We start from the raw sequence: 238242 nt of genomic DNA on the forward strand, positions 1-238242 counted from the left end.
GGAGAAAGTAGACAATAAAACAGCGGGCTTTAAAGCTAGGTGGAGGTGGTACACGCCTTTAAACCTACCACTCACTCAGGAGGCAGGCAGATCTCTGTGAGTTCGAGGCCAGCCTTGTCTACATAGTGAGTTCCAGGAAAGCCAACCCTGTCTCAAAAAATGAACAAACAAACAAACAAAAAATCCGATGGGCTAGCATGCCTGGCCTGTGGGAACCCCACTCTGCTCTGACGAGCTGTGTAGCTACACTGTTGTTAATGAGTCTCCTGCCTCAGTAGGAAGGCGGTGTCCCTGGGTTCTCCCTTCAGCAGCTTTGCGATACAGACTTCATAGAATGAGTAGCTGACTTGGGGATGTGATTCCAGATAGCAGGAGTGATGGGGAGGAAGAGAGAAGTAGGGACATTGGGGTACTGCTGCAAGATACGTTAAGAAATGAGTTACCACTGGGTGGTGGTGGTGCACACCTTTAATCCCAACAGAGACGAGCAGATTTCTGTGAGTTCAAGACCATCATGATCTACAGAGTGAGTTCCAAGACAGGCTCCAAAACTACAAAGAAACCCTGTCTTGTAAAACAAAAACAAACAAACAAACAAAAAATAAAAAAAGAAAGAAAAGAAAAAAATTTAAAAAGTGTGTTACCTCTATTGGTGGCTGTTCCTTGATCCTTCTGAGATTTAGGAAAGTATTTCAGAATTTGCCAGAGTCCCGAAGCTTCTATTCAGTACCTTATAGAACAAACCATTCTGTATTCTGTGTGTGCACACGCATGCACATGTGTGTGTGTGTGAATGATGTATGTGGGGACCATGTGTCACAATGCATATGTGGAGGTCAGAGAATAACTTAGTGGAGTCTATTCTTTCCTTCTGCCTTTTGTTTTGTTTGAAGACCAGATTTCTCTGGAAATTAGCTCTGGCTGTCCTGGAACTCTGTAGACCTGGCTGGTCTTTAACTGAGAGATCCACTTGCCTCTGTCTCCTGAGTACTGGGATTAAAGGCGTGTATCAGCAAACCCGGCTCTTCCTGCCTTTGTATGAGTCTCAGATGAATAACTCACTAGGCTTGTGTAGCAACCACCATTACCCTCTGAGCCATCTTATTGGCCCTTATTCTTCTGATTCTAGGTGGGTCATATGACAATGCTAAGCACGTCTAATAACTGCCCCTGTACTGGGTCAGGAGACAAGAAGCATCACAAAGGTCTGGTCAGGGGGCCTTTACGTGGCACTTGCCAAGACCTATGCAAAACTGGCTATTGTAGTAGAGGCTGGAACAAGAAGTGAGGCTGGGGACATTTATTAGTTTCTAAGTAAGATTTTATGGTTTAGTTTTTCTTTTGTTTATGTGTCTGTGTGTGCACCTGCATGAATATACACATCATGTGATACAGGTGCCTAGACAGGCCAGAAGAGGGCATCAGATCCTCTGGAACTGGGATTTCAGGCAGCCGTAAGTTACCTGATGTGGGTACCGAACCATCGCTCCAGCCCAGTTCAAGGACATGTGTCTATGCCCACATGTCCAGCATGGATGGGGATAACTTGACCTTTGCTCCATAGCATTATTCGGGTAATTAAATAAATAGCTACGTGTTCACCCCTCAGCAGTGCCCATCAGCATGGTGGAGACCCTTTCCCTGACATCTCCTTTGCCTAGTAAACATCGTGGAGGCCTGGCGTGTCAAAAGCAGAGCTGTGATCCCCTGTCCCTCCCCTCACCCAACTCTTTGTCCTCTCAGTTCTCCCCCCCCCAACCCCTTACACTAGTTCCTTACCAAACTCTGACTTCCAAATACACAGCTGACCTCCTCATTAATTCCCATCAGAGTGGCCAGTCCCAGCCAAGTCTCCATGAAGCTGTGCCTGGCCCCATGCCATAGCCTCCCTACTGTCTTCCTGCCTCTCCCTCTCCTCTCTGCTGCCTCTGTAGTTTATTCTCCCACAGTGGCCTGAATGACTACAGCAACTCTCTTAATGGCCCATGATCCTTCTTAAAATAACAGCTTTATTGAGATATAATTCACACACCATGTAATTCACTCCTTTAAAGTGTACAATTCAATGGCTTTTTGGTATATTCATAGGGTTGTGCAAACATCACCACAATCGGTTTTAGAACATTTCCATTATCCCTCCCCGCAAAGAAACCCAGTACCCATTAATGTTCTCTCCCTGCTTCCTCCCAGCCTCCAGCTCCAGGCAACCACGAATCTACTGCCTTCTTCCTCTGTAGATTGTTCTATTTTGGTTGCTTCATGTAAATGGAATCATGTAATTGCTGTGGAATATCATTTTAACTGTGCAAAGATGTGTTGCATTTGTTTATGCTGTGGAATATTACTTTAGCTGTGTAAAGGTGTGTTGCATGCAATTATACATGGTTTAATGATGTAAGGATGCGTGATTAATCATGTAAAGATATGTTGCATTTGTTTCACTTTGCCTGCCTAAGGCACCTGGTTGGTCTAATAAAGAGCTGTCGGGCCAATAACTAGGCAGGAGAGGGATAGGTGGCATTGTCAGGCAGAAAGAATGAATAGGAGAGTGAGAAGGAAGAGAACAAGAGAGAAAGAGGGAGACATTGCTCAACAAGAAGCCAGGCAGCCACCAGCCAGCCAGACACAAGAAGCAGTGAAAGTGGGGCTGGAGAGATGGCTCAGTGGTTAAGAGCACTGCCTGCTCTTCCAAAGGTCCTGAGTACAATTCCCAGCAACCACATGGTGGCTCACAACCCTCTGTAATGAGGTCTGGTGCCCTCTTCTGGCCTGCAGACATACACACAGACAGAATATTGTATACATAATAAATAAATAAATAATAAAAAAAAAAGAAGCAGTGAAAGTAAGATACACAGAAGGGAGAAAGGTAAACAGTCCCAAGACAAAAGGTAGATAAAGAGAAACAGTTTAAGTTAAAGGAGCTAACCAGAAGTGAGCTTAAGCTAAGCCGAGCATTCATAACTAATACGTTGTCTCCATGTTATGATCTGGGAACTGGTTGGTGACCCAAAAGAAAAAGCCTGGTACATGTTATATGTGATCTTTGTGACCATTTCTTTTCCCCTTTATTTCTAAATAGAATCCAAATCCCCGAGTCCAGCATGATGGTGTGTGCCCGGTGGCAAGCATGATGGTGTGTTCCCGGTGGCAAGCGCAATGGGTGATATTCCAGCACTCAATAGTTCAAGGCAGGAGGACGGTGGGTGGGTTAGAGGTCGGGCTGGGAGGATGGTGGGTTAGAGGTCGGGCTGGCTGCCTAGTAAGACATAAACCGTACCAGAACAGGTGTGGTGGCACACACCTTTAATTTCAGAACTTTAGGAGGGAGAGGCAGTCAGATCTCCATGGTCCATATAGCATGTTCCAGGTTACCCCAGAACTACACAGTGAGACCCTATTTCAAAGAGACAAAAAGCAGTAAAGATTAGCTATCCCAGAACTACACAGTGGGATACTTGTCACAGCTCCCCCCAGGCCTGGTGAAAACCCACCTTGTTATACTTTATATTCATTCTCTATTTTTTGAATGTATGTATTATTGTTGCTCTTTTTAGTACAGAATTCCATGTATCCCAGGATGACTGGGTCATTAGGCCTTACCCTTCCTCCTTCCTGTCAAATGTTGTCTTCCTTGTTTTTGCTGGCCTGCAAGTTTCCAGGGTTCTCCTCTCTCTGCCCACCTCTGCCAGAGGAGCCCTGGGATTACAGATAAATCCTTCCATGTCCAGTTCTGTCTGTATTCTTAGGATTAGAACTCGGGTCCTCACCCTTGCATAGCAAGTCCGTTTACTCACTGAGGTGTCTCCTGGTCCGTGAAACCGCTTTATAGCAAAGAGAACACAGGAAGAAAGCAGAAGGAGAATTGCTTTCTTGAATTTTTCCAAATTTAAAAAAATTCACCATCCTATTTATGAAATTTATAGTTATGTGAGTCCTTAGAATCTTTCTAGAAACTGAAAGCCTTCAGCAGTCATGGCTGGGTACAGAGTGTAATCCACCTCCAGCATTGACTATGATGCTTAGAGTGTGGCCTGTGAGCTCTCCAAAGACATGCGCCTGGTTTGGTTTTGTTTTCTTCGGAGTGTTCCCAACACCAGCACCAGAGATCAGCCACAGAAGCCACTCAGTTAATGCTGTTGAATGAGATATGAATTAACGAACAAGCAGAAACATTTCCTAATTTAGCAATGAGCCTGTGCACCTTGGCAAAGGGTCTATGCTATTATGATAGTGTAAAATGGGTGTCTCTGAGCAAGGAGGAAAAGAGAAAGACCATTTGGGAGGGCCAGAAAGTACACTGTAGGTCTGGCCAGTAGCTCTCCCAAAGCAGGCTTTCTGTGTTTTTCTTGGCAGCAAAGTTCCCAGGATCAGAATGAGCAAATACTGGTTACAGAGTTAAAACGACCATGAAGCACATGTAATCCGCTGTGGGCAAAGTCACCTCATCACGGCACCTGCTTCTCTGGAGCCTTTAGTTATTTATTTTTAAAATATGCATTTGTGTGTGTGTCTGTATGTGTGTGTGTGTGTACGCGCGCTTGCGTGCACCCATGTGCACGCACGTCTGTGTGTATGGGTACTGTGTGCATGCAGCACCTATTGAGGCCAGAAGAGGGTGTCAAACTCCCCCTGGAACTGGAGTTGTAGAGCTGGGAATCGAATCCAGGTCCTCTAGAAGAGCAGCGAGCGCTCCTCGCTACTGAGTCATCTCTCTGGGTCCCTCCCTCTTTCATGCGGCTTTGGCTCTGCACACCTGGAGAGAATCAGAACTCCGTGGTCACTCTTTGGCAAGAACTCTGACCCCTTGGTGTGCTTCGCGGTGCTGCTGTAAATGGGCCAGGCATGTTCCGGAGCACACTGCTCTCCTGACACTGGCTCTGTTCTGGCACCGGACATGGTTATACCCTGCCAGGAAGTGATATTAGGTGGAAGACAAGGGCAAAGCTTGCTCTATGCTTACCCAGCATGCACCCTTGCCTCTCCCAGGCCCTTGCTGTCACCTTGCAGCTGGCCTAGTCCTGAACTGTAGTTTCTGCCGGCCTCTCTTACGCTCCTTCCTACATCTGACCTAGGGGGTCACTGGGATGGGCAGCTCTGCCTCCTCTCAAGCCTCCTTTGCCAAATGATCTCTGCAACTGGAGACAATGTAACTCTGGGCTTGAGGCCATAGGGTCTGGCAGGGGAAGTGCTCGGTGGTAGCAGTTGGCCTGGGCGGGCTGCAAAGGAAGCCAGAGCCCTGTCACATTCCTACCATCTGATCCCTCCATGTCCTCTGGCTTTGGCACCAGGTCCAAGTGAGTATTCCTTGGTTGTGCCCTGGAGGGGTACCCCAGGGGTCCTCAGGCAGCTAACTCCTGGAGTCTGAGTGCATATTTTGCAGGCCAGAGGTAGGGGTTCGGCCATTAGGCAGAGTTTCAGGTTCACCTAGGGCTTGGTGCAGGGAGATATCTCAGCACGGAAGTTCCCAGTACGTGTTGCCTCACCCTGTTTCAGGATATCCCTACATCCCTGGTTCAGAGGGAAACTGGGTCCTTAGCCAGGACCCTATGGCAGGCTGATCTTTTTTTCAGGCTAGAGAATAGGCCTTGTCAGTGCCCCAGCTCTGTGGGTTCAAGGCTATTGTGACCAGCTGAAGTCTGTGCCTGCCCAGCGAGTGAGCTCTTCCCCCCCACCCCCCTGTCACACTCACCCTCTCTTCTGGAGCTCACATCCCACCTCAGGGAACCAGGATGCCAAACCAACACTAAGGAGGCCAGTCAGCAGAACGGGGCCCACGAGGGGCTGAGGGGCCTCGTGGAGAAGAGTTACAACTATTGTCCTTTCCCAAGAACCCCTCTACTTTCCAAAACAGAATCTCTCTGCCTTTGGCACCCAAGCAGGGACCCCAAATCGGTGACACAACCAGAACACTCCCCGTGGCAGCTCTAGAGGTCTCTAAGAACGCCCCATACCATCCTTAGCAGCTGAATGGAGGGTGAAGAGCCCCTTGCAGGCGCCTCAGACTCTGGGGCCTCTCGGGTTCCCTTGGAGGGAGGGGGCTGCTGCGAGCCAGCTGCAGCTGTGGGAAACCACACACCGCAGCCTGCAGGTGCAGGGGGCCTGGGGGAAGGGGAGACAATTAACTATTTCTTGGGAGCAAGCCTTTTCCATTCCCTCCTCTCCCAAACTGTGTGCCCCCCCCGCCCCACCCCACCCCACCCCTGACGCTAGGGAGCATGCGCAACAGGAGTGTGGCACAGGTAGCCAGTAGCAGTGTCAAGCTCCAGCGGTGCAAGAGTCAATCAAGCCTCTGTCTCAGATGCAGGACAACTGAGCTGCCGAGAAACCTTGTCACCATGTCCCTTCGTGTCTGGTTACTTCTCTCCTGAGCAGTCTCTTACCATGCAGGGAGGGAAAAGGAAGCCTCATTTTCAGTGTGTGCCTCTCACCGCCACCTTTGAGTTGCTCACTGAGGACTTTCAGAGGGTCCCGCAAGGACCTGTGGACCAAGTCTTCTAGGACAGCAAGTGGCTGAGCAGGCTGCTCCTACTCAGCCTGGGCCTCTACAATGCTATCAGCGTACACCAGCGACTCTATGCTCGCCAGGACTTCGATACTGCTCTGGAGCTGTCATGGGCTGGAAGCCACGCGCGGGAGAGCTTTCTCACCCAGCTTCCAGACATCTCTTTCAGCTGTACCTGTCCCCAGAGGCTGGCTCGCTGCTTAATGCTGCCAGCTGCCTGCTCCGTTCACGCGGGTCAGATTCCTCCTCCTGTCAATTCACCTGCCTGTTGGAGCATCTGCCAAGAGCAGTCTTTACAAAATGGGCAGGAGGCTTAGTGTCCTGCCGGAGAAGGCTCGCCTTGACCTTGGCTTAGTCCTACCCCGGCTCTCAAGTTCGTTTTTATTGTTCCCAGTAGAAACATAACCCTATCACTACTATCCACCACCACCACCCACACAAGAGGGTTTCTTTGTGTAGCCTTGGCTGTCCTAAAACTTGCTGTGTAGACCAGGCTGACCTCCAACTCACAGAGATCCACCTGCCTCTGCTTCCCAAGTGCTGGGAATAAAGGGGTGCACCACCATCGCCCAGCCACTACTATTTTATTTTGCCTAAATATGAGAAAGGCGGTATTCTCTAGGAAGAATGGGGATTGTTCTGCTCACGTGGTGGGTCTGTACGACTTGTCAGACTGCTCCAAGGATTGGAAAATAGACGCTTGTCCCAGAGGAACTCACAGACAGTCAGGGCAGATGGCTACATTCTAGTCAGAAAAAAACAGACTCTGTGAGGGGAAGCCCCGAGTTCTTAAAGGGCAAAGGACGGGGCTGCTTAAAGGGGGTAGAGCCCACGAATGTCTCACAAATCAGTGCTGGTTGTTTGGAGTGTGGCCCACAGGGATGGAGTGCTTAGCAACCAACTGGGCAATAAAAACGTTTATAGTGGGCTGGAGAGATGGCTTAGTGGTTAAGAGCACTTGCAGGTTTTGCAGAGGATTGGGGTTCCATTCCCAATATCCACATCAAATGGCTCACAACTGTCTGCAACTCCAGTTCTAAAGGATCCAGTGCCTTCTCCTGGCCTCTGTGGACACTAGGCATGCTTGTGGTGCACAAACACATGAAAACAAAGCATTCATACATATAAAATAAAGTCTTTTTTAAAAAGCGCATGTGGTAATACAGTTGTTTCATAGTCCCTATGATGCAGTAAGGGACTGGTTCAAAGGGCTTTCAGAATTTAGGACACTGGGGTAATCAGGCAAGACTTCCTTTTGTTTTGGCTGTACTGGGGATTGTGCACAGGGTTTCACTCATGCTAAGCAAACTCCCTACTGCTGGGCTGCATCTGCAGACCACCACCTACCCACAAGGCTAGGGGTGCAATGTGATATATTTTTAAAATTATGTTTAATTAATTACTTATGTGTGTATGTGTGCACACATGTGCACACGCACATGCCATGGTACTTATTTGGAAATGAGAAGACACCTTGCAGGAGTGGTTCTCTCCTTCCACCGTGTGGGTTCCAGGGATTGAATTCAGGTCCTCAGACCCGGCAGCGTGTGTCTTTACCGCCTGAGTCACCTTGCTGACTTCTCCCCTCTGACCGACTCTCTTTTTACTGTTTTATTTTAGTTTAGTTTTTGAGACAGGATGTCGCTAAATTTCCAAGCCTGGCTTTAAACGTGTGATCCTCCTGCCTCAGTTTCTGGAATAGCTGGAATTATAGACTGGTGCCACTAGACTCTGTTAGTGAAGGTTACTAGAGGGGGGCAAGGCATTTGAAGGATACCATAGAGAGAGCTGGAGGAAGGCAGACTTGAGTCACTGGGACCCTGGCACAGGTGCAGGGACTGGAAGACGCCTCTTCCTTTGAGGAGACCCGGAATAAAACATGTGACTGTCAAGAACTTAATTTAGATGAACTTTAGAGAAGGATGGTTGAAGAATTTGAAACCAGGTTCCTCTGGGCACTGAACATGCTGGTGGCTTTCTGATCTCTTCCTTCTTGTTAGTACAAATTCAGGTGGGAGTGGGTTCCCATGAACAATAAAGAATATACCCATCAACTGGGGAATCCCAGGTATTTTGAAGCTCTGTGCCAAAAAACGGGGGAACAAAGACAAAGAACAGCCCGGATTAGTCAGTTCTTGTAGGGAAAAGGGATCCTAAGGACAGAAATGTAGACGGGTGGATTTATAAGGTCAGAATTAATGGTATAAGGCTCAGTAAAGCTTGACAGTGTGACATAAGATGAACTAAGGGGACTAAAGCTAAAGCCCCGAGGTGTCTCTGACCCCCCCCCCAGCACACCCTGTGTCTACTCTCAGTCCTCTCCTAAACACTCAGAAACGTTTCTCTGACGTTACCTTATCTGTCCAAAGACCAGACTCACCAAGGAAGAATGCAGTATTCTTCAGTCTTTTCACTGAAACATCTAAAGACCAAGAATGTGACCAAAGGGATAGAACTGTCACCCTCAATCTGTAGACAACTACACCCCTAACCTCCAGGGAGGGCAGGAAGGGTGTTGTAGATTGACCCGTGGCCAATGGTCATCGGTCATGCCCAGCTGGAAGCTGTGGGCATGGAAACTGGCAGGAGCTCCTGCTGGTGAGCAGTGCGATGCTGGCGGGTGGGTGTGCATTCCACAGGGAGGGGCATCTGCTTTGGCCTTCTCCATTTGAGATGCTGACCTGTGTGCCTCTTTCCTTTGGCAGTTCCAGAATCCCATATATAATTTTATTTATTTTTTTTAAAGATTTATTTATTATGCATACAATGTTTTGTCTGTCTGTATGCTTGCAGGCCAGAAGAGGGTACCAGATTTCATTACAGATGACTGTGAGCCACCATGTGGTTGCTGGGAATTGAACTCAGGACCTCTGGAAGAGCAGCCAGTGCTCTTAACCTCTGAGTCATCTCTCCAGCCCCATAACTTTATTTATTTTATACAACCTTTGGCTATGCAGCCTGGGATGGCTTCCAACTCAAGTGACTTCTGCCTCTGCCTCCCAGGGCTGGTGTTGTAGGCATATGTCATCATGTCTGTCCTGAGTAATAAATTATAATCAAAGTTACTTCCAGAATAGGTTAAAGAGTAAGTCCCTAGGGGGCTGGAGAGATGGCTCAGTGGTTAAGAGCATTGCCTGCTCTTCCAAAGGTCCTGAGTTCAATTCCCAGCAACCACATGGTGGCTCACAACCATCTGTAATGAGGTCTGGTGCCCTCTTCTGGCCTGCAGGCATACATGTAGACAGAATATTGTATACATAATAAATAAATAAATATTTAAAAAGAAAAAAAAAGAGTAAGTCCCTATCTCCATACAAAAACATAAAAGAAAAGAATTAGAGGGAGTGTAGCTGAAGAGGTGGCTCAGCGGTTAAGATTGCTTACTGTTGCTCTTCCAGAGGACACAAGTTTGTTTCCCAGCACCCATTCCAGACGGCTGATGACTGCCCGTGACTCTAGGGCATTCTATATCTTTCTGTCCACCCCCCAGCAAAAATAAGTTTTTAAAAATATTTAAAAATTAGCTAGGTGGCGATGATACACGCCTTTAATCCCAACACTTGGGAGGCAGAGGTGGATCTCTGTGAGTTCCAGGCCAGCCTGGTCTACAGAGCGAGTTCTAGGACAGCCAGGGTTATACAGAGAAACCATGTCTCGAATGCCTCTCCCCCAAAAGAAAAGAATTAAAAATTAGGAGCTGGGGACAGACTCAGAGGCATGGCACTTCCTAACACATTGAAGACACTGGGCTCCAGCTCAGCACTGTAACAAAACAATTAAACAAAGCCCCAAGAACCTTCTTGCTGTAGGAAAAAAAAAAAATTACTTTCTGTGCATTGGTGTTTTGCCTGCATGTATGTCTGTGTGAGGGTGTCAGATCTTGGAAAACAGCCAGCTGTGAGCTACCATGTGGGTGTTGGAATTGAACCGAGGTTCTTCAGAAGAGCAGACAGGGCTCTTAACCATTGCCATCTCTCCTGTCCCCTCTTGTCATATTTTTTAATACAACAGTAATTGTAAGAACATAACTTTCAGTTAGTTCTAGAAGTTATTAGAATGAATTATTTTTTAAGTTTTTGAGACACTGTCAGGAGTCACTGAGTAAATTATCAATTTTTTTTTGCTTGTTTTTGAGACAGTCTTTTGTTTCTCAGGCTAGTCTCAAACTGGCTAGGTAGCTGAGGTTGACCTTGAACTCTTGATTGTAGCTGGTCTTTCTTTGGACTGCCAGCCCCCTAATAATGACATGAAGACTTCTCATTAAGTATGAAAGCTTTGCCTTAGCTTAGGCTTGTTCCCAAGTAACCCTTATAATCTAAATTAACACGTTTATATTAACTTATGTTCTTCCACATGGCTTTTTACCTCTTCTCCACACTGACGCTTCACTTCATCCAAATCGTGCTGATGAATTCCCCGCCTCTCAGATTGTTCCCTCAATTCCTGTCTTTGCCTGGAAGTCCCGCCTCTCTTCTCCTCTCTCTATTGGCCGTTCAGCTCTTTATTAAACCAATCAGAAGGTGCCATGGGCAGCTGATGTTAGAGAATTGTCATTTGTGTACGAAAATGGGCTAAGGGTGTGACTCAGTTGGAAGAGCCCTTGCCTAACGTTCGCAAAGCCCTGAGTTCTATTCCAGCACTGCGTAGACCCGGCATAATGAGGCGTGTCTATAATCCCAGCATTTAGGAGGTAGAGGCTGGAAGACAAGAAGTTCAAGGTTCAGGAGTTCCGTTCTTTCTCAGTCTTTTCTCTCTACCGTCTATCTCCTTCACCACCTGGAAGCAGCGTGCCCTGTGGAGGGAAGCGGCGGGAAGGGCGCGCCCTGTGGAGGCTCTGCCTTATACACATCACTGTGGATTCTCCTTATAACCAGAAAGGTTATTTTTGAGGAGAGAGTCTCGGGACTTGAGTGCCTGAGACAAAGGAGCTGCGCACAAAGCCCTCTGCCCTGTTTGGCAGACAGAAGGCAAAGGTTGTATTCGGGTGAGGAGGGCTGCTGGCCTGATGAATTGGGTACTCCTAGAAGGTGAAGCCTCTCTTCCTCTCTGTTTGCTGAGAGAGGCAGTGCCTGGGATGGGGAAGAGAGGGAATGGGGCCTCTGGCTCCGAGGCTTCCAGCTCCATTGGCCTTAACACCTCTGCTGAGGTCGCCGGTGCTCACCCAGGCTGACTAATACACACCCTCTTGTGTTCACACTTGTACACACACATGTGCACACATTGTGTGTGGCAGGAGCATGTCAAGCCCCATGCCTGCCTGACTTTGGGCCTCCGCTGAGAGTTACCACACATGGGCCTGGCCTTGCTCTTCCTCTCTGCTTTTGCTTTCTGCCAACGCCAGATTTGGCAGGGTGCAGGCCTTCAGACCAAACGCCCCGTGGAGAACAGCTTGTTCCCTTCTCCCGCACTGTCACCCACCCTTCCACCTCCAACCCTGCACCCTGCCCTGAAGTTGCCTCTAAGAGCCTGGGATCATGACCCACTTTGGGGTTCTGGGGTCCATTTGGCCGAAGACACCTGGGTGAGCTGCTGGGAGACTAGAGAGCAGTGCGACACTGGAAAGCAAGCAGGCAGTGGATATGAAGTTGATTCTTCTTCCCGGGGAGTGCTGGCACCTAGAAGGGAAACGTAGAGACCTCAGAAGGACATGGAAGGTGTTTGGGAGCTTGGGTCCTCCTCCTGCATTGCTACCCACAGTATGTATGGCTCTGAGAAGCTAATATGGAATCTACTTTCAGAAAAATTATGGTCCCTCTGTCTCTTCTTATAGTTCCTGTCCCCTCCTAAGCATATCCTAGGGCTTAGAAAGACAGAATGTTAGATTTTAAATCATCATGGGGACTTGAAGAGTAATGCCAAGTCTTTTTTAAAAAAAAATTATTGTTGGATTGGAGAGTGGTTAAGAACATTGCCTGCTCTTTCAAAGGTCCTGAGTTCAATTCCCAGCAACCACATGGTGGCTCACAACCATCTATAATAAGGTCTGGTGCCCTCTTCTGGCCTTCAGGCATAGACACAGACAGAATATTGTATGTATAATAAGTAAATAAATAAATTCATTTAAAAAAATTATTGTTACTACTACTACTATTATTATTATTTTGCTATAACTGCTGAAGGAGTTCAGGGGATGCCACCCCTAAAGACTTCACTTTGGTGACTGGAGAGATGGCTCAGTGGTTAAGAGCACTAGCTGCTCTCGCAGAGGTCTTGAGTTCAATTCCCAGTATCTACACGGAAATTCACAACCATCTGTAACTATAGTTCCATGGGATCCAATGCCTTCTTCTGACATGCAGACAAAACACTACATAAATACATATTTTTTTAAAAAAAGATCTCATTTGGTATTCTGATGACTTCAAACTGAAGGACTTGGGAAACGGTTAAGGTGTGGGGTGTGGGGGGACTTTCTGTGGGCCATGCTTACCTGCCTTAAGACAGGCACTCTAGAAAATGCTTGAGTGATGGAATCTTCTCCTTGAGTCTCTTCTCCAGGAAAGACTTTCACACTTGAGAGGAGACTGGAGGTCCATACAGTGCTACAGGCTTGGTCACAGGCTGTCACCTATTCTGAGAGCCCCTTCACCTTTTCTCCAGATCATTTAGTCTTCCCTAAGTTGCTCTGGCTGCCCTTTGTCTCCACCCTCCTGTAAAGAAGCCACATATACATCTAGATCTTACTTTGTCATTGGTCCCCTCCTCCTTGTCAAACACTGTCCTGTGTGTGACAAATTTGCATACCTTCCTCTTCTCTCCCCCACCCCCAATCTTTCCATGCCAGTTTAAACTTACTTATCAAATCCTGGGAAGGTAGAGCAGAAATGCTTCCTCGTCTGTACAAAATGAAAGTCTTGAAATGGAAAATTTAAAGGACACTCAAGGGGGACATGGCATTGGGAAGACTGGGGTCTGTCCTTCTCAGTTATGACTGTACCCCACTCTTCTCTGAACGGTGTGCCCCTCCCCCAGTCCTGTGTGTGACTAAGTACATCAGGCACCTGGAAGCTTCCCAGTTCCTCTACACCAAAAGTTTGGGAATTTTCAGTAAAACTGTCTATTGTTCTTTTTGTCCTTCCTTCCTTCCTTCCTTCCTTCCTTCCTTCCTTCCTTCCTTCCTTTTCTTTTCTTTTTTGTTGTTTTTTTAAAGGTCTTGCTGTGTAGTCCAGGCTAGGCTAAACTCACAGTGTAGCCTAGAATACCCTCAAACTCACAGTGATCCTCCGGCTTCAGCTTCCCAAGTACCAAAATTATAGGCATGTGCCACCATGACCAGTTATTTCTCCTTTATTATTTGAAAATTATTTTATTATTGCATGTATGTGTGCACTATGAGTATGTGTGGGTATGCATTTGACAGCACCCGTGTGGCAGTCAGAGGACAGCTCTGTGGGGTCAGTTCTCCCTTCCATCCCCCACCTTGGGTTCTGAGGCTGGAACTCAGGCTTCCAGGCTCATGGGAGGCACCTTTCCCTGTTGAGCTTGGAGAGCTCTCTTGGAGAGAAATTCTCAGGCCAAGAGGCCCAAGGCATTCTTAGTCTCCATCTCTGTCTTTCTGTCTCTGTCTCTGTCTCTGCCTCTCTCTCTCTCTCTCTCTCTCTCTCTCTATCTATCTATCTCTCTGTCTCTGTCTCCCTCTCTCTCTCCTGTTTAATTCTATTTTTGAAGACATGGTCTCATGTAGCCGAGTCTGAATTTGGATTCATGACATAGTCAAGGCTGGCTTTGAATTCTTGATCCTCCTGCCTCTGACCTCCAAGGTGCTGGTATTATAGATGTACACCATCATGCTTGGTTTCCTTATAATCTTATTTATTTTTGAGACATTATCTCACACTATAACCTAGGCTGCCCTGGTTTTCACTATGTAGCCCAGATTAGCCTTACACCCCTGGCAATCTTCCCGTGTCTTCTGAGAGCTGAGATTACAGACATTGCCAACTCCCCCTACATGCTTGGTCTTTTTGAAACGAAGATATGAAGGATTCAATTCAAGTTCTGAATTGAGTTTCTTACTTAAAAATAAGGTTTGTCCATGTGTCTGTCTGTGTGTGGGTAAGGGAGTATAGGGACCTGCAGAGTTCAGGGAGGGTGCCAGATTCCCCAGAGTTGGGGTTATAGATGGTTATGAGTCACCTGATGTGGGTGCTGGAAAGTGACCTCCAATTGTCTGCAAGAGTAGTAAGCACTCCTAACCCCTAGAGAGAAGTAAGGGGTCCTCACCCCTAAGCCATCTCTCCAGCCCTCAAGACTTTTCCTACTCTATCTGGATCTTAGCTAAAATCAGATGCCGATTTTCCTCTCTGCTATCCCAGTTCCAGTCCCTATGAGCTCCCTAACGTGGCCTTAGACCATTAGAATCGCACATTTTAATACTGCAAAGGACCCTAGAATTCATAGATTCCAATTTCTTACATTGCAGAGGAAGAAACAGGAGCTCGACAGGAGATGATTGGTCCCATATCTCATGGCTGACTAACGACAGAGTGGATCTTAGAACTCAGAGTTTTGATTCCTCCCCACTGAGCAGCCCCACTGGCTTCAGAAGCCGGGGTCTGGAGCTCAAGGCCTTCTTTAGAGACCACATGGAAAGGATGAGGCACTGCCGCTGCCGCAGAAGCAAAGTTCTTGTTCTGGGTTTCACTGTCCCCAGTGGAGCTGGGTCTGGGGTGGAAGGAGATGGGGGGAGAGGAAGGCTGCTGAGCTGAGCAAGGGGCTCTCCTGTGCTCTCAGCCTGGGCTCATGGGGGCTTGTCCAAACAGCCCCGGGAGCAGGTGTGAACCCTCTGTCCCCAGAGTTTCTTGAAGAACAGTTTGTTCTCCCGGGGAGGGAGTGGGGGTGGGAGTGGGGGACAACAGTCAGCGTGGGCGAGAGACATTAGTAGGGCCCTGGAGTCTGTTGCAGCTGCTTCCTGTTGTCAGAGCACTTCCGGATGGAGAGGTTGGTCTCCCTGGCCCTACACACACACACACACACACACACACACACCCCTCTCTAAACTGTAACCTGCCTCAGGCACTTCCTATGGATACAGAGGAACCAGCAACTCACTGAGAAGTTTGGTTCTGGCTTCAAGGCTCACCAGCCCCTTGGGGGAACCGGGTCTCTGTCTTGAAAAGTGCCCACTCAGTCCCGTCTTTCCCTGGGTGAAAGGTCTCTCTTGTCTTCTCTGTAGCGCCCGATTCTCTCCACACTGTGCCTTTCTCTCAAGTTCATTCTTCCCCAAGGTTTGCACACCGACTCTCTCAGCTTACTGGTTCTCCTTGACTATGTAGCAAGCCAGTGTGGACCCAGCCTCCCCTGCCTTGTCTTGTGGTTTGACATTTCACTTAGGTTTGTTCTGTCCCTTCCTCAAGACCCATAGACAGGAGACTCTGGGTCCCTAACCACTGCCTCCTACTTCAAATCCGATCCTATATAGAGCCAGCTCAGACCTGACTCTGTAACCCTCTAACTGAGGACTCAATAAATCCTCAACACAAGTTCGTTTTCTCTCTCTCTCTCTCTCTCTCTCTCTCTCTCTCTCTCTCTCAATTCATGCCTGAATTTTAGTCATCTGAGATAGTTTGCCTCACACACTGGCATGTTGAAGAAAGAATGGCACCCACTCTCTTCCGTGGAACACCCTGCATGGCAGACACTTTGTCTCCTTAGAGGAAGCCGACCAAGACTTTGCTTCTCTCCAGGTTTGTGGCCCCCATGGCCTTCCAGGCACCCCTCTGACTCAGCATGAGAGGGCTGCGGGGATGGCCTGAGCTAACCACTGCACCCTTCAAAGGATCCCTGCAGTGTGAGTGCTTGCAAGTGGTCAGTGAGGGAAGAGGAGGGGCAGCCCCTGCAGGGCTGCCTCTACAGTGTTGCGCATAGAAACCTCTGGCTCTCTCTCACTTCTTGAAACTCTCTTCACTCTAGACCTGCCGCAGGGCCTGGATCGTTCTCCCCAGGGGGCCTGAGAAGGGCTGGAGTGGGGGCAGGGAGAGCCGTAACCTGGTACTCTCAGCCCTGCACTCTTCCCCCAATTGTGAAATGGCCTTGGATGAGAGCCAAGCCGGAAGCTGCCTCTAATCTGTGGTCTGGCGCCTGGGGTGTGAGGACTGAGACAGACACCCCCTCCCGCCCTACACCCCCCCAGTGGTGGCTGGGACTGACACATAGGCCCACCTGCCAGAAGACAGCCCGAGTTGTTCTGGGGTATCCAAAGGCGCCTCCGCCTCCATCCTGCCCTGTCCTAGGCAGGTGGGGATGTAGAGAGTGTGTGAAGGGCAGTGGTAAGTGAAGGCCTGGACTCAGGACTCCCAGCGTCTACTTTCCCTTTCTGGCCCTGCTCTGCTTTCTTACTTGAGAGTAACTAGAAGGAAGCTGAGCATAGCAGTTTAAATCTTTTAATCCTAGCACTCTGGAGGCAGAGGCAGGCGGATCTCTAAGAGCTTTAAGGCCAGCCTGGTCTACAGTGTGAGTTCCAGGACAGACAGAGCTACTTAGTGAGACCATGTCTTGAAAAACAAAAACAAAAACAAAACCACTCACCAGACCAACCAACTAAACACACACACATGGAAATAAGTAACTAGAAGGCTAAAGGTTGAACTAGAGCTAGAAAGATCTGGAGAGGCCTTTGCTTCCCCAGTCAGTGATTCATTGACAAAATTATGAGGCTCGATCAGGTGAACATTCTGTTGCGTCTCTGTTTCCTCTGCATAAGTCTGCACCTGTTCACCTGCTAGGGCAGTGGAGTGGTTCCCTGGCCAATCAAGGATGACTGATGACACGAGAACATCCCTTGCTTTGTGAGTTAGGACACCTGCTAGGTAATCTGTGCAAAAATTCTCCCTGTATTATTTCCTGATTATTGACTTCCAAGATGGAAAGTTTAAACTTGGGTATGGTGGTATACACCTTTGATCTTAGCACTTGGGAAGCAGAGGCAGGTAGATCTCTATGAGTTCCAAGCCATCTTGGTCTACAGTAGTGAGTTCCAGGCCAGCCTGGTCTACACTAGTGAGTTCCAGGACATCCAGAGTTATATAGTAAGACTCTCTCTCAAGAGCAAAACAAAAACAAGCAAACACATTTGGGACCCCTAATCATCATGAATAGAAGGCCGTGTCTCCCACCCACTAAAAATTGAGGGAGGAGGAGGACGGGAGGGGAACATGCCAGACCTTCATATTCCAGGTCATTCTGCTGGGCCTGCTTGCGTAACAGCCAGGCATCCCTGTCTTGACCTCAGTTTCCTTTTGTACAGCGTGCGGCACACCCTGTATGAGTGCTGCCCCCGCCTCTGCACAGCACACGGGGCCAGGGACTGCTTATGGGGTGCAGTCCGTAGGGCATAGGGAATCCCAAGTATCTCCCCCAAACTCCAGCAGCTGAAGTGCCACCTTAGGGTCTTTCCTTCATCCAGCTTTGCCTCAGTTTCCTCCCGAGATGGAAAGCGGAGTATGGCGGAGCACTCCTGTAATCCCAGGACCCAGAAGGTAGAGGCAGGAGAGTGATGGGTTCGGGGCAAGCTTGTGTGGAGTCCTTGCTTAGCCTCTGGGACTTGACCCCTATGGGGACAACAAAGGAATGAAGAAAAGACAGACACACAGACAGACACACAGACAGACAGACACCCGGGAAGCTGGGGTACGGTGGATTGGGCTCTTGGATGGAGAAATCACAGTGCCCTGGAAGCTCAGTGTTTATCTAAGAGAGCTGAACAGGAAGGCAGGGTTATTGTATCCACGTGAACAAGGAGGTGGTGTTAATATATACAGATAAACAGGGAGGCAAGGTTACTGTATACAGCTGGATCAAGGTTTAGGTGTAGTCTCTTCAGGGGAGCCGTCTTCTGGCCCTAAACACGGTGGTGTTGGCGGGCTAGAGCTCTGATGGGTATTACTGCATACACTGTCAGCATCTTCACACGGACCAGCAGGGAAGGCTCTGCCCATTTCCCTATGAGCCTCACCACGGCAAATGGCGTTGCCATTTTCCCATGGGTCTGAGGCTATGGTCCTTGACATGGCCACACCCATGTCAGCAATATACTGTCTCTCAGGGTTTCTTTCACTTAGATTTTCCTCTGTTTCTGACCAGCACGAGCTACAAGCTACAAAAACAAAACAAAACAAACAAACAAAAAAAAACCCACAAAAACAAAACAAGAGAGAGGGAGAGAGAAAAGAAAAAGGGGCGTTTGAGACTTGTGATGAGCACATTAGGGAGAGGTCGCTAACTGGGACAGCAGTGAGGAGGGAAAGGAGCAGGGTTTCCCTAGGGCGAGGAGATGGACTTGGGAGGACCGACTGTGCTCTGGATAGCGTTTGAGTTAGGAAGGGGAGAAGACACTGGCTCCTGGCCTCTCTGGGTCTCAGTTCTGGGATGTTTCTGTGCAGGGTCTCATTTAACTCTCCCCAGTGAGGAAAACCTTCCCATCTTCCAGTTGAGATGGAAGTTCTTAGAAACCAAAGTAACTCTCCTAGGCTGGAGAGATGGCACTTGAGAGCCCTGGCAGTTCTTCCAAAGGACCCAGGTTCTATTCCCAGCATCTGCATGGCAGCTCACAACCACCTGCGATTCCAGTTCCAGGAAGCTGATGTTCTCTTCTGGCCTCCAAGGATGATGCATATGTTACGTGTGCAGACGCACAGGCAAAACACTCATAAACAAGTAGATAAACTTTCTTTTTTTTAAAGTGACTTTCCTTCAGATACAACACTAGAGAGTGCTGATCGGGGCCTAGAATGCAAGGGTTTGAGGATTCAGGAGACAGGATTTTGCCTGGAGTATAAGGGAGGACCGGGGCTTGGAATGGGGGGCCAGACCCAGAGACAGAAAAGCTGGAGGGAGGAGAGGGGGGTACCGGAGCTGCCCAATTGTTGGGAGCAGTGAGACCCCAGATCCTGAATTTTTTGTAAACAACTTGTTTTCCCCTGATCTGAGTGCCTACAGCTGCTCTGAGCGTGAGACCTTCAAGAGTTCCTGATGGCAGGAGAGTGGTTTCTGGTGGGTTTGGCTGGGGGCGTGGCTATCTCTATATAATCTGCCCCTGAACACAATAAAGGGAGCATTCTTGGGGCTTTTGGTATCAGTGTTGAAAGGTCTGCGTGTCGGTCTGTCTCTGCATCTGTGTTCTCAACCTCCAGCCCCTTGCCTGAAGCTCGTGAACTGGAGTCTAGCGCGTAGAGAGCAGACCGGGGCCGCGGTGCGCGGCAGCCAATATTCTGCCCTCTCTCCCTTATATCTGTGTGGCCATATCTGTGGATATCTGAGCAGTCCAGTCCCCAGTGGGAGTTCCCTTCAGACTGGTCTCAGCCAGTCCTTCTTGCTGTCATTTAACCTATCGGTGCTTTAGTGACAATGGGCATGAAGCATTCAATCTCAGGGTTGGTAGGAGGACTCAAGAAAGCAAAGGTAAGGAAGGTGCCTAGAAATGAGCCTGGCACTTGGTAACTCCTCAGTACATTTGCGCAAAGCTGCTCAGCGAAGTTAGTCCGTCCCGTACAGACAGGTCTGCTTTGGATACCCACACAGTGAGTGTTTGGCACCAGAGGGTGCCTGGGTAGTCCCTGTTCAGTGACTGGATGACTGGTAATCTCCTTGTTTTGCAGAAAGTTCCAGGCCCCTCCTGAAGCATATTTTAAAGATAAGGCCCACAATCTGGAATAATGTCTGGCTAAGGTTGTGGTTCTCTACTGTGGGTCGCGACCCTTTGAGGGGGTTGAACGGACCCTTTCACAGGGATTGCGTATCAGATATCCTGTATATTACATATTTACATTACAATGCATAACAGTAGCAAAATTACAGTTATAAAGTAGCAATGAAAACAATTTTGTTATGAGGAACTGTATTAAAGGGTCGCAGCATTAGGAAGGCTGAGAATAGTCTCAGGTAAATTATTATCCAAGATCAAGGAAGGAACCCCTGGGCGACTAAGGCTGCACCTGTCCAATGATGTTATGGCGTCCCCTGCTGGCTGTGAGGAATACTGCAGGAGAGCCTCTGGGAGGCTGAGCCGAGGAGCTGATGTCTGCCTGCTGGGAAGACACGGGGCCTCCTCAGTTTTACCTAACTAAAGGAGAAAGAAGACCAGTGCTAATCGCATACATCTGGAGGCGCTAGAGACTTCCAAAGAGGGGTTTCGGGGAGAGAGACCATAGTTCTGACTATATAACTCTGGTTGCCCGGGAAGTCACTAGCTAGATCAAACTGGTTTCCAATTTGCATCTATCTGACTGCCTGCCTGCCTCTGCCTCCTCACTGCTAGGATTTGGGGCACATAATACCAGGCTTTCTCAGTTCTGGGAAGTGAAAGAAACTTTAGTACTAGTGTAAGTCCTTACAGGATGGTGGAGTTACCTTGCACAACCCTTTGGGGTAGGTCCAGGTCTCACACAAAAATGAGGGACCAGGATAACTCCAGACCCTCTGATTCAAGTTGAAGCTGTCCACACTGTCTCTATAGGGTACTATGGCTGGGATTAAAATTCACTTCATGTAGCTGCTGAAGGAGAAAGAAGCCAGAACAGAACCTTACCCGGTAAGCCACAACTTCGTGGTGATATACAGATTAATAGAAATGGATTAATTTTAGATATAAGAGTTAGGCAGGAACATGCCTAAACTAATAGGCCAAACAGTGTTGTAATTAGTGTAGTTTCTGTGCGATCATTCGGGTCTGGGTGGCCGGGAAACGAAAGAGCATTCTCCTACAAAAACATGGCCAGAGTGTGTGCTCACATGCCAGTGTGGTAATTCCTTGTAGGAACACACAGGCTTCCAAAGCACATTTTCTCCTTCTGGCTTTCCCTAGGGTGCCTTCACCACAGATAATCGATAATCTCATCCCACTGTCTCAGCAGGGATCTAGGTCTTAGGACCTCACTCTGTTACCATGACCCAGCCCTGAGTCATTGAGTCATTTCCTATTCTCTCTCTCTCTCTCTCTCTCTCTCTCTCTCTCTCTCTCTCTCTCTCTCTCTCTCTCTTTGATTTTCGAGACAGGGTTTCTCTGTAGCTTTTGGCTCTGGTCCTGGGACTAGCTCTTGTAGACCAGGCTGGCCTTGAACTCACAGAGATCCGCCTGCCTCTGCCTCCCGAGGGCTGGGATTAAAGGCTGCGCCACCACAGCCCAGCTCCCTCTTCTCTTTCTATCAGGAACAAAATCCAAATTTCCTGGGGTTATGGGCCTACATGATCTGGCCTCCTCTGTATTCTCCTTCATTCCTCTTTCCACATGCTTTCTCTCCCTCAGAGTAGAATAGGAAGAAAAAAACAAAACTATGAGTGAGAAGCTTCCTTCTAGATAAGAGTCAAGAAACTTCCATACCGTTGTGATAAGCACTGCCTGCACAAGAGATAGTACTCTTTCTAAAGATGCTGCGAACAGTGAACTCTGCTGTCTTAGGGTCAGGATGCTTTTGGCCTCTTTTATTCCTAAATGTAAACAATGCACCCCAGAAAACCACCTTTTTTTTTTTTTTTTTGAGACAGGGTTTCTCTGTGGCTCTGGAACTAGCTCTTTTAGACCAGGCTGGTCTCAAACTCACAGAGATTCACCTGCCTCTGCCTCCCAAGTGCTGGGATTAAAGGCGTGCGCCACCACCGCCCGGCTTCAGAAAACCACCTTACACGTTCATTTACGATAGAACTTTCTAAGTAAAGCATCTTATTTTGTAAAATTTTTGTTTATTTATTTATTTAGTCATTTGTTTATTTGAGACAGGGTTGATCTGTGTAGTTTTGACTGTCCTGGAACTCTGTAGACCAGGCTGGCCTCAAACTCACAGAGATTTGCCTACCTCTGCCTCTCGAGTGCAGGGATTAAAATCATGTGTCACCACCACCCAGCGTAAATTTATTTTTAAACATTGTTAATCTTTAAATTTTGTATATACTTTGAATGATGTAACTTCAAAAATCATAAAATCATATATATATATATATATTCATTGTAAAGATGCCCAACTCTCTCTCCCCACACACGAGGCACGCACCTTGGGGCTGTGCACCCTGCTTCTCCTAAGTATCTTTCTAAGCCCTGGTTCTTACATCCAAAGCATGGATGCTTTCTTGTTTCTGCTTTAAAGTGGCTAATGCTTCTCTGCAACTCTGAGCTGAAGCTGCTGCTGTGGTACAGCTGAGGACTGGGCTTTGTTTGAATGGAGATTCTTAATCAGGGAACTCCTCAGAGTCCTGGCGTTAGTCTGAGCTGTGTCTCTCTTCAGGGCAAGCTCCCCTGACCACCATTTAAAGAGGTGCCTGTCACAGCCACCGTAACCTTTTTTTGTTGTCTTTATAGTATCTGTTATTGGAAGCCCGGTTACTCACTTTTTTGGTTATTTCCTCCTTACCTGTTTTAGCAAATTCAAGGAAACCAGGACCTTAGTGTGTCTCTGAACCACTGTACCCCCAGACCCTATAAGTACCTGCTACAGGCTAGCAAGCACTCACCGAAAGCCTGTTGCAAGATTGAAATCTTGCCCTTTCAAAGGCCCAGGATTCAAGTTGATTTTCAGTAGAGCAGGGCCTAGAACCCTGGCCTCCTAACTAAATCTGGAGGGAGAATTGGCCTGGACTTTAGTCACTTTTGTTGGAACTGGGGGTTGGACTTTAGGGCCACCCAGTCTACTTAGAGAGATTGGGATGCGGATAGGCTCAATGGTAAAGTATTGATTTGCCTAGCACACACAAGGCCTGGAGTCGTAGGACCACATAAACAAACATCTATGGTTGAGAATGGCAATGGAAATAGCAACGGTGTGGTGGAAATAAGAATGGCCTACATAGGCTCATATATTTGAACAGTTAGTCACTAGGGAGTGGCACTATTTGGAAGGATTAGAAGGATTAAGAGGTATGGCCTTGTTGGAGGAAGTGTGTCACTGGGGGTGGGCTTTGAGGTTTCAAAAGCTCATGCCAGGCTCAGAGTCTCTGCCTAAGCACCAGGCTATAGAACTCTCAGCAATGTCTTCAGTACCATGTCTGCCGCATGCAGCCAGGGTCCCTACCGTGATGATAATGGATTAGCCTCTGAAACTGGAAGCAGGCTCCCAGCTAAATGCTTTCCTTTATAAGAGTTGCCTTGGTCATGGTGTCTCTTCACAGCAACAGAACTCTGACCAAGACAAACGATTAAAGCTTAGTTAGCACTTCTGTGTACCACTCCATATTTCAATATCAACGCATCTGCTCTTCTAGTACCAGCCAGTATTCTGTATTTCAATATAAATCCATCTGCTCTTCACAGATGTCGTGAAAGAGGTACTGTTATTCTCACTTTAAAAATAAGGAACCCGAGGCAAAGGACTCTTGGGTAACTTGAATGTTTCCATCAAATCTTTCTTTTGCTCTCATTTCTTCCCGGCCTGGGGTGAAGCATGGCATGACAGTCCAAGGCCCCAAAATGTCAATGTCATTCTTCATCCTGGACAGGCTGAAGGTGTAGGTGTATGTGTGTTTTGTGTGTGTCTGTGTGCGCGCGCGCGCGCGCGTGTGGAGGTGGAGGCGCGTGCACAGGAGCGAGGCAGGGATTGGCGGAGGAAGTGCAACTAAGAGCGGAAGCCCCGCCCATCACAGAGGAGACTTCCGGCTGTAAGCGCTCGCCCTGGCTTCTGCTGACGGAGTTGGAACTTGCGGAGACCAGGATGGTTTTGCTCGAGAGCGAGCAGGTACCGGCTGCCCCGGAGGGCCGGGGAGTCGAACAAGTGGGGTCAGCTCGGGCTTCTCCCTTTGCGGGCGGGCCAGGGCGGTGACGCGGCGGGGCTAGGACTGGAGGCTGCCTAACTGGGCGTATTGTGTTGTAGTTCCTGACGGAGCTGACCAGGCTCTTCCAGAAGTGCCGGTCGTCGGGCAGCGTGTACATCACCCTGAAGAAGTGTAAGCAGCCCCCGGGGCCGGGGCCGGGCCGCGCGGGGCAGCGGCTGGGAGGGGGCAGCCCGGAGGCCGTCTGCTGTCGGGGAGCCCCGCCTCCAGGGCTCAGGGTCGCGGCGGCGCTGGCAAGTGTGGCTGGTAGGGCTCCCAGCACCCACTCACCGTGACAGACGCCCACGTGTGCCAGGCAGCCCGGACCCTGCTCCGTTAGTGAGATCGCATGTGCCTTGGGGATCACAGTCTCAAGTTGTTGCCCCCACGTTTGGCCATATCCGAACCACTTAGTGATGGTGGATTGGGTCTCCCCTGTCACCCCTTCTGTGCGATTTCCACCTTGGCCCCAGCAGCAATGCCTGTGGCGGTGTTCACCAGGATGTATTATTATTGTTTTCCGCAGATGATGGTCGCACCAAACCCACTCCGCGGAAGAGTTCTGTGGAGGCCCTCGAGCCCGCAGAAAACAAGTGTCTGTTGAGAGCCACGGATGGGAAAAGGAAGATCAGCACTGTGGTGAGCTGGAGTCTTTCTTTTCTGCCTTATTTTTTAAGTCTGTCAGTCTGTGAACCCAGTCTCCTAAATAGTCGAGGTACTGGTGCAACCCATGCCACGGCCAGCTAGTAAGCTGAATTGTGAAAAAATCTTAGGAGCTTGCTGTGTAGTTCAGGCTGTGGTCTCGGAGGATCACAGCAGGCCCTTCAGCCTGTACTGGGGTCACAGGTCTATGTTATCAGCGGGGACAGATACAGGACGATTTTTGTGGGACTAGAGATTGAATCCAGGCCGGGTCTTCATCATGCTAAGTCATCGTCGTGTTATGACCACCACCACCAGCCCCCTGAACTGTATCTTAAAACTATATTAACTGAGGAGGAGCGTGTCTGAATTATTCCCTCTCGCTTTCATTCTTGGCCAGTCACTTCCAGGCTGTTTTGGGATCAGGACCCACTTTTTTGTTTTGTTTGGTGAAGGGGGTTGTTTGTTTCAAATGAGGTGTCATGTAATTCAGGTTCATTATGTAGCCTAGCATGGCCCTGAACCCTTGACTCTGTTGCCTGTCTCCATAGTAGTGGGATCATAGGTGTGGACCACCTTCCCAGTTATTTCATAGTTCAAATTATCAACAGGAAATGTTTAAAACAGAAAGTAGACACCAAATGCTTGTTCTGCTAAAGTTTCTCTGGAAGTAAAATATTAGCAGCTGTTATGAAGACTGATTTTTGTGCTGGGCCTTCAGTAAATAATTTATGGGTATTAGATGATTTTGGTTTTTCAAGACGGTTTCTCAGTGTAACAGCCCTGGCTGTCCTGGAACTCACTCTGCAGACCAGGCTGGCCTACAACACACAGAGATCCGCCTGCCTCTGCCTCCTGAGTGCTGGGATTAAAGTCCTGCGCCACCACTGCCCAGCCAGATGATTATTTTCAAGCTGATTTCCCCTTGTTTTTGTGGTTCACTTAGCAAACCTGTAACTGCAGGGTAGGCTTGGCACTTGAAATTATAGTCAGGAACTGTGGTTTTTTTTTTTTTTCTTTATGAAAGGTTGAATATGGCAAAACAAAAATTTCCTGATTCAAAATAACGGACTGACTTGTCACATTAGCCCATGAAACCATGGAACTGCAGACAATAGCTGATGTGTGTCGTCCTCTACGAGCTATCCTGAGGAGACTTTTAAAGCAAAGCAAGTTCGTGTGGCTGTTATGGTCAGCTGTCAGAGAGGAAACCGAGGACTCTTCCTAGGCATTATTTCTTTTGTGGCAGCTTGAATTGTGCCTATATTAGTTTGAAATAATGGAAAACAAATTTTTTTTGTCATTGTTGTGTTTTGTTTTTTATTCTTCTTGAGACAGGTTCTTGTTTCTCTAGCCCAGACTGGCCTGGAACTCATTTTCCTCCAGCCCAAGCTGGGACTCACTCCAGTGCCACCTGCTCAGTCGAGGGAGATGGATTGATGTATCCTTTGATGTCTCTCTGAGTCCAAGGAAGAAACTCAGGGGCATCTATATAAGTGATTTTTTTTCCTCACCTTAAATTTAAAGCTGTCTTGCCCTCTCTGCGTCACAATTGCAGGGACTGGGATTACCAGCGTGGGCTTGCCTGAGGGATTTTTAAGATGAATAGGTTTGGTGGGAGCCCACTCCTGCCTTCCCATCCTGGTGCAATCTCATGTGTAAGAAGGCACAGAGCTCCCTTGCTTGTTGGCAGTCTCTGTGCAGTCCTGCAGCTTGCTCTGCAGACCAGGCTGGTCTGCCGCCAGAGTGCTGACAGAAAAAGGCATGTGTGTGTCACTGCGTCTGGCCTAGGTGTTGTCTTGATGAAGCATTTTGAGATCTTCTTTGGGTAAAATAGGTGGTGTTTATGTCTATAAAAAGAGGTGATCTTTTTCCTTTCCAGGTGAGTTCCAAAGAAGTGAATAAGTTCCAGATGGTAAGCGCCATTTCCTTGTGTCCTCCATTCCTCCTCTAGACGAATGGGTACTGGTTGGGGGGTGGGGGGAGGGACCGTCACTGCTTGTCTATGCTGTTTGATTTTATGAATATTGTCCAATGGTGGTTTTTTCCGTTGCGTTTTTAAGGCTAGTTTTGCTTAAACTTCACATATACTGTATAATATTGTTGAATGTAAGTTGCGTGGTGTTCTCCTTTTTTGCTTAAAAAGAGTGCAAAGCCTGCAGCTCCCTGTGGAAGAGTGTCTCAGGAGCTGCTGAAGGGGGAAAGGCTTTCTTTGGCACACCAGTTCCCAGTGTGGGTGTCCCATGGTGTCCCCGTAGCTTTCTGATGCCGGCTGCTCTTAAGTCCGTTGTGGAAGAGCCAGCTGTTTCCCCAGTCTGTACCTTTTCTTGCTAAGCCCCTGTTCTTGCTTCCAGGCCTATTCAAACCTGCTGAGAGCTAACATGGATGGGCTCAAGAAGAGGGACAAGAAGAGCAAAAGTAAGAAGACCAAGCCAGCACAGTGACAGGCGTGGCCATTACCAGCCAGCTGAAGTGCAGCTTCCTGTTGCTGCTTTTGGCACCCTCTGTATGTAACTGTTTTCATACAAGCGTCGTTTAAGGGAAGGGTTGGATGATCATAGGGTAGTTGTGCTAAGAAACCAGTTGGTTTTTGATCTCCATCGTATGGCTAGGTATTCTTAGATTCCAGCCTTCAAGTGTCATCTTTGAGACCTGTGCATCGTCAAGTCCATCCATGCCAGCTGTTTCTTTGCCTACCCTGTTTGTGTCAGTAACTACTAACTCTAGAATGATAGTTACTCAATGGTTTTTGCCTTGTCTTTGTGAATACTGTAATAGAAATCTGACAGTTTTATTAAAAGTCATGTTATCCTATGGGTGGGTTTATTTACTTGGTTGTATAATTTTAAAAAGTTAATTAACATTTATTTTTATGTTCATGCACACATTTGCTCTGTGCCACAGCATCAACTTGTATGATTGGTTCTCTCCTACCTCATGTATCCTGAGATTGAACTCGGCAGCAAGTATCTTTACTGCTGAGCCATCTCCCTGGACCTTGTTGTCTAATCTTGTAATTCTGCCAGCAAGTCTGAGTTCTTATAGCCAAACAGGAGTTCACTTAATGACAACAGAATAAATATTGTGTTACAGAATAAAGATTCTGCCTGGTGTGATGGCACAAGCCTGTACTCTGAATGGTCTGGAGGCAGGCCGAGTTTGAGTTCAGCCTGGGCTGCATACTGAGACCCTGTTCTGCACTTCCACCTCCAACTAAAGAGACAAAGCACATCACAAGGGATGGCTTTTGATCTCTGTCTGTTTATCCACCTGGAAAATGTTAGAACATTTTCATGTGCTTAGAGTGCAGGATCAAGGGAAGAAAAAGGTGGTTCTCAGCTCCATATATACCTCTAGTGCTGGCAGAGCTGCAACTGGAAAACTGCAGATATGTATGAAAGCATTTATTATATCCAAAAAGATAAATTTATAACATACATGAAAAACCTACAAAGTTCAACTTTGTAGGGCAGCTTATTAGAATTTCAAGTTGAAATGAATTGAATGTACAACATTCCATTATTCCAGTGTAAGCCCCTGTCCATTTGAACAATGCAGCAACAGTTCTTCAGTGTCAAAACAGAATTCTGTAGTAGTCATCTCTGTAGCTGTACAGGAACAGCACCGACACCCTGCAAAGGAAAGGGACAGGCAGGCTGATGGCAGACTTAACTCAGTAGGGTAAAACACCAGCTCAATGTGATGGGAGACTGATCACTAGAAGAGTGCGTAAGCTTTCCTGGAGCTGCAACTAACAAAGGTTTGATGTAGAAGACAGCCACTCACTACCAGCTTCCTCGACACCCTTGAAGTTACATGGTAACATAAATGATTGGCATTTTGACATACACAGCGTGTGTGTGTGTGTGTGTGTGTGTGTGTGTGTGTATGTCTTTTTGCTTTTTTTTGTGTCAGAGTCTTATATACCCCGGGCTGACTTCAAACTTGTCTTTAAGGCTAAAGATGTCCTTGGATTCCTGATCTGTGTTTACTTCCTAAGTGTTAGGATTATAAGTGTGTGCCACCATCCCTGGCTTATTTCTTTAATTAAACATTTTCTGGGGCATGGGTAAGGTGCACGCCAGCAAGCACTGAGTTTGGATCCCTGGAACCAATATTGAAAAGCTGGGCAGAGTGGTACACGCCTGTAACTCTAGCCTTGGACAGGGTCGAGATAGGCGGGTCCCTGAAGCTCATTGATGCCAGTCAGCCTAGCTGATCTGATAAGCTTCAGGTTCAGAGAGATGCCCTCTCTCAAAAGGAAAGGGTAAAGTGTGATTGAGCAAAGTGATATAAACCTCAGGCCTCTGCATGCCACACACAGTCCCCCACCCCTTCCATGAAAAAGCCAATGTACTTTTAGAAATAGGGTATCTGGATGAACAACATAATTGAGACAGCTACACTCAGGCCCACGGTGTTTGTTACAGACAAGATCCTCACTTGATTAAGATATGAGTAGGACTTATTGGCTGTCAGTCACCTTTCTGAATTGCAAGACCTCAATAAGAAAAACCTTTCCCTGAACTTTAACCACAGGAAACCTGCGTAACTTACTTCTTTTCCACTTTGATGTTATAAATTTCGTCACAGACGAGTTTGAGGTATCTTTGCTTTGGCAGGCGTGACAAGAGCTGCTTCACAGTTGTGTTAAATGCCTGTTCATCAGCATCCCACTAGGAGAGATCAGACCAGATATGACTGCAGAGCAGCAGGGTCATTGCCTGGCCTTTGCTGGGTTCTCCCTTTGAAGACTGCACGTGTGGGGGCGTCTTAACCTTGCCACAGGTGTGCCAGTGTGCCTTTAGGTTACTGTTCCTGGGTACTTTGTACAAGTGGAGACTGTGGCCTTAACATTTGCTCACTGGACTGTATCACAAGTCTGCAAACTGCCAATGTGCTGGCTGCTTCCTTGTGTGGTCGCCAGGGAACGATGAGACAATCTTACTCTGGAGCACTGTCTGGCCCTGAACTGAAGACCCTCCTGCTTCCAATTCTTAGCACACAGTCTGTTTTATTTTTAATCCATGACTAATCAGTATGGACAGACAAAAGTTATTTGATGGGAAATTTTTTAATTGATTTTTATTGAGCTCTATACTTTTCTCTGCTCCCCTCCCTGTCTCTCCCCTCCCCTTTTACTCTCTCCCATGCTCCCAATTTACTCAGGAGATCTTGTCTTTTCCTACTTCCCATGTAGATTAGATCCATTATTGTTTCTCTTAGAGACCTCGTTGTTGTCTAGGTTCTCTGGGATTGTGATTTTTAGGCTGGTTTTCTTTGCTTTATGAGTGAGTACATAAGATAATTGTCTTTCAGGGTCTGGGTTACCTTACTCAAAATGATGTTTTCTAGCTCCATCTATTTTCCTGCAAATTTCAAGATGTCATTTTTTTCTGCTGTGTAGTACTCCATTGTGTAAATGCACCACATTTTCCTATTCAGTCTTTGGTTGAGGGGTATTTAGGTTGTCTCCAAGTTCTGATGTGAAATGTTTAAAAAATTACTTGTAGCCTGTAATCTCTGCTCCTGGGAGCCTGAGGCAGGAGGATTACTACATTTCAAGGCCTGCTTGGGCTCTGTGCTGGTCTGTTAAGGACACAAACTAACCTGGAAAGAGGAGCCATCAGTAGAAGAAATGGCTCCAGCAAATTGGTCCCTGGGGCATTTGCTTGAGGTGTGATTTCTGTGGGAGGGGCTAGCTCACTGTGGGTGGTGCCACCCTGGGCAGGTGGGCCTAGGCTACATAAGAAAGCAAGCCGGCTATTGGGCCCTTCCTGGCCTGTACTTCTTGTCTTGGCTTCCCCCAGTAATGGACACTAGCCTGAAGGAAGTGATAAACGTTTCATCCCCAGCTGTTCTGGGGCAGTGTTTTATCACAGCTATAGAAAACAAACTAGGGGGCTGGAGAGATGGCTCAGAGGTTAAGAGCATTGCCTGCTCTTCCAAAGGTCCTGAGTTCAATTCCCAGCAACCACATGGCAGCTCACAACCATCTGTAATGAGATCTGGTGCCCTCTTCTGGCCCGCAGGCATACACACAGACAGAATATTGTATACATAGTAAACAAATAAGTGTTTTGTTTGTTGTTTTTTTTTTTAAAGAAAACAAACTAGACAGGCTAACTGGTAAGATCTTGTTTTCAAAAAATAAAACAAAAATCACCTGTAGCTATGGTTATTTTACTAACATGGGAAACTTCAATATTTCTTTCTCTCTCTCTCTCTCTCTCTCTCTCTCTCTCTCTCTCTCTCTCTCTCTCTCTCTCTCTCTCTCTCTCTCTCTCTCTCTGTTTTTGTTTTTTCCAGACAGGGATTCTCTGTGCAGCTTTGGAGCCTGTCCTGGAAATCACTCTGTAGACTAGGCTTCCCTCGAACTCACAGAGACCCACTTGCCTCTGCCTCCCAAGTGTTGATATTAAAGATGTGCGCCACCAAAAACTTCAAATTTTTAAAAATTGGGAAAAAAATGTATGCAAACTGTAAACAGACCTAAATTTTTGTTTTTTACAACAGAATCTTCTATGTGGTTGTGCTTCCCTTTGCTTGGGAGACACATGGTACCGTGGGTGAGAGCCTAGGTTATACTAGTCTGCTAGGCTCAGGTCCAGGCTCTGACACTTGGTGGCTGTGTGATTCTGACCCAGGAATGCATATAGCACATACTAACAGAAAGGCTTAATGGTACTAGCTAAATTCCCAATGCTATCAGACAGATACAGTTACTAAGACAATGTAAGACCTTTTCCCAGTTTTCCTCTGACAGGACTGTAGGAGTCTCGGTGCAGAACAGTTCCCGTGGCTTACCTCTAGTGATAAGAACTGTAAGATTGTTTCTTTGGGTAGGTCTACCTGTTAACACACAGAAATGCATATCATTTACTAAGAGCTCTTACGCTGCACTCACAGACTAGGACTATGCTGTCATCGTGTGGATGATAAGGACAGGTTGCTATGGATGCTGTGAGCCCCTCCCTCCCCCCCGTGATATGCGTGTGTGCAGGCCCACGTGCATGTGTGCAGGCCCAGGGCTGACAACGGGAACTACTGTCAGCTGCTGTTCCATCCTCTTTGAGGCCGCCCTCAGTGGAATTCAGAGCTGACTGATGTGCTAGTCTGTGAGCTAGGCCTGTGGGGTCCCGTCTCTGCCTTCTGAGGTTGTAATCTTAGGCATTTTTGTGGGTTATGGGGATCTGAACTCTTGTCCTCGTGCTTGCATGGCAAGTGCTTTAACCGTAGAGCCACCTTCCTGGCCCTAAAGCAGACTTTAAATGGGCTGTGAACTAACAAGGACTTGAGACTGGATTTTCAGATTTCACATCCACCACACCCCAGAGGTCAAGCTGCCGCCTGTGCTTAGTAAGGCCTGAATGTGAGTGTGGCCTTCAGAAAAAAGAGAAGGGGAAAACACATCAAGCATCTTCTTTTCCTCCTAGTTCTGTCTAGCTTTAGGCTGCCTGTCACATCAGGAAAAGTCAGATCTGACTCCAGATACAGCTGATAGCAAAAAAAACAAACAAACCCTGAATTCTGTGGCTACACTAGACAATGCAGACAGATGCTAGCTTCAAATTGTTAAAAAAAAGTGACTTACAGCCAAAATTTCAATTTCACTGCTTTTCTGATGTAAATTGGCAAGGGTAGTCTGAAGTCGGGTTTGTACCTAATAAGAAAATGGAGTTCAGAGCAGGTTAAACAAGCCATCTATCCTGTTTCCTGTTCCAGAAAACAGCAGGGCAACAAAGCCAGGGTTAGAAAGGATTCCATAGAACACAAAGATTTGACACACGCTGGAGGGACTTGTTATGCTGTCCTTCCACTTGTGATCTTCCCAAGTAGTACACCACCACAGCTGGTTTACAAATGCTCTTAATAGCTGGGCTGTGGTGGCAGAGGCAGGGCAGATCTCTGTTGAGTTCCAGGACTTTAGTTTCCACTAAAGCTTTGCAGAGATATAAACAAAAATGTAACACCTCAGAAACTTCTGAACACAAACCACCACTGTTCAAACTGAAATGATTATTATTTTTTTGAAAATAGAGTTGGCTGGGTGGCACACGCCTTTAATCCCAGCACTTGGGAGGCAGAGGCAGGCGAATCTCTGGAAGTTTAAGGCCAGCCTAGGCTACACAGAAAAACCCTATTTAGAAAAACCAAGGGAAAGAAAAAACAAAACCAAAAACCCAAAACAGCAGCAACAAGACCCACAAATGCTCTTCTTATCCTCTCCCCTTATGTGTGTGTCACACTCCTGTCACTCACACGCAGCACATTGAACTTGCCATCTCTCCTGTTTGTCCTTTGTTCTCTGAACTCACAGTGAACATGTGTCTAAGGTTACACACATGGCCTTAGCGCAGGCATACAGCAGACACCGAAACCATGTTCAGAATGAGAAACTCACTCTTGTGACTGCACCAAAATGCTCTTATTTAGAAGAGAAACAAGCCACTTCCAGCTACCACAGGTCATCTGTTGACAGCTGCTGCCTAGGGCAACATCTTTGGTGGACAAATCAGCTGAATTATGGCACCAGAGACGGTCTGCTGACATCTTCATAGCAAAAGGTTAAATAAATCTTATATTTCCTTCCTGTTGTTTTCTTCTCTGTAGCTCTTGTTAGAAAGCCAAGGACACAGGGCTGGAGAAATGGCTCAGTGGTTAAGAACACTGGCTACTCTTCCAGAGGACCCAGGTTCGGTTCCCAGCACCCACATAGCCACTCAGAAATCACCTGCAGCTCCATTTCCAGGGGATCTAATGCCCTCTTTTGGCCTACAAAGGCACGAGGCATACATGTGGTGCACAACATACATGCAGGCAAAACACACACAAAATAAAACCTAGTGAAAAAAGAAAAAAAGAAAAACCAAGGAAAGGAGGATTTGATGTACCTGAATCTCATGCCGCCTCCTGGTGCTGGCTGACAGCTTTTCTGGGGATATAATACTCACGGTGGGGACTACTGTTGTTCCATGGATTTCAAACAGACCTGAAGCAGAAAGTTTCATGTTATACAGCCTTTATCTGGGCCCAGTTTCTAGACACAGCAACTATAAAGAACTCTGTTAGTGTACATCTCGTTATGGTTCTAGGGGCTAGAGCATATCTGAGCCTTCTTTCGTCTCTTTGAGACAGGGTTTTGTTCTATACAAATATTTATAGACCAGGCTGGCCTCAGACGGCGCCCTTTGCCTCCGTCTCCTGAGTGCTAAGATTACAGTTATGTGCCACCGTATCCGGCTTGAGATACATGTCTTCAGTCCCTTGTATGGAGGAAACAATCACATTTCATGTGTACGGCAAACAGGGAAATGAAGGTTATATCACACATATGACTGCAGTGGTGAGCCAGACTAGGATTAGAGGGTATCCTGAGCCCAGGCTGCGTTAGTGCATCCAGGATGTTGGGCACAGCTCATGTGATACAAACTTGTTGTCATGTTCCTTTAAAAGGTATTTTCAAGGGAAGGGCAGCCTTAGTTCCTATGTGCTCAGTGCAGACGACACAGCATTATTCTTAACACTTGGATTCCAATTAGTAATTATACCTGAAGCATTAGAAAACGACCCCTTCTGAGTTTGTACAGCAAGATTATCAGAAGCTTCTCTAAAAACAAGCAAACAAACAATTAGGAAATCATCAATAAGGCAGAAAGCAACTCAGATAAGGGTGTGCTCACAGCATGCTGCCTTTCCTATTGAATATAAAAATATGGGCCTCTTGGTTATTAGTTGGAGGGAAAAAAAAACAACAGAAAATGCTCTTAGTGATCCTTTTGGTCATGAGCAAGTAAAAAAAAAAGGAATTAGGAAGGACATGATTGAGGTTAAGAAACACCTAAGAAAACATTGTGATTCATTCCACTGGGTCTGAAATCCTGGTTCCACATAGGCAGTTATTTTAATGAAATGTAATGGGCTAAGTCAACACTTTTTTCTTTGTTTATTTTAAAATTTTGTTTAGATATACTTAGATGTGTTTACTTTATATGTATGAGCTTTTTGCCTGCATGTACATATATGTATCTAGTGGTCAGAAGGTGTTGGATACCCTGGAACTTGCTGGAGCTATGGAAAGTTGTGAGTCACCATGTGGGTACTGGGACTCGACCCGGCTTCCTCTGCAAGAACAAGCTTACCCACTGAGCCATCTCTCCACCCCCAATCCACCCCAAGTACTTAGAGTTTTAATGACTGTACTTTGCTAAATTAATATATAGGAGACTGAGTCATGTGTACATGAGCTCTTTCCCCAAAACCTATTATTAATGTATCTTTTGATTTGCATAGATAAAAACTGCCAAGAGTCTCTCATTAAACAGACTGAAGGCAGACAGATGCTGACTTTTTAAAATGATTTTTAAAAACTGCGAAAATACTGCTATGGTTTAATATTATTTCAATGTGTTTCCAAAAGTTCATGTGCTGGCAGCCTGGTCCCCAGAGTGGAGATAGCGAGAGTGGGGGGCCCATTAGATAATATTAGTCACGGGTGCATGGCTTTGCCAGAGATTAACCATGGTTTTATGGACTAAGTTCTCTCAAATTCAGGTTGTTACGAAATGTTTGTTTTCTTCTGCCTATGGCTGTTTGTTTGCATTTCCTCATCTCTGTCGTGTTAGGGCACAAACAGGGCTTTGTCAGAAAATAGATGGGGCTGCCCAAATTTGAATATTGGTACAAACTGTCAGCTAAATTACTTTTATTTTTCCTTTCTTTCTTTCTTTTTGGTTTTTCAAGACAGGGTTTCTCTGTATAGTCCTGGCTGTCCTGGAACTAACTCACTCTGTAGACAGAGTAGCCTTGAGCTCACAGAGATCTGCCTGCCTCCCGAGTGCTGGGATTAAAGGTGTGTGCCACCATGTTATAAATACTACCATCTTGTTATAAAAAGAAGAAACATAATACAGAAAAGCAAATATTGCAAGCAAGATATGGCAAGTCTTAGTCAAGTGATATAATTAAAATGTCAATTGAATTATTCAGAAGCATCAGAATCCTGATTCATCTGTCTCTCAAGAGAATCAACTTTAAATTTATGTAGGGTCTGTGCAGAGTCTGTGCATAAGTCTTCTGGGATTTTGTTCTAAGTTACCTGATACTCCTTTCGTCACTGACTTTGGTCCTCAGTTTCTGCATGACGTGATCCACAAGATCTGATTCCAGCACACGCTTCTCTGTTTGTCTCTCCTTCTCAAAGGACTTGACCTTGAAAAGAACGGAACAGTTATCATTTGGAGGTTTCTGATGCCAAAAGGGGAGCTCATGCCCTAGGGAGGTGACTGGGTTTGTAGTCAGCGGGTCCTTAACTGGGGGTAATTCTGCTCCCTGGAGAACATTTAGCAATGATTTTTTTTTTTAAAAAGTAGCACTTTAAAAATGTTATTTTATATATTTTGTGTGTATATGTGTATGCATATGGGTGCATGCATGCCATGGTGTGTGTGTGGCAGTCAGAGAAGAAGTTGCAGGAGTGGAGTCTTCCTTTACCATGTGAGTCCTGGAGATGGAACCTAGGCTTGACTGAAGGCTCTGGAGATGCTTTTATGTCACAACTGTGGTGTGTTCCAGCATCCTGACATAGACCTGACAAGGTGAAGGTCAGATATGAAGCAGGGATGAACCACGTGGCTCCAAAGGTTGAAAGTGTTGTTGCTGAGATAGTGGTTTGCTCAGGAATAGTTAAGAGACAACAGAATTAAAACAAGAAATGGCCATGATGAGGAGTTCCCATATTCCTACACTATTCTCTTAAACATCCCGTCAACCACCGAGGTGTCTCAGATGTCAGCTCTGCCTCCCTTTAGAAAGCAGGCCCTCTCGTCCCATGTTCACAGTGCCTGCCCTTTCACACTACTGGCCAGTGCCCGCTGTGGCCTGGGCTAGCCTGATGCAACTGTCCCATTGTTCTCAGTTCCCCCACTCTACCCAGCAACATCCTGGCAAATAAACATTTTTCACATTTAATTCTGATGTACCCTTCATCCAGACTTCTGCTGGCTACTACATCACATCTAAACTCCTTGATTTAGCTATGACCATTCTCGCCTGCTGAAATAAGTAGCCTTCATCCAAAATAGAGTGTTGGGGTACAGTGGCACTCGTCCTTGGGCGAGTCAGAGCGGCAGCTGTCTACTCAAGATGCTCGGACGATGGGGCCCACAGAAGGGCGAGAGAGTTTCCCTCTAGATGGCCACCTCTCGCCCCACCCACATGTACCCTGTCCCAGCTGCGCAGGAGTGTGTAGATGGTGGACTGGGGCGGGGACTGCGGAGAAGCAGCTGTCAGGAGCTGTCATTGCTGCAGCTGCCTTTGAGTCACCCACGCTTTTGTAAGTAATCTTAAACTCATTGCTTCCCCAAGCTGGACTTGGATAAAATAGTTTATTTGTCCTCTCTGGGGTATATGGGTACTTCTGTACAACTCAGTGGGAAAAGTCACATAGAATCAGAATGTTTTCTTCTTCTTCTTTCTTTTTTTTTTTTTGCTCCCCCCCCCCCCCCCCCCGAGACGGGTTCTCTGTGTAACAGTCCTGGCTGTCCTGGAGCTCTCTCTGTAGACTGGGCTGGCTTTGAACTCAGAGATCTGCCTGACTCTGCCTCCCGAGTGCTGGGATTAAAGGCGTGCGCCACCACCGCCCAGCCAAAATCAGAATATTTCTAAAGATGTGTCCCTATCTTTGAGACAGCCTACTACTAACACTCTGTGACCTTTGCTATGCCCTCTGATTAAAAAGCCCTTCAGCACACACCTATAGCCTACCTATCTGTGTGTCCAGAAACCCCACCACCCACCTGCTACCACCTTCTCGGCTGAGAGTGTTCTCTGCAGGATGCTGATAAGCATTTCCTAGCTCATAATCATGCAAAAAAGTCAATGTTCTCCATCAAGTTATATTTGCACATCCATGTTTATTACTATCCAGCAGAGATTCCATTTCATTATCAGTAGATGAATGGATAAAGATAACGTGGTACATAACACACAAACACATTTTTTCAGCTGTAATGGAAATAAAATCATGGCATTTGCAAGAAGATGGATGCAACTGGCAACTATGATGTTAAATAAAATGAGCCAGATACAAACACTGTGTTCTTTTATGTGGAATCTAGGGGAATGTGTGTGTGTGTGTGTGCACACTCAGGCTCACAATAGACGGAATCACAAGTAAGGCAAATCTTAGGGGGTGTGGAAAAGGTAATGGAATCCAAATGACATGAAACCAAAAAGAAGGAAGGGGGCCAGAAAGAAGAGGGTAGGCCAGTGGGAGGGGCCAGGTGGAAGGGACAAGAAGAAAACCAAGTGCAATGGCAGGTATGTATGAAAATGCCACTTGGAAGCCAGCATTTGTATGTTAGTTTAATAATAAAATGATGTGTGAAATTAAATATGCTATGTTAAAATGAAAGAGGGAAGACGCAAAGTACTAATATCAGGAACCAAAGAGGCTCCCCCGAGAGCTAAGAGAGAGTGGAAAAACAACAAAAAAACGGAATACCTGAGATGCTCAACTGCTATATATATAGACCAGTGTGGGCTTTGTTTACTTGTTTTATTTTTTATTTATTTATTTATTTATTTTAAAACAACACATTTATTCTTTTGTTTTATTATGTATATTCTGTCTGTGTGTATGCCTGCAGACCAGAAGAGGGCACCAGACCCCATTACAGATGGTTGTGAGCCACCATGTGGTTGCTGGGAATTGAACTCAGGACCTTTGGTAGAGGAGGCAATGTCCTTAACCTCTGAGCCATCTCTCCAGCCCCTTGTTTTATTTTTTTTTAAGTATGTATATATTGTTTATGTGTGTGCAGGTATGTGCACATGAGTGCAGATTGCCTGCAGAGGCTGGAGGTGTTAGATCCTGCTGGAGCTGGAGTTACAGGTGGTGGAGTCCTGATGTGGGTGCTGGGAATCAAGCCCAGGACCTCTGGAAGGGTGCTCTTACCACTGAGCCGCCTCTCCAGCCTGGCCTGTGTGGTTTTGTAATGACCATACCACATATCTGTGGTGCAATTCTAGTTATAATTGCATACAAACTCCTATAGGAAACACAAGTCCAACTCATTTATAAGACTCTGCTATCAAAACTTGACAACATTGCAAGAGAATGAGGGATAAAGGTCAATTTTTTTTTACCTTTAAAAATAGTATTTAAAAGGAGTCATAAGGTGGTAGGATTATGGACACTTTTAGTTAGGTACATCAAAGTAAGATTATTTAGGACGAATCCGGAAGACATGGTGGTGACAGGCTCAGCTCTCCTAAGAAAAGAGCTGGCTCAGTGGCTCAGTACACTGGCTGTTTTTTTGCAGAGGGCCTGGGTTTGATTTCCATGTGACAGCTCATTACCATCTGTAACTACAGTTCTAGGGGACCTGACGCCCTCTTCTGACCTCCATGGGCACTGCACACATAGATGGAGGCAAAACTCCCATACATGCAAAATAATAAGTAAAAAAAAAAAGGTCTGATATTATTTACTGTTTTCAGGAAGACGACCAGTCATGCTAGCGAGAGTTCAGAGCCAGAAAGGAGGGAGAGCGTGCTGAAGCACACACAGGCACGCCAAGGCAACATCTGCAGGAAAGGCTAGCTGATTTCCCAGCGGTCTCACAAACGCGCGGGAGTATAGTTTTCCTGGGGTTGAATCAAGGGTCTCACCTAGGCAAGGCAAGTATTTGGCCCCTGAGACACATCTCCAGCGCTCCTACTATCTTTACCTTAACATGGCTTCCTTCTTTATCAGAGACCAGGGCCACATAGGTGATTTCATGATGTCTGCAGTACTCCTGTAGCTCTTCTTGGGACTGAAACAAACAGCAAGACAAATGAACACAGTGTGCCTGGAGCCCCTTCAGGTCATTGCAGACAAAGACAATGCTGCTTCCAGTTGTATTCCCAAAGTGAATTACTAAATATGCTGACTTCAGGGGATAGGAATGCTAAGGAAGAGGAGTACAGAATTCCAGGAAGGAACTCTCTTGTGCTTTCCCTACTTTCATGATTATTTTGAAGGACAGCAAACAAGTAAGGTAGTCGTGACAGGAAGAGATTTTTCAGTGGCTTCAAGTCTTAACAAAAGGTGCCAAGAACCGTAACACAGACAGCCTTTTAGGAAAGTAGAGGAGTCAGGAAACCGTAGAAGGCAGAAAGCAGAATTAAGCTGGGTATTATGGTTCTTGCCTGTAACCTCAGCACTCAGGAGGCTAAAACAAGAGGATGGTCTATCCCCTAAGAACCTGTCTCACAAAACAGAAATAAAGCAACAGAATACTTTTCTAACATGAAATGAAACAAATAATTGATGCTTTTTCTATCACATGATTAAAAACTGATGCTTAGCCTTCCGACAGCAGCTTTTATATGAACACACACACAGCAGCTGCAGAAGACTCACAGCCAGAGACTTGGCCTGTCTGTGTTCCTGGTCACTGCAGAGTCCTGGGGTGCCATTAGTGTGGCTAATCTAGAAGTACCCCTCCCTCCATCATCCGTCTGTGATAGTGCAGACACTGGGTATCTGAAGCTCCCACCCCCAATTCTGAAGGGCAGGCGGGTGTCCATGGTGCCACTTTCCTCATCTCCATACCCATAGCAGGAGGAGGTCTGCAGACTTAGACACACCAAGCCCAGAGTGGAGCGCCTGTCCTCTGTAGTGAGCTAGCCATGGCCCCATGTGGATGTCCACATCCTATTCCCTGGAACCTGCCAATGACTGCTCTGGGCCATCTCGGGCTGAGACTGGCAGAGGTAAGGACAGGGGCCTCAGGGAAGAAGCCGCCACACTGCTAAGTTTAAAAGGGAGGGAGAGGCAAGGAACAGATCCATCTCTAGGGTCCTGCCAATATTAACCCAGGCTTCCAACTTCTAGGAATTAAGCAAACAAAACCACTAAGCCCATGGGTTTGTGGTCATCTGTTTTGGAGCAATCAGAAGTTAATGGAGAGAGTTAACTGTTTGACAGTCTCTGGGTGTACACTCTGGCAGGCATGTCCAGTTTTTTTTTTCCCTTTTTGAATGTAATGTATTTAATTTATGTGTATGTCTCTGTGTATGCATGTCTACATGTGTTTAGGTACCTGCAGAGGCTAGAAGGGGTTGGATCCCTGGAGCTGGAGTTAGTTGCTGATATAAACCACTTGACATGGGTCCTGGGAACAGAACTTGGGTCTTCTAGACGAGCAGCAAGGGCTGCTAACCACTGAGGCCTCTCTCCACCCCCATGTCCAACCTTCTGAAATTGCTTTATGACAGTGGAGTTAGACTCCCGAGAGGTATGCAGATATGGGAGAGGAACACAAACAGGGAACACAAAAGATAATAAAGATAGCAAACGCCCAGCTTCTTCCTTCCTCTCATGACCTGAGACAAAGACCCAACAGCATGGCCCTGCTGTCAGCAGACTGTGCTAACAAGTCCAAGGTTAGACCAGGACACAGTTATCCAAAGTTTTAGGCCTATCAGCTTCCCTGTCTTTGTTTAAACTGACCAACCCTAAATAAGGGGACAAAGACTGCTCAAAGACCCTTCAAACTCCCAGCTCTCAAGGAGCCTGGACTTGAGGCTCCAAAACCCGCCTCTGCACAGTTGAGGGTCTCTTTATGTGCCTTGCTGTGTCTGAGATTTTCCCTCCTGCTTCCTGTTGTGCTCGAGATTTTTTTCTTGCCTTTAATTCTTTGCCAATGGAGACCCCGAGACAGTACCAGTATCATCTACAAAGCTCACCCTTGAGAACCTCACCACTGAGCTGCAAGTGAGAAGCAACAACAAAAATCTCAGTGTTGTAAATAGACTCTGGATTTGGCTGGCCCTATGGTTCCAGGTGGCCTTGGGGTGACGTGCCTGTGAAGGGTTGATTTATCCTCATCCTGTAACATTTACACTTCATTCATAGCTTCTGTCCCTTACCTGTGACCAGTCATACATGATCTCCGCAGTGATTCCCGCTGTCCAGAGTTTCTGGGTTAGGTTGATGGCCCTGGACATGGACATCTGGCCAACGCTGACAACCAGGAGGTCACAGGAGCTTACTGTAACCTGATAAGAAGCAGCAGTTACACCAGGGGAACACTGCAGCTGTGGGGGTGAGAGCAGCACCCTGAAACTGTGAAGAGCCACACAGTGCACAGAAGGCTTTGGTTTAAGATGACATCGTGAGAACAAGACACATTTATAAGAAGTTTATGTTTGTCTTTTAACCCAGACATCATTTCAGCTGTCCTTCATCACTAGGAAGGTACATTTCTACCCCTCTCCGGGAAAATGGATCTTGCCTGAAACAGGGAAAGGCATTTTTTAGCTTTATAGACTATAGCTGGGTTTTTGATCAAGTGCATTGACAAAAGTGTGTGAGGAGCTGGACTATTTTATCTATACGATGTATTACAGATGTGGAGAGAGGCAGGAGAGGTGCCTGGATCAGCGGCAGCGGGAGAGCAGGGGACAGTGCTGAGACAGGAGACAGTGCATGGCTCTTAGGCTGGATCACAAGGCCACTTCCAGAACACTCAGGCCACAGCCGCCACATCTTCAAGGCAGCTCTGTGCTCTTTGTCCCCATCTCCTCAAATCCTAGAGCCATCAGAGAGATGGGTTTTTCTATACTAATGAAATAGCTGACAGGAATGGGGGGTTGACCCTTGGGCGGACTAAGGCAGGCAGGATAAAGGGTGGGGCTATCAGACACAGCCCCAGTGCCTGGGAGAAGAGGGGGCTAAGTGGATCACTGCTGACATATTCAGCTCTGCTATGCAATGAAGCCTCCACAAACCCACAAAGGTTCAGAGTGCTCCGGAGTGGAGGAAGGAGGCTCTGGGAGGGCGGCCTGTGGATCCCCAGAGGATGGTGCTCAGAAGGCAAAGAAGCTTGGTGTGCCTTCCTGAAGAGCCACACCGTGTCCTCGTTCCTTTATATTAACCGGGTCAGCAGCGTTCCCCTGAGTTCTGTCACCTGCTCTAAGCAATGGCTGAACCCAAGGAGGAGGTGACGGGACACTGAGCCACAGTGAGTCAGGTGCACAGACAAAACAAACAGGACTTTCATCTGGCATTGGAAGTGGAGGGGCAGACTTGGGGACCAAGCTCTCGGCCTGTGGGGTCTGTCATTGCCACCATGTGGGTGGCTAGAGTCACAAGGGAAGGGAACCATGTCTAGCTCGTGTCTGCGGCTGTGACAGTCCTCACTTGGTGAGTGAGAGTGTAACTGGGGAGGCTGAGCTCCCAAGTTCAGTAGTGATGCTGAGCAGTGGCGATGTCTCAAAGCATGCTGGGAACCAGCAGGACTTACAGGCTCTTCCATGTTGAGGACAGCAGCGAAAATTTTGTCTATGGCTATGCTGACACCCACAGCAGTAGGGACTGGCCCCAGAGCCTGTGGGCCTCTGAACTTGGGGATCTGTGGAGAGACCAGAGGGCTGGTTATGGAACAGGGAAGTATGTTGTGGGGAAAGCAATAGTAAAGGAAAAGCAAGCTCTCAAAAGCCTGGCTTGATGGTGCATGCCTATAATCTCGGCACTTGGGGGCAGAGGCAGGAGGAGGATCAAGGGTTCAAGGCCAACCCTGGGTATGAGGGAGTCTGAGGCCAGCCTGGGAGGCAGGAGACATTGTATAAAAACAAAAAAGCTCCCACAAACAAAACAAAAAAACCAACAACCCCCCCATCCCCATAAATAAAACCAAGCTTTGTGTCAGTAATTAAAGAGTCCAACAACAACAATAACAACAACAACAACAACAACAAAACGGGGTGTGTGTGTACAGAGAATTGAGCATGTATTCAAATTTAGGAAAATATTAACAAGTATTTTGTCAAGATCTAAATGGTTCACTGTGCTATCCGCTAGCTACACGTGGCTACTAAGTATCAGAAATCCCCAAGTTGACACTTGACATGCTGTGTGTGTAAAGTACATGCTTGCTGCAGACTCAGAATGATTAAAACCAAGCTTTACAAGTTTCAGTACTTGTTGAAATAGTACTTGGGATATAATAGGCTAAATAAAACTTGGTAGAATTAACTGTGACCCTGCCCCCCTGCTCTTTCTTTTCTTTGGTTTTTCAAGACAAGACTTTCTCTGTGTAGCCCTGGCTGTTCTGAACTCGCTCTGTAGACCAGGCTGGCCTCAAACACAGAGATCCGCCTGCCTCTGCCTCCCGAGCACGGGGATAAAAGGCATGGGCTAGTATCACCCAGTTCCCAATCTATTTATTAGTTAACATCCCTGGGTAATTTAACACCACACATGGTAGGTTCTGGGCTGTGACAGAGTAAACGTGTATCTCTCTACTGTTTCTGAGCACACTGAGAACCCTGACCATCATATAGTATCAAATGAGTGCATAATGAATTGTGGTGGGGGCTCTGGAGGTCTACATGATGAAACAGCACAGAGCAACCCGGCGTGCCCATGACAGTCTACAGTTTGTGCTCAGTGAGATGGGTCAGGGAAGGAAATGTGTAAAGGGTCCTAGAGACATATGTATAAAATCTTTGCAATTTCCAATAAGCCTCAAATTATTTATTATTACTATTATTTTGTAGTGTGTGTATGTGTGGAGGTCAGAGGACAACTCTGTGGAGTCAGATCTCTCCTTCCAGCTCTAAGGGGTTCCAAGGGTAGAACTCAGGTCACCAGGCTACCATAGCAAGCACCTCTACCCATCTTACTGCCCTGTTGGTTTTTATTGGCATATATTCATCGTACCTAGTACTGTATTTTCTAAGAACATTCCATACAACTATATATTACACTTTGACCATTCTCCCCACCCCGTTTCCTCCCACTCTCCCCTTTGCCTCCCTTCTTCATATAGTTTTTGTTTTTTAAAGACAGTTTCATGTAGTCAGTCCATGGTAGCTTGAGCTTGATGTGTAGCTGAGCCTGGCTTTGAGCTCCCGCTCCTCCCGCTCCTCCCGCCCCTCCCGCATCATGTCCTAAGCGCTGTCACTACACCTGGACATTCTGCTTTTTTTTTTTTTTTTTTCGAGACAGGGTTTCTCTGTGGTTTTGGAGCCTGTCCTGGAACTAGCTCTTATAGACCAGGCTGGCCTCGAACTCACAGAGATCCGCCTGCCTCTGCCTCCCGAGGGCTGGGATTAAAGGCGTGCGCCACCACAGCCTGTCTGCTTTGTTTTTATGAGACATCTCTATCTGGCCTGGAACTTGCTATGTAGCTCAGGTTGGTCTTGAATTTGCAGCAATCCTCCTGCCTCTGGCACCCAAGTGCTGGGATTCTATGAGTGCATTGCCATACTTAGCTCCATGGTGCATTCAGTTTCCTAGATGAATGCTAGGAGGGATTTCATAGGATTTACTGGTTTACCTTTTTGCGTCATAGTGAAAAGAATTCAAAACAGTGAGCTGAAGAAGAGCAGGAAGTGAGCCAGGGCTAGTCAACACACAGAGGGCACGCGCTCACCAGCAGGTCGTATCTGCCGCCAGCTGCGAGGATCTCAGGCACGACCCTCTGCCTGCGTCTGCTGAAAGCCAGGAACTGGAAGATGACGCCAGTGTGTTGCTGCACCTTGTAAACCAAGCCTAGGTTGATGGAGACCTGTGGAGGGAAGGGCAACACACATGTCGAAGCGTCAGTTGTGGAATGTGGACAACAACTGTTTCAATTATTCTGCATGAACGAAAACCTTTGGAAAGATTCGGCAGGAGCTGTTTACTAGCGCCCGCTAAGCTCTCCGACAACAGCCCCCTCCCTGAGGCACACACCACAGCGTGGGTGTGTGACAGAAACAGCGACTCTTGCAAAGAAATCCCAAGCCGAGTTTATACAGAAAAATACAACACTGGCATTAGGGAAATAAAACCCACCCCCCTGGAGCCACTATGAGCACTGCAGGCCCGCATTGCTGGCAAGGAACAGCTGTCAAACCTGTAACTTCACGCCCAGTTTCTTCAGCAGCCCGACAACTTCCTCCAGATCTTTCAAGCCATACTTCACCAGCTGGGCAACACCTGTTTTTTGTTTTATTAGTGAGTTTATTGTTGGCATTAGGTCTTGCAAATCCCCCTTCTGCTCGATGAACTTGTAGAGTCGACACAGCTGGAAAGCAAGGAGGCCCAGTCAGCTGCAGCTCTGCAGAAGGGGACAGTGTGCACGCGTCCACAAGCTGGGGACACATGGAGGCTGCGCAGCCCCATGAGCAGGGACTTTGGGGTCAGGTAATCCCAGACTTTGCTACAATCCTGAAGATTATCCTTTCCCCCCAGAGTCCAGTTTGAAGTAGCTCAGAGAAAAGTGAGGCACACAGCCCACTCATCCAGTGGTGAGCACGGGCCAGGGGGCCTCTTGTGCATCTTCCTCTATGGTAGCCTTGTTCCCCCTTCCTTCCTCCTTCTCATTTCCATCACCACAGGGGCACAGACGGGTGGGCAGGCCAGACTTGTACAGATATTCATAGGAGAAATTCTCTCTGCTCCCTTTGCTGGAATCATCCTTACTGAAAGCCTGGAGCTGCCTCCTCCTGCAACCCCCTCCCCAGCCTTTGTCCCTTCAGCTCATAGTGGATGCTGGATGCACACTCTTTCCATCATGGTCTGATCCTGAGAAGTTCAGTGCTGGGGATGGTGGGCTGTGGCCGACCAGAGTGCCCAGCACACAGCAGAAGAGGGAGTATCCATGGACATAGGGCTAGAGAGAAAATAACCAGGAGCCGAGCTGGAAATCAGACTAACATTATAGCTAAGCGATGCTGCAGGCAGAATCTGGCCTACCTAAAAACTGGTCCGCCAAACCCAGGAGCTGAACACTGACTCGCTTAGTGCAGGCAGTTAAGCATAAGTCATGTGCACTTTAAATCCCAAAGAGTTTGTTCCTTCCCGTTTTGAGACAGGGTCTCACTCTATAGCCCTGGAACTCCTTATGCAGACCTGGCTTCACACTCACAGAGATCTGCTCTGATTCGCGGCTCTCCCTTCTGAATACTAGGATTAAAAGTATGTGCCACTTTGCCTGGTCGAGTGTTTCTCTTGTAATTTGCTAAGTTAAAGATAAAAAAAATTAAATACAAAATCATGCCTTTGACTTAATTTTTCCTCCCTGGGGCCGGCAATGAAATCTCCCCGTTCAGACCGGCCAGGAGCAGTGGAGATGACTTTGCACACATGTGAATGAGGATGCAGCCAGTGTCTTGGGTTTCAGGATGTCACTGTGGATTAAGATTGGTCAGGAAGCTGGCTCCTGCCCCGTGGTGCTGCTCCCCCTCCGATGCATCCGGGGCACCATTTGAAAATAACAAAGTCTTCAATGTCATTATTAGAGCCCATTTTTTTTCCTTTTAAAACTAGACCACATTGTGTATTTTCCTCCGTGTTTACATAAGGAAAGGGTGGTTTTAATTTTCTTTTGCAGTGTTAAACACTCAACCTACGGTCCCACACATGCTAGGAAATCACACTCTTCCACTAAACTGCAGCCCGGCCCCAAGGAAAGACTGTCAAATACATTTCTTGCTCAGCATCATCGAAGAAAACTTGACATTTTAGCAACAGTGTTTGACATCTGTGAGACATTTTCAAATATGGCGTTAGCTCCAAGAACCTTCTGGGAATAGGGTCACTGATCTGAACAGTTTCACCCAGATTCCTGGGTACTGTCTACTCTTGGGACCATGTCTGCACACAGGAGCTGGCTGTGGGCATGTGTAGGGGATGTGTAAACATGTTCTTCATGCTGAACCTTAGGCCATTAGGTCACTAATGTCTCCTCCAATAGTAAACAGTGAAGGCTTAACATGCTCATTTCTAAGCTCTGAGTCCTCAGCATCTCATTTACTTTCTCTTCTGGTACGTTTTCTCATATTGATATAAACTAGAGTCACCTGGGAAGAGGGACCCTCAGTCAAGGAATCGCCTCTATCAGGCTGAGCAAGTCACGGGGTGCTAGCCAGTAAGCAGGGTTCTTTGCTTCACCCATCCTGACTTCATAAAAGTGTAAGCCAAATAAGCCCTTTCCTCCTCAAGATTTTTTTTGGTCTTTGGTGTTCACCTTGGTAACAGAAAGCAAATAAGAACACCTCCCCTAAATGAAGGGGGGCCGTTTCTGTCAACCATCGTCTGTGGGTGCCCTGTGAAAGTTGTTTCAAAGAGACGAGGGTAGATCCATATTGTGAAAATCCCCCCTCATTCTTCTATGTTCAGGCACGAGCCAGCCATACAGTAGGTGTCTGGAGGAGTGAGTGGCTCTACTCAGCTTATCTGCAATCATATTTTAGCCTACAGAGTCTGTGAGTTTTGCTGTCACCGTAAGATCATGTCATGAAGTTTCAGACAAAGGGCTGTAAAGCTTCTGGGAAAGTTTTTTATTTCTTATTTTTAACTTATTTTTATTTCTTAAGACAGGGTTTTTCTATGTCCCCCTGGCTGTCCCGGAACTTGCTCTGCAGACCAGGCTGGCCTCTAGCTAGTGCCTCTGTTCTGGCGTGCTGGGGTTAAAGGTGTGCACCGCCGCCTGCAGTTGCTCCTGGGAAAGTTTTAAAGATAAAACAGTCTTTCCTTGGGGCCGGGCTGCAGTTTAGTGGAAGAGTGTGATTTCCTAGCATGTGTGGGACCGTAGGTTGAGTGTTTAACACTGCAAAAGAAAATTAAAACCACCCTTTCCTTATGTAAACACGGAGGAAAATACACAATGTGGTCTGTTTCACCCAGGGTCTGGTCACTCAGGTAAACGTGGGCTACTGTGCCCGAATGGATTACTGGACATTGGCAGAGATACAGCTGACCTGCGTACCATTCAAGAGTCACCCATTGCTTGCTGGATCAAACAGAGGGTTTTAGAGGAGTTAATTTTCCAGAAAGTAGAAGCTCCAGTTCAGCTCTGAAGAGTAGAAGACCTGGGGTGAGCACAGGAGTATCTAGAAGGATTTACAGAAATCTGTGCCCTAGTTCCACACGACCTGTTTCAGAAGCGGGCAGCCTGGTGCTGGGGCTGCTCAGCAGGGGGCTGTGCCAAGCACAGGCTGTACAAGGGCGATGAAAGAAGGGGCCTGGTGATAAGAAAGGGGGGGGACAGTCAGCACGTGCAGGGCACACACAGAGGGCACTCTTTGATCACAGCGTTCATTTCTCCCTTCTAATCTCAGCGGTTGCCATGGCACCAACACAGGGTGGGGGGAGCTGCATCTGCGAGCAGCAGATGTGAGGTGCTTGCTACTTCACTGCCACAGAAATTTGGTGACATTTTCTGACATCATAAAGTGGCAGAGACAGTGGCGGTCACACCAGCAGAAGGTACTCACGCTGTTAGAGGACAACGACAGGTTACAGAATTTAGCTTCCACCTCTCTCCTTGTCAGCTTCTCAGTCTGATAGAGAACAAAAGGGGACAGTGAAAGAGACCTAATTCCTGGGGTACAGAGGCAGGTTCTGTGAACCCAAGCTCAGTCTACGCTACATAGTGAGACCCTATCTTAAAAAGCAACAAAACAGAAAAACCTAAAAACAAAAAGAATGAACCACGACCCTCCCTCCCCAGCCCCAGGGCCTCCGTCAGTACCCAGCTGCATTCTGCTGCACCCATCACTGCCAAACAGCAGCGGCACTTGGGAGGAAGAAACAGTCTCCAGAAAACAGACAGTAAAGCTGGGCTCTTGAAGTCAGTCTGCCAGATGAGTGAAACACTGGCCAAGGCTTTCATGTATTAAAAAGTAACAAGAATGAATGTCACAATTCATTCTGCGTCAACCTCAGACTGTCCACACTGTCACCTCCCCCATAGACACACGATTAGAAATAAAATAGACTGTGACCACAACTGGTTCTGCTGCATCAGAGCAATGCAAAAAGGAGGTGAAGTTCTAGTGTAGTTTAATGGTTGCAGTAGTCAGAGGATAATCAGGGGCTAGTATTGTCATCAGAGCGAGTGCTTACCACAGCATCGTACAGGATGACGTAGACCTGACTCAGTTTATCCTCTGGAATCCCACAGTGTAGCAGTATTGCCTTCAGTAACATTGTGTGGTTCAAGTAAATGCTGTAATTTCTTTCCTAGGATACAGAGAAAAATGCGATTATTTCATTATAAAAGCAAACAGGTATGTGGGCCAAATCTGAAATCCAGTAATTAATTTATTATCCTAATCCCACAGAAGGGCTAAAGTGTAGCATCTTCTCTCCAGGTTTAATTTTCATAACTATTATCTTCACAGTGTTATAGTGGAAGGGTGTAACACTTTTATAATATGCACAAAAATACATTGGCTGATCTTCAACTACATTAAAGAGCCCCAAAGAGCTCATGCAGACTGCCAGCAAGGAGTCAGTTCAGTGGTAACTGACTATCGTTACTCTCGGCCACAGAGGTCGAAATGAGTTCTTACAGGTGTGCTGGGACAACTGAAGAGGTGGCCCAGGGGCTCTACCCTGAATGAGCAGGCTGTGCTTGGAGAAAAAAAAGAAAATCAAGCGAGCACGTGGATGCCCCATGTCAAGAGCTGTGAGGGTTGAGACTAAAAGGTGACCAGCCAGCCAACCCTGAGGGGTTTCCTGGGAAGAAGGGTTCAAACCATGGCTGGATGAAGACCTTCTGACACATGGACTTCGGTGGCCAACAGTGGGGGATGGCAGGGACTGTGGAGAGCAGGCATCACTTCCACCACTGAGGGAAGAGAACTGCTGAAGAGACACAGGTGCTGGGAGTTAACAGACAAGATGGAGGAGGAACGCTGAGGGTTCTGAACAGAGGGAGTGTCACGGGAAGCTTAGCCTCATTCTTGAGTGTTTCAAGAATAGGTAGAGAAACAACATTCACCCCACCCCCAACAAATCAGGGTAGAGGTGAGAGTCTAAGATGAAGCTCGAAGCATCATCCTCAAACCCTTCGTCACTGGCTTCAGAAAAGCTGTGATCTGCTCCAGCACCAAGCAAGAGGCGGCAGCGGCTATGGATTCCCCACTGCACTTATGGAAAAAGGCGAGCGGCGCCATTCAACACATTACAACACAGAAGGGACCTGAAGGGCGGGAAACTCCTGGATGACTTCACAGATGGTGTAGATGGTCTCAGCAGTGGGCAGAGAGCTGTTGGTGGTAGACGTGACGATATCAAAGGCACATTCTAGGAGCTCTTTGGGATGAAACCGGTCTAACTTGCGAGGTCTGAACACTCGCTCTATGCAATACCTGGAGGAAGAAACAGGCTTTCTCAGGCTGCTAGTTACTGGAAACACACATGTACGAGGAAGTGCTGAGTGTGAGAAATCAAACTGAAGATGGGAAAAAAATCCATGTTGTACTCAGCGGTTCAAAGCCAGATTTGAACCAGACCAGCTTTGCCTCCCAGTCTACAGCCCAGGCTCCCTGCACTGTTACACATTTTTGTTGTTACTGTTTTTTGTCTGAAAGAGAAAAGTTACAGCAATTTTCCCTTAAGTGATGGCCTTTAACACAGAACCACCCACACTTTCTGGCTGACCTAGGTAACTGCGAACTTACAGCACTCAGGGAGCTATGGTGTCACTTGACGAAAGAAGCTGGGAAAAGGTGTCGGCCTCACTGACAGCAGTGCCACTCAAACTAATGAAGATCCCAGAGTTTGACCCCCGCAGTATCAGAGTGGGCACAGAACCGTCCCTGCTGCCAAGAGCCCGCGTCTCAGCTCTGGGTGCTCTTGCTGAGTTACCTCACTCTCCACAATCAGCGTCTGTTCCATTACCTGCACAAGGAGCTTCCCGAGGCCACTGGCCATCTGTCCTTCCAATTAAACCTTAAAGGGGCCATCTGAGATCAAGAACAGCCAGATTCTTTTCCCCCAAGCGACCATCTGAAAACATCGTTAGTTATGTTGCCCGAGGACACATAGAAAGTGCAGAATAGGCGGCAGGCCTGTTAGGTGACGCGGCCGCTTCATTTCTTCTGAAGATAAGATGTCTGGTGACATTCTAGTCAACTGAGGACAAAGGGGCCCTGGGGCTCGGCTCCCCGACACATGCTGCTCAATACTTCAACCCCAGAATTCTTTCAGTTTCAGAATGAAAAAACCCCACTCTTCCCTGATTTCTTTCCCATGTCTACTCCATGCTGGGAGTCACGTGACTTACCGTTTTAAATTCAGTATGTTATTTCTTGCCACATATCTTGCAAAAGGGACCTGAGAGAAGAAAGTTTTAAAGACCAGTGTCAAGAAGGGACAACCACTCTATTCTTTTAGTTTTTAAAACAGCTTTACCACACATTGTTTTAAGGTATACAACTCAGTGGTGTTGGGGTAATCACTAACAGTAAACCCGCTTAAAAGAGAGGTCAGAACGACTGCATCTACCACAGCAGCTCCAGGACTGCCGCCCAGCGATCTTCAGCCAGCACACTCAGTGACAGCAGCAGAGTGACGGAACAGCCTGCTGATGCACTTCTTTAAAGCTCTACCTAGCCTTTAAGTGACACCCAGGGGTACCCCGAGAGCACTCGCCTCTGACATGGTCATGAGTCCTTCAGTGGCAGTAGACTCTAGTCACTGTGGCCTTTCTCAAGTCTCAGAAAAATTCTTTTTTGTTGTCGTTGAAAACATAGCTATTTTACTATGCCCATTTATAATCTGGGTAGGTTATTGGCTATCTATGATTTTTTAAGATGTAGTTTAGGAGCTAGAGATTCATTTTAGTGGGCAAAAAGGCTTGCCATCTGTATTGGCTAGCTTTTGTGTCAACGGACACAAGTTACAGCCATCTGGGAAGAAGAACTAACATTTGAGGAAATGCTTCCAGACTGTCCTACAGACAAGTATAGGGGTCATTTTCTTGATTGATGATTGACGTGGGTAATGCTCCCATGGGCTGGTGGTCCTGGGTGCAATAAAAAAGCAGGCTGAGCAAGTCACTGGGTAAGCCAGTAAGCAGCACTCTTCCATGGCCTCCGCATCAGCTCCTGCCTCCAGGATCCTGCCCTGACTTCCTTTCATGATAGACTGTGATGTGGAAGTGTGAGATGAAATGAACCCTCTCCTCCCTAAGCAGCTTTTGGTCATGGTGTTTTATCAAAGCAATAGAAACCCTAAGACACCATGGAAACCTAATGACCTGGAATTGAATCCCAGAATTCATGCTAGAAGGACAGAACCAACTCCCAGAAGTTGTCTCCTGGCCTCTATAGACATATTCCTACATATTTCCCTTTCTCTCTCTCACATTCTAATACAGTTTAAAAATTCTCATTATTATAGTAAAAATGAGTACTATCTCTTAGGGTGAATTTCCTGAGTTCCGTATCAGTCCCTTAGAGGAAACTACCCACATATAATCAAACCAGTGTTAGACTTCCCAAAGAGATGTGACAGTATTTTTTTTTTTTTCGAGACAGGGTTTCTCTGTAGCTTTGGTGCCTGTCCTGGAACTAGCTCTTATAGACTAGGCTGGCCTCAAACTCACAGCGATCCGCCTGCCTCTGCGGATGGGATTAAAGGTGCCACCACCACCTGGTTGTGACGGTATTTTTAATGTGCCAAAATGCAGACAATGGCCTCTCTTAGTTTTTGCCTTTGCCTATCGGTGTATGGAAAAGGAGGTTAACTACCTGCCCTTACCAATCTCTTAGTAACCAGAGGGTAAGAAATCAGCTTTAAGCACAACTATGTAACCTCTGTACTTTTACTCTTTAATAGAGCCCAAATGGTGATAGGTTTATTCACTTCTATCAAAAAATAATTCCAACCTAATATTAATTAATTAATAATTAATTCCAAACAAGTAATTACAAAAAATAATTTCCTTAAAAAGGAAAATAAAGGTGCAAAGTACAGAAGGAAGGGCTGAGAGTGTAGCTCATCGGATTCACATAATTAGGGCCCCGAGTGCTACTCCAAGTGTGACAACCACAAGCATGTGCACAGGGCTCTTAGTCTCTCCTCCCCTCACCCCTCCACTCACATACACATAATAATTTGGGAGGAATTTCCTTTTACATCATAAAAACAAAAGTTGTTTTTGCAATAAGCCTTAACAATTAGACATAAAAAAGAAAAGAAGCCTTTGTTGTATTCCTCCTTCTAGGAAAGTATGTAGAAATTCTGAGGTCCTTCTTGACACCTTACATTTTGGAGAGGCCAAGACGGGCTGGTGTGCATGGTTTCCTTCATTTTCCTCTTCTCTGTTATTACTCTTAAGGTTGACTTAGGTTCCCAGTGAGGCTCATACAATGCTCACTCCTGAAACTGGATATATTAAGCTTTAGATTCCTCATCCTTTTAACTTCTGGACATGGACCTCCCAGAACACTGAGAGTCTTCAGCTGATTGCTGTGACGCTGCCCTTTTGACATGATGCCAGCACCTGTCACTACACACAGTATCTTAGTCACTACCTACAGACAAGATCGACTCACACGTGTGTCAGTGTGCTCTTCTCACATATATACCAAGTGCATGCGACACACACAGCACCTCATGAACACACAAGTTTCTTTGTACTTAGTTCTCTTCTTAAAAAAATTAATTAATTAATTAATTTATTTATTTATTATGTATACAGTGTTCTGCCTGCATGTATCCCTGCACACCAGAAGAGGGCACCAAATCTCATTACAGATGGTTGTGAGGCACCATGTGGTTGCTGGGAATTGAACTCAGGGCCTTTGGAAGAGCAGGCAAAGCTCTTAACCTGAGCCATCTCTCCAGCCCCCTGTGCTTAGTTCTTAAACTATCAATATAGTTTGGACATGTTTAAAGATAAGATATAGTAATATATATGTATATATATACATATATACACATGTATTTATGTATATGTGTTCATATGTATTTAACCTTACATATATGAATACTTAATATGTAGACAATTAACTCTAATTTTTAAATACTTTATTTTATGTGTGTGTGTCCCTGAATGTACATGCAGGTAACATGTGCATGTATGTGCCTGCAGAGGTCAGGACAGGGTGACAGACGCTCTGAAACTGGAGCTACAGGCAGCTGTGAACATCCACATGGATGCTGGGAACTGAATCTGGGTTTTTGGCAAGAGCAGTAAGTGCTCTTAACCTCTGAGCCATCGCTCTAGTCCCTCTAATTTGTCTCAGGTGAGTCTCAACACATAATCTGGATGAGCCTCAAATTTGTAATTCTCCTGCTTTAACCTCCAAGTGCTGGGATTACAGGTGTAGGCCACCATGTCCAGCTAAATTTTTTAAATAGCTTAATATTCCATAATATTGATGGCATACATTTAACCGTTCTCTTATAGACAAATATAATTGATTTCAATTCCTTTTAACATTCATTTACTATGTTATTAAAACAACAAAACCTCTTACAGTATATTGCCATTTCATAGAATATGGAATGTGTATCAGAAATTTAAAATTTTGGGGGTCAGTGGTCAAGAGCACTTTCTGCTCTTCCAGAGCACCTGAGTTCTGTTTTTAGTGCCCAAGATGGATTGCTTACAATTGCTTGTAACTCCAGGTCCAGGGGCCCTCTTCTGGCCTCTGCACACACATGGCATACACTTACACAGATATACACACAAACATTTAAAAAAAGTTTTAAAATGTTTCATTAACTTCCGTTACTTTTCTAAAGACTTGGCAATTAATATTTTCCTTGGTAGTCTTCTTGAATCCTGGTCATCTCTGGATAACATCTCTGTAGTGTGCTGAGAAAAGGTAGACACGTGCGCACAGCCACACACCTGCAGTGTGTGAGTAAAGGAGAGCGCGTGCCCACAGCCACACACCTGCAGTGTGTGAGTAAAGGAGAGCGCGTGCCCACAGCCACACACCTGCAGTGTGTGAGTAAAGGAGAGCGCGTGCGCACAGCCACACACCTGCAGTGTGTGAGTAAAGGAGAGCGCGTGCCCACAGCCACACACCTGCAGTGTGTGAGTAAAGGAGAGCGCGTGCCCACAGCCACACATGTCTGGGCGTGTCCTCAGCACCCTTTGGAAGTCTATCATGTTATTCATTTCCCCTCTGAGCATTGCCTGGCTATATGCTTTCTTTATGTCTCTATTTGTAGTTTTAGAGTGTTCTGGTACTGAGGATGGAACTCAGAGCACTGCACATGCTAAGTGCACACTCCCCTTCTGTACACTAGGACGGAGCCCTGTCTATCATACTCACTGCACGTTTTCCTAGTGTCACAGTGCAGCTACCAATGGGTTTGTTAGCAGTCAAGGCGAGAGGAGTGAAGGACTTGGGCTGTTGCTGGTTAAGGGAGCCCTGGGGGTCACATGAAAAAGAACCCGGGCAGAAGTCAATGCACCCAATCAGCTGTTGCAAGCATTAACTGCTCTGAATAGTAACATTTTGGGATTCTACTGAAGATCTAGCTGGGAAGGAAATAATCCCTACATTCATTGTCTGAGTTGAGGTTACCTTGTTATAAGGTTACCCTGTGGACCTTAGCATCCGCAATACAGGCTCAAACATTTACTGAACTCTAATGTGTTTTTACTCTGATTATTCTTTCCCTTAAGGTGACACCCCAAATACAGGCCTATAGTGGGGGGTGTCTGGAAGGGGTAATTCTTTAACACAGCAGATATGGCACCCAGGCTGTTGGAGCATTCTGCTTACCCGCAAGTCGAAAGGAAGCATCACCAGCATGCCACTGTGGTCCATGAACACAGCGGCTTCATTGTGCTCGTATATTTGCCTGTTTCGGGGAAGCAGCAGTGGGGTACACAGCTGGACAGCTCCTACACCAAAATAAAGAAAAAGCAACTGAACCTCAGGTTCTTACGCTGCTTCAGAAACAACCCAGAATGCACACAAACCCAGAGGTGAGTGGCCTGCCCCAGGGTCACTGAATGCCCATAGCCAATATTTCCTTAGTTTTCCAAATGGAGAACCGAGTTAGGGCTAAGTCTGCCAATTTAGCCAGATTTTAGACCCCACAAGCCAACTGTATTTTAGTAGCAAGGCTGGAACAGTCAAACCAGTTTCTCCTCAGCCAGCAGACCTATGAAAACAAACTTCACATGTCAACTGCTTATAACTGGATATTGATATGCAGTTATACTGAAATCTACCAGTAGTGGGTTTGGTCTTCCCCACCCTTTCCTTAAAACAGGGCCTCACTATATTGCCCCACCCACCCTCAAACTCATAGGCCTCTTGCCTTAGCCCCTGTGTGCTGAGATTTCAGGTGCGTACAACCATACCTGGCCTTCCTTTTTCTTCCTTGTGTGCGTGTATAGCCATGTGGTTTGTCTGTGTTGGTATGTGCACACACGCAGTTTGTATATTAGGTGTGCACATATGCTGGAAGTTGATGATAAGTGTTCCTCACTCTCTTTGGTGAGTTCCTCTCACAGAGCCTGGTGCTTACTGACTGAGGTGGCTGTCTGGCCACTGAGCTCCCGGGATCCTCCTGCCTCTGTGACCCCTGGCCCCTGGCCCCTGGCTGGCGTTACAGATGCATGCTGTCATATCCGGATTTTCCCTGTGGGTGCTAAGGACTGAACTCAGGTCCTCACGCTTGTGTGTAGGCGCTCTGCAGATTGAGCCATCTCTTCAGCCCCTGGAAGTACTTCCTACTGACTCTAGAGAACTGTTTGAGAAGGCGTGGATTTTAGAACAGGACGTACCATGCCTTTTAAAGACGCGAATGATGGTCTCACACACAAGTTGCTGAATCTTGGCTGTACGAATCAAGAAGTTGCCCTACAATGAGATCAGTTAAAATGTCATCACTGAGCCTAATCAAGAGTTCCACTAAAATGTCAGTCTGCGCTTGACATTTGGCACTGGGAAGCTCAGTGCCAGGATCATGGCAGAGGTCTTGACAAGTGTTTCTTTGAATGTATTTAGAGGACAGACATGTATATAACTGCTTAAGGGATTTCCTTTTCATTCCATCTAATTATAGTAATTTTAGAAATAAAAAAATAAGCAAAAAGACAAAATAAAGTTACCTGTAGTCATGTAAGAAACTATCCAAGGATAATTTTTTTTTCAAGACAGGGTTTCTCTGTGTAGTTTTGGAGCCTGTCCTGGAACTAGCTCTTGTAGACCACAAGAGCTGGCCTTGAACTCACAAAGATCTGCCTGCCTCTGCCTCCTGAGTGCTGGGATTAAAGGTGTGCCACCACCACCTGGCTTCCATATACATTTAAAATCTATACTACTTCCCCTACTATTCTATCTTGTAATTATACTACAGGCTAATGATATAGAATTACATGGCAAAGATAACCAATATTGATTATCTATTCACCCAACTTCTTAAATTTTTCTCTAGATTGTTTCAGGTTCTTCTGTTTTATAGTTTTAGAAATAAAATAATAAAGCCTCCTAAAATTGGCATCTTGACTACTATTCAGTAACTATCTGGAAGTTTTTAAAGACTCTTGAGATGCTGATAGCTGAAGAGTCCAGGCCAGGCCCCAGAGCTGCTGGGAGCCAGGGAACATTGTATTAGCTTCCTAGGCCACGTGCCAGTGCTGGGCGCCACTGTTGCCTCCCAGGGATCTGAGTGCTTAGATGTCCCTGGGTCGGGCTCTGTCTCATAGTCTCTTGGGTGGGCACAGCCTGAGAAGGGTCAAGAATCAAGTGAGTGATTACCAGCATGGCTCTTCCCTGAGCTATGCACAGTCACACTTTTTGCATGTGCTTTTGGGGTTTTTTAGAACTTAAGTCAAGAACTTACACTGGAGAAACAGCTGGTGAAACCCAGTGCATCACTGGGTTCGTAAAACCAAACCCAAACCAGAAGTGGGGAGGCTCAGCAGGTGAAGGTACTTGTTGCCTAGCCTGAGAGTTCGGGTTCTGTCTCTGAGCCACATGTGATGGGGAGAAACGACAAAGTCCTGCACGTGTGCACCATGACACGTATGGCGTGTCCACCCCCATAAATAAATGCAACTTAAAAACACAGCATGAGGGTTAGATAAACACTAGTGGGGGGGGTAAGAAAGGGCAGACGGAGGAATGTGATCAGAACGTATCCTAGACATACATAAAGACTGCCAAAGAATAAAGGAGAAGCCACTGCTTGCGAGGCTCAGCCCACCTTCAGGATGTCACTGTCGTAGGTGTAGTCTACGGCGGGGGAGATGCGCTGGGAGAAGATCTGGCCCATCATGGTGCGGTAGGCCTTCCCGTCTATGTTGGCCAGCGTGTGGTGCAGCACTTCATGCAGCTCCGACTCCTCCATCTGCGGCGGGGGCAGCAGCTCACTCTTGAGCAGCTCTGTGGCTGTGGGCCGTTTCGCTGGATCATGGTTCAAGAGCCAGGAGATGACGGATTTCTGCAGTGTGACCGGCACACAACTGGTGAGGGCACAGCAGGCAGAGCTCAGGAATGTCCCCAACAGGCCGAGGCTCAGGACACTGCTTACACTGACATTTCCGAGAGTTCTGATTGTGCCAGTCGTACCTTGTTATGACCACAGACTTGTGGGTAATGTCTGGACGATTTCTCGAAAGGGAGAGGCCCTTTCTATATCTCTGTCACCAACAATCAAAACATCCTTAACTCATCAGACCACACAGTAGCTGAGTTAATTCTTAGAAACACACATTACTGTATAAAAAGGGATACGGAGAAAACACCAAAGATTCCGATGCCTACTGTTCGCACTTAGCATAAAGCACAGGGCAGCTAGCATCGTCAGCGCTGACTACGGTTGGTTGTCTTTGCTATTGTCCATTACACTATTTACCGAATTCCCTGAATTCCCTTGCTTTATGTTGTTTGTTATGTGTCTATAGTACAGATCCCTCTGAAGCAACAGAAACTTTTGAAAGGTTTCATAAGGACTCTTTCTTCTGCCTGGTCTGGAACTTACTACATAGACCGTGCTTTGAAGAGATCCAGCTGCCTCTGTCTCCCGAGGGCTGGGATTAAAGACGCGTGCTGCCTGAACTATCAGGCAAGCATTTATAACTAATAATAAGTGTTGGAATGGTTATTTGGGAGTGGCTGCCGAGACAGAGAAACTCCGCCTACACCGGTAGTTGAAATAAGTGACTTCTGCCCAACTATCATCGTCAAGAAAAGTCAGTGTCAGGAACAAGTTTCCCTGAGATGAGCATCAGTGAGTGAAGGCCTCACCACAGCAAACCACTGTCAGCAGGAAGAAAGGAGCAGCAGCTAAGCACACGGCTCATGAGGAGCCCCCATGTTAGCTGGGTGCCAGTGTCAGCCTGAGACAACCACATACGCGCACTCGGACAGTTATGGTATATATGAGAAATGACCTTGTTTTGAAATACTGCAACATTAGCTGCAGAGATAGCTCAGTGGTGGAGCACTTGCCTAGCATGGGGGGCTGGGTTTGATTCCCCAGCATTATAAAACCAAACAACCCCCAAACCTGTAACAGCAGATCACTTGGAGAGTGTAAGCCTTCCTGCAAAACCGGAACTACTTCAACCACAAAACAGACAAAGGATATAATTTAATTTTTCCCTTCAAGTTCTAAGTTTTATCTGAAGCAACTTGTCAAAAGCCTTTCTTCCCGCCTCCCACGCTAAGGTGATGGTCCAGGTAACACTTCAAAGGCACAATTAAGCTCACAAAAGAAGTCTGGAGTTTGTTAATTTGCTCTGTCAGACCTTGGCCTTTTTATAGTGTATCTCAAGTCTAGTAACATTTTAAGAGCTTTGTCTTTTGATATTTCCCCCCACATTGTTCTTAGAACACAGGAGAATGAGTGGCAGAAGATTACTAATTGAATATGAAGGAAAACAGTAATTAACTCCCAAAACTGAAGCCGCAGCAATGAAAGCAGCAGCGAATTACCTGCTTGGCGTGTTCTCCATCATCGAAGTCCTCGGGGAACCTGGGCGATGCGGGCTAAGAGAGGATTATATTCAAATCAGCAAGTGCTTGGCAGACTGCCACAGGCAAAGCTTTTATTCATCACAGAAAGATAACCAAAGAGCCAATTAAAATCTGCTACCATGACACCTTCCCCACGCCCTGTGCTCACTCTTTCAGTACACATGGTCTACTACGACAGACTTCACCCAAATGACTGCCTAGGTTATGGAAGTCACGTCCCCTGAGTTTAAATGAGAGATAATCTAAGAGACTTGCCCTGGCTATCCTCGTTGATAAAAGTCAGTACACAGGACATATTAAACTTAAGGGTTTTATAGAGACACAAAGTAGGTTTAATGAGACACACAATGAAAAAGGGCAAAATGTCATCAAATCATCAACCTAAGAGAAAAACTTGGTGTATGGAGGAGGATCAAGGCCAGCCTGAGGTCCACAGCCGAGTTTGAGGCTGGCTCAGGCTGTATTCAGTTAGCACCAATCCTGATCATTCCTTCAAATCCTCACTTTTCTGATGAACAGGACTTCAACTACAAGATTAACTTGATAATTTAGATATTCTTGAAATGAAAGAACTAAGTAATTTCCCGTTACAGACAGGCAATTTCTCAAGGACATCCTCTGGGAACATTCCAGCCCTTGGTTCACTGACACCCCATGAGCTGCTACCCACATGCCGCTGCCAAAAGTAATTCAACTATTGTCCAAAGTATCCGTAGGTTTTTAAAAATTCACTAACACAACACCTTCCCCACACCCTGGGCTCACCCCCTTCCAGTACACACACACAGTATACTAGTGAAGACTTTACCCAAATGACTGCCTATGTTGTGGAAATCACCTCCCCTGAGTTTAAAAAAGAGAGAATCTAAACCCATCTCAGTGTGTGATCTATTGACTAGTTTGTTATCTACTATGGTGTTGACAGGATCTTGCTGTACAGTCCAGGCTGGCCTTGAACTAATGACCCTTCCTCTTATATGCTGGGGCTACAGGTGTGCACCACCAAGCCAAGCTTGCTGTATGCAATTTAGTTTGCTTGCTTTTGTTCCCCAAGAATGAGAAAGGCTCTCCAGATCTGTGGCTCATAAATAACTGAGTCTAAATTGCCCATGTTTTTCTCTCCACTTTCTTAATGCCCCTGTGTCATGGGCATCCTTGACCTGGCACCCTGTAGCACTCATCTCTATGAGCTCAAACAGCAACAGAGGCAAGGGGCAATCTCAAGAACATGAGTGGAAATTTCATTGGGGAAAACAGCTCAAATGACTGATATTTTTGAGAGAAATGTGTGTGTCAGGCTCGGCAAATACTCTGCCACAGAGGCCTGTCTCCAGATTTCAGATCCATTTTAACTTCTGTTCATTTAGATTTACTTTACGCACTACAAGACCAGGTCTGTTCAATGTGAATCTTTGTTTTTGGGGGGGCGGGAGGGGAGATAAGGTTTCAAGTCTTATGTAGCCTGGGCTCGCTCATCTCAAACAAACTGTTTTTTTATCACTGGGCACACTGAGAGATGTGGGCTTTTCTCTTACTACAACACAGAACAACAGTCTATACTGACAGTCTCTAGTTATCAAAACTGCTATGTTAACACCTTAAATGAAGAGACTCTCCTTGCTCTGAAGACAGTCACTGAGAATGACAGCTGATTATCTTACCACATATCAGCCAATGAGAGTCATTAAAATGACAGGAGGCAGTCAGGGTTGGCGTCACACACCGGCAATCCCAGCATTTGGTAGATTAAGACAGGGAATCTCATGCTTCAGGCCAGCCTGGCTATAGGCTAAAACCAGTTTGTTTTTAATCAATAATTGATAGCCTCTTCTCTATTACAAATGCCAGGGAAAAATTCTGCTTTGGGTTCTGCTCTCCACACGAGACTGAGGACAAAGGAGTGTATGCAGCAAACTTATCTGACACCCACATCTCGAAGCTGGTTGAGAACGAAGATTCTTTCCGAGGCTGTCACCATGGGGTGATAGGACATCTCAAAGAAGATGATTCCCAGGCTGAAGAGATCCACTTTCTGTGGGGAAGGCAGAATCGACTTTAGAGGGTTCTGTTGTCTGAGTGAACTCCAGGAACTGTGGTCTGCACTGGGATGGGGCTGAGAAAGCTGATGACCTATTCTAACAAGTCTTCAGACTATAATTTAAAAAAAGAAATCATCTAAGTCTCCACTCAGATATGATTGTCACAGTCAAGCTAATATGTCCATCTATTTAAATAGCTACCATTCTCTAAGAATATTTGAGAGCTAGCTCCTTGCAATGTTTGAAATGATTGGACATTATTATAAGCTGTAGCTGCCATGCTGCACAGAAAGTATTCACCTTACAAGAACCTGTCCTTGACTTGCTACTTCCCCTGCTTCACCTCTTCCTCTCTCTGGCATGCTCTAGCCATGGCTTGTCACTGCTACCGACAGGACCAAGCCTTTCACATGCCGTCCAAGTGCTCTACTGAGCCACTTCCCTAGCCCTGGCCTGACTTTGTTCTTCCTTTATTCTAAATGCCATCCTTGTAAGGGTCTTGGAGGTAGAACACCTGCCTAGCATGTTTAAGGTCCTTGGGGTTGGGTGCCCAGAACTGAAGGAAACAATTCTCAATGACTGCCAGGCTCCTACTGCTGCCTTGCTACACTCAATTCAGTTCTTCATAGGCCTCATGACATTTGGGGTATTTCTCTCATTTTTTTCCTGGTTCCTTGTTGGTTCCATCATCTGGGTCAGCTCCCTGAGGGCTGGGAACACAGCCCTCTTATTCCTGTGACTGCCTTGCTCCCTGTGTTCCTGACCTCAGTAGGGGAATAGCAGAGAGTGACTCACATATTCCTAATGGATAGAGGGCCTGCAAGCTTCTGCAACAAAGAGGCCAGCTTCAATTGCTGCCCTTGGGTACCGCTGCATGTCCTGCCTAGATGGGAATCAGCAACTGTTCCTATTTCAGCCGGTTTCTAAACCCTGCCTGTTAAAATCTTGATATCAGGTCTTTCTTGTAACTTACTCTTGAGACCTTCCCTCCCTCGCCCCCTTCCCCACACTCAAACACACTCTATACCTGGTTATATGCAGACTTGGTGCTTCCTTGGACCTCAGGGCTTACATAGAGAGCAGTGCCAACCATGCCAGTCAAATGGCCTGTGAGGAAACCAGAAGGAGAGCATTCCAGTCATGGACTAAGTACTGAACCTAAGGCCTTGTGCATGCCAGTGAGTGGCAGTGAGCTACACCCCCCAGGTCTAGATAAAGAAAACTGAAAACCAAAGGGCTTCCTCCTCCCCCTTGCTCACATTTGTGTGTGTATGTGTGTGTGTGCTGTGACATGTATGTGGCGTGTGGGGGTCAGAGGAGAACTTGTGGGAATGCAAGCACCTTTACCTGCTGAGCCATCTTGTTGGCCTAAAACAAAAAGAGCTTCTTTTTTTTTTTTTTAAATATTTTATTTATTTATTATGTATACAATATTCTGTGTGTTTGCCTGCAGGCCAGAAGAGGGCATCAGATCTCATATTTAGATGGTTGTGAGGCACCATGTGGTTGCTGGGAATTGAACTCAGGACCTTTGGAAGAGCAGGCAATGCTCTTAACCACTGACCCATCTCTCCAGCCCCCAAAAAGAGCTTCTTAAAAGTGAGGCCTGGTCTGTATCCTGTGTGCAGTACTCACCAGAAGCGAACGTGAGCCCTACACTGCCCAGCACTGCCTCACACAAGGGAGTCTGCTTACATAGGAGGGCAGGATAGGATCCCAGACAGGCCAGGGCCTGAGGTAACCTGACAGGACCAATTGGGGTTGCTCAAAACACATCGTTAGGCCTCCAGGAGACCATTAGTCTACTAACTGAAGTTCTTATGTTTCTGAAGAACAATTAACATAGTGAAAAAGACCACCATCCAAAAAATCCAAAAAACGGGACTGGAGAGATAGCTCAAAGGTTAAGAGCACTGGCTGCTCTTTCAGAGGTCCTGAGTTCAATTCCCAGCAACCACATGGTGGCTCACAACCATCCATAATGAGATCTGGTGCCCTCTTCTGGTATGCAGGCATACATGCAGGCAGAATGCAGTATACATAATGAATAAATCTTTTTAAAAAATCCAAAAAACAACTTAAAACTTTCATAAAAACTCTTTTTCAGTTCACTTCAGAATAAAGTCTTTACAAGTAAAAGGCAAGTTTCAGGCTGAAAAGTTTTAAAGTCTGCTTTTAAACGCATATAGATGAAAGAAAGGCTTTACCTGAAGGGTCTGACTTAATTACGTGATCGCCTGCCTGGTTGTCCTGTTTGCCATCAGTCTAAAACACAATGGAGTATAGGTTAAAACCTTAGTGCATCCCATAGGAATGGCTCATCCATTTCTAAACAAGCCTGAAAAGCTAACATGGACGTCAGAATAATTAACACTATGCTTTTTTGTTAGTTTGTCTTTTCAAGGCAGAGTTTCTCTGTGTAGTTTGAGTTTCTCAAACTCTTGAGATCCGCCTGCTTCAGCCTCCTGAGTATGGGGATTGAAGGTGTGTTCAACCGCTGTGTGGCTATCACCACACTTTTCTGAGTTATCTCATTTACTTATTTTTTTTTATATCTAGTTAACCCATTCATGCAAAGGCTCAAAGGAACCCTGGGAAAACCAGAGGAAGAAGAGAAATTCACTGGGCAGCTCTCTTCAGGACAAAAAGGCCCACACTCTTTAAAGAAACCAATTATGTTCAGACCACAGACTCCAAGAACAGAACTGTTTACCAGGAAGCACAGATGATGAAAAACTGCAACGAAGCCTTTGCTCTGTTTTTTCTGGCGCTACAACTTTTCCAGGTCAGCTTTGCTGTTGTTTTCCCCCTGAAGGCTGGTCACTAACTTGTCCCTTGCTCAAACACTCACTGGGCAGTCTCACCCCTCGGTCACACCCTAAATGAGCATTGTGGTTTAAGTGAGGTATTTATTGTCCACAATCTTAGACATTTGAGTACTTGGTCCCTAGTTGGTGGCTGTCTGGGAGAAGAGTACTAGATGTGACCGTGCTGGAGGAAGTATGCCACTGGGGCAGGCTTGGGAGTTTAAAAGATTCATGTCATTGTCATTCCCAGTGTGCTCTCTGTCTCCTGCTTGCCTCGCATGCTAGCTACCCCAGCTTTGCCACCATGGACTCTAACCCTGATACCGTAATCCCTAAATAAACTCTCTACACCGCAGCCAGAGGAGCAGCTGACACAGCCAGACCACCCCTCCAGGCGCTGTGCTCGCCTTCTGTTCTACTCTGCAGCTAAGTCTTTGACACAGGTCCTAGAATGCTCAGATTTTACAGACGAGGCCTGAGTGCTGTTCTCTGCCTGAGTCAGCGGGACTGCAGAGCCGTTTTGGTCCTTCAGTCGGGGATAACATCCCATTGTGCGGCCTGGGCATGGTCTCTGCACTTCTCAGTATGCTTTACCCACTGGGTGCAGGACCCAGTCTTTGTTGCTCCTCTTTCACCTCCTTTTTTCATGAATGGGTGTAGGATGTCACTCCATAAATCTGGCTGGCCTAGAACTTGTTATGCACCTTAGGCTGGCCTTGAAATTGTAGTTCTCCTGCCTCTGCCTGCTGCATGCTGGGATAATAGGCGCTCACCGCCACTCCCAGCTCTTTTCTGTCTCCTTACTCTCCACTCCTAATTTCACCTGCTGAGTTAGGCCTGATGACTATTCTTGTCATCGTCCAATTCTGTTTTCTTTCTCTGACCAGCCTTGGATGAGCTGCGCTTACCATGATCATGTCACCTAAAAGTTAGCTTAGGATATGCAGTAGGGCCTGGTACTCGAGTGTGCCCAGCTTTCCAAAGACTTCCTCTCTTCATACCAGCCTCTCTACACTTCACAGTTCCAGCCAATCAGAACATGGGGTACTCACCTAGGCCCTTGGCTTATACTGGAGGTCCCTGCCCCAGTAGAACTATGCTCTGCCCTGACTCTGGCCTGTAGACTCCTACCTACCCTTAAGGCCCATTCGTAATGCCACTGTTGTTATAGTCTTTCTTTTTCCTTGGGTGGCTCAGGCTGGTCTTGAACACCTGGGTTTAACCGATTCTTTTGTCTCAACCATCTAAGAGCTGAGACTACGGTATGCGGCACAGCACTGGGTCTACAGCCTTTTTTGCTCCTCACAACCACATCTCTGCCCCTCCTTACTCTTACTGCTTCCCTACCTCACATTAACCAGCTCTGTATGCTAAACCAACGCCAGTGTTGGACCAGTGCTTGTCCAGGACTGAGACTCACCTCTGCAAACCAGCTAACAGGTCCTTACATGTAAAGCATCTTTTCAAATGTCAGCAAGGGATACCAAAGTATCAAATTATTTCAGAAAATATTGTATACCTTCTATGTAAACATTGTTCATAAACCAATAACTTCACGCCCTTTAAATTCAAAGCCTAAGAGACGCTTGCAGTTGGCCCCTTCGGCCCCGCCTCCCAGCAGACGGTGACATGGCAGGGCACACTATCCCATCTCTTTATTTCCAAGACTATCCAGGCACCCAGGCAATGTCCAGGCATAGCCTGCTTTTAAAAATACTCACTGGGAAGGCTAGATGATCTGTCGCCAAACCAAAATCACCAATTTTCACATGGTCATCAGAATCCAAAAAAATGTTGACAGGCTTCAAATCCCGGTGAATCATTCCCTGTTGGAAGACAAGGAAGAGTCCAACAATTGCTTCCCACAGAGTTTAACACTTTACATCTTTCCAATTTCAAATGGTGACAACTGGAAGAGGCTTCTCCTGTGGTCCACCTGGTCCTCGATGTCTGACCTCTGGAATGTCCTGGGGGTCCTGTGGCCTCCCCACTGGTGGTCCCAAGCAGGTCCTCCCAGGCTCCCTCCACCAGCTCCCCGCAGAGACCTCATTACCTTCCCCTCCACCGCAGCACAAAGTCCCACTAGGGTCGGGCCCCACACGACTCTCACGCCCGCTCCTGCTACTCTGCACGGCTTCTCCCGCCCAGGGCACTCTGAGCTTCTCCACCCATGCTAGTTGTACACTTATTCATTCCGCTCTTTCATGAGCCTTGCACATTATTCTAACAATTTGAGTTTATACTGCCAGCTCCTGGGAGGAGCTCAAGGATGGCATCATAGGAATCCCGTTTTCCCCTTCTCCTGAGGGCTCACCACACTCACTCTCCCACCTAGAAGTGCTAATTGGAATAAGAACTCTTCCTTTTACTATGCTGTAAAGGCGACTTCCGGCTCAGAGAACAAGAGTCCCATGTCTGTGCCTGCGTGTGTAGTTGACATACAGTGCTGGGGACCCAGTGCCAGTCTGCGGATACTGGGCGCACAGAGCACAGACCCAGGACCCCAAGACAGGACCCTAGGGAAGATTTGTAAGTAGGGGCTGGGGAGACAGTTCAGGAGGTGCAATGTTTTCTGTGCAAGCACGAGGACCTGAGTCTGGATACTCAACAAAAGCTGGGTACAGAGAGTGGTAGACAAGCAGATCCTCAAAGCTGGCTGGTTAGCCAGCTGAAAAGGCTAGCTTCATGTTTAGAAAGAGAGAGAGAGAGAGAGACAGAGAGAGACAGAGACAGAGAGAGAGACAGACAGAGAGACAGACAGAGAGAGAGACAGAGAGAGCAGTAGAAGACATTTGTCTCATTTGTCTTGTTTACTTTTCTACTGTTGTGACAAGACACCGTGACCTGGGCAACTTACAGAAGGAAGGGTTATTCGAGCTCACAGTTTGAAAGGGTGAGTCTGTGACAATCACGGTGGGGAGTGTGGCGGCAGACAGGCAGGCATGGTGCTGGAACAATAGCTGGGAGCTATATCCTGATCTACAAACTCTGAGGCAGAGAGAGCTAACTGGGAATAGCATTCCCACCACTCTGGAGTTCACCAACTGGAGACCAAGTATTCAAATATACGAGTCTATGGGTCCACTTTCATTCAGCCTACCCTGTGTTGACCTCGGGCATCCATGAGCACATTCATAGGGGAGCTTATCCCTAATCCCACAATGCGTGCACAAACGTTCATGCAACACACAACACACATACACAACTGATGTAAAGAGAAGTCCACGGACATGGGACGTTATGAAGCTTACTTTCTCATGGATATAAGCTAATCCATCCAGAATCTCCCGGAAAAGCCTCCAGAGCCTGCTGGTGTCTCGGAACAGTCCCTGGTCAATGGTGTCCCGCAGGGTGCTCTTTTCGCAGTACTCCATCTACCGGAAAGGAGGGACAGGGCGGGACCTGATCACACCAAAGGCTCAAAATGAGGAGGCTAGCTTGCAGTCAACGCAATCACTCATTAAACTTGTGACAGGGATTTTAAGCAGTTTTGGAAAGAATTGTCTTTTTTTTTTTAATGCTAAAAGATAAAACAAACTTAAGAGTATTATAAAAAACCACCTTGAGTAGGGGGATGTAGCTCAGTGGTAGAGCACAGTGCATTCTAAGCAGACATGAAGCTCTGGATTCAACCCCTAGCACCCCAAACACCCCCTAAAACCCTAGGAACAAACATGTTTAATAGTAATATTAATTACCAATAGTACTGAAGAACACATTGGGGCAAATATACATAATATTAGCAGCTAATATATTCAGTGGGACTGAACCCAGAACCTCTTGCATGAGAGGCTCTCTCTCTCGTTTCCTCCCTCCCTTTCCCTTTCTCTAGAAAGAGAGAGAGAGAGAGTGAAGTGGATAAGAGCATTGGTCCTCTTCCATAGGACCTGGGTTCAATTCTCAGCACCCATACGGCAGCTCATAACTGTCTGGAACTCTAGTTTCAGAGTATCTGACTCCCTCACACAGACATACATGTAGGTAAAACATCAATGTATATAAAATAAATAAACAAATACAATATATGCAGCTGCTTATTTTAAAGATGTTTTACTTGTTTAAAATCCTTGTTACAAATGTGAAAATTGAGATTGCAATAAAATGTTATTATGTTACAAAATTGCTTCCAATCTCAAATTTTCAATTGTTTATTTGCCTAATGATGTCCTTGACTTTATTTGTATAAGAATAACAAATACTCTTTGAATCTAGAGGAAAACATTATACTTATGGAAGCATTCAAGCAGGGCACTGACTCACCCCCTCTTGGGTGTATTAAGAGAGAAAACAATGTAGCATTATTTAAGACCAAGGTCAATGTGTGAAAGTAGCTTCCGGTTCTGGCCAGGACCAGAGTGGGGAATTCCTCGGGCAGAAGTGTGAGTCTGTTTTACAGGTCAGCCTTGTCTCCTCTGCAGCCACTGCGGGCACACTTTGAGTCTCCCTCCAGGCTCCACTCCGACCTCTCTGAGCTCCCATGAGTCCCACCCACTTCGCAGGGTTGTTTAGAGAACGGACACACGCAGACAGTTAAGGCATGCCCACTCTTGCCTTTATGGGATTCAGACATAGTTAGAAGCACTTCTTCATCTTAATTAATTATTCTCACAACTAAGTCGTGGGACACTGAGGCACAAAACACTAAAGACTCTCATCTGCGCTATACAGTGGTAACAGGAAGATCCAGGATGTGAACGTGCACAGCCTGAATCCAGAGCTGCCCCCAAGTGCCTCTGACAACACTGAGAAAAAAATGCTGAGTTCAAGGCTGGGCGGGAGGGGGAGGCGCCCATGCTCTAACTTTCCTGGCCGATTAGTCTCTGGCAATGTCAATCAGCCCCTTTTGTCTATGTTACCTTGTGGCATATCATGAAACACACGTCCAACAAGCAATGAGCGGCCCCTGTCACCGAGCTGTCCCCCAGGGTCTCACCTGGATATAAAGGTAGTGCACAGCCTCAGTTGTCACTGCTGGCTCAATTTCCTGGCGACTGTCCTTGTCATTGCATTCTTCAGCCTGAACCAAGAGGAGCACAGGGGAACTCAGATTGACAAGAACATCACCATCTTCAAGAGTTTGTGTCTAAGACGCCAACTTCACCCCTGTGCACGGCTTCCTATCACTCCGGGGGACATCGGCAGAGCAGAACACAACCACTGTCCTTGAGAAGCTTGAGGCATTCTAACCAGAAATTCTGCACAGCTTACAGATCTGTTATTACACGAACAATGGGAAAATGGGGAACAGGAGGGTGTGCAATAGCAGAAAGTCTGCTCCCGTCTTAGCACTGAAGGCCCAAAGATATGAAGGGCAGAATGAATACAGGGTTCAGTATCAACAGGCTGTCTTCCTTTGGGGGATTCAAAGAAAGCAGTTTTAATGTGTTCACACTATCAAAGGGTATATTGCCCTTTGGGTTACATTCCTGAACAACTGCTTTGCTGCCACAACTTGCTTGTCTCCCATAAGTCATTTTCTTTCTAATGCATAACATCTTAAAAAAAAAAAGTCTTTTCCAGGATTGGAGAGCCTGGAGAAAGGTTACTGGCTCAATGGTTACGATTACTTACTACTGTAGCAGAGGACCTGGGTTCCGGTCCCAGCACCAACATCAGGCAGCTCACAACCACCTACAACTCCAGTTCCAGGGGATGCAGTGCTCTGCAGCCTCCATGGGGAGCTGCAGTTATATGGTGTGCATAACCTCAAACAGAAACACACATGCATGCATTAAAAATATTTTTAAAAGCCTGGTGGTGGTGGCACACACCTTTAATCCCAGCACTTAGGAGGCAGAGGCAGGTGGGTTCCTGTGAGTTTGAGACCAGCCTGGTCTACAAGAGCTAGTTCCAGGACAAGCTTCAAAGCTACAGAGAAGCCCTGTATTGAAAACACACACACACACACACACACAAAGTCTTTTCTTCTAGACAGACATATTTAAATACTTTTAACCCAAAGTAGGAAAAAGTATGTTAGTTTCTGATCATTTTTGATTTACAGGGTTTTTATTAGATTCTTTAAGCTATATCTATGTGTGCATGACTTGTGTGGGTGTGTGCATGTAAGTGCCGAGTGCTCCTGGGGGCTAGACGGGGTCATGGGATTTCCTGGACCTGGAGAACCAGACAGCTGTGAACCACCAGACATGAGTGCTGGGAATCAGTCCTCTCTGGAGCATTATGGGCTCTTAACTGCTCTCCTGCCCCCTGACTCCAGTTTTTACGAGGAAGGATGTTTCCCAATATTTTTGCTTTTTATAGAAAAATAAAAAGTTCTGCTCTTGAAATAACTGGATTCAACTATTGAATTACTTCTATTCTCTGGAGATCATCTATGAAGATTATTAATCCCGTGGGGTTTCTACCCATCACTTAGAAAGCTCATGGGATGTTGCCTTTAACTGAGCCAAACTGGAAGCATAAATTTGATGCCCTTAATAAAAGCAAATACACAGATAACACTAAAAGCAAATATAATTTTTGCTTTAGCAGTTTAAATTATTTATGCGATTATTGTAGCTAAATTTCTAATTAAGAAATGAAAGCATAGACTCTTAACTGACAAGTACTTATTAAAAACATACTGGCTAATTCATTCAGATCTTCAAATCAACCCAACTGTGTATCTAACAGGGTCTACATACTCGAATCCTGTAAGCACACTCAGAATGCTGGTGGTTATCTTTTTATCCCAAGTACTGAAGTTATCACAGACCATATCTAGCTACAGAACATTTATTTTTCTGAATCTACAATGGACGGCCCACGATTTTTCCTCTGAGATTAGACATCAGCCTGGAGCTCTGCAGCCTGACCAAGAAGGAAGCAGGGATGCGTGGAATCTGAGGCACAGAAGAGTGTTTGTTGTCAAGCATTTAAAACCACAAGCTGTGTGGAGAAACGCGGTTTATATCACACCCACTACACATGCCCACAAGACTGCTCTTTAAAAAGATCATTCGCGTGTGTATGTGTGTAAACATCTGGAACCGGAGTTACAGGCAGCTGTGGACTTCCTTTTCAAGGGCATTGCTTGCTCTCAAGCACTGAGTCAGCTCTCCAGTCCCTAGAAAGGACATGCTCTATCAATAATTTACTTTTACTAAAAGTAACAGTCCTGGATGTCCTGGAACTGACTTTGTAGACCAGGCTGGCCTCGAACTCACAAAGACCCACCTACCTCTGCCTCCCAAGTGCTGGGATTAAACACGTGAACCACCACCACCCAGCCCGTATTCTCTCCTCTTGTCCACAACATCAGAAATAAAATAAGGCTGGCTGTGGTTCTGTAAATTAACTGATCAAACATTCCAGAATTGTTCTACATAGTTAAAACACTGTTCTAGAAGATGGTTTATCAAAGTGAGCATCAAGATTAACCGATGTGGGAGAGATTAAGCTCACTCTATTCCAAGATGAGACTTTAATTTGCATTCAATCCTCACCTCCAACCATAGAAAGCATTTCCCAATCTCCTATGAAACTTAAAACAAAAGCATTTTTAAATTGTATTTATTTGTGTATATGTGTGCCTGGAGGTTAGAGGACACTGGATCCCCTGGAACTGGAGTTACAGGTGATTGTGAGTCACCATATGGGTGCTGGCAACCTAGCTCAGGTCAGCAAGAGTTCTCTTAACTGTTAAACCATCTCTCTGGACCCTCTGCAAAACTTTTCACCACACGTGAAACTGTGGGTCTTTTTTTTCTCTTTCATGTCAATATAAAACTTATGATAAATTTATACATGTATATATTGGTATAAATTTATGATGTGAATAAAAGTTTATTATGATGTATAATAAACACTAGTAGCACATGTTTTAAATGAATGGGCATGTTTTACAGCTGACACTCATGTCAGATCAGTGCTCTGACATTCTGCCTGTTTCTTCCATCTGGTGTCATCTCCTTACTCACCATGCCGAGTAAAACAGGTAACTTCTACTCCATATTTACCTGATTCTGACTTTTACTGTTTTCGTCTTCATTGTCAAAGATGATGTCACTGTCAGAATCTGAAGCAGGTCTGAAGAAAAAGAAGTAAAGAAATATTAGGAGGCCTTGTTGGAGGTGTGTCACTAAGGGTAGGCTTTGAGTTTCTCTCCGTCTTTGTCTCTCTGTCTGTGAATCATGCCTGCCTGCCGCCAAGGTTCCCACCAAGATGGAACTGGAGTAATTCTCCGAAACCATAAGCAAGCCCCTAATTAAAGGCTTTCTTCTATAAGTTGCTTGGGTCATGGGGTCTCTTCACAGCAGTAGACCAGCGACTATGGCACACCATGACTCTGCGGCATCAGTACAGACTGGGCTGTTGCTATCTCTTTTCTGTTACCCAAACTCAAATCTTTAATTTATTTAAAACAAAAAAATCTTTTTTTTTATGTGTATGGTCCGTGCACCATACGTATGCAGTGCCTACAGGGGCCAGAAGGGGGCGTCGGATTCCCCTGGAACTGGCGTCACAGATGATTGTGAACCTTGCTGGGTATGGAACTCAAGTCCTCTGGAAGAGCAAAAAGAACTCTTACCCAGCAATCCTCTTCAGGCCCCAACAAAGAACTCTTTTAAAAAGTATATATATATATATATATATATATATGTTTTTCAAAGTAATTAACTGCTAAGATAAATTGTATCCAGCTGAGTACAGTGAAGTACATAAGGCAAACGCTCTTGGGTCATAATCACAGGTCTTAAGGGCAGTGAAGACTGACTACGTCAAGAAGACTCTAAAGACTCTTAAGTGGTTCACAGAGTTGGAAGCTGTGATTTAAAGCACTGCCCTGTCAGAAATTCTCTTAAATCTTTCAAGATAAAGTATTGGAAATCACTTCTGCTTTTCCTTTCTCCTGGCCTCAGGTGTGGGCAATCTTTAAATTTCCTGTGGGTTCCATTTGGCTACTCTCTGAAAGAGGTTTCCACCGACGTGTTTCTCGTTCCTCTGGTGTGGGCCCCACTGCTAGCACTTACAGGAAGGACTGTGAGAAGACACCGTCGCGCTCATCCTCCTCCTCCTCGTCGCTGCTGGAGCCGGGGCCAGTGACTGGGAAGCGCGCGCTGGTGGAGCGCTCAGCAGACGTGCTCCACTCCACCGAGCTGCTGAGGATAGGAGGCGGCGCTGCAGCCTCTACGCTGTCCAGCTCCACCGTGTCGCCTGCTGCTTTCCCGCAGGCAGCTGGGCTGTCCTGGACCTGGGGTTTGCAGTCCGGGGATGGTGTCCCAGGCACCGCTGGGCGCTCGTGCCGTTCGATCCAGGCGTTGTAGTAGCGCACAATGTTTTCGTGGTGCAGGCGCGACAGCAGCGTCACCTCGCCCTTGATCCTGCGGAAGTGCCTGCTGGCGGGGTTGATTGGGATGCGCTTCACAGCATAGCAGCAGCCGTCCAGTTTGTTTTGCACCTGCCCGGCAGTAGAGGACAGGACCTGGTCAGACCCGGGGCCCAGGACCTTGCACATTGGCCTTTACACCTCCCGGCTCCTTTGTTCCTCCCTAGCAGAATCTGGAATTCTGAGAACCCACAATAATAGCTAAGAAGAGCCACAAGGCTTTAATTCAAGCCAAGGAAAGCATTGGTTACCCCCAAACTAGGGTAAATGCTCAAGGAATCCAGATTGGGGGTCGTGCTTCCTCAGGGAAACACTGGGGAGGGTGCAACCTTCATCTCTCCACCTCCTTGTTTCTCTCCCTTTCTCCCATCTCTTTTTGGGACAGGATCTCACTATGAAGCCGGGCCTGTAACCTGACATCTTCCCTCTTCAGAGCTGGGATTTCCAGAATACACATAACCTCCGTTTTAATCACGTTTCTTTCCTTTTTAGGTAGGGTCTCATTTAGCACAGGCTGGCCTTACACTTCCTAAGCAGATAGGTTTACCTTATACTCTGCAACCTCCTGCATCCACCTTTTGAATGGTGGGATAGGCATGGGCCAACGTGCCTATTTAGTAATTTATTATTTTACTGATAAGCATAGCATTTTCTTTTCTTTGAAAAATTTAGATTAACATTTTAAGTAATAAGTTCCACTAATTAATTTTCATGACATTACTTCCCTTTTCTTTTCATATTATATCTGCTAAATAAATATCAAAATACATTTTAGATTTAAAGTAAAATTAATTTTCTAAAGCTAGTGTAAGTTTTTAACTGATTTTATTTTCTTAAAACTTAACGTCACTAAAGGTGAATGAAATTCCAGAAATGTTAACAAGTCTAAAATAAAATGCCAATTAGCTTATAAAGAATGTATAAGGCTATGTAAATTTGGGAGAGATACTCAGTTTCCTCGAGACTCAGTTTTCTTAATTATATGGCATTTATGCATTTTCATTCCTGGCCTGAATTCGGACACTGAGGAGATGATTGACACATGGAGAAAGAACACTATCCAAGCCCAAAGACTATGCTTGACCAACTGCAGCAATTAGAGTTAACATACATGCTGCCCATTGATTTCACCCAACTAAGATTCAAAAGCATGATTATAAAATAAGATAATAAAAATGGGAGCAGAATGAATCAACAGAAAAAGTTGTCTCCAAGGCCAGTAAGCTCATGGGCCATCCCTAGGCTGAGGACTGCACTGGTCTGACTGAATTAACTGCACCAGATTTCCCTTCTCATTTACAGAAGACCTAATGCACTAAGAATAGCAACTCAGTTGTCCAAATGAACAAGCGCACACGGTGAAGGGCCAGCTGCCGAACAAGCCTGACTGGGAAGCAGATTGCACTATTCAGACGGCAGCAAGGGGGGCAGGGTGAGACCCGAGGGGAGAAATGGGGGCTGCACAGACCAAGATGCCCTCGTTATAGCGGCTCACTAATTGTCTCTAAGAACATGTAAATAAGGAAGACTACAAGGGACCCTTGACCAGAAAGAAAAGAAAAAAGGAAGACATGAAGTTTAACAAACTACATCTACAGTGTTTGAAATTCAAGAATCTAAAAAAAAAAAAAAAAAGATTTGTATGGAGTTAATAAGAAGGACTGTGAATTAAACTCCTAGAACTTGAGCTTTCTTGTGGGAAACCTGCCTTGCTAAAGGCTGCCCCTCTTTCATTGTGGGGAAGTTAATTGTTTCGGCTGAGAGGTAACCTGCAGTAATAGTGATGCTTCCAGGCTGGGTGTGGCAGTACTTTCTGTAATCTCAACACTAGGGAGGTGGAGGCAAGAGGACCACGGGTTCAAGGTCATCCTCAGCCACACAGTTTGAGCACAGCCTATACTACATAATACTCGATCTCAAAATCCCACATGGGATACAGCTCATTTAGTAGAGTGCCTGCCAAACACACACAAACTCTGGGTTTGACCCCAGCACAATGAAACAGGCAAGGAAGCAATGGCCTGAAATCCCAGCACTCAAGTGTTAAGTAGGAAGATGAGAAGTTCAAGGTCATCTTCTGCTACACTGAGTTGAGGCCAGCCTAGGCTCCAGGAAACCTTGTCTCAAAACAAGCAAGCAAACAAATGAGAAACAATCACAACCCAACAAAACAAAACAACAACCTCCCAAAAGCCACATAAAAAAAAATCAACCAATAAACAAGAGTGACACCTTCCTCCTCAAACTCTCAGAATCAAACACACAGAAGTCTTATTGCTAGGTCACCTTCATATGTTAAAGATGGCATGTACCTCAGCTGTTCTTCACACATTTCAATCTTCATCTCCCATGGTTTACAGCACACTTGAACTAAAAGCACAGCAGATGCCCCTTCCTACACTCACATAATAATAGTTGCCCCAGACCAGAACAAAGAGTCCCAACAGCAGCTCACCTTAAAACAGGCCATTCATTTCCCAGCTTTGAAAGCCAGAGGATGAGCCATCAGGACTGTCTCCCGGTGTGCACGCCACCTCTGCTCTAACTGTGGAACCCTTTTCCCTAGGGCAACTCCATCAAAACTGGGGGAAGGTGGAAAAGACAATTCCCTTCCTGAACTAAAGCACACAAAAGTGTTCTTCCCGCAGAGATCTTGACCACTCAGGATGTTATAATCATGTATTTTTCATGTCATTGTCCTGAGCCAACCCAGGACACAGGAATAGCGCATTCTTAATGTGTCCAGGTGACATTAAAGCCAGCCTTTCCCTCCAGGAGGTGAAGGTGCTCACAGCTTCCATTCACTTTGCTCTCTGCTCTTAGAATGGAAAACATGCCTGTGAGGCCATGAAAATGACAGGGATGAGCTTTAAAGAGGACTGGGGACAACTCTGTCACCTTGATGACTGCTCCAAAAGCTCCTTTCCCTAGAAGCTGTAATTCTTCAAACTCGATGAAGTATCGGGAAAACTGTCTCTGGGTCTCACTGAAGAAAGCAGCGCTGGGCAGCTGGTTGCTCGGAATGACAGTCTCAATGTAATCTTGTCCTCCGGAATCTAAGATGAAACAAAAGCATTAGAAATACAGGAAGACTGGGCCAGAGAGACGGCTCTGTGGTTAAGGGCTCATACTGCTTTTACGGCAGACTGGAGTTCGGGTCCCAGCACCCATGTGGGCAGCTCACAACTGTCTGGAACTCCAGCTCCAGGGAATCTGATGCCCTCTTCTGGATTCTCTGAGCACTGCATCCACATGTGCATATACCATCCCCACCATCACACAATTAAAAGATGGCTCAGTGGTTAAGAGTACTGACTTCTCTTTCAGAGGATCTGGGTTCAATTCCCAGCACCCACATGGCAGCTCACAACTGTCTGAAGATCCAGTTGCAGGGGATCTGACACCTTCACACCAATGCACATAAAATAAAGTTAAATAAACCATAAAAAATATTAAAAAAAAATAAGGCAGTTCATAGAACCCAGCAACATAAGCATGAGAGGAAGGGGCCCCAATTAGTGGTCTGAAAATGCACTTCTTACATTTTGACATCTTTTTTTCACCTTGTGATCTTTAAAGTAGGCAGGGATATATAGTCAGCCCATTGTACAGGTGAGGGTAACAGGTACAGAGAGGAAGTGACTAAACTAGACAGCCAGAACCTAAACTCGGGTCTCCTGATCTATCCCAAGCTCTACTAAGGTTATGTGGTAACAGGAATGACCCGGCAAGATGAGGGTGTCCACTCCATCAACAGACACTGAAGAGCCAGGCTTGTAAAGCAGTCCCGTGCATACAAGGCCTGCACATAAGTGGACTATGGATAGGCTAGCATCGGCAAAATAAATAATCCATGCAAATGTTCTCAAATTCAGGCTTTATGTTTTCCTAATTTAAAAAACACGGTAGTCAAGTATAGTTAGCTCTCAGGAGGTGGAGGCAGAAAGACCAAGAGGTCAAGTCTGAACTACATAGTGGAACCCTATCCAAAAGAAAAAAAAAAAGAGAAAGAAAGGCAGGTAGGCAGGCAGGCAGAACTCACCTTCAGGACTCTGCTCCACTAAGGGCACTTTTGGCTGAGGGTTTATAAAGCTGTGTTTCAGCAGCTGCTGAGGGCTCCATCTTTCCTTGTCGTCCAGGCAAACACACCTCAGGGTGGGAAGGAGAATCTCAGCGGCGTATAATATAAATGCCTTCCTACTTCATCTACCCCATTTAACTACACCTTCCTTTACAGTACACATTAGCACATTCATGTTACTGATGGAGCAAAATGTACTTAAAGTGAATTTAAATGAGTAAGCACCATTTCAGGGTTTGCATGTCCCACAGCAGACTGGACGTAAGTAGAAAATGAAAAAAAGAAAAGAAACAGGAAAAATGAACTGCATTGTTGACTATAGCAGCATGGATGACCTGAACGCGCTCAGTCCACAGACACCAGCTTCGGACGTCCACTTCCATTAGCCTGGCCACCTGCCCTGCTGAACTAAGCCTGCTGGGGACTGGGCATAAGGTAAGTTTCCTAAGAGAGCAACCGGACGCTGGTGAACCCGGAATACACTGAGCAACACTGTTGAGAAGCCCCATGCTTCACCGCACACCTTTAGTTGTTCCTTGAGCCTCCTGACTTAGCACTTGATGGTCTAATGTTCTAACAAGTCATTTTTGTTTTGCTTTGGATGAATCAAAACAAGCCAGACCAGGAATTTTCAAAGTAGGGTCCCTGAACCACATTTGATTCTGTTTAAAGTGGCATATTTAAGATAATCAGCTGTCACTGTGAGTTCCAGCTTTGGAACCTACATATACGAAGCAAGAACAATAGCCATCATAAAGGATAACTTAGGTTTTATGTCACAGCATGAAGAGGCAAAACACTAGTTTATACCTGGAAAGGGCAAGAGAATATCATTTGTATAAATTCCTGTGAATATTAAAAATATCATTCAAAAGTTATATAGTATTTTATTTTATTTTGTTTTGAGATAGGCTCTCACTATGTAACTCACCAAGACCTGGAACTCACTCTGTAGACCAGGCTGGCCTGGAACTCAGAGATCTGCCTGCTTCTGCCTCTGGAGCGCTGAGATTAAAGGTGCATACCACCATGCCTGGTCTGATTTTAAATTTCCAGATTTATTTTTATTTTATGTTTATGTTTTTTTTTCCTACATGTAAACATGTACACCATGTGAGAAGTAAAGAGGGTGCTGGATCCCCAGGAATTAGAGTATGGATAGTTGTGAGCCACCACGTGAGCCCTAGGGATCAAACTCGAGTCCTCTGTAAGAGCAACAAGTGCTCTTAACTGCTGAGCATCTCTCCAGCCCCTTACTGCACATCTGAGACTGGGTTACTCTATATTCCAGATTGGCCTTGAATTTGCAATCCTCCTTTCTCATTCTCCCAAGTAAGGTCGTAGGCATGTACCACTTACACCTGACAAACCAACCAAACCAAAAGCTAGTCTTGTAGGGCATGGTGGTGCATACCTCTAATCTCAGCACTGGGAGGCAGAGCAGGAGGATCTCTGAGTTCAAGGCCAGCCTGCTCTACAGAGCAAGTTATAGGCCAGCTAGAGCTATAAAGTGAGGCCCTGTCTCAAACAAACCCAAAAAACTAAAATCAAAACCAAAGTTCTTGCTTCTGATTTTTCCTTCCTCTTAATCTCTTAATGTGCATCGCTATGGACCCTTTCTTATCTATTTCTATATACAAATGCAAACAACCCAGCCATGACGTTATCAAGAACACTGACATTCTTAGACAACGTTACCTTGTATGTATCAGTTTTTAACTTGCCTTTTGCAAGTGGCCTTTTCAGCCACGTGTCTTAAAATTTATGTCAGTAAAGATTCTTTCAAACTCCGAAGTCAGCTTGGACCTGCTGGAATGAATTTATATATTCTCCTAGTTCTGTTGGGGTTATTCCGTTTACACGCTCACTGTACTTCTACACTCTGTGCTCAGTTCTAAAGTGCACTGTCTACTCCAAGTCGACCACGACATTAACGGGACTCACACAATAGATCAGAAAAGGTACAAAGCTTGCTGGGAGCGAACTGCACTTTTCAGGGGCTCTTACTTGAAAAGATCACGCTCTTGGAATCCATCATTTTGGCAGTAGAGCAACCACGAGCAGCAGAGGCAATGCTAGCTCCAGCTTTGAAACTGGAAGGGGTGGCAGGCCTGGAGCCTTCCATGGCTCACACTGCTGAGGGTGCCGGCTCACCAGGGGCCAGTGGCAGCACCTGATAGATGCCAACTCACTTAACCCAGAAACAGCCAGGGAACTACACACATTCACCTACTGTTGGGATTATCCCCAGTCTCTCTCTCTCTCTCTCTCTCTCTCTCTCTCTCTCTCTCTCTCTCTCTCACACACACACTCTCTCTCTCTCTCTCTCTCTCACACACACACACACACACACTCTCACTCTCTTTCTCTCTCTCTCTCTCTCACACACACTCACACACACACACACACACACACACACACACACACACACCCTCCTGTGCTGTGTTAGATTTCTGAAGAGCACAATCAAGTCTCAACTGTGACGTTAATGTGACTGATGTGACAACAGATATGGATCAGAACAAGTTTAAAGCCCACGAGAATGACTTGTAGTTTCAGATATGGAACTAGTTTCAGAACCAGGAACTTGCTGGTGGGACCCAGTCCACCATCTGACTCCAGGACCTGAGCTCTCATCCACCACCTCACAGCTGACTTCCCAAGATGTCGACAGAGTATGGCAGGGACCACAGATGGGATTCACCGCGTTTTTGTGGATTATTTGCTTCTCTTGCTAACTGGGGTGGAGAGCAAAGCTAATGACCCAACACCCCACTGTTATCCACCCCAAGCAAGGAGTCCACCAGAGCCTTCCCAGAGACAGGAGCACACACAGTAGCCCAGGTGACAGTTATGGTAACATTTAGACAAATCTCAGATCTCCACATCCGAGGTGATGAAGGGGAGCTGATTCTGTAAGGGGTAACCAGAAGAGTCTCAATCCTCCCACCCCACTGCTTGCTACAGAGGAGAAAACACCATCTGTGTAAACCCCGTGTCGTTTGTGAGTCCATTAGTGTCACCCTTGACTGAGACACTCCCGACTGGCAGACAGGAGCAGAGGGCTCACGGGGACATGGGAAAGATGGGAAGAAGACTCTCACTGGAACTCGTCACCCCTGTCATTGCAGCCATCCTCACTGTGGACTGCACTGAAATCAATATTTTTTAAGTTCTACTTCATTTAGAAGAAATGAGATTGCTTTAAAAATCTAAAACGTTTATACACTTTAAGGAGAGAATGGTGCATACAGAATCAAAGTTGGCCCCTTTCCTCAAAAGAATAATTTATTGTGGCTATTTTTGTGACACATCAACAGCCTTGCTTAAATGCTATGTGTTGCTTAACAACAGGGCAGAGCCTGAGAACATGCCATCAGGTGGTTAAGAGTGCTGCATAAATGACCACAGCTCCAGTGTCACATCCAGTCTGACGTGGCCGCCATCACCTGTGCAGCCCCTCCACTGACAGACACTGACATGTGATATAAGATGCTCAAAGTCAGGGGCAGTGAGCAGTGTGCTTGGGGGGACAAGAGATTACTGTGGGTCAGGCCAGCTGGAGCTGGGCAGGGAGAAAGGAGAGGGCACGAGAAAAGAACGCAGAGATGAAGAGGACAGAAGTGAACGACTAGGAAAACAAAGGCGAGAAGACAGACAGTGTGAGGATGGGAGACGCAGCCCGGACAGCTTCTGCAGGAGTCCAATTGAAGAGCATATTTCCATTTATTAGAAACTGAGAAAGTAGCATTGGCTTAGACTGAGAATACTCAGGGTTAAGGTAGAAAACCCTGAGGGGAATGACCTGGACGAATACTTTAGGTCCAAGGAAAGCCTCTTTACTAAGGATTCTCTCCAGCTAGACAATCCTGGCTTTGGGCCAGGGAGATGGCAGTGGGAAGAAGTGCCTGGACTACAAGCCTGATGACTTGACAGCCTGAATCTGATTCCCAGAGCCCAGGAGAATAGACTCCAGAAAGTTGTTCCCTGACCTCGATACACGTACTGTCAGTGGGTTCTTGCGCTCATAGATACGACAGACATACACACACAGACACACTGCACACATACACACCACACACAAACACCCCCCCCACACACACACACAAATTTTTTAAGCTGGCTTTGTAATGATTATGTACCTGTGAAGCACAAGTACGGAAAATCCTTTGCTGAAACAGGTGGTCATCTGATCCTCTGACCTGGCTGAGTGAGAGTCACTGGAGAGGAATAGTCAGGAAGAAAGGGGCAGAACCACACTTCTCAGTGGCTTGGTCTCTTAGGATTGAGCAGCAAAGTGGATGAAGAAGGTCTAGCACATGGAACACCTAGGGCTTTCTCTCACTACTGTGGGAGAGACAGGAATGGGGGAGAAAGTCTAGAGTGTTCCAGGCAGTCTTCCAAAAGTAGTTTGTGAATCATTTACTGAACTCAAGTGGGTTTAGGAGAATGTGGGAGACTGTGATGAGGGAACAGAACACAAGAGCCTGGGAAAGACTTCACCCTGGCTCCCCTCCTCAGGTCTCAGCTTCCCCACTCCTTAAATGCACAGGAGGAAAAGCAGCTCAACAACCAACGATACTCACTTCTTCAGGAAATCTTGGAAGTCAGCTGGTAAGTCACTGGGGATGGTCACGGGGTACTCCCCACACTCTTGTCCTTGGCTAAGAGATAGCAGCAGAAGGCCAAGCCGCCACACATCCCCTTTCTTTCCTGGTTTATAGGGCAGGGCACTGTCACTAAATCGAACTCGAGTTTGCTCAAATACGTCCTCCTTGCAAATGTCTGCCAGACGCTTAGAGATGCTGTAGTCCGTTATCTTTACAGTGCCCTCAGCATCCACCAAGACACTGGATGCACTCAGAACCTTGTGCACCACGGAGTTGCTGTGCAGGTAATCCAGGCCTGCCAGGAGCTGAGCTGTGTACTTGCGCAGCTGGTGCACAGGAATTGGGCTTGAGTGGCTCAGGTGTGCAGCAAGAGAGATCCCACTGATGTGCTCCGCCAAAATGTCTACCACGATGGAGTCCTCCTGCTCTCTGGAGTTCATTGCAAAGTAGCGTACGATATTTGGATGGCTCAGTTTCACCAGGGAGCTGAATTCTGTCTCTGCTCCTTGAATCTGAGAAGAGTATCAGGCAAAAGACGTTAACCAGTGTTTCACTTCAAAAGTAAGGAGATATAAAATATACTTTCAAAGACCACAGAAAGAAATGCCATGACCTGACTCTTCCCCTCAACTGGTGAGTCAACCTGACAGTAAATAAAAATGGAAGAAAATTTAGCTAGTTATCACTCAGTGTCAAAACTGAGTTTCCAAATACCATAAAAACTGGGTGACATGGCAAAAAAAAAAAAAAAAAAAGGAAGAAAAAAGCATCATTATATCTAAAATAGCACTTTCTGATTATACACTAAGGGTTATTGTAAAAAACTAAGAATCTGGGGAGGTGGAGGTGTAGCTTAGTGGTAGAGCATCTATCCAGCAGGCAGATGACCTTAAATTTAATTTCCAAAACTGTAAAAAGGAAATTTAAATAAACATATATAAAACACTGTAGTGGTTTGAAAGAAAATGGCCCCCAAAGGGAATGGTACTTTTATGAGGCAAGACTTTGCTGGAGGAAGTGTGTCACTGTGTGCCTGGTGGGGGCTTTGAGGTCTCTCTTCTCAAGCTTCACTCAGTGTGACAGTCAGTCAACTTCCTGTTGTCCATAAGTCAAGATGTAGGACTCTCGGCTATTTTTCCAGCACCGTGCCTGCCCGTATGTTACCATGTTCCTTGCCATGATGGGTGGAACCTCTGAACTGTAAGTGAGCCACCACAATTAAATGTTTCCTTTATAAGAGTTGCTGTGGTCATGGTGTCTCTTCACAGCAACAGTAACCCTAACTAAGACAGAAGTTGGTACCAGGACTGGGGTATTACTGTGATAGGCCTGACCATATTTTTCCTTGGAGGAATTTGAACTTTGGTAGTTTGGGTTATTAAAGCATTGCTTAATGGGCCATACTAGTAGGAGCATAGAAGACAGTGGTGCTAAGAGTTATTTGAACTGTCTGGAACTTACTCAAGAGATTTCAGAGGAAAATTTTAGTATGCTGTCTAGAGATTGTTCTTGTGATATTTTGGTGAAGGAGTGGCTTCATTTTGCCCTAGTCTGAAGAGTCTGTCTGAAGCTAAAGTAAAGAGTTTTGGATTGATTCTTTTTTTTTTTTTTTTTTTTTTTTTTTGGTTTTTGAGACAGGGTTTCTCTGTAGCTTTGGAGCCTGTCCTGGAACTAGCTCTTGTAGACCAGGCTGGCCTTGAACTCATAGAAATCTGCCTGCCTCTGCCTCCCAAGTGCTGGGATTAAAGGCATGTACTACCACCAGCCGGCAAGTTTTGGATTAATTCTGTTGGCAGAAGAAATCTCAAAACAGTCTAATTAGTCTCTGTCATGTGGATCTTAGTGGTGAATCTAATGAAGATATATAATGAAAGGAGCAAGCGGAGCAAGGGAAAATATTTGAGGAGAAAAGGAGCAACAGAAAGTGGAATGGACCTAAGTCTTTGTTCAAGGAGATAAATAGATTAAGAAATGGAATAAAGGGAGTGGAAAAAATACTCAAACTTATTTATATGCTCACCATCCAAAAATAACTACTGATTTTGGAGTACTTCAGAATTCTCTTGCTTTGGTTGTTTTCTAACCTCTTCATTAAGCAAAGACAACATACAATATTAAATGCTCCCCTGAGTTCATCATATATACTCATGCAAAATTCTTTTCTCATTCCCTGTATTGCACAAAAACAACAGGAAACCCTGGATCCTGGAAATTCAGTTTTAAAACAACATTTTAAAAGAGCAGAGAAAATATAAGTGATTGCAAATGGCACAGTCATGAAGCAGTAATTAACCCCAGCCAGACCAAAGTGAGGGGGGGGCTAAGACAGGAGGATGCATGGCTGTGATGGGCTACAAAAGCCAGAGCAGGGCTGAGGTCTGGTGAAGATGTGGGTCTCCCACGGTCTTCACACTCTGTGGACCATCTGTGGGAGCCAATGGAACACAGGCTTTTTGCTTCATCATTCACAGTTTGGCCAGCCATCACGCGGGGTTACCTACTTGCTTTTTGCACTTCTCGACCTTCTCTCTTTCTTGACTGGTAAGGAATGGGCCCATCTTTTTCTGCCACTGAAGGACCCACTCGTACAACAAGACAAAGCTGCCCGTGGCTGTCTCCAAAGCGTTGTACACCACCTTCCCCAGTTGCTCATCGCTGCCTGCAGAAACACAGAAAAGGTCATCACATCCACTTCCATTTTCTGTAAATGTGTATGTGCATATGCATGCATGTGTGTCTAGTGTACTTTAACTCCAACAATGGGTACCACATGCTAGCTATGAAAAATATCATTTACTACAATACATGTCTGTTTGTAACCAATTTTTAATAAATACCAATATAACCCAAGCCTTCAAATACTCATAGAAAGTTCAGAATCAATGATGGGCTCTTAGGATTGGGAGAGATAAAGAGATTAGCATCTTATTGGACCTACATTCCTGTTTTCCTTAGCAGCTCCCCTTGCTGGCCATAGCTGCTCTCTCCTCACACTTCAACCTCCTCAAGGTCATTCCACTAACAGATTAGTGTGCAGAGTGGAAACAGCTTTAGTCTAATCTGGAATCATAATCAGTGGCACAAACCCCAATGATGCTCAGCAAAGTCAAACTGCCCAGTGCTCTGGAGGGTAAGAAAGAGCCAGGGTGACGGCTCAGCTAGAAAGAGGTGCACTTAGTTAGCTACAGGCACACAGCTTCTTCTTGGGGACCGGAACTGCTGTAGCATCAAACACTGTTGCACAAAATCTCCGTTGCCATTAAAGAGTATAACAGAAAGAGAAGAAAACATAGTTTTTGTTTTACTCTTATTTTCCTTTCCTCTGTTCTTCTTTATTCTTTTTCTTCTGATGTTACCTCATCATAGCACGTGTAGTACCCAGGCCAGACAGTCCTTGGTTGTAGGGGATGCTTTGTGTCCACTTGTCAACAAATAAAGATGTCAGTAGCCTACTGCAGCATCAAAAATCAAACTGACTGGGGTAGCTCAGTGGTAGAGCGCCTGCTGAGCATGTGCTAGGCGTGAGAGTCAATCCCCAGAATAAAAAACAAGTAGTCCTTTGAGCATCACAAAGTGACCCCAGGCTCCCAACTCCTCTAGCTGAGAACCGCCAATAATAGAGTGATCTATCCCTGTGTGTGTGCGTGTATATGGTGTGTGTGTGTGAGAGAGAGAGAGGGAGGGAGGAGAGAGGGAGAGGGAGAGGGGAGAGAGAGAGAGAGAGAGAGAGAGAGAGAGAGAGAGAGAGAGAGAGAGAGAGAGAGGATATGAGAATGTGTATGCATGGCTGGTCCTCATGCTGTTATTGAGGCAGGGTCTCTCACTGGCCTGGAGCTCACCCAGTGACTGGCTGGCCAATGAGCCCCAAGAATCTGCCTGCAAGTACACACCGTCATGCTTAGCTTTCGTTTATTATTTGAAATGTGGGCTCTAGGGTTGAAGTCAAGCTCTTTGCGGACCGGCTGTCTCCTCAGCCTAACCCTTTCCTTTTAGCACAAAAACACTACTTTTCATAATGTTACTTCACTTTCTGAAAGAAGAAAAATCATTAAAAAGCCACTGGTAATTTATGTTTTCCATTTGAAAAATCAGAAGCAGAAAGAACCGGCATCTAGAAGACAGTTTTAGCAAAAGTACTTTGGAGAATTATGGCTGAATTAGCTCACCTAGACTCTGCATCTGACATGGCAGTTTTTACTTCAGGGAAATGCTGGCAATTCAGAGGTTTTAATTACAACAATCTAATTATTTTTTGGTCATAATGACTCCTAAAAGTCTTAGCCTATGAGGGAAAAACCCAGATGTTTGGAAACTTGTCAACTAAAGGAGGCAACTTTAGGAATGTACTGAGCAGCTCACTGGAGACAGCAACACTAAGAGTTTATGGGATGGAGGATGACATGATTGACATGAAGTCTCAGTAATGCACTGTCTAATATGGATACATGCACAAATCATTTATTTATTGTATGTGCACACACACACACGCTTATGTGTGTGTACGGGGACAACTTCTGGGAGACACTTCTTTCCTTCTACCATGCGGTTCCACCTACCAACCCCAGTTGCCAGCTAAGTGCCTATCCACTAAGCAAACTCACTGGCATTGCAGGAACAGCTAGACATTCCATAACTGCTAGGGATTTTACATTATAATTTTATTTAGCCACCCTCCTATCACCTATCTCTTGGTGGAGACAAACCAAGGACTCTTGTTACACAAACAAGACAAAGCTGAAGCAGAGGTGTTGGCAGGACGCTGACGGGAGCTGTCACACGACAATTGAGAGCAGACAGTTGTCAGCACCCCTCCCACAGCCCGAAGCCATGTTCTACTCTCTCTAGCTCTGACAACTTTAACTGAAAAACAAACACTAATCGGTTGCTTTTCAAAAAAAAATATTAATTAGTTGGTGGTTTAAAAAAAAACTTCAAGCTGGGCAGTGGTGGCGCACGCCTTTAATCCCAGCACTCGGGAGGCAGAGGCAGGCGGATCTCTGTGAGTTCGAGGCCAGCCTGATCTACAAGAGCTAGTTCCAGGACAGGAATCAAAAGCTACGGAGAAACCCTGTCTCGAAAAAAAAAAAAAAATTCAAACAAAAGCCAGACCAACTGTGAGAAAATAGTTTACTCTTGATAGTTAAAATGTGTCTCCTCCTGAAATCACCGAAGGGAACACTAATAAGCACCAGTGAAACTAAGAGCCCAAGCAAGTGGCCGTCCTCATTTCCCAGGTTATTAAGGCAGGGAATTTCATGCTGATGGCTCACTGAAGTTTCTGAGTCAAGGACAGGCTCAAGTCCCAGGCCAACCACCTCCTCCGTGGTCTTGACCTTGCCAAGTGGCTGTTTCGAGCACAGCAGCCCTGTGCCTACAGAGTCCTGTCTGTTTAGGCAGCTATCACAGTAGCCAGCTGAGTGGCACGGACTCTTCAGGGACTGGTTTCGCCCCCTCCATTGTTAGCTGTCCTCTGGTTTATCCATACCACCTTAAGATGGAGAAAAAAAAATGCCACAAACAAGCAAGCTTGATTCTTGGCATACTGTCCATTAATTCTGGCAAGAATTTTTATAGGATTGAAAATAAAAGTTAATTGTTAAATTCAGCACAAAATGAAAGCAGTTTGTCTATATGGCTAAGGAAGTCAGTATAGAAAACTGGATTAAAAAGAAAATTAAAATCCTGACTTGTAGAGAAAGGTTCATTCCAAGTAGCCACCAGAGACAACTGCTAAATAAGATGTAGAGAAAATAAGATGTTTTTTTCTGCCCAGACACAATGTGCCATGAAGGAAAATGGCACGCAGACAGACAGTAACTTGAGATGAGGGGACCTGGGGGCCAGGGATGTGACTCAGTGGTCAAGCACCGGCTCAGCATGCACAAAGATCTTGGTTCAATCCCCAGCACCATAAAGGGGAAAAACAGTGATCTGGTTATTAAAGATCACAGGAATCGGGGCTCATTTTATCAGTACCAGGTGAACATGATACAACATCTGCCCACTACATATTTCCACGTCACATTAGAGGAGCTGAGTAGCTTCTCATCTTAGGCACAAGGAACGGGAGACGGACTGATTGTAGCTTCCTGCTAGGGAGGGGTTCCTCCTTGGGCTACGCTGGATTAAATGCCAGTCTCCAGTCTGTTCCGTCACATCAGGATTAACTTTTGCCACTAAACAAACTTAATGAACTCAGCTTGTTTACTCACCAACACACTTCCCTTTATGCACCATGAGCTGATCAGGGCTACCCACACTGAAATACAGGATTTCACACGAGCCCGGGGAGGCTTCACCACTACAGACAGAATACTGACGTTCTCGCCTTAAAAATAAATTTGGACAATGTTTTCTTTTCCTTGAACTTACAATTCACATAGGAAACTCTTGCCCCCCTCCCCCATTTCTCCTAATTATTAGGCCATTCAGTGCAGTCTCTGTCTCCCGGGGATGGAGTGGAAGGCTCCAATGGGAAAACCATCTACTGCCCACCTCCCACTGTTCCCTTTCACACAGGAATGGCATAAACTCCATGCAAGGTGAAGTTAAAATTCAGATCTTGACCCAGCAAGATGGCTCGTGGGTAAAGGTGATTATCTCAGAAGCCTGTTGGCCCGAGTTTGATCCCAAGAATAGGAGGGAGAAAAACAACTCTACAAAGCTGACCGCCACACAAACACACAGCACACACACCAACACACCATACACGAAAAAGTAATAACATTAGCTAAGTTCTTGGGCCCCTAATCACGTGGGGCTGGTGGCTACCGTGCTGACAGCAGAGACACGGAACATTTCATCATCATAAGACGTTCAACTGGCTATACAGTTTACATTCGTCCCTCAAACATGCCCAGTGTTTTATTCCCAGGCACGGCTGCATTTGGAGAACACTCAGAGGAGGCCTCAGAGTCCTCACAGTTCCAGTCTGGCCTTCCTTTCTTCTCTTACTGTCTTTGACAGACACTCCATGTCATTCCCCTCCATGACTGTCCCAAATGCTACCTCTCTGTTTGTTTCTTTTTCCTGCTATCCCTCCCCTCCCTTCCTCTCCTTCCTCTACCATGGATGGGGAGCAGCCCAAGCTGGGAACCTAGAATGCAACAGGAATTAACAAGTTAGGGGACAGGGCTCCAGAGAAGCAGTGAGGGAGAACCACTCTGATGATGTCTGCAGCAGATCTCCGAAGATGTCTCTTATGCTTAACATAACCTATAGCATTTACTTTTGCTGAAAACAAGAAACACACAGGGAAATCCATGATTCTGAGGGTTCCACCCATAAAGAAAGCTGGTGCTGACAGCAGGCAACACTGAGGACAGACTGTAGACAGCGCCTCAGTTCCATTCTCTATTGTCCTGTGTGGGGTCTTGGTCTAGCGAGTCCTTCCCCAGAATGTTCAGTCTATTCCTCTCAATCCCACACTGCCCTCTCAAGCTGCACTCTTCATACCTACGTCGGCTTTTCATATACAAACGGCTGCCCCTGCTGTCTCCACTTCAGCCTCCCTACCATCCACTCCTCACATCGACATTGTCTGCCTCCGCTATCAGATTAGGTTTCATTTCCCTGCGGTTCTTTGACCTTGGTTGGTGGCATGGTCACCTTCTGGGCTTCAAAGTCCTACATCCTCCTCACCTCTTCACTAGCTCCCTGTCCTGTTTGGACAGCTCCAATTTTTCTCCAGATACAAACACTGCTCAGTCATAACCCAGTGTCTCTGTTTCCAGACTTGTGCCCTTCCTCCACCTCTTCCCATAGAGGGTCTCTTATACCACACTGTCCTACATGTTCTAAATGCTGGGGCATGATGGACACACTGTCCTACGTGTTCTAAAGGCTGGGGCATGATGGATACACTGTCCTACATGTTCTAAAGGCTGGGGCATGATGGATACTCTTTATGCTTCTTCTTATGCAAAGGGGAGCGCACTAAAGTTTGCAGAGAAAAGGACACAAAGTTCCAAAATCATATGATAGACTACAGGAAGAGTCCAGAAGCCTTTGGTTTGAGCTCTGCCCACGCCAGAGATGGTGCTACACAATCCCTTTAGTCCAGGCCATGCTACTGTCCTTCATCTGACAGGTCTGAAGGGCTTTAGAATACTCAGCACCATACTTGAGTCACAGAACATGGAGATATTAAGCTGGCACTGACCTGTAAGCTTCACTCCTACTGGCTAACTAGTAGGAGCTGTGCACACTACAAGAGGGTGAAGTAATCATTGGTCTTGCCCACTGTGAACTTGTGAGCTAGAATAAGGTCAACCCTGACAAGATAGGCCTACTGGTGTAACAGTGACATGAAAATCACTGAAGTAAATAAAACTTTAATCAAAAGTGAGCTGAAGAACCTATAATAACCTCTCCACTCATGGCTTCTGCATTCAAATTCCTTTCTGGCTTTCAGGGGGCTACAGCACATGGTCAGAGAAGATCTTTAAGCAGGAAAGGACATGGAGAAAGTGGTGTTCTTTCTGTGATCTCTAGTGACAGAGAATCCAGGAGGCCACCTCATAGGATGGGGCTCCCTCCTTTTGGAATGGGTATTCTATACTGTGCCACTTTGGAAAATCCTACACACCTTTGTCTGTGATTGTATCTAATTACAACTGGTCACATAGCTCAGTTGATGGAGTACTTGCCCAACATGCACAAGGCCCCGGGCTCAACCCCCAAGATCCAGTAACCAGGCATGCTCTAATCCCAGCATTTAAAGACAGAGGTACTAGGACTGAAGTTCAAGGTCATCCTTGGCTACATCCTTAGCAAGTTTGAGTGAGGTTAGCCCAGGTAATATGAGAACTTGTCTCCCTCCATCCACCACCACAAAAAAATTACACAGCATGAAATATGAAATTTGAGGGGATAGTGATGATTCAGACAGATAAAATCTTTAAATCATTAAAAGCCAAATAAAATAGTTCTGAAGATGAGAATGTGAAGTGTACAGGCTGTTATAAGGGGTGTAGGTTGTGTAACTGGCTCCATTAGGTACTCAGAGTCAAGCAGGAGGCTGAAGCAAGAGGCTCACAAACTTGAGGTCAACCTGGGCTAACAGTAAGATTTGCTTCAAAATAAAATGAAAGAGGGTTAGGGGTGAGGCTTAGTGGTAGAGCACTTAGCAACAAAAACAAATACATGAAGTTACTTAGAACGTGTTAAATAAGAACTTGGTTTCATGTAGCTAGCTAACAGACTGCGATAAAGTGCTAACCACCGTATTAATATTTCTATCTTAACACTGTGGCCATGTTCACTAAAGGTCATTGTTCTCCTTCCACATCTTTCAGCCCCTCCCACGAGAAGCTGGAGGGACTTACCTAGATCTCCCTGAGGAGTTTGCCCGAGGTTTACCATTTCCTACAAAGTCGGGAGAGCCTCCGTGGAGAACGGCAGCTGCTCTGTGTCCGGCTGGGTCCCTCTTAGAGGCATGATCCTGGTTTGGTAAACTAGTAATTTCCAAACGTTCCTAGAAAGGGAGAGAAAGATCTGCATTAGCTGTCTGTGCAAGCCGATGACAAGCACGGACGACATGGAGTCACCCGCTAGTCCAGAAGAAACATTTTATTTGATGGGGTGTTTTAGTTCCCTGCTAGTCCAGAAGAAACATTTTATTTGATGGGGTGTTTTAGTTTCATTTCTGTCGCTGTCTAAGAAGCACCTGAGAGGAAAAGGGGTTTATTCGCCTCACAATCCTGGGTCTCGGTTTACCACTGTGGGGGAGTCACTGTGGCAGGACCCATCTAGTCAGGAGCAGAGAGGAATGGATGTAAGCATGCCTCATATTCAGCTAGCTCCCTTTACTCTTATACTGAGGAACCTGCCTGACTCTATTTTAAAGGCAGAAGCTATTATGCTGTATATTTATAAAAATAAGTTTCTATTTACGGTGAGAGTTGAGTTGCTCTGATTCCTGGAATCTGACCTTCCCCAACCCATGTCCTTGATTTGTTTTTGAGAGTACTCCGACCCTCCCTGACCCTCTCCGACCCTCCCTGACCCTCTCCGACCCTCCCTGACCCTCTCCGACCCTCCTTGACCCTCTCCGACCCTCCCTGACCCTCTCCGACCCTCCCTGACCCTCTCCGACCCTCCCTGACTCTCTCCGACCCTCCCTGACCCTCTCTGACCCTCCCTGACCCCTTCTAACCACATGGTGGGTGACCACATGATGTTCTTTTTTCTAAAGTTTCTTTGTATTTATTTCGTTTTTGCCCCATCGCCTCCTTTCTGTGAAACTACCAGTGATTTTACTCCTTAAAAAAGGTTCAAGGGGTGGATTTGGAGCTGTTCTCTTTATCCTGACTTAGGAGGCAGTCTCTGGCCAGCTCTTGGATGCACCCCAATAAAAATAAATCAAGCTTGCTTCAAATTTGGCTCAAATTGTGGTAGTGGTCTTATTCTCGCCATTGGGATTAACAACACAGACCAGAACCCCAAACCAGGGAAATATCCTGGACAATCCAGACAACCTCCCACAGGCCCAACCTAATATAAACAATGGTGACGTTCTTTCCGGTGGTTCCGGATTGTCAAACTGACAATTACAGCTAACTATCAGTTTACAGTGTAACAGTTAGAGTCAACTTTAAAAAAGTAATGTGCACCAGGGAGATGGCTGTAAAAGCAAGGGCAAGGACCTGGATGTGGTGGTTTACGCCACCAGGGAGGCAGAACAGGAGACTCCTGGAGGCTGACTGGCCAGCCAGTCTAGACAAACTAAGTTCAGTAAGAGACCTTGTCTCAAAAAATAAGGTGAAGAGGACCAGAGAGATGGCTTAGAGGTTAAGAGCACTGGCTACCCTTCCACAGAACCCAGGTTAGATTCTCAGCACCTACATGGCAACTCACAATTGTCCGTAACTCTAATCCCAGGGGATCTGATGCCCTTTTCTGGCTTCCTCAGGAACTGTACATTTGTGGGACATGGATCCCAGTCGTCTTCATATGTGCTCTGTGTGTGTGTGTGTGTGTGTCCAACAGAGTGCACCACCCCAAGCTGACTCTGGATCACAAAGTGAAGTCCAGGTCACAGTTTTAAGAGAATAAGATTTTTATATGTGAAACAGCTCAGACTCTGCATGGAAAGTTCGGGAGACAGAGCTAGAGGAGAGAATCAGAGATGGGAGGTCAGAAAAAGAAGAATGGCTGCTGGGGGGCAGCCCAGAGGATTCAAGGTGGGAGGGGTGAGGGCAACAGAAAACCGTATCTGGATGCGGCATTACCCAGGGGTGGCCACACTACAGCCCTTTGTTCTTTTAACACAGAAAAGACAGTCACAGAAGAGTGTTGTCTCTAAAGTCACAGCAGGCAGTGGAAAAATAAAAGCTTAAATAAGGTCCCTGCTGCATGGGACCCTTCCAGCAAAATATCTGAAGGACAGTGAGGAGGGCCCCATCACGTCAGCTGCTTGTCCTTTCTAAATTTGCTGCTGAAATCATTCTTTCTATCACCAAATTAAGCTTTGGGCAGGTGTGTAAGGTTCCCATTCACTCTTTATAAGAACGACTGTTCTGTTTGTTGGTTTAAAAAAAAAATCTATCCCAGGCTATTTAACAAAATCCCAATTTCCTCTCTTTGGACTCATTTGATAAATTACTGTAATTATGTAAACCAAGGTTATTTACAGACAACATACAACACTGAATTTTGTCACCTATGTGGGAAATCTAAAAATACACAATAAGCAGGGCACAGTGCTTATGAACAAGCTCTCAGAGGAGGGTGGCCGGGCAGAAGAACTGCACTCAGTGAGTACAGGACTAGCCTACAAAATATTATGAATTCCAAGTCAGCCTAGGATACATAGTAAGACGCTGCCCCAAGCCCCTCTATCACAAATAAGAAAACAAAACAAACAACCCAAGCATAATCAATGAGAAAGTCTTTGTGTTTTAAATTTTAGCACGAGAGAGAAAAGTGTCTTCATTGGAAATACAGACATTTTACAGGAGGGGCACAGAACGGACAGCACCTGTTTAGCCATCTCCTTTCTTTTCTTCTCCTCTTTGATCTCCTCTTTCCTTCTCTGAATTTCATGGAGGATTTCCCGTTGCTGAAATAAATCAGACCAGGTCAGCCACCAATCTCTGAAATGCACCCAACAAGTCAACTCAGGAATCACAGAGCTTTTGAATTTCCATGACCCACAGTCCTTGTTTCCTGAGATCCACACAGTGAGCTTGGGGGAGCCACATCTCGTCTGTGCTGCCAGCAGTCCTGGGAAGCAGGCTTCGCTGCGGAGGTCATAAGTCTGTATTCTTTTCCACTTCTCTAGCCTTGCCTTCTGCCTGTGTATAGGGACCGGGTACAGGGCTGCTCTCTGCCATGAGCCTGGACAGGCATGGTGGAAGTTGGAAATCCTCAGAGCCTGGGTCTGGGGTGGTGAAGGCCCAGGCATCATGTCTATCCCCTATGGCCTTAATCTGCCTTCTCCATCATCCCTTTAAGTATTAAAACTAGTATTTTGAGCATCATCAATTTTTCTTAGTTCTCACAACTCTAAATTACATCAAAACTATGAAGGAAATCATCAGAAATATTAATAGCAATAATAGAAAATGTGGGAACATAACCTATACTTATAGGTAGCTACGGCAGTTCACCAAGAGACTGTTAGTTAAACATCCACTGACTTGTAACGATGAGCAAATATGCACTCTAAATGTGACTAGACACACTTTAGTGGAAGCTGAGCAACCGTGGATGAAATCTATTTCAACAGACTATGAGGCATGGAGAAGCTCTGTCAAACATTAGAGCCTTCTGTAGATGCAACACACAGAGAGTCTTAACATAGCATAGGATAGAGAAAACGAGGCAGAAACAAGAATCAGGCACAAGCACCTAGAGGCAGAACAGGGCACCTTGGGAAGAGAAAGGGTGCCAGAGAATGGAGAAAGCTTTGGAGGGACGAGAGAGAGTAGCAGGGTTGGTAAATATGACCAAAGTATGTTATGTACATGCATAAAAATATCGCAGTGAGACATATGGCAAGTTAAAGAGGGAGGAAATTCAAGTCTCATAAGTACCGTAGTAAAGCTATACTATAGCAAAAAAATAAAAAAAAAAAAAAAACAACTTTCCTACCAACAGATAAAAATAAACCTGGGCCTAGATAGAAAGTCTAGTATGCAGAAAATAGCAGTTCTTCCTAAATGAATATGCAAATTTCCTCTAATTTCAATCAAAATCTCAGGGGGGGTATGTGTTTTGCTGAATCTGAAGAAACAATTCCATAGTTCACTGTGAAACCAGGTATGCAGCACGTGACTGTGATAGCCACACTGCTCCACAGTGAGACAGACCCTGCCTCAGGAAAGAGATAAAAGGTAAGAGAGGGAAAAGAGAGGAAACTGGAGAATAAAAAGTCAAGAAAATGGTTGAAAATTTATGGAAGATAAAGGGTCAGGGAAGGGTAGGTTGGCCTGTCAAATATTAAAAGCATTCAAAACAGAAAACTTCAGAGTGAAATACAAAACTTGAGAGTATATGAAGACTCAAGAAAAAAAAACAGATGAGAGCCGGGAGATGGTGGCGCACGCCTTTAATCCCAGCACTCGGGAGGCAGAGGCAGGCGGATCTCTGTGAGTTCGAGACCAGCCTGGTCTACAGAGCTAGTTTCAGGACAGGCTCCAAAGTCACAGAGAAACCCTGTCTTGAAAAACCAAAAAAAAAAAAAAAAAAAAAAAAAAAAAAAGAAAAAAAACAGATGAACTTAATTTACCAATAGACTCTAGCATAGTCCAGCAATTAAAACACACTCCAAAGGAATCCTACAGATAACATAATGAGGAATTGCTGTTTACTGTGTTAGGGAAATGCCTCTTTCTATAACCTGCATCCACTTAAGTTCTCACTAAGTTGATCAATTGGCTAAACAGAAAACAATTTAAATTAAAATCAAGAAGGAAATCGAGAGAATAAACCATCTTCAACTTAAAGGATTTTCAGAGGCAGGAAAGGGTTCTTCTCAGGACAGACTCAAGGAAGAGTAGGGATGTCAGTTCAGCTCCTGGCTCTTCTACTCATGGGGCATTAGGCACATCCCAGTCAAGGGAAAACAGCCTCCAGATCCGTGGACTCCTGTACAGCTTGGCAGGTTTAGAGACACAGGACACACAACGACCCCTACCTCTTTGTCCCCGCTCTTCCTTAAAAGCCCAGAGAGGGGCTCTAAGGGCAGGATGGCTAGGGAGGGGAATGTTTCTCAGTGAACTTGTAGGGATTTCTCCCCCAAGAATGCACATCTCTTCAATCAGATGCTGAGCAAAGCTCACAGACACATTCATAGGCAGAGACGGAGTAGATACACGGACGCTTGCAGGCCTCTAGGCTTGGGCCAGCACCAACAGCCACTTCTTACCTCCTGCTCCTCCTTCCGCCTGGCCTCTAGCAACCTCTGCTGCTTCTCCTGAGCCTGCCTCTCCAGCATTTCTTCATGGAAAGACTTTGGAGGGGGCTTGTTATGCTCACTGAGAAAGGATTGCACGTGGTGTGCCAGTTCAAATATCATCACCTACACACATAAACAGAAAACAACCACAACCGGTTAGATGATGGCCGGGGCCTGGAGAGGAACTGCCACCCGGCAACACCATGAGCAGGCAACCAGACTGCACCTGCCGTGCCAGCATTCTCTCTGGGACATGTTTGGATTAGGTGTGTGGCACAATCACAGCAGGAAAAGCTTTGAAAGGGTTCACCAAGTCTGTGATCAAGGTGAATTGCTTGAGAAATAAAAAAGCTTCTCTCCTTGTGTGTGTGTATGGAGGGCTTAGACCTACCCAAATTTACTGTCATTTCCCTAACATCTAAACATGTGTATAAATAAAGCTGAAAAGTGTCTAAGCCTGCAGGACAAGGAATGGCTGTTCTCCCAAGCAGAAAGCCTGGCGACACGATGGCTGGGCAGAGCGCTATGAGCGCCAGCGCTGTCACTTGTTCAGGTGGCACAGTGATCAGAGGCCCAAAAGCAAGTTTACAAAGCCGGCACTTCCTCCCTCCAGGCAATGAACAGGAGGCTGGTCAACACTGCCGGATGGTGGTTACAATCCTGTACTTGGAGCTCTAAATGTTATACTGGGGCAGACTGGGTTGAAGGTCAATGGGTCTTTCTGTATTATTTCCATAGCTCCAGTTTAGCAAGCCTTACCTCCCCACATTGCTTTTTGGCCAGTTCTTCCAGGTGTGATTTTAACAAATTAACACTTTCATTTGACAGACCTTTAGCATTCTTTAACTCTATTTCAGGAACTCTGGAAAACAAACAACACAGAAAGGAGTTACTGGAGAAGGAAGTCTACGGGTTCCCACCAAGCCTAAGCACCTAAGGACTCCGTGCACAGTACCCCAGGACCCGCCATGTACCCTGTAATCTCAAAGGCCTTCAACTATAGCCCAACAACTCCAGCTGACACAATGCTATAACATACGGAGAAGGGGACAGTCCCAGCCAGGCAAATCCCCACCTTTCCACGACTAGGCTTGACTCCCAACTCAGATGGTATCAGTTTAATGAACTCATTACAATTACTGCCTCTGATGCTCTATATAAAAATCTTTCCTGTTCATGGCTGGTGGCTTGACAATGGGCTCCTCCGTATGGTAATTCTTGGCCTTGATTAGACCCACAATCAGTCTAGTGCTCTGCACATCCTCGGGCTCCAGCAAGAAGCACGGGAATGCTGGTGAGTGCAGCCGTCATGGTCCACCTAGGATTCTCGCGATGGGCTGTCCCTCACTCTACTTATAAACAAGGAAGGGACGCTGCTGAGTATGTGTGTGTCCCGAACACCACTCAGGTGTACCACACAAACCCAGGCTATTCCAATGAGGCTTGGCTTGCTCACTGTTTCGTTCCTCAGAGCTCATCTGAGAAAATACTTTAAACTCAAGGAAATCACACAGTCAGCCTCAGGGTTTCCTTTCAGTCCTAACCAGAAAATATCCATTAATAGTTCTCTGGCATTAAACAGAATTTACGTAGTTTTCTCAATGAGAAAATGAGTCACCACTTCCTGTCAGGCATTTCTAAGCAGCTCCTGGCATTTTACCTTGGTGAAGCCTTCTTAAGCACTATTCACCTGCCTATGCTTTCTCTCAGCGCTTCATTCCCACCCTGTGGGACAGGACGCTGCGGCCATTACCTGCCTGGACAGATGACATCTGGGAGAGCTAGCTTCTATTTAAGAAAGCTTAGTAATGCCAAACTGTATTGAGTCCACACAGCCCACCACACCAAGGGGTCCCTCTCATGGAGGCACCAAGGACTACCATGCATAAACCGACGTTTTCCTATGTCACGGTATTTAAAAAGGGCCAGACTGGTCCTCAGAATCAAGCCTCACAGAACTGTTTCTCTCTGATCTTTGAGCAGGTGCACATGTACAGGTGAACGCGCACATGTGCCTGTGCATGCAGAGGACAGAGGTCAACATTAGGTATTGCCCCTAGGAGCAGAGTCTGTCACTGGGACGAGGGGCTAGCGAGGCCAGAGGGATCACCAGCACTGGCAGCGCCACGCACACCATCACGGTCCGCTTTCTACAAGCCTGCTGGGATCCAACTCAGGTCCTTGTGCTTACACGGCAACCACTTTACTGATTTAACTCCCTGGCACTTACATAATTAAAAAAATATATTTACACTGGGCGGTGGTGGCGCACGCCTTTAATCCCAGCACTCGGGAGGCAGAGGCAGGCAGATCTCTGTGAGTCCAAGGCCAGCCTGGTCTACAAGAGCTAGTTCCAGGACAGGCTCCAAAAGCCACAGAGAAACCCTGTCTTGAAAAACCAATATATATATATATATATATATATATATATATATATATTTTTTTTTTTTTTTTACTTTATGTGTGTGGTGGGTTGTTTTTCCAGCATGTATGTCTTGTGTACCACAGTACCCATGAAAGCCAGGAGAGGGTATCAGTTGGGGTTCTTATTACTGTGACGAAACACCAGGATCAAAAAGTAAGTTCGGAAGGAAAGGTTTTTTTGGCTTACACTTCAGCATCACCGAAAGAAATCAGGACAGGAACTCAAACAGGGCAGGAACCTGGAGGCAGGAACTGATGCAGAGGCCATGGAGGGGGGCTTGCTCCACATGGCTTCCTCAGCCTGCTTTCTTATAGACCCCGCCAGCACAGGGGTTGCCCCACCCACCATGGGCTGAGTCCTTCCTCATTGATCACTAATTAAGAAAATGCCTTAGAGCTGGATCTCATGGAGGCCTCTCCTCAGCTGAGGCTCCTTCCTCTCTGATGACTCTAACTTGTGTCAAGTTAATACAAACCCAGCTAGTACAGATCCCTTCGAACTAGATTTATAGAGAGTAGTGAGCCATCATGTGGGTGCTGGGACTTTAACTTTGGTCCTCTGGAAGAGCAGCCAGTGTGCTTAATCACTGAGTTCCAGCCTCTCCTGCCCTACATAATTTTTTTGGCCAGGTGTGGTAGTGCACACCTTTAGTCCTAGCACTAGGAAAGCAGAGTTGGGAAGATCTCTGTGAATTTGATCAGCATATTATGTTCTAGGTCAGCCAGTAACACAATAAAACCTTGTCTCAAAAAAAATCTACATAGCAATATTAACAAAACAGTCATGTACTACTGTTGCTGTGGGATGACGCTCTTGTACACTGTAAAGATTTGTCACTTGTATTGGTTTAATAAAATGCTGATTGGCCAGTAGCCAGGCAGGAAGTATAGGTTGGGCAACCAGACTAGGAGAATTATGGGAAGAGGAAAGGCAGAGACACAGTTGCTGGCCAGATGCAGTGGAAGCAAGATGAGAATGCCTTACTGAGAAAAGATACCAAGTCACGTGGCTAAACATAGATAAGAACTATGGGTTAATTTAAGTTGTAAGCCTAGTTAGTAATAAGCCTGAACAATAGGCCAAACCATTTATAATTAACATAAGCCTCTGTTTGCTTGCTTGGGACTTAACGGCTGAAGGACCAGGTGGGACAGAAACTTCTGTCTACATACTATACTAACTAAACTTTAATCTCTATGTCCTTGACATGTTAGTAATAATTTTGAGCCGGGCGGTGGTGGCACACGCCTTTAATCCCAGCACTCGGGAGGCAGAGGCAGGCGGATCTCTGTGAGTTCGAGACCAGCCTGGTCTACAAGAGCTAGTTCCAGGACAGGCTTTAAAACCACAGAGAAACCCTGTCTCGAAAAACCAAAAATAATAATAATAATAATTTTGGTGGTTGATATGATTTCTTTTTAACATTCTAAGCTCTAAGCATTTCTATGTTGTTTTAAAAGTCATCCCATCCTTGTATCGAATGGATATATAACTATCTGAATAGTTCTTTGGAGCTAGGAGCTTTTCAAGCAGGGTAGTTTTAGTTTCCTGGGAAACATTTGCCAATATCTGGAGACTTTTTGGTTTTCACAAGCCAGGAACGGGTGTTCAACAGACAAGTCAGGATTACAACTCAACTTCCCATCATGCAAAGGATCGTTCAACTAACAAAGATCTTCCACTTAAACATATCAGTAGCTCCCAGGCAAGAAACTGCTCTTGTGTTCTTTTGTGGCCTCGAACTCATGGTCTTCCAGACTCAGCCTTTCAAACACTGGGATCTTAGGCATGAGCCTCCTGCCTGGCGCTAGTCTATTTACTTTAAACAATTATGTTATAATTAACATTTTAGTACTCACGTATCTGGGCTTTTCATGTTGACTTTTCAAGAACAAACATTTGCTTGAGTCTATGGTACAATAAAGAATATGTTACCAGCGATCTTTGGCCACAGCTTCTGGCTCAGAGGCCCCATTACCCTTGGAATTCCCTGAGTGGCATAGCTCAAGGGAGCATCTTATATTCTTTGTCACAGACCCTTTTCAACCAGACCAGAGTTTATGAGGTGAGGCCAACTCTTGTTGGATGCCTGCACAGTGTCAGGATGGAGGTGGTCACAGACAGCTCAAGCCATGACTGTGGTATTCCAACCATACCCCAGACCTCTATGAGAAGGGTGCTGTTGGAGACAATGACTTAATCACTGCTTAGTCACGCCTGTAGAGCAAAACCTCTCCCACTCCCAGGAACAGCAGCAGCAGGGTACAAGGATACAGTGAGCTGAGCACATGAATGTGCTGAGGATGGTGGCCTGGAGAGGACACGCAGGTCCATGCCCTTCCCTATGCTCTGTCCTGTGTAGCTGTTTAAATGAGATCTTTTTTTTTTTTTTTTTGGTTTTTCGAGACAGGGTTTCTCTGTGGCTTTGGAGCCTGTCCTGGAACTAGCTCTTGTAGACCAGGCTGGTCTCAAACTCACAGAGATCTGTCTGCCTCTGCCTCCCAAGTGCTGGGATTAAAGGCGTGCGCCACCACCGCCCGGCAAATGAGATCTTTTATAACAAACCAGAAAATCAGTTTTCTTGAATTCTGTGAGTCAATCTAGCAAATTATCAAATCTGAAGGGTTTGTGGGAATCCCTAAATTTACAACCAGTCAGAAGCATGGGTGCTTGTACTTGACATTTAAGCAAGAACTGTCTTGAGAAAGTGAGCCCTTGACCTAAGCAGTCTGTACTAACATAGTGTCAGTACCAGGTATACCACACCATGAAACACAAAAAACCAAGCTGGGCAGTGGTGGCACACGCCTTTAATCCCAGCACTCGGGAGGCAGGGACAGGTGGATCTTTGTGAGTTGAAAAGGTGAGCCTGGTCTACAGAGTGAGTTCCAGGACAGGCTCCAAGGCTACAGAGAAACCCTGTCTCAAAAAACCAAAAAAAGAAAGAAAGAAAAAGAAACACAAAAACTCAGAAAGACATTGTCTTAGTTTTATTTCATAAACTTACTTTTCTTAGGAATTAGCCTATTACATGTCTACTATGCACGCTCTCTCAACACTGTTGGAAGCACACAAGTTATTGACATCAGGAAGCTCAGAACTGACCACATCTTAAAATCATAGCCTCCACTCACGTGCCACCCACTGTGGAAGGTAGCTCTGCCTTTCAATGGCCACTCTCCTCAAGACCCCTCACATGTCACGCATGGTAACTTAGAACTGCTTGTCACCATCCCAGCCAACGCAGGGGATCTGGGGAACTTTAGGGAAGAGCCCAGTGGGATAGCACTTGCCTGGGTGTTTACAGCTGCCTCTACCACTGGAGAGAATACTCCTGGCACTAGCAGGGAGGAGCAGGGATAGTCAAGGTCTATAGGACAGTCCTGGAACACAGGGACAGCCCTGGACCAGCTGGTCTGGCTCACGCTGCTCCACTGAGAGAAACAGAGGCTCCAAATTACTCCAGGCAGCAAAAGGCCAGGCAGCTGCAAGCCACATCATTTCCAATAGCCATGGCGGGGGACACTTTAAATGTTCGCTACACCTTTATCCTATGCATCTAGATCTTCCTTCTTTCTAGATGACAAAGAATTAAATAAGCATTAGAATGGCAAAAGCAACAAGGTAGTCAAAGAGTAAATCCTAGTATCTGTAAGACAGCTCTTGGGAGAATGTCTAGGGCTGATGTAGTGCTGAGATACACATGACAGGAAATGAAATTTTACATGGAAGACAGAAGGAAAAAGAAAATTCTCCTTGACTGTATGTTTCGATGTTGTCAAAGCTACTTATAAAGGTACTCACACATCTGGGTATGTTGGGGGGCATTTCACCCTCAAGTCCACCTGCACGTACACTTCTTCGCCAGTTAGGCCCTGAGGGTACAGAACTAAATTGATTTCAGGAGGCTCTTTTACCTGAAAGAGAAAAAGAACACATCTCTCTGTGACTTTTTCCCCCCTGGTGAGTCAGTACTTTTAAATTTTATTATTTCATGTGTATGCGTGTTTTGCCTGCATATGTCTGTGCCTGGCGCCTGAGGAGGCTGGAAGATCCCTAGCACTGGAGTTCTAGCTGGCTGAGAGCTGCTATGTAGACAAACTCAGGACCTCTGGAAGAACAGGTGGTGCTACCCTGGTACTTGTTTTGTAGACTAGGCTGGCCTCGAACTCACAGAAATCCCCCTCCTGTCTTTACCTCCCGAGTTCTAAGATTAAAGGTGTGCGCCACCACTGCCATGCTTGAACCAACTGATCTTAACAGGGAAGATAGCGATTGCCTTAGCTGAAAAGTTCTACTCCCGAGTTATGTAAGTAATGATCATTACACAGGTGTTGGGTCAGATTTCCAAAAGCACAGTTTGAAAACAAAACTCATGTTAGAAGAAATGTATTTCCCCTTTCAGAGGTATCAAAGGATTGAATGAAAAAAGAAAGGAAAAAAAAACCGAGTGGCTTCACTGTTGAATGGCACTGGGTATGAACTGCGTGCTAGGTACCGGCCTGCAGACCAGAGGCTGGAGGGGAACTTGTGCAGACCTGGCCCCATCAGTAGATACACACTAGGACAGATGAGCAGTGTCAAAGGGTGGGGAGAGCAGTAAAGACAACAGGGCTGAGTGGTGGGACAGGTGGTGAGGGAGAAGCCACCTGAACAGATAGGGGAGGATGGCCTCTGAGCAGGGGATCCAGGCCAATCATCCCCTGTCCAAAATGCCTGGGGTGAGCTTCACTTGGTTTGGAATTGAAATATTTCCAGACTTTTAAGACTTTCTTTGGAGAGTAGTTTAGAATTCAGGTTTCAGATTACGGATGCTCACTTTGTATTTGCATTGCAATTTGAATCCTGAGACTTCACAGGGGGAACGCTTGGTTGGCACGGGGAATCCTGGATATTTCTGAAGCTACACATGCTTTCTCAGCCAGGTGCTTCTCACCAAGTAACCAGACCCCTGCCCTATTCACTCATTTCAGCCTCCTTCCCCCCATCCCAGCCACCAAGATGCAGCTACAGTCTTTCTTGGTCACCTCCTTTTTAGCTCTGTATACGGGGTGATCTCCAACATAGACGTTTTAAGAGCAGCCATCCTTACTTACAATTAAATCTATGACAACGAACTGCATTAGAAGCAAGGATGTACAGAAGGACACCAGTGCCCCACATATACTCCTCAAGGGTACTGCAGGCACTAGCTGGTCCTGGCCCAGAGCCCTGTTCTTCCTGCCGGCTAGTTTGGATATCTCATACTCAACTACAAGCCTTCCCGTTCATCTTCCTCAGTGATTTAGATGCTGCCATTTTTACCCCTAACCTTCCTTCTAGCCCCAGTCTGGCCTAATCACAACATACAGGAGCAGCTCACAGCTGTCAGGATGGGCAAGTTTTTGTTACTACCTACAGGAAGCCAGTTTCTGCCTCTGAAGCATCAGGATTCTCTGCTGTGATCCTCTTGGGTACTCTGAACAGCTACTGAACAGTGTTTGAGGTGCAAGGGAACACGTTCAGATGTTATTGGCAATGCTTAGATAAGTAAGCTGAGACTGGCAGAGATGAGTGTCCCCAGAGGCCAAAAGGAGGCCAGTATGCCTGGGCACAGGCGAGAAAGGAGACCAAACAAAGCAGGCATGATGGGAAATGGATGGGTCACACAGGGCTTTGTCAGCCAGGTAACAAACCTGGCAGGATTTAAAGACGGCAATCAATGGTAAGATAGAACATATACTTTAAAAGATCACTTTGGCTGCTGAGTAAGGAATGAATGGGTAAGAAATAAAAAGCAGAAATAAAAAACTAACAGTTTGACCAGCAATGTATAAGGGCCAGGGTTATATCCCCACGACTGTGAATTTCAGACCAACAAGAAATGATTCTAACAGTTCAGCCAGGGTAGGATGCCCAGAGGGAGAGAATGTGGGAAAGGGAAGAAAAAATGCATTTGAGATCAAGCTAATAGAGCTCTGGCTACGGAAGAGACAAAGGAAGGGGTCTTGTCCCAGTTGTTCCCTGAGGTGGTGGAGGATGAGTCCCAAGAGGACCTCATAGCCTGTGACCTTGACGAGATCAGTGCTACAGGTCCCTCACACAGAGCGTGTGCTGAGGAATGACAGCGAGGTGAGCGAGAAGGCAGTGCAAACCCAGGCAGCTCCTTCAAGGTTTGAGTGTTACGGAGGACATGGAACAGGGCCAGAGGTGGGTGGGTGGGCATGGCTGGGAGAGATGGAGAGGGCATGAAAATGAGGAGGGATTTTGTTCTGATTTAAAGAGAGGAAAGGAATGCTAAAGCACGTGAGGATGTTGATGGGACAGTGTAGAAGAGCAGGCTGGCACAATGAGGATCCTAGACACAAGCAAGGCAGCCAGGATGATCAGCAGTCAGGATACAAAAAGTGGGGGAGGAGCCATCATATGCAGGGCCTCCTGCTCCCTCTTCAACCACAGCAGGCCAACACTGTGGCTGTACATGCCAAGAGAATTCCACATAGGAGATATTTTGTTGCTAGAAACGACATGGAAATCAAACACCTTGATTATTCTCCTTAAATAGCCTATTTCAAAAATTATCATTATTTCTTTAAATTAGTGTGTGCTATGTGCGTGTTTCTGTGAACATATGCCACTGGTACCCAAGGAAGCCAAAGAAGGGTCCTGGACTCCCTTGGAGTTGCAAGCAGTCATGAGCTGGGAAACTCGGGTCCTCCGGAAGAGCAGAAAACACTCTTTACTGCTGAGACCCAAATAGCCCCATTTTTTTTTTAAAAAAAGATTTTAAATGAAAACTTTAACAATCAATGAAAACCAAATGAAAGAAAATATAATGATATAATAGAACCTTGTACTTACCATGAGGTTTCTACAGTTACCAATTTACAGCCCATTTTTTACTCTTTCTACAACCAACTGCTAGAGCTTATTATAGGTCTTAACCAACCAGACTTTGTCAATATTTTATTTTCTGACAACAGTCTGGCAAAATTAGGTTATTTAGCTCAATTTTAGAGATCTACACACAGAGAGGAAGCTAGTCAAAATTTTACCTGTGCTTTTGACTTTTGATACCAAGTCACTACTGTCTCACTGGACGTAAGTGTTGGAAAGACATTACCATCACCTGTTAACATTCTGTTAAGAAATTATTTTTCCCCAATATAGCTTACTTTAGAACATTACAGAATACAGATGTTTCTGCATGTGTGTGCAGGGGCACGTGCATGTAAACACACTCACTGTATGCACACGCACACAGAGGCCTGAAGTCGATGCCAGGGAATCTTCCTTGATCGCTCTCATTTTATTCATTGAGGCAGGGTCTCCTGAACCAAAGACTGCCACTTCCACCTGGAGAAGATTCTCAGCTTTCCCCAGGGATCCATCTCTGTCTCTTAAGTATTGGGATCACTGGCAATCACCAAACCTGTATATTCCAAATTTTGGCCCTCCCATCCCAGAATATGGTATTTTAATGCCCAAGGCAGAGCCAAGAATCGTGGCTTGAACCTTTAATCCCATCATCGGGGACACTGAGGCAGGAAGGCTGCACACGAGATAAGCTATTTCTGAAAACGGTTTAACCTTCCTTCCCATCAGTTCTCTGAGCGTTGAACGGATATTGACTGACACAGACAGGATTCCCGTGGTCATCTCACTGAGGAGGAAAGAGAAGCTTATGTATCCACGTACTGGATTATCCATGAAAATTCATCTACAGATAACATTGTAGATGCTGCACTATGACGAATTCTAAGAACACACTTTTCTCCAGCTTAGAAAATGAACTTTCCAGCTGTTACAAGATCTTCAAAGAATTGTCACCTGAATTTGTCTAGGATTTTTTGGCCTGCGTGGCTGAAGGTGCTTCACCAATATCCCTGGCATGCTCCTGCCTGCATGGCCAGAGTCCCCCAACCAGGGTACTTCGTCTGTGAAAGCCGAGCCAAGGACTGACTTGTCTTATCTGCTTGTGAAAACTCACACCGAACTAGATCTTCTCGGGAGTCCTCAGACCACTACCCCGGTAGCAGGCCCAGGGTGCAGGCAGAGCAGGAAGTGGAAGAGCCGCACATCCAGAGCTTTATCAGAAACCCCACGGCCATCATGGTCTCCCAGACTGAGCCTGGCTCTAGATGCCCAGGGTCCCCTCTATTACCTGGAAAATGAGTCCATCTGAATGCAAGCAACTAACCTCCTTGGCGAAGGGTCTAGGGAGGCCAAGGCTAAATGCTCTCAGTCACTGAAGCCGGAAGCAAGCTTCAGGAGACAGCAGCTCACTGGAGAATCACAGCACTAAGACATTCTGCATAGGACTCACTTAAATGAAGTGCAAATGAGCCCATGAAGGACTGCTAGCAAACCACAGGAAATGAGGCGTCTGAAGCCAGCTCCTGGGACTACTGGGAACACAGAAGGGTAACGGTATGCAGAACCCCGGGCTGAACAAGACATATCCAACAAATAATCCTTGATTGGAGCAGTCACAGACCCTCAGGCAGGCTTCACAGTCTAGTTACACCCTCGGTGCAGCACACCAGAGAATCAGTAGGGATGAAATGGCCAGCCCAGCTAATACCAAAACCAGCATGTGAGAATGAGGATAGAACATGATCTGAAGAGAGGAGACACTGAGGCAGAAAGTTCTCCACTTCCAGAGGTCCAGGAGCCCAGTGATGGTGGCTCACATGCAGGAACAGACCACAGCCACTCAGGAATAACCAGGATTAATTTAAGTCTAATAACTTGTCAGGTGTGAGTTCCAAGAGAGGACGATCCAAAGAACAAAAACTGGCCACTGAAGCATCAGGCTGACTGGCTACATAGCCACTACAGATTACAGACTTCTGGGGCACTTCTCAGAAAAAGATAACTAGTTATCCTTTGTACCCAGTCTCCCTTTATTTTGTAACAACAAAACCCCTGACAGTTTGGCTGGACACATCTCCCAGGCTACTCTGTAGCCAAGTTTAGCCACCGAGTTTATGGAAAACGAAGGTAATCAAGGTGTGCTGTGTGCAGGGCCATGGATGGAGCTGTTGCGTGGCCTCTGTCTAGGTGCGAGAGGCCCTGGTTTCAGTACCCAAAACCACACAAAAAGGAGAATGATCATGTGCAATTTAGAGAAAATGATCCTAAATAAAAGGATAAAACTTCTGATTTGGAGTTTTGCTAGATAGCCCAGGTTGGCCCAGAACTCACAATCCTATCTCGGCCCTCTGAGGGTTCAGATTACAAATTTGGGCCCCCGGGGCCCAACTTCATATGCAGTTTCTCCACCTATTTCTTCTTCAAACAGGTTGGGATAAGGCTACAAAAGCTGGAGTTTAGAGACCTATGTTAGGCCACAAGGGCACATGAAGGGCAGAGCATCCTTGGCAAGACAGAAGAGCTCCTGGCCTCCAGATTTTAATATGTAAAAACTTTCTTGTAAGGTTCTCTGGCATATGTAGCTAAACCTAATACTAACTACCACAAGCTTACTGAAAGAAAACTATCAAGAGCGAAAATCTGCTCAAGAAAGGCCACAATATTTGCTAGGTTTTACTCAAGCAGACAGAAAAAAATTTTTTTTGTTTTGTTTTGGTTTTTTTTTTTTTTTGCAATATATGCTCAGAACACAAAGAATTAGCTTATATTGGGACCTGTAAATGGATAGAATTTGGTTAAAAATTATCTAACCATCTCTTGTAACCAGGCAAGACTTTCAAGGGAGGGACTAGGACACCACCTCAGCCACATAACCTTCAACATACAATCCGTCCTGCCTATAATATATGCTGGGGCGTGGGTGGCACAGAAATCGTGGGAGTGGCCCAGGCCCACCCAGGACTGGTCCAGGTTGAGACCTGTGCCACGAGAGGGAGCCCACCCCCGGCACTGCCTGCAGGGCCAGGACCCAGAGGCCAGACAGCCCGGAGACCTAGGATAGACAACTAAACAACAACAAACGCAATGAAATGAGTCCTAATGATATTCTGCTACACTCACAGATTGGTGCCTAGCCCAGTTGTCATCAGAGATGCTTCACCCAGCAACTGATGGAAACAGATGCAGACCCACAGCAAACTGGGGAATCCTGCCGAAGCAGGGAGGAAGGACTGTAGAAGTCAGAGAGGTCAAGGACACCACAAGAAAACCCACAGAATCAATTAACCTGGGCTCATAGGGGGCTCAGAGACTGAACCCACAACCAGGGAGCCTGCACGGGGCTGACCTAGGCCCTCTGTATATATGAGACAGTTGTGTAGCTTGATCCTCTTGTGTGGCTCCTAACAGAGTCTGACTCTTTTGCTGGCTTTGGGACCCTTTTTCTCATACTCAGTTGTCTCTTCAGCCTTCAACTTGATGTCCCATGTTCTGTTGATATCCGCGGGAGAGGCCCTCCTTTGAACAGAAATGAAGGAGGAGCGAATGTGGGGTGGTGCAGAGGGAAGGTGGTGGTGGATGAACTGGAAGAAGAGGGAGGAGAAACAGTGGTCGGGTTGTAAAATAAATTTAAGAAACGTATTTAACAACTATATGGACTGCTAAGTTTGCAAAGGGACTGGATTAGATTCCCAGCACCCACATGGCTGGTCTGTAACTCCAGTTTGATGGGATATGACACCCCCTTCTGACCTCCTTGGGTATTAAGCACACGTGTGGTACACAGACACACATTTGGGAAAACACATAAAATAATAAAATAAGGAAATCAGTGCACAAATCCAGCCATAATAGCAAAAACGGCGCCTATGGAGAGAACATAGTGGAAAAGGGCAAATGTATCGTGGAGGACAATGTCTAGAGAAGAGTTGGATAATACGATGCGTGGTGGCGCACGCCTTTAATCCCAGCACTCGGGAGGCAGAGGCAGGCGGATCTCTGTAAGTTCGAGCCCAGCCTGGTCTACAAAGGGAGTTCCAGGAAAGGCTCCAAAGCTACAGAGAAACCTGGTCTCGAAAAACCAAAAAAAAAAAAAAAAATGCACAAAAACATTTTGAAGACTGAAAAATATTAGTGATATAAAGGTGGTACAACAAGAAGACCTGAGGTCGGACATGGTGGTGCACACCTCTACTTCCAGCACTCGGGGCGGCGGCAGCAGGAGGATCACAAGTTTGAGAGCATTCTGGTCTACAGAACCAAGGAGAAAGTAGTTGAGAGAGGCCATGAGAATTCATAACAGAATATGAGCTAAACATATTTCTTAAAGTGACCATATAGTTGGATACTGTTCTTTCAGCAAAACATCTAAGCAGACTCAAGCAAGAAATAGAAATTCAGCCCTTTCTCAGGAGAGGCCATGCTTGTGTGGAACTCACAGACAAATAGCCAGCCAACCTCCTAGCTCTTCAAGAAACAAAGCAGCCAGGATCTGAAATTTTAGGAACACGGAACACTGTTGTAGAATATTATTTTAAGGTGTGTTACTCTGTTTATACTCTGGAATATTTGTTTAATGATGCAAAAATGTGTTTGACTAAAGTAAAATTCACCTGCGGTCAGGAGGCTGAATCAGCAGCTAGCTGACAGGAAGTGGTAGGGAAAAGCCAGGTGCAGAAGGGTTTTTAAGAAGGGGCGAGGAGAGGCAGTGAGCTACTTGCTATTTAGCCTCTCCGAGGAGCAGAATTCTACCCAACATTTGAATCTTGAGTTCCTTAGAGGGACGAGATTTAGGTAAGTTCAGCTGTGGCTATAGCAGCTGCAGCTGGAGTTGCAATGGCTGATGACAGCAGTGGATTAGGGCACAACTACTAGAGATGGCCTAGGTCAGAGCCTCAGAAATCCCTACTGTTTAGTTCAAAGGGTTTTGCCATAGTCTGCATCTTCAATGTCTCTTAAGGACCCACAAGCCAATCTTCACTCCCAGCTCAGTACTTCAGGAGAATAAACTTTTTTTTTTTTTGAGACAGGGTTTCTTTGTGTAGCTTTGGCTGTCCTGAAATTTGCTCGAACTCACAGAGATCCACCTGCCTCGACTTCCCAAGTACTGGGATTAAAAGTGTGCACCATCACTGCCAGGCTGGAAATGAACTTTTAAGAGGTTGGACCTAGTGGGAAGTGTTAAGTCTGGAGCATAGCCTCCAGCCCCTGGCATGCTGGTATTTGGAATCCAGACTAAGGCAACTCCCAGGCCGGGGGGCTGGGATGGATGCCAGGGGCTGGAGGCTATGCTCCAGACTTAACACTGGGTTATCTGCTTGTTAAGTCTGTGCAGAACCCAAAATGGAGACAGTGGACTGGGGAGATGGCTCTCTGGGTAAAAACACTTTCTGTATTAGCAAGAAGACCTGAGTTTAAATTCCCAGGACCCACATTAAACCTAAACAGATCTACATATCTGTATGTGCCTACAACCCTAGCATCGGAGGGCAGAGGTAGGTGGATCCTGGGAGCCAGCCTAGGATGGTGAGCTTAGGTACAATGAGAGATCCTGTCTCATTTTTTTTTTTTAAAAAAATAGTAAAATAAAAAACAAATAGAAAGCAATAGAGAAAGACATCTGGTATCCTCCTCTGGCCTCGATACATATTGGGGTACAGTATAAGTACTACAAATACATGTGTGCATGCGCACACACTAATACGTCACATCAGGAAAAAAATGAAGATAGTAACAGCCAGAAAGATACCAACTGCAAGTGCTCAGGAAATGGAATTAGAGGACATATATATATATATATATGTATATATATATATATATATAGCCTTAAATATTTATTTTCCTCATTCCTCCATCTCTAACAATGAATATTCGGTATAGTCACCAAATTCATCCTCTTTTCTCAAATATTTGCCTGTAGTCAAGCTAGTGAAAATTACAAAGAAAATATTAGATTCTTTAATATTTCATATGATCTTCAGTTCCATTTTGAACTAACATTACAACATTCAGATTCTCCGTGAACATATGTACTGTTCCAGTAGAAATTCAAACAGGATTGGACATGGTGCTATGGTCCCATGTGCCCTTCAAAAGTTCACGTATGCTGGACGGTGGTGGCACACGCCTTTAATCCCAGCACTCGGGAGGCAGAGGTAGGCGGATCTCTGTGAGTTCGAGACCAGCCTGGTCTACAAGAGCTAGTTCCAGGACAGGAACCAAAAAGCTATGGAGAAACCCTGTCTCGAAAATCCTAAAAAAAAAAGTTCACGTATGCAAAAAATTAATCTATTCTTATATTAATAAGACAGAGGTGGCACTGCCATGATGGGGTCAGTAGCTTTATAAGATGGCAACGACAGGCACAGCATACATGTTTGCCCTCCTTTGCCTTTCCATGCCTTCTGCCATTTGTGATGCCGCAAGGGCCTGAGTTTTGACTTCCCAGATCCCAGGACTGTTTGGGTTTTGTTCTGTTGTTAAATAGAGTTTACAATCTGTAGCAGTACATTATAGCGGCAGAAAGTGAAGGCAACCCCATTTGAATATTTAGATTGAAAAACCAGTCAGGAAAATTCCGTCCAGCGAATGGCAACAGCATTAAACACTAAATCTACAATAGGTTAAAGCAATGTTGTAACGGTGTTAAAAAAGAATTAAAGAGACAGTGGCAAGGAGCAGATGTAGCTACATTTGAGAACTGCCAGGGCAACTGTGGAAAGCTTTGTATCTAGCTCAGGAATGGGAGGGTAGCAACCTGCAAGCAGGTGTTCTGTGAAACCAGCAGTCTGGGGGCTGGAAGGCAACACTTCCTTTGACAACAGAAAAATCTGGAAAATTCAACCATTTCTCAGATTGTGAGACTGGATGGCACATGAACAATGTGATCTAGACCCCCGTGAAGATGGAGCTTCTTTAAAAAAGCTGTTTCTATATTTTTCTGATGGAAGGTTTTTTTTTAATGAAGTCATTAAATAATTAATCAAAAACATTGGATAAGTCATCTACCCCTGAAGCAGGGGAGTGTTTCTCTCTCTCTTTTTTTTTTTTTTTTTTTTTTTGGTTTTTCGAGACAGGGTTTCTCTGTGGTTTTGGAGCCTGTCCTGGAACTAGCTCTTGTAGACCAGGCTGGGGAGTGTTTCTCTTCTTCTTTTCTTGGAACTGAGGAACAAACTTAGGGCATGGTGGGCAAGTACCCTATCTCAAAATGGGAAGCACTTGGGGCGGGGGAATACAATATCCAGGTGGCTCATAACGTAAGTAGTTCATTTTGATTCTGTTAAAGTTTTAATTACATAAATTATATAAACAAGTCTATGCTTAATTAAGAAAAAATTTTTGTAGCATGTTACCACAAACATCAATTTTCCTAAAATATATCTACCCTTTAATCACTGATTAAGAAAACAGTTATTACGTAGAAAAATAAATTAACGAATATGAACAGTTCAGAGAAAAGTGAACTTACAAACCAAGGTAGCTGACATGATTTCTAACCAAAGAAATAAAAATTACAACATGACAAGTTTCAGTCATTTACTGATAAGTTGAAAAGTGTGACCCATTCAATGTTGATGAAGTCCAAGGAGACAGCACACTCATTCAAACCAGAGGACCCAGACAGAAGCAAGGAGGGTTTGCCAAGCCTACCAAGCCAAGTGATGATTGAGCAGACCCTCTGCTGATACAGAAAGCTAAACAAGATAAGCAAGTAATACTTTTTACATATCCTTGAATTATAAAATATATCTTAAATGACTGATATCTAAACTTTTTTTTAAAAAAAATATTTCTTATGGTTTATTTAACTTTATTTTATGTGCATTGGTATGAAGGTGTCAGATCCCCTGCAACTGGATCTTCAGACAGTTATGAGCTGCCATGTGGGTGCTGGGACTTGAACACGGGTCCTCTGGAAGAGCAGTCAGTGCTCTTAATCGCTGAGCCATCTCTCCAGCCCTGGTATTTAAACTTTTCAATATGTAAACTACTTTTCGATATACACTCTAAAGTGGATGGTTATCTATATGAACAATAAGCTCCAAACTTGGAATTTAAACCATGACATATCCCACAAAAGTTAAAAAACAAAACAAAAAAAAACCTTTATCTGAATTTATTGGCAATAAATTTTGCCTGGAATGAGAAGAGGCAATTAACTGCCTTCTGTACAGGCTGAAGTTTGCATACTCATACATTTCATTGGGTTTAAATTTTGGACACGCCCCCAGCCCCTCCCCCACCCCCAAGGCCTGTCGGGAGGTGGAGCAGGCACCCAGGAATGTTCCACTAGGCCTCAAGGATTCTGGATTCGGAATTGTGAACCTGAATAACCTTTCCCTGAAGACGGTCAAGTAGCAGGTGGTAAAGAGGGCTTGTTCAAGAGTGGCTTCTGATTCATCAGCCTGAGCATCAATTACTTGCCTGAGAGGCTTATGAAAGAAAGTGTTGGCTATATTCCTCGTGATCCAGGTCAGAGAGCATTACTGACTACCTCCAGCTGCCTTTACAGTTGGCTTCTGTGTGTAGTCTTCTTGGCTATAAAGGCCACCAGCTGTAAATTCTTAGGATTATCAGTATCATTACCAAACAGCAGCTGCTGGTTTCCATTCCATTTTCCTGCACCTTGGGAGCAGAAAGCTAAAGCAAAATCAGCCGGCCCAACCTGAGTGGCCTGCACATTCTGTAACACTATTCTGGCGGCTTAGGTCCTACTTCCTGGTTCTCTGGAAACGGAAAAGTAGCCAGATGACCTATAGGTTATCTTCACTGTTTACCAGGATCGTGTATAAACTGTATGTGAAGTTACAAATAACTCTTAAAAGGCCTAGAAAAGTAAGCTCCCCGCAGGCAGCAGCAGGGGTTTTGTGTGTATTTTGTCTGAGGTTCTGTTTCCAGCGTCTAAATCGTCGGTTATTTAACGAAAAAGCCTGTTGATTAATGGAAGAATCTTGGCCATGACAACTCCAGGAAAGACTATTTCATAAAGGAATGCTAAGTAGAGAGGTAAGGCAGATACCGTGAGTTACAGAATTCAGGCAGATGGAGGGTAATTCCAAAATGGCAATATGCAGGAACATTTTCGGCAGACAAACTATTCAAGGATAGAGAGAAACTGTCACTGTCCCCAGCTTAAGTTCCACACGGAAAGGAAAGTAATATTCTAAATAAAATGGACTCGGTAAACACTGCATTACAGCGACAATAAATGCCTTCTTCCTCAAAAGCTTCAGAGGAAAGGTACAGAAAGTTCTTCCACACCGGATTTACATAGTGTGACCCGGGAGTCTGTTTGCACAAGGTCCGGACCCACGCCCCCTAAGCATCCCCAGCACAAAGTAGCAAAGACTATAAAGGTGTGGCGGTAAACCAACCTTGAGGGCCTGGGGCGAGACAGGGGTGGGGAAGAAATCAGGGTGGTTAGGGAACGTCAGCGGGAATAAGAGGCAGGGCAGAGAGAGGAGCTGACTTGGAGGAAAGAGAATTCAACCCAGGTGCTGCCTCTGGAGACTAGCGGCGATGCAGGGGCAGAAATTGAGGGTGGTGGAACTGGACAGATGAAAAGCCTGCAGGATCTAAGTGGTCGCCCCAATCTAGTGGCCTCTGGCTGGGACCCTAGACTAGAGAACGCCGGGCAGGGGCAAGTCAGGAGCAGGCCAGACTAGCCACGTTCCTACCGGTTGGTGCGCATCCGGACGCAGATCCTGGAAGTCCGAGCCGTAAATGGCCTCCAGGGCCTGCAGCTCATGGTCCTGTCGCTGCGAATAGCTTTCCTGCGGCTCAGCCCGGCCGCGTCCAGAGGCCCCGCGGCCCCCAGCCATGGCGGCCGGGGCAGGCGCAGCGGCCTAGCCGAGGTAGCGGTGGTGTACGGCAGGGCTACGGAGATCAGCCGGCGCGGTGGCCGAGCTAGGGGCGTGGCTCTGCGCCGGGGCGGCGCTTTGAAGGCAGGAACCCCCCCTCCCGCGGGAGACCCAGTCTGAGGCGGAGCCTCGGCCGAAGGCCGGCCCAGGGGCGTGGCTCTGCGCGGGTTGGGGAGGGCTGGGGCGGAGCCTAGAGCAGGAGGAGCGGAGAAAGCAATTGGCCGGACTTCGCCCCAAATTCCCAAGGCAGAAGACTTCTAGTAGAACAGGGGTCGGGAACGCTTTACCCTAATCCTCGGGGATGGAATTGAATCGGGAATTGCAGGAACACGTGGGAGAACCAATCACTCAGGTTGGCGTGACGAAGACTTACTTTAGTTTTCACAAAACAACCTGTAGCAGAAATAGGCGCTTGCGAGAGGTAGTTTTTAAATGACAGATTAGTTCTTAAATCACGTACCTTACCCACCTTCCCAGAATGAGACTACTAGGAGTAAAAATCATAAATCCTTTTTCCACATTAGTACGCTTCAATCATCTCTTGAGCCATTTATTTAATATCTCATGCATGTGCTCTGGCCCCTCTGAAATTCTCTGTTTGCCTTATCAACTGACAAATTGTGCATTTTAATGAGCTACACTCCCACGAAAAGAATCATCCAACCAGTTAGTGTAAATTTAATGTAACCTGGACAGTTCATTTAAGTTCGAACGTTCTTTGTGTTGCATCATCTTACCTTACATGCAGGTGTGTATCTGTGGCCTTATGTGGAAATGTGTATTTTGAGTCGGGTATTACTCTTGTAGTCTTCCTGCTTCATCCTCCCCAATGCTAGGATCATGAGACCATGCCACCATTACTATATGACCATATTTTTTTTCAAGCATATATGTAACCTATCTATTCAGACATTGCAGTTGCTTTGTTGTCTACATGCTGCAGCTTGATTCAGAATAAAAAAAAAATGCATCATAGCACCTCAAGTTAGGTTTAGGTGACATGTCTCTGTCCATCTTGTTTGCGACTATGCTGTCCATTTAGTAATGATTACTTAGGCACCTCACTGTTATTTATTCCTTCTGTTCAGACCACATAACACAAAGGCCTCTTAAGAACCATCTGGCAGTGGTGGCGCACACCTTTAATCCCAGCACATGGGAGGCAGAAGCAGGCGGATCTCTGTGAGTTCGAGGCCAGTCTAGTCTACAAGACCTAGTTCTAGGACAGGCTCCAAAGCTACAGAGAAACCCTGTCTCGAAAACAAAACAAAACAAAATAAAAAACCAACAAAAAAACCGAAGAACATTTTTCTTCCTGCTTTGGAGACTTGTTTCATGTCCAGTGACCACTGGCTGGGTCCACGGCAGCACTTACGAACAGTGAAGATCTGGATTCCAGCTCTCACATCAAGTCGTCATCATTTCCTCAGTTTCCCCTAAGCTGCATCCCATCTCTCCCACCTCTCCAGGGCTCTCCGCTCAGCCAGTCTTCATCCTTGTCCCATGCTGAGCAGCTCTTCCTATTCCAGCTAAAGTAAAGTGCCTACGTCACAAGTATGGTCACGTCACGTCAGTCTCTAAAATTCTTCCATTTTCCAACATGTCTTTTCCCATTAAAAAAGAAAAACTCATTATGGAAAATTTCCAACACAAAAGCAGAGAATACATTATAATAACCCCGTGTATTTGTCACCCAAGTCCAACAACTTCAAATGTCTCATCAATATTGTTTACTTTTTGCTTCTTCTACAAATGTTTTAAATATCAAATACATTTTTTCTCTAACAACACATATATGTGTAACAGTAAAGACCCTTTGAAGCCAATATAAGGTGATCCTTTTACCCTTAAATGTAACACTTTCTGGTTGGGAAGATGGTTTAATAGAGAAAAGCACTTGCTGCCAAGTTTGAAATTCCAACTCCCAGACCCATATGGTGGAAGGAGAGAATTGACTCCCACATGTCCTCAGACCTCCACATGTGCCCCATCCTAGTAAATAAATAAGTGTAACTTTAAAAATTTTTAAAATTGAATTCTAAAAATGTAACAATTTCTTTTGAGGTGAAGGAATTTGCTAGAAATTGAATCCAGGACCCTAAGGATGCTAAGCCTATAGTCTACCACTGAGCAACAGGCTTAGAATGATATAACATTTTTTTAAAGATCTAAATTTTTTCAAGTTTTTGACTTGTGAATCTTAGTGCTCCTAAGGGTCGGATCCCCTGGAACTGGAGACTCAGGAGGAGCTGGCATGTGGGTGCTGGGAACTGAACTTGGGTCCTCTGAAAGAACAGCAAGCGCTAAGAACCACTGAGCTGTCTCTCCAGATCCAAACACCAATTGAAAAAAGAATTCAACACCCTGTTTATTTTTAAAATTTACCATTTGTCTAAGACTAAAATCTATACTGGATGCCAGATCTCTGAAGGACATAATCAAAACAATCAACAAAAATTGTAAGGGTGTGGATAAGACAGAAGTATTATATCAATGTTCGTTTCCTGACTTTAATAATTGTACTTTGGTGTTGTGTGACAGTCTTTTCCTGGGGTGACACAATACACAACACACACACACACCACACCCTTCATCCCAAAGTAACGAATGCACCAATGTCTAACTTGGTGAACCAAGGAGTTTTTATTGGTGCTACTAATGGGAATATGGGTGAGGTGTTACTTACAAGGACCAGGGATGACTCAAAAGCCCCCTCCCCCAGCAAGAGCGAAGACTCTAGAAGTTACTACATGAGCTGCCTGCACACCTGTAGATAGTTCCACAGTCCACAGTCCTAAAATCTCCCCTCCCTGGAATCCCACAGGTCAGTCTCCTCCCCAGAAGTTGTTTACTTTTTTTTTCTATCACTGGGGAGAGGCATGAGAACCAGTGACCTTTAGTTTATTTCTTGGGGTTCCTGAGCCTGGGGGTGATGTTTCCATTCAGAGGGGACTCACAGAACAATGTGATGTCTGTGATGATGTAAACATGTAGATATGTCCTGCTTATCAAGAAAATTTTACTGTAACCTTAATGGTAATAGAAAGTTAAACCGGTAATTTGTTCCAAAGTAATTAAAAAATATAAATAGGGAGAGAATGATAAGCGTATTGTCCAGTGTTGACCATTGGAGAATTTAAGGGAAGGATCATGTGAGTTCTTTGAATGATTCTTGCAACTTTTATGCAAGTTTGAAATGAGTTTAATGTCAAAATTTCAAAGTAAGAAACTAGAAATTCTCAAGCTGTATTCCCAAGTGGAAACACTGTATCACCGTTAGTTCCTAGAGTTCCAATTCCTTGATCTTGACAGGAACTTGTATTGGTGGTCTTCAAACTTTAAACACGGTGACAGATGTGCACCAGTGCCTTATTTACTGTTTTGAAAAAAAGCATCCTCATTTTTTCTGCTTCTCTGAAGGTTTATGTAGATTGAGGCGGGTACTGCGAGGGCTCCCGTTTACCCTCGCTCCTCCAGAGCTTTCCTCAATTCCATTTGTTATTCTTGTCAATGAGTGTGGCTGTTGTGAACAGAATTCCTGGAAAGAGGCTGTGTCTGCAGAGACTGATTGGCTGCTTCAAACTGCAGACGCGTGGAGGTTGGGACGTTACAAGTCCAGAGGCTAAGTATCTAATCTGGGGCTAGCTTTAGCTCCCTGAAAAGTGGTTCCTTACCCACCTTTGAGTTAGAACTAGCACTTGTGACTAATAGATTGAAAATTTTTGTATCTCTTAGCAGACAACCAAGCCAAAAGCTAAGAATGTCATCAGATAGCATCTGATGCCCATAGAGAAACTTCCCCTATCTTGCTCTAATAACCTCTCTGTTGAGGAATATTTGTTTAACTATGCAAAGATGAGTTGCATTTGTTTATGTTGCAGAATATTTATTTAACCATGTAAAGATGTGTTGTATTTGCAATTATGTAAAGATATGTTGCAGTTTTACCTTGCCAGCTTAAGGCACCTGATTAGTCTAATAAAGGCTGAATGGTCAATGGTGAGGGAGGAGGTATAGGCAGGAAGAGGAAGTAGGAGGAAGAATTTAGGCTCAGAGAAAGGGAGAATGAAAAAGAGAGACTAGGGAGATACCTGGGAGCAATCAGTCAGACACAGAAGAAGCAAGAAAATAGGGCACACAGAATGAAAGAAAGGTAAATGAAGGGGTTAAACCCACTTTTACAACTGAATTTAGGTTTCAGGTTTTTTTGGAGGGGGTTGGAGGGTTTTGGTTTATTTTTGGTTTTTTTGTTTTTGGTTGTTTTAGAGACAGGGTTTCTCTGTAGCTTTGGAACCTGTCCCGGAACTAGCTCTTGTAGACCAGGCTGGCCCCAAACTCACAAAGATCCATCTGCCTCTGCCTCCCGAGTGCTGAGATTAAAAGTGTGCGCCCCCACTGCCGAGCTCTAGGTTTCAGTTCTTTAAGAGGGACAGATAGGTGTCTCTCCCAACAAAGGGCCATTTATTAACCAACTACATTAAGGGCCAAGGGAGAGAACATGAACAAGGCCAGCAGTCAGAACCACGATATCTCAAGGACAAGTCCTAGAGCCTCCACTTCTGGGTCACGTCCAGATTTGCCCAGGCTTGAGCAAATATTCCCAAAGATAAAACCTCAGCCAATTAAAAGTATACTAATATAACTGATGCTTGCTTAACCAATTATGTTTAAGATGATCTCACTAACTCCCCTTATCTGTGCTTAGAAAGAGCCTACATGCTCCTTTTAAGGCCATCACCATTTTACACAGGTGATCTCCCCGCATATGTTGGCATAGTAAATAAATGCCCTTGCTGATTGCATACGGGAATGGTGGTCTTTCGTGGGACGACTCACAGACCCTATCAGTAAAAAGCCCTAAAGCAAAATACAGATGAATAGAAACAGGTTAAATTAAGTTAAAGAGGTAGTGGAACAAGCCTAAGTTAAAGCCAAATATTCATAATTAATAATGTCTCCATGTCTTTATTTGGAAGCTGGTTAGTAGCCCAGAGAAAATTCCAGCTTCACCTCTCTGATGGATCCACCAATGCATTTTAAACTTGTCTTGATTTATGACTTCCTTTGTTCAATACAGCTATAAAACTTAAGGAAACTGCTTCCAGTTGGAACATACAACTTATATCTGTTTTCCTAGGCCATGATCACTCAATGGCTTCAGAATAAATTATCTCTTATTCCCTTTAAGATGAGAGCTGTATTTTATTTTCATAGATACCACATTGATACTAACATTCATTGTTTGTGTTAGGGTTCAGTGTTGTACAGTTCATGGATTAGAACAAATACAAAATGTCATTTGTCCAATATTACATGATTATGTATATGGTAGTTTGCATAGTGGATGGTAGTTTCATAAAAGACCCTATGTTCCACCCACCCATCTCTAGATAATTTTCTTTAGACTTTGATAGTTGATGTCTTAGTTACTGTTCCGTTGCTGTGACAAAAACACCATAACCAAGGCAAACTTATAAAAGAAAGCATTGAATTTGGGTTCAGGGTTCCAAAGGGCTAGAGTCCATGATCATCACAGAGTGGAGCATCATGCAGGTATGATCCTGGAGTGGGAGCTGAGAACTTACATCTGGTTTATAAGTCTAAGACAGAGAGAGCTCACTGGGCCCGGTGTGGGTTTTTGAAACCTCAAAGCCCACACCCAGTTTTGGGGACTGGCCGACTTGTTCAAGCCTGCCTGAAAAGGGGAGTGAAGATTAAGAAAGAAAGAAACAAAAGACAGAAGGCAGAATTTGGAGGGCTCTCAGTGAATACTGCAGCAGCCTCGAGCTTCTTTTTCTTTCTCTTTTCTTGTCTTTCTTTTCTTTTCCTTTCCCTTTCTTTCTTTCTTTCTTTCTTTCTTTCTTTCTTTCTTTCTTTCTTTCTTTCTTTTTTTTTTTTTTTTTGAGACAGGATTTCTCTGTAGCTTTAGAGCCTATTCTTGCTCTGTAGACCAGGCTGGCCTTGAACTCACAGAGATCTGCCAATCTCTGCCTCCCAAGTGCTGGGATTAAAAGCGTGCACCACCACCACCACCACCACCACCACCACCACCACCAGTAAGTTTCTTCTTTTCTTTTCTTTTCTTTTCTTTTCTTTTCTTTCTTTCTTTCTTTCTTTCTTTCTTTCTTTCTTTCTTTCTTTCTTTCTTTCTTTTTCTTTTTGAGACTGAGTTTCTCTGTAACTTTGGAGCTTGTCCTGGAACTAGCTCTTGTAGATCAGGCTGGCTTGAACTCATGGAGATCTGCCTGCCTCCTGAATGCTGGGATTAAAGGCATGTGCCACCACTGCCCGGAATCAAGTTTATTTCTTATAGCTCTTATATACCCAAAGCAAGAGGGCAGGTCAAAAAACTTCCTTATCAATGATACAAGGAACAAACAAGTGTAAGTACCCCTTAATACTCTAAACAGCTAGTAACCATGTCCTTAGTCAAAAATATTTGGCCTTGGCAAGCATGAACTCTTTGACCTTGAGTCAAGATGGAAATATGTGGGGGCCCACAGAAGTGAGTCTGCTCCACCTTGATTGAAGGTCAGAGAACTTAAGCCTACTCTCGCTCCTTCAAAGTTATTGATGAGAAGTCTTAATCACTTAAAAAGTGATTACAAACAAGAAGTCCTGACCTAGGGTGTGGTTACTTGGTGTTTTGGATCTTAAGGTGGCCCACAGAGGTGGATCTGCTCCACATTGACCAAAGGACAGAGAATACAAGCCTGTTCCTGCTCCTTCCAGGTATGGTAGGAGGTTTGACACAGGGAGTAGCTGCCTACAGAATGTTTGGTCTAAAGTATGGTCATTACACATCCTGCCTAAACAACAAAATAGTTAACTAAAGGATATAATTGCTTGATATTTCAAGTATTGAAGCAAGTAATTGTTCTGGTTATCCTTTGTGTTATGTTAAAGCAATCTTTTGCTTTCTTCTCTCTTATATATAAAAGGTTTATATACCCTCTTATGGGGTATATAGACATAGGAAATACACATGGGTGATATTCAGTATTCACTAGATAGCCCTCCTGGTCCTATCCTATGTCTCTGCATTTCTTTCATAACTCTGTTCCTCCTACTTAATTTTTCGAATTCACATGCCCCTGTCCTGGAACTTGCAAACCCTGTTGAGGCTAGATCCTGACAGATGTCACCCCAGCATGGGCCTACAACAGAAATAGAACACTATGGGCTCCCACACCCAGTGACACATCCCTCCAACAAAGCCGTATCTCTAATTCTTCCCAAATAGTCCTACTTACTGGGGCCCAACCATTCTAATATATAAGTCTATGGGTCATTTTCACTCAGATTACCACAGTTGGATGCCAACTATTTATAGGAAACATCAAATGGCACAAAACACTAAGATGGGAATCATCAGTATATATAAGAAATTCTCATGTGACTGTTTATAAAGAGAAAGGGATCTAAGGGGCTTTAGGGTTTATTGTTACTGCTGCTATTGTAGCATTTTGATGGAGTCAAGCTCAATGTTATTTTGAATTTTGCAATCATACTATGGCAAGATCATCCTCTCTCTCCAAAACAGTTGAGTCTGGATATCTATGAACTATTTTGGTAAGAAGATCATGTGAAATAAGCTTTTAAAAAGTGGGAGAGGGTGAGGGTCATAGTTCAGTATTAAAGTGCTTGATCCATATGCATGGGAACCCTGGGTAGATGTCCATCACTATCTTAGTTAGGGTTTCTATTGCTGTGAAGAGAAACCATAACCACAGAAACTCTCCCCACTGCCGAGAAAGGGTTTCTTTATGAAACAGTCCTGGCTGTGCTAAGTGGAATAATCCTCTTGTACACTGTAAAGATTTGTCACTTGAATTGGTTTAATAAAACACTGATTAGCTAGTAGCCAGGCAGGACATATAGGAAAGCCAACCAAACTAAGGATGATGGGAAGGAGAAGGGCCAAGTTAGGAGACACTGGCCAGATATGGAGAGATCAAGATGAGCATGCTGTACTAAGAAAAGGTACCACCATGTGGCAGAGCGTAAATAAGGAATATGGGCTAGCTTAAAATGTAAGAGCTAGTTTATAATAAGCTTTGATGTAACACCCGATTTTGTGTTACACCCTCGGTACAGTTCGCGCGCCACTGTACCGTACACGAGTCGGGCAAGGGCCTGGAGATTGAAAGAACACACAAAGAGACCTGGGTCATTCGAAAGAAGATCAGCCGAATGCCGTTTATTCAACCTTAGGGAAATCCTTATATACCTAGCTGCTGCACAAGAATTTCCGCCCAGGCAGGTGGGAAATTATCATACCAACGATGGAGTCAATGCCCTATAGCTAATTACCAGGCGGGGCAGGGGGAGCACAGGAACAAACAGAATGCTTTAGTTAGCTGACCAGAAACTGTCCTCAAGATGAACCCCAGGAACAAGGGTAGACCCAGGCCCTACACCTTGAGCTCTTGGTCAAGCTTTTATGCATAATAGTCTCTATGTGATCATTTGGAAGCGCTACCAGAATGGGGAACAGGTGGTTGGGACAAGAATCTTCCATTTACAGTCCTGGAACTGTGAGAGGAGAGACTGAGGGGATACATAAGTGGGTGTTCTAACACTGAACCATGCCCCTAGCCCAACACAGTCTTAGTATAGTGGTCTATCCCACAGCACTCATCCCACAGCACTCATCAGCTGATGCTTCTTTACTCCCAGATCAGAGGCCAGTGCTTGATATGGAACTTTGACTCTGCATTCCTACGACAAGCATGCCACCCAGAAACTGACCAACACTATTTCTTTCTGCTGAGGAACATCTGCAGTGCAGTTCCTGGGCAGTCAGTCAGGCCACTCCCACCCACAGTTTAGGATGGCTCAGTGCATGTCCCATGGTCAAAATGTGAGCCTTCAATCTCAGCACTACAGGCATTCAAGACCAGAAAATCTGAGTTGTAGGGAGCTGCCCTATGTGCTGTGGGATCCTAAATGATGTCCTTAGCTCTGTCTGTCATGAGCTTACTACATAAAGCAAACTGGTCTTGAAATCATTCATTGGGTCTTAATTTGCATTTCTCATGATTAAAGATTTTGATCACGCTTTCCGGTGCTTTTTCATCCATCTATCTTCTTTTCAGCCTGACCCGTGATGCATTTAAAATATTGAATTGTCCTATAATTGGCTTAGAGAGCTGTTTATATATTCTAGAAGCACATCCTTTGTCATCATATATGTGATTGCTGGCTCACCTTTTCATACTCTTGACAGTGTTTTCCAGAGAATATACTTGTTACTTTTGGAACAATTTAATTATCTTTTTTCTTTTATGAATTATATTTTGTTGTTAAATCTTTAAAATCCATTTTTTTTCTCCTGTAAATTTTATAGACTTTACTTTTCCATTTGGGTATACCATCCTGTTTTAGTTAAAAAGTTTGAACTGAAGTTCTATTGCTTAGCATGTACAGTGCCCTGAAGTAGCACAAATTCTAGTTGGTCTTAATAATAAAAACTCAGAGTCCGATATAAGGGTAAATGCTGCAGATCAGAGAAGCAAAGTGGCCAGTCACTAGAGAATTCTTCTATGTCTACCAGTGATCAGACAGAAGGGGTGATCCTGTCCTCAGACTGCATCTCCAGACTCCATCTGTCTCCACCAAACCTCAGACTGCCACTTGATGTTGGATTCCCCTCTGTATGCTATGAATATGTTTTATTACCATTGGTTAATAAAGAAACTGCTTTGGCCTATGGCAGGGAGAAAGAAGGCAGAGTCAGGCAGATGCCAGGAAGAAAGATATGAGGTTAAATTTCTCATGGTAAAATATAAAATAATGGAAATGGGTTAATTTAAGATGTAAGAGCTAGCAAGGAATACACCTGAGCCATTGGCTTGAAGGCGAAGGCGTAAATCACAAACAATCCCATGCTAGTTTGGAATTATGATTAATATAATGGTTATTTATTTAAAGGGGAAAAAACTTACAGATCACCGTCACAGACAACAGCCCTCTGCACAATCAGGAAGGGAGTCTAGTCGCTGGAAGTGGAGCAGGAAGAGAGAGAGAGGAGGGAAGCAGCCGCTTTTTTAAAGGGAGAGAGACCATGCCCCAATGGGCTGGTATCTCAGCGACTATTGGCTGGAGGAGCGGAAGGACCTCCCGCAACATTGGCTAAACAATGTTGTAGTTAATATAGTTTTTGTGTGATTACTCAGGTCTGGTGGCTGGGAAATGGAAGTGCAGTCTCCTTTACAGCCACTGTCTCCAACAAACCTCAGACTGCACTGAGCTCCTGTGTCCTTCTGCTTTCTTTTTTTTTTTTTTTTTTTTTTTTTGGTTTTTCGAGACAGGGTTTCTCTGTGGTTTTGGAGCCTGTCCTGGAACTAGCTCTTGTAGACCAGGCTGGTCTCAAACTCACAGAGATCCGCCTGCCTCTGCCTCCCGAGTGCTGGGATTAAAGGCGTGCGCCACCACCGCCGGGCTCCTTCTGCTTTCTATTCCTCTCCTCGCCCAGCCACACCACTCCTGTCTCCACCTCCCTAGTGCTGGGATTAAAGTCACGTGAGCTCTGTTTCTGTTTCAGACAGATTCAATCTTACATTGCCCAGGGTGGCCTTGAACTAACAGAGATCTGTCTGCCTTTGTCTTCTGAGTCCTGGGATTAAAGGTGTGTGCCACCACTCTCTGGTCTCTAGTGGTTTAGCTCTGCACTCTGATCTTCAGGCAAGCTTTATTTGTTAAAACACAAACAAAACATCACTCCACCCTGCCCCCCTAAACATGTTGTTAAAAGAAATTCTATTTGCAGTGGTTTATTAATCTAAAATCTAAACAAATTCCACATGTCATGATGTTTCGGTTTCTGTATGTCTAGTGAAGTTTAGGGTCAACTCAACAGGTTTAGAATGTATAAACACACATTTCCAAGACTATCTTGCTTGATAAAAATTGCTGGTGGAAGTGTAAACTGGTATAGCCCCTTTGGAGGTCAGTGTGGTGATTTCTCAGGAAATTAGGAAACAATCTACCTCAAGACCCAGCAATACCACTTTTGGGTATATATCCAAAGGATGCCCAACCGTACCACAAGGACATATGCTCAACTATGTTCATAGCAGCTTTGTTTGTCATAGCCAGAACCTGGAAACAACCTAAATGCCCCTCCACTGAAGAATGGATAAGGAAAATGTGGTCCATTTACACAGTGGAGTACTACACAGCAGAAAAAAATAACATCTGAATTTTGCATGAAAATGGATTGAGCTAGAAAACATCATTTTGAGTGAGGTAACCCAGACCCAGAAAGACAATTATCACATGTACTCACTCAGAGGTGGTTTTTAAACATAAAGAAAAGAAAACTACCCTACAATTCACAATCCCAGGGAACCTAGACAACAATGAGGACCTTAAGAGAGATATACATAGATCTAATCTACATAGGAAGTAGAAAAAGACAAGATCTCCTAAGTAAATTGGGAGCATGGGTACCTTGGGAGAGAGTTAAAGGGGAGGGGAACAGTAGGAAGGGGAGCAGAGAAAAATGTAGAGTCAATAAAAATCAATAAAATTAAAAAAAGAAACACACATGCCCAGATAAGGTACCAATGAAAGACTGAAATAAAGACTCTGCCCATGACCCCCCCCCAAAAAAAAAGAGAATGTTTTTGTTTGTCTGAAGTCCACAAGCCAGCTTGTGAGCATACTTCAAGTTTTCCTTATTGTCTAGATCCTCTCCTGTTTTCCACTCCTGTCTGCTTTTCCCCTCTCCTTCCTTCTTTCCTTTGTGGTACAGGGGACTGAACATACTTGGGTACTTGGCAAGTGCTCTACCACGGAGGTACTTTCCCAGCTCCTCCAGGTACTTTTGAATCAGTCAAAAGAATTCTTGGTCTTGCTACTTGGTGCTGACTTGCTGAGGACAGAAACACCCACATTTTTTTTGCCATTGTCCTCCAAAATTCTTCATTTCTGAAGGATATTGTCACTGGATGGTGAATTCTGAACCAATCATTCTTTTCTTCCTGCGATAATGAAAAAGGTCTGCCATTTCTTTTTTTATAGAGTTTTTATTTGGCATTAAACTGTTGTCATATTTATGGATTGCAGTGGGGTGATGCCGCTACACATGTAGGCAATGTGTGAGCACCAGATCAAGGTAACTGGCGTATCTACTGTCTTAGGATTTCTATTGCTGTGAAGGGACACCGTGACCACAGCAACTCTTGAAAAGGAAAAGCATTTAATTGGGTGTCTTTCATTTCAGACGTTTAGCTCCTTATCATCCCAGTGTGATGTGGTTGTGTGCAGGCAGACACGGTGCTGGAGCTGAGAGTCCTACATCTTGACCTTCAGGCAATAGGAAGCGGTCTGTCTCACTGAGTGTGGTTTGAGCACATATGAGACCTCAAAGCCTGCCTCCACAGTGACACACTTCCTCTAACAAGACCACATATATTGCAACAAGGTCACACCCCTAATAGTGTCATTCCCTTTGAGGGCTCATTTTCTTTCAAAACATCACATCCTCTTTCTCAAACACCGTACAGTTCTTTGTCTTAGGGACATTCAAGAGCCTCTCTACTAGATATTTTGGAAACATTTTTGCCTATCTGAGCTGACCTATTATGCTGTGGAACATTCAAACTTATTTGTCCTACCCAGATGTACTCTGTTTTTGCATGTTATGTTGTGTATTATTTGTGTGCATGTGTATGTTCACCTGTGTGCAGAGGCCTAAGATTGGGTGTGTTCCTTGATCAGTCTCCATCACATATATAGAGGAAGGATCCATTGCTGAACCCACAGCTTGCCGTTTTGTCTTGTCTGGCTAGTCAGCTTGCTCTGGGAATGCTGTCTTTGGATCCTGCATGTTGGGATTACAGGTGGATCACCATACTCACCCAGCTAGACATCTCCCAACTAGAAGTCCTAGTCATGGCCTCCATCTTTGGAGGCCGCAGCCCTATACCGGCCAAACCTTGACCACTCCCCGGAGGAGTGTTAGGGCGGCACCAAAACCTTGAGCACTCCCCCAGTCTATTTAAACTCCCCCCTTAAAGTGTTGTGTCTCTAAAACCTGGATATTCTTTAATTTGGCTTGTTGTGATTTGGCTTGATGGGGACTTTTGTGTTGGCAGAGAGCTCGCATTAGGAATATTCCTAACACCAACTTTCCCATGTTACTTAACAATTGTCTTAGTTACTTTTCTATTGCCATATAAGACACCATGACCAAGGCAACTTATAAAAGGAAACATTTAATTTGAGAATTCATGTTTCAAATGGGTAGTCTGTGATCATCATGGTTGGGAACATGGCAGCAGGCAGAAAGACATGGGGCTGGAGCAGTAGGTGAGAGCTTTCATCTTGAGGTAACAATAGAAAAGGAGGGGTGACAAGCAGAGTTAACTGGGAATAGAATGAGCTTTTGAAATCCCCAGTGCCACCTCCTCCAACAAGGCCACATCTCCTAATCTTCCCCAAACCATTCTATCAACTGGAGACCAAGCATTCAAACATATGAGCCTATTCACATGTCTATTTCTGTAATATCCTTGAGAAATTTAACAGCAAGTAGTTACGTGCAAAGGCTACTAAAATATATTTGTAGATTCATATCCTGGGGAACCATTTCCCAGTTGACATACGGGGATAATTTGGAATACATGAAGGAATATGTTAATATTACTACCTATTTTAGACAGGGTTTCACTATGTAGCCCTATCTGGCCTAGGACTTACTATATAGATCAGGGTTGCCTTGAACTTAGAGTTTCATCTGTTTCTACCTCCTGAATGCTGAGGTTAAAGATGTATGCCATCACATCTGTCCATGAGACGGTTATAGAACACTGAGGTATGGTATTAATAATCATGAACTTCTAAATTAAGCAATTTTTTTTTTGCTAATTTAAAAAGAACTTGCCTGGAATAAGTGACTCATGTCCGTCATTCCAGCACTCAAGAGGTAGAAGTAGGAGAATCAGAAGTTCAAAGTTCAAGTTTATTCTCAGCTACAAAGTCAGTTCAAGGTCAGCCTTGGTTACTAAAAACTCTTTGTCAACACCTTCCCTCAATTAAAAAAAAAATAGTGATTCTTTCTTTCTGTTTTTTTTTTTTTCTTTAAAGGGTCTTCTAAGTATATTCATTGGAACCTAGGAGAGACTGCTTTAAAATGCTAGAAGGGGATACTTTCCCCTCTTTGGTATTTGTTTTCTTTAAACATCAACCAATAGTCAGTGATCTAATAGTGCAGGTCAACATTGTTGCGAAATATTTGTTTACACTGTGACCGATGGGTCTTTGCGGTGGCACCTTCTGATTGGTTCAATAAAGAGTTGAATGGCCAATATCTAGACAGGAAGAGGTGAGGCAGGACTCTAGCACAGAGAGGAAATGGGAGGTGCAAGATGGAAGAGTGGAAACTATGGCAGAACATAGATTTAAAAATATGGGTTAATTTAAGTTATAAGAGCCAGTTGAGACAAGCCTAAGCTATAGGCCAAGCTTCTATAATTAATAAGTCTCCATGTCATTATTTGGAGCTGACTGGAGGGACAGAGAAAGACTCGTTACATAACCTGCCTGACACTGAGGTTTTCATGAATTTGATATTGTGCTAGCCCCAGATAGCCTCTCCAAAAGACTTTCCCTCCTTATGTCTTTTTGATAGAGGAGGGCACTGAGTTGACCGTAGGGTGTTCTGTGCTGTGTGGGTCAGTTGGAGAAAGATGTCACTCCAAGATGCACTTTTAGGACAGTGTGGCAGCAGAGAGGAGCAGCTACTGGTAGACTGACTGTAGACTCAATATTAACAGCCGTACAAAGGCATATTTATTGATCGTTACACAAAGTTGTCTTTTGGGCAAACAAGTTCCTCATGCCAAAGCGCCTGATCTAATCTGTATGTTTTTCTGAAGGAGAGTATCTCGTCCCTGCTCCCTTAGTCCTCACAGGACCCAGTGACTCAAGTGTGCCAGAAGCATCTGGTGACCAAAGCCATGCAAAGGCTGCAAAGCCAGAAAAACAAGTACTGGTTTCCACCACGATTTCTTCAAGGTTAAAGTACTTCTGGAAAACAACTCTTCTGTTGTGTTTACCCTGGACAGAGTGACTCTGCTAGATCCCTACAGCCGTTTCCAGAGGTGAGGAGGGCTGGAAACGGCACAGGCATTCACATACAAGATTGGAAACGGCAGAGGCATTCACACCTAGGTTTAAGAGACCACTATCATGTTCTACCTTTTTGCCCCCACTGCCACACAGGTTATATTGGACTCTGTAATCTTGGGAGCATTGATAGGTTTGCCTGTGTAAAAATCCAGTCTAGGTTTCCAGAAGAGAAATGGTTTGCCATCTATATTGAGGTTAAATACTCTCTAGAAAGTCATTTAGACAAGGTAGGTTTATCAGAGACTGACACAGTTTTGGACATGAAAAGCCCAATAGCTCAATTCAAAGGTTCCCAGAGGCTCTATAACCCGTTACCACGTTCATTTCCTAAAGCCCAAGAATGGTCTATTGCCACCACCAATATACACAGAGATTTAAAAAAAAAAAAAAAACCACTTACTACCTCCTAGTCACATACAGTATGTTCGTATGTTGTCTTATTAAATATGCAGGCCTGTTGCCACGACTATCTGCCAGTATAGACAGGGCTGAGCTGGGGAAAGTAGTAACTGTGAAGATATTTGTAGCTTAGCACAAAAATGTTTATTCCTTGCTCACACACAATTTCTCGTGGGTGGCTATGACTCCAAGGGCCGAGTCCTCCCATGTGGTGACTCACAGACACCGAATGCCCCTGTGTTTAGGCAGCTCCATTCAAGCACAAGACTCCCTATCCCAATCGCTGTGACAGAACAGAAGAGAGACTCGATAATCACAAATAGCACTTGACCGCCTCAGCCCACGGATGCCTCGTCATTTCTGCTCACATTTCATTAGTCACCACAGTCACAGGGCCCTGCTTACTCGAAAGGGCAGCTGAGAGATACCACTTTCTGTGTGCCTAGAAGAAGAGAAGGAGAAGCTGTCAACATCAGTAACGTCTGCTAACAAAGCATGGGCTGTGTCTTTCATATAGGCACAAGAGTAGCCACTTAGAAATACAGAACTGCTGTCCCAGGATGGGGCGTCAGGAGCCATAGGGATTCTCTTCTCTGTAGGCTTTCTCTTCTCTTTCCCTTCAGGAAAAGCCACATAAGCGCATGGGGATGCGATGTGAGAGGCAAGAGGAAGGAAAGGAAAACACAGGGAATCCATCTTACCCACCACTTCTTCGCAAGTATCTGAAAATCTTATTCCGTCTTTTTTTTTCTTCCTACACAGGACCCTTTCTGCTTTTTAACAAATGGCCAAGAGTATTCAAATCTTGAGAATTCTTCTGCACACAGGTGAAGAGATAAAAGGAAATAAGTGTTAGTGCTGTTTTGGACCTCCCGGTTGAGAACCATCAGAATCAAAACTGTGTTGTGTCTAAGCTGCTCAGTACGGGGCCTCCTGTCACGGCAGCCCCAGCGAATCAGGACAGCTCTTCTGTGTTGTGTCTAAGCTGCTCAGTACAGGGCCTCCTGTCACGGCAGCCCCAGCGAATCAGGACAGCTTCTCTCAGGAACTGTGCTCTTTGACCTGTTCAGGCCCAATTCCAAGACAACTTGCTGAACTTTTGAAAAAACTTTCAACAGGAAACTATTATGACATAACACTTTTATTTAATGACTCCAATATCCTCCCTATCCCACATGCTCTTCTTACCAGTGACTGAGGGCTGCCTGTTCAAATGTAGTGTGGTTTTGTGGCTGCTCCACTGGACATGGATGCCACGTAGATTCTGAGATAGGTTACAAAAACCGAATGCAGCCTTTGCTATGTCCTCTCGCTATTACTCTCTTGGGATGCTCGCTTGAAGAACTGAGAGGCCTTTGAGGGAGGTGAGAAGCCACACGTGGAGAATTCAGGGGACAGTTGCAGCTGAGTTTTAAATGACAGCCCACATATCTCCTGCCAGCTGCCAAGGGCCTCCATATTCCAGACTCAGCGGCCGACTGAGCTACTGGCAAGATACATTGTTTAAGCCACTCAATCTGTGAGTTTGCTGTGCGGTACGCGGAGAGTATAAGGCAGTGTATTTAAATAATATCCAAGCTCCTCTACCACATATAAATCTCACCCTTGATACGTCACTGTAGTCAGTGGGAAATTCACCTAAGACGTAACTGTAAAGTCGATAACACCTTGTCCTTGGTTCAATATTTTCATAAGGCAAGCAATCCTCAAATTTGGAAATCAAGATGACCTCAGCTGTTTTTTTTTATTATTGTGAAAGGTCTCACATAATTTACAATACAGCAAATTTCTAATCCCCCTGCCTCCACCTGCAATTCTCTGGGATTACAGACATGCACTACCATTGCCCGACTCATTTCACCATTTTTTTCTTCCCTCGATCCCTCTCTGTATATCTTTCCTTTCCCCCCCACTTCACTCCTCCAACTTTACTCTTTGTTCTTGTTTGCCTTCTTATCCCAGCTTCCCAGAGCTTTTGCATCAGTCTGCAGGAAGCTACCTCCAACTCTTCATTGTTGGATCCATTAGCAGTGCCCATTGCAGAGGCGAAGCCCAAGGACAGGGCCGAGGGAGCCATCAGTGGGTTCCCCTATTCCACCTTTCTTCCCAGGCTTCGGCTTGACTGAGGGCCCAGAGGCTGGGCTCCCCGCCCAGGTGGCAGTGGCGAGTGATTAAGAAGAGCCGGGCAGGCATCTCCTCTGATGCCGCTGGGGGCAGTAACCACAGTCGTGAACGCAGTGCAGCCGAGAGCGCGTTCTCCGAAGCCAGACACTGAAACTGCGCGCCTCCCACGCTCCCCGCGACGAAGTCACGCTCCACCGGGGCAAAATGGCGCCGTCCCTTTAGCAGCGTGAGGGGGCGGGTCGCGAGTCACGTGACCTCGCCTGCCCGCCGCGCGGCCCCGATTGCCCCAGGCACGCGCCGGGAGTCCCGGGGCCGAGCGAGGGAGCGAGCGAGCGAGCAAGCGGCATCCGCTACCCCCGCGTCCTCGCTGGTCTCGGCTAGGTCACGACAATCTGTCCCACCCACGAACCGACCCGGGACGTGAGGCCAAGGGTGGGGGCGGCGTGCGGAGGCAAAGGGGCTGCAGAGCTGGTTCCCGGGGTTCAGGTTGCCTTGGGGAGGCGGGAGATCGCAGCCCCCCAACCCGGGCTGACCGTCCCGGTGTCCTGGCGCCCGGCCGAGTGTGCGGGGCCCCGCTGTGGACCCTCAGGGCCTCCAACCCAAATCTTGACTGCCCACGGGGTCTAGCCCTCACCCTCCCAGCTCCGACCACTAGGCTGGGGGCATTTCTTGGGGTTCTCACCGCCCTAGCCTCGAAGCCAGTAGCATTGAGGTATAACATCAGCCAGTTGCTTCCATCCCTGTAGGGAGAGGGGACCAGAGCGTACGTGGGCCCTCCGCAGCCACCGATGTCTTTGCAGGGTGGGCTTGGCCGCGGTGCCCCCCCACCCTCGGGAGGAGGGCCCAGCGATGCGCTGTGACCGTGCCGCCTCCATGTGGCTGCTGACGGGCCCGGGGTGGGGTGGGGGGGAGCAGGCATGGGGCGCGGCCGCGCCTCCCTCCCACCCCTCCTCGCGGACGGACTGCTGGCTAGACTATGAGCAGACGTGAGGGGCCAGCCGCCCGCCCGGCTCTACAGGACACTGCTTGGCTCCCGCGCGTCGGTCCCACAGCGCCCAGAGCAGGAGCGGCTGTGCGCGGGGCTCCGAGGCCGGGCGGGCGAGCGCAAGCCCCCAGCTTCGCTATGGGGCACAACAACAGCTGGGTGTCGCCGAACACCAGCCACCCGCGCAACACGTCGGGCGCTGAGGCTGGCGCCAACCGCAGCGCGCTCGGGGAGCTGAGCGAAGCGCATCTGTACCGCCAGTTCACAATCACCGTGCAGGTCATCATTTTCATCGGTTCGCTGCTCGGTAAGCCACCCCGTGGGGACACCAGCCAGGCCGGTCTTCCCCGAGGACACAAGAGCCGCCGTGGGGTACGGGGTGCTTGGCCTTGTGTGGGGAGTTGAAGGAGGTTGAAGAAAGCCCCGGTGACTGCCCTGAAGTTAGTGAGGGCGGTCGCCTCCAGCACGGAGACTGGGAGCAGAAGAGTTGGGACAGGGCTTCTCTTGGCTGGAGGATGGTACGGGATTCTGGCGGAAGACCTGTCCACATAGCTAGCCTTAGTCCAACGCTTCGGGCTCCGCGCATCACCACCTACCTCCTGGTCCCCCAGCATCGCTGCCTCTAGCCCTTGTTTACAAATAGGAGCTAAGATTCCGTGGGAATTTGTTGTTGATGAAGGAATGTTACTCTCTCAATGAAAGATGATGTGTTTTTGCGTTACCATTTGTTTCCTATGTATGATAATTATTTTTGAAAGAGTTCTATTTTGCGTGTCAGTTTTGGCTTTATTCTTAGGATCACCGACCGGGTAAAAGAGCCGGTGAAGTTAAACTTTATATTGCCTTCAGATAATTCCCGAGAACGATATCCATTCTACTTCTCTACCTGTGTTTTAAGTGCAGGAGAGAGAGAGAGAGAGAGAGAGAGAGAGAGAGAGAGAGAGAGAGAGATCTCAAACCACACGCAATAGTTTTTTTTCCTCCCTTATTCAGAGGGGATTAAAAATTCAACAAAATGCCCCCCCCCCCATTACAGGGCACTGAATCAGTTTTCAAAAAGAGCTGGAGGACCTAAGAAGGACATTACTGTCCGTGTGATTTCTTTGTAAAATGTGTGAGGGTTAGCGTGAGAATCACCTGTTCTTCGATCCCCTCTTAAATGGTACTTGTTCTTTAGGGTTACTCTTTAAACAATCAACAGTACAGTCAACACAGCTTTCCACTGAGATTTGGCAAACTTAGTTGATACTAGCAAACATGTGTAAATTCTCTGTTGTGGCATTTATAAGAGCGTGAAAAGATTACAATTTATGTGTGGATGCTGTGAAGATGAGAAGTCAGAGTTTCAAAGTCAGAATAGATTTTATTTCCTAGACACTTGGAAATTTCCATGGAAACCAAGATAGCTGAGATATTAAAAGACCATATTTGGAAAAAACTAATTTTTGGAATTTCCCTTTATGCTTTCTCAAACTGTCATCGTTTTAGTCTACTCTGTGTAATAGTAACCATCCACTCTATGTCATGAGGGCATTTTCAGGTCTAGACGTCTGTGTGACTTTGTCTAGATGTGTGTTTTCAAGTGTTAAATACACATTTGGAAAATAAAACCCTATGCTCCAAATATTTCCAAGATTCATTTAACAATCACTATCTAAGCATTTACTATGCAAGGTACTGTACAAAGGGTTAAATTCCGATATCGCTTCACTTAAAATGTATGTTTAAAAAAGGCAGGAAAAATGACTGGGTTTTCCAAATTAGAACATATGAATACGTTTCCCTCATGCAACTTTGGTGTTGAGAGAAATATTTTTCACGGACTGAATCTAAAAAGTTAAGAATTAATGGAATAGAAGATAGCAGTCTCTGAAAGACACAAACAGGGGCATTTAAAGGTTATTTCTGCTGTCTGTGTTTTTCTCATTTCTGTCTTTGCTTTGGATTCAGGAATTCCTAGGTAACCTGCTTTCACTTCCGTTCTTTTCCCCACAGTACTTGTGAGCAAAATGCAAGACGGCCTCATGGATAGCTCTAAAAAGGAGATTCGTTTTCCCCAGATCTTTGGTTATGCCTGACTGGACCTACTGAGAATTCCATTTTCTCTATTCTATTTTCAGAAAAATACAAATATAGTTAACATTTCGTGTTTCCTTGAAAACATAGCTGAACCGTAATACTGTCCTGTGAACTTATTCCTTGTGGGTGTTCTTGATTCATTGCTCTAGAAGGTTCTGATCCTTCAAACATATTAATGTATGTGCAGGTTTTCCTGGAAATGAAATTTGAGGCTTAACACTTAAGCTCCAAAGCTATGTCCAGTTATATGCAAGGCAAGTCCACTTGGGAATATGGCTCCAAAGTCCACAAATAGAGGAGAGTCATAGTAGGGAAGTAGGAGGAAGGTGAGATTGCGGGAGGATGGTGTATGTCTAATGAAAAATTAACCATGATTTACTGCACTTACTTCCTATCCCTAAACACAAGCAGATGAGTTGTTCTTCACTCTTTCTCTTTAAACAAATACAAACACTCCTTGCTCATCCTTCAAATCGGTGTCTCTTTCCTAGGCTTCCAGAGACCTATGTGGGAATACATTCCTGGCACTGCTATCCTGCAGAACTTTAAACACTTTTTCAGTGCTCTATAACTGGAAAAATGTCCCAACAACTTGGAATAACTGTAGTATTTTACTCATAGGGAACATTATTTACCGTGCTGAGACTGACTCAAGAATTATATATATATTGTTAAATAAATATGCCTCTTGGGGATCTGAGTAAATGAGTCTTTCTCAGCCTTCATTATGCAACAACCTTGGACACCTCCAGTTACGTAGGTGTCCTGGAAGAGAGTCAGATAATTATGTCCTTTAATAGGTGACTCACACCCCTTCTAGAAGTCAACAATAGGAAGTCAAAGACTCGGATCTGGAGTCACCATTTCCAATAAGGCTGAACTCCACTGGTTCTGGCATGGTGGCACATGCCTTTAATCCCAGCACTCAGAAGACAGAGGCAGGCAGGTCTATAAGTTTGAGGCTAGCCTGGTCTACAGATGGAGTTCCAGGACAGCCAGGGCTACTCAGAGAAACCCTGCCTTGAAAAACAAACAAACAAACTCCACAGGACTGATCTTTCTTTTTCCTAATCTTCTTGGATTCACAATGAAAATACCTGCAGAGCTACTTTTCTGTCTGTTGCTTTGGCTTAGAAAGGTTAGTAGCTATAACTGACTTTTATCACTAAGCCACTCCCACACAGACCACCTGCACCTGTCATCCTTGGAGGCATGGAAGACATTTTTATAAATGAACTGCCCATTAAAGAAAGTCACCAATGTGAACAATAGCCAACATGTAAGTATTCTACACTAAAATTTATCTTAAAATATTTTAAACATGGAGATCAGCCAAGCCAATACGTATAAAACGTTCTCATTTTTTACATTGACCTCCTTTTCCAGCTGTTACGCACTGAATATTGCTGGATGCAGCCTCCTGATTTCCTATGTTGCAGATCTAACCCCGTGTGATAGTCTTTAGGAAGTGAACCTTTTGGAGGAAGTGTAGATGAATGAGGTCAAGGTTAGTGCCAAGGAGCTCACAGACTGTCTTTCCATCTTGTGAAAATGCAGCAGGAAGGTAGTTGTCTGCAAGTTAGAAAGAGGCCCTTCCCCAGAACCTGCCCACACTGGCATCTCATCTGGGACTTCCTAGCTTCCAGAGCTGTAGAAATAAATGTTGTTCAAGCCACCCAGTATGTGGGTTTTTTGTTTGTTTGTTTGTTTTGAGACATGGTTTCTTTATGTGGCCCTGACTGTCCCTAAACTCACTATGTAGACCAGCCTGCCTCCAATCTAGAGATCTTCCTCCTACCTCTGCCTCCCAAGTGCTGGGACTAAAGGTGTGCACTACCACGCTTGACTGTGTGTTCGTTTTTTTTTTTTTTTTTTGATAACAGCCTTTGCAGGCTGCTGTACTTACAGTGGTGTATAGTGAGTCACTGTGAAACGGATGACCACCAAGGAAAGGTTCTCCATCACCTTTTGTCTTATTCTTTCGAAGCAGGTTTCTCGCTGAACCTGCAGCTAGGCTGTTGCTTGGGAAGCCTTTGCTATCTTCCCATCACTGCCCCCCCCCCCCCGCATCACTAGGATTACACCTTGGCCTTTTGCACAAGTACTGGGATCTGAACTCAGGTCCTCATGCTTGCAGAGGCCATCTCTATAACCCTAAAATACGGAGAGAAGGCAGATGCTGCTCAGTTAGCTAGCATGCTTACCTAGCATGTAAGAGACTGTTGGCTTGCTTCGTAGAAATGGGGATGGGACAAGGGGTGGAAGGGAAGAAGGGAATGGGCTTGTTAACAGATAGATGAAATCTATATATAAATATATAAACACCATTTTGCCTCAAAAATCACATGGCATACCAACAATGTTCATGATACTTTAAAGAGACATATATTTGTGCCTTTGATACTAGCTAGATAATTATTAAGAGTTTCCTAGCTAAATGTTGACAGGTGATATATTACGCTAGCTTGTGCTCATAATTCATAATTATACAGAATAATTTTTAGTTAACCATAATTATAGACATTAGTAATATAATACCAGCTACCTTACATCTATATGCTGTTTTTGTTTTGGCATGTCTAGAAACCTGAAGAGATGACATAAAATGATAAGGTATCATAGTCAGCTGTGGTGTTACATACTTGTAATCCCAGGATTTGGGTGGTAGAGGCAGGAAGATCAGGAGTTCAAGGCCAGCCTTAGCTACGGTAGTGAGTTCAAGGCCAAACTGAGCTATACAAGATCCTATCTCAAGACATACAACACACACACACACACACACACACACACACACACACACACACCACTACACACACACACACAGAGAGAGAGAGAGAGAGAGAGAGAGAGAGAGAGAGAGAGAGAGAGAGAGAGAGAGAATAAGGTTTATCTTAAGCTGCCCTAAAGGGTCAGGTCATAGCAGGGTCAGTAATTAGCCTGGGTGATAAACCCAATGTACTGAATCCAGTTGCCCCATCTTTGATTTTCATAGGAGAGAAGCATACTCCACCCTCTCTCCCACCTCCATTTTATGCTTGCATGCGTATATACAGGTGCTGGTGCCTGTGAAGACCAGAGAACAACCTTGGGGGGTCACCTTCAGGTATTTCCGCCACCTCCTTTTGAGACAGGATTTGTCACTGGCCTGTCGCTCACTAATTGGTCTACACTGACTGGCCTCTGAGCCCCAGCGATCTCCTTGTCTTTGCATCGTGAGCTCTGGAGTTACAAGTGTCCACCACCATACCTGACATGGTTTTTTTTTTTTTTTTTTTTTTTTTTTTGGTTTTTCGAGACAGGGTTTCTCTGTGGCTTTGGAGCCTGTCCTGGAACTAGCTCTTGTAGACCAGGCTGGTCTCGAACTCACAGAGATTCACCTGCCTCTGCCTCCCAAGTGCCGGGATTAAAGGCGTGCGCCACCACCGCCCAGCTGCCTGACATGTTTTTCTGCGGATACTGAGAATCGAACTCTGGTCCTAGTGTTTGCGAGCATTTTTCTGACAGAGATATTCCCACTCTCCCAACCCTCATTTTTTCTTTCTTTAATTTTCTAGAGTTAGAATACCAAGCAGTTGGTTCTGTTATAGCATGTCAGACATGGAGAATTGACCTGACCTCCATCTGAATGAAATGCTGGAACCCCTTGCTGCTCTATTTTTGACTTACTTATTTATAATACATCTTTCCATTTTCCAATTTTTCTTAGGAACTCAATTTTCCGTTGAAAACCATAAAAGACCCAGTATTTAAGGTAAAATTTGTATGCCACAGAATTCACCCACAGAGCATAACTTAGTGGGTTTTAGTATATCCCAGAGTTCGGGAATCATCATTATTTAATTTGGGAACATTTTTAACATTCTACAAAGAAAATATGTGCCCATTAGCAATTAATCCAATTTCCCTCGATGCCCTGAGTTGTAAGTAACCATCAATTTATTTATGTCTTTGTGTATTGTCTGTTGTAGACATTTCACGTGTCTGAAATCAAATGCATTATATTTTAGGATGACTGGCTTCTTTCATTTGTAATATTTTATTGTAGTACGCATCAGAACTTCATTCCCTTTGTTTACTCTACCCTTGTGGTGTTGGGAATTGAACCTAGGGTCTTCTGAATGCTAGGCAAGCACTCCACCACCGAGCTCTATTTCTTCTCAACTCTCAATTGTATTAAAAAGCTGATGAATTGGGGTCAACAAGATAGGTCAGCAGGACCCTTCCACCAAGCCTGATGATGACCTGGATGGCAGAAAGAAAGAACATGTTCTTGCAAGTCGTCCTTTAACTTCTACACACGTGCCGTGGCATGCACATGTCTGCATTTACAGATATATACTCATACAATAAAACATAAGTAAATGTAAGAATTGGTAAATAATGCCTCATTGTGTGAACTCAGTGCATTTTGGGTATCCATTCTTCTTTTGGTAGACAGTTAATTTAGTCTCCTTTCGACTACTATGAATAATGCTGCTAGCTATAAATATTCGTGTGTAAGTTTTTGTGTGGGCATGTTATCAGTTCTTTGGTCACATACCTTAGAATGGAATCTTAGAATGCGTCATAGGAGAACTCTGTGGTTATCCTTTTAGGAATTGCCAAATTGTTTTCCTATGTGTCTGCATAGTTTTTCTTTCTCACGGGGTTGTATTTGAGGGTTCTATCTTCTTTACATTGTCAATATGTGTTCTTGTCATTTTTTAGTGGGTAGGAAGTGGTAGCTCATTGTGACTACAGTGTACATTTCTCTAATGACTAATGACATCAGGCATCATTTTGTGTACTCATTACCCACTTGGACATCTTCTTTTTAGTAGCATCTTTCACATTGTTAGTCTTTTTTGTTGAGTTGTGAGTTTTGTAAGTAGCCAGGACACAAAACCCTTACATAATTTGCAAATATTTCTCCCATTTTGTGTGTTGTCTGTGCTTCACTTTCTTGTTGCCAGAGTCAGAAGTTGAAGAATGAGTAAAGCACATTAAAAGCAAAAAGTGGAATGATTGTTGTACTTGATGCCAAGCACCTTTAACCATACTTAAATGACTGTAAGTGGCTTGGTAAGATTTCTTTAGAATAAAAATGTTTTGTGAGATTATGGAAAATTGGCAGTGGAATGGGGGAAAAGCTCAATAGTGGGAATCTAACCTGAAAAAAAAGTATATTTAATTTTAATAATATGAATGTATATGTATATATATATTGTTTATTTTTGTGTATATGCATTTGCCCACATTATGTGTGTGCCTGGTGTCTGTGGAGGCCAGAAGAGGGTATAAGATCCCCAGAACAGGAGTTACAGGCAGTTGTGAGCTGTCATGTGGCAACTGAACCTGGTCCAGCAAGAGTAACAAGTGCCCTTAACCGCAGAGCCATCTCTCCATCCCTCTATATTTCCAACACTCTATCATGTTTGACATTTAAGCACTGTAATTTTACATGTATACTAATTACTTTTGTGTTTCTGTGATCATAATCCACGGCAGAAACAAGTCAAGGTGGGTGTGGGAGGAGAAGCTTTAATTTGGCTCATGGTTTAGAGGGTTCCAGTCCATCATGTCAGGGAAAGCACAGTGGCAGGAATGTGCAGTGCAGACTTTTTATAGCATGGCAGACTAGGAGAGAGCATGACAGGAGCCAGAGGCTGTCCCTTTCTGCCAGCTAGACTCTGCCTCCCAAAGTTTCGAAAACCTTGTAGATGAGTTCCACCAGCTAGGAAACAATAGCTCCAAATACAAGTCTATGTGTGACATTTCAGATTTAAATGGAGGCATTCCATGCCTGGCCTCCAGAGGCTCAGGGTCATCTCACAATGAGAAATGCATCTAGTCTGACTTCCAGAGTCCCCAACGTCTTCATAGTTCCAATACTGAGAAGACACACATGTCCAAAGTCTCTACTAAAATTCAAGACATCTCTTAGAGTGAACCCCTTCAACATTAAAAAGAGAGTCATATCTTTCCAACAAACAGTGACACAGAATAGGCATTACTATTCCAAAAGGGAGGAATGAGGGCATAGATGAGACCAAAGAAAGATACAGACATCAGGGCCGAAGTTAATTCTACTAGCTCCATGTCTGATGTCAAGAGCATATGGTGTCAGGCTTGAGTGGCACCTCCTCTATAGCCATGCCACTTGCAGCCCACATGGCTTCTTGAGTCACCTCCACTCGGTGTACACAACTTGCCTTGGCAGATGCCCCATGTCTTGGCATCTCCAACATCCTGAAGTCTCCATTCCCACTCCGGCTTTGTCTTCACAGCTTCATGCGTGGCTCTCAGGAGAATTTGATCTTGCTACTTATTGCCTGACCGCACTGGTTTTCCTCCGGAATGTTTGTGGAAGCCTTCATGGCTCTGTAACTCTTGTATTATGCCCACAAAACCAGCAACGCATGGGAGATATCAGCTTCCGTTGCCACTTTTAGCTGTAGCCTGGTCCTCTTGGGCCATCACGGCAGTGCCCATTGAGTACTAGTGACTGAACCGTGGAAGACGCTTCCCTAGTGTGCTGCTGGTTTTGTGTCAACTCGACACAGGCTATAGAGTTCTGAGAGGAAGGAACCTCGACTGAGAAGATGTCTCCACAAAATCTGGCTGTAGACAAGCATGTAGAACACTTTCTTAATTAGTGATTGATGGGGGAGGGCCCAGCCTATGGTGGGTGGTGCCATACCTGAGCTGGTGGTCCTGGGTTCTATAAGAAAGCAGGCTGATCAAGCCGTGATGATTGAGTCACATGAACAGCGCCCCTCCATGGCCTCTGCATTAGCTCCTGCTTCCAGTTTCCTGTCTGAGTTCCTGCCCTGACTTCCTTCAGTGATGAACAATGCTGTAGAAGTATAAGTACAACCAAATACACCCTTTCTGCTCCAAATTGTTTCTGGTTATTGTTGTAATAAGAGCGGTGGCGCTGCGTCCCCGGCACCCGGCCGCCCGCATGGCTTATGCCCCAAAACAATTACACGGAAACTGTATTCTTTTGAACACTGCCTGGCCCATTAGCTCCAGCCTCCCATTGGCTAGCTCTTACATATTGATCCAACCCATTTCTAATATTCTGTTTAGCACCATGAGCTGGTGGCTTACCAGGGAGATTCTTAACCTGCTTCCGTCCCAGAGAGGAGAATCATGGTGACTCACTGACTCGGCTTCTTTCTCCCAGCATCCTGTTCTGTCTACTCCGCCTACGTAATTTTCTGTCCTATTAAAGGGCTAAGGCAGTTTCTTTATTTAACCAATGAAATTAACTCCTCCATCAGGTTATGGCACTGCGCCACGGAAATAGTAACTCTAACTAGGATACCTAGTGAGCTTGCTGTAACAGTACAGCCCCCTTGAGAGCTCTATCTTTTTATTGTGTTATGTTTAAGCTTGTGTTTATTTTTATTTATGTGTATAGTGAGTGCCCGCTTGTCTGTATGCACACCATGTGTACAGGAGCCTGTGGAGACCAGGTGAGGGTGTTGGAACCCTGAGAACTGGGGTTACAGTTGTGAGCCACCCCGAATGGGTCCTGGGAACTGACACTGAAACCCACGTCCTTTGCAAGAAAAGCAAGTACTTTTAACTGCTGAGCCATCTCTTCAGCCCTGCACTCCCCTTGAGAAAGAAACTCTTTCAAATGAGTGCAGTTTTATACCTGGAACCTCTGACAAATGGGGTCCGGCCCATTCCTGAAATGCCCACAGGACATCTTTCCTGTGATATAGTGCAGTGCTTTGGCTTCTTGTAGCTCTTGGGTCAGATGGAGAGTCCACAACCTGAGTGAGGCAGACTGACTTCTCAAGGGAGGAATGTAGCAAGCCTGAGATGGGGGTGGGAGATTTTCAGCCAAAAAACTTAAATCCCCAGTTTTAGCCTTTGCACTTGGATTAATAACAGTTATATAGCTGACTGTTTCCAGGACTCACTCCCGTTTGAACTTAGATCCATCAGTAATTGTTGGACTTAATTGTACAATTATAATTTGTGTAAGTTTGGTTCTCTAAAAATTCTAGTATATTGCTAGAGTATTACTAAGGACTAAAAGGAAAATAATTATGAATAAAGCTTTCTCAATGCACTCTAAGGTGTGGTCAAAATCAAATGGGAGTCTGAGGGCCTCCCCTTTATTACTATATCAGTTAAAAATACAGAACAGTGGCCGGGCGGTGGTGGCGCACGCCTTTAATCCCAGCACTTGGGAGGCAGAGGCAGGCAGATCTCTGTGAATTTGAGACCAGCCTGGTCTACAAGAGCTAGTTCCAGGACAGGCTCCAAAACCACAGAGAAACCCTGTCTCAAAAAAGCAAGAAAAAAAAAATACAGAACAGTAACTCCTCCCCCAGCACACACAAACTTCCTGATAGCCTTACACTAAAAACTAGAGTGATTGTTCTCAGGAAATTTGTTCTCTGTCTCTGATGGTTTAGGCTAGTGGTGCTCAACCTGGGGGTTGCAGACCCCTTTTGGGGCCAAATGACACTTTCACAGGGGTTGCTTATGAGATACCCTGCATCTTAGATATTTACATTACATTCATAACAGTAACAAAATTACAGTTATGAAGTAGCAACAAAAATAATCTTATGGTTGGGGGTCACTACAACATGAGGAACTGTATTAAAGGGCCACAGCCTTGGGAAGGTTGAGAACCATTGGTTTAGGCACTTTTGACTTATCTGCCAATATGGTAACTATCAAGCAAGAAAACTATAATGCCTCACTTCCACACAGGACTTTTTAGTTCGTAACACAACCCATGTTGTTTCATTCAGGCATCATAGTAGCTGTGGGAAATGATGCAAGGCATAGTTGCTTTTTAATATTCAGACTAAGTCTTTTCTCTCTAATCGTACAGACCCCAAAGTTTGGATAGCAGGTAGCTGGAGCATGCCCGCTGGAGACAGCAGGGCTGGGTTAGCTTTCTCCACCGTCACAGAATGCCTGAGATCGTCAGTCTCATTTCAGGGAAAGGCTGGTTTTGGCTCTCGGTTTCAGTTCACAGCTGTTTGGTTCCGTGGCTTTGGGCCTGTGGTCAGGCTGAATAGCACGGCACAGTGTGCGGTGAGGCAAGGCTGCTCATCTCCCAGCATCCAGGAGCCAAGAGAAGGAGAGGTCCCAGTAGCTCCTTTTAGGTATATTCCGAGGGCCTACCTTCCGTTCTCTAGATTCTGTTCCCTCCTGACTGTGCTGTAGAACGGGTACCAAACCTTCAGTTCCTGGGCCTCCAGAGCACATTCTAAATCCAAACATCATCAAGATCCTGTTGTCCAGAGAAGAGTCATACAGTAGAGACAGATGCTCTCTTGAGAAGATGAATTGCGAGAATGCTCAGGCTCTCCAGAAGGGAGCTCAGTCTTGGCAGCAGGCAGAAAACAGCCTCAGGATTGCGGTTCTCTATTGCTGCCTTCTGTGATAGCCCCTTAGCGGTGTTCTCGTGTAACCAGTGGGAAGCTGTCTACTTAGGTAATAGGCTAGAGGGAGAAACAGATGTAAGGATGGGAAGGGGAGAGAGAAAGACCTGGGTGCAAAGAGCAGCAAGGGAAAGAAGCAGAATGAATGAGTTCTTATACTATTTGATTCCCTAGAGTTCCGGAGCCTAATTCTTCTCTTTATTTCCAGTTACACAACCCACAAGCCCCAAATCTCCTTTAAAAAAAATTTTGACTCATAATAAAAACAACAGGAGTCTCATTATTCATATTCCATATTTGGGTAAAAGAAAATCAGAGGGTCTAGTGACTTGTTCAATAGCACATTTTAATAGCAAGAAAGACCCTATGCAGTGCAAACTGGGTGCCCCGCAAGAGCTGTGTTTGAAACCCAGAGCTGTGTTTGAAACCCAGAGCTGTGTGAACCCAGAGAGCCAGAGGGCAGGAGCCAGAGAGGCCCTGGCAGCTGGAGATGGACTCCCAGGCTCTGAGGGTGAGGTCAGGAGTGGGAGGCCATGCTCAGACTCTGAGTGTCACCAACCCAGGACTGTGGTGACGCTGGTGACGCTGGAAGCTGTGGAACTGGCAGGAGGTTCATGGCTGTGTAGGAGCAGAAGCCCAGAAGTGATTCATTGGATCAGGAAATGTTTCAGCTGCTGTCTGGAATCAGCACACAATCTCGGATGTTTTTAATCTTCATTTAAGCACCTACTTTTGCTCAGCAGCTTCTTACACATAAATTACATTGGTGGTTAATATAAAAACCCAATAACAAGGAGGGAAAGCCTAGCAGCATTAGAAAAGGGAAATTGCCACCATTAGATGCGCGCCTCAGAAGGCAGTAGGCTCAAATGCCTCTAGATGGGACGGAAGCTGCCTTCTGCTGTCCTTAGTGTTTCCAGGCTCTGGTCAGGGGCAAGGCTGAATGAAGGTGAGGCCTGCGACTCGCCACTCCTCCGTAGTCATTCTGGGCTGTCCAGGAAGTCCTGGAGAGCTGGCAGGTGTGTGGTTGGGGAACATCCTGCCCTGTCTGCAGCAGGCTGCGAGGCTGAAACGAGTCTTGTCAGTCCATCAGTGCCCAGGCCTTGACGTAGAGGGTGAGAGCTTCGCTAACAGGAAAGCAGGCATTGAAGCACAGAGAGGAAAGTAAGCCGGACTCTCCACAGCATTGTCAGGTTCAGCAGACAGCACAAAGGCAGTGGGCACAGAGCAAGAGCTGCAGGAGAGGGGCCAAGGCAGGGACGGCGCACGCAGCCTGCGTCAGCTCTTGTCTTCTCTGACACATCAAGTTCATCCTGTGAAAGGCTGTGCACCCTTCGTGACTGGTCTCTCTGCCATGCAGCAGTCTTCTCTTATCTTCCACAGCTTGTCTTTCAGTCTCGTTTCTTCCCTTCCTCCCTCCTCTCAATACGTAGCACAGGCTGGTCTTGAGGTCTCGATCTTCCTGTTTTGCCTCACCTGCCATCATGAGCATGTATTGACCATGTATCGTTTTTTAAATGGCAACTCAAATGTCAAGGGGCCTCTCCTGTGCACTTATCTTAAGAACTCTCCCCACGTCTATCCTATCACCATCTGTAGAAGTTGTAACCCCCAGAACGGATTGTGCCTGTGTAATGTTTTAGCATGTTCTGTGTGAGGATAGCGACTTTGTTGCAAGCACTGCTGTGTCTCCGATGTCTAGAATCATGTCTAGCACATAGATGCTATTCAGTAAAGAGCAATTTGAAATGCTTGAGGACAAACTGTTAATTGACCACTTTCCTGGTCGACACGAGACACAGGAACCTGTGGGAATGATAATGAAGTTTGCACAGTCAAGATTCAGACAGATGTAGCCATGTCCACTGGGTTGGAGCAATGCCTTCTAAAGCTGGGTATCAGAAAGGATGGCAGCTCTCTTGATAGAAAGCCGCAAGGAGTCGGGCGGTGGTGGCGCACACCTTTAATCCCAGCACTCGGGAGGCAGAGGCAGGAGGATCTCTGTGAGTTCGAGGCCAGACTGGTCTACAAGAGCTAGTTCCAGGACAGGCTCCAAAGCTACAGAGAAACCTTTTTCGAAAAAAGAAAAAAAAAGCCTCAAGGAAAGATTGTATGGCTTTGTTTAAGTTAGAGTGAATCTCTGGAATAACACAATATGTGGAGACATCACTATAGATTCCAAAGCCGCTGGGGTCTTAGGCAAGTCTGGAAGTATTGCTAGAAGTAGTCTGAGGTTTTGACTTTTCCTAGGGGAGAGTGGCTGAGAAGCAGATGGCAGCAGGAATCGGCTGGCATTTGGCTGCCTCTGCTGGCACCCGTGTCTCCTGGGAACAGAGCGGGTCCTTTGTGCGTCTGTCAAGTGTTAGGAAACACCCTCCACCTGCTTCCCAAGGAAGCTTAGGAGTGGGGAGGGGAGTCAAATAAAGGACTGAAATAGTAGAACATCTTGATTCTAGTCAAGGTAGCCAGCGAATGCTAGAGCAAAAAGCCGGACTTTCCCCCAAATGAATGCAGTCGATTTTGTAAGTGAGTTGGGTGAAACGTCGCCTGTTGGCGGGATATGCGTCTGATGAGGACTGTTTGTTGTTTGTTTCATCCCCTTGCTCATACACAGTGCTCAGTCTGTTTTAAAAAATAAACTGTTTTTACTCGGCTTTAATTATAGATTCATATGCAGCTGTAAGAAGTAATGTAGACAGCTGGACATGGTGATGCAGCCTTGTAGCCCCAGGAGGACTGTGACTTGAATCCAGCTTGGGCTACATAGTAAGACATTGTCCCCCCCGCCAAATCTCAAACCAAACCAAGCCCCCACAAATAACAACAATAAGATAATATGTGGAGGGATGTGTCCTTTACCCAGTGTCCTAACGACAACATCTTGCAGTGCACAATACATACATGTGGGGGTTTTTGTGTGAGGTTGGGTCCAGTATCACAGCCAGGATTTCACTACCATTTCTGCCACTGCAAGGGTTGCTCTTTATGCGTGGTTATAGCCACACCCACTTCTCTCCTGCCCCACTACCATCCTTGTTATTGACCACCAGTTTGTTCTTCATTTAGGTAATTTTGCCATTTCAATAACATTATATAAATGAATGATACCTTATATAATTTTTTAAAAAGTTGACTTTTTTTAACTCAGTCTAATTTTAGAAAATTATTCAAATGAGTGCATGTATCAATAATTTATTCCCCTTTTTTTGATTCCACGTATATAACCTCTTTTTGCATGAAAGTATGGCCAACCCTCCATCCTTTCTGGTCATTCCTAAGACACACACTTTCTTTAGTGTATACTGTCTGCTGCCAGATGAAAGAATCAAAGCACCAACTACCATTAAAAATGCAAAGCTCTCCCCTTCGTGAAATCCCTAGTCCAGGCCTGCTGCCCGGGAGAAGGCTGAGGCTGGACAAAGAAATTTCATCTGCTTCCTTCCTCTCCTTAAGCCTGTGGCCAGGTTTTCTTGGCTCTCCAATCTGGATGGACGGGGGTTTGTGACAAGGGCACTTGTGTCTGTGGGAGGGAAACTTCTGTCACCGGTACTGTGTATGTAGTCCCTGTCCTTGGTCACAATGCCTCCACTGTGCTCCCAGCCCGTGAGTGCCATTGACTGCTTCTCCTTACTGGGGCCTATTGGACATCTCAACATGGCTCAGACCACAGGAACAGGAACAGGAACACGGAGACCTCTTTGCCGCTGATGAATTCTGGGGATTGTAGGCTGCCCACCACAGCTTCTTTTTTGCCAGCTGTGAACCCCAACCCCAACTGCAGGGGACACAAGTCAAGCTGCCAGGATGGCCTGGTTGAAAGCTCCTTATTAAGGCAGAAAGGAGATGGACACCTCTTCCTTCCTACCTGGAAAGGCCTCATGGTACATCCATAGTTCTCTAGGCTAAGGAAGGTTCTGGTCTCAACACATTTACTGTAATTTAGAGAAACCTGTGTTGTGTATGTGCGTGTGTTATGCATGCACATGTAGAGGTCAGACATCTGGGCTCCTCCCCTATCCTGATTTTATTCCCTTGAGCCAGGGTCTCGTTAACCCCGAGCTCATTGTTTTTTGGCTAGACTGTCTGGCCGTAGCCTCAGATCCTCCTAACCCCACCAGTCTTCCCCATCTCCATTGCGGTCAGAGATGTGCATGGTGTTTCACATGGGTCGGGGGATCTGAGTGCAGCTCTTGATGTTTGTGCAGCAAGTGCTCTTAACCACTGTGTCACCTCTTCAGCCCCGAAATCTGCATATTTCCTCCAAAGGTTTATTTATTATTAAATAATTATTAATTGTGTGAACACATGTGCGCCTCTGTGTGTGGGTATGTGCAGGTGTGTGAGTGTCTGGATACCTGCAGAAGCCAGAAAAGGGCATCAGATCTGGAGCTGGAGTTAGAGCCGGTTGTTAGCTACCTAACATGGGTTCTGGTGAACACTGGTCCTCTACAGGAGTAGCACTATTAAGCACTAAGCCATCTCTCCAGCACAAACTGTGATATCTTCCTTTACAATGCCCTATAGCATCTGCTGCCTAGGTCAAATTTTCTCTTTCCAGTCACAAAGCACTATGTTAATGTAGAAAAAGGCTTTATGCCTACTTAAAACATTTGAAGCAGTTTTGTTGAAGCCTCTGTATTCTTTTTTTTTTGTTTGTTTGTTTTTTTTGGTTTTTTGAGACAGGGTTTCTCTGTAGCTTTGGAGTCTGTCCTGGAACTAGCTCTTGTAGACCAGGCTGGCCTCGAACTCACAAAGATCCGCCTGCCTCTGCCTCCCAAGTGCTGGGATTAAAGGCGTGCGCCACCACCGCCCGGCAAGCCTCTGTATTCTTATTTGACATCAGCATCTGCTTTCATTGGGAGAATTCTGAGGAATTCATATCCCATAGAAACTGCTAGAACTTATTGCCATTGCTTCAAGTTCTGGAGATGAGACACTAACCACCCTTCAGGAAGACCACCAATGACATGGTCACCGGGCGTTTTACTGCAACCCGGGGTCAACTAATCTGCTCTTTCTGCACCTTCCCCCCAGTCTCCCCATTCGTGTCTTGCTATTCACACACTCCGTGATACAATCAGACACACTTTTCAGAGCGCCCTTCCAGAGCTTGCAGTCTCTAACGTACATCTTCAGGAATGATGGATGGCGATGTCGCCCTCTTTCCTGATCCTCTTAGATGACCGCTAGTGGACCTAATAGATCATCAACACATAATTTCAGATCGCCGCGCCTCCGCCAAAGTTCAGATAATTCATCACTTGTTCCAAATGAAGTAATTGGAGAGCGCCTTGTTTCAAGAATGACTTTGTATTTTGTGGGCCAGGATGTTTGAGGACACCTCTGCCTTGTGTGCCTTAAAGGCTAAGTGCTATTGATTCCCTGGTTTTCCCGGCATCCCTGTGCGTGCTCATTTGCACCTTTAATTACAGCTACTTTTTGTTGGGACCTACTGTGCAGTGTCTTAGGGCAAGAAACACTTTTCGAGGCTGCTAAGTGGAAAGGAAAGAATAACTCTCCAAAGTCTACGTGTGAATTTAATTTCCAGGAACATGGAGTTCAATAGAGACTCATGCAGAGACAAAATAATCAGATTTCAGCTCCTAACCCCTCTCATCGATTGACAAGAATAGCATCTTTTATGTCTGTCCTCTTGTTTCTGTGACTTGCTCCCAGACTGCAGACCGTTAGCAGCAACGAGACTACGCATGATCAGAGTCTGGGAATGAAGCCTTCTGCCCCTGCGATATGATAGGGAGGTGAGGGCCTGGAGGGCTAACTGCCGGTTTCTCCCTGGGACGCTGCCCTTGTTAAGATCGGATGGGACTTTGCTCTGATGAGCACCCAATCATTTTCCTTGTTAGTAACAAATCGATGGGCTCTAGCTGGGGGGAGCATGCTAGGTGAGAGAAGGCTGAAGTCTGGCCTGGCCCTGTTACTGAGCCAGATGGAGACCTGGTAAAGCTGTCTCTTTGTGGTTGCGACCACAAGACTGAGAGTCTTGGTCCTGGGAAGCCCTGGGTTCTATCCCTAGCCCCAAATAAAGTGAGCATAGTGTACCTATAATGCCAGAAATTAGGAGGTGGAGGCTGAAGGGTCGGAAGTTCAAAGTCATCCTATATACACCGAGAGTCTGAGGCCAGTTTGGGATTATGAGACAGTGTCTCAAAACAGAAAATAAAAACCAGTCAGTTAATTGTTTGTTAAAAATGCAGGTTTCTGTTCTAACAGGAATTCCATTTTCCTGGGTTATTTTGACCTCCTAGCATCTGTTGTATTGCTGGACACACTAGGTAATTTTTATATGGGTGCTTCACATTGACTGGGGGATGCCTGACCAATTTCTGAGAGTCTTTTTTTTTTTTTTTTTGGTTTTTCGAGACAGGGTTTCTCTGTGGTTTTGGAGCCTGTCCTGGAACTAGCTCTTGTAGACCAGGCTGGTCTCGAACTCACAGAGATCCGCCCACCTCTGCCTCCCAAGTGCTGGGATTAAAGGCGTGCGTCACCACCGCCCGGCCTGAGAGTCTTTTGAGATGGCAGGTAGGTATCAGGCTCACCCCACTGGATGTAGCCTTGGGAGTCAAACTGTGAGGGCAAGTATCTGGAAACTAGAAGAGAGGAAGTTGGTTATTTAATGTAAGTACTGAGGTTATTAGTAGGCCTTTGTCCTCTTCAGGGAGTGGCTTTGTTTGTGGCCTGCTTTTCCTGGCAAAGGTAAGATTGAGAAGGGGAGGAATGAGAAATGCAGTTTGGAGTAATTGGTACCAGTTTTACTATTGCTTTATTTTTATTGTTTGTGTGCATGCACACAGAGGTCAACGTTGGTGGTATTCCTCAGAAGCCATCTACCTGATTTTTTAAACAGAGTCATTCATTGGTACCTGGATTAGGCAGGTTGGCCAAGGAAATTCTGCGTTCTTCATGTCTTTGTTTCCCCAGTGCTGGAACAACTTTACTGATGGTCTCCATTTCCTTTACCCATAATGAGCGACATTACTTATGCTGAGGATGATATAAGAAAAGCAGAGAGAGAGAGAGAGAGAGAGAGTCTCATATGACTGGGTAGGATCCCTTCAAAGCCTTAGGAATGAGATCACTGAATTTCCAAGCCCCGTTCCTGCCAAATGTCTTGGTGATAATCCACGTCTTGTAAATAGTCATTAAATTACTTATTCAAAAGGCAGGAGGGGAGACCTGACGTGTGCTTTCATGGTGAATCATTTTATAACCGTTGTGTTGGTGATGTGACTATCTTTCCATTAGTTTGGGTACCCGTGAAGCCTCGAGTCTCAGCATGGATAACCAGCTGGGCTATTGTGTTGTCGGAACATGGCGGGAACTATCTGAGGCAGCTCTACTAATTCTAACACACATACAAGGAACCCTGAGTCCTTCTTTACTTGCTCTTGGTAGAGTTTTTTTTTTTTTTATTTAAATATTTATTTATTTATTTATTTATTTATTTATTTATTTATTTATTTATTACGTATACAATATTCTGTCTGTGTGTATGCCTGCAGGCCAGAAGAGGGCACCAGACGTCATTACAGATGGTTGTGAGCCACCATGTGGTTGCTGGGAATTGAACTCAGGACCTTTGGAAGAGCAGGCCATGCTCTTAACCTCTGAGCCATCTCTCCAGCCCTTGGTAGAGTTTTTTAAGATTCAGAAAGTGTTCATTGATGCAGAAATCCAAACTTCAGACCACGTCCACCACCCCATGGGGTTTGGTCATGTGTGATCTGTATTCTCCCTTTAAACCATTTCAATCAAATTTATTTCTACCTTCTGGGACTGTGGTCAAAGGTTGTTTTCAGCTGGGCATTAGAAAGGGCGCGTGGGTGATCGGAAAGCGCAATTAAGGGCTATTTGGCTTTGGGGAGACTTGTGACAGATTTAGCATCCAAATCCGTTGTTGGAACACAGGCCACCAGGGAGCGGGTGGGCAGCTTTGAAAGGACATTTCTCTGGGGCTTTCCTTGTTCATTAGGCCTCTTTATTATTGGTATCAGGCGTCTTTGATTTCACCTCTGGGACCTTTGTGTATCACCTCAGGACGCGAGTGTGAAGGCTCGTTTATGTCTCTCCTTGGTTTAGTTGTACGTGCACGCCTGTTGAGATGCTAATGTTAACTTGTTGACTTAATGTTAACTTGTTGACTTGTGAGTCTTAATTTCCTGTGCTGTTGCTATGCTTCTCTTTCACTGGCCTTGTCTTTATCAAGTTTAGGAGGTCAGATTAGCATGTTAGTAATTTTTTAATCTAAATTTAATTCCAAACTTTTATTTTAACAACTTCTTAGTTTTAGCCGGAAGGGGGGATCTGATTATGCCATATAACAGTATCGCTCTCAGTGAGCCTTCCTGTCTTTTATGTCTTCATTTAAACGACTGGTTAAAGAGTTTCGTGGTCAGGGAGCAAGCTTGCCTCTCCAGGTTGGTTTTAATTCACCAGTCATAATCTTTTTGGAATAATCGTGAAGCTAATTATGAATACACAGAGTAGAACTATCATCCAAACCCATGCTGGTTTATCTTGTTTACAAAAATATTCTGTCGTATGTTGCGAGAGACGTCGTTGAATTCTAGCTACGCTGTGTCTGATAGATTTCTTAGAATTGCTGGTGTAAGAAGGTGAGATGGGTGTGATATGGCTTAGCCTGGGTGTAGCCACACTCACTCCGAATGATCATGCGTGCCTTTCTGCCAAACAACTGATAGGAATGTCGGGCTGACCAGTAGGAATTTTGTTCTATTTTGCTTCTTCTTTTCTCTGTCTTTAGCCTTTTGGTTCCATTTATGCTTCCCATAATTCCTTGAAGTTCTCCAGAGTTGGTGTGCAATAGTTCTCCCATTTCAGTGTGTGAAGGAATCTCTTAAGTGAAGATTGTAATTCAGGAGGCCTGGGGTGCTGCACTTCCAGCCAAGTTTTAGGTGATGTTGACACGGATGATGCGCAGACTCTGAACTCGGAGACTTCAGAAGCTAGAGGACTTGGTGTTTCAGAGTCTAACTTCGGGTGTCTCTCTAGAACATCTCTCTGTCTCTCTGTCTCTGTATCTTTCTCTCTCTGTGTATGTGTTTGCATGTGTTCAGGTGCACCTGGAGGTCAGAGGTTGATAACAGATGTCTCCTTCAACCACTCCCTACTTTATTTAAGTGGGGTCTCTTGCTGACTCTGGAGCTCACGCATTTGACTAGTCTAGCTAAGCCAGCTTGGGGTGAGGATCCCATCTCCACCTCCACCCACCATGCCTGCCCAGCTTTGTGTGGGTGCTGAGGATCTGAAGACTGGTCCTCACATGTGTGCAATGAATGCTCTATCCAGGATCAGTCTCCCCAGCTCCAGTGCTCTTCAGTGTCTGTAAATGAAGCAGCGTCCTTGGCTTTTACCTGGTACCTCCCTCTTTCACTCATGGACTGGAGGTTGCTTGCTGCCCTGGTTGCTCTGCCCCTGGCCCCCGCCTCCCCAATGCCTTTCTTCTTTGTCCCATTCACACTCTCTTGGCAGAGCCGCCCTACTGTTTGCGCTCGCTTCCTTGTTTTATCCCTTTCTGGTTCCTCTTCAGTGCCCTAGTCTGATCCTGTCTCTCTTCTCTTTCAAAGCCTCTTTGGCTCCCCACCCTCCCTAGCTCCTTATAATGACATTCCTAAGGGCTCCTGCTTCCCTCTCTAGCCTGCTCCTACACTGCAGGAGTTTTCCCCTCTCTTTATTTTTGGGGCACACCAATCTGGTCACTTTCCTTGCCGTCGTGCCTTAGTATCTCTTGTTCCCTGTCCCTAATAACCCCCCTTTTTCTGCCGTAATCACTGGACTAACTCCTCTCAGTCTTTTTATATTCCTTTCTCCTTTCATTCCTGCAGCTGAGAGTTTGCCTCAAGTCTCAAAAGAGACTTTGAACAGTAAGTAGGCTTTGGAAGAGTTTCAGGACTGTTAAGACTATGGGAGACTGATAAAGTTGGAATAAATGTTTTTTTTTGTTTTTTGTTTTTGTTTGTTTGTTTGTTTTTGCATTGTTTGATGCCCTTGAGTCCTTGGGGGAGGGGTAGAATACAGTTCAGAAGTTCAGAAGTTCCCCACAGGCTCTCATCTGAAACACTTGGTCCCCGCCATGTAGTACTAAGCACTGTAAGTTTCTTTTCTTTCTTTCTTTCTTTCTTTTTTTTGGGGGGGGTGGATTTCGAGACAGGGTTTCTCCACAGCTTTTGGTTCCTGTCCCGGAACTAGCTCTTGTAGACCAGGTTGACCTCGAACTCACAGAGATCCTCCTGCCTCTGCCTCCCGAGTGCTGGGATTAAAGGCGTGCGCCACCACCGCCCGGCTGCACTGTAAGTTTCTATCTCTGCTTGTATTTATTACTTGCATAATTCAAGAATAATTGAAAGGGGTTCTTGTGAGTTCCCTTTCTGGGTTGCAGCTGTGATAGTTATGATGGAAGAGGTATTGTCTTAGTTAGGATTTCTGTTGCTGTGAAGAGTCACCACGGCGTGGCAACTCTTGTAAAGGAAAACATTTAATTGTGGCGGCTCACTTAGGGTTCAGAGGTTCAGTCTGTTATCATCATAGTGCGACATGGTGGCATGCAAGCAGACATCGTGCTGGAGAAGTAGCTGAGAGTCCTACATCTTGCAGGCAGCAGGAAGTCTACTGACTCACTGGGAGATAATCTTCAGTATAGGAAATCTCGAGACCTGCCCCCACAGTGACACACTTCCTTCAACAAGGCCACACCTCCTAATTGTGTCACTCCCTATGAGTTTATGGGGGTTAGCTATATTCAAATTACCACAGGTGTTTTCTCAGCTTCTTATTGAAGGGTTAAGGGTACTGAGTTCCTCTGCAAAATTACCATGCATCTTACTTTAAATAAAACAGGGCTTAGTCATCACTCTGTAAATGAAGAGCAAGAGGAACAGTTTAAAATTGGTGTATCATTGTATGGATTACTCTAGCTTAACGACACAGTATTCATTACATTCATAGGAATGGATTAATAAGATTTCATCAGATGTGAATATATTCATTAGGTTTGTAGAAATGATGATTAGTGGTAGGCTTGGAACCTTGGTATCATATAGCGCTGGCTGCTCCTAATAGCCTTGTTGACTTTCAGAGTGGTCACAGGCTTCAGCAAATTAATTTGGTTTTCTCAATAGAATTGGAGATTAGAGGCAGAGCGCTGCCTGAAAGGGTGCAGATGTTCAGACTGGGTGAGTGATTAGATGACCGTTTATGTTGCAGCATAGAGGCATAGGAACCTGAGATAAATGAAGACTCCAAGAAACTAGGCTGTGCTCAGAGGAATTTTTTTTTTTTGATAAAATTTGAAAATATTTTCCATAGCTGTGGTCATGATTCCTGAGGCAACAAACGCCATTTGCTGTCAGATGGGTTGCCATGGTACTTGCTGATCAGAGGAGGGGCAGTGAGAGGAGAGCCTGACGGGCTAGCAGACTTCAAACTTGATGTGCAGAGTGGCCTTTTACTGTAAGCTCTACCCGTAGGTCTTAGTCCCCGAAACACGATAATCATTTACTAAATTTATGTAGAATGAGATATTTACAATTACATGAAGGAAACACGTATGTCTTATAACGAGGTTTTGGGCCTCTACGTCTCATAGTGACCCAGGTGCCTATGATGCTGAGACAGCCCCATAGAACGGAATGGCCAGCTTCATTAAGATGCCACAGGTATTGATATAAGATCCTTCCTCCCAGGGACCTGGAGCTGAATTATGATCTGACTGAAATGCCTGGAATGAGACCTCGGGCCTCTTTTCTCGTGACAGATTCCCTGGCCAGCCTGTTTCTGGTCTGTGCTGCCCCTCAGCGTAAGGCCTTTGTTTAGACAGAACGCAGCCTCCGGTTCGTCGCATCAGAGAGCCAAAGAAGCACAGCCAGAGCTGGGGGCGACGTTTAAACTGGGAAGGTTCCTATTCACAGTGGTTTGTTTTGTGGAAGAACACTCGGCCACGGCAGAGCACTTCTTCTTTGGAGAATAATGCTCGTGGGATAAAAATAGGACTTTTGCGTAAGACCGTTGTAGGTAGTGGCTGAAGGGCCCTGGAGGCAGAAAGCGTTAGGGCCAAGTTCTGGCTCTGCCACGTGATGATGGTTTTATCCCTGGGTCAGCTTTTATTCTTTTTAAAGTACTGTTTTTCACTGTAGTAAGTCAAGGGCTGGTGGGCAAGACTGCTTGCCATGCAAGTAAAAGGACCTGAATTTGACTCTTCATCACCCACGTAAAAGCCATGCATGGCCTGTGTGCCTGTCCCTTCAGTGTTTGGGGACAGAGATGGGTGGATACCAGAAGCGTGTTAGCTAGTCAGCTAGTCTGACAGAAACAGTGAACTTTGGGATCAGTGAGGGATCCTGTCACCAAGAGTAAGGTGGGGGAGCCGAACATGGTGGTGCATGCTCAGGAGGGAAGGCCTCCTGTTCAAGGCCAGCATGGTCTACATAGTGAGTTCAGGCCAGCCAGGAATACATGGTGAGACCCTGTCTCAATAAATAAACAGATTAATAAAATAGGCATTGATAGACAACTGACCAGCCTCCTTTTGTCCCTGCATGCACCATGTGCATACCGCACACACACATTTAATAGATAATACTTAATAAATAAGAAAATAATGAAATTTCTCACCTTACTTTTCCCATTTCCAACATTCTACAGTGTGTAGCAGGATTACATTCATTTTCTAGAATTATAGTACCAAATTGTCCCAAGCCAAATGGTCTAAAACATTAGAAATTTGTTCTCTCCGGTTCGGGCGCTAGAGCTCTAAAGTCAGGGTGTGATCAGGGTTGGCTCCTTCTGGGAGCTCTGAGGGAGTCTACCTGACTTGTAGCTTTGTCATGGCTTATGATGGCTCCTGTCACCCTCAGCCTTCCTGTACTTATAGCTGCGTTGTTCCATTCTCTGCGTCTGTGGTCACATGACCTTCCTGAGGTCTTTCCTGCCAGTGTTCATTCCTTCTTATGAGAACACCATACATGTACATTCACCACACACACACACACACACCGAACCATATTTATTTAATAAATAAATCAGGAAGCAATAGGAACAACCCCCACCCCATTCTGCTATGACCTCACCTTAATTTAATGACATATCTCTAACGACTTTACCTTTAAATAAGATTATGTTCAGAGCTGAGGTGGGAGGAATGGATAGAGAAGAGTTAGGGCTTAAATGTAAACTTTTTGAGGGACACAGCTGAACTCTGCAATGGCAAACTCACCAAATTCACATAGAAACTCATGGTCTCATCCCCTCCCCTCCCCTCACCTCCTTCCCCTCCCTTCCCTTCCCCTCCCTTTCTTCCTCTCTCCTCTTCTCTTTCTGGGATGAGGGGGAGTGTCTCATGTACTCCGAGATGACCTAAAGCTTGCATCATGGAGGATGACCTTGAACTCCTGGTCCTCCTGCCTCCACTCCCCAAGGCTGGCATCACAGGTGTGTGTGCCTGGCTTCTTCTATAGTCTTTAACTGCCAATTATCAAGTCATTGACTTAATCTTGGAATCCCATTGCCTACTGTATTTAGTGTAACTTTTTCTGCTTTGCATTACCTGTGGGTGAATTTTTAAATGCATTATATCTATAGAGCACTGAAATCTGTACATATTTATAGAATGCCATTTGATGTTTTGATATTCGTATACATACATATATACAATGTTCATATCAGGGTAACCAAGTGACTTCTTGTCGTCAGAAAGTCTTCCCTGACCTTGGCTCCTTTCTGTCTGTGTGCGCTCACCTCACCTCTGTGTGGTAGTCTTCTCTCATCAAAGCTCACCTTCTTTTTCCATTGCTAATCATTTAGGTACTCAATAAATAGTCTTATTAATTTTCTGGTAAAGAAGAAACATGCAAATTACAGACTAGAACAAACTAAATTATAGTTTATTCTCTTGATTTCTCAAATTTAATTTGCTTGGGAAGTGATCTATGCTGACAGATTAAGTTATTCAATAGACCATTGTTTCTGCATTTCTCCCATCCAAATATTAACCAGGCTTGACCCTGCTTAGCATCCAAGATCAGACAAGATTGGACACTTTCAGGATGGTACAGTGTAGACAGCAGAATGGACAGTGCAGAGTAACCGAGTCACGTAAAAGAGTGTTAGACTAAAAGATATGGCTTAAGTTAGAAAAGAGCCTAAGCTAAGGCTGAGCTTTTAGAATTAATCATAAGTCCCCATGTCTTTATTTGTGAGTTGGCGGCCCAAAGAAAATCTGCCTATAGGTGCTGTTGCCCCGAGCGACACTTTATATTTTTATCAAGAATATGAGCACTGTATTTTAGTCTCATTTGGATGCTGCTAGCCTATATTGGTTCTTTTTCTTTTTCTTTCTTTCCTTGATTTCTCTGTGACAGGTTTCTCTGTATAACCCTGACTGTCCTGCTACTCAAGCTGGCCTTGAATGTAGAGATTTGCCCACTTCTGCTTCCTAAATGCTGGGTTTAAAGTTGCGTGCCACCATGCCTGGCTCTATGTTTGTCCTTCAATATGGCATATCAGTTACTCTGTAAGTCAATACTAACTTTAGTGTATGAAAAATAATTTGATATAACATCTAAAAGCATAAATGCAACCAACTTGGAAGTTAGAAAAATGTTTAAGTTTTCTTTGTTCCCTTTTTTTGTTGTTGTTGGGAGTTGGGGAGGATTGGTGATTATCCTCTGGGCTTTGTGCACACTGAACAGGTGTTTGTTGTGGAATATTCCTTTACACTGTGAGAAGCTGTGTCATTGTGGTTAGCTTAATAAACAGTTAAATGTCCAATAGCTAGGCAGGAGGTATAGGCGGAACTTCTGAACAAAAAGAGCTCTGGGAAGAGAAAAGGAGGGGCCCCCAGCCGGGCACAGAGAAAGCAGGATGGACAGTGCAGAGTAACTGAGTCACGTAAAAGAGTGTAGACTAAAAGATATGGCTTAAGTTAGGGAAGAGCCTAACCTAAGGCTGAGCTTTTAGAATTAATCATAAGTCCCCATGTCTTTATTTGTGAGTTGGCGGCCCAAAGAAATTTTGCCTACAGGTGCTGTTGTCCCGAGCGACACTCCCTAGAGTATTTTTCTAATCTTGTCTGCTATCTCTTCAAAAAGGGCAAGGCCGAAGGCAGTGGTGGCTGCTGAAACTTGACAAGACACACACCAGTGCCAAGTCAGGCCTGTGCCCCTTTGGATGTCTGGTGGAGCCCAGCTCCAATTCATCTTTCCTCCAGACCTGGAGTGAAGAAGTGGGTGGGGGTAAACGGATCCACACTTCTGGGATTGCAGCAGGAGAGTAGGTAGGGATTGCCAGGTTATACTGAACGGTTCTGTCAGTGTTTGTAAGGAGCAAAAGATCCAATGCCATGCACATAGTAAATGGTATAAGTATGATTGAAAATAAATGCAAAGTATAAATAATTATATTATGTATTCTATAAGTACATTTTATTTATATTAGTATAAATAAAATGCAATTAATATAATACATAAAAATAAACTATCTATAAATATATGAATTATAGTAAAATGCCAGAGCGGATGTGTGCATACTGTTCAGGTCACACAGACCACTTAGCTTCTCCACAGGCTCCCAGAAGGCTGAACGCAAGACTGGCCTGCTTGGTCTTCATTTCCCGCTGTGCTCAGGGCTCTGTCTTTGGTGACTTGATGGCATTAGCTGTAGCGTCAGTGAAAACTCTACAGAGAGCTGCAGAATACCGAGATCAGAAAATTGTGTAATGGTCATATTTCAGCAAAATAAGTTAACAAGAACTGCGCTGTCTTCACTATTAAAAGTGCCAGAATCTGAGGCTCATTCTTCCTTGACTTTACGTTTGTAGACTCTTGAGGGTGGTGGTGTGTGCTTGATATTTATCACTACGCTCTAAGAAACAAGCCCTGCTTTGTGTTGTTTGAGATTCTCCAGGAGAGATGCTCCCATCCATGACCAGTCCCAAGCTCCAGTGTGACCTCACCGGAGTGGAGTTGTGCAGAGAAGAGGAGCACGGTCTTGGAAGAGACCTGGTTTCTGCAGATTGATGGAGGATTGACTTTTCTGAGAGACTGGGAGTAGCTCCTTTTAGGGTATCATTGGTTTATTAATTTCTTTTACAAATATTTATTAAGCACCAACTATATCTCAAACATTGCTTTAGGAACCGGGAATTTAAATATGGACCAGAAAACATCTCTGAAGTCACATTTGTGATCCATTGTGAGGCACTCAGAAAATTCTAGTTCCACCTGGTTGGTTTCCCTCCGTTCCCATATTCAGGAACAGTGTGAGTCAGGGTTCCATAATACTTTTATTTAATCTTAAAAAGATTTATTTTCATATTTGTGTGTGTGTGTGTGAGAGAGAGAGAGAGGGAATATCCATGGAAACCAGAAGAACTGGATCCCCTGAAGCTGGAGTTACAGGCAGTTGTGAGCCTCTGCTCTGGGTGCTGGGAGCTGAACCCTCATCCTCTGGAAGAGTGGCAAATGCTCCTACTACTGATCCCATCTCTCCAGTTCCTTCCTAACACTTTAGAAAACAATGAAACTTGAGTTAGGTTCCTCTGACACTTGTTTATTAGACAGCTGCATGGGCTTATTGTCTTGTTCCTGGGCATGAAGAAGGGCATTATCAAGGGAGATAGAACTGTTGTCTAAATCATCTTTGGAATTGCAGAGCCCCAACCTTGCGACGTTCGAGTGTGGATAGTGTGTCACTAGGAGAGGATCTAAAGGGTGGAGAAGACAGTGTTCTTGCTAGGGATTCCAGCCACCTAATAACCTAGAAGTGACTGTGGGTTGCAAACTATTCCATGTTTCATTTGAAGTTCCAGTTAAGAGTGGATAGACTTTGGGAAACCAAAAGGTGTCTAAGATCAAGAAGTCCACATACTCAAGGTCAGGACCAGGTTTAATGAGGACCCTGACGGCAGAACAGTCGAGAGGAGGATGATTCATATGTTTAGGGAGGAAGGATGTTTGTTTTCCTTGGGAGTCTCAGTTCTCAGCTGAGGCTCTTGTAAGACAGGCTAATAAGATAAGAATAAACATATCCTTATTAGTAGGTATGTCTCATGAATACATAAGTTTTAGTCAATTTTATGCTCTAATGGAATACCACAGATCAGGGGATTTGTAAAGCAATGAAACTTTCTCACAATTCTAAAAGCTAAGAAGTCTGGTATTGAGGTGCCAACATCTGATGGGGCTTCTGGCTATGTCATAATGTGATGGAAGACATCATGTGTCTAAAGAACAGGAGCAAGTGTTGCTGGTGTTGAGAGAGCTCAGTTTTATCACAATGCCATTCTCCTGTGACAATGTCACTAATACATCATTTGAGTGGACCCTCATCACACAATCACCTTTTATGGGTAGTGTTAGCACAGTAGCAATTCAGCTTCAGCATGAATTTTGAAGGAGACATTCAAGCCTTCAATGTGGGCGATACTCCAAGAAATCAGTCAGTTTCAAAAAGGTAACTTCAGTGCTCTCCCTTCTAGAACATCTTTAACAAAGAACAATATAGTTCTAGAGAGATTAAAAGACTTGAGAGTCTTGCAGTCTACAGAATGGGAAAAGATATTTACCAACCCCACATTGGACAGAGGAATGATCTCCAAAATATACAAAGAACTCAAAAAATTGTTCATCAAAAGAACAAATAATCCAGTAAAAAATGGGGTACAGACCTAAGCAGAGAACTCTCAAAAGATAAATATAAAATAGCTGAAAGGCACTTAAGGAAATGTTCAACATCCTTAATCATCAGAGAAATGGCAAATCCAAACAGCTCTGAGATTCCATCTTACACTGATGACAACTTATGCTGGAGAGGATGTGGGATAAAGGAAGCACTCCTGCATTGCTGGTGGAGTGCAAACTGGTACATCCCCTTTGGATATCAGTTTGGCAATTTCTCAGAAAATTAGGAAACAATCTACCTAAAGACCACTTTTGGGTATATATCCAAAGGATGCTCAATCATGCCACAAGGACATGTGCTCAACTATGTTTATAGCAGCATTGTTTGCTATAGCCAGAACCTGGAAACAACCTAAATGCCCCTTGACCCAAGAATGGATAAGGAATATGTGGTCCATTTACACAATGGAGTACTACACAGCAGAAAAAAAGAACAATGACATCTTGAAGTTGGGGGACAAATGTATGGATCTAGAAAACATCATATTGAGTGGTTACCCAGACCCAGAAAGACAAATATCATATGTACACACTCATAAATGGCTTTTAGACATAAAGCAAAGAAAACCAGTCTACAATTCACAATCCCAGAGAACCTAGACAACAATGAGGACACTAAGAGAGACATACATGGATCTAATCTAAATTAGAAGTAGAAAAAGACAAAATCTCCTGAGTAAATTCGGAGCATGGGATAGAAGGGGAGGAGAAAAGAAGGGAGAGGAGTGGAGAAAAATATATAGCTCAATAAAAACAATAAAAAAAGAATAAGAAGAGAGCCTTGGATTTCTAGGGACACTAAAATTTGGGAGGGCAGATCTAGTCCTGTGCACTTAACATTGAGTTATAATCTGAAAAGTGTTAAGAGATTTTGTGATTGAGTGAACGTCACTCAGATGATAGAACCTACTACACACCTAGATGTGATAATGGAGTTATAGCCTGTTGCACACACTCGTACAGCGTATTATTGCACTGAATACAATAGGCAGTTATAGTACAATAAGTGTTGATATAATTAGATATATCTAGAAGTAGAGAGGATACAGAGATATTACTAGGTGTGTTGGCTACTTTTCCATGAGGTGTAGCACTGATAAAAGGTGTAGCCTTGTTTGAGTAGGTGTGGTCTTCTTGGAGGAAGTGTGTCATTGTGGAGGTGGGCTTTGAAGTCTCATATATGCTCAAGATACTGCCCAGTGCCTCAGACCACTTCCTGTTGCCTGCAAGTGAAGTTGTAGCACTCTCGGCTCCTTCTCCAGCACCATGCCTGCCTGCACACCACCGTGTCCCACAGTGATGATAATGAACTAGACCTCTGGAAATGTAGCCAACCCAATTAAATGCTTTTCATGAATATAAGAGTTGCTATGGTCATGGTATCTCTTCACAGCAGTAGAAACCCTAACAAAGATACACGTATACTAAAAATAAAATACAGGCATATCCACTATCATTTTCCGTCCAGCTCCCCTATATCCTCCCTAACTTAATGTCTTCTTTTTGTGTGAGAACACATTTAGTCCAATTGCTGTTATCTATGAGCATGGTTGTGGGGCCACCCTCTGGAGCATGAGGAACTTACCAATGGCCATACCTCAAGGATGACTGTTCTCCAAGCAACTATTAACTGCCAATAGCTCCTCAGTAAAGAATGAAGCCTGGAGAGCAACTCCCCATCTATGGCAGAATGTTGGCTGGCTTGGTCGTGTGCAGGTGAGCACAGCGGCTGTGGATTTCTGAGTGCAATAGAGAAGCCATGTCCAGAAGACAGTATTCACAGCGCTCCTTTTCATCCTCCGGCCCCTTCCTCTGAGATCTTCTCTAAACCTTGTGGGTGGGAGTAAGTTATTTTTTCTATTGCTGTGGCAAACACTTGAGAAAACTAACAGTGAAGAATTATTGATTTTGACTATGGTTTCTGTAGCAAGCTTTCTTGGTGGACTATCTTTGGATCACCAGCCAGCCAGTAATGACCAGGAGACTTATTATTAATTATAAAAGTGTGGCCGTGGCTTAGGCTTTTCCCCAAGTAGCTCTTATAACTTAATTAACCCATATTTTTAATCTACATTCTGACACACACCTCTTCTTAGTGCAGAACATCCGACTTGCTCCGAGTCTGTTGCGGAAACCACACACCTAGATTCCTCCTCCCAGTTTCTCTCTCTCTGCCCGGAAGTCCTGCTTATTCTAGCTATTGGCCAATCAGCTCCTTATTAAATCAATCATAGTGATACATCTTCACACAGTGTAAACAAATTCGACAACAGGTTTTACTGGTATTCAGACCATAGTTCTTGGCTCCATTGCTTTTGGGCTCATGGTGGGGCACAATGTCATGGCATTGGGGGTATGTGACAGAGACCATTCACCTTGTGGTGGGCAGAAGGCAGAACCAAATAGACCCCCCAGGACAATATACAGACCCCAGGGTCATGTCCCCAGTGTCTTCCTTCATCTATACCCCACCTCTTAAAGTTCCCAGAATTCCCTAAAATAGGACTACTAGCTGGAGACCAAATCTTTAATGCATGTGTATTTCTGAGGGACACTTCATATTTAAGCCATTACACTAGCTAGTAGGACTTTTTCAGCTCTCTTTTATCTCATGGGACCATTGTTCTCTGTGTGACCCACCAGAGAATGATGCTATTTGATACATGGCTGCATTTGGGAAATGCACTGAACATAAAAGCTGGGGAGTAAAGTTTGTTATGTGAATTCCTTTGGTGCCCTTTCCAGTCTGAACAGGGTCTAAAGTCACCCACGGCAGTCAAATCAACCTCTGGACAGGAAGAAAACCATTGTTTTACAGATTTAAATCCTTATTTCAGGCAGATGGAGAGCGGAAAGCTTTTATTGCCTCATTTGCTTCAACTGTCTTCAGGTTGAAATAATTGTTATGTAACGGTAGCCTGTTTTGGGGTGCACATTCTGTCATCTTTGGACACACTTCCTTGTAATATGATTGAAGATGACTGTGCCAAGTTTACTAACAGCTGGTGTGATTTGAGATGAAATTTTCCTCTAGGAAGGTGTGTTTTCCGGAAATTCAAGAGGTGTAGATAAGCAAATACAGGAAGGAAGGGGCATAGTGTTTTAGGGGCTGGTGAGGTGGCTCAGCAGGCCAAGGTGCTATATGCCAGGCTTGACCATCTGAGTTCAGTCTCTGGAAGCCACGTGGTGGGAGGTGAGAGCCGATTCCCACAGGTTGTCCTCTGGCCTTCGCATGTGTGACGTGGCATACTCCCACACCCACACACAATAAAATAAACAAACATAGAAGAACAAACAAGGAGAAATCAGCTGCCGGGTGCTGCGTGGGCTTGGTCTGGGTTGCAGGGCTTGTTGGAGCCATTACCCGTGCTGGTTTTCTATCGAATGAGTGTTCCATCTGCTCACAATATCTCATGCTGCTGCAGCCCCAGTGAAATTGTCTCACACAGCTGGCCCATGGAGCAGCTACCTCCCTGTGTTTGAGACCACTGCTTCTTCATGGCTAGGCCACCTTGATCTTTGCTAGGAGAAAGGACCCATCTACCCAGAAGACTGGTTTGGAATTTAAATTGTAGCTGTTCTGTGCTTAAACAAGTGAAAAAGATGAAGCCCCCTTTCTGGTACAAAGACCCCTTCTAGTTACCCAGAAGTGGCCTGTGTGTCCCTCTGCTTATTCAGTATGGTTGACTTGTATCCATGGTTACCTAGGAAGCTACTGGAATCTCCAAGCTTCTGGAGTGGAGTTTAAAAATATGCATCTCTACCAAGTGTCACAGATGATCCTGGTTTGTGAGACAGGGTTTCTCGGTGTAGTCCTGACTATCCTGGAACTCACTCTGTAGACCAGGCTGGCCTTGAACTCACAGAGATCCTCCTGCCTCTGCCTCCTGAGTTCTGGGATCAAAGGTGTGTGCCACCACCACCTGGCTTGGTTTAGACTCTTTAGAGTTCCCCAGCAGGAAGAATTACCGTAGCCCAACTTTTCTACTGAAATGAGCATGCCCGTGCAATCGTGGGGCAGTAAGGATAAAACCCTTCTCCAAACATCTCTGTGATGTGACACTTAGCAGATGACAGCCTTGGTCTGTTAGTCATTATGAATGAAAGTAAGAGATAATCATTTTGTTTGTAACTGTTAAAGTGTAACTCTCCTAGTATTATTTAAGAGACTCATGCATTTGCATAAGAAATGCATAAAATAAGCAGGGTAGGCAAACATTTTCTGTACCCGTGAACTCTCTTATGTGCCAAATGTGGCTCTTCCATCTGTGCTCGGTGCACCTGTGAGAAGAAACAGCCCAGATACCCTGATTTGGGTGCAGTATCGTCATTTCGCAGATGTGAAAATCAAGATGGGGTAGGAGAAGGCATGTCAGGCTGGAGGAAATTCCCTGCTCCCCACTTCTAAGTGAGGAACCGCCCTTCCAATAGAAGGGAAGGGTCCTATTGGCAAAACGGTCTTCACATTCCCTTTCTACAGACATGCATAGGTTGTGTTCTTCTGGGGACGCAGGGGAGTCACGCAAAATGTCTTTCTGTCTGTCTCTTGTTCTACAACAGTGAACCATCTCATAGTAAAAGAGAGGGCCCCTGTGTGGCTGAACTAATCTAAGCCAGGGGACTGCCCTCAGCGCCTGTGAGGGCAGGTGTGCTGTAATTATCAAGTCCTGTGATAAATGTGCCACAGTTAATTAATTGGAAGATCTGTCTCTAATTTTTTTTTTGGAGGCACACAAATGATTCAATTAATTAATGTGTGGAAGTATCTGCCCAGGCACGTGGAGGTGGGGGTGGGTTTGTATCCATTTTAAATTCCAATTCTGCCCCTCTTATTCGCTTTTTACCTGACATGCTTTGGAAAACATCTTGGCTTTTAAAAAGAGAACAGACACAATACTTATTGTGGAATTAGCAAAAGAAGCATAGTTCTTGGGTGCCTGAGAGGATGCTGTTGGGTTGGGGAATCTCAGTGACTTCTGCAGAAGTGGCATTTTCAGATTGGTTAATCTAGGTGGGGGAACAGAGGTGATTTGAGTCATTGGTAAATAGGCTGATAGCGGTGATAGTTAATGTTGTTGACTTGACAGGATCTGGAATCACCTTAAATATAAACCTCTGGGCATGCCTGTGAGGGGTTATATAGATTAGGTTAATGAGGTGGGAAGATCCACCTTAACCCTGACTGCAACCCACAGGTTTGGGTCCTGGACTTTTTAAAAAGCAGAAACCAAGCTGAGCATAAGCACCGATCACTCCTTTCTCCTGCCTGTGACCAGCAGCGGCGGTGACTTCTTTTGCCATGATGGATTCTACCCTTGATCTCTGAGCCAAAGCAAACACTTTCTCAAGCTGCCCTTGTTGGGGGCTTTCATCATAGCAACAGGAAGGACGGGGGAGCGTGCAGCAATTTCCCAGAAGAAAAACAATCACTGACGTTAGCAGACAGTCTGAGGTTTGAATCAGTGGTGTTTTGGTTCGTGGAACTTAAGGAAATTTGGTTACTATGAGGTGTCCATCTTCTTATTTCCTCCTTAAGAGATCCTGCATCTGTTTTAATCAGATGGGAAAAACCTCCCGGGCTCCTCTGAAGATGGGGGTGGCTGTATTCCCTGTGCTTTGACCAGTGCACCATAAATGTAGGTGACACTGAGTAAAATTCTGGATACTGTTAAGGTGAAAGTGGGCATACTGAGCTGAGGTTGGCCCTTTCTCTTTGACTTTCCTGCCTGGTAGTGGGTCCTAAGGATGGACAGTCTGTCTTGCAGTCATGAGGATAGCAGTCTTATGTCATGAAGTTATAAGTCTGGGCCCTTCCTTGATGATGTCTCTGGGAAACTTTCTCTGTCTCTTCTGGAGTTTGGTTTATATGGACAGAATAACCTTCATTACTTGGATCCGTTGGATTTCTGACACAAGTCAAATGTACCATTTAGACCCTAGCAGGTGGACTATTATATATATGCACATATACACACATTTATTGCTAGGCTATGTGATTATAGTGAATAGAGTGAAGAGTTCAGCTGATGGAGTTAGCCTGTCTTGATATGCAGAGCTTCCCTGCATCCTCTGGGCTTACTTTGTTGGAAGTACAGGACACTGACATAACCACTTGCCAGTGTGGCTGCATCAGGACTGTTTAACCGGTCAGGCCATCATTTGTGCTGTTTACTGCTCTCCGTGAGGGAAGACCACACCCCGAGTGGTCAAGGCAGGAGCCAACAAGTTGATGGGACTCCTTTGTCTGAAGGGTGTGGGCTTAGAGGGATTTGTGTACAGCTAGCAGGAGGCTCTGTGGGTGTGACCTGGTGACTGCCTCTTATTTTTCTCTTCTTGGCCAGAGACGTTGGTCTGGGATCATGTCCAGCTATAGATTTGTTGTCTTATTGGAGTCAGTTCCATTGAAAAGGTTTTCCCAAAAGAGAAAAAAAAGAAAAGAAAGCAAAAAAAGAAAAGGTTTTCTCTAACTAGATTCAGTAAACAGCAAAAAAAAAAAAAAAAAAAAATCACAATTTGAGCAAAGGCTTATTATAGGAATTTTATAGGCATCACCTACTCCCTTTCCTTTGACCACTTTTTAATATGTCTTCAGATCTTACTGTTACAGATAACTATAGATTTATTAGTTTCCTCTTCTTGTGACAAGAAAGGAAAAATACTTAATAGGGGATGTTTTAGGACTTTGTGCTCAGAAGAGACAGATCTCCCAAAGATCATATAGGATTTTCTAGTCTGTCTATTTCTATGCCTTGTTGCTTCTCAGATGTTTTGCAACCACACACTATAATTGAGGTAAACTTTAAAATATAATGGCTATTTAGAAATTTTTAATTATAATTTTGTTCATCATGTTTATGCGTATTTTGTGTGTGTGTGTGTGTGTCTGTTGGTTTGTCTGTGTATTGGTATCACGATGGGCATGTGCAGATCAGAAGGCAACTTGTGGACATTGGTTCTTTCCTTCACTTTTGGGTCCTGGGGATAGGACTCAGCTCATCAGGATCTGTGGTCAAAGCCTTTGCCCTCTGAGCCATCTTGCTGGCTGCAGCTAAATTTGTAAAAGTAAAAAATTTTAGCGATAAAAAGCATGCTTGATAGATGCTTGTTTGATCTTGGTCTCCATCTCCAGCAACACACACACACACATCACACACACACACACACACACACACACACACACACATGGCCCCCACAAAGCCTCAGAGAAGCATGGATGGTAAGAGATGGGAGGAAGCTGAGAGGTTGTCAGAATGTCCACATATTTGATGGTGGGAATAGTTTTAAATACCAAATCCATTGACTTGTATATATCAAGTATGTGTGTCTTTTTTTGTGTTAATCATACCTCAATAAAACGTTCTTTTTCTTTTAAAAATGAAGTGTGCTTGAAATACTAATAGTAGATAACTGAGAGCTATTAATTGTAAATTCTAAATAGAACATCTACTTTTCACTAAATCATGCATTCCACATCCACTGAGTTTTTCTTTCTTATTTTTATTAACATAGAAAATACCGCTGAGCGATAGTGGCACGCCTTTAATCCCAGCACTTGGGAGGCAGAGGCAGGCGGATCTCTGTGAGTTCGAGACCAGCCTGGTCTACAAGAGCTAGTTCCAGGACAGGCTCCAAAGCCACAGAGAAACCCTGTCTCAGAAGAAAAGAAGAGAAGAAGAAGAAGAAGAAGAAGAAGAAGAAGAAGAAGAAGAAGAAGAAGAAGAAGAAGAAGAAGAAGAAGAAGAAGAAGAAGAAGAGGACGAGGAGGAGGAGGAAGAGGAGGAGGAGGAGGACGACGACGACGACAGGGAGGGAGGAAAGAAAGGACAAAAATACCTATTCCTAGTAGAATTCATATTGAACTTGTGTTAGGAATATGGGAAGAGTTCCACCTATATGAAGTCTACACATCCACAGCATATCTCCCTAAGCTTACTGATTGATCTTTGCAAATATTTCTATGCTTATTCTTAATATTTAATATAAGCATGCCTTAGGCCTGGAAGAGGTTGAGGAGGTTCAGGAATATCAAAATGCTGACTAGACTCCAACATTTTGTCCTGGAAACGCTGGCTCTGCCCCTTCCTGACATGATCCAAAGGGAACAGCAACCCTTTGGTCTCAACTCCTCATTTTTTTTTTTTTTTTTTTTTTTTTGGTGGTTTTTCAAGACAAGATTTCTCTGTAGCTTTGGAGCCTGTCCTGGAACTATCTCTTGTAGACCAGGCTGGTCTCGAACTCGCAGAGATCCGCCTGCCTCTGTCTCTCGAGTGCTGGAATTAAAGGCGTGCGCCACTGCTGCCCGCCCTCATTTAGAAATTTTTGTGACTATGGGGTGCATGACTAAGGGGAAAATACTCTATGTAGCAATTGCTAAGTCATGCCGTATCTGATCCCTGGCCAGGCCTGTGGAGCAGGAGGAACAAGGAGCCTGGAAGCTTGCACAAACATCCTTGACAGTCATCTGGGGACACAGTCCCTCTAATACCCTCTGTCTCTTTGTAGCCCATGCAGAGAAGATACAGTGGCTATGGCTTTCTCATTTACCCCTAAAACTCTTTCCTACTACTCCACATTAAAAAAAGTAGAAGCCATATTATTGTGTTTTGTGTATTTCAGTGAATAAAGCATCGTATGTTTCAGGACCAAGGCAAAACTTCCTCCAGTTGTCTACACATCCTCACAGTTGACTGCCAGCGTAGCTGGTTTTTCTGTCAACACTGATAAACACTCCATTTCCAGTTCTTATTATTGCTTGCAAAAGGATGCTAAATAGATGGAAGTTTTCTTCTATAACTTAGCTTGTTGGTGATAGAGCCAAGAGTCCTTGAGCACTTCTCTCTCAAACATGTTCTATTTTAATGTTGATTGATACGCACACTCTACAGGCCTTGGCTTTCACCCACATGAAAAGCAGAATACATGTGCCTGTAAGTACGAGGTTTCCCATGTCGCGTGCCATTTACACGTTACCCACAGAGCCAGTGGGTATGTTGCCAGTACGGGCACACTCCCACAGGCGGGTCTTCCTCGGAGGACAGTGTCCTTCACTACATTGCTAGCTCCATTAATTTCCTGGAAGTAATTTTTGTCTGCCTTGTGTGAGGAATGTGGCCTTGAGTGGGGCTTGTGTAGCTTTTTGTGTTTCTCTTTTTCTTTTTCTTTACCTTTTGATGCAAAATGAGTCAACTCCATTCTGAAAGGTCTTATTTTATACTTGTTTTTGAAAAATTCAGAAAGTTAATAAGGAGAATTTTTGTGTGTGTGTTGTACCATCTTTGGAATACAATTTAAAACTGATGTGAAGCTTTTGACTGCTTCAAGCTGTTTTGTTGATAAGGGCTTCTAACATAAGCCTTGCCACATGCAATAATTGTCTAGTATAATCTTGTCCCCTGTGCTCCTTGGCCACTGACTGGGCTTGAGGTCACTGGTGTGAAATCATTTTCTTCCCATTTTTCTTCCTGTGCTAGGCTGAGACATCACTGCTTAATATAGTTCTGCGAGGTCTAATATCTTTATTACTGTTTTTTAATCAGCATTCTTGCATCAAAATGAGGAATTTATACCATCTGTTCATTTGTGTGAACTAGAAATAAGATGCATGAGCAACAGTAAGAAATGCGAAGTTTTACTAGCAAACAGTAACACGTAAAGATTGCTAAAATACATTAACAGAGACTAGCTGTCCCAAGTATGCCTTTAAGAGCATGATAAATATGGAGATTGCTAAAAACATTAGCAGGATTGCTATAAAAATCCTAATCAATTTTGTTTTTTAAAACTAATATGTCTGGAATAAAAATACTTGTCCCCAACTGCCCAGTCACCTCTAGGTCATTTGACTGAGTGGTGGCCGGAGAATTTCTCCCTCTTAGAGCCTTTAAAAATGCCATAGTAGGGCTGGAGAGACGGCTCAGGCTTCAGAGCACTGGTTGCTCTTCCAGGGGACCTGGGTTCAATCCCCAGCATCTGCTGTTGTACATCTTTGTTACTCACAACTGTTACTCCAGTTCCAGGGGATTTGATATTCTCTTTGGGCACTGCACACAGACCTTTGTACAGGTAAAACACCCATGCCCATAAAATAAAAATAAGTACATCTAAAAAAAAAAAAAAGGTGACATAGTAGGGTATAAAACCATGCTTTTTAGAAGGAAGTTTCTGAGTTTGTTAATTACTATTAATTGAGTGTTAGGCATATGCTATACAAATAAGATACCCTTAGGTATCTTATCTCATGTTTTACTGGAGCTGACAGAAATACAGATCATAGCTAAGTCAACACAGGAGACACTCATGAGAGCACAGTGGGGTCCATGCAAATTATTAGCAGTTCCGAGAGGCTGGAGCATAAATGACAAGGTTGAGAGTGACAAAGATTGAGGCTGGATCTGTGCCCCCAGGGCTCAGCATGGCTGCTTAGGAAGTGGAGTGTCTCATCTGGGCTCAGGGATACATGGGGTGGTTTAAACCGGGCAGGGGCAGGGCAGCTTTCTGTTACTATAAGATCATTCTCTTTGGGGCTATGTGAAGGGTCGATTGGATGAAGTAAAGCTTAGACACAGACCATGTAGGAGACTATTATCAAAATTCCAAGCTAGCTGTAATGAAGACAGACAGAAGTACAGTCATGGGAGCACAGAATAGTGACAAATTCACGAAGTATAAAAGATGAGACTATGGGGATTTGCTGAGTGGTCCAGTACGGGGGTGAAAGCAGGTTCTCTAGGATCGAGTTCTTGCAGTGGCGCCATCAGTATGGAGACAGATGGTGTCTGAGAGAGACAGGTGGATAAATCGGGGTATAAGGAAATAGATTATTGAATTTAGGGTACTTTTGGAATGCTGAGTTTGACCCAATCATCTGAAACTTGGTATAAATCTGAAAATCATCAGAACAAGCGTCAGCACAGCTCACATCCAAACGTCACATTGCAGTCTTTAAATACACAGTCTGAAGATGTGGAACAGCAGGGCAGCAAATGCCAGTGCTGGAGAGGCTGGCTGTCCTGCTGTTCTGGCCATTCATACCAGGGCATTTATGGCTGCATTTATGACAGAAAGAGCATGGGGTTGGAGGCTAGGAGGCCTAGGCTTGCTGCACCCAGCAAAATGTAGGAGAAAGCGTGGTAAAATACTGAGAGGAGTCCATGCTTACACTTGGGGAAGCACAGTTGTTTGCTTACATTTGAGTTGGGGTAGGTAGACTGGCTGCAAGCATCTAGGGATGTTCACTTGAACATAACTAGGGGGGTGGAGGGGATTAAATCTGTATGCGCTTAGCTGCTGTTCTCCATCTTGTTTTTATGTTTCCTGGCAACAGTAATTGTAATAAAAGAGATCTTTCTAAGCAGAATAGGACATCAAACTGAAGAATGAAAGAAGGGGAAAAAATAAATGGCAGTCGGGACCAACATGAATTTCCACCACGTCTTCTCAGGGTGGCTAGACTCCATAATTGGGCTTTACTATGAGACTTCTAATTGTATTATTAACGAAAATAGAATGAGATAATGTTAAGCAGATAAGGCAGCCTACCTGGGCAGCTGAGGAAGATGTCTCTGTAAGTGGAAGAAGTAACCTGCCCTACCTACTGATTTCTGCGGTTACCTCCAAGGGGCAGAAGAGATGCTGACTCCCAGTCTTACCTGGCCACTGCTAAAATTTCCCACTAGAATATGAGCCAAGAAGGCTGGTTCTCACTTAGCCCTGGGATGGTTGCAAGTCTCAATTAGTCACTTTCAGATGGGCTGTTCCTCCTCAGTTAAACCAGTCTGGAAACATCCTCATAGAACAGTGTGTTCTAAATCTTGTCAAGCTGACAAGATTAACCATGCAACTAGCAGTTTTCCTATTTCACTTAGCAACTGTGACAACCAGCCTGGTGTTCAAGATGAAAGAGGTGTGTGCAAATACCATTTTTATTGAGTCTGAATTCCTTGTGCACAAGGTTACACACCAGTGGGATTTGTCCTTCCCTACCCCTCCTCTGACTGACCTCCATGCCCTCTCTTTCTCCCCCTCTTCCTTCTTTGGGACTGAAGGGAACTTATGAAATTCCTTTTAATGGCATTTGGCATCTGCTATTTGTTTTCCATGGTTGATGTTAATTTTAAATGGATGTCAGTAGGATCATGAAGAGGTCGTTGCTATGAAGGCAAAGGAAGTTATTTCTATCCCACTGTCTAGTTGCCTTCTGCATTAAAACAAACCACACCGTGTCTTTTTAAGATGTCAGATGACCTGGTGGTCTACACTTGCAGGTCCTGGTACTCAAAAGGCTTATGCAGGAGGATCCTCGAGCCCATGGGTTGGAGCTCAACTTGAGTAACACTGCAACCCTTGTTCCCTGCTTCAAGAAAAAGGAAAAGAGAAGTGTCAGACTGGAAGAGTTTAGAATAGACTCAAATATCTGAAAAAAATTAATTGGTGATGGTTGATGGTAATTATGTTTGTAAGAGCCATAAGATACAGTGTTGCATTATAATTCTGCTTTATAGATGACTAAAATGAGTAAGCACATTCTGATTGCTACCAACAGGTGGCGGTATTGGTTATCTACTAGCTTCTTTTTTCTGTTACTCTGTGACAGACTCCTTTGTTGGGCTTGGTCTTAGTCTCTCTTCTCTCTTTCTTTCCCCCCCTCTCTCTTTCTCTTAATTTAACTTAAATTTTGAGACAAGATCTCATTAAGTATCTGAGGTTGTATAGGTAGCCAAAGCGGGCCTTGAACTTTTGATTCTCCTGTGCCCATTGCTGGAGGTCTTAGAATATAGGTGTGTGTCACTGACTTCATCAGGTGATATCTATGAAAGTAATCATAAGAAGAAACATTCAATTATTCCTTACTGGCGTTTAAGAATATGGATGCGACAAAGGGGGAGAACCACCATACATTCTGCACGCGTGTAAGAGATGAGTCACTTGACACCAGGATTCGACCGAAGGAAAAGCATGAATCATGTGGCACAATGTAAGTTGCTGTCCTAATGTGGTAATAAGGCACAGCAAGCAAGGAGGGAAGTCAGTGCCCACCATCGTGTTGTCCCACACGTAGAGGCTGGAGGCAGAAGTTTTAGCAGTTCAAGGCCATCTTCAGCTGTGTAGTGAGCTTGAGGGAGCATGGCATACAGAAAAGCCCCGTTTCAAACAGAAAATCAGACAAGAAAGAAAGGAGAGAGAAAAATGATTGAAAAAAAGTGGACAAACTTTGGATTATGTTACTCTAGAAAACCCAGTCCATATAACAAGCAGATGCCAGCTCACCCAATAGCATTTCAAATATCTAAATATTCATTACTGTGTGTGCATGTGACGAGAGTATGCATGTATGTGTACATAGTGCATGTGTGATTGTGGGTGTGAGTATGGACATTTGTGTGCCATGGCATTCATGTGGAGCTCAGCGTTCAGCAGTTGGTTCTCTCCTTCCGCCATGGGATGTCAGGGTTGCATAGCAAGTGCTTTTCCCTTCTGAGCATCTTACAGCGATTTAAGCGAGGCGAGGAGTCCTGGCCTGGTGACTGGGTGGGTGGCTCAGGAGCGTTAGGACCATTCTCATCAGCAGATCTTTCACAGGAGGACTCACCAGCGAAGGCCTTACATGACTTCTGAGGGCTGGGTAACTGTGGGGGCTTCATTGAGGACAGGAGTGGTTACTTAGCAACACACATTCTAGAAAAGGATGCCCAGTAAGTAAGATGTGTGGAAAGAAGAGGAGGATGATTGGCACCGGAGTTTTGAAGTGTCACCTGTGTAGTGGAAGCCTAGACACTCCCATTTGGGACCCAGAAGCAGTCCCCTTGAGGCCGCATCTTTCTATAGTAAAACTCTAGCCCTTCATGCTGGGGGATTTTAGGAAATGCATGGCTCGTTGATTTCACAGATTTTATTTTACTTAGTAATTTGACCATCTGCCCTGGGAAAACTGTAATCAAAATCATCTAGCTTTGTGTTTTTCCTCTTGGTGATAAAAGTGTGGTTGTTGATTTGCTCGAAACGAGGACCAAGAGGAGAACAGGATGGAAAGTAAATGATACGGGAGGCACCCAGGATGGAAGGCTGGTAGGAGCGGTGTCGGAGCACAGTGTCAGGGTGCCACCACAGTTGGCCTTCTAGGTGACTATCTCACCTCCCATTGAAGATCCGTTAGGAGGACTTTAGTCCCTGACTCGTCGGCAGCTCCGGGAATGAAGAGCTAACAGCCACGAGAGTCACACACTCAGCAGTAGCCTGGCATTTCCCGTGGCCAGGGTGGGTATCCTCAGTCCTTCCGCCATCTCAGATTAAGACATTCTCACTTAGAGATACCTGGCCTGGAAAACTTTCTGACAGCTTTGATATTTTTCTCTTCTGCACCTCCAACTCAAATCTGTCCCCAGCACAGTCTTTACTAACATCAGTTGTTAACAATTCTATCCATGAAATGGCTTTCCAGATCTCCTACCGCTGCTGTGGTCCCTCCCTGGTGTCCCCAAGCCTGGGACTCAGCAGCAGGAGCTGAGTCGTAAAGCTGGTGCTGTTACCCACACGCCTTGTCACCATGAGCTAGATGCTCCCCCTCCCCCGCCCCGAGGCCGGCTTTTCTCAGGCAGAAAATGACATTTAGCCATAGCACCTATTTTTGTAAGGTCTCGAATATGAAGCGAGATAATGCAAAGGTCACCGCGTAGTGGCCAATAACCTGTGCCATCAGCACCTGCGCTACTCTCATGGGGCCCTAACTGCTTCTCATTTCTCCAGGCTTTCGCTCCCACAGCCATTTTCCTGTGCCTGTCATCCTGCTTTCAGAAAGCGCTGTTTGAATTCTGTTGGTTTCATGATGGAGCCCAGACAGCAGTAGCAGCCTCCACCTCCACTGCCTTTCCTTGTCGCCTCAGTTCCTGTAGGGAGAGCTTTCGTCTATTATGACCTTTTACAGTTGGGTCCCATCAGATGTCTACTCAGAAAGAGCCCAGTTGTCAGCCCCCCCCCCCCTTATCTTCCTACACACGTCGGAAACCTTTGCCCTTCATTCTCCTTCAGTCTGGAAGGAGGGCCCCACCTTCCCTCAGCGACTCACTTCTCAGGGCCCCCCAGATCACATCTTCTCATTTTCCCCACAATGACTCACCTTGGTTTTTTTCTTGCCTTGAACATTTACTAATTGTTCTCATGCTTCTGCCGCCATCCCGTGCTAACCTTGGGAATGTCAAGAACTTGAGTTAGGAATCTTTGTTCTCCATGGTGCCCAACTCAGTGGGATGCAGATTTGCAAGTGCTCGGGAAATAAACGCTGAACTGGATGAAATAATTATAGCTTCATTAGCCTTTGTCGTTTAACAGCGGCCTCATTTGCTAATTCAGGGCTTGTTCCTAAATGTCTTTCCATTTTAGCTTTTGGGTCACTCAGCAGGGATCAGCATGGAGCAGGTGTTGGCGTTAGATGAATTCCAGTGTTTTGAATTTAGTGTCTGATTGGTTAGATCCTTAGGCAGGTGGATTTTTTTGGTTGCTAGGAGATCATGTCAGAAAGATCAGGCATTGGGCATCTGAATGGGTAGAAAAGAGCCCGTTGCTCCTGAGATGAGGGAGGACGATTTGGAACTCCCATGATGGCTGGGAAAGGGTTCTAAGGCATCTTTAAACGGACTGTGGACTGTTGTGGGAGGCATGAGATCCCGGCGAAGGCTGAGGAAACAGGCACTGCCAGTCGTATACGAGCATTCTAGGCAGTGAGACCTACTCTAAGGGCGGGAGTCTGTATTCTGGTTCTCTCTCAAAATTGCTTTGCAATGAAACATATGCCTGCGTCTCCCCATCCAGCATGTTCTATGTGAGATGCAAGGATACCTACGGCAAACGGTTTCCGAGTGCCTCTTTATGTTTCTAGAATTTCTGTACCCTTTCATATCATGCCAGATGGGGACCTCAAAAGAATCTCCTCAAGAGCTTAATTCCTAATGGCTTCATTAGACTCCTAATTTAGCATTCCTCACTTGGTGTAGGCTGTTAGCTTGTTGAGTAGCTGATGTGAGCTCACTTCTTAACTAGATGTGTATGTTTATGGGAGCTCTAAAATTTTCATGTAGTTTCATGTCCACCACTGACTTTCCGAAGATGATTCACTCAAATCTTTGCTCATGTCCTATCTATGTCAAGTACAATAGTTTCCTCCCTGTTTAAGCGATGACTGGAAACATAATGGTGTAAACAAGACAAGGGTATAGTCTTAGTTTCTAGGAATATGGGCCAGCTCAGGGTCTTTTCCAGCTTAAATCAAGGTGTGAGTTGGAGCTGTGATTTCATCAGGAGTCCTCTTCTGTGCTCAGTGGGGCAGAGTCAGCTTCCTTGCAGGTCTAGAAACGAGGGTCTCGTTTCTCACTCATTGTTATTATCTATCCACTCTTAGAAATGCACCCATAGGTCATAGTGACATGGCTGAATAATGGTCCCCAGATATCCTGGTCCTGATTCTTAGACAGGACCCTACATGGCAAAAAGGGCTTTGTGAGATGAAGATTTTTGAGATGGGAGATTTTCCTGGACCCACTGGGATCCAGGAAATAACAAATGTAAGAGCGAGAGAGGACTCTGGCTGCAGAGGAGGAGGGGATGAGCAAAGAATCCAGGAACCTCCAGAAGCTGGGAAGACAAGGAAATGGTTTTCCCTGGGAGCTTCTGTAGGAACTAACTCTGATGGCCCAATGGCCTCTGGCCCCCAAAACTGTAAGAGAGCAAATCTGGGGCATGTCAAGGCACTGGTATGTTACAGACGCCCCCAAAGGGAAATGGACTTCTAGAAATAGCTATGTGCAGAGTGTAAGTATGTGACACACAGCACTAACACCAGCCAGCTGGGACTAATCATTCCCATAGCTGTGGCTACTGTTTTTTTTTTTAAACAATATTCTCAAATGATTTGGGGCTAAAATGAGAAGTAGAACTAGGTTGGAGTAGAGGAGTCACAGGGGGACTTTGAACAGTAGGGAAAAATCACAGATGCTAAGAGAGCAATTGCAATGGAGGGTAACAAGGATAGAGAACTCTAGACGCAGCACGAAAGAGCGGGAAGACGGGACCTGAGCAGTATGGTTCTGCCTTGCAAATGTGCTCTGTAAACAGCACGTGACTAGTGGCTTAGGGCGGGACCTCTGGGAGCCAAGAAACCTGCAAGAGGTCAGCATCGTGACAGAACTGCTGGTCCCCACAGCCCTGAAGGGAGGTCACGTGAGCAGCTTGCCACAGCTTCTTTGAGCTCTGTCTTCTGGGGCTTCAGATCTGAGAATCTCCACTTTTTCCTTAAAACCATTCTCATGGGAGAAAGAATATACTTTTATTTTCTCAGTCTTAAGTACTTTCCAAAGTGTTTGGGGTAAATCCTTTCTAACACAAAACAGTAGACTTTCAAACTGAAAAATGTTAAACTTACCAAGATGCCCTATTTTAAAGCAACAAAACCAAACACGTAGGCCAAACAAAGGGCAGGACTGCTGCTTGAGCCAGAGCGGGGTGTGCACTTTGTTTATGGAAGCTTGGCTGCCAGGAACATCCTATAGGGCTAATACGTTCCTTTGGGGCTCCTTTGGGGATACTTCAGAAGCAAAGTCAGTCTCCGTTTTCTGTGACCTCGGACCCTTTTTGTGAAGCTGAAACTATTACTTTGCTGAAGACAGGACATTCAGGGACAGAACCTGTCCTGCTTTTACTCCTTTCTGTGGTTACGAACATGATCCAGGCAACTTGAGGACTAGCTAGCTCATGGGTCACTGAAATGTTGGTTTATCTCCATATTTAATTATCACTACTAGGTTAATAGGCTAATGTTAATACTAATTAAAAATGTCTTAAAGCCATTTTCATATAAGTTCATAAAAGTCTAATTAAGACAATTAGAACAGGCCTTTTGGAGAAGTGGTTTTAAAAAAAATGCCTATACATAAAGCATCAGCTGTCTCGAGTGGCCTGCTTGACTGCCCTAGATAGGATGCTCAGGAGTGTGCCAGTTCTGGTGATGGCGTGATGGTTGTTTTTCCTGCTTTGCATCTCTGTGTGTCTTACTGAAATCTCCTGACCACCTGGTCCATACTGTTTCATCTGAAAGCTTCCTATGCCCACAGTTGTTCTGGGGAGTCTTCTTGTTCCTGAGCTGGGTTAGGATCTTTATTTAATGAGCACCCTGCTGTGGGACAATGGTCTGTACCCTGTCACTTGTATTTTAAATAAACGCTGATTGGCCAGTAGCCAGGCTGGAAGTATAGGTGGGGTGACCAGGCAGGAAGTAGAGGTGGGGCAACAAGAATTCTGGAAAGAGGGAAGTTTCAGTCTGTAGTCGTCACCCAGACAGAGAGGAACCCAGATGCAGAGCAAACAAGATGTGACTGCCTCGCCGAAAAAGATGCCAAGCCATGTGGCTAATGAAGACAAAAATTATGGGATAAGTTATAAGAATTAATAATAAGCCTGAGCTACTAGGCCAATCAGTTTATAATTAATGTAGACCTCTGTGTGATTTCTTTGGGACTGAATGACTGTGGGAACCAGGAGGGATAGAAACCTCTGTCAACAGCACCCCTGTTTCTCTCTCTCTCTCTCTCTCTCTCTCTCTCTCTCTCTCTCTCTCTCTCTTCTCTCTCTCTCTCATACACACACAGTGACAGAGACTTGGAGAATAGGAAAAAACAGTTAGTGGGTGACTGTTTATGATCCAAGACTTTATGTTCTGGTTTCTTCCCATCTTGCCTTGAGCCTGTATAAACTCTGTGTGTTAGCTTCCAGCGTCCTCCTCACACATGCTATTACGTCAGTGGAGGTTCTCACACCCCAGCTCATTTCTCTAGGGAGGTGTCCTTTCACAACAGAGAGGGTGGCCTCACAACCTACATTTGGTTGAGTAATAGAGTACAGTTAATAGTGAAGTTGGAGAAAATTGCGAAGCTACACACAATCTTCCCCTGCCCCCTGGAACGCAGACTGCCTCCTATTCCAGAGATACTCCAGCAAAGACACCATAGCTCACGGCAGGTGGTCCTCTGGGTGAAGCCTAGATGTTGGTGGAGGCACTGCAGGCTCCTCCTCTGGTCGGGACTGGCTTTCAGTCCTCTCATGACTCTTCCCTCCTCAGTTCAGCCCAATGCTGGACGGCTAGGATCTTTGTCTCTACACTGTTTATTCTTGCCTCGTGGAGCGATGCTAATGAGGTTTCTGTCTCTCTAGTTTCTTTCCCCTGCAGTCACATGAAAAATCCATAGCTACGATTTCACATAGCTTCTTAAACCCCGCCCCCCCCCCCAGTGGGGCTAGAGAAATGGTACAATGGTTAAGAACTCTTGCTGTTCTTCTAGAGGATCTGGGTTTGGTTTCTAGCACCCACATGGTGGCTCACAACTGCCTGTAACTCCAGTTTCAGGGGATCTAATGCCCTCTTCTGACCTCAGTGAGTTCCTGAATGCATGTGATGGACATACATGCACATATATACACATTAAATAAGTAGGCAAATGGACTACAAAAATGTCTCCAGCAGCTTTGAGTAGCCTCCATGGTCAAGTTCAGACCCATGACCTGTGAGATTTCTCATAACTGGTCCTGTTGCTTGCCTCCCCTCTGATCAGCCATGACTGTGCACAGTTTTCTGAGCAGCCATGCATGTCTGTGCATGTGTCAATGAAGCTTGCAATCTGATCCTTCTCTGTATAATTCCTCTCAAATTTGGAACCTGAATCCAGTGAGTCCAGTAGCCCTTGGTTGCTGCTCCAATGTGCCTGATTTTTAGCAGAGCCCTTAAGCCACACACGGCATGTTGATGGGGCTTTGGCCCCCAAATAGATGTCTAACATGTGTTATGGGACTGATTGGGGTCAGACGACATTACACATGCAAATCAGATCTGGGCTTTGTATTGTCACCTCACTGAAATGTCTCTTATCTATTTTCGTGGTTTATGGATCTATTGCTGGACAATTTGTTCTTTGGGTCCCCTCTTGGTGTGCATTCACTTTGAAACCTTTCATACGTCACACTGCCATGGGTAACTTCCCTGCACGGTTTCCTGGGTGAAAGGTTGCTTCCTGGATGGACTCACAGAAGTAGGAATGCTAGGTCATGGGAGGGATGCATGTGCCACTTTGGTCAATGCTGCCCGGTCCATTTGTGGATCCCTTAGAGCCGCGGTTCTCACCCTTCCAAATGCTGTGCTGACTTGCAACCATAACATTATTTTTATTGCTGTTTCATAACCGTAATTTTGTTACTGCTATTAATTGTAATACAAGTATCTGATATGCAGGATATCTGATATGTGACCCCTGTGAAAGGGTCATTCGATCCCCCCCAAAGGGGTCGTGACCCACAGGTTGAGAAACACTGCCTTCCAGGGGTGTAAAGAAAGCACTTTGATTCTCACCAGCAATGTACAGAGTTGTTGCATCTCCATAGCCTCGCCAATATGACAAGTTGTCAATATGATAGATGAAAACTCACATCTGATTGCAGTTTGAATTTCCTATTCTGTAATCTGATATTTCTTCTCATCTTTTTAAAGGGTTTACCTTTTCCTTTGAACTATCTCCCTGCTATTTTTGGTTGCATTTTTGTCACTGAGTGGCCTTTTCTTTCCCAGTTTTTAAGAGCTTTTTATATATTAGGAAGATTAGTCATCTGTGAATAAATTGCAGGTATTTGCCTCTCAATATGTGATTTGAGTTTTGACTTTCCTGATAGCTCTTCTTTTTACTTTAGAGATATTTAATACTTCCCCCCCTTGCCTTCCCATCCCCCGACCACCTCTCCCATTCCTGACCAAATCTAGGCTCTCATGAATTCTGAGCTTGCATTCCACTACCAAGTTACATCCTAGCCCCAGAGTTTTCAATACTTCTCTTTAATTCCTTCTAGACATTTAGCCATAATTAGAAAAGTATTTCCGACTCCTGATTCTAAAGAACCTACCACCTTTTCTTTTTAATACCTGCTTCCTCCCCAACCCTTAACTCTCTGGTCTGTTTAGAATTGAAGAAGTTTCTTTGTGTGCACTGGAGGCTTTCTCAGCCTTTGGTAAGCTTAACTCAGGGAACTAGAGTGCCGGATAACCAGTGGTCCCTTAAGCCTTTGTGTGCTTTCTTTCTCCGCACAGTTGCAGAGGAGATCATATGCTACTCCTCTGGAAAGGGAAGTGGCCACACATTGTGGTCATCTTTGTCCACTCCCTCTCCCAACTGGTTTTGTCGCTGTTGTTCCCGTTACTCCACTTTCCTGGTCTCAGGCAGTGTGACTAGTCTGTTGGGGTTTGGGGGTTGGGAGTGGGGTCGGGCTTGTCCTTCCTGCCTGTAGAGAGCTAACTCCTGTCTCAGAACTATGTGTGAACCAGGGAACCGAGATAATCTTTTCTGGATGTTATCTAATGTTATTAAGAACTTCTAGACCAGGCCGGATGGCTCAGTGGGTAGAAGCGCTTGCTGTGCTAATCTGCTAGTCCTTAGACCCCGTGTCGATAGGAGAGAACTGACCGACAGTTGTCCTCTGACCTCTGTGTGCGTCTTATGACTGTGCGCCCTCCTCATCCCCCCCAATCACACAATAACATAAAAGAATTTCAACAACAACAAAATCTCTTTCTGAGGGGCCACCAGAGAGGGAGGAAAGGGTTTGTTTGTTGAGGCAGGTTCTACTGTGTAACCCAGGCTGGCCTCGAACTTAGAGATCTGCCTGCCTCTGCCTCCCAGGTACTGGGACTAAAGGTGCATGCCACCACAGAGGACATTTTAAGGAAGGGAGCTGAGGCCGCACTGGGAAGAGATGGTAATGGGATACAGGTGACGTGAAAACAGAAGCAGGCCACTGTTTGGGAGGAGGAAGGGACCAGTAAGCAGGGCCAGGGCATGGGGAGAGGTGTGAATTAGAACAAAGCATACTGACACACATGTTTGAGAATGCCATAATGAAACCCATTCCTTTGTATGCTAAGTTGAAAAATTAATTTTTGGAAGCCTCCTATTCCTGCATAGTTAGTCGAGGTGATGTTTTCAGTCCATCCTCGCTCCTTAGTTATGCTTGGCCTACTTTTTCGGCTTTCTGTTCTGCTTCATTGCTTTGTTCATACATTACGTTCAGAACCACTGCTTTGGTAAAGAAAATTTAGGGGTACCGAGTCACCCCCTTAGCCCCATCTCCCATGATGCTCTAGTTTTTCAAGATTTTCCTAGTTATTCTCAGTGGTTCACGTTTTCATATGAAATTTAAAATTGGGGAATAAAATAACTTGTTGGCTTTGTTATCAGATTCAGTATATGTATATGCATAATGTATGATGTTTCACTGTGCAACCATGTAGTCTGGTCTGGCTCCAGTTTGCAGTGATCCCTTGGCCTCTGTCTCTGTTGCCATGCAACAGTGGCCTATAACTAGACCAAGGTAGGTATTTCTTATTCCTAGTTTTCTCTGTTGCCTTCACTCTGTTGAGCACAGGGCCTCCTGAATTCCAGGTGAGCACTCTACCTCTGAAATATATCCCGAGCAACTAAAATCCTGCATTAATTTGGGCACTGTGCTGTCTGTATATTGAATCGTCTTTGTTTTTTTGTTTGTTTGTTTGTTTTTTCGAGACAGGGTTTCTCTGTAGCTTTGGTGCCTGTCCCGGAACTAGCTCTTGTAGACCAGGCTGGCCTCGAACTCACAGAGAACCGCCTGCCTCTGCCTCCCGAGTGCTGGGATTAAAGGCGTGTGCCACCACCGCCCGGCCTTGAATCATCTTTGTTAAGAGTGATCAGTGACTCTTCCTTTGCTTGAGTTTTTCCTCCCCCTCAAAATCTCAAAGACCTTTGAAAATTTAAAGAAATGATTGTAACATTTTTCAATTGTTTACAAATAAATTTTGGTAGTTGAGATTCTTGATATGTATGGCCACTGAAGAGTAGATGGAAATGGCAGAAGTCCAGGCTGGAAAGATGGCTCACTAGGTAGGAACACTATTGCTCATGTGGAAGACCAGAATTTGATTCCCAGCACCCACAGTAGGCTGCTCATGACCGCTTGTAATTCCAGCTTCAGGGGCATCTGTATTCAAATGTACATAGCCATATGTAGGCACACACAGAGATAAACACACACAATAAAAATAATAAAGCTTAAAAAAATGAATACCATAAATCTTATAAAAAATATGGGAAAATTGTCATTTCTGTGGTGTATGTTTACAAAATGATTCCAGTGCTTCAATTTGTAGTGGATAAATATGACCAGATACCCTTTTTACTTCACAGTGCCTACCTCTACTGTGGGAGCGGCTGGGGTATTTATGGACTTGCTCTGAATTGGGACTGTGTGTCCCTGTAGTGGCCCACTGGCTGCTGCAAAGAATTCTTGGGTCCTTGTGATTTCCACCACGAGATTTTGTTTTTCTGTCACAGCTCACATGCAGTCAGGTCATTCCCAGTGCTCCTGCTTTTCCTCATGGGGAGAATTTGCTATACACTTACCTAGTAAGCGTGTTGTGTATCAGAGTCCTTACCTTGTGTATACACAGGCAGGAAAGGCTTTCCATGTGTTCTACAAAATAATTGCTGAAACATGATATTTGGCCGATTTCTGCCATTTTTTAGCTGTGTTTTTAGATGGTGCCAGTAAAAATCTAAGTTTAGTTTAAGGTATTGCTCTCCTTCATCTCTGCCCTCCTACCTCTCCTTGCCCCCTTTCTTGTATGTTTAGATGGGAGGCCAGCTGCTCTGTTTCTGAGGTCCAGGTGGGCTTACCCAATGAGCTGGGAGCAGTACAGTCTCACAAAAAAGACAAGGACAATCCAATGCCATGAATAGAACCAGAGAATAAATTGCCACTCCAGTTCAGAGAACAGATTATGAACAGTAACCTAGAATAAAAGAAGGAAAAGTCTGACAAATATTTAAGTATGTCTGTTAAAGGAGCAGGTTTTTTTTTTTTTTCAGAGAAAGTGGATATTTATTTAGTGGGTTTTGGAGGGGAAAAGGAAAGGGGGAAGGGGAGAAGGGGGAAGAGCAGAGAGAAAGAAAAAGAAATGGGGACAGAGGAGAGGAGGAAAAGCTACCTCTTCAGGAGAGAGATGGAAAAGCAAGGAGCAGGGTTTGTACTGGTGGTTCCAGCCTTAGTTTCCATGCTCCAGTGTCATCTCGTTAAGGCCTGATATGCAAATTCGGCTTCTTTTGTAAAATGCATCTTTAACATGTTTTAAGTGAAATATTTTCTGAATTGAAATGCTGGCAATGCTGGCCCAGAGCTTACTGATAATCGCTGGTGCTAGATTTACATCTAGCTCATTCACAAAGGGTGCAGAATATTAAATAAGAATTTCTTTGTAAAGCTTTGGTTTTTGGCCATACTAGAACAGAGTTTCAAACTAAATGATTTCAGCCATTCTCCACATGCTAGCTGAGAACTATCTCCTCCCATCTTATATTCCTCTGTAGGGCTGGGATTAAAGGCGTGTACTGCTACCACCTGGTTTCTAGGGCAAATAAGAGTGGCTACTGGGATTAAAGGTGTGTGTCACCACTGCCTGGTCTGTAAGGCTGATTAGTGCAGCTGTTTGACTCTCTGAACTTCAGGCCAGCTTCATTTATTAAAATACAAATGAAACATCACTACAACATCATCAGTTGTGAGCAACACTGCAGTAAACACAGGCATGGTGACTTCCTCAGTTCTTTTGGATATGTCCTCAGAAGTGGGTTTGCTATATCACATACAAACTCTATTTTTAGTTGTTCTAGAAACTTCCACACTGTTTTCTGTAGCAGCCTGTTTCATCTTACATTCTAATCCATACTGAGCAAGAGGCCCAACTTCTCTATGTCTTCTTGAAATTGTAAAATTTTTCCAGGTTTTAATTGGCATATAGTATATATGTTTGTGTATGGAGCACACTATACAGCTTGATACTATATAATATGTAGTAATTAAGCAAGATGATTAGCATTCAGTTTCCTCAAAAACATGTCATTTCTGTGTATTGAGAACCCATGTTCTGCTTTTTAAAAAATTATGCTATGTTATGGATTCAGAAGAACAGGTACTTTTGACAGCCTGCTGTCTAGTGGGTATCATTAGAAACACTGTAGATATAGTGGTAAAGGAAGGCCCTTATTCCAATATGTGTTGCCTGTTGCCTTTCAAGTGTTCTTGATTGTTTTGAGCTGACACTTATCTACAGTTTTCAAAGTATATACATTTAAAGAAAAAAAACTGATCCTTAAAGGACCCCGTCACAGTATATAATGAGCTTACCCCCAAATTGGAGAAATAACTTGATCCTTGAGAGAGGTCACCTAGGGTTAGGGCAGATCTTCCTAGCCCTAGAAGCATCCAGACTGATGGAGAGGTCAAAGGAGATCTGCATGGAGCGAAAGAGAATAAAGTACGCCGTGGGGAGTGGCGTGGTGTGCAGCTGGGAGAGCATCTGAATCTTTGTGTCTGGCATCTTCCACTGAGGGTGAAAGCTGTATTCTGTCCAGAGTGAACTGAGCCTCAGGTACAACACAACACTTGGCTTTGTTTTGGGGCCACCAGCATACACATGTGTACTGGTGGGAACCGCTGCAAGAAAGGAAATTACATGCCGGAACTGGGTGGTCTTGGTAGCAGGTCCATGTGCAACATCATGTCCATGTGGGAACCTGGCCATCTTTTCAGTCCTGTTAGCTCATGGATTCTTGTAGCCATGTGTGACCCGAGTCAGGCTGTGTTCTGTAGACACAGATAATGACTAATCTGATTTTACGGTTGTGGGTTTACCTGCCCTGCCATTTGGGGCCATGAAGAAGCAATTTGACCATATTTTATTGATGTTGGTTTCATCTTTTGGTTTTGTGGTAAAGCTGTTGGGGATTGGTTGTTATTTAACAAAGGATCAACAAGCCCTGAGCTGTTTTGCTTTAAGCCAGGCAGTGGCAGGCAGTGACAGGCAGTGGAGGCAGTGACAGGCCGTGATGGTCAGTAGGAGCAGTGGCAGACACTTTGAGGACTGCTTGCTAAAGGGTCAACATTTGAAGTTTCAGGTTCTCAGTAGGAAATCTGCCTCCTCTCCTGACTCCCTGACTCCTTGCCTACCCCAACAGTAGCTGTACTGTGGCTGTTGGAGTGGGTGGCAGGGAAGAAGCTAACAGCTGTCTGACACCCTCATGATTTTGAGCGTATAAGCATTGTGGTTTTGTTTTATTTTGTTTTGAGACAGGGTTTCTCAGTAGCTTCGAGCCTCTCCTGACTCACTCTGTAGACCAGGCTGGCCTTGAACTCATAGAGATCCACTTGTCTCTGTCTTGTGAGTGCTGGGATTAAGGCGTGCGCCACCAATGCCTGGCAAGTGTCGTGCATTAATGACCGAGTTGATAAACGTGGACCACTCACTCTGTAATCTCGCTTCCACAAGTTACTTCTGATAATGGCATTTTATCACAGTGACAGAAGAGTGACACAGGGGTGACAGTAGATATGTTTACATGCTCTCTCTGTGACTCCACAGGTGACAGTAGACATGTTTACATGCTCTCTGTGACTCCACAGGTGACAGTAGACATGTTTACATGCTCTCTGACACTACACAGGTGACATTAGACATGTTTACATGCTCTCTGTGACTCCACAGGTGACAGTAGACATGTTTACATGCTCTCTCTGTGACTCCACAGGTGACAGTAGACATGTTTACATGCTCTCTCTGTGACTCCACAGGTGACAGTAGACATGTTCACATGCTCTCTCTGTGACTCCACAGGTGACAGTAGACATGTTTACATGCTCTCTCTGTGACTCCACAGGTGACAGTAGATATGTTTACATGTTCTCTCATTCACTATACAGGTGACAGTAGACATGTTTACATGCTCTCTGTGACTCCACAGGTGACAGTAGATATGTTTACATGCTCTCTCTGTGACTCCACAGGTGACAGTAGACATGTTTACATGCTCTCTGTGACTCCACAGGTGACAGTAGACTACACAGGTGACAGTAGATATGTTTACATGTTTTCTCATTCACTATGCAGGTGACAGTAGATATGTTTACATGCTCTCTGTGACTCCACAGGTGACAGTAGATATGTTTACATGCTCTCTGTGACTCCACAGGTGACAGTAGATATGTTTACATGCTCTCTGTCACTACACAGGTGACTGTAGATATGTTTTGCTTTATAAGCTCTCTCAGGCCATTTGGAAATTTTTTGAACAAGAACAATTCTGACTTCTCATACTGCAGTCGTTGGGTGACCATATTCAAAATACAACTTTCACCTTAATGGGATGAGAATAATTTATTCTGGAGTCAGATATGAATGAGCATGGTTCAGGTTACTTCAAATTTGATGTTCCAATGTGGTAACACTTTCATGGATGTTTTTTTATGGTAACAGGACAAAGAAAGCCTTAAATCAAGATACATTTCAGATAGATTGATGGGTGTATCTGGTGGCTTAAAGCACAGCGATGGCATCTCTACAGGAGCCTCGGATGCTCTGTGACAACATTCTTAGTTTCTGGGTTGATGGGAGCTAGAGTTGTTCTTACCTTTCACAGAGACTCACCTAATAGTCACAAGAGTGTTAGGCCATATACAGAGATGGACGATAAGCAACTATTCAAAGAGGGCCAAGCAGCCTGAGATAACGTGTAATCAGGCTCTGAGCCTGCGACATTCCAACCTCTCCATGACCGACCGCTGAAATTCTCATCAGCCAATCAGCCTTACAGGTGGTTCCTTTCAGGTAATTAATTCCCATGAGCAATTCATCTCCCTCCGTCCCTCCGTCCCTCCCTCCCTCCCTCCCTCCCTCCCTCCCTCCCTCCCTCCCTATCGTCCCTCCCTCCCTCCCTGCCCTCCCTCCCTGCCCTCCCTCCCTCCCTGCCCTCCCTCCCTGTCCTCCCTCCTTCCCTCCCTCCCTCCCTCCCTGCTCTCCCTCCCTGCCCTCCCTCCCTCCCTCCCTCCCTCCCTCCCTCCCTCCCTCCCTCCCTCCCTGTCGTCCCTCCCTGTCCTCCCTCCCTCCCTCCTTCCCTCTCTCTTCGCCAGTGGGAAGCCCTACATCACCAGCGCGACAACAGCACAGTGATGAAAGATGCCTGTCCTTCCTCTCCTGATCTGATGGGCTGGGTCTGATGACATGGCCCGATGCTGCCTGGGCCACAGTTTCAAAAGGAGAGTCTTCAGGGGCAGAGAACAGCCAAAGGAGCAATTACAATCAACAGTTTAATTCAGAGACAAAGCTGGGAGCCTCTTTTTGTCCCAGCCTTCAGTTAGCTGAAACAGAATCTATGTGAGACAAAGGCAGTGACTAGAAATGACACCAGATCCATCGTGTGCTAAAATACACACTTCAGAAAAGTGCCAGGCCTAGTCTGTGTTCCAAGGAAAAGCATGTTGGTGTGTGAAATTGCAGTTACTATGACAACCAGAGGCTGTGGCCTACTGACTCAACATTCATAAGGAAAACAAGAACTGATGTTAACAGGTAAAAAGCCACCGTTGGCTTCAGGATGAGCCTGTGCTGGGATGTGTTCATCTGAATTCCAGGTCGTGTCTTAGATGAGATAGTTCCCTTCTCCGCTGCCCCCACTTCACCTGCCTTGTGGTGGGCAGCACTCAGTTATCATTAAATGGACAAGGCATCCTCATTGTTACCTGGGAGAAAACGCAACGAGAATGGCAGATTGAGTGGAAATACATTTTAAGTGGAGTATTTCTTTACAAACTCAGATTGGGAACCTTGTTTTTATAGACGAGAAAAATGGAATAAAGGTTACTGATTCAGCAGTTTGGTTTTTTTTAAACCCATTTTTGTTACTGATTTGTCTCAAAACTCCATGTCCTGGTAGAGCCTTGGAAGTTCTTCATGTGCAGGGGCAGTTTCAGGTGCTTCAGAAGAGGGTAAGCTAGTCCAACAACGGTCTCCAGTCTCAGATTTCTCTGGAACAGAATTGTTGCTTGATTGACCCCACTGTTTGTCTAGTTGTTTAAATGAGGCCCTAGCCAGTCATCTATAGACACTCTTGATTCTGCCTCATCTGTGTGTACCCACTTCTCTCTGTTTCTGCTTCCACTATGTCAGCTCAAACAGCCTTCTCTTCCCTGAATGATTTCACATTCTAGTGGCTTCTCTTTTCTTCATTACTGTTTTTCCATTCATTTTTCTGCACCATTGATGTCTTATCATTCTTCTTCAGTGAGATAAGTGCATATTGAAATATAGTTCATAAGAATACATCTCATGTACTTCTGCTTTCTCGGATGATGGTATCTTGCATGACTATAGCACAGAGCTACAGATAGGAGATGAATCCGGATCCATCCAGATGTGGAGTATTGTCATGGCCTCTGGAATCCCTCCGGTGCCCTCTCATTGAACTTCCCTTCCATGTGAGTCTCTGGCAGCTAAGCTGCTCCTCTGTTCTCTAGCGCTGTGGTTCTTTTCCAGGATGTTGTGTGGATGGCATCATGCCACACGTCTGTCTAGGATATAACACCGATTTGAAAGGGAGTGGCAATGATGGCTGTATTAATGGGCTCCTCAGGGAAACAGAGATTCAGCGAAATTTACAGCAACAGTAACAATCCTTCTGATGCTTTCTTCTGATACTTCTTTCTATATAGACAGTAGTGGACAGAGAGCAGACTTTAGTGATAAGCGACAGACTAGTGGCTTCATAGAAATTAAACCCCAGCTTCGTAGCCTCCACCACGAAAGAAAGAAGAATTTAATGAAGAAAGCTAAAGTCATACAGACAGAGGCTGCACTTGCTGCCCTGTGTTCTGAAGCTGGACTGAATTCCCAGGAGATTTCAAAGATATTTTTGTTGACATCAGCTTCTATTCCCCATTAGCTGTGCCAGCTGCAACCAACCCAGCAATTCAAAAGTAATATTTATTCTTGAGCAATATTGTTGCTTTATAAATCCTAGTGACACTTTAGCTGGGAGTTTGACTTTCCTCTTTAGGAACTGTGCTTATGTAAGAATCTTTTACATTAGCAGACCGTGTTATTGATCTGTCAATCAATGGGTATGTTCAAACTCCAGCTGTGAGAATAACTTGCAAAATGTGAATCCAGGAGTGGCTCATGGGGTCACTGTAGCTGGGGCTGTCAGGTCAGTTTCCTGCTGCTATAACGAACTACCCAAGAAACGATCAGTTTATAAACAGGAAGGGTTCTTTTGGCTCACAGTTTTAAGGGATCCAGTTCATGTTTGGCAAATCCTATTGCTTTGGGCCTGTGACCACACAGCAGATATTGCTAGGAGTGTGTGGGAAAACAAAACTCTCCTTAGCATGAGCCAGGGGTGAAAGAGAAGAAGGAAGGGACAAGAGCCCACAGTCTACTCTAGTGACATGTCCTCCAGTGTCCCAAGACCCTCTCATGAGTCGGTACCCTATAAAGGCTCCATTACTCCTTTTTTAATGGGAGGACATGAACACAGTTCCCTACTGCCACAAATTATACAGTCAAGTTCCCTGCGTTTGGGGAAATTACAAGGGGAGTCCACTACTCCTCACTGCCACCCTAGGGACCACACCTTTAACACACAACCCTTTGGAGAACACTAAAGGTCTAAGCCGTATCAGGGACTGATCTGGGCTTTTTGAAGACCCTGTTTCATTCGGCAGTGACTTTCCCAGGTTGAGTACTAACAGGCTTAAAGGTAGGTTTGTTTGTTAATAGTTGACATTATATAGTATCCTTAGATTAGTCTAACAATAGCCCAAACTGTGGGCAATAAAAAATACCTAGGGTTGGACTGTAACTCAGTGGGGGAACTGTTGTCTAGAATGCATAAGGCTCTGAGATTGGTCCACAGCACAGGGGAAGAGAAAGCTCAGAAGTTTACTCCTTTTTTTTTTTTAAAGCCCTTTTTGTTATTTTGTATACTGATCCCAGTTCCTGCTCCCTCCCCTCCTCCTGCAGAAGTTCACTTCTTAATTATAAATTATTTTTGAAATACATCTCATTAAGCCCATTTTTTAATGTTGACTTTTGTGAAGTACTTGTAGGACACCTGATGTCTCTCCCTCTCTGTCTCTGTCTCTCTTTCATCTTCTATCCCTGGAGACTGCCTGATAGTCTGGTCCTCTAGGCCAGCTGGGCCTGCCCATACCAGCTGGGATTCAGTGGGGGCAGCAGGAGCTCATGGGATGGGACTCCCTGTCATGTGTGGACAGTCTCAAGTGTGTAGTAGGCTGAGGCACTTATGGGAAGGAAGGGAGTTTTAGTTTTTACTCATTTGCTTGTTGGCTTATTTCTGTAGTTTTATTTGTGAGCCACTGGTCCTGCACTTATCTGTAGAGACTCGGAATAATCTTGAGTACGAGACTGAACACTAAAGCTTACTGGAAGTGCAGAGAGGGAGAGGTATTTAGATGTCTCTGGGTATATGAAGTTTGAGAAAGCTATTTTCCTGCAAACCTTTACAGCTGTTGTAAAAGGAAGGGTGCTCCTGAAGAGCCTGTCCTGAGCAGAGTAGAAGACAGCAGAAATGACGGTGCTCCTCAGCATCCTTCCCACCTCTGTCCAGACAATGGAAACCCCGAGTTTTCAAGGGACACCTTACTACCCAAAATAATAAAGACAGGCCCCTTATCAGCTACTGTAGTCATGTGACTGATACATGTGACTATTACATGGTAGTTCCTGGACTTTTCTTTAAGGGCACTTAATGCAAGCTGTGCCCTTTCCAGCTTCTTCATCCCTTCTTCCACCTGTACCTGCTGTACTGATGTGTTTATGGGAGCTGATTCTGCCTTGGGATTACAGGGTGGGTCAGGTATTCAAGGGTAACATGGAGCTGTGAGTTTACAGTGTAGGTCATATGTACATGGATGACAGTGAGCCGTGGCTTACAGTATAGGCCATATCTACACACTTTGAGCTGTGGCTTACAGGGTAGGTCATATGTACACAGATAACTGTGAGCTGTCGCTTACAGCATAGGTCATATGTACATGGATGACAGTGAGCTGTGGCTTACAGTGTAGGTCATATGTACACAGATAATAGAGTTGTGGGCTTCCAGGGTAGGTCAGGTGTGCATAGATAACAATGATCTAGAAAGCCACTAAATATTTTCTTAAGAACAAAGCCTCTTTTATAGTGGTTTGAATGACAATGGCCCCAACAGGCTCATGTTTTTGAATGCTTGGTGCCCAGTTGGTGGATTGTTTGGAAAGGATCTCCTATGTGGCATTGTTAGAGGAAGTGTGTCACTGGGGGTAGGCTTTGAGGTTTCAAAGCTCATGCCATTTCCAGTTAGCTCTCTCTCTGCCTCATGCTTATGGATCACATGTAAGATATCAGCTACTGCCGTAGTGCCATGCCTGTCTGTTTGCTGCCATGCTCCCTGCTCTGAAACTGTAAGCCTCCAATGAACTCTTGCTTCTATAAGGTGCCTTGCTTATGTCATTTCTTCACAGCAATAGAAAAGCAATTAAGATACCCTATTGCCAACTCTGGTTTGTCTGTGTCCTACATTTTGATCTAAGATCAAAAGCACAAATTTGTTTTACATAAGGTAGTGTTTTGTGGGCTGAAGAGATGGCCCAGAGGTTAAGAGCACTGACCGCTCTTCCTGAGGTCCTGAGTTCAATTCCCAGCAACCACATGGGGGCTCACAACCATCTGTAATGAGATCTGGTGCCCTCTTCTGGCCTACAGGCATACAGGCAGGCAGAACAGTGTACATAATAAATAATAATAATAAAATAGTATTTGTATTTAGCTAGTTGTGGTGAGTTACATCCTTTAGGAAGGGAATTTAAACTTTTATTTTATTTGCATATGCTTGTGCCTGAGTATTTGCATATGTCCACAGAATATAGGAGAGGGTCCCCTGGAGCTGAAGTTACAGGTGTTGTGAGCCACCATGTGGGTGCTGGGTACAGAGCCTGGGTCCTCTGGAAGATCAATAAGTGTTCTTAACCACTGAGCCATCTCTCCAGCCCCCAGGAAGGAGGATCTTATAACTTTCCCTAGAAGCTTATTACAGGGTTTATTCATCCTTAAGGATTTTTAATTTTTTAAAAAGTATCTTTGGGGTATAATATAAACTGAGCAAATTATATATATACATATATATATACATATATATATACATATATATACACACACACACATTATATAATTTGTGTATGTGTGTGTGCACATAACAACAATTAAAGAAAAAGAGGTCATGAATTTGAAAGAGAGAGAGATCAAGTGGAAGGGGTTTGAGGGAGGAAGGTGAAAAGGGAAATGACGTAATTTTAAAATTATTATTAAAAAGTATCTTTGGGCCTGGGGAGATGCTCAGTAGGTAAGAACACTTGCACTGCACACATGAGAACCTGAGTTTGAATCCCCAGCATCCATATAGAAATCCAGGCATGGCTGTGGATAGGCCTACAATCCGAGTATTGGGAGCCAAGACAGCCTGATGTGAACTTTGGCTTCTGTGAGCGACTTTGCCTCAAGACAGTTAAGGTGGAGTGATACAGGAAGACACCTTGTGCCTTGCTCTGGCCTCTGCAGGGGTGCCAATGGGTGTGCCACTTGCACACTCATGTGCATGCACCCCCCCAACACAGAGATAAATAAATATGCAACTACATCTTTGATGCAGCCTGCTTCTATTTTCTCTCGTCTGCACATTTGAAAATGGAAAACGGTTGGAATCTTCTTCATGGTAAATCCTTGTTCCTTGCGGAATGTAAGTGTAGTGAAAATTCTAATTGGTCTTAGTAATAAGTACCTGGAGTCAGGAATTAGGGGGTGAACGCTGAAAGATCAGAGAAGCAGAGCAGCCGGCCGCTGGAGTTCTTACCTCTTCTGCATCCACAGACCAAAGGGGCTGAGCTCCTGTCTCCTCCTCGCCTATATTCCTCTCTCTGCCCAGCCATATCACTCCCTGTCTCCACCTCCCTACTGCTGGGATTAAAGGTGTGAGCTCTGTTTCTCTTTTAGACTGGTTAAATCTCACGTAGCCCAGTATAGCCTTGAACTCCTGATCTTTCTGCTTCCACCTCCAAAGTGCTAGGATTATAGTTTGTGCCACCACTGCCTAGCCTCTATGATTAACTAGTGGCTAGCTCTGCCTTCTTATCTTCAGGCAAGCTTTATATGTTAGAGCACAAACAAAATATCACCACATATAAGACTGTTGGTTTGCTTTAATTCTCTCCCTCCCTCCTAATCTTTCGTGTGTGTGTGTGTGTGTGTGTGTGTGTGTCTGTGAAGTGCTGGAGATTGAGGCCTGGCTCTTATCCATGTTAGGCAAAGACCCTGCCACTGAGCCACTTCCTAGACTCTTGCTTTAATTTTATAGTTGTCAATCAGTGGATTTAGAATTTTAAAAGTTATTTTATAAAACATATTTTTAGTAAGGCTTTAAATAAGAGAATTGGCTATGTTAGGCCTAAGGCTGTTCGTGTACTTCAGATTGGTTATTGGTGGCTTACAGCAAGCTTGCTTTTAGCAAAATGAATAAGTTGTTTGCTGACCTGTGAAAGACATGGAGAGAATGCCCTGTGTCTAGGGGAAATGTCTAGGGCTTTTTCACTCACATAGAGAGAGGGAAGAAGGAGGGAGGAGAAAGGGAGAGGCGGGGTGGGGGAGGTGGTTTGAGAAAAATAAGGAGCGAATGTCTTCAATCAAAGCACTCAGTATGTTTAATTCTTTCTGAGTGCATGGCTTCCTGGGAAGCAACAGGCACATCCCAGGAGGGGACAATGTCTGCTTCCTCTGGAGCATGAAATTGACTGGTGTCTGAGAGGCCAGACACATGGCTCTGCCAGCTGTCTTCATATTCTGGCTTATTTAGAACATTTCAGTTCTTGCTAGTCTCTAAAAGAGAAACAGAGCTCACGCCTTTAATCCCAGCACTAGGGAGGTGGAGACAGGGAGTGATATGGCTGGGCAGAGAGAGGAATATAGGTGAGAGGAGACAGGAGCTCAGCCCCTTTGGTCTGTGGATGCAGAAGAGGTAAGAACTCCAGCGGCCGGCTGCTCTGCTTCTCTGATCTTTCAGCATTCACCCCCTAATTCCTGACTCCAGGTACTTATTACTAAGACCAATTAGAATTTTCACTACACTTATATTCCTAAAGGAACAAGGATTTACCATGAAGAAGATTCCAAACAACCGTTTTCCATTTTCAAATACGCAGACAAGAGAAAATAGAAGCCTCCATGGCAAGCACTGGACCACTGAGCTAGGAGTCATCCCCCTCCTATTCCCACCCCCAATGTTTTAAACCCTGTTTTTTTTTTTTTTTTTTTTTTGAGATGCTTGTGAGATACCAGGTGGAACAGTCCTGAGGGAGATGGGTATGTGAGCATTAAGGAGAGCTATCTGGGGTGGAGAGAAAAACATGGAATCAGCTACCTGTATCTTTACCTGAAACTCTAGTGAGAAAGAGTTAGGGTTAGAAATGTTGTCAGGCAAGATGGCACACACCTTTAATCCCAGCACTCTGAAGGCAGAGGCAAGAGGATCTCTGTGAGTTCGAGGCCACCCTAGTCTACATTATCAAGTTCCTGGACAGAGGTATATAGAAAAACTCAAAAAAAGCAAAACAAGCAAAAAGAAATGTCTTCCAAGGAAGTAGGTGAAGAAGAGGAAGCTGTTTACTGGGGATGCAGGTGCAGGGCAAGGATCTTTATCCTATGGTTTAACTGAACCCTAAGCAGCTCCCAGTTTCTGCTGGGTACCCAGGTACCTTGAGCTTCCATGAACCCCCAGTGTGCCTTCATTTAAACTATCGGCCAGAAAGAACTACTCAACTTGGAATGACTCTAAATTAGTCAATCTTAACAGTCTCGCAGATAATGCTCTTTGGCCTGGAGATATTTACCCATGAGGCATAGCAGAGGCTTTTACTTCCGCCGAGAGTTAGGAGGCTCACAGAGATCTGTGTGCACATCTCCCCCCACCCCCGGATGAGATGTTCTAGTCGATGCCATTGCTTGGTTTGTCTTCTTAGTCCTTTCATCTCTGACAAGTGTGAAGCTGGGTCCTGGAGTCTAATCTAAGCGTTGTTGAAGCGAGCCGAGTGACTACGATTGAGAAAGCTGCCTGTGCGTTCAGTCTGTGGACCTTTCTGCCCCTCCATGCTCCCGGGGCACCAGCTCTCGCCATTTAACTGAGCAGCGGAGTCGCCTTTTCGTCGGCACCTTTTCTGCTGCTGCCTGATTGTATTTCCCCGAAGCCACCCTGCCCTCTGGTGCTGCCAAGCTCCTTGCTCTTGCTGCACCCATGCTGTGCGATTTTCCTGCGTGGCGGCAGAGCTCCCACTCCCAATCCTGCTCCTCTCTGGTCTGCGGAAACCTCCACCTAAAACTGCCCAGCTGTGCCTTCTGGTACCCCCACATCCCCTTCTCCTTAGTGCGTCCCCCTTTCTCTCTCTATCCCAAGTAACAGGATATCCCCGCCATCATGTGTTTAGTTACTGCTTGTACTGTTACGTTCCAGTCTTATTCATTTTGAAAAACCTGATATTTAGCTCAGAGCCCTTCGGTCTAATAATTCCATGAAAGCTTGTTGAGTTATTTGAATTTTTCCTTTACTATTACCTGACACAGTTCCTTGGTCGTTTAATAACAAATAATTTAAAATCAAATATCTCTCTCTCACAAACCTGCAGGCTCAATCAAGCCCCATGCCTTCTGAGTACTGGGAGTTCAGGTGTGTACCACCCAACCCATCAAAAACTTCTGAAGAGTCAGAGAAAGGACCTAATAATGACAGCATCTCTCAGCCATATTTGGCCACCTCTTTATGACAGTTGCCTCGTGATGCCAAATACACCGTAACTGGAATTCTTGCTGCTGCTGACGCTAACAGCAATAATAGCAAGGTTTTATTTGACTAATTGGTCAGAGGACCATGTGTAATCATAATTACAGGCATCTAGTCAGAATATACAAAGTTGCCAGTAGTGGTGGTGCACGGCTTTAATCCAGCACTTGGGAGGCAGAGACAAGCAGATCCGAGTTCAACGTCAGCCAGGTCTATGTGGGGGGAAGTTCCAGGGCAGCCAGGGATACATAGTGAAAGCCTGTCCCCCAAAACAAGCAAAACACAAAGTTGAAGCCAGGTGTGGTGCACCTATAGGTAGTGATACTTGAGAGAGAGAGAGAGAGAGAGAGAGAGAGAGAGAGAGAGAGAGAGAGAGAGAATTGAGATGTTCAGAGAAGACAAAATCTACTGCCCACATACTTCTAACTTTGCTGCAGCTCTGTGGTATAACAACTCAGGAAACACCCATCAAGAAGCTCACACGCTCCTGAATCAGGGGCTAGGCTGTCCCGTTCGGGCCTGACTTCCATGTCTTTGCTGCTCAAGATGGCCCAGATGGGGCCGCTTACAGTCTTCACACTGCAGTTGTAAAGCCAGGTTGCCAGGTTTTCGGATGGTGTGGGGACAGCGCTAATTAGCCCCAAAGCAATAAGGGTGAGTGTTTTACAACAGAGGAAGTAGTGAAAAACCAGACTGGCACCGACAGAGCTCTCCTGAGAGGCTCCTTCTATTTGTTTCCTCCAGTCTGCAAAGCCACTATGCCCGCAGGTTCTTTGTGTGTCTTGCAGGCCTACCTTCTGCTCCCAGATGGCTCTGTGTCCCACAGGCCCCAGCAGCAGTCACTGTCCAGGGCTGCCCTGGATTCCACAGACCACAGGTGCTCCTTACATCTCTCCCTTGAAGACTCTGCTATTCTGTCTGCTCTCGTGGCTGCTCCCTTACATCTAGTTAGATACAGATACATCCCACCCCAGTCCAGATGGTTCTCAGGGACACATCTTGGCCCTTGTTCTCAGCATCAGCAGTGACATGAGGGGAGGGAGTCCCTTTTAAAGAGGCACTGTGGGGCCATAGTTTCTTTCCAGTCTCTGAATTCTAGTTCCCCAGTTTCTTATTTCTGACTGTGGGTAAACCACTAATGTCTCAGCATACTAGCAAAGACCACATGATAAAATCTAGTTGTAAGTAAGATCTAGTTGGCAGATGCTTTCTAGATGCTGGTTGTTGGCACGAGTCCTTCTAACACCTGGGCCAGACAGGATAGCGTGCAAGGTTGGGGGATAGGAATTTAGCTGTATGCTGTTCTAGCCTGAAGAACCTGTACTCTCAGGTTCAAGTCCTAGTGGAAGCAGGGGGAGTTCATTATCATTGATGTATCCTCAGAGCAGTGTCTTCTAAAGTGCTCTGTGTGTGTGTGTGTGCATGCACACACGGACATATGTGTGTGCCTGTGGAGTCCAGAAGTTGACTTCCTCAATCATCCTTTTGACATCTGTCTGTCTGCCTCCCTCCCTGGCCCCATGTCCCCTTTACTAAACTGAACCTCTGTGGTTCTATGGATCGTAGCTTGGTTGTCATTGACTTAACAACTAATACCCACATGTAAGTGAATATACACCATATTTGTCTTTCTGGGTCTGAGATAGCTTATTTAGGATGATTTTTTTCAATCCTATCTATTTACCTGCGAATTTCATGGTTTTGTTTAATGGTTGAGTAATACTCCATTGTGTAAACTACCACATTATCTAGTCTTCTGTTGAGGGCCATCTAGGTTGTTTGCAGTTTCTGGATGTTGTGAATAAAGCAGCAATGGACATGGCTGAGCAAGTGTCTCTGTGGTAGGATAAAGCATTCTTTGGGGATATGCCTGTTAGTTGTCTAGCTTCCCAGTGAGTCACAGGGAACTGTCTAGCACCTTCAACCCTGCTGGGCTGCCGACTCTCTCAGCTGAGACTGAACTTTCCACGCTTTCATGGTCACTGTTGACTGCACTTCCTGCTGGGAGATTCCTAACTCAAGGCTGTGCAAATCCCCAAAGACCAGAGAGGACCCCTGCACGTCCTCAGGGACTAGACAAAGACAAGCAGCAGGGAAGGCGGTGTCCCTGTTGCAGCCTTCAAACTTGCTGTTGCGCTCCCTGTCTTGAGTTTCCTCTCCAGGTGAGATATTAAGGGTCAGTGAGGTGAGAGGACTGACGTGCAGAACAACACAGCTGGGGGCAGGCTGTGTGTTCAGAGGGGCAGTATGGGATATGGGGACCTGCCAGCGTCCTTCTTCCTACCTTCTCACACTGAGACCTAAGGCTGTGTCTGTCAGCCTTCCATCACAGCTGGAAAGCAATAAAAACAGTGTCTCTAGATGTTGAGGGCACCAGAAACCCTAAGGATTTGTGTATTTTAACAGCAGATTTACATAAATTAGCTCCCGTTGAGCATGTCATCATACACATTAGAGGATAGCCTTTTTCTATAGTGGTTCTAGACCAGCATGAACTAGCTTCAGCTCCTAAAGTGACATTTTCAGCATTATTTTAGACTGCCTGGAAGAAGGTTCTTCTCTCTCTCTCTCTCTCTCTCTCTCTCTCTCTCTCTCTCTCTCTGTGTGTGTGTGTGTGTGTGTGTGTGCGCGCGCGCGCGCGCATGGGCACAAGCATATTTCCCTTTCCCATATTTAGTGAACAAATAAATTATATCACAACCTCACTGTGCCATCTCTAGGTTTGGGATCATCAGTGTTGCAGCCTGATGTATACTCTTCCTCATGACTACCTTCTCATAGGGACATGCCACTGTGTGGCCTTTATTACATTTGAACATGCAACCTTGTGCACTGATTTTATTTATAGGACAGCCTTTCAAAAGTCTAGAGCTGAGGAATGGCTCATTTGATGAAGTGCTTATTGCAGAAGCGTGGGGACCAGTGTTCGAATCCTAGAACCCGTTAAAAGCTGGGCAGGTGTGATTTTAATTTCAATACTCAGGAAGTGGAGATAGGGGCTCCCCAGGCAAGCTGGCTAGTTAGACCAGCTGGGATTGATGAACTATGGGTTCTGTAAGAGACCCTGGCTCAATAATACACAGTAGATGGGCTGGAGAGATGGCTCAGTGGTTAAGAGCACTGACTGCTCTTCCAGAGGTCCTGAGTTCAATTCCCAGCAACCACATGGTGCCTCACAACCATCTGTAATGAGATCTGGTGCCCTCTTCTGGCCTGCAGGCATACATGGAGGCTGAACACTGTATACATAATAAATAAATAAATCTTTAAAAAAAAATACACAGTAGAGAGAGGTCAAGGGAAGACATGTCAACTTCAGGTCTCTATATGCATGTTTACACATGTACAGATACACCTGTGCCTGTACCATGTAAACACACAAACACTCACACCACACACATACACACAGCCACAGTTAAGGCCCATGCATCTCGTAGATACTGCCAGCTTTCTTCCTGTTGTCTGTAACAGTTTGCTTGTCAGCCCCAAACATATAGTACTAGATGTTGTCAGTTTTATTTTGGTTTCTCTTTTTGATTTTAGTTTGCATTTCTCTGTTCTCTGAGGAATCAGATTCTTTTGGATCTTGTTGGTAAACACTGGCACGGCTTTCCTGCCAAGCCTCCACCGACTTCTGTTTCTCCGGGCAGGAACTGAAGCAGCAGCTTCGGCGAGCATGACGGATTTTAGTCCTAGTGGCTTTTGTGTGTTGTGTTGATTTAAACCCATCAAAAAGATGGATTTCAAGCAAATGGCATTTGAAAAGGTTACGGATGAGAAGGAAAGAATGGCGATGCATATGTGGGCTTGCCAGGGCTGTCTGATTTCCCCAGCTTTCTGCAGCGCTCACCCTGTGGGTCGGTGACCTTGCTGTACCCTATGCTCTGCAAAGCCTGTAGAGCCTGTGGTGGCCCTGTACAGTGAGGAGGAACTCACGTGTTTTCTTAGGGAGGGGCATGTGGAGAGAGGAACTGGGTGGCATGCTGTGTTAAAGAGAGGCTCATGGGAGGAACTGGGGGCCATGTCTATTAGAGAGAGGCTCATGGGAGGAGCTGGGTGGTGTGTATATTAGAGAGAGGCTCACATGGAGACAGGCCTTCCAGCATCCAGCAGCACCGTGACCTTTCTCCTGCCAGCTGCTAACACAAGGTGAGCGTCACTGGGTGGAAGGGCCTCCTTTTCTGAGGATTTTTTTCTAGTGTTTGAGAAGCCCTGGAGCCCTATCTTGACTCCACCTGGAAAACTTGATGCTGCTTTTCTGAACCAATTGAACAATGTGGGTTAGAAAAAAAACAACCCACCCAGCAACTAAAACTATGGTCACGGCGAAAGAGCAGAAAGTTGGAGAGGGAAGAAATACAGAGGGGAGCTTTGAGGCTTTGGGAACTCCCAGGAAGGCCCCATAGGGCCCGTCACAGCCCTTAGTCCAGGGACCCATGCACATCCAAAGCTATGGGGCTTATGTCTGTCCTAATGAGCAGAGCAGTCAGGGAGCAGCTTTTATCTTTCTTCCTTACTTCTCTGGACAAGCAGATCGACTTTTGGAGCATATCCAAAGGCTGGGAAACAATGGGGGCTTCCAATAGTGAAGTTCCGGATTGATTTTAAAATGGTGTGAGCAGAGCAGGAGTCCTTGGGTGGGAGGTGGAGAGTGGGGAGGGTGCTGAACGGAGAGGCTGGCCAGGCCAGGGAGGAGCAGGCGTATTACAAACATTTGTCGTGGGGAGAGGTCACAGAATCAAGCACTGGGCGGCATGTGTGCTTGAGCGGAAAGAAGGCGTCAAGCATAAACTGGAATTGCCAGGGAATTAAGCCAAAAGACCCTCCCCTGTCCTGGAGATTCCGCAGTGCCGAATGACCGATTAAACTGCGTAGTAGCAGGGAGTGAGAATGTTGCTGATCCAGAGGCTGATTGTCTTGGGCTGTCTTTGCACATCTCTGTGTTTTGACCTAATATCCTTTTTTACTATGAGGTAAAACCTTTGAAAGGTGTTCTTAGCAGAGCCTTCCACAAACCCAAAAGTTATGCATGTCATCAGAGAGCATCTGAAACCTCACAGCAGAGATTTCCTGCTTTGCTCTGTGGTCCCTGCCATGGTAGTTGTTAAATAATCGATTTATGACTTTTCTTTTGTTCAGTGACTAATAAAAGCCATGGAACTTCTGCAGAGGCCCACTGGTACCAGAAACTTTGAGGAACCCTACACTGGGCACCATGTTTCCCTGAGGAATTGGGGTTCTTTTTCTGAGCTCTTAAACCTTGTTACTAAAAGAGTTTTAAGTCAGAAACTCAAGGACAGTTTTGTTTGAGAGAAAAATAACAGGGCAGGCGAGCTGCGAATCCGAACATCTGTGGGGAGGAGGGATCCAGAGGGCGGGGTGGGGAGGGGCAGTAGAGCGTGGTGGGGAGAGTCCGCCTTTTGAATTAGGCCAGCTTGTTCAGCAATGAAGGTCAGCAAACAACGGCAAAGGGGAGTTGTAGCTTCAGAGAGAAGGTAAGAACACCCAAAGTTCCAGAGAAAACATGTTTAGACTCTGGCCAGTGTCTGAGAGAAAGGGCTAAAAGAGACGAAAAGGGACAAATTGAATAGAGTTGAGAGTCGAGTGGCTGCAGCTCCAGGAACTGCACTGAGGGTTTCTGGGAAGGAAAAGAACATTATCTCATTAAGAGAATAACTCCTATCTAAGCTTGGCTTCAGGGGAATCAGCCTTCTTGAGGGGTGGTCTCTTGGTCAGGGGACTGACAGGCCCAGCAGGATGAACTCCTAAGGGAGGAGACAATAATATGAAATGCTCTTGTCTTTGGAACAGATCATGTTGCCACACAAGGCTAAAGGAAAGTTCCACCGGGGAGAGCGGTCCATCCTCGGTGGCCTTCAAGGCTTCAAGGCATCTATTATAACATGTTATCGCAGGCAGCCTGGTTCTGTGTTCCCAAGCCATGGTCACTCGTATTTACTCAAGAGCTCTCTTATCCCTTTGTAATGAAAGCTGACTTTGCATCAAGACAAGGGGTACTTTCCAGATCTGTAACATGAGGTTCCTGGGGATGCCGTGACCTGAATGATAATACAGAAGAGATGAGATTCCTGGGGATGCCGTGTCCTGGGATGATAATACAGAAGAGATGAGGTTCCTGGGAATGCCGTGACCTGGATGATAATAAAGAAGAGATGAGATTCCTGGGGATGCCGTGTCCTGGGATGATAATACAGAAGAGATGAAATTCCTGGGGATGCCGTGTCCTGAGTGATAATACAGAAGAGATGAGATTCCTGGGGATGCCGTGTCCTGGGATGATACTACAGAAGAGATGAGATTCCTGGGGATGCGGTGACCTGGATGATAATACAGAAAGAGAGGAAGAGGCTTCAGAAGGATTCAGGGTTAGTGTGGGCATCGTGAGTTGCTTCTGCTGCTTCTGAGGGTACAAAGTGGATGTGTTGGTACAGGTTGTTAATATCCAGAAAAACCTGGCCCCACCCATTTGGACCTGACAGTGCATCACACCCTATGTCATGCCTGCACGCTGTCTCTTTAGAAAGCAAAACTCTGCCGACTTCTCTCTCTCTTCCCTTTTCTCTCTCTTTCTCTGCCTCTGTCTCTCTCTTCTCTTCCACCACTCCTGTCCTCAGAGGCCAGTATCTTCCCTCCCCTTCTCCTTCTCTCAATTTTTTACCTAAGTTTTGTCTGTATGTCGTATTTGTCTGTCCCTCACCTGCTGTGGGGTCTTACCCGCCTGCTGCCAAGGCCCCTCTCATGCAGAATCATTACAGGTTTTGTCTTAGTCACTGTTCTATTGCTGTGAAGAGACACCATGACCAAGGCAACTCTAAGAAATCATTTAATTGGGACCCAGCTTTCCGTTTCAGAAGGGTTAATCCATTATCATCATGGCAGGGAGCATGGCAGCAGGCGTGGAGCTGGAGCAGTGGCTGAGAGTTACATGTATCCGGGTCCAAAGGCAGAAAGAGGCACTGGACCTGGTGTGGGTCTTTTGGAACTTCAAATCCACCCTCAGAGACACACCTCCTCCAATAAGGCCATCCCTCCTCATCCTTTTCAAATAGTGCTGCTTCCTGGGGACTAAGCATTCACATATATGAGCCTGTGGGGGCCGTTCTCATTCAGAACAGCACAGGTTTGCACGGGGATATTGGGTCTGTGGCACAGAGAAGAGGCAAGATGAGAAAAGGGCACAGGAGCCATTCCTGTTTCCTGGCAATGTTCTAGTGGGTGGAGCTGGAAAGAAGATGGCACGAGAAGGGCCCAGGCACCTTGATAAGGGAAGAGGATCCAGCAAAAGAAACTGAAGTCGGAGCAGGAAGTCCAGAAACACGTCAGCTGAGTGAAAGTGTTACTGGTAGGGTCCTCGTATCCAGTTGGAACAGTCAGGCACTAAATGATCTGGTTAGGGTCAGTGCATAAGGAAAAGGTAGATACTGCCACCACTAGTCCTTCACCTCATGGGTCCTCACTGTCACCTCACAGGATCTCACTGTCACCTCACAGATCCTTACTGCCACCTCACAGACCCTCACTGTCACCTCACAGACCCTCGTTGTCACCTCACGGGTCCTCACTATCACCTCACAGGATCTCACTGTCACCTCACAGACCCTCACTGTCACCTCACAGACCCTCGTTGTCACCTCACAGGTCCTCACTATCACCTCACAGGTCCTCACTGCCACCTCACGGGTCCTCACTATCACCTCACAGGTCCTCACTGCCACCTCACGGTCCTCACTGTCACCTCACAGGTCCTCACTGCCACCTCACAGACCCTCACTGTCACCTCACAGACCCTCACTGTCACCTCACAGACCCTCACTGTCACCTCACAGGATCTCACTGTCACCTCACAGACCCTCACTGTCACCTCACAGACCCTCACTGTCACCTCACAGACCCTCACTGTCACCTCACAGACCCTCACTGTCACCTCACAGACCCTCACTGTCACCTCATGGGTCCTCACTGTCACCTCACAGACCCTCACTGTCACCTCACAGGATCTCACTGTCACCTCACAGACCCTCACTGTCACCTCACAGACCCTCACTGTCACCTCACAGGTCCTCACTGTCACCTCACGGGTCCTCACTGCCACCTCACAGGATCTCACTGTCACCTCACAGACCCTCACTATCACCTCACAGGTCCTCACTGCCACCTCACAGGATCTCACTGTCATCTCACAGACCCTCACTGTCACCTCACAGACCCTCACTGCCACCTCACAGACCCTCACTGTCACCTCACAGGTCCTCACTGCCACCTCACAGGATCTCACTGTCACCTCACAGACCCTCACTGTCACCTCACAGACCCTCACTGTCACCTCACAGGTCCTCACTGTCACCTCACAGGATCTCACTGTCACCTCACAGACCCTCACTGTCACCTCACAGGTCCTCACTGTCACCTCACAGGATCTCACTGTCACCTCACAGACCCTCACTGTCACCTCACAGACCCTCACTGTCACCTCACAGGATCTCACTGTCACCTCACAGGATCTCACTGTCACCTCACAGGTCCTCACTGTCACCTCACAGACCCTCACTGTCACCTCACAGAACCTCACTGTCACCTCACAGACCCTCACTGTCACCTCACAGGATCTCACTGTCACCTCACAGGCCTTCAGTATCATCTCACAGGTGATCTCACCAGTTGAACTGGATGAGAAGAAGTCAAACCGATAAACTTATTTTAAGGACTCTAAATTGTTGGGGTTTGGGGTCTCATGTGCAGCCCTTAGGAAGTCAGGACGCCCCATAGGAGGTTCACTCTCAAGAGTTGTCAGGGCTGCATGGAGGAGGAAAGTTTCAAGCATTTCTTTTCACCCTCCATGGAAGACAAATAATTCAGTGTACCACTCCGAAGAAGCAATTATTTTGTGGCCGCACAGTGAACGCTGTGATGTCTTCCTGGCGTCTGGGAATTAGTCTCACTAATTCATAGTTAGGCCGTGATGGTGGAAAGGCACCTGACACGACAGCCATTTAACACTCACTGGGAGTGAGGCAGAGCTTGGCACTTTCATAGATCATTTCACTGGCTACATGGTCCTTCAAGGTCAGCATGAGCATGCTCCTTCTGTGCACTGTTGGGGAAGGAGCGGCCCTCACCACATAGCTACTCTAAGCAGCAAGCACCTGTCACCTCTCACAGCTGCCTAAGGTCAGGGATTTGGCTGCAGCTTGGCTGGGTGCTCCTGGCTCATGCTCTCTCATAAAATTATAATTTAGATGCTGGCCAGAGATGCAGGCATAGCAAGGCTTGAGCAAGGATGGAAGGTCCCCTTGGGCTCTTTCGCATGACTTCCTTGCCTCACTGTGAGGACCTCTTCCCCAGGCTGCCTGGGTTACTAGAAGCTTATCAGCTAGCTGGCTTTTCCCAGGGCAAGGGACCCAAAAGAGAGGAAAGGAGCGCACTTGTGTCTCCTGCGACCAAGCCTTGGAAGTCTCGCTGTCATGTCTGTCGTGTCCTATTTCTGCTAGTTGATCCTGTTGTGAGAGAAGCCCACACAAGAACATGAATACCAGAGGGGGAGAGATCATTGACTATCTTTTAAGTTACTTATTAATTAATCTAGTAATACTTAATTACTTATTATAATGCAAATGTTAGTTTATTTTTTAGGTTATAAAAATAGATGTCATAATTACAACCTAGTCTTTATAAGAATGGTTCTAGCCACTTAAAAGTTATGTTATACAGAGTTGGCCAGGCGATGAAGATTCACGCCTTTGATCCCAGGACTTGGGAGGCAGAGGCAGGCAGATTTCTGAGTTCAAGGCCAACCTGGTCTACAGAGCAAGTTCCAGAACATCCAGGGCTACACAGAGAAACCCTGTCTCGAAAAACAAAACAAAACAAAACTGCTGTGCAGAGCATGGAGAAAGCCATTCTTAGTGGTTCAATTGTGTATTGTCAAGTATTGCAACTTTTGAGGTTGCTTATAATTTGGACATTTCAATTGTTGATGCAGAAACTATAATTTAAAAAATTAAAAATAGAAATAAGCTCATTTTAAGTAGAATTTAGTGTACAAGTTTTGATCAATACTAAAAGAAAATATGGCTTAAATGTCAGTTCCACTTCCTTCTATTATTATTATTATCATTATTTTGTTTGTTTGTTTTTTCAAGACAGGGTTTTTCTTTGTAACAACCTTGGCTGTCCTGGAACTCACTCTGTAGACCAGGCTGGCCTCAAACTCACAGAGATCTGCCTGCCTCTGCCTCCTCAGGCATGCACCACCACTGCCCAGCCTAAATTTTAATAGTATATTGGAAATAGTGTGTATAGTTTTGGTCAAGAATAAATTATTAGTTTTAAAATGAAGTGATATGAAACATGACTTTTGGGCACTAAAAGAACAAAAGAGGTATAGTTAGCTTTAAAATGTTTAAAAATTACCAAGATTTTAAAGTTTAACCAAAAGCTTCCTCTTGAGAATTTAAGACATAAAGTGAATGAGTTTGTTCTTTTGAATTCTATTATGAAGGTCTTTTCTCTGTCTCCTATTTAAAACCACAATGAGTGAGTCACGTAACAGAAACACGTTTCAGAACTTGCCTAAGGTCACATAAAACAAATCACAAAAGTAAATTCTTTTATCTTCAAATAATAGACAATACAGTTGATGGCACAAAATTCAAGAGGAGGAATTATTCATTTGGTGGGGGCAGGTAGTATTCATGGGTTTGGGGGTCAAAATTTTGCCCATTTGATCTGATTCCCTCAGTTTTATCTTTGCCGCATGAGTTTTTCATTTCTCCTTCTGTGTGTGGTTCAGGGGTGGGGGGTGGTGCTGTGGGAGCTGGAGGACAACCTCAGCTGGCGTCCCTCTTTGGAGATGGTCTCTCACTGGCCTGAACCTTGTGAAGTCGTCTAGGCTGGCCAGCCAGTGAGCCCCATTGATCCACCCTTATCTTCCCCAGTACACAAGTGGGCATCACTGCGCCTGGTTTCTGTGGATCCTGGGGATCAAACTCAGGTCTTCTCCACAGGCCTGAGTTTCTACACTTATGATTCTCAACTTCCCATTAGATCTTTTATTTCTACTACCTCATTAACTAAATCTGAGGACATTTCCCATCTCTCTTGTTGGTTAATGCATTTTTATAAGGAAATATGTCAATATAAGAAAACAATATGGAAAAAGACTCCAGAATGTGTTTGCAATTCACGGATGTCAGGGTAGTTATGCAAACCTAAACTGAACTGATTTCAAAGAGCTATCCTAAGGGATTGGAGCGATGGCTCAGCAGTTAAGAGCACTGGCTGCCCTTCCAGACATAAGCTGGTTTGATTCCCAGCATCCACATGGCAGCTCACATCTGTCTGTGACTTCAGTTCCAGAGGATCTGAAGTCCCCTTTTGGCCTCTGTGGGCATATACATGCAGGTAAAACACTCATACACACAATTAAAGAAATTTAAAAAGCTATCTTAGAATTTAAAAACACATTGCTATTGTCAGCTGAATATAAACACGTGCTTCACCACAAATTAACCCAATAACCAAAGGCTCCACTTCCTTCCATAGAGCCATGTTGTACAGCATCCCAGAGGTAGCACCCCGACAGGCCGGCTCTGTGAGGAGTTTTGTTAGTTCTGAGGCACATGTCTAATGTTGCTTTGAGACTGTCATTAGCGGGGCATGTTAAAAAGTGAGCATGATTGTTATTAAGGGCAACATTCCAAGCTGGCAGCAGCCTGGAAGAGGTGTTTCTAGGAATAAAAACAATTTATTTTAAAGACATTGAGCTTCAGCACAGACCACCTTCCAGTGGATTTATCATGAGGTGCACTCATTCACATAGACTTCTTTTGCTGAAACTAATGGGCTGTAGGATGACCCTCACTCGAACTACTAGCCAGTCCTGAAAAATGGAATCTGACGTTTGCGGACTTCCACATGATGGTGTTAGGAGTGGACAGAGCAGCCGGAGCTTGGATGAAGTCGTGTTTCCCCCAATCCTCACAGTTCCATTGGTTACAAGAGATAACCACTGTAGACGGGGGTCACTTGGCCGTGGACTGGTTGGCAATTTTGCATATTGACCTGGAACTCACTAGAAGTCAGCATCTTAAAAAACAAACAAAAAAGCAGCAGCAGCAACAACAACAAGAAACAGGGCTCTCAGCCCTGTGGTATCATTTCCACTCCAGAGTAAAGTGGCCTTTTCAGATGAAGCCTGCTAAGGGCTTGTCTTTTTGTCAAAATAAATATTGCCTAATTTTCCAGTAGCTATTCATGTCCGATCTTACTCAAGTTTAAAAAAAAAAAAACAAAAACAAAACCACAGACCTGGTCATTGGGAGTTCAAAATAGTCTTTAGTAGTTTTAGCAGTGCAAAACGTCGTGACACTTCTGACTCCTTTGAGAGAAAGGGGATAGGGAGGAGGAAGAGAGAAAGGAGGAGGACAGGAAGAGGCAGAAGTATCTCTGTGAGTTAGAGGCCAGCCTGGTCTACATAGGGAGAGACTCTGTCTCAAAACACAGAACAGCATAGAGCAGAGCCTAAGCCATCACAACCAAAGCAATAACAAAAGCCAACAAATAAAACTTGCTTTTGTCATCTGGACTCTTGAAGGTGCCCTGGTTTTCCTGTCGCCGGCCATAGGAAAGGCGAATGGCTGTGCTGTGGCCTTAGCATGCTTCTCTTCCTGGTCGTCTTCCCAATTAGCAAACACCTTTCTCTCTCTAAGGTTTTCTAGTCACCTCTGGAAACAAGGGCGCTATAGGGATGGCTCGTCCAGATTTCTTCTGTCCATATCTATGCCTAAAATCTGTCCAGTGTAACACGTCCTTTGCGCCTGTGAAGGAGCTTCAGAAAGTTCCTTATGGGTCTATAGCGAGTCTATAAATTGTAGTGTGTCACAATCTTTGCACAAAAGGTGACCTTTATTTCCTTACGTGGCTGGCTATAAAAATCATGAGTCTGTGCTCTATCTTTAGCCATGCGATCTGCATACGTAACCTTTATAAGCAGCGTGTCAAGGGTAGACTAACGGGGTGTGTGGCTTAGTGAAGTAGCTCTTGTCGATCTTAGTTACTTTATCCATATTACTTGGTGACATTGATTGTCCTGTGAAACCCAGTCTTTCATGAACCCTTAAGGTAGGAAATCACTCTCTCACAGGACAGAAAACATTTCTCTCTGTCTTTTGTTTTGGAATGGGAAAAATAACAGGTCATATCTTCTCATTTATGTTTCAGACAGGCTAATAGTGTAGCATGCTGGCTTTATTTTGAACTTGTAGGAAAATTACATGACAAATAGCCGTGATATTCAAATCAACTGGTGTGAGAAGGGAAACATGGGAGCCAGAAGCCAATTTGTTCATGAAATGCTAAAACATTAGCTAAGTTCTCCTGGGTTTATCTGCATCTCTCTGCCCGCCATCATTATGAATCTTGGATTCTTAGAAAATGATACAAAGAAAGGGAACCTTTTGTTCAGTCTTCAGCAAGGAAGATTCAGGCACAGAGAGCCCGAGTTGCCTTAAATAGCCCCTGGGAAAGGCACATGCACAATGGTGCTCAGCATGGGGAGATGGGTAGAGCAGGACCGAGTTTCCTGATTGGTCTGCTCTCAGTGCTTTGCCCTCCTTTCTCTCTGTCTTAGCTTCACGTAGCATCCTCTGTTATAGCTTCACAAATAGCTCTGCGAGTGTGTGTGTGTGTGTGTGTGTGTGTGTGAGGGCGTGTGCATGGGCACGTGACTTGGGTGAGGACAATTGTGCCACGGCGAACCTCGGGAGGTCAGAGGTCAACTTTATGGAGTCAGTTCTGTCCTTCCACCTTTATGTGGGCTCTGGGGCTTGAACTCAGGTTGCCCAGTTTTCACAGCAAGATCTGCTGCTGCTGAGCCGTCTCACAGCCACAGCTTGCCTTTGAAATAGTATTGTGTCTGTCCACTGTACGCCCTTTGTTACAGGCAGGTATTTTCCTGGCCTTAGTTCTCCCGATCTTGGTATATTAGCCGTGCGCTGATCCGTTCCGTCGTGTGCTTTATACTGCTCTCTCCTCCCAGGACATTTTTGACTCCTGGCGTTCTAAGCATCTATTCCCTGTTCATATTTTGAGTATCCTTGTGGGGCTGTGTGTTGTACATTATTCTTTCAGGGATGTTTGTGTTCTAGTCTTGACCTTGCTCTCAACTTCAGATCCAGAGCCTTCTACGCCCTGACCATCTGGCCCTGGCCTGGATCTGGCCTCCGTTAGCTCTCACCCCATCTGCTGCGCTGGTTCTCCCAGCTTCTCACTCCAGGACCATCCTTCTCTGTGGGTCTTGTCCTTCCTTTGGGGACAGGAGGAAGTGGTAAAGGACTTGGAGGAGGTGTGCTGGGGAAACGACCTTCACAATCGAGGAAGAATGGCCTCAGATCTGTTAGAATTCCAACACTTTCCCGAACTCTTCAACCTCCAGTCTTTGTTCTTCTTCCTGCCTCCCCTCCCACACTCAGCCATGAAAAGTAGTGGAATTTGAACTTTTAAGTATGTCATTGTCAGATTAGATCCAGATCACAAGGAGCGAAGCTTGGATTTCCAAGCCTTACTTCCCTAACTCCCCAGCTGTGTTGGTCCCAGTGGAATGAAGCGGAATGCGTTCATTTTCTTTTCTTAGTCCTCAAACTATCTTACCCTCGAGGCCCTCGGAAATATTCCCAACATAATTTTCCTTTCCAGCTACATAATTATAGTTACTGGAAGAAAGGGGGTGGAGAGTGGGGTGTGCGCATCACATGTACGCCAACTACAGTCCAGCACCGTGTGTCATCGTTGACCGTGTCTCTTCAGCCTGCGCTGACAGTGTGTTGACAATGGGGGGGCGGGTAGTAAACATTCAGCTTGTTGACCGGAGTTCATCGTCATCAGTAAGTATACCTACAAAACCAAGAATGCAGAGAAAAAAGTCTGGCGAGTCTAATAAAATCATAGGAAGCTTCGAGTTTTCATTTAATTATTTATTTAGATCTTTATTTATAAAGCAACTCTCCATTGTAAAAAAAAAAAGGTGCTTAGTTCTAGCTGAGTGTGGTGCTTTAATTCCAGCACTTGAGAGGGAGAGGCAGGTGGATTTCTGTGAGTTCAAGGCCAGCACCTGGTCTACAAAGCAAGTTCCAGGTCAGCCAGGTCTATGCAGCCACACAGAGAAACCCTGTCTCTCTCTTACACACACGTATACACACACACACACATACGTACATACATACACACACGCACAGAGAGAGAGAGAGAGAGAGAGAGAGAGAGAGAGAGAAGAACAAAAGACAAAAGGTGAACAGAATTATAAGTTATGACTCTTAATGTTTATTTATCTAGTGGGTGTGAGTATATGTATGTATGTATGTGGGTATGTAAGTATCCATGCATGTGTGCACCTTGCATGTGGAGGCCAGCAGAAGCTGCTGGGTGTCTTCTATGATATCTGCTGTATTCCTTTAAGGGAGGGGCTCTCCCTGAATCTGGGCTTGTGCCCTCCCCCACCCCTCTGTTATGGAGTGTAAGGGATATGCAGGTCCATGACCCCACTTCTTATATGGGTGCTGGGATCCAAACTCTGGTTTCTAGGCATAGCTTATATTAGTTGTGACAATGTCTGGTCCTCTGAAGGAACGCTTTTGTGTCTGCAAAGACCCCTTGCTGAGGTGGCCTGTGCCATAGATACCTAGGACGGTGAGCTAGTTCACCTCTTTGCAGTCAGCTTGGGTCTTCGCGTGCCTGATGGTGGAGAGCGCCAGACTACTTGGCTCTTTTTCACAAGAAACATTCTCCCCCGACCCATACTTTAATAGATTTTCTGTTGCTATAGGAAGGTTTGTTTAGTTCACAGTTGTGGTGGTTGGAAGTCTAAGAGCACAGCGCTCACAGCGGTTTAGCTTCTGGTGAGGGTTTCAGGAGGCTTCAGCTCAGGGGGAAGAGCCAAGCTTGTCTGTGTGTGAGAGAGGGGAGGAGCCAGGCTCAATCCATGACGACACACTGGTATACCAATCTAGTTCTGTGAGAGTGAGCATTCACTCTGCAGGAGAAAAGCCTTTCCACCTCTTAAGGAAACACTCAGCTCTTAAAGGTTCTGCTGCCTCTCTCTGCTGTTATATTGCTGAGTAACCGTCAACACGATTTCGATTTCATTTACAGCGCCTAATGAAAGGGAAGTGGAAAGCAAGGTCATTAGTTGCCATTGCTGTCACAGTGGGGCAGGTGATCCTGAGGTTCTTGCCATAGCGTCTCGAGGAACAACACTCTTTCCAGGGAGGCCACGGCCAGCCTGAGAGACCGAAGAGTAAGGGATTTGGGAATCATGAAAACTTTATAGTTTAGACTGGAGTCTTGACTCTCTTCTTACCTTGTGCATTTGTGTATCGAGAGACCCACGGGACCACTTGGGGACCTCTGACAGAGAAAGTCGAGACAGCGGCCATTTGGGTCTTGGTGTATGAAATTTGCCTCTGTGGTTGCTGCAGTCTTACCTAAAGCTCTTTGTGTGGCCTCATGGGAGAAGACCAGACAAGGCTGTTACGGGAGTCCCTTTTCATATTCTTCAGAGTTCCAACAATGACTCCAGTGAATACCTGAATTATTCACTGGGAATGAGTACTCCAAGGAGAAGCTATCCATGGAAAGATGAATTTCATAAGATGCTTTTCATTCGAGGTGATGGCTTAAAATTCGCCATGAATTTTAATATACTCACTGTGTAGCTCTCTCCTGCTAATTCAATTCCTCCTTAATTTGAACTCCCTGAATCTTTCTTAAATGGAAGAGTGCCTGAATCAAATTAATTGTAGCTGAAATATCATAATTTTCTCATGATAACAGCTATCAGCTTAGGCAGTGTGGGACAGCTACCAGGGAGTTTAATCACAAGGTACAGCAAATTAACACTTCACGAATGAGGGAAGGGTCCAGATTTCAAGTGAGGGCTGTAGAGTGAATGGCTTTGAGAACCACCAGGCCCGACGGTCTGGCTAGAAGCAGTTCTCTGTCATGTCCTTGTTGGTGGTCATAATTCTATCAATACCAACAGCAAAAACCCACATTTCACCCGGCCAGTGTTGGCCTTCTGGGTTGCTGGGGTTGATCTGAATAATTAAAGAGGGAAAGACTGTTTTAAAGACCAAAACAAGATGGCGTCTTTAAGCATTCCTCTGGAGACGAGGTAGCTGTTGCTCCAGCTCTTCTCCACTGCCCCGAGGTTCACCCACATCTGCTGTGTCTTCAGAATTTCTCCAGGGGTCATTCATTTCTCTATACCAAGGAAGTTCTTTCCTCTGGTCTTGTCTTTCCCTCACTGTCCCTTTTTGCTCCGTCTCTCTTTCTGATGAGAGGGAATTCCATCTGAGAGTTTGAGTTGAGCAGTTCATATAAGGATTCAAAGAGAAACATGCGTTTGAATCTTAATTTTGCTCTAATTTCATTGTGTCCCCTTTAAAATGCTTACAGAATAGCATTTGACATGATAGTATTAAGATTGGACTTCAAAAGAAGATTCAGCCATGAGGGCTGCTCCCCTGCCTGAACGGGATCAGGGCTCCCACTGTGATTGGCTCACTTGCCCTCCTTCTCCCACCACACCCATCTCCTCTAGAGGATGCAGCAAAGGGAGCCATCATGGAAACAGAGAGCAGCCCTGGTTAGACAATTGAACTGATTCGTGCCTTGATGCTGGATTTCCATACTCCACAATAAGAAATGTTTTTTACTTACTTTTTAAAAATTAAGTGTGCATGTGTATGCGTGTGCACGCACATGTGTGCACGCGCGTGTGTGGACCTCGGAGGACAACTTTCAGGAGTCAGTTCTCTCCTTCCACCATGGGACCCCAGGATCAAAGTCAGATAATCAGGCTTGAGTAGCAAGTTCTTTTCCACTAAGCTATTTCAAGCCCAAATTACAGCTTTTTTGGCTACTTATTTCTTTTATAAATAGCCCGGTCTGTGGTGTTGTCACTATCAAACTGCTGCTGCACTCCTTAGAGCCTCGGGGACCTCTATTTAGGTGCACCAGTATACTTAACCTTCATCATGAAGAAAGAAGAATGTCAGGACTGCTCAGAGAGAGGGAAAGTCAGTGAGTTTATTGATTAAACAAAGACGTTCGCCGGGCGGTGGTGGTGCACGCCTTTAATCCCAGCACTTGGGAGACAGAGGCAGGTGGATCTCTGTGAGTTCGAGGCCAGCCTGGTCTACAAGAGCTAGTTCCAGGACAGGAACCAAAAGCTACGGAGAAACCCTGTCTCGAAAATCCAAAAACAAAAACAAAAACAACAACAACAAAAAAAACAAAGACGTTCAAGATGCATGTGCAGAGTAGAGTGTGAGCATTAGGAGAGAAAGGCACCCAAGGGGCTCAGAAGTAGCTGTGTGATCTGGAGGCTTTAAAATGCCCGTGGGAGACGTTAGGGAGAGAGTGTGCTGTTCTGCTTGGCTGCAGAAGTCTGTTCTGACGCGGAGACCTTATTTTAGGTACTTTGTGGCAAGCTTGCGGGTAAGAAGGCAGCACCATTAAAGACAGAAGCATTGAATAATTAGATCCTTGCTCTTGAAGAGGCTGGGATTAAGAGAGTGCACTGGCCCTTTTCACAGTCTCCTTTGTGATGGTTCTCAGAGAAGACAGCACAGTTCAACTGCGGGTGTTCTGGCCGTATTGATGTTCCTGGGCGTCAGGCAGTAGGAGACTGAACTCAGAACCAGAGAGTGGCCGCGGCAGTGTGTGTGGAGTTCCTTTCTCACCTTCTCTTTCTTTCCCAACTAGCCGTCTCGCCTCAGTGTTCGGCTACAGCAGTCGAAAGGACCAGGACAGACTTTAGGATGATTTTATTTCACTAGGATGCTACAAATCTGGGCAATAAGCATGGAGGCAGCCAGGGAGCACATCTGAAATAAAGGACATCATACAACGTTGAAAAGTTTGGGGGTTTGTTTATCATCAGTGGCAAATGGACTGAACTCAGTGTCATCCCTTCTGTATCCTCTGGCAATATGTATTTGCTTATTTATACATTTATTTATTAGTAAGTAACCCCAACTTAAAGAAAATAAGTGTTACAAAGAATGCACACAGAATCATACCTTAAAAGGGGGGATGTTTTGGCTTCCTAGTAATAAGGTTAAAAAATGAATAGTGTTCCTTTTTTCCGTCTTTTTATTAAAATTCTTGATTTTTATTTTGTGAGAAAATGAACAAGAGGACGTCATGCCACTTGTGGGAAGATGATGGATAAAGGTGTTTTTAAAGATTTTTTAAAAATAAATAACTAGATATCCTTATAATGGTATTATTATTTGTAACATATCCTTGACCAGATGCCATTTTAGCCCCTCCCTGCCCTAGGAGCTGTTGAGATGAACACTGTCTTCTAGTGGGCTATTCCATTCTTAGATCACGACCAGACTTTTAAATCCTGCTGTAAAACCATGTAAGGAAGGATGCTTTGGAAAGCCATGTAAGGAAGGATGGTTTGGAAAACTATGTAAGGAAGGATGCTTTGGCCAGACTCTAATTTGTGTGTCAGTGAGGAAAGGCCAAGAACGAACTTCCACATCAGCAGGCCCCTCATACATTGTTATTGTTCAGCTTATCACCTTGGTGATAGGTGGCATCACTATAAGCAATTCTTATCCTGAATAAATGGGAGTGTGTGTGTGTGTGTGTGTGTGTAAACACTGCTCATGTTTTCTTACTGAGTCACCATGCTAATACAGAGTTCTGTAGAGAATTCCTGGAAGCAGCTGGACTCTGTACCTAGATATATCAATTGGCTTTTCTACATTGTCTGCAAGATAATAGGCATCATAGAACATTGTGTTTAAGAACTTGGCAGTAAGTTCTGTCCGGATTCAGAGACCAACGCAGCTCCTTGGAGTGACCCTTTCTGGAGCTCTGGATCTGCTGTGCCCTCCGTAGCACCGTGTCCTTTCCATGGTGCGTGGCTCTGCATTAGCAGGCATCCTCTGGACAGGTTGTGTCCTTAGGGGTCAGCCAAGTTACAGAATGGACCTGCTTTCTCAGCAGGCACAAGAATGTGCTGTGTGATACACCTGAAGATGGGCCCTGGGCAGCTTGGTGGGCTGCAGGCTCCAGGTCTAGGAGTCTGAGAGTTGAGTTGGAGCCTATTGCGCTGGGGCATCTTTGCAGTTGAGGGTCCTCAGTCAAAAACAGGCCTGGATTCAGTATGCCATTCTAATCCAGAGTTCAGTTTGGAAACCGATGATGACATACATACCCCCGAAAGGATGGTTTCACTGCAAGGAGTTTTGATTGCTGTCTGTCCATGTATTTTTATAAATTCATTTATTTAATAATTATTTATATGGTGCCTACTCTTCCTAATATTGAGTTGTGTGTAGACTTGTAACTGAACAAGAGTGACATGGTTTTCCCCCCTAATAAAAAAAGAGAGAAACAAATGGCTAATAATTAGTAACTTAAAATAGAGGAACAGTAGTAAAGTAAAATGGAGGCAGGAACATAAGTGTTTAAAACAGAGAGACAGTCAGGGAAGGCCATGTGGAGGAGATAGTATTTAAACTAAAGACTGGATTAAAAGGAACCAAACCTATGAGGAAGATGTCAGACAATCCATGAATGCTGTGTACCAACACCCGGGGATTAGGGCGAACCTTGACGCAGTTCAGGTGCAGCTAGAGAGCTGGTTCTGCAAACCAGAGATGGAAGGGTATGGGGTCGACAGGCAGACACCAGATTATATACACAGGCCCTGGAGGCTGACGCACTGAGAAAGGGATACACTGTCAGGTTCTATTGGAATGAGGAGTCTGGGGTTGAGAGGAAAAGACTTCTTTGGAACATGAATCTGGGGACCATCAGCATTGTTATGGAAAGCCACGGAAACAGGTAGTCTAACCAGGAAGAGATTTTAGAGACACCAGAGTCCCTAAAAAGACCAATCAGAGACTTATGGAAGGTGTTGTGGGATATTTGTATTCTGTATGAAGATATATTGCTGTGATTGGTATAATAAAAAGCTGAATAGCCAATAGCTAGGCAGGAGGTTATAGGTGGGATTTCCTGGAGAGAAAGGAAGAGGAGGAGACACCAGGAGAGGTGGAGAGGAAACAGGATATACAAGATGGATGAGAGGTAACACCACATGGTAGAACATAGATTAATATAAATGGGTTAATTTAAGTTACAAGAGCTAGTGAGACAAACCTAAGCTATAGGTCAAGCTTTCCTAGTAGCCTTTAATAAGAAGTCTCGCTGTCATTATTTGGAAGCTGGCTGGCAGGACAGAAGAAGATTCGCTACAGGGAGAGTGGGAGACAGACCAGAAGCAGGTTGGCCCCTGGAAGCCAGGGAGGTGAACTGGCGAAGAGAGGTGGTTGATGAGGTCATTGTTGCTGAAAAATCTAGAATTTCACTGGCTAGAGTGTGGGTCACTAGTTACATGTGTTGCTTAGTTAGTTAGTTAGTTAGTTAGTTAGTTAGTTAGTTAGTTAGTTTTTGTCAGCTTGACCCAGATAAGGGTCATCTGGGAAAAGAGAGCCTTAACTGAGAAAATGCCTCCGTCAGATTGGCCTGCTACAAGTCTGTGGAACATTTTCTTGATTAGCGATAGATGAGAGACTGCCCACTCACTGTGGATGGTGCCACCGCTTGGCAGGTGGGGCTGGGAACACGAAAGATTTAACTTGAACCTGGAGAGCAAGCCAGTAAGCAGCTTTCCTCCATAGTTTCTGCCTCAGCTCCCTGATGTCAGTCAGATTCCTGCTTTAACCTCTTGCCCTAGTTCCCTCATTAGGTACTGTGATATGGGAATGTAAGTCAAATGAGCTATTTCCTTCCTAAGTTGTTGGTTTTTTTTGGAGGGGTGCAGTTCAAGACAGGGTTTCTTTGTGTAACAGCTCTGGCTGTCCTGGAACTCACTTTGTAGACCAGGCTGGCCTCGAACTCACAGAGATCCGCCTGCCTCTGCCTCCAAGTGATGGTATTGAAGGTGTGTGCCACCACTGCCCAGCTCCCAAGTTGTTTTTGATCATGGTGTTTATCACAACCATAGAAAGCAAACTAATTCACTGCGTGTGGCCTCTAAGTACTTGAAATATGACCACTTCAAACAGAGAGGCTCTGGAAATGTAAAATAAAGTACGCACTGGATTTTGAAGACAGCACAAAAGCAAAGATGGAAAACTATCTCATCGATAATTTATCAGTAGTGTTATATTGTAATCACAATGTTGGGATTAATTGGGTTAAATAAATATATCATTAAAATTTACTTGCTTCCTTTTACTCTGTGAAATACTAGCTGTAAATTCCGTGTGTGGCTTGCACTGTGCCTCTGTTGGATGCTCTACAACCTGGAAGTCCTTAGCAAACTTAAGAAGAGCAGACTGGTGCTCAGGGACTCAGGTGGCGAACGCAGAAAGCCCTGGGTTTCCTCGCCAGCACTCTGTGAACTGGGCATGGTGAATAGTTCATCTATGACTATAGACTGCCTGAGATAAATACCTAGCTGATTGTTTATACTGCCAATAAGACTGAGCCATCATTGCAGAATATCTTTTGCCTGGAATTTAAAAAAATCAAAGTAGTACAAAATTTCATGTAGAATGTTTGGTATGGATGCACTCTAGCAGTTTTACGTAAACTGACAGTGTAATGTCCTTGAAATAAATGTTTAACATATCAAAATATTTAACCTGTGTTTCTCTTTCCATCTTTCTTGTTGTTTTTCCTCTTGTTTTAAGCCCTAATTCACTTTTATTTCTTTCTTTCTTTTTCTTTCTTTTTCTTTGTTTTTTTACATATCTGGCCAGGAAACTTCATGGTGTTATGGTCAACTTGCCGCACAACCGTGTTCAAATCTGTCACCAACAGGTTCATTAAAAACCTGGCCTGCTCTGGGATTTGTGCTAGCCTGGTCTGCGTGCCCTTCGACATCATCCTTAGTGCCAGCCCTCAGTGCTGCTGGTGGATCTACACTATGTTCTTCTGCAAGGTTGTCAAATTCCTGCACAAAGTCTTCTGCTCTGTAACCATCCTCAGTTTCCCTGCCATTGCCCTGGACAGGTAGTTTAATTTTTTAACTTTCATTCGTGTGTGTGTGTGTGTGTGCGCGCGCGCGCGCGCGTGCCTGCCTGCAGTTGCCTCTGGAGGTCTCAAGAGGACAGTAGATTTTTATCCCCTGGAGCTGGAGTTACAGGCATTTGTGAGGTGCTCAGTGTGGGCAGCGGGAACCAAACTTGGGTCCCCTACATGTGCAGCATCCTCTTAAACACTTAGCCATTTCTCCAGCCCTGAGTTCCTGTTTGTTTGTTTTTAATGCACTGAAAGATGAGCATCATGGAGTGATTTCATACACTGGTTTCTTTTTTAGTTTGCTTGTGGCCATAAGAAAGAGAATGCATATCCAAAACGGTCTCTTACAAAAGGATTAGTTGAACATCCGTGGAACAAACATCTTCACAAAAGACCCAGGGGTCAGATTTTTATCACCAGGGTGCTACTGGCTCATGGTGCTGTTCTGTCCTGGTTGGAATTGGTATTCGCATTGCAATCTGAAGTAGCTTGCTCATCTGATTAACTCTGCAATTAGGGCTCTTTGATGCAGGATGTAAGCATTTCTGGGAGGAAAGGGGAGTGATTCAGTGGTTACCTAACGAAGGTTACATGGCTCTGATGACACCAGAATTCCTCTGGAGGAATCTGTTCTGGGTCTTCATGCCGCCCTGTTGGTTACTTTCTCATTCATCCTCTTATTTAATGTGTGTTTGGGAATGAATCAAACGCCGTAGTTCCTGCCATCATCCTGACTTGGACGGCAGAGCACTTGCCTCAGTCTGCCTTCTGATGGGGGTACTAACGCTTTCATTTTCTCTTGGGCCATCTGTGGCACACAGGTGTCTTTCTGTAATCCCATTCTGCTCCAGTGTAGTCTTATATTTTTTTAATTTATTTTTTTTAAGTTGGTCTCTCTTTGTGTTGTCTAGCTAGCTTCAAATTCCTGGGCTCAAGAGATCCTCCTGCTTCAACCCTTTTCATTAGCTGGGCTGACAGGTGCCCGCCATCACCCCTGGCCTTAGTGAAGTCTTAAGTCTTCACTTTGACATTATGGACTCTTTCCCTAAAGGTGTTTTTTATTAATAGCTTTGAGGTATAGTTTATGTGTTATAGAAAAGGATCACCTATTTTAGGGGTTCAAGTCAATGAGGTTTAGTATATTTTTGTATTGTGTCTGGGCTACAGTGCCAGATTTTCCCAAGAAAAGAAGCCTCCTGCTGATGGATACTCACGCTGTTCCCGACATTATACCCCAGGCAGCTCCTGATCTGCTTCCCGGCACTGGCTTTGCCTTTGTGAGGCAGTCTGTGTGAGTGGAATCACACAGCATGTGTTCTTTTGTCTTTAGCTTCTTTCATTTAGCATGTCAGAGCATGTGCCAGCATCCCACTAGATTTTTATGGCCACATAAAAGTCGATGGTGGGGTCTATCATAGTTTGGTTGTTCATTTACCAATCGGTGGTTATTTGGGTTGTCTCCGCATTTTGGTTGCTATGAATGTTGAGAGTTTTGTTTTATTTTAAGATTTAAAAATTTTATTTTATGTGTATGTGTGTTTCGTCTGCATGTGTGTATGTGTTTGTATGTGGGTGTCTGGTGCCCCCAGAGGCCAGGAGAAGGCATTATAGTCACTTGTGAGCTGCTGTGTGGGTGCTGGGAACTGAACTTGAGTCCTCTGGAAGTGCAGTCAATGCTTATAACCTCTGAGCCATCTTTCCAGATTAACATGGAAGGTTTTTACAGTATAAGATTCGATGAGAGTGGGAACATATTGTTAATACATCTTATTGTTGTTATACCACATATCAGCACAATAGTTCCTATTTGTTATGTCTAAGATCTTGTTCTTAGACAAGGAAATATGCAAATAATAAAAAATCCTGCTTTTTCCTTCCAGCTGATAAACCATTGCATTTTTAAAACCATCACTCATACAAAAAAAAAAAAAAGTAAACAAATGCTTTAGTAGAAAAACCAGGCTGATAAATTCCTATTTTATTATTCAGAGGTGCAAATTACTTGCAGGCATCATTGAGGTGCACTTGAAATAGGGAAGTGGATCTTTCCTCTTCCTTGAATCCATTTGTTTTACGACACTAAGTCGGCATGTTCATTAGGAGGCCGCCCACTCTTCCCGCATCCTCTTCCTAGTGATGGACACACTAAGGACATTATTTATAATGAACTGTGTGCATATCTTATAGTTCATTTCCCAACGTGTAATGGGATGGAAAACTGATAGTTACCTGATTATGTTTTATGGCAGCCAGAGCCAGGGTACTCCTAGGCATGTTTTTACGTGTGAGAGTGGTACCATCAGATGTCTATAGAGTTGTGATTAGAAAAAATTATCTGTATTCAGAGCCAAAGCATTTTTGATAGCATGCATGTCTCATGCACAATCTTTTCTTCCCGGGAGGAGAAATAAATAGGACCTACTTCACAGTGCCCCACCCTTCTGTGATCATCCATGGCCCACGTGGTACTTGTATCATGCCTCTCTCTGCCTCAGAACAGCCCCTCCCTCTCCACTGTCAGACTCCACAACAGTTACCTAGGTAACCCTAGGAGCTCTACACCAAGTACCTACTCTGGTAGAACCATCACCTTCCAGATGTAATTGTTCATGCATCCTCATACAGTGCAGCAATGTTCCCGTATATCTGCTCATGTTTGTGACCCAGTCCAGCACAGGAGTGATCACAGCATTGATTGTCGTTCATTCTCACCTGTCCCCGTGAGTGAGGGACTGCCATCAGGGTAAGGAGACCAGCTCTAGTGATGGCTGACAGCAGAGTTGTGGGCCAAGCTAATATGAAGAATCTCGCCATCCCTCTGATGGCTGATGGCAGCCCCTTGGGTCTGGTTGTGGAGTCTGAGCAACTTCAATTCTCCCAGGTCACTGATTGTTGTAGGAGGACACTTGTTCATTTCCTGACTGCCCTGACTTGAAATAATCACTCAGAAACTATATTATTTAAATCACTGCTTGGCCAATCACTTAAGAATATTGCTAGCTAGCTCTTATGTCTTTGGTTCACCCATTTCTATTATTTTATATTTTACCATGAGGTTTGTGGCCTACCAGTAAGATTCCAGCTAGCAGCTTGCATCTTTCTCCTCTGGAGCTACATGGTATCTCCTGACTCTGCCTTCTTTCTCCCAGCATTCAGTTTAGTTTTCTCTGCCTAGCTCCACTCTACCCTATCACAAGCCAATGCAGATTTTTTATTCATTAACCAATAAAAGCAACATATATACAGAAGGACTTCCTACATCATCTCCCCTTTTCTGTCTAAATAAGAAGGAAGGTTTTAACTTCAACATAATAAAATTACATATAACAAAACAGATATCAAGCAAGAATCACAGTTACAATATTTCTATCTACTTTGTCTTTCATCATAACTAAGGAAAACTATATCTATTCTTCAGCTCTATCAAAGATTCCAGAAGGATATAATATTACCTAAGTAAACAGGAAATGCATTGTAAGCAACTTCCAAAATTCTAGAATTGACAGAGACATGTCACTGCCTGGACAATTACCCAAAGTTTTTCTGTACTGTTGGGGCACCCATCTTCAGCCAACAGGCCCATGATATCCAGCAGACTTTTCCATGAAGCAAGAAATTTCAAAGACACTTCTGTCTATATTGGCAGTTTGTCAGTCACTTTCTTCTGTGTCCCACAGAATGTCTCGCAGACTCTTTAATGAAGCAGGAATCCCAAAGGTTCCTTTAGCGGTCATTTTTCTGTGGTTCTGCAAGTCTAGTCAAGCAGTTCAGGCAAGAACAGTTTCTTGCTAACAAACTCCATGAGGAGCCTCTTTGATGCCCATCATCCTCTTGAAGTAATTGGTGTTGCCAGGAGCAGATGTGTCTCATTGTCATGAAAAGTCCTAAGTTATTAAAGCATTTTAAATGTCATATTCTGAAGGTCTCTGAAAGACTTGAAGAATACATAACTAACTGAAATATATGTCTACATATCTAGAAAACCTAACGAACATGACTACAAGCTTGACTATTATAGGTGATTATTGATTAACCTATATTTCTTAATTATACATTACATTTTTAAATGAGCTACACAAACACAATACTTTAATCAAGAGCAGAAACATACAGGTAACAAAATTGACCTAAAATTTGTATCAATAGACCAAGATCCATACTAATGCAAATTATTCATATCTATATCATATCCTCCTTTAAATGTAAACAAACATTTATAAACAATCATTTAGGGAATCTTGGTGTAGTTCTCTCTAAACTGCTTCCTGCTTTTTGTTGGATGAAGTAATTTTTTGGGGGGTGTTCATGGTGACTTCTTGATCCATAAAACCACATTAGTCTGGAATTAATCCACAGGTTCTCATCTGTGGAAACAAAAGCAGAACCTCTTTTCCAAAGCAACAAATCCTTAGACCCAAAGTTTGAAGTCAAGATATCTTTAAAACATATATGCTGGTTTAGCTTAGCAGCCCACACAATGAACTGTCTCTCTGTACTTAGCTCCTTCACAGTCAAATAATTTAAAGAAAACACAATAATATACCCCAACCAGATTATCTGTGTATATTACATCTTTATGTGGATTATTTTTCTTTAATCCTTTTAATCTACAACTGTCTGTACTCTTTCTTTAAAGACTTTCTTTTATTTTTTTTAAATTATTTACTTCTTTTTATAACTCTTTATGCTCTTTTTCTTTTCTCTTCCAAGCCTATGCACATTTATCCAACACTGTGACCCATTTGGAGGTCTTTTACATCTGAATCTGTCTTTATTGTGTATCTGTAATTATTTTCTGAGCAGAAGAGTCTTTTTATTTTTATGCTAAGCAGGCATGGCTAAGGTCAACACGGCCCTGCCTGCTTGCTCTGCTGCCTTGAGAGCCATGCACATTGCCCTATTTTTAGGCACAAAGAGGGTCTGTGTTGCCATTAAGCCAGTTGTAGCACTCTGCTCACAAACCCCATTTAAATGCTCAGCCTCCTGAAAGAGCCAGAGTTTGTGCTGGCAGCATGGTCCAGGAAGCTGCAGTTTTGAAACTGTGGGGTTTTTTTCTTTTCTTTTCTTTTCTTTCTTTTTTTTTTTTTTTGTTTTTGTTTTTGTTTTTGTTTTGCTATTGCTGAATCAGGAAGACCTCTCTTAAGGGAGCTATAGCATGCCACCAGTAGCCAGCAAGAAGCCGTGCTTAACTCTGTTCTTTTGTGACTAGAATTACTTTTTAAGCTTTCTCGGGTTTTAAGTGGATTTAGTTGGCCACATGGGGTGATGAAGCAACACATATACAGAAGGACTTCCTACATCACTGATGGTATGAAAGCAAGGTGCATTTGGATTTGTTCTATGGTAGTTACAGAATGATGAAAGTATAATTTGAAAGGGTGGAAATCCTCATCTGAATTTTGACAACAAATTAATTTGAGACCTGCTGGCTGCTCCTAGAGTTACGATAACTGACTACTGGGCAGACACAATGTGACTGGCTGGATTTGATTGAGCTCTCTGTCATTCACTTGGGTGTCTTTTGCCGTGAGCAGCCTTGGAAGCCAATCATCTGCAGTGTGTGGGCTGGGGTGTAAGTCTGCTTTCCACATGTATGTAGACAAATTTGTCGTTAGCTTTGAAAATTTCTCAGAGGCTTCTCAGAGTAAACAAGTCGCCCCTTCTCATTACATTAGAAAGCAGCCATACTCACACAGGAGCCTGAGGGATCTCTGTCCCTTATGTTGAAGGCACTCAAGATCTTAGTCCTGATGGCAGTAATTTTTAGGGTAGTTATGCACTGAATGTATTTGCTTGTTTTCCTGATAGAGTCTTAAGAATGACATGAAGATGCGGATTTTCTCTGTGTCTTCAGAAAGTTCTTGTTTTGCTTTTCTGGATTATTGGTCTCCCCCATTGTACTCCAGAGTCCTCACGACTTAAGGTCTGACTTCCTGATTCTTCAAATGATTCTACCTGTCTCAGTTATTGTCCCCTCTACCTACTTTGGTAGTTTAGGTCACCCTAATTTCAAGAGAATTTTTTCCTGTAACATGAACTGTGCTTTTATGTCATGCAGGTACTACTCAGTCCTCTATCCTCTGGAGAGAAAAATATCTGATGCCAGGTCTCGGGAACTGGTGATGTACATCTGGGCGCATGCAGTGGTGGCCAGTGTCCCTGTGTTTGCTGTGACCAATGTAGCCGACATCTATGCTATGTCCACCTGCACGGAAGTCTGGAGCAATTCCTTGGGCCACCTGGTGTATGTTCTGCTCTACAATGTGACCACGGTCATTGTGCCTGTGGCTGTGGTTTTCCTCTTCCTCATCCTGATCCGAAGGGCCCTGAGTGCCAGCCAGAAGAAGAAAGTCATCATTGCTGCCCTGCGGACCCCACAGAACACCATCTCCATCCCCTATGCGTCCCAACGGGAGGCTGAGCTACACGCTACCCTACTTTCCATGGTGACAGTCTTCATCCTCTGCAGCGTACCCTATGCCACCCTGGTTGTCTACCAGACTGTGCTCAATGTCCCTAACACTTCCGTCTTCTTGCTCCTCACTGCCATTTGGCTGCCCAAAGTCTCCCTGTTGGCCAACCCTGTGCTCTTCCTAACGGTGAACAGATCAGTCCGGAAGTGCTTGGTTGGGACCATGGTGCAGCTGCACCACCGGTACAGTCGCCGCAATGTGGTTAGCACTGGGGGTGGGGTGGCTGAGGCCAGCCTGGAGCCGAGCATGCGCTCTGGCAGCCAGCTCTTGGAGATGTTCCACATTGGGCAGCAGCAGATCTTTAAGCCCTCCGAGGACGAGGAAGAGAGTGAGGCCAAGTATCTTGGCTCAGCGGATTTCCAGGCCAAGGAGGGACTCACCTCCTGTTCAGAGGGAGAGCAGGAGCCACAGCCCGCAGCCTCTGTAAGGCCTCCAGGCACGGTGGACTCTGTTTCTCAGGGGGCCCCGGTAGCCCCTGTGGAACATGGGGTGTTCCCTGATAAATATTCTCTGCAGTTTGGCTTCGGGCCTTTCGAGTTGCCCCCTCAGTGGCTCTCTGAGACCCGACATAGCAAGAAGAGGCTGCTTCCCCCGCTGGGCAACACCCCAGAAGAGCTGATCCAGACAAAGGTGCCCAAAGTAGGCAGGGTGGAGCGGAAGATGAGCAGAAACAATAAAGTTAGCATTTTTCCAAAGGTAGACTCCTAGCAAGGATTGTAAGTGCCTGGGAACCACGGGGAGCTCGTATGTCCCTCCCTCCCTTCACTCCGGCTGCAAGTCATTGTGGGGTGATTCCTCCTGTATGGGGCAAAAGGGAAGTTTACATAAAATCCAGTGTCCTCTTTGTTGAGGGAGTATATATCTACCCATCTATCTTAGTGATCCGTGTCCTTAGTCAAACCCCATTGTAAGCTGGGCAATATGGAACAGGTCTGAGGGTCCTTCGTCCATATTTTCTGGGGGACTCCTCCTTTCCCTGTGCGTAGCAGAGAACCCAAGGGAAGCAGGTACTCTGAGGAGGCCAAGATAATTATGGGCTGCAATAGCCACAAAGGTGAAGTTGATTTTTTTTAAATTTTGTTTTATTTATTTATTTTTTATTTTGAGACTGGGCTTCTCTATGTATCGCTAGCTGGCCTGGAACTCACTATATAGACCAGGCTGGCCTCGAACTCAGAGATCCCCCTGCTTCTGCCTCCTGAGTGCTGGGATTAAAAGTCTGTGCCACCATGTCCAGTGAAGAAGCCTGTCTGGGTAACTAAACAGGAATAACAAATAGGAAAGGCTTCTGTCCTGCGAGGCCAGAGCCACGGTGCCCAGGGGTGTTCCTGAGTCAGTCATCCGACTCCTGTGTCCCCAGAGCTTTCATCCGGGTTTCTGGGTCATAAAGTGGGGCTGGTGGTGGCTGGTTCCACCTTATGACAGATATGGCAATGTCTGAGAGAGGCTGTTTGTCCTTGATTATCTTTGCACCCTGTGGGCATCACCAAGGTCTCCAGCAAATGTACCTGCTTCCACCAGTCACAAGCAGCACTGGCTAGAAAACACTGCCAACCCTTTGTTGCGGATTTTGCTTTAGGCTGTATTTGATCAACAACACGGAGGGAAGACTTGGGCTGGGGAAGACAGGCTGAGAAATGCCCTCGAGGCATGGTCTTTTTTTCTTCAATACCATCTAGTACAAAAGACCAGAGTCAGGATAGTGGGATATCCAGCTGGCTGCAAGGGCGAAGTAACGTAGGCAGATGTTTGTAATTAAAAGGTGCCGAAGAAATGCCGGTGACATGTACTGGGTTCTTTGGTGCCATTAAGGTAAAAATACTCGATTAGGACTTGCTAGTCTAACACAGAGAACAGGCCAACCCTCCAGTCTTGTCATCAGTGTGTTGTATGACTCTGGTCTCCACAGAAGATAAACAGAACAGGAAGAAATAATAATTGTGAAATGCTAACGCAATGCCCGCCCTAGTTGATCGCTTCACCGCCAGCCTCCCAGTGGTTTTGTATGAACCGCGGTGGGAAGGAAAGAGCGCTCTTCTCAGCAGCTCGGTGACCTGGTTCTCCTGTGTCATCCACCGTGGGACTGATCTCCCAGGGTGAATTCAGACCCAACCCTTCCCCCTGACATCCAGTGGGTGTCTCTGCCTTCTGCTAGGATGCTTTGCTCTTGTTCATGGTACGTGGTGGAGTCAGTAAGGGTGCCTCGAGTATCCACTCGCTGGAGACTTCCACATTTCAAAGGCAGTGGTCCTAACATCGTCTGTTTTAGCCATGCTGGCCCTTGTCCCCTAGGAGGAAGTTCAGTCCATGTGTAAGGAATCTCCTTTTCTTCTCTGTGATGTCCTGTGCTTCCCGAGTGTGAACCCAAATCCCTTCTCCTCGGAGAGGGAAGGCCTTCCCCATCTCCTCATCTGTGTTTGTCACCCCACAGACTTGTTTGCTCACAGCAGAAACAGGGGACTGGCACCCCTCTTGAGGCTCTGCTGCCCCCTGGGCCCTGTGTGCATGCCACCCGTTGCTCTTGGCCCTGATACGTATTAATACTGTGGCCCTTCAAGCTCATACTTCGAAGCCTTCTTAATTGTTTCAGCTTTTCCGAAGGGGAAAAAGAATCTGTCAGAAAATTCTCTGTACCCGAGAAGAAGCTGTCAAATGTACTCATCACATTGGTGTCATCCTGACAATGTGTATGTACGACTTAATCCGCTCGCAGCAGCAGAGTTTGGTTAGCTGTTTCTTGTGTGTGTTTGAAAGGGAAGGCTGATGTCTACTAGGTTGTCACCAAGTGTATTTCTATACTCTGTGAAGAATAACATTTTAATAAAAATTGAAAAGTTTTTTTTCTGAGCTCTAATGATTGTTTGAGCTGTTTTCCCTCCCTGAATGTCTCTTTAAACAGTCTCAGATGAAAGAGACCAGCTTGTCTCCCAGGGATACCATCACGGCACCGTAGAAGCATTTCCTATGTTGTTGTTGAATGAATGGAAATTCATTCCCCATGAGGAACCATGACATTTGAATGGATGTCACGAAGATGGATTCCGAGCTGAGCCCATGAGTGGGCTCCGCAGACGGCCCGTGGAGCTCAGCAGTTGTAGATGCTCAGCTGTGGCACACCTGTGTCTAGGACTCAGGGTTTGACATGCATTGCGGTTCTGATACGTTTTGAGGGGAAAGGGTTAAGTTTATGAAGGCTTTCATGAAGGATAGGATCATATTTTTAACTGCATCTTAAACGTTTTGAAATTTTTGTACATTTATATAGTGCACTGTGATCATATTCACCCCATGCCCCTCGATTCCTGCTAACTGTTTCCTCCCAACTAGGCCCCTCCTACTTTCATATCTTTTTATCTATTTATTCTTTGACTCGTGGAGTTTAATTAGGGTTTTCTGCGTAAGCGTGGGCGGGGGATTATATGCTGGAGCACAGGCAACTTACCAGCCATTACACCACTGGAGAAAAGGGCATCTTCCTCCCTGATAGCCACTGACTGATTCAGATTGACGTCTACTGACATACTGACGAGTGTGTAGTTCACATTGTGACGGAGTGGTTCACCTCCCTCAAATAGGTGCAAAAATTTCACAGGCGTATGCCACAACTGATGTGCTTTGTTAGAGTTCTGCGTCCAAAGAGCAGTGCATCATGGTAAGTAAGAGGGGGAACGCGTGACTAAGTCAGGAATTGAGGTCAGTACTGGCTCCCAGGGCAGCTTCAAAAGCCTTTGTGTGGGAAGCTTTTAGAGTAAATGGAAGTGAGCCGATTCTCCAGGAACAATGCTTGGGGAGCAGCGGCGTTCTGCTTTAGGTTCCTACAGTGTTGTCCCTCTTCTGTGCCGAGGGCATCCGTTAGTTGATTAGGAGAGAAAAATCCCGGGGCCTTTCATAAATATGAATCTGTGATCTCCAACACGACTTATGAAAACCTCCATAGTTATTCATGTTCTGAGCCCTAAAGAGCCTTTTGCTGTCAAATTTAAATGAATTAATGATAGACGAATGAATAAATGAATAAGAAATAACAGCCACGGGGACAGTGGTGAAGCCTTCCTGGTGGAAGATGGGCTGGTTAGGAGCGGAGCATAGAATTTAGACCTGCGGTGGTATGTAAGGGCCAGCGGGCCCAGCTCAGGTGACAGCAGGCCCTCATCGCGGGAACTCTTCGTTTGATTTGTTCTAAAGCTTTCTAGTTGCAATGGAAATCCATCTACGTGTATTTCATAAAAATGAAAACTATTGTTCAAGAACGTCTGGATTTTGGAGTGCACTGTTCGACTAAACCAAGAAGACCCTGATGTCTCATTAAAGGAAACCGAAGAAACGAGATTCTGGCTGCCGGGGCAGAGTAACCAAGAGCTTTTGTAGGTGTCCATTGATGCAGACGGTGCCTTTGGTTCTGCTGTATGAACAAGGCAATTCCCGTCTTGTATCTTCTGGATGACCAGGCAGAAAAAAAATTATTTTTTGGGTTTTTTTTTTGGGGGGGGTCCCAGTCTTTTGGGACACTGCTACTTTGTTAAAGTAAGCTTAACTTTAAATAATGCTAATGGGCTTCAGATATCAGTTTATATAATATTTCATAATAATTTATAATATTCTGGAAAAAATGCAAATAGACTGTAACGAGCCAAAGCACCCTAGCGCTTATTTATTTATTAGTTATTTATGCTATTTTCTTACAGCACCTGAAGTGAATGCAATATAGGTGCATTTGCATCAACCGCTCCAAACCATTAGAATAGTATTTGGAAGTCCTTAATTAATTTTAATTTATGACCCCTGCCTTGAAGTGTGTTCCCTCAGTAATATTCCGCTTATTATTGCCTGCTTTGTATTTATATATGACGTCTCACCGGAGAGCAGTAAAGCAAGCCTACAGACTTTCTGTAGGCAGCGATACGATCTCTGTTTCGCGGATGGGAACGGGAGGCACAGATGGCTGTGATTAGCCCTGAGAGACGAAGCAAGTTCGAAGCAGCTAAAAACGGTAGGCAGGCATTAGCGCCCATTCTTCCACTGGCACCCTCCAAAGCACTGGTGATAATCATCGTCTATCCTTATCATGACTATTTTTTGAATACCTAATTGGCACATTTTATTAAACGCTACTGGGGACAAGATTAAAATCCTTAATGCCTGGCAGCTGTTTCTCGCGGTGTCATTTTCTGAACTTCCGCCAGCCCCCCCCCCCCATGCTGTGGCGGCAGAGGCGTTTGATTTAGAATCAGTCCTCTTAAAGTGGCCGTCTGGCTCTGCTGAGATCCCTCAGAGGCATTGTCTCATGTCTCTGGACCTCCTTGCTAACTCTGCATCCGATTTAGACTCAGTTGAATTTAAGGGCCCCTGCCATCAAATTACTCACCGTCACCCACATTTTTGAGGGACATGTAATGCTCTTTGTTGCAAATATATAAAATATTGTCAAGAGTTAGTCATTTATGACAGTAAATACTACTAAATTTAATAATACCAATATAGTTCAGGGCGAAGGGTTTGGGTTATGGTCCTTGCTCTCTAGATATATCAGGGGAGAAAGCGGCCATGAGAGGGGTCGGTAAATGATCATGCGCTGGCGATAATCCCAGGAGGAAAGTGAAAATTAGATTTCATAGAGAGCAGTTTTGATTGATGGGTGACGGCAAGGTTATTTTAAAAATCCAGCAAAATTCTTTCTCCATAAAATGACCATTTACTGCATATAGTCACAGCACTTAAAATTCAGAGGACCTGAGCCTGGCCATCCACCAGCCCTGTGATTTCACAGGAAGAAGACATCACCATAAGAGTACCTATAACTCTTATCCATCACCATAACTTCGCTCAAGACCGTGGATCGGAATTTATGACCCTCTGAAAATACATAATCTGTGAGAAAGATGTGCTGAGTGGGAACCAGTGCTTTTAAGTGCTTTATCATCCTGAAGTTTAACTCACTCAGTAGATAGTAGATACAACAGATAATAAACATTTTTCTAATGTGGGTTTTATTTTCTCCTTGCTAGTTACTGGGGGACCAGTAAATGGGTATCCTACAGTTTATAACCAGAAGAGCCCTGACTAAAATGAAAGAGGGGAGCAGATGGAAAGGGTTTGTGCAATCATTTAACTGCTCTTTCCTTGGAATCTCGGCGTGATTAGAGAGACATGTAAGGTTCAACTTGCACGGAAATAGCTTGCAGGACTGACCTCAAAACACATGACCAGAGAATGAGAGACACGTAACGCGGGAGTGAGTCGGCTGCCCGTGCATAAAATTCCCCGAGACTCGGGGCAGTCTCATGACATCTAGATTCATTAGGAACACTCCAGCAATTTTCAAAAGTTCCATCATCATAGCTGGGTATGTAAGATAACTGAGCTTTTGATGTTCAATGTTTGAAACTTACCCCTGGTACAATTTGTCTCAACAGCAATTCTAACGGCACATTGAACGTCAACATGGCATCTCCAAAATATTGTACTTTCCCCGGCAAGTGAGATGGTTCAGCAGATAAGGGTGCGTGCAACCAAGCCAGGTACCCTGAATTTGATCCCTAGAACCCACATGGTGGAAGGAGAGAGCTGACTTCCATCACAAGATGACTTCTGACTTCCACATGTGCACTAAATAAATAAATATCTTTAAAAACCATGTTTTAGCCGGGCGGTGGTGGCGCACGCCTTTAATCCCAGCACTCGGAAGGCAGAGGCAGGTGGATCTCTGGGAGTTCGAGGCCAGCCTGGTCTACAAGAGCTAGTTCCGGGACAGGCACCAAAGCCACAGAGAAACCCTGTCTCGAAAAACCAAAAAAAAAAAAAACAAAAAAAAAACCATGTTTTACTTTCTCAATCTCTACAGAACAAAGAAGCATTCTAGGCATTGTCATCCCTTGATTTGAAAAAGGAGCCAGAAGGGAGAAGAGGCTTGCTCATCCAGAATCAGTAATAAAGATGGATCACAGATATAGGCTCATAAACATAAGGCAATCTTTAATCCAGTCTATTAACTCGCGCTCCACAAATACCCTTGTGGCTTTGTTTTGCTTAATTCCTTTTTAGATGATTGCAGGAGACAAGAATGACGGATGGCTCTTACCACTACCTCG

At 45.2% G+C, this 238242-nt stretch overlaps 3 protein-coding genes across 8 annotated transcripts; 2 read left to right on the forward strand and 1 right to left on the reverse strand.

Moving 5' to 3' along the window:
- The first annotated feature begins 24072 nt into the window (after nucleotides 1-24072).
- Nucleotides 24073-27691, forward strand: Srp14 (signal recognition particle 14). The gene is made up of 5 exons (XM_057780134.1): nucleotides 24073-24162; nucleotides 24298-24370; nucleotides 24762-24874; nucleotides 26760-26792; nucleotides 27232-27691. The coding sequence occupies exons 1-5, from the start codon at nucleotides 24139-24141 to the stop codon at nucleotides 27319-27321; spliced, it is 333 nt and encodes a 110-aa protein (XP_057636117.1). The 5' UTR covers nucleotides 24073-24138; the 3' UTR covers nucleotides 27322-27691.
- Nucleotides 27692-28266: 575 nt separating this feature from the next.
- On the reverse strand, nucleotides 28267-117061 carry Eif2ak4 (eukaryotic translation initiation factor 2 alpha kinase 4). Of its 6 annotated transcripts, none has more exons than XM_057780130.1 (39): nucleotides 116834-117061; nucleotides 104109-104221; nucleotides 98639-98741; nucleotides 97850-98002; nucleotides 95459-95539; nucleotides 92805-92953; nucleotides 89691-89806; nucleotides 85980-86137; nucleotides 83455-83990; nucleotides 78830-78936; nucleotides 77686-77843; nucleotides 74432-74859; nucleotides 73418-73487; nucleotides 70390-70473; nucleotides 68708-68830; nucleotides 67178-67282; nucleotides 64857-64914; nucleotides 63677-63756; nucleotides 62541-62642; nucleotides 60569-60622; nucleotides 58836-59072; nucleotides 57412-57487; nucleotides 56399-56520; nucleotides 51934-51983; nucleotides 50848-51016; nucleotides 49767-49883; nucleotides 49136-49201; nucleotides 45772-45942; nucleotides 45307-45441; nucleotides 43174-43281; nucleotides 41798-41926; nucleotides 39610-39696; nucleotides 35976-36088; nucleotides 34429-34487; nucleotides 33772-33869; nucleotides 32472-32540; nucleotides 31685-31729; nucleotides 29435-29553; nucleotides 28267-28509 (listed from the first exon to the last, which is right to left on the reverse strand). In XM_057780130.1, exons 1-39 carry the CDS (start codon nucleotides 116975-116977, stop codon nucleotides 28452-28454), a joined length of 4950 nt encoding a protein of 1649 aa, XP_057636113.1. In that variant the 5' UTR covers nucleotides 116978-117061; the 3' UTR covers nucleotides 28267-28451. The 6 variants fall into 6 exon arrangements, 4 of the variants coding, with proteins under 4 accessions (XP_057636113.1, XP_057636115.1, XP_057636114.1 ...); XM_057780132.1 differs by lacking the exon at nucleotides 116834-117061 and adding an exon at nucleotides 102164-102213; XM_057780131.1 differs by lacking the exon at nucleotides 104109-104221.
- A 17780-nt stretch (nucleotides 117062-134841) lies between these two features.
- Nucleotides 134842-233995, forward strand: Gpr176 (G protein-coupled receptor 176). Its single transcript, XM_057781756.1, has 3 exons — nucleotides 134842-135969; nucleotides 224420-224672; nucleotides 230740-233995. Exons 1-3 carry the CDS (start codon nucleotides 135654-135656, stop codon nucleotides 231860-231862), a joined length of 1692 nt encoding a protein of 563 aa, XP_057637739.1. The 5' UTR covers nucleotides 134842-135653; the 3' UTR covers nucleotides 231863-233995.
- The last annotated feature ends 4247 nt before the right edge of the window (nucleotides 233996-238242 follow it).

This window comes from Chionomys nivalis, chromosome 9, assembly GCF_950005125.1.
Source record: "Chionomys nivalis chromosome 9, mChiNiv1.1, whole genome shotgun sequence".
Taxonomy (NCBI): domain Eukaryota; kingdom Metazoa; phylum Chordata; class Mammalia; order Rodentia; family Cricetidae; genus Chionomys; species Chionomys nivalis.

Coding starts and splice junctions, on each gene's coding strand:
- Srp14 (XM_057780134.1), top strand. CDS start 24,139: ATGGTTTTGCTCGAGAGCGAGCAG. Junction 24,371..24,761: donor GTACATCACCCTGAAGAAGT/GTAAGCAGCCCC, acceptor TGTTTTCCGCAG/ATGATGGTCGCACCAAACCC. Junction 24,875..26,759: donor AAAGGAAGATCAGCACTGTG/GTGAGCTGGAGT, acceptor TTTCCTTTCCAG/GTGAGTTCCAAAGAAGTGAA.
- Eif2ak4 (XM_057780130.1), bottom strand. CDS start 116,977: ATGGCTGGGGGCCGCGGGGCCTCTGGACGCGGCCGGGCTGAGCCGCAG. Junction 98,742..104,108: donor CCCCCAACATACCCAGATGT/GTGAGTACCTTT, acceptor TTTGTTTTCCAG/AGTTCCTGAAATAGAGTTAA. Junction 49,202..49,766: donor TCATCCTGTACGATGCTGTG/GTAAGCACTCGC, acceptor GTTCTCTATCAG/ACTGAGAAGCTGACAAGGAG.
- Gpr176 (XM_057781756.1), top strand. CDS start 135,654: ATGAGCAGACGTGAGGGGCCAGCCGCCCGCCCGGCTCTACAGGACACT. Junction 135,970..224,419: donor TTTCATCGGTTCGCTGCTCG/GTAAGCCACCCC, acceptor ATATCTGGCCAG/GAAACTTCATGGTGTTATGG. Junction 224,673..230,739: donor CCTGCCATTGCCCTGGACAG/GTAGTTTAATTT, acceptor TATGTCATGCAG/GTACTACTCAGTCCTCTATC.